We start from the raw sequence: 277,756 nt of genomic DNA, 5'->3' as shown, positions 1-277,756 counted from the left end.
TCTTAATTCTCATGGCACTCATTAGGTCCAATACCTTTTCTTGGGCATTTGTTTTCTCTAGTTCAGTGGTTCTCAACCTTCTGGCCCTTTAAATACAGTTCCTCATGTTGTGGTGACCCCCAACCATAAAATTATTTTCGTTGCTACTTCATAACTGTAATGTTGCTACTGCTATGAATCGTAATGTAAATATCTGATAGGCAGGATGGTCGTAGGCGACCCCTGTGAAAGGGTCGTTTGACCGCCAAAGGGGTCGCGACCCACAGGTTGAGAACCGCTGCTCTAGTTGCATATAAACATCCTCAGGACAGGGAAGTTATCTTGTTCATCATAGTATTGGAATAACGCCTTGCACCTGGTCGAGCTCACTGGCAACTAAATGAATTGTCTGGAGTAAGATGCTTACTTCATTACAGGTTAATCTTCAGGTACAGATTTTAGGTAACAAAAATCATGCAACTAGGAGGCTGGCAAAGGACCACCTGCCAGAACTCCCAAAACTGATGGGGGATAACTATGTGCCTGCAAGGAGCAAGGCAAGAGGGGGTGGCGAAGGAGTGGCCAGTGGGACCTGGGGGAGAAGTACCAGGGTCCCTCATCAGTGATCACAAAAACTTTTTTTTTTAATCTATTTTTATTGATTTCAGAGAGGACGGGAGAGGGAGAGATAGAAACATCAATGATAAGAGAGAATCATCGATTGGCTGCCTCCTGCACGCCCCCTACTGGGGATCAAGCCCGCAACCTGGGCATGTGCCCTTGACTGGAATCGAACCCGGGACCCTTCAGTCCACAAGCTGCCGCTCTATCCACTGAGCCAAACCAGCTAGAGCCACAAAAACTTTTGAGACTTTTATGGAAGGGAGCTCATAAGTAAAAATCTCTAGATTTCCCTAGCTGGTTTGGTTCGGTGGATAGAGCGTCAGCGGAGGACTGAAGGATCCCAGGTTCGATTCTGGTCAGGGCACATGCAAGAAGCAATCAATCGATGTTTCTCTCTTTCTCTGTCTCTCCTGCTCTCGAAAAATCAATGGAAAAATATCCTCGGGTGATGATTAAGAAAAAATTAAAAAAATAGTAGTAGTAGTCTACATAGTAAGAGCTTAACAAATGCTTCTATTTGTATGATAGTTCCATTTTATTTGTTCTATATTATTATTCTAGAGTGAGAACTCTGATTGTGAGTGGATGAGACTTTTGTGGTACTGCCCCATTAACGCTGGTCCACCTCCTTCAGGGAACTCAGTTCAGTAAACATGCCAGCGGGGGCTGACCTGGGATGCTGGGCCCAAGGTGTCAGTCCCACTGGGTAGCAACTAAACTCTCAATGCTTCTTAAAAAAAGCAGGTACAACCCAGCTGGCGTGACTCAGTGGTTGAGCACCTAGCTATGATCCAGGAGGTCCCGGTTCAATTCCCAGTCAGGGCACATGCCCGGGGTTATGGGCTTGATCCTCAGTGTGGACATGCAGGAGGCAGCTGATCAATGATTCTCTTATCATTGATGTTTCTGTCTCCCTCCCCCTTCTCCACACAAAAGTCAATAATAAAAAATATACATATAAAAAAAGCAGGCACAGGTATCCTAGGAAACCTTTTGGGAGTGGGTACTTCCTAGGGGCATGTGCAGGAGGAGGCCAGGACACTAAAATTGTCAGAAGCTGAACCAGACCTTCCAGAGGTTGAGGAGGATGTTTACACAGGCAGTCTCAGTGGGGAGGCGATGGACTCAGGACTACAAGGGCAGGTCAGACGACTACCCTAACAATGGCTGCTGCTCATAGGTCCAATGCTTTCAGTGGCTCATCCCTTTAATCCTCCCAAAAAGCCAAGATAGGTATCATCACCAGCTGAGGGAACTAAAGTTACAGGCATTAAGCCAGCCAAGCTCAGAAAGCTCTCCAGGGGGACGGCCAGGGGCTAGAACCTACGAAGCCAGAGGCTACAGGCAAACTCTAAATCAGTGGTTCTCAACCTTCCTAATGCCACGACCCTTTAATACAGTTCCTCATGTTGTGGTGACCCCCAATTTCATTGTGACAAATTGAACAGAAAGCATAGTGATTAATCACAAAAACAATATGTGATTATATATGTCTTTTCCGATGGTCTTAGGTGACCCCTGTGAAAAGGTTGTTCTATCCCCAGGTTGAGAACCGCTGCTCTAAATAACTGTGCTCCCAAGGCTTCATCCAGCGCCTGGTGTAAAAAAATTTGATTCTGGAAGACACACATTGTACTGCTTAGCAAGACCACTGCCAGTTAGGCTCCTAGGAAAATGGCTGTTTGGGCGCAGCAGGAATCCTGCACAAAAACTCATGTCAGTGTTGTCCCTAATGGCAGGTGACAAGGAACGTTACTACCCATCAGTAGGAAATGGCTAAAGTGCTATTTTTGTTAATCCTCACCCAAGGATATTTTCCCATTGACTTTTAGAGAGTGGAAGGGAGGGGGTGAGACAGAGAAACATTGACTGGCTGCCTCCTGCATGCGCCTGCCTGGACCTGGAACCTGCAACCAAGGTGGGTGCCCTTGATGGGAACTGAACCCGAGACCCTTCAGTCCTCGGGTGGAAACTCAATCCACTGAGCAAAACCAGCTAGGGCTATTATTATTTTTTAATCTTTACCTGAGGATATGTGGTGTGTTTTTTAAATTGATTTTAGAGAAAGAGGAAGGGAGAAACATCGATGTGAGAGAAACATGGATTCATGGCCTCCCGTGAGTACCGACAGTAGGTATGTGCCCTGACTGGGAATTGAACTTGCAACCTTTTGCTGTATGGGACTAAGCTCCAATTAACTGAGCCACTGGGCCAGGGCAGGAATGGCTAATTAAATGTGATATACTCGCTCACAAGAGAAACTCAGTACAGAGTTTATGAAAATGAATTTTCTGTATGTGTAACTTGATATAACTCAGAAACATGTTGAGTGAAAAATACAATTTGCTAGAAAAAAGCAAAACACGGTAATGTAAGTAGTTTATGCACATTAAAAATACAAAACAACTATTTATTGCTTAAAATCATATGTATGTTAAAATCTGAAAGACAGGCAAAAAGAATAAATTCACAAAACTATGATGTCTCCGAGAGGGTATATGTTTGCTCATGGGGCTGTGAATTGTAGCTTTATTAACAAAGAAAAATGAAATAAAGAGCTTACCCATACATTAGTTGTGCAATTAAAACATGGATACAAAAAAGACAAAATTATTATTTGGTGGAAATGAGTGTTGTTATTCTCGTACTTGTCTGCATTTTTCCAAAATAAGAAAATCTAAAAAAAGAAAAATAACCTCTTTCCCAGATTCACTTTGGGGCCTTGGTAGAAAATCATTTGACTACACTTATGTGTCTTTTCCTGGGCTGGACTCTTCGCTGGTTATCCTCTTGTAGCTTTAATCTTTAACTTTGTACTACTCTTTCATTTTGGAATCCGCTTGTGAATTCCTACAAAAAGCCTGCTAGGATACATACATACATACATATATATGTTTTTGTTAATGTCAGAAAGAGGAAGGGAAACATCAATAATGAAATACGTAGAATCATTGATTGGCTGCCTCCTACTGAGGATTGAGCCAGAAACCCGGGCATGTGCTCTGACCGGAAATCGAACCCATGATCTCCTGGCTTATAGGTCGATGCTGAACCACACTGACCAGGCATCAGCAATATTTTGTAGTTTATAATACAGAGCTTTTGCCCATCACTTGTTAAATTACTCCTGAATATGCCATGTTTTGGGTGCTATTTTAAAATTCATTTTTCGAGCTCAGATTCAATGGTTGCTATTATACAGAAATACAATTTATTTATATTGCCTTTGAAACTTGTGATCCTGTTATAATCACTTGTTAGTTCTGATGATTTAAAATAATTTTCTATTAAGATTTTTTTGTGTATACAATCATGCCATTTGTGAGTAAAACAGTTTTATTTCCTTTCCAATAATAACGTTTACTTATTTTTTTAAAAAATATTTTTATTGGTCTCAGAAAGGAAGGGAGAGGGAAAGAGAGAAACATCAATGATGAGTCATTGATTGCTGCCTCTTGCATGTCCCACACTGGGGAGCAAGCCCACAACTTGGGCATGTACCCTGAACGGGACTCGAACCCTGACCTCCCGGTTCATAGGTTGATGCCCAACCACTGAGCCACACTGGCCGGGCTACTTATTTTTCTTGCCTGTATAATGCTGAAGTGGCGAGAGTGGAATCCTTTACTAGTTCCTGATCTTAGAGGAAAAGCATTAAGCCTGTCACTATCCTATATAATAAAAGCCTACTATGCTAAGGCCACTCAACCACTTGCTATGACATGTACTGACCACCAGGGGGCAGACGCTCAATACAGGAGCTGCACCTGGTGGTCAGTATGCTCCCACAGGAGGAGCACCGCTCAGCCAGACGCTGGGCTCATGGCTGGCAAGCATAGCAGCACTAAAGACTCTTGGACTGTGAGAGGGCACAGGCCAGGCTGAGGGAACCCCCTCCCATGCACAAATTTTGTGCACCAGGCCTCTAGTTATGTATAGTGCTAATGGTAACTTGATTAGGGTTGACCTTTATCAGACTGAGGAAGTTTCCTGTTTTTAGTTTGCTGGGAGGTCGGTTTTTCTTTAAGGGTTCTATTCCCGGTCAGGGCACATACCTGGTTATGGGCTTGATCCCCAGTAGGGGACGTGCAGGAGGCAGCCAATCGATGATGTTTCTCTCTCTATCCCTCTCCCTCTAAAAATCAATAAAAACATATTTTAAATAATCACAAAGAGCTGTTGCATATTGTCATCTGCTTCTTATGCATCTGTTAAAGTGATTATTGGATTTTAAAGAATAGTTTATTGATTTTTAAATAGAGAGGAAGCAAGAGAAACATTGATGTGTGAGAATGCAACATTGATTTGCTGCCTCCTGCGTGCCCCCTCTCCCCCCCACAAATTGGGATTGAGCCAGAACCCAGGCATGTGCCCTGAACGGGAATCAAACCAGCACTTTCAGTGCATGAGATGGAGCCCAAGCAACTGGGCCACACCGGCCAGGGCCATCATAGGGTTTTTAATCCATCAATCTGCTAACATGGCACATTACACTGATTTTTGAATGTTAAATCAACACTGCAGTCAGGGATAAACTTCACTTGGTCATTTTTGTATATTATCAGGTTTGATTTGCTAAAATTTGTAAGATTTTGCACATATATGCTAACAGGAATATTGGTCTAATTTTCTTTTCTTGTAACATCCTTGATTTGGGCTTGTTATCAAGATTATCCTCGTCTCACAAAAATGAGTTGGACGTCACCTCCTTTATAATTACAGATTGGTAGTGTTTCTTCGCCAAATGTTTGAAGCTAAGGTAGGGAACCAAAGTTTCCCCACCCAAAGCTTCCTTTTTTTGGGATATTGATTTTAAGCTGTTTATTAAGAAACAAAAGGCTCAGAACTTTTGACCCTAACCCTTGTCTGTCCAAGAGATTCAAACAGAAACACCTGCTTCAGGAAGGAGATCTTAGAATGTTCTCCTTAGCCTAATTTGAACTAAGCATGGTGAATAAGGAGGCTTCAGGAAGGGGCCTGTTAGCTAGAAAGATACTGGCTGTGTTCCGTTATCTCAGAGTTGCCTCGCAGGAAAATTCTTGCTGTATGTTCCGCCTCATGGATGTTCCACTCTTCCAGATTCACCCATTCTCACTTATGAAACGTAATACCCCGCCTCCTCTTTCTCCAAAGTGTTTTATGTGAATTCCCCATGCACATATATTAAATCTTTGATTTTTCTTCTGTTAATCTGTCTCTGTTAATTTAATTATTAGTCTAGCTAGAACTTAGAAGATGAGAGAGGAAAGGTATTAATTTTAGAATTTTTGGGGGGCTTAAAATAATAGAACTTTATCGTCTCATAGTTCTGGAAGCCAGAGGCCCAGAATCAAGATGTTGGCAGAGCTGTTTCCTCCTAGAGGCTCTAGGGAGAATGTGTTCAATACCTCTCTTCTAATTGCTGGTGGTCTCCGACAATCCTTGGTGTTCCTTGACTTGTAGATGCATCCCTCCCATCTCTGTTTTCATCCATCACATGGCCTTCTCCCTGTGTGTGTCTGAGGTATTAATATTTTTTTAGGCCCCACCAAGAATAAAACAGACAGAAAAGAGCATTAAGACAGCAGACTTAAACCCAAACCTCACAAGAATTGCATTAAATGTAAATGGACCAAACACTTCAATTAAAAGCAGTTTGGTGGGAGAAAATAACCCCAACCAAGAAACAGCTCAAGAGGCCATCAAAATGAGAAGAATCCAATGTCATATACTAAATAAAAAAAGTATCAAAATACTGATACTCTACCAATACATGCAATAATAGGGATGAGTTTCACAAAAATCATGCTGAAGCCTGACACAAAGAAGCACAATACTGTTATGACTCCATTTATATTAAGTTCTCTAAACAGAAGTAAAAAATAAAGGGGGGGGGGGGGGGTCAGAGAATACACTGGGAAGAGGCATGAGAAACTTCTGGGACGATGACACTATTCCATATTGAAAGGCGTTACACGGTGGTTAGATGCCAAGACTCATGTCATCGCAGTGGGTATGAACGCGGCCTCAATTTATTAAAAGCACACTGGGTACGCGCAGCGCCTGGTTTTTAGCAGGTGCGTCGTCAGCGACTGGAAAAGCATGACCGCACATTGAGGGGTGACGATGCGGGGGAAACGGTTAAGCTTGGGGTTGCGGGGCTCTGCCTCTTGCGGGCAGCAACTAGCCAGGACCTGCGCGCTGCGCTCGGGACCGCGGGCCGCCCCTTCCGCTTTCACGACGTTCAGTCTGCGTCCCGAGTCGGAATGGTTTAGTCCAAACCGCATACAAGTTGTTTCTCCGCCACAAATTAACCGTCGTTACACTCTTTCATCGTTTAATTCTCAAACGTACTCACTCGCGAAAATACCCAGGGGTTGCCCTGCGCACACTTAAAAACAGACAAACGAACGAACAAACAGATAAAACCCTTCCCGCGCAATGGTAGCGCCCGCCCAGACGGTAGGCGCCCAGGCCGGAGCACACCATTCAGAGAGGGGGAGGGGTAGACATCTGCATCAAAACAAAGACACGCCCGTCCTCCCTGCAAGCCGTGATTAAGTGGTCCAGGAAGAAAAAATAAAAAATAGAGGAGGGGGTTATCAGCTTCCCTCCACAGGCTATCGGAACCAGCTTAAAAGGCATTTTCTCTCTTTCTCGTTCCCTTCCATCGGGTAAATATGAGCTGCACCAAAGGAAGAAACCGGAAGTGGCCCTGCAAGTGGCAGACATGTAAAAGTAGAGCCAAACAATAACAGGGCTTCCGGGCCTCTCAGACCCGGATAAAGCGCGCGGGTTTCGCGGGCAAACCTCTCCTTTCGCATTCCCCACTTCCACGACTGACAGTATTTGATTGGATTTTCTTCGTCTAGCAGAGCCGGTTGGAAAATTTGTTCCAGGGAGGACAAAGGTCCGGAAGTTATGGGACCTGCCTTAGCAGCGTGGGCGCTCAGATCGCCCCGAATAATCATTTCAGGATGCACCCGAGATTTCACTAGGGTACTGTGGGCTCTAAAATCTAGAGCCGGCAACATAATTTGATGAACAAGAATAGATCCAGAGACAAATGGCAAGGGGCGGGGGGGGTTAGAGAGCAACCAAAGGGCTGGTTTGCATGCACATTAGCATAGTGTTTCTGTGGACAGAAACACTAGGGCAATGGGGGCATGCCCGGGGTGGGAAGGGCTGGGGGTGGGGGTGGGGGTGGTGTCAATCGGGGAAAAAGGAGACATGTAAAACTTTAGACAATAAATAAAAAAATAAAATCTAGAGCCGGGAGTTCCAGACCGTGTTACTTAACGATTCCCCGCTCCCGGCCCTGGCATGGGGACAGGAATGGGTGGGTGGGGAAGAACCCCTTAGGCCAGCGGAAAGTTCCCCCAAGTTCCACTCCCCCGCCCAGGTGTTCAGGTTCCCAACATCCTCATTATCTACACCCAGACCTGCCAACATAGCCGCCAGCCAAGCTTCTCCTCTCCCCCGAACCCCCGGCCAAATCGCCAGGTCCCCGGCACCCCACCTCCCTCGCCGAAAATACCCGGGGTCGAGAGCTCCTGGACTCAGAGAGGACTTATCACACTGCCAAGAGCTTACCTGAGTTTCGGGGAGCGTCTCACCGTCCTGGGAAGCACGCTCCGAGGCCGGAAGCCGGGCGACCCCGGGGGCCCAGGGAACACCTGTGTCCAGGACCGTGGCTTTGGACTTTTGAGCTCAAAACTTTTAGCGCCAGTCCGAGCACATGGGAGGGGGAAATCCCAATCCCAGCAACCCCTGCGAGACTACTGGCACAAAGCTGGACAGCCATGACAAGTAAGGGCAAGCAATGTGCCGGCGGGCGGAGGCTGCTGGAAAGGAGAGGTGGGGAGTCAGGATTGCGCTGTATTGGTGCCGTAGTTACCGACATTTTGCGATGGGGAAGTCAGACGAGCCAACGTCGTGATGACAGAATTGGTGGAAACCATTTTGGAAGGCTCCTGCCATTGTATCCAATTGGAAGGTGGAAGGAAGAAAGCCTTTGTACTTGCCGTTCCCTCTGCCTGGAATACCTCCCTCCCAGATAGTTGGGTATTTCTTCTCAGCTAAAGGGTCACCTTTTGGGAAGGCTTTTAAGACCCCCATCCAATGTATTTCCCCTAATACTCTACATCACAGCCCTATTACTATCTGAGAATATTTGTTCCTTGCCTTTAATACACAGCAGCGTTAACTTTAGTCTACTTCTTATTCACTGTTTTATGTCCCAGAGCTTAGTACAGTACTGGGAAGCAACTAAGCGCTCAGTAATAAATATTTATATAATGAATGAAGAGACGAAAGTCTGAGGAACTTGGCGAGATGGAGAAGTTCAAAACCTGTAAAATCAAGCATGGCGCTAGCGCCCTCTGCCCCCGAGGTGGGAAGTAGGCGCTTTAAGAACGACCTCGGGAGCCCGGGCTTTCCTCGCCCAGGCAGACGCTTTCAGACTACAACTCCCAGGAGCCACCAAAAGCCCCACGGCTTCATGGGAATGGTATCTTCTGGTCCCGCCCCTTCCGTGGGTCGCCCGCGAAATCTGAGCCGAGATGCGGAGACCCAATCGAAAGGTTGGCTCAGATCTCGCGAGAGCCAGTGGCGCGTAGGGACCAACCCGGCTGAGGTCCGCGGTGCTTTCAACATTGGTGTCCCAGCGGCTACGTTCCTTTCTCGGGGTCTTCTGCCCCCTCCCGGAAGAGGAAGGGAGGCACAGGTGGGTCTCTCGAGTCGGCTTCCCGGATCCTGGTGAATTTTGAAGCGGAGCGGCCGGGGCAGCTAGCTGGCCAGCGGAGAGAGGGCTGCCTGGCCGAGGCCAATGCCTGCCGCGCTTCCTCGGCGGTATGAAGACGTCCGAGGAGCCACCGCTAGCGCCCTACTGCCTGTCTGCAGACAAGGCCCCGGCTTCAGCCCGTCTCTCGCCTCAGGCTTCCCCGATGGATAAAAACACGGACCCAGAACTGATGCCACTGACATCCGAAGGCGATGATCCGCCACGCGTGTCCCCCGATCCCATGGCTGGCTCAGCTGTGTCCCAGGAGCCGGAGGAGGGGGACCCCGCTTCTCTCTCCACTTCCCCGGAAACAGGGGTTTGCACTCCCAGTGGGTTGAGCCCTGGAATCAAGGAGCAAGAACTTTCTGAAAGTGTGAGCCTTCCTGCGGAGGAAACGAACGGGCCGGAATTGGGGCCTGGAGAAGCCGTGGGAGGTGTGTCTGAGGAGCCTGTTCCTGAGGAGGAGGGGTCCACGTAAGTGGTGCTGGCAGTTGACGGAGGGAATCCGAGGACATTGGAAATCCGAGATGCATGGAAGTGTGAGATGTCCCTTATCCTCCGGTCCTCGGTCCCAGTTCTCCAGGCCTGTTTCCTCTTTGCTTTGGCGACTCAGGTTTGTTGTCCCCCATCTTCCTTCCAGCACTTGGAGCTACAGCTTCTCCCAGCTACCTCAGTTTCTCAGCGGTTCCTGGTCAGAGTTCAGCGCCCAGCCTGAGAACTTCTTGAAAGGCTGTAAGTGGTAAGGAAAACGGGGCAGGGAGATAAATACACTAGGATTTTCACCTCCAAATACCCCATTCACCTGGGAGAAGGATTCACCAGAGGTGGGAGTAGGAGTAAGAATCCCTCTTGGACTGAACTTCAGTTTCACCTGGGATTTTGTCTTCTACTTCCCTCAGGGTTCGGGGGGGAATTTACTCCCTAGACATAGGCTCAGCCCTAGCCCTACACTTGGAAAATGTAGGTCCGTCTAGCTTTCTAACCTTTGCCTACTCCTAGGGCCCCTGATGGTTCCTGCATCTTGACCAATAGTGCTGATAACATCCTGCGGATTTATAACCTACCCCCAGAGATGTACAATGAAGGGGAACAGCGGGAATATGCAGAAATGGTAAGGGTAAGGGCTAAACCAGCCCTTTCACCAGACACTGAACATCTTCATCATGAATTTCCATAGGTAGCGTTTTTTATCCTAAATTCTAAAGTCCTTTATTTATTTTTATTTTGTTTTTTAAAATTGATTTGAGAGAGAGAGAGAGAGAGAGAAAGAAAGAAACACCTATTTGTTGCCTTATCCAGTTTGGCTCAGTGGACAGAGCGTTGGCCTGTGGACTGAAGGGTCCCGGGTTCGATTCCGGTCAAGGGCACATGCCAGGGGTTGTGGGCTCGATCCCTAGTAGGGGGCCTGCAGGAGGCAGCCGATTGATGATTCTCTCTCATCATTGATGTTTCTATCTCTCCCTCTCCCTTCCTCTCTGAAATCAATAAAAATATATATTTAAAAAAAAAGAAACATCTATTTGTTGTTCTACTTATTTATGCATTCAACCTGACTGGGATTGAACCCAAAACCTTGGTGTTGGGAGGACGCTGTAACCAATTGAACTAGGGTATAAAGTCATTTAGAGAGGCTTGTCCCTTCTTTAGTCAGGAATATGTGTTTTCCATAAAAGAGTAGTGACTTTTAGTGACAGTACTTAATTGACTTACAGATTTTTTTATTTTTAAAATTTTATTTTAATGGTATTTTATTTTTTGTTAATCCTCACTCGAGTATGTTTTTCCATTGATTTTTAGAGAGAGTGGAGGGGGAGAGACAGCGAAACATTTATATGTCGATTGGTTGCCTCCCACACGGGGATTGAGCCTGCAACTGAGATACGTGCCCTTGACTGGAATTGAACCTGGGACCCTGCAGTCCGAGGGTTGCTTGATGCTCTATCCAAACCAGCTAGGGCCAGGTTTTTTTTTTTTTTGAGAGTACATTTATTAAAGCTGGGCACAGTGAAACAAGGAAGGGCTTAGGATAGAAGAAGCAACAGGAGGGAGCCTAGGCGGGGCTGCTGTGGCTCACTGGAAAGTCAGAGAGAAGGAACCTTGGAGAGGGGTTGAGGTGGTTAGCCAGGGTGAACTGCTGCTGCCCATTGCTCCTCTGGTTGCAAGTCTTGTGGGGACCTTAGGGTTTAGGAGATGCATGCCTGAGCAGGAAGAAAGGTGTGGGCGTGCTCCTGAGAGGGAGAGTGCCGACAGGTATTTATTGAATGATTACCAATATATCAGTTACTGTGTGGTGCTGGGATAAAGTGAATGAGACAGATGAGCTGGTTTGCTTTCTTGTTTGGGAGATAGACAACAAACATGCAAACCAATAAATAACCAAGTTCATTACAAATTATAATAAATGTTATGAAGGAAGTAAACAGAATGGGGAGAGAATAAGGAGAGGATACGGCTGAGATAAAATGGTCAGGGAGGGGCCCTCTGAAAAGGAGACATTTAAACTGAGACCTGAAGGATATGAGATCAGTCATGTGAAGAGCTGTAGAAAGCGCCTTCTGGGGAGAGGCAATGACCTTCCAAAAACCAAGAGCTGGGAAAGAGCTTTGTGTGTTCAAGAAACAGAAAGAAGACTAATGCACCTGGACTGAGGCCAGTGAGAGGGGAAGGGTGCTGCTTATGGAGAGATGGCCCGTAGCCACATTATGGCAGGTCTTGTCAGTAAGGCATTTGGAGTTTATTTGGGAAGCCATGTAGAGTTTTAAAACAGGAGTGAAATGGTGGCTGAATTTTAGAGAATGGACTGTGGGTGGGCAACAGTGAAATCAGGAAGACTCATTAGAATGCGTTTTTCATGGTCCAGGCAAGAAATGATGGTGGCGTGGGCTAAGGTGGTGTCAGGAAAGCTGGGGAGATGTGGATGGGTTTGAAGTATATTTTGTAGGACTTGGAGGTCAATTGGATGTGGAGGTGAAGGGAAGGAAGCAGTCAAGTATGGTGTCCAGGTTTTGCTGCTAGAGGGATGGTATGATTTACTCAGAGCAGGAAACAGGGATATAAAAAGGTATTGGGACAAGTCAGGAGTTTTTAGGTACATTAATTGTGAAATGTAAAACTACGGGGAGAAGTTGGAGCTGGGGATATACTTTGAGAAGTGGGGGAGCATGTAGATAATATGTTGTGTCTTTTTTTTTTTTCTCTTTTTTAAAACCACATTTTTTTTTTAAAGATATATTTTATTGATTTTCTACAGAGAGGAAGGGAGAGGGATAGAGAGTTAGAAACATCGATGAGAGAGAAACACCGATCAGCTGCCTCCTGCACACCTCCTACTGGGGATGTGCCCGCAACCAAGGTACATGCCCTTAACTGGAATCGAACCCGGGACCCTTCAGTCCGCAGGCCGAGGCTCTATCCACTGAGCCAAACCGGTCAGGGCTAAAACCACATTTTTTATATTTTATTGATTTTTTACAGAGAGGAAGGGAGGGAGATAGAGAGTCAGAAACATCGATGAGAGAGAAACATCGATCAGCCGCCTCCTGCACATCTCCCACTGGGGATGTGCCCACAACCCAGGTACATGCCCTTGACCGGAATCGAACCTGGGACCCCTCAGTCCGCAGGCCAACGCTCTATCCACTGAGCCAAACCGGTTTCGGCAATATGTTATGTCTTGAGAGTGGATTCCGTCTCAAGAGAGAGTGTAGGTTGAGGAGAAGGCTCAAGCAGAGCCCTGCGTTCCAGCATATGGAGGAGGAGTGCAGAAGAAACTACAAAAATGGAGGCAAAGAGTCATGCCTAACGCTGCTGAAAGTGAGGCAGATTTAGAGAATAACCCAAGAAGACATTGGTGATCCTGACAAGAGTACTTTCAGGGGAGTGATGGAGGCAGAAGCCAATCAGAGTGGGTGGGAGAGGAAATACAGACACTTCCTTGGAAGAGTTTTCTTATGACAGGAAACAGAAATGGAATGGTGACCAGAGGGACTGTGAGCCCAAAAAAGGGTTAATGGTTGCCTCTGTGTTGTCAGGAATAACTCCAGTAGACAGGAATTGGTGCTCTAGGAGAGAGAAGGGTTAACAAAGCCACTGAGTAGCTGGGTGAAGACAGACTCCAGAGTACATTAGAGGTCTTTGATATAGGTTCAGGATAATCCCTTGCTGTAGAACAGTGGTTCTCAACCTTCTGGCCCTTTAAATACCGTTTCTCATGTTGTGACCCAACCATAAGATTATTTTCGTTGCTACTTCATAACTGTAATGTTGCTACTGTTATGAATTGTCATGTAAATATCTGATATGCAGGATGGTCTTAGGCGACCCCTGTGAAAGGGTCGTTCGTTCGACCACCAAAGGGGTCGCGACCCACAGGTTGAGAACCGCTGCTGTAGAAGGGAAGGCAGAAGATGCATTCAGAGGCACCTGTTTGGTGTTTGGAAGGTTTCGGTGTCTCTCTGTTGGCTTCTCAGTGAAGCATGAAGGGAGCTTATCGGCTGAAGGAAGAGGGACTGCGGGCAGAGAGCAGGAGTGAAGAGAGCTGAAGATCAAAACCAGGATGTGGAGGATTGCTCATCTTAGCCCAGTGCTCATAGAAATGTGTTGCCATCCACTTAAAGTCAAAACAATTAGTGTGGTTATGCGTCTTTCCCCAGCAAGGTAATGGACCACAGTTTCTGAGTTTGTAAAATGAGGATGATAATAACAACACTCACCTCACAGAGTTGTGAAAATTAAAAGAATTAATGTAAAGTGCTTAAAACAGTGCCTGATGGCCAAAACCAGTTTGGCTCAGTGGATAGAGCGTCGGCTTGAGGACTGAGGTGTCCCAGGTTCGATTCCGGTCAAGGGCATGTACCTGGGTTGTGGGCACATCCCCAGTGGGGAGTGTGCAGGAGGCGGCTGATCGATGTTTCTCTCTCATCGATGTTTCTGACTCTTTATCTCTCTCCCTTCCTCTCTGTAAAAAATCAATAAAATATATTAAAAAATAAAATAAAATAAAACAGTGCCTGATGTAGTAAGTATTCAATAAGCACTAGTAGTCACTGATATTAGTTGAGTGCAAACATGGAGGATAGTCTGGTTGAGGTTTGTCAGGGGTGAAAGACAAGGGTGTCTTTCAAAAAAATACGTTTTTATTGATTTTTAGAGAGAGAGGAAGGGAGGATAGAGAGATAGAAAAACAGATACGAGAAAAACATCAACATTGATCGGCTGCCTCCTGCACACCCGGCACTGGGGATTGATTCCAAAACCCAGGCATGTGCCCTGACTGGGAATGGAGCCAGTGACCTCTTAGTTTGTGGGTTGATGCTCAACCACTGAGCTACATCAGCCATGATGTAAATATATTTTTGATGAAGCTGATTAATTGTGGTAGAAATGGCAGAGCAAGCGAGCAGGATTGGTTGGAGATGGTAGCCAGAGACTGTGGTGGTGACAAGGCCCAGGACTCAATCATGGTGTCAGTTATAGCTGTGGGTGCTAAGGAGGTAAAGGAATGGGAAAGGCCATGGTATTGGATGGATGCATCATTCTTTCATTGATTCGTTTATTCAGCACTATTTTTTTTTAGTACATTTCTATGTACCAGCCCTGTTTTAGAAGCTGAGGATTAGTCATATAAAAACAGGCAAAAGTCCCTGTTCTTGTGAAACTTATATTCTAGTGTGGGGAACAGGCAACTAAAACAGATAACAAAGTAAAACATATATATGGTACTTGGGCTAGGGTGGTGTCAAGAGAGATGGAGGGATGGGGATGCATTTGAAGTATCTTTTGTAGGACTTGGAGGTCAATTGAATGTGGAGGTGCAGGGGGAAAAAGCAATCAAGGATTATGTCCAAGTAATTTTTTTAATCCTCACTTGAGGATTCATTGATTTTAGAGAGGAAGGGAAAAAGAGAGAAACTTCAATGAGAGAGAGAAACCTCTATACTCGCCCAGCATGTGGATCAAACCCGCAACTAGGTATGTGCCCTGACTGGGAATTGAACCCGCAACCTTCTGGTGTATAGGATGACACTCCCACCAACTGAGCCACCCAGCCAGAGCTGACCTCACTATTTAGGTGACATTTGAGCAGAGATCTGAAGGAAGGAAGAGAGTGAACCAAGCTGATGTTTTGGGAAAGAATACAGTGGGCAGGGAGAATAGCAAGTTCAAAGTCCCAGTGGAAGTGAAAGTCACCAAGAATAACAGGAGTATCTATAGGGAGTGAGACAATAAACCAGGAGAAAGGTCTCAGTGAATGAGGGAGAATGACAAAAAGTGGGGAGCTTGACTGATGGCAGGAACTATAGAGAAACTGGAATTTGTAGAAGTGAAGAGATTTAGAAATTACAGTGGGGAGCACAGTTGACACCCATCTCCTGTCCTTGAGGTGTGCTGGGGACAGGGGTGAGAATTAAAGAAATTCTTGGTGGCTTCTTTAAAGAAGAAGGGTGCCCAGCTCTGGGGATGGCCCCGAATGCTCATCCAGCGGCGGCTCTGGGGATGGCCCCGAATGCTCATCCAGCGGCGGCTCTGGGGATGGCCCCGAATGCTCATCCAGCGGCGGCTCTGGGGATGGCCCCGAATGCTCATCCAGCGGCGGCTCTGGGGATGGCCCCGAATGCTCATCCAGCGGCGGCTCTGGGGATGGCCCCGAATGCTCATCCAGCGGCGGCTCTGGGGATGGTCCCGAATGCTCATCCAGCGGCGGCTCTGGGGATGGCCCCGAGTGCTCATCCAGCGGCGGCTCTGTAAGGTCGGAGGCGCAGACCTTTGCGTTCTCAGTGCAAAATATAAGGCACTCCACACGCTGCTTCCTGGAACAGAAACCAGTGGTTCTCAGGGCCAGGTGGCTGCGGTGCAGCCATTCTGAAAGAAGAATTCAGGCCTGGCTGGTGTGGCTCCGTTGGTTGAAACTTCATCTTGTACACCAAAAGGTTGCGGTTCCAATTCCTGGTCAGGGCACGTACCTAGGCTGAAGGTTTGATCCCCAGTTGGGGTGCATGCGGAAGGCAACCAATTGATATCCTCTCTCACGTTGATGTTTCTCTTTCTCTCCCTCTCCTTCTTCCCAAGGGAGGGCATTTTGGAGGTATATCCCTATACTGCTTCTTCCCAACATAGTTTCCCAATAACTCTCCTCCCTTCTCTCCCATTTCTAGAACTCTTATTCCCAACTCCCCAGCCTCTTTTCTGAGAACTTTCCTCCCTATGGCTCTTGCCTGAGGCATTTACTCCCCTCTTGCCTTCTCCAGAGAACACTGTGCATCCTATGTCCCTACATGTTTCATTAGGGGGAGAGGAGAACCCTCATTCCCAAATGCTATATCCAGACAATTGTCCTTTCTCTTGGTAAAAACTTTTCCTTGGAGGCTTCTGCTGTCTGATTCTCCCACTCACCCTCACCAAGGACATTGGCACCTCATAGCGCTCCTGTGAACCCCAAGTCCTTCACCATCGTGATGAACTCAGGTATTCAAACCAAAAGCCAGGGTCTCATCCTTTAATGTCCGCGCGCCACCCCCCCCCCCCCCCGCCGCCACGTCCAATTAATTTCCACATCCCATCAAGTTTACCTAATCTTTCTGATCCATCTACTTCTCTCTATTTCACTGCCTCTACTTTAATTCAATTTTATTTGGGGCTTTATGTTACTGGAATAGTCTCCTGTCTTCATTTGCTCATTAAAATATTATTTAGGCCCTAACTGGTTTGGCTCAGTGGATAGAGTGTCGTCCTGTGGACTGAAGGGTCCCAGGTTTGATTATGGTCAAGGGCATGTACCTTGGTTGCAGGCATATCCCCAGTAGGGAGTGTGCAGGAGGCAGTTGATCGATGTTTCTCTCTCATCGATGTTTCTAACTCTCTATCCCTCTCCCCTCCTCTCTGTAAAAAAATCAATAAAATATATTAAAAAAAATAAAAATAAAACATTATTTAGCCCGGCCTGCAGAGCTCAGTGGTTGAGTGTCGACCTATGCACCAGGAGGTCATGGTTTGATTCCCAGTCAGGGCACATGCCAGGTTGCAGGCTCGATCCTCAGTGTGGGCCGTGCAGGAGGCAGCTGGTCAATGATTCTCTCTCACATTGTTGATGTTTCTATCTCTGCCTCTCCCTTCCTCTCTGAAGTCAATAAAAATATATTTTAAAAACACACACAAAAAATTATTTAACCCTGGCCAGTGTAGCTCAGTTGGTGGGAGCATCATCCCATGCACCAAAAGATTGCAGGTTTCAGTTCCTAGTCAGGGCACTTATCTAGGTTGCGGGTTCAATTCCCGGTCAGGGCGTGTATGGGAGGCAACCTATCAATGTTTCTCTCTCCTCTCTCTCTCTCTCTCTCTTTCTTCGCTCCTTCCCCCCTCTCTAAAATCAATAAGCATGTACTCATGTGAAGGTTAAAAAACAAAACATTTAAAATACTTGGTGTTGGAGAACAGTAGCGAGCAAGACAGACATGGTTCCTGCCTTCTCGGATAGGTACAAGGCAGAGTAAGGAGCACAGAGGGCAATAGGAACACGGAACGGGGCACCTTGCTCAGCTTGAGGGTTTAGGGAAGGCTTCCCAGTGGAAGAAGCATCTAAGAGACCTGAAGGATGACTAGGATTCAACCAGAAATTGGGGGAGGTGAAAGAAGAGTATTACCGACTTAGACACTAGTATGCGTGAAAGCCTGCAGGTCGAGAGTATGGTGAGTTGGTACCTTCTGAGAACAGAGCTAAAACAGTAGGATGTAGAGATTTTTAAGGAGTGAGCACAGAGAGGTGAGCCATGAGAGGTGGCTAGGGAAGCTTTGTAAAGAGGGGTTTTATACTGAGGGTTATGAAGAGTCACTGGAACATTTTAAGAAGGTGACATTGTATAGAATTCCAACTTAACAAGGTCTGCAGGGCCTTGATGTGGCCGTGGTGTGGAAAGGAGAATGGATGGGTAGATTGGAGTGAGGGTGCAGGGCGGCCTGGAGAACATGTCGGGTTTTGCAGAAATGCTAGCAAGAAGGCAGTGGCTCCATGTGGCATGACGGGAAGTGGACAGATTCAAGAGAACTCCAGGAGGTGGAATTGGCAAAATATGATACGGGGCTGGACCAAGAGTGAAAAGGCAGAAAAGAGGAGGAGGAGGAGTTGTCATTCAGGCTGGTGCTGATTTCAGGCCTGAAAATTGGCTGTGGAGCCCAGGAGGGCAGCAGGCTTGAAGGTGGCAGGTTTGAGGTACCTGTGGGATAGCCACGTGGAGCTGTTTACCAGGCAGTTGGATATATGGGTTCAGAGTAGAGAAGTGGAAACTGAAGTCATGGCTGGATGACATCACCCAAAGTGAAGCAAATAACTAACAAAGGACTGGTCCAGATGATTTAAAGATTTCCTTCAAATCAGTAAGAAAACGACAAAAGCCTAGTAGAAAAATGAACAAAAATTATGAAAAGGCATACTTAAATTGTTAGTAAACAGATAAATGCCTCAAAAAACCCCACGTAGGTACATGTCTAACCTCAGTAGTATGAAGGAAACGCAAATGTATACCATTTCACAGCCTTCAGACTGAGAAAAATTTAAGTCTGGCAATATCAGCAGGATGCAGAGCAACAGGCACGCTCATGCATTCGGTGGAAGAGTGAGTTGGGATGAGCTCTTTGGGGAAAAAATGTGACATTGTCTAGCAGAGCTGGCAAAGTACATGCCATTGAGTCCAATAATTTTCCTTGTTAGCAGAAACTGCAGAGAAACCCACCCTCTCACATGAGTACCAGAATGTTAAAAAGCACACTAGCTAAAAAATGGAAAGACATCGGTGATTGTCGATAGAAAAGGAGAGATGAGTGAAGTAGTCTACAGCAGTGAAAATGTGTGAATTAGCGCTAAATGTTGTCACCATGGTTAAATCTCACAATCATAAACAGTGTGATATCATTAATATTAAGTTTAAAGGTATGTAGGATAATGCTATACATTGTTTTTTCTTTTTAAAAAAATATATTTTTATTGATTTCAGAGAGGGAGGGAGAGGGAGAGAGAGATAGAAACATCAGTGATGAGAGAGAATCATTGATCAGCTGCCTCCTGTATGCCTCCACTGAGAATTGAGCCTGCGACCCCGGCATGTGCCCTTGACCGGAATTGAACCCAAGACCCTTCAGTCCATAGGCCGACACTCTATCCGCTGAGCCCAACCAGCTAGGGCTACATTGTTTTTTCTTTGTATAAATACATTCCTAAAGAAATTCATGAGAATGGTAAATTCAGGATAGTGTTTACCTTTGAGGGAAGGTTTCATTGGGCTGAAGTTTTAACTGTTTTGTATATTTTATTTCTTAAGCTGGGTGAAACAGTCACAGGTGTTGTTGTTTTTTTAATACTTTGCATATTTGAACTGTTTAATTTTTTAATTTTTATTTTTTGTTAACCCTCTCCTTAAGATATTAAACTGTTTAATTTTTTAATTTTTATTTTTTGTTAACCCTCTCCGTTGATTAAAAAAACAACATGTTTTTAGCCCAGCTGGTGTGGCTCAGTGGTTGAGCATCAACCTATGTTTTTATTGATTTTTAGAGAGAGAGAAAGGGAGAGGGATAGAGAGATAGACACATCAATGGGAGAGGAGCATCATTGGTTGGCTGTTTCTATACACCCCCCACTAGGAATCAACCCAGCAACCCAGGCATGTGCCCTGACCTGGAATTGAACTGGTGACCTCTTGGTTTTTGGGTCAACATCCAACTGCTGAGCTACCTCAGCCGGGCCCATTGATTTTTTTAGAGAGCGTGAAAGGGATGCCGAGAGACAGAGAGAAAGAGAGAAACATCGATGTGAGAGAGACACATTGATTGGTTGCCTCCCAAAAGTGGCCTGGCTGCATGAGCCCAGACCTGGGGCCAGGATCAAGCCTACAACCAAGGTACATGCCCTTGAACAGAATCAGACCCGGGACCCGTCAGTCCTCGGGCCAACGCTCTATCCAACTGAACAAAACTGGCTAGGGCTGTTTAATTTTTTAAGGGCTCAAGTGGCACTTAGTAGATGCTTAGTAAATATGTATATCATTGCCCTAGCTGGTTTTGCTCAGTGGATAGAACATCAGCCTGTGAACTGAAGGGTCCCGGGTTCGAGTCTGGCCAAGGGCACATGCCTGGTTGTGAGTTTGATCCCCAGGAGGGGGCATGTAGGAGGCAGCCGATCAATGATTCTCATCATTGATGTTTCTATCTCTCTCTCCTTCTTCCTTCCTCTCTGAAATCAATAAAAAAATATAAAAGAAATATGCATATCATTGGTTGGTTCTTTGTTGGGATATTATTTATTATTTTCTTCTCTGAGTGTTTAAAAAGCAAAAGGATAAATGTGTATGACTTTTGGTGGCCCAATCTGACATTAAAGCATGAGCTGACCTTTGAATGTTGACATAAAGATTCTGTTCTTCATATTGACCCCATCTGCCCTCTCCTGCCTGGTTAAATGATGACACATGGTCTCCCTCTGCCGTAAAACTGCTGGAGGTCCAAGATGCCTCCCTTCCCTGCCAGTGACCTAGGCATTCCATCTGTCCAGGTCCCTGTCCTTCGGATGGTGGAAGGCGACACCATCTACGATTACTGCTGGTATTCTCTGATGTCTTCAAGCCAGCCAGACACCTCCTTGTAAGTGATGACCTTGGCCTCTGCTACTCCCCCCAGCAGTTTCAAGGGGATCCTCTACTGAGAGAGAGTCAAGGGCTACCCAGGGGTTCTGGGAGGAGGGAAGCTTGGTGTGCCCTCCAGGTGTGAGCTGAGAGGGCCGGTCAGTTGGCTTCCCACCCTTCCTTTGACAGCAGCAGGCCTCAGTGTCCTTGTTGTTCTCAGTGTGGCCAGCAGCAGCCGGGAGAACCCAATTCACATCTGGGATGCATTCACTGGAGAGCTCCGCGCTTCCTTTCGCGCCTACAACCACCTGGTAGGGACCTCCCGCCCAGCCTCGCTTGTCCTGGCCCAGCTTTCCTTCCTGCAGGACAGGTGACTTGCTTTACAAGGCCTGTTTCCGGCCCTTTCCTCCTCCCAGGATGAGCTGACGGCAGCCCACTCACTCTGCTTCTCCCCGGACGGCTCCCAGCTCTTCTGTGGCTTCAACCGGACTGTGCGTGTCTTTTCCACGGCCCGGCCCGGCCGTGACTGTGAGGTCCGAGCCACGTTTGGTAAGCATCTGTGCTTCCAAGAGAGGAAGCAAGGAAAGGGCACTGCCGTGTGCAGAGGGGCCTTGTGTGAGCCAGGGGACCACATGTTGGGGGGGGGGGTGCCACAGCCTCCTCCGTACAGCCCTGGTCAAACCGGTGGGTAAAGGGCTTGTTCTCTCTGAGCCCAGTTCCTGTTGGCTGTGTACCTTTTGGTTTCCAAAATCTTAGTATCGTTAGGAAATTGGAGGTGAAGCTGGTTCTATTTTACTACAAGCCTTCAGCTTCCCATTCCTTCCAGGAAAAACAGATTTGAGAGGGAAGAAGTAGGTCTTAGGCATTTAGGTCCTTTTTGGGGGGTTGGGGGGAACCGAAGGATCTGGGGTCCTCATCCCGCTGTGGCAGATGGAGGGGGGGATACTGAGTCCTGGCACATGGGCTCTGGGACAGGAGACAGAGGTGCACCTCTGATTAGCCTGGTTAATGTCGGGTGCCCTTGCTCGCTCCCCCACTTTGTTCCTCCCCTCTTTAGCAAAAAAGCAGGGCCAGAGCGGCATCATCTCCTGCATAGCCTTCAACCCAGCCCAGCCCCTCTATGCCTGTGGTTCCTATGGCTGTTCCCTGGGCCTGTATGCCTGGGATGATGGCTCCCTTCTCGCCTTGCTGGGAGGGCACCGAGGGGGCATCACCCACCTCTGCTTTCACCCCGATGGCAACCGCTTCTTCTCAGGAGCCCGCAAGGTAGGAGTCATGTCCTGAGATCCCAAAGGGCAGTGGCCAGGAGTGGGGGTGTAGGCTGGTATGTTGGGGGATAGATGTGAGAAAAAAATCAACCCAAGCTAAAGGCGTGCCTGTAAAGCTGGAGGGAAGCAGAGATGTCTGGGTGGTGGGCTCCAGGCCCCTGTTCTATGTCTTCAGGATGCTGAGCTTCTGTGCTGGGATCTCCGGCAGCCTGGTCATCCACTGTGGTCCTTGAATCGTGAGGTGACCACCAATCAGCGCATCTACTTTGATCTGGACCCGTGAGTGACCGTGGGTCCTTCCTTCCCAGGACTCCCGTGCCCCCTGTAACCCAGATTCGAACCCCTGGGTGTGAGGAGTTCCTGCGCTGGGATGATGGCCTCTGCTCTCTCCCCAGGACTGGCCAGTTCCTAGTGAGCGGCAGCACGAGCGGGGCTGTCTCTGTGTGGGACACGGGCGGGGCTGGGCATGAGAGGAAACCGGAACCTGTGCTGAGTTTTTTGCCTCAGAAGGACTGCACCAATGGAGTGAGGTCATACCACAGATCTTGGGGCTCGGGTTGGGAGGGAGGCGAATTGCAGAGGGCGCAAGCATCCGCTCTCGGGGGGTTGACAGACTGCCTGTCTCTCCCTCCAGCCTGCACCCTAGCCTGCCTCTGCTGGCCACTGCCTCCGGTCAGCGTGTGTTTCCAGAGCCCACGGAGAGTGGGGACGAGGGGGAGCAGGAGGTGGACCTTCCCCTGCTCTCCATGCGCCACATCCACCTTGAATGTCAGCTTCAGCTCTGGTGGTGCGGGGGGAGCCCAGACACCAGTGTCCCTGATGCTCAACAGGGTGAGAAGGAGCAGGGAGGGACAAAAAGAGGTGGGGGTGAGTTTATATAAAAAGGTTTTATATGATACCAGAATCTCTGTGTCTGTTTGGGGAGGCAAATGATGGAGAGAGGGTGGTGGTGGTGGGGGGGGGGGAGGGTTATTAGTGGGGATTGGCATATTGTTCCTAAAACCAGGGTTGAGAGGTGGTACTAGGCAGGAGCCAATGGGACTACTGAGCTTGGTGTGAAGTCAAGTCGTGGGGGTGGGGCTTCATGCCATTGACTGGTTGGTTGCTAGGCAACTTGATAAACTGAGGGGGGGGGAACCTGTTTGAAATCTCACTCCCAAGGTGGGGTGGCAGGGGTCACAGTGAGCGTGGCTGAGCAGGAGTGGCAGGAACTGTGTCAGACTGCCGGGCGTGACTGTGTGAGACTGTGCAGCTGGTGACAGACAAGACACCCGCTCTCCCTTGCTCAACACTAGTTACCCTCATCCAGCAGCAGAGGGACCATTACTCAGCTCTGGGAGAAGGGGAGCAGAAGCACCCCCTCCCCTCCCCTGGACTCCCCCAGGAGGCCCTGACTGAGTAGCCAGAGTCAAGGATACATGAGAAGAGTACAGGTGCTCGAAGACACAGACGTCACAGTCTGTGTTCCCATTAGATGCAGACAAGGGTGACAGTCTCATTCAGCAGTTACTGCTGTTTCTCCATTGATCTGGCCTGCCTTTGAGGGGAGCAGTATGTTATTTCAAGCAGCCGCTCCCCCCCCCCCCCTTGCCAAACACTGAGAAGAGGAGCTATGAAGGGTTACTGTCAGTAGGAATCTCAAGAGACTGTCAGTAGGGGGTTGATTTTGGACCCAAAATCAAGGGGAAGGGACTGAAGGCCTGTAACCGCTCAGAAGGGGAGAGGGATGTCACCTCTGCCCAGAGGTGCTGAAAGCCGGGTTCTTACACACGCAGGCAACCCCCGCCCTTCCCCCAGGATAATTGGAAACAGCCCTTCCAGCTGAATGTGAGTGTGGGGCTGTAGGTACTCCCTTTCCTCTCCCAGCCCATGTCTCCCCATAACCATCCAAGGAGGGCCCACGTTTACCCCCTAATCTCTTGCTTTTCACCAACCCCTAGATAACAGTACAGGGTACTGGAGGCTATGACAAAAGAGACCCCAGGGGTGGGAGTTCAGCAACTTGGGTTTGGTTCCTAGACACCCGGTGACCTTGGGCTAGTCCGGGGCCTCCCGAGCCTCAGTTTCTTCATCCCTGCAATGGGGATCCTTTAGCGCTGTCCCCCCCACCTCACACAGGTGGTCGTGGTGCTCACTCAGGCCACTTGGTAAAGTGGAAGCCTTGAAGGTTATTCTCTCCCGACCTCCCGGGAGCAGCGGTGTTGTTTGGGATGCGGGAGGCGGAGGCTGCGGGAGCGAAAGGGGCTGGGTTCCCGGGGTGGGGAAGGCGAGAGCCTTTCTGAATCTGAGAGATGAAGATTCCTCGGCGCTCCGGCGATGCGAGGGCCAGAGGGGAGACGGGCAGAAACTAAGCCAGAGACCGGAGTCGGAAAGACAAAGGGGGCGTGAGAGACCGCGCCGGGGAGCGGACGGCGGGGCTGGGCGAGGCGAGGCGGCGGGAGGTGCGCTGGCCGAGGGAGGTGTGGGGGCGTGGGCTGCGGGATCCTGCCGCCCGCTCCGCCTCGAGCTCCAGCTCCGGTTTTTCCCTCCGCCATCCTCTCCCCCGCCCCGTCTCTCCTTTAACTCCCCCTCCCGGGCTCAGGACTGGTTTCCTCCCTTAGCCCGCTGCCCTCAATCCCGGCGAGGCTGGGGCTCCGGCTCGGCGCCCCCTTCCTCGCTCCCTTGTCCGACGCCCCATGCCACCACCGCCGGGTGCCTGGCTCCCTCAGTCCCCGACTTAGGCCCGCTCTCCAATCCCGGGGTGCTGGTGCCGCGGTTGGGGCGCAGGGAGCTTGCGGACCGCCCCTGGAAGGGCTCTCGAGGGCTGAGCGCTCCGGCGCTGGGCGCGGGCAGAGCAGGAAGCGGGTCCGCGTGGGAGCCGGGGTATCGGCCGCCCGGGAGGTCGGGGCAGAATAGCCTGGACAGCTAAGGCAGTCACCCCAGGGAGTGATCGACTTTGGGGGAGTTGGTGCCCCGCCCCCAGGCCTTGGCGGGGTCATGGGGGCCCCCCATTCTAGGCCGGGGGGTGTGCGAGTCGGGGCCCTGTTGCTGCTCGGTTTTTGGGGGCTGGTGTCTGGGCTCAGCCTGGAGCCTGTCTACTGGAATTCGGCGAATAAGAGGTGAGCGACCCGGGCTGGGGAGACCCTACACCTTCCCAGCAGGGAGTGTGGGAGCCTTGGGGACTTGGGAGCTGAATTCTCTGAGCTGGGAGGACGCTGAGGGAGGGTGCTGGTGCTCTGCTGGAAGCTGATGGGTGACTAGACTGATGATCTTGGGAGCCAGACTCCTGGGTCGCACACAGAGCTGGGGGTGTGTGGTGATATCCAGGTGTTGGGAGTTTGAAAGACCCCAAAGGGCAAGGATCCGAAAGTTCATGGGGAGCCGGGAGGGCAGTGGAGTGGTTGTGCGGGTTTGTGGGAGACTTGCCTGGTGTCGGGGGCTGGGCTTGGAGGGAGCCTGGTTAGTGTCAGCTCTCAGGAGAGCCGCTGAGTAGGTGCTGCTGAAGCGTTGAAGGGAAAGGCAGGGTGCCTCCCTCCCCAGAAGGGACTCCAGTGCAGACGGGAGGGAAGGGGGCTCAGTTTGGGGACAACTCCCCAAGGCTTCTTGGCTCTCATCGCACAGTCTGGCTCCCAACTCTTGCCCACAGCTAGATGGTCCGTTAGCCCTTGGTGCAACAGTTTCCCAACCAGACGATATCCCTGCGTTCTGGCTTCGGGACTTCCTTCGGAAAGAAGCCTGGAGCCCCGTCAAGCTGCTTCTTCGCCCCCTGGCATCTGAGGTCCCAAGGAGGTCCCATTGCTCCCTCCCCCATCTTCGCTGCAAACTCTTCCATTAGAGCTCTGTGGCAAGGCATGCTTGCTTTGCTCTGAAAAAAGGCCAGGGGTCAGATGAAACTTCAAGCCACACAGGGTAGAACCCTTTGGAGGTCATCGGGGTCTCTTGCCTCTGCGTAGATCTCACTCCCCCTTAGCAAAAGAGTTCCGTGTTTTGAAAAAAATCCCTGGGGGAGGCTGCATGAGGCCATGGGAAGAGGTTGGGCTTTGGAGCTCATCAAATCTTAATTTTGTGAGCTGTGTGGCCTTGGGCACTTACTTAACCTCTCTGAGTTTGTATCCTCAATTCTTACAGCTCGGATGAGGATTAGAGGTAAGGGGTTGGAACATACATGCTCATTAAAGGAGAACTAGGATTATTGGCCTACCTCTCTACTTCATTCACAGGCTCCCACATTTCACTATTTGGCCTCCCTCCCATTTCTTTGGGTATAATCTCAGTTGTCCTTTCTCTCTCTCTGTGATAGGAGAGAATCTGGATGATGCTCTAACCAACTGAGCGAACAACTTGAGCTGACCCGGCCAGGGCTCTCACCTGTCTTTTCTTTACTCAGTCCCTTACCTGTCCACTCCCAGTCGCATTTTATCTGGTGCAGCTTGAAGACATGAGGCTTATTCTAATAGAGTCGAGAAAAGAGAATTGGGGTGTTTTGGAGGCTCTTTGGGATGTCGGGTGGGTCAAATACAGAGCAGCAGTCCCCTGGGATCCAGTTCTGAGACCTGTGTGCCATCACTGAAGAGGGACGGGCTGCAGGCCGGCTAGTGGTGGCTGTGCTGGGCCAATGGATGCCTGAGCAGAGGGAGATGTGGGCTTGTGTTGGCGGTGGTTAGAAAAGTCAACTCCTTCATTTCCCAAGCAATGGGGCACTTTCCCTAGGAAGTCTGAGACCTGAGGGGAGAGAGGTGCTGAGCAAGGAAATGTTGGGCAGCTGCCCCCGTCACCCCCCCCTCCCCCCGTTCTCATTAGCCCCACTTAGGACCATTGCCAGACCAGGCATTTGCCTCCTGTCACATTGCCTGGTAAACTTGGGGCACTAGTCTTGATCACCCTCTCCCCCCACCCTTTTTTGCTCTGAAATCCCTGAAATTCGGTTGTGGCTTGGGGGAGGGGAGGCTCTGCCCCCATGGTTGACTGCCATAGAATAGTGAAATCACCTGGGAGGGGTGGGCTGTGTGGTTCCAGAGAGGCCAGCTCCTTGGTAACTGGCATCCTGTTGCCAGGGCAACGGAGCTGGTGATGAAGGGAGAGATGGCAGTGTGCATGTGGTGAGGGCAGGCTGAAGAGTGCATTTGGGCAACCAAGGGGCAGGAGACCTCTGAGCCTAGCTTCCTGCTGCTTCCAACGTGAGCTCACAGAGTCTTTAGTGCCTGCTCGGTCAGAACGGACTTTCTACTCAGACAAAGGCTGACCTGCAGGGATGTGGGACGAGGGAGGCGAAGCTCTGGGCCAGACCTCTGATACCTCTCCCCTTGTCCACCTCAACCTCCTCCCCATAGGTTCCAGGCAGAGGGTGGTTATGTGCTCTACCCTCAGATTGGGGACCGGCTAGACCTGCTTTGTCCCCGGGCCCGGCCTCCTGGCCCCCACTCCTCTCCTAATTATGAGTTCTACAAGCTGTATCTGGTAGGGGGTGCCCAAGGCCGACGCTGTGAGGCACCCCCTGCCCCAAACCTCCTTCTCACTTGTGACCGGCCAGACCTGGATCTCCGCTTCACCATCAAGTTCCAGGAGTATAGCCCTAACCTCTGGGGCCACGAGTTCCGCTCGCACCATGATTACTACATAATTGGTACTGCTGGGCAGAGGGCAGGGTTGAGTGGGGAGGTGCTCCCGGGATGGAGGGCAGATGAGGGAGGGGACCACCAGAGCCAAGAGAGACCCCTTAAGCCCTGGGGTGGTGGTGGGGCCAGGACATGGAGACAGAATTGGGGCTAGACTCCCGAGTGCCAACTCATCCCTGTGGATCTTCTCTCCCAGCCACGTCAGATGGGACCCGGGAAGGCCTGGAGAGCCTGCAGGGCGGCGTGTGCCTTACCAGAGGCATGAAGGTTCTTCTCCGAGTGGGACAGAGTGAGTGGGGCTGGCGCCTCCTGGGAGCTGAGGAAGGTTGGGCCAGTGCCGTCATGGTCAGCACCCCTTTCTCTTTGCTATCTCCAGGTCCCCGAGGAGGGGCTGCCCCTCGAAAGCCTGTGTCGGAAATGCCCATGGAAAGAGACCGAGGGGCGGCCCACAGCCTGCAGCCTGGGAAGGAGAACATGCCAGGTAGGAACGAGGGTCCAGCTCCTCCCTTCCCCAGCCTTCTCCGCTCTTGGATCCCAGCTGCCTTCCCTTCACCCTCTCCCTCCTTCTTTAGATTTTTTTTTTTTTGGGGGGGGGGGAAGAGGGGAAGAGAGGATGGGAGGGTGAGAAGGGAATGGAAGCCAAATGAGGAAAAGACTCAATTAGAACTAATTAGCCAAGTCAGCGCTTCAATCAGTGCTGTCAGAGAAGTGGGGAGGACTCTGGCACAGAGCGGAAGGGCTGGACACACCTGGATTTGGAGCTGGGCTTGGAGGGGTGGAGGGGATTTGGGGTCCCCAAGGGGCCTGTGCACTGGAAGCCCATGGGGCCCCCAAGGCTGGCTGCCAGATGCCCAGGTGGCTCCTTCAGCCCCTTCCCCTCTTTCCTCCTTCACCCCTTCCCTGCCAGGTGACCCCACCAGCAATGCAACCTCCCGGGGTGCTGAAGGCCCCCTGCCCCCTCCCAGCATGCCCGCAGTGGCCGGGGCAGCAGGGGGGCTGGCGCTGCTCTTGCTGGGCGTGGCAGGGGCTGGGGGTGCCATGTGTTGGCGGAGACGGCGGGCCAAGCCTTCGGAGAGTCGCCACCCTGGTCCTGGCTCCTTTGGGAGGGGAGGGTCTCTGGGCCTGGGGGGTGGAGGTGGGATGGGACCTAGGGAGGCTGAGCCTGGGGAACTAGGGATAGCTCTTCGGGGCAGTGGGGCTGCAGACCCCCCCTTCTGTCCCCATTATGAGAAGGTGAGTGGTGACTATGGGCATCCTGTGTACATCGTGCAGGATGGGCCCCCCCAGAGCCCTCCGAACATCTACTACAAGGTATGAGGGCTCCGCCCACCTGGCTCTCTCGGATCCAGCCCTCCTTGAGGTGCTCCTCCATGTAATTCATGGTTGGAGGAACACCTCTGGCATCTCCTTGGCCCCTTTTGCCCCACCAGCCTCTTTACTCCTCCTGGCTGTTGCCCTCTTCTCTACTTGTAGGATTCCTTAAGATTTTCACTGAATCACTTCCTGCCCTGTGGTTGGCCACGTGTGCCCTCTCTGTCTGTGTCCCCGTGTCCTATTCCCTTGGGGAGGAGGCAGAGACCAGCCGCCTCTTCTGATGACCCAGGGATGCTTGCTCCCCATACCCACTGAGAGCCAGGGGCGGGAACAGTCTGTCTTTTGCTTGGCACCTCTTTCTTTCTGCCTCTCACTGTTTTTCTCTTTTCTCTCTCTCTCTCTCTCTCTCTCTCTCTCTCTCTCTCTCTCTCTCTCTCTCTCTCTCTTCTGTCTCTAGGTCTGTTCCTCTTCCCTAGCATCCCCCTCCCTACATCTCCTTTTACCCTCTTGGCTTCTTACCCTGTGCCTCTTCCATCTCCTGGGTGGGGGCAATCAAAGCTTTTCTCCCCTCAGCTCCCTCTTCTGACCTCTTGTCAACCACTCCCCTCAATCTGCCAAAAATGGGGGCCTTATGGGGAACGCTCTGGCAGTCCACCCCAGCTCAGGGCATGGGCAGCAGGGCCTCCTCCTCTGCCCTGCCCCAGGCCTCTGCATACTTAACTCCAGCCATTTGGGGTGGTTGGGTTATGACAGCCTCCATGAGAAGTATCCTGTTTGTCCAGTGGCCAATCACAAGATGCGAACTGGTTGGGACACATATGGACTTGGTCTGATGCTGAATGGGTCACTTGGGACAGGAAGTGATTTGCTCCAGACAAGAAGTGACCAGGCCTGGACAGAAGTGGCCTGGCGAAGTGGCAAAAGCAGTGCAGCAGGAACTGGAAGTGCCTTCATCTGGCTGGAACTCAAGTGACTTAATCTGGGGGGTGGGGGAGGGAGGTGGATGGTTCTCACTCTGTGGAGAAGGGGAGCAGGACAGTCCTTACTGAGGAGGATTTTCCTAGTATGCAGTGGCATTTCCCAGGACCTCCCTTCCTTTGTTCTCTGTGCTACTTCGAAGACAGCTAAGATGACTGCCATCTGCTGTGGTAGGCCCAATTTGTCTTGTTGTTCTTCCCTGTCCACATTTCAGTATAATCTGTCACTCAACAGGACTCCCCCAAGAACCCCTGTGTTGTCCCCCAGTAGCCCAGATGGCTGTCGTGTTCATCACATCCTCCATTTCCTACTCTCTTCAGACTCAACACAGCTCCCTTCTTAGTGACCAGAATGGTGGCCTACTGACTGGTCTAGCTGACAGTGGCACTTAGCAACTGCCACTGTTCCATAGGGACCAGCTTATACCTCTTCCTGCCCTCCAGTACACAAGTGGGTGTTCCCTCAGTTTCCTCCCAGCTCAGTTTCATTAGACCAGAGCTGCCCTTGGGCACCAAGTCCGCCACCTCAATCACCAGCCAACATGGTTGCTTGGTCCACCGGATGTCAAGTCATCGCTCTGCTGTAGTTCCCGGCTCCTTCCTGATTTTTCTAATTGCTCCATCCAGGGAACAGGAAGCTGCTGTTGCCATGCGGGAGGTGGCGGGGTATGGCTGTCATCTCAATAGTTTTATTGTAAAAGGGAAATTTGAACAACAAAAACCAAAAAAAGAATAAAAAACTTCAAAAGTTAACAAGGCTGGAAATGACTGGACATGAATTAGAACAGAGAACTAGTGGTTAGAATGGCTTTCAAGCTCATGAAACCAAGGGGAAGGGTAGGGAGAAGGTTGGGTTGGTGGGATGAGGTAGGCAGTGTCTGGGGAGGGGAGAATGGGCGGGGTGAGAAGGCTGAGGAAGGCAGCCACCAAGGGAAGGGAAGCAGGGGTGTGGGGATTGTGGGGGGCGGTGTGGGGCAGGGGGAGAGGAACCCAGGCAGGCGAAGGAGTTGCCCATGCATCTAATGGGGATGTATGTGACTGTGAGTTCCCACATGGGGAAAGCCTGGGTGTCTACTGCTAAACCAAAGCCCGGGACAAGGCAAATCACAGAAACAAAGTGGGAAAACAATGTTCACGGTAGTCTGTTCTCCATCATCCCTGCCCAAGGCACCTCTGACGTGGGGCGTTTCACTTTGAGGAGAAGGGGTGTGGCTGCCCAGAAGACTCAAGCTGTCTGTCTCCTGGCTCCCTGTGTACCCACAACCTAGGCTCTTCTCCCCTAAAAAGCCCAGGTGCCCAGCCCCCTAGACTCAGCCCCATTCTCCAATCACAAAAGCAGCCGTCAGGAACTTCGTTGGAGCTGGTTGGCAGGGGTCACAACCTCTGCCCTCCCTACCCCTCCTCTGACTCTAGGTCCTCTCCCGCTGTCTCCCATCTGCCTGGAGGTCAAGGGGTCCTCTTGCCCCTCCTCTGTCCAGTGGGACCCCTGCCCCTTCCCCTGTCTGAGCAAGATGTCTGGATCCTGAGAGGTGCAGGCACTGTTAGGGAAGTTGAAAACTGGGAAGCCAGGTGCTGGGCTGTCGGGAATGTACTCCCTGCCTTCCAAGCCCACACTGGAGCTGCCTAAGGTGGGGAGGCTTGAAGGGGTGTGGAAGGGCTGGTCCCTTGCCCCTTAGTGGGGGTTTGTTGTCACGGCAACATCCCCTTTTTCACACAACGGGAAGCCCCCCTCAGCCTCCCTCGTGGATGGAGCCGACAGCCCCATCGCTGGCTATCAGCCTCAGGGACTTGGCAACCGTCACTATGGCAACCCAGAGCCCAGCAACAGGGCCCAGTGAGAAAGGGAGGGGTCCAAGACTGGGGCAGGGTTGTGTGTGAGAGGGGGCAAGGGAGCTGAGGGAGACTCCCCCTACACATACATCTAGAGACACAGGTGGAGAGACAAAAGGGAAGGGAAGCAGAATAAACCTCCTCTGAGACAAACAAGCACCTCACCAAAGCGGCAGAGACATCATAACACGCTGAGAGATAGGAAGACACCTGGGGACAGATGCACAGCTGGAGAGAGAAACAGCAAATTCTACAGAGCACCCGGGGACCCGCCCCCTTGGAGCACTGGTATCTGTAGACTCCCCCCCGCCCCCCAACACGGACACAAGACCTTTAGCCTCCACACGTGTAGTGACTTGTGTGCCTTTGGAGCTACTTGAAAGTGCTGGCGATTTTCCTCCCATGCCATCCTGTTTGCTTTCTGGGTACAAGTACACAAACACTCTCCTAGGGTAGCGATTACAACAAAACGAATAGAAAGGCAGGAAGACATTCATTCGTTCGTTCGTTCATTCACTCAACGTCATATTAAGTGTCTACTTTGTTCCAAGTCCTGTTTTGGATACTGGGAGTATATATGGTAAATAAATCCCTGCTTTCATGAAGTCCGGATTTTGGCGGGGAACAACGTAATAAAATTTCTGGTAGTGATAAATGATGTAAACAAAACAGGATGAAGAGGGTGGAGGGTAACAAGATGTTTTAGATCAGGAGGTCAGGAAGGTTTCGCTGAAGAGGTGACATTTAGAAAAATGTCTTTATTGATTTTTACAGAGAGAGGAAGGGAGAGGGATAGAGAGAAACATCGAGGAGAGAGAAACATCCTCAATCGGCTGCCTCCGGCATGCACCCCTACTGGGGATTGAGCCCGCAACAGGGAATCGAACTGGCTGGCAGCTTGTACTCTGGCTGGGAATCGGACTAATGACCTCTTGGTTCCTGGTCAATGATCAACCACTGAGCCATACGGGCTAGGCTGAAGAGCTGACATTTCATGAGGACCTCGTATAACGTGGAGTCAGGCATGCAGTGTGAGGAATGTCATACCCAACGGAGGGAACAGCAAGTGCAAAGCACAGAGGTAAACTCTAGATGCGTTTGGAAATAGGGAGGATGACATCACAACTTCACACGTATTCCGGATGGGTCTTATCCCTCTCCAGCCTCCGCCTGTAGGTCCTTTAGGGTCTAGAATCCACATTTAAGAAGTTGCTCTAACTCAGTCTTCTATCCCCCCCACCCCCCACTTTTTGTTTCTTCTGTGTATGTCAGTTGCATTTTCTTCAACTAAATTTTAAGCTCTGGGAGGGCAAGGATGGTGCTCTGAGCTTCTTGGAAGCTGTGCGTATGGCTGGTGGTACAGAAGGTTGCAGTATGTGTGTTTGTGAATGTGGTTTATGTTGGGGTTTTGTGTTTTTAAAAAATATATATTTTTTTTATTGATTTCAGAGAGGAAGGGAGAGGGAGAGATAGAAAACATCAGTGATGAGAGAGAATCATTGATTGGCTGCCTCCTGCACGCCCCTCACTGGGGATCAAGCCCACAACCTGGGCTTGTACCCTGACCAGAATCGAACCGTGACCTCCTGGTTCATAGGTCAGTGCTCAACCACTGAGCCATGCCGGCCAGGCTATGTTGGGGTTTTTAAGGAGAATAGAGCAAAGGGTTGCAGTGGGAATTTCTGGTGGGGAATGGTTGACATCATAAACTAGGATTTCAGTGAGAATGAAAAATGGAGCTTCCTATGGGGCTCCACAGGAAATCACAAACATGGGCACCCCATTCCCCAGGGAGAGTTTCCCCATCTGTAGACAGGCTGGGAGAAATGTTGCCGGGCGGTTTGAAGGCTGGAGGCTGGCTAGGATGGACTCAGACAGTTAAGGGGGGGGGGGGGGTAGGAAAAAGGATGCCGTACAAACGGGAGTGAAAATTAGGCAGCAGAAGTTTGGAAGGTAGCAGGGAAAGTGAAGTCCTGAAGGGAGTTCCATGGGGACCACGTCCCAGATACCCCTGAGTCCCCCAGGGAATTGAAGCATTCGGGGTACTGGGTCTTCTGCTTGCTTCCCCCAATTGCCATCAGAAACTTAGGCATCAGCTCCCTTCAACCCCAGTGGCTGCTGGTGGTGGGGAGATTGAGCAGCCGCAGGGGGCGGCAGCTGGTGAGTGGGGAGGAATCTGTGTGCTCAGCAAACAGCAGCCTCAGTGCCCAGTGGCTGCCTCCTCCCTCATCAATCAGCCCCAGCCAAATGTCCTTGCATTCCCACCACCCCAAGGGGACTGGGGCTGGGCCAGGGTCCCCAGGGGAGTGAGATGGGGCTGGGTCGGGGGAGTTGGGGGGTGGTGCTTGGCTTCCCATCCCTGGGCCTCTATTCTCTCCTCTCCTGGAAGCTCTCAGCTCTTCATGTCATGGAATGACTCTCTCCTGGCTCCTACCATCATGAGGGCATCAGCTACAAATCACCTGTGGGGGTCTGCTGGGAGGGGATAAAGGGGAAGAGGGATGAGTCAGGGATGAAGAGGAATCTACTCTGGTTCTCACGGACCAGCCCAGGGCACAGTCGGCAGGGAGGCTGTTGGCACAGAGGCCGTGTCTATACCCCGCCCCCCCCACCCCCAGCTAGCCTCTCCATCCCTGACAGATGCTCTGGACAGCAGGCTGTGATCTCCACCCCCAAATGTCCTCTCTTCCCACCTCTCCTAACCCCCAGCCCTCACTCCCTGCTTCCCATCAAGATCCAGAGGTCTGGCCCCCAGCTCACCTCAAATCTGTTGCTCCCCATTGGGGATTGGGGCCTCCAGACCTTAGCCTGGGGCCCACTCCCCCCCTCCTTAGCCCTTGCTCCCCTCAGGGACCCAGGCGTCCTGCCCACTCCCCTCACCATAACAACCATTCTTTTGGAGTTGCTTTAAGACTTTAATATCATTTCATTGTCAGCTAGTTCAGAGAAGGTTGGGGGCACAAAGAGACTGGGGTGGGCAAAAGAGGGCCAAGGTAGGGGGGAAGCAAGGGAAGAGCTCCCCTCTCTCCGTGGAGATGGCTCTGAGAAATCAAATATTGACAGTGAGAGAACAGAACTTATTAAAGCTGGGACAGGGGTGTGTGTGGGGGGCTGTGGGAATGGCCGATGCCTGGGTTCTGAGGGTAATGAAGGTTCTGGGAGGAGGGACCAGGCTGAGGCTGGGAGGATGCGGTAAGACTGAGAGTCCTACTGGTACAAGTTTTGCTCCCAAGTCTGTTTCTCAGCTGTCCCCTAGAGCCCCTGGGGAGACCCCACCACAGCTGTGGTTGGCCCCACTCCATCCCTTCCCCCTACCTCCACCTCTGTTGATGAGCTTCAGCAGCGTTTAATCGGATTGAGCAGTAATTAGCAAAGTGAAATGTTTGATTACCTATTTAGCATAATGTAGGGGGCTGAGATCCCTAGGCACAGCCAAGGTTGGAGTCAGAAAAGAAATGGGGTCTACACAACGTTCCTTACCCTGAGGGAGCCCTGAGCCCTGCCTATAAGAGGCCCTACCCTAGGCCTCCCCTCACGTCTTCACTTCTTTGGAACTTCTCCCTGGGGGATCTGACCAATTATGCTACCTCTCTCTGCCACCCCCTGCCTATCTGATTAGAGGAACTCCCACTTAGCCTGGCTTGCTGTGCAGCTGGTTTTGGGGTGTGGCAGGACCCCTCTCTCTTTCAGTTCTTGCTCTCAGTAACAAGAGTTTGGGCTGGGCAGGAGGCCGCAAATCAGAGCCTAAATATAATGGTAGTGGTGGTGCGTGCCAAGGGCAGGGCCTGTCAATTCTGGAAATAAAGACAGGGTAGGGTGGAATGGTGAGGTCAGAGTTGAGTCTGATTGTGGGTTAATGCGCTGGCTCTTGAGGAGTATCAGAGACTGCCACTCCTCTCAGTGCCAGCCTGGTATAATGAGACCTGTCAGGTGTGGACACCCCCAGGAACACCCACCTCAGCTCCCCTTTCCTCATCCAGCAAAGAAAATGTCATCAATTTAGCTCCTCATGGAAATGCAATCAGTGGGCTTACTGCTGGCTTTGTCTTAATTAGGCACTATTGATGGAAGCAGGTGGGGTGCCTTCCCATCCCCCTGGATGGCTTCCTCCCTTATTTCCCAGGTCTCCCTGAAGCGTCTTCTGGACTCAGGTACAACAGTCTTCTAGGCGCCTTTCCCTGCGGCCCCGGCGGCCCGCAGCGCCCCCTAGCAGCGGTGGAGGGCTGCCCCTCCTCTCACACCCCTCTCCTCTCGCTTCCCCAGGACGCAACCTTTGTTCTTATGGAGATCTTAGCGCCTCCCCGGCGTGGTCACCTTCCCCAGGAGTCCCCGCCTCCCGTTTCTCCCCAAAGTGAGCGATGCTTTCCAAAGCCAATCCTCAGATTCCAAAAATTCCAGTTCCATTCTTCCCTCCCTTTCCCCGCCCCGCGATGCCGGGCGATCCTAGACCCCAGTCCGAATTAAGAAGGGGGAACGAGCTGGAGGGCAGGGGTGCTCCAGCCCCGGTTTTTCCCCCGCACCCAGCTGCAGCCACGGCTGCCTGGAAATCCTGGAGCGCCTTGTAAGCGCTGATGAGCCTCGCAGGCGGGACCCCGGGCGCCATCTGCTGGACTCATTCGGTCCCTTAAGACCCGAGCAGGGGCGGGCGCTTGGGTTCTCCCTGTTTAGTGTCCTGCAGGAGGGCAGCTCACTGTTTCACAGTCCTCTGCGCTCTGTCTTCAGCCCAAACCCCACGCACCCTCCAGCCTGCCAGACCCAGGGGCTCCCCTCGCCCCCAGCCCGCTGGCCCTGAGTCCCAGCAGGGACGCCTCCAGCCGAGCGGGGCAGCCGACAGGTCTTCACTGCGCCTGCGCCGAGGACACCCGCTCTGCGGTCCGGCACCGCTGCCGCTCGCCCCTCCCGGCCCCGGGTTTCCATGGCGACGCGTGCACGCGCGGGTCTGAGAGGGCCAAGCGGGGCAACTTCTTAGCTGAAGTGGCCCTTCCGTCGGCCGAGGGAGGAGAGGGTCGGCGCCGTGAGGTGTGTGTCCGGGGCAGAGGGGCGGAGGAAAAGAATGCTGGGGTGATTTGGGAGCTGCGGGGAGAGGGGCCGTGGTGAGGGGGTCGGAAGGACAGTTGCGGGGAGGGAGGAAGCGGCAGTTGTGGGGGGAGGGGGGGAGAAGGGGCAGTTGGCGCTGAGCTGAGAAGCGGGGACAGTTGGGATAGTTGTATGAAGAAGCTCCTGAGAGAGGACGTTTGCGCACCGGTGGTCCGTTTGAGGAGAGGGCCGGTCCCCCACAGTATTTAATTAGTACAACAGCTCCTCCGGGGCCTGCCCTGTGGGACGTGGGGTGAACCCATGGGAGGGCGCCGGCAGCCTTGGCAGCCAAATGCTCCGGAGGGGAGGCTCCGGCGGGAGGCAGGGAGCACGGCCCGACGCCTCCCTGGAGACCCCGGAGGAAGCCGGGCTGCTGGAGCTGGTTTCATTGACGTGTTGGCCCAATAGAACGTTTCTCCTTGGAGCAAAGTTTCAAATCCTTCGGGTTTGAAACTCATAAGCGGAGCTCAGTGCGGGTGACAGCCCGTGGGGGTGAGGAGGGGAAGCCACGGGTGCTGTCGGAGAGGCTGAGCCGGGAGGGAATGCCCAGCGAGGCAGACCGTGCCCTGGGGGTCCTGAGCGCCTGCCCGGGGTGCCCCTGCTTCCAGCCACCCTGGCCTTCTCCTCCCCTCCTGTCTTCCCCCGATACACAGTTGGAAAGTCCGTGGTGGGTGACTCGTCCTTCCTTCTAACCGTCTGTTCTCAGGGCACTTGGAGTCAAATGATCTTGGTTTTCATGACCAGTCAGCATGGTCACTCAGCCAGGTAGGCTGAGGCCCTTTCGGCACACGCAGAACAGGGTTGCTACCCCTCGGGAATGCAAAGCTAGTGAGACGTTGTAAATACGGTGGTTTTTCTTTGTTTAAGGAAGTTGCAGATTTTAGTTTGAGCAGGAGGAGTATTTTCCCATTTCCCCCTCCGACCCTTTCCAGGGGTAACGAGGGAGGAAAGGAGGTACATAGGGAAAGCACATGGGTTTGCTTCATTGACTTGATACAGTGACGAAGGGGGCGGGGGGCGTACCTGGGGACCGTCTTCCCTTCCCGGGGTCTCCTCTCACTCAGCCGCGTCTCTGAGGCATCGGGTGGTTGAGGGTGTGTGTAACCACACCTCCACCTGGTATACCTTTTCCTGATTATCTTACATTCTCATATTTCTGGGCAGGGGTGGGAGTTCCTAAACCCTCATTAATGGGGTGTCTGTTGGGCCACCATCTTTGACTTCCATATTCTTTAAAAAATATATATATATATTTTATTGATTTTTTACAGAGAGGAAGGGAGAGGGATAGAGAGTTAGAAACATCGATGAGAGAGAAACATCGATCAGCCACCTCCCGCACACTCCCCACTGTGGACATGCCAGCAACTGAGGTACACGCCCCTGACTGGAATCGAACCTGGGACCCCTCAGTCCGTAGGCCAATGCTCTATCCACTGAGCCAAACAGGTCAGGGCAACTTCCATATTCTTTTTTTTTTTTTTTTAAATATTTTTATTGACTTGTTACAGAGAGGAAGGGAGAGAGACAGAAACATAGATGAGAGAGAAACATCGATCAGATGCCTTCTGCACGCCCCCTATTGGGGATTGAGCCTGCAGCCAAGGTACATGCCCTCGAACGGAATCGAACCCGGGATCTTTCAGTCCACGGCCCAACGCTCTATCCCCTGAGCCAAACCGGTCAGGGCAACTTCCATACTCTTAATGCCTTGAGGGATCCCATCGATTTTTAACCCAATGCTCTGAAGAAAGTGGGATATCCCAGGGGAAGGAGTGAGGACTGCAAGGCCCCTGTGGTTAATGGAGCCGGGACTGCGGGGGATTTGCTTGTGGACTCCCAGTTTCCTGTGTGTCTGCAGGTTTTGGTGCCGTGATGTCCAGCAAAGCTGAGAAGAAGCGGAAGGCGGGTGGCAAGAAGAATGCCCGCAAGCGAGCTGCTCAGGCTGCTGCAGCCCCACTGGCCCCAGAGCCTGGGGAGGCCACCCAGCCTGACAGTGGGCAGGGCTCGGAGCTGGAGCAGCAGCCAGAGCTAGTAGAGCCAGAGCCAGAGCCAGAGCCAGAGCCCGAGCCCGAGCCGGAGCCGGAGCCCCTCAAGGAGAAGCCTGGTGCGTACAGGCTGCCAGGGGCTTGGAGGGAGAATATTAATATTCAGGAGGGTCTTCGGGCTGGGAAGCAGGCAGGTTCTATTGTTTTGGGGTAAGAATCAGGGGGGGTTAGCAGAATCTCAGGCCTGCCGATGGGTCCCTTTTTGTGTATTTTCCTCCTGCAGAGCCTGTGCTGCTTCTTTCTGCCTTAAAAATGTCCCCCAGTGCACCAGGAGCTCACCAGCCAATCCTTTATTTTAGCCTCTTCCTCCTTATTCAAGTGTTCATGGTTGCTCCTACCCCACTGGAGAGGGTTTAATCTCTTCCTTTTTCCCATTTTCACCCTGGGTGGCAAAACAAATAATGTTTTTCTCCCATTAAGCCCATCACCATGGAGACAGTCAGCTTTGCCACCCTTTGAATCCTAAGCCTGACTGATGCTTTCCCCATCTGTTTGAGGCTCTTGTATCTCCACCCTCATGTTGGCAGGGCCTCGGCTGACTTAAGGAGGTTCAGGTTCAGGGCCACAGGAAAAGAAGCCTGAGGTCTCTAGACTGAGAGAGAAAAGAGTTGAAAGAGGCTGCCTCCTGTGGCTTTGACCTGAGGGATTCTTTCCCTGTAAAATGAGCTGGGACCAACAGGGTTGGAAGGATTTTGGTAGCTGTTGCTGTCCCTGGGCTGTTCCTAGGGCACAGGCCAGTGTAATATGACTGTGAGCTAAGTATAGTCCTCTCCTTTTACCTGGGGCATCCTTTAAAAAATATATTTTTAAAATATATTTTTATTTTTTAAAAATATATTTTATTGATTTTTCACAGAGAGGAAGGGAGAGGGATAGAGAGTAAGAAACATCGATGAGAGAGAAACATCTATCAGCTGCCTGCTGCACACCCCCCACTGGGGATGTGCCCGCAACGAAGGTACATGCCCTTAACTGGAATCGAACCTGGGAACTTTCAGTCCACAGGCCGATGCTTTATCTAAAATATATTTTTATTGATTTCAGAGAAGGGAGAGGGGGAGAGAGAGAGAGAGAGAGAGAGAGAGAGAGAGAGAGAGAGAAACATCAATGATGAGAGAGAATCATTAATCGGCTGCTTCCTGAATGCCCCACATTGGGGATCGAGCCCATAACCTGGGCAGGCTATCTGGGGCTTCTTTACATTGCTAGCAGCCTCTCAAGATGGAGAGAAATAGAATTCCTTTTCATATTAAAGGTTGATAGATTAAGGGTGAGCATGGGAGAAAGGGCCATAGGGCCTTGCCCTAGGATCCAGAGATTAGAAATGTGCAACTTTTTTTTCTTCTGAGGTCTCTTGAAAGCAGTTTGAAATGGGATTGGCTCCTAGAAGCTGGATACCAGGAGTAGGCTGGGGGAGGAGAGAGAGCAGTGATGTTCAATTTGGAGAAATCCTCTGGGATAGGAAGAGAAAGAGCTTCTAAATGAAAGCACTGACCATCAAACCCAAGGATCTGACTACCTTGGCTGTAGGCCTATTTAGTGTTTTATGTGCAGTTTTCCAGCTGACGCATAACCCTGATGGGGGTTCAGAGAAGACTTGGGTCTCCGTGGTAGCCCTGAAATGAACATTAATCCCCGAAATCTTTAGAGACAGAAGGGTCTGAATGTCTGTGTCCCTCTAAAACTCGTATGCTGAAATCCCAGTGCCCAATGTGATGGTGCTGGTAGGTGGGCCTTTGGGAGGTGTTTGAATGACGAGGGTGGAACTGTTATGAATGAGATTAGTGCCTTATAAAAGTGGCTCCAGAGAGATCCCTTGCCTCCTTCCACTCTGTGAAGACACAGTGAGAAGTCTGTGACTGGGAAGAGGGCCTTTACTCGATCATGCTGGTACCCTGATCTAAGACTTCCAGCCTCCAGACTGAGAAATTTCTGCTGTTTATAAGCCACCCAGCCTGTGCTATTTTTCTGTACAAGCTAAGACAGGGCTGAAAACACTTCTTGGAAAAGGATGGTGAGCAAACAACCTTTTGAGATGTGTATTGACATCCTTTGCATTCTAAGTTCTCCTCATTAAGAAAAGAAGTAGTACAAACCCAGCTGATGTGGCTCAGTGGTTGAGCATCGACTTATGAATCAGGAGGTCACCGGTTTGATTCCGGGTCAAGGTACATGCCCGGGTTGCGGGCTCTATCCTCAGTGGGGGGTGTGCAGGAGGCAGCGGATCCATCAATGATCCTTTCTCATCATTGATGTTTACATCCCTCCCTCCTCCCTTCCTCTCTCTGAAATCAATAAAAACATATTTTTAAAAAGAGAAGTAGTACAGGTTCTAATCTATAATTGAAAAAAATCTGTAATTTTAAAAAGCCCTAAGAACTAAAAGTTTTTCCCCCAAAGTTGGGCATCCAAAACTTACTTGGTGGTATAACATAACCTAAACTGACATGACATATTTATAGTCTAAACCACGTAGTATAAATTTTCACATGTTTTACTGAAGAAATACTACTGATATTAAAAACTTGATTGTGCAGTGCTGTTCCAGAGCCTGCTGGAAGGTGCTGGGGGGGGGGGGGGTAATTACATATCATATTATATTACAACTAGAGGCCCAGTGCACGAATTTGTGCACAGGTGGGGTTTGGCCAGCCTGCCCCAATTGAGGCTGGCTGGCCCCTCCCCTGGTTGAACTCCCAATTGAACTCCTGGGGGACAATTTTCATATTAGCCTTTTATTATATAGGATTCTAAATTATGAAATATGCTTGACCTCAAGGGTTTTGGATAAGGGATTGTTGACCTGTATTTCAGAAAAAGTATAGAGAATAATATAATGAACACTCACGTATCCATCACCCAATGTAAGAATAAACTGTGATAGCAACAAGGAAATTCCTGTGCTTTTCCACCCCACCCCAAACCCTTCTCTTTTTCCAGAGGTCATCACTATCCTGAGTTGGTGTTTTTGAAAATTTTTACTGTGTGTATCCATGAACATCATATACTTGTATTGTATTGCATGATTTAGATTTTATATAAATTGTGTTATAGAAGACAAACCAGTTTACTCTTTAAAAATTTTTTTAAAAAAATATTTTTATTTCAGAGAGGAAGGGAGATGGACAGAGATATAGAAACATTAATGATGAGAGAGAATCATTGATTGGCTGCCTCCTGCATGCCCCACACTGGAGATCAAGCCCGAAACCCAGTCATGTGCCCTGACCAGGAATCGAACCATGACTTCCTGGTTCGTAGGTCCAATGCTCAACCACTGAGCCATGCTGACAGGGCAAAACCAGTTTACTTTTTTTTTTAAAAAAAAAAAAAAATCATGCTTATGCCTTTCTTTACATATTTATATTTATTTATTCTCTACATGTATATTTATTTTTTAAAATATATTTGATTGATTTTTTTTACAGAGAGGAAGGGAGAGAGATAGAGAGTTAGAAACATTGATGAGAGAGAAACATCGATCAGCTGCCTCCTGCACACCCCCTACTGGGGATGTGCCCGCAACCAAGGTACATGCCCTTGAGTGGAATCGAACCCAGGACCCTTCAGTCCGCAGGCCGACGCTCTATCCACTGAGCCAAACCGGTTAGGGCACCAGTTTACTCTTAAGATTGTCTCAGTCTCCTTCCCTTGGCCTACTTCCTGTCTGAAATCTTGAATGCTCTCAGTTTTCTCAAAGGGCAGTGGATTTCTTGGTCACCTGTCCCATTTACTAAAAAACTCCTCGAATCGACTCCATCCCTTTTCATGATTTCTGTCCTAGGCCTCTGTGTCTCACTCCCCTCTTAGTTTTTCTTTCTGGAAGTTGGAGTGTTGTGTTTCCCAAAGTCTTTTGGTTCCATCTTCCTTTCAGCCATGGCAGATGGGAAATCCACCAATTTTACCCCAGGCTCCTGTTTAAGCAACAGATCAGGAGGTACACCTGGGTCAGGAGAGATCAGGAGAGAAACACCCTCCTGGGTTTGAGGGGGTTCCAGAGTGAGTGTGGCAGAAATGAGCACCCAGCAGCCTGGTTGTTTGGAAAGGGGCCGATTTCTGTGGAATCCAGCTTCCCTACATGAGAAGAGGATTGGGAGAAGAAGCTGAATGCCTAGAATATCCACTTAGTACTGACTGTACTTATGCCCCTGCCTCCCTGGACCCCCTCCAGCCCCAGTCAGCTTTTTAAAAGAAAAGCCACTTGGTATAAACTGGGATATAATTCACTTACTATAGAATTCACTCCTTTAAAGTATTCAACAATTTCTGGTATATTCACAAAGCTGTGCAACCCTCACCACTATATAATTTCTGAGCATTTTCATCCCACCCCCAATAAGCCACTTTAAGCCTGAGAAATTGGAACCAGATGACCCCTACATCTTTACTTCTAAGTTGCATCAGACCCTAGCCTTTTAGTAGTCACTCCCTATTTCCCTGTCCCCCTCAGATACTGGTAACCACTAATTACTTTCTGTCTCTATGGATTTGCCCGTGTTGGACGTTTCATATAAATGGAATTATACAATGTGTGGTCTTTTGTGACTGGCTTCTTTCACTTGGCCTAGTGTTTTCAAGGTTCATCCATGGCGTAGAATTGTAGCAGAGCTTCATTCTTTTTTTTTTTTTAGGGTTGAGTAATATTTCACCACACTTTGTTTTTTATCCATTCATCTGTTGATGGACACTTGGGTTGTTTCCACCTTTGGCTTCTGTGAATAGTGCTGCTATGAACATCAGCATACAAATGTCTCTTTGAGTATCAGCTTCCAATTCTCTTGGGTATATACCTAGAAGTGAAATTGCTGGGTCGTAGGGTGATTCTATGTTTAACTTTTTAAGGAATGCTTTCATTTTTGAATCTTTATTCTTCCCAGAGCCAGAGTTAGAGAATCCTGAAGTACAGAAAGAAGAATTAGAGGAGCTTGAGGTGGATGTGGTAAGTTTCGATTTTTCTTGAGACAAATACTCCTCTCCAACAAATGGCGAATCAAAAGATTAGTTGTAGCATGGGGTCTAAGGAATTCTCTTCAGTCTGTCAATTCCTTCTCTGTCCTCCACTGGTAACCTACGCACTACAGATCCAGCTCACTAAGTAAAGGGCAAAGTTATCCATGCCACACCCCCTCCAGAAGAAGAGGGCTTTCAGTGAGGAACAGGCCTCTTAGCTGTCCCTCCCTTGTCTCCTCACCTTGGGTAAAAGGTCGACAAGCTTTATCAATTGTAGGGGTGAACTCCTGAACAAACTGAACAAGCTGGGCAGATATTGTCCTAATTGGATACTAATGTCTTCTTTTTTTTTTTTAATCCTCACCTGAGGATACGTTTTTTTAAAAAATATATTTTATTGATTTCTTACAGAGAGGAAGGGAGAGGGGAAGAGAGTTAGAAACATCGATGAGAGAGAAACATCGATCAATTGCCTCCTGCACACTCCTTACTGGGCATGTGCCTGCAACCAAGGTATATGCCCTTGACTGGAATCGAACCTGGAACCCTTGAGTCCACAAGCCGACACTCTATCCATTGAGCCAAACCGGTTAGGGCGAGGATATGTTTTTATTGATTTTTTAGAAAGAGAGAAAGAGAGAGAGAGAGAGAGGGAGAGATCAATCGGTTGCTTCCCCTACATGCAGTGGCCAGGCCAACCAGCAACCTAGGTATGTGCCCTGCTGTATGGGATGACGCTCCAACCAACTGAACCACTGGGCCAAGGCTAATTGGATACTAATTTCTAAGATATTCTTTTTTTCCCTTTCTTTCAGTTTTCTCCTTTGGCAAAATAATTTACAGAAGTCACTTCAAGCACTTAAAAATATGTATATATATTTTATTGATTTTTTGCAGAGAGGAAGGGAGAGGGATAGAGAGTTAGAAACATCGATGAGAGAGAAACATCGATCAGCTGCCTCCCGCACACCACCTACTGGGGATGTGCCCGCAACCCAGGTACATGCCCTTGACCTGGGACCCTTCAGTTCGCAGGCCGACGCTCTATCCGCTAAGCTAAACCGGTTAGGGCCACTTCAAGCACTTTTAGAAATTGGCACTAAGTTACCCATACTCCTTTATTTCCAAGTTGTATCAGAGCTTATCTATAGATACTTGGGTTAGAAGAATGGAGTGGTGACCTTGAAATTTTTTGTAAATGAGAGAAAAGTAATAACTACTCATTAAAAAAAAACATTGGAAGGTACAGAAAGTAAAACAAAGAAAGGAAAAAGAAGTCATACCGCCAAAACCGGTTTGGCTCAGTGGATAGAGCATCGGTCTGCGGACTGAGGGGTCCCAGGTTCGATTCCGGTCAGGGGCATGTACCTTGGTTGCGGGCACATCCCCAGTGGGAGATGTGCAGGAGGCAGCTGATCAATGTTTCTCTCTCATCGATGTTTCTAACTCTCTATCTCCCTTCCTCTCTATGAAAAATCAATAAAACATATTAAAAAAAAGAAAAAAAGAAGTCATACCATGACAGCCTAAACACATTCAATGTTAACACTTTGGTACGTGTCTTTTCTTTCCGTGTATAGATTTGTCAGTTTTTTTTAAAAAATGATCCTAGCCCTAGCTGGTTTGTCTCAATGGGTAGAGTGTTGACTCACTATCTGAAAGGGCCTAGGTTCGATTCCGGTCAAGGACACATGCCCATGTTGAGGGCTCAATCCCCAGTGTGGAGCATGTAGGAGGCAGCTGATCAATGATTCTCTCATCATTGATGTTTCTATCTCTCCCTCTCCCTTCCTCTCTAAAATGAATACAAATATATTTTAAAAAATAAAAAAAAATAAAACGATCCTAACTGGCCCTGGTTGGTGTTTCTCAATGGTTAGAGTGTCAACCTGTGCACTGAAGGGTTCAGTTCCTGGTCAAACGTTGCAGATTGGATCCCCAGCCCCAGTCAGGGCACGTGTGGGAGGCAACTGACCAATGTGTTTCTCACATCGATGTTTCTCTCTTTCTCTCCCCGATCTTTTTCACTCTCTTAAAATAAATAAATAAATATGAGCTTAGCCAGTGTGGCTCAGTGGTTGAGCATTGACCAATGAACCAGGAGGTAATAGTTTGATTCCCAGTCAGGGCACATGCCCAGGTTGCAGGCTCGATCCCCAGTGAGAGGTGTGCAGGAGGCAGCCGATCAATGATTCTCTCTCATCATTGATTTTATTTTTGTTTGTTTTTGTTAATCCTCACCCGAGGATATTTTTCCATTGATTTTTAGGAAGAATGGAAGAGAAAGGGAAAGAGAGAAACATTGATGTGAGAGAAACACATTAATTGGTTGTCTCCTGCATGAGCCCTGACCAGGGCCCAGACCAGGGCCCAGGCCAGAGAACAGTCTGCAACCAAGGTACGTGCCCTTGACTGGAATTGAACCCAGGACCCTTTCGTCCATAGGCTGACACTCTGTCCACTGAGCTAAACCAATTAGGGCTCATCATTGATGTTTCTGTCTCTTTCTCTCCCTCTCCCTTCCTTGCTGAAATCAATAAAAATATATATTAAAAAATCAACGGGGCCCTCACCGGTTTGGCTCAGTGGATAGAGCGTCGGCCTGTGGACTGAAGGGTCCCAGGTTCGATTCCGGTCAAGGGCATGTGCCTTGGTTGCGGGCACATACCCAGTGGGGGGTGTGCAGGAGGCAGCTGATCGATGCTTCTCTCTCATTGATGTTTCTGGCTCTCTATCCCTCTCCCTTCCTCTCTGTAAAAAATCAATAAGATATATTTTAAAAAAAATCAATGGGAAAAATATCCTTGGATGAGAATTAACAACAAAAAATAAAATAAAATAATCCTAACTGTACCATATACCATTATTATACTTTTTATTAAGCTTTTTCACAAAACATTTTATCATTTTTCATGTTATCCTAACTAATAATAGAGAAACATGGTAATTAACCATAACTTTGCTACCCTTCCCATTGGCTAATCAGCGAGATATGCAAATTAACTGCCAACCAAGATGGTGGCCAGCAGCCAGGCAGCTGAAGCAAATAGGAGGCTTGCTTGCTCCAGTGATGGAGGAAGTCAAGGTTCCCCGCTTGCTGCTGCCGGCCTCTGAGCTTGCACTCTAAGAAACAATGTTGCAATTGTAGAAGCTAAACAAAACCCAGAAACCGGCTTTCAGCCGTCAGAGCTGGAGCTAGCAGGACCGCAACAGTGTTACAGTTATAGAACCCAAACAAACCCAGATTCCTGCTTTCAGCAGCCGAGGTCTCAGAGCTGGAGCAGAGCCTCAGAGCTAAAGCCGGCTCTCAGCTCCAGTGACAGCCATAGAAGGTAAATAAATCCCAGAATAAAAAAAAAAGAAAAAAAGGAGAGGTTGGGAGCTTCAGTCACCCGCCAGCCTGAAAACGGCCTTCAGCCCCTCACCCAGACTGGCCAGGCACCCCAGTGGGGACGCCCACCCTGAAGGGGGTGTGACCAGCTGCAAACAGCCATCATCCCCTCATCCAGGCTGGCCAGGCACCCCAGTAGGGGTGCTCACCCTGAAGGGGGTGTGACCAGCTTCAAACAGTCATCATCCCTTCATCCAGGCTGGCCAGGCACCCAAGCGGGACCCCCACCCTGCTCCGGGACACCCTTCAGGGCAAACCAGTTGGCCCCCACCCGTGCACCAGGCCTCTATCCTATATAGTAAAAGGGTAATATGCAAACTGACCCTAACAGCAGAAAGACTGGGAATGACTGGTCACTATGACACACACTGACCACCAGGGGGCAGATGCTCAATGCAGGAGCTGCCCTCTGGTGGTCAGGGCGCTCTCACATGGGAGGAGCTCTGCTCAGCCACAAGCCAGGCTGATGGCTGTCAGTACAGCAGTGGTGGTAGGAGCCTCTCCTGCCTCCTCAGCAGCGCTAAGGATGTCCAACTGCAGTTTAGGCTGCTCCCCGCTGGCAAGTGGACATCCCGCGAGGGCTGCCGGGCTGCCAGAGGGATGTCTGATTGCCATCTTAGGCCCAATCCCCCAGGGAGCGGGCCTAAGTCAGCAGGTGGTCATCCCCTGAGGGGTCCCAGACTGCGAGAGGGCACAGGCCGGGCTGAGGGTCCCCCTCCTCCCTGCCGAGTGCACAAATTTTTGTGCACAGGGCCTCTAGTCTATATATATAAAAGCCTAATATGCAAATTGTCCCCATGGGAGTTCCACTGGGATACCGATTGCTTGCTATGACTTGTGCTGACCACCAGGGGGTGGTGCAGAATGAAGGAAGGTCCTGGCTGGCAGCTGGAAGGCTCTGATCAGCCCTGATTGCCGGCCTGAAACCCTGGTATGTGCCCTGACCAGGAATCCAACTGTGACCTCCTGGTTCATAGGTCAACACTCAACTACTGATTCACACCAGCCCAGCTATAATATACTTTTTTGTAAGCACCATTTTATTATTTTTATTTTTTTAAATGGCAGTATAGTTCTTGATTAGATGTATGTGCCATAGTTAAATCATGACTCTTGGACATTTTGCCATTTCTAGTTTTTTTGCTCTCATAATAATACTGTGATGAATATTATAAATAAAACTAGCACACTTTGAAATACTTAATATTTTCTTTAGATTCCTGTGTATGGAATGACTGAATCAAAGAGTAAAGAACGTTTCTTTTTTAATATATCTTATTGATTTTTTACAGAGAGGAAGGGAGAGGGATAGAGAGTTAGAAACATCGATGAGAGAGAAACATCGATCAGCTGCCTCCTGCACACCTCCTGCTGGGGATGTGCCCGCAACCAAGGTACATGCCCTTGACCAGAATCGAACCTGGGACCTTTTAGTCCATAGGCCGATGCTCTATCCACTGAGCCAAACTGGTTAGGGCAAGAACATTTCTTTATTAAAATATATTTTCATTGATTTCAGAGAGGATAGAAAAATCAGTGATGAGAGAGAATCATTGATTGGCTGCCTTCTGCATGCCCCCTACTGAGGATGGAGCCCACAACCTGGGTATGTGCCCTTGACCAGAATCGAGCCCGGGACTTTGCAGTCTGCAGGCCACTGTTCTATTCACTGATCAAAACCGGCCAGGGCAGAACATTTCTAATAATCTACACTAATAAAAGAGAAAGATGCAAATTGACTGTACCTTCAGAACGCCCACCAGCCAATCAGGAGTGACTATGCAAATTAACCCAACAAAGATGGTTGGTTAATTTGCATACGCAAGTGCCTAGTGGCTGGGGCGGGGCAGGATGCTTGCGTTGTCACCATGGTGACGACACAGGCGTTCCACACCGCCCCAGCTGCTCTGGGCCTCTGCGCAGCATGGGAAGGCGGAAAGGCGGCTCCAGGACCTGAATGAAGGCAGAAAGGCGGCTCCGGGCCGAGTGAAGGAGGAAAGGAGGCTCTGGCCAGAGCAAAGGCAGTGCCGGCAGCCAGGGGAAGGAAGACCCATTCTTGCACGAACCTTTTTTTTTTTTAAGTATATTTTATTGATTTTTTACAGAGAGGAAGGGAGAGGGATAGAGAGTTAGAAACATCGATGAGAGAGAAACATCGATCAGCTGCCCCCTGCACACTCCCCACTGGGGATGTGCCCGCAACCAAGGTACATGCCCTTGATCGGAATCAAACCTGGGACCCTTGAGTCCGCAGGCCGACGCTCTATCCGCTGAGCCAAACCGGTCAGGGCAATCTTGCATGAATCTTTGTGCATCAGGCCTCTAGTCCTATATAATAAAAGCCTAATATGCTAAGTGTCCGGTTGACTGGTTGGCTGTTTAACCAATCAAAGTGTTATATGCTAATGATATGCTAAGGCCGCTCAATCACTCGCTATGATGTGCACTGACCACCAGGGGGCAGACAGTTGACCGGTCAACCAGTCACTATGACATACACTGACCACCAGGGTGCAGACGCTCCGACTGGTAGGTTAACTTGCTGCTTGGGTTTGGCCAATTGGAACTGAGCAAGATGGGCTGGACATGCCCTGGAGCCCTCCCGCGGTCCCTCTCTGGCTGGCCAACCTCCTGTGTCCCTCCCTGGCCCTGATTGTGCACCAGTGGGGTCCCTCAGCCTGGCCTGTGCTCTCTCACAATCCGGGACCCCTTGGGAATGTTGGAGAGCCAGTTTTGGCCCTATCCCGCAGGCCAGGCCGAGGGACCCCACTGGTACACGAATTTGTGTACTGAGCCTCTAGTTTAATACATAATGCCAAGCTGTTTTCCAAATGCATTGCACCTTTTGTTCTCACGCTAGCAACAAACCCTTTCCAGGACCAATTTAGCAAGGATTTAAAAAAATGATAGGCAATAAATGATATATCTTTGCTATTTTTATTTGTAGTTCTTTGATTTCAACTGAAATTGAACAATTTTTCATAGTTTTCTTTTTTATGGCATGCCAGTTTACATCCTTTTGTCCATTTATTTATCAGGGTCTTAGTGTTTTTCTCACTGGTTCATCTGTGTCTTAACCAGTTAACTGCCACGATATTTTGAGTTTAATTAAAAAAGGTCCACTGCTTGTGTCTATAGACACTTATGACATACAAGTGATTAACATAGGGAAGATTTTAGGTCACTGTCTAAGTTTTCTTGACTTGGAAACTTCATTATTATTATTATGTTTAAAAAGTATTTTTTTAAATATATTTCACCGATTTTCCACAGAGAGGAAGAGAGAGGGATAGAGAGTCAGAAACACCGACGAGAGAGAAACATCCATCAGCTGCCTCCTGCACGTCCCCCAGTGGGGACGCGCCCGCAACCAAGGCACATGCCCCTGACCGGAATCGAACCCGGGACCCCTCAGTCCACAGGCTGACGCCCCATCCACCGAGCCAAACCAGTCAGGGATAAAAAGTATTTTTATTGACTTCAGAGAAGAAGGAAGAGGGAGAGAGAGATAGAAACATCAATGATGAGAGAGAATTGTTGATCAGCTGTCTCCTGCTCGCCCCTACTGGGGATCAAGCCTGCAACCTGGGCGTATGCCCTTGATGGGATCGAACCCAGGACCTTTCAGTCTGCAGGTCAATGCTCCATCCACTGGGCCAAACCAACTAGGGCTGACCTGGAAACTTTAAATAAAAGAGATTTCTTCTCATATTCCAGGAATATGGGAGAAGGACAGGGTGGCTTCTCAAGTTCACTTAACAATATCTTTATATCTTTGTGTCCTTAATTTATTTAGTAAAGTTCTACAGATTAATTTTTTTCTAGTCATCAATTACAGTTTCCTTTCCATCTAATTAATTTTTTCTTTGGTGTTTTCCCGTCTTTTTTCCTCACTTCTTCCTCACTGCTATGCCAATTGACTTTTACCTAATATTTCATACTTATTTCAGTCTTTTGAGGAGGCTGTTGCATCATGAAGAAATTGCTCTTGCACCCTTATCCTTTTTCCAGCTTGTCATCTCCTTACTTCTAATTGGTTGATTTAGGCTAATGTCCTACATGTTCCCTTAATTTAGTTTGACTTTGAGGTTGAGAGCTGATCGATGATGCATTTTTACAGCCACAGGCAGAAATGAAATACCTTGGGAAGAAAAGATCTCAAGGCAGGATAACCTTCTTTGAAATGAATCAAGAAAAACCCTGGGTTTCCTCTACAATCCATTCTGTCTTTACTTATGGAGGCAAGAGAATCTCATTGTCTTATTTTATCAAAAGCGTGAAACCTATCATTCAGCTCATCCCCAGCTTTCTCTTCACTATTCTGGTCCTGTCTGACTTATCTCATTTTCTGTGTCCTCACATGTGATTGTGGATGGGAGAGATGACTCATCCTAACAGCTGTATCTTTTTTGGCTGTTTTCCTTCTGTAGAAGCCCTTTTTCCTGTCTCGGACTGTGCTGACAGGACTGGCGGATGCCAAATGGACCGTGGAGCATGATGCCATGCTGGAACACTTTGCCCAGGACCCGACAGAGCCCATCCTTACCATCTTCATTGACCCTATTTTGGGGCTGAAGCTAGAAATGGGCATGCCTGTACAGGTGGGTACTCCGCTTCCTCAGCTTCCAAGGTGGTCTTCCAGGAGCTGAGGGTTCTGCATATCTCTGTCATCTGTGCCCAAGTTCTGTTGCCACAGAGAGGAATGAAGCAGGCTTTTGCTTTTGATGATCTCGTGGTCCAGTGGGAAAGACAGACATATAAGAAGTATTTACAACAGATTATGATGCATGAGCAAAACTTTAAAGGAGCTTTATGGGAGCAACTAATGTGGCCCGTGGATGCTGGCAAGGCTTGGTGATGGAGGTGATATTTGAGTTGGGGATGCAGCGTAAGTAGGATTTCATGGAGGCTGGGTAAGAGCTGTGTCAGTAAAGACCACTTTATGTGCAAAGAAAAGAGGAGTTGTGGGAGATGATACTGAAGTTGGGGTCAGCTTGTGAAGGCCCTTGTATGTTATGCAAAGAATTTGGCTTCTATCCCAGAGGGACATATCGAAGGCGTCCATGGATTAGATATATACGTATTTCAACAAGGTGGGGGATACATTAGTGAAGGGTAAACCACGGGTAGGGAGACAGTTAAAAGATATACAGTGGGGCCTTGACTTACGAGTGTCCCGACTAACGAGTTTTTTGAGATACCAGCTGTCTCTTGGCCGATTTTTTGCATTGAGTTGACAGAGTAATTTGAGTTAACGAGCTCCTTAATGAGCTCGGTCTTGGAACGAATTAAACTCTTAAGTCGAAAAACCAAGATGGCGGCATAGGTAAACACCGGAGTTTGCTGCCTCGAACAACCACTTCAAAAATACAACTAAAAGACAGAACGGACATCATCCAGAACCACAGGAAGGCTGGCTGAGTGGAATTTCTACAACTAGGAGGAAAGAGAAAAGCATACCGAGACTCGGAGGAGGCGCGGTGCTGAAGTGAAATACTAGGGTGCGGAGTGTATGCGGAGCGGGCTGGCAGCTGAGGGCGCGGTTGTTGTTTTCAATCGGGAGGGAGTCTCAGGGTCTGGGCTCCAGTTCCGGGCGAGTCTCTGGGGACCCAGACTCATACGGGAGAGGTGGGACTGTCTGGCATTGCTCAGAACCCTAGGGCAGCTTTTTCTCCGTGGGGCTTGCAGCGATTACTGGGACACTGAGAAGCAGAGCCTCTGAGGGCAAGACTGAGAGCAGCCATAATTGCTAACCCCACCCTGTTGATCCTGTGGGACCCGCCCCGCCCAAGCCCTGAAGGGAGACTTTTGCTGGATAGCCTCAGGCAAAGGCTAAATTAACACCTCCCTAGAGATCCAGGAGCCAGGAAGCCCAGAGGTCAGAGTGGGACCATCCAGTTTGCAGCTCCGTGGAACCATAAAAGACACACTCAGGGGGCAGACTCAGTGAGCACCAAAGCCCCATCGAAGCAAGTCTAGCCCCAGAGGGGTGTCTCCAGCACAGAAGTTCTCCCACTGCAGACACAGCTGATTCTCACAGCCAATTGGCCTGGAGGTCAATTCCTCACAGTGATAACTACAACAATCAAGGCTTAATTACAACAAGACTGTGCATAAAGCCCACAAGGGGGTGCACCAAGAGTGTCTACCTCAGGTAATTGGGACACTTAGCACGGAAAGGCACTCTGTCAACACAGCGAAGCATAAAAAATGCCGAGACAAAGAAACAGGACACAAATGATAGAATTGGAGGACAGCAAACTGTGGGATATAGAGTTCAAAACCACACTTTTAAGGTCTTTAAAGAACTGTCTAGAAGCCACTGATAAATTTAATAAGGCCCTCGAAAAGACTGGTGAGACCGCCGATAAATGTAGTGAGATCCTCAAGAAATCTAATGAGACCCTCGATGCTGTGATAAAGGACCAACTAGAAATTAAGCATACACTGACTGAAATAAAGAACATTATACAGACTCCCAACAGCAGACCAGAGGATCGCAAGAATCAGGTCAAAGATTTGAAATACGAAGAAGCAAAAAACACCCAACCGGAAAAGCAAAATGAAAAAAGAATCCAAAAATACGAAGATAGTGTAAGGAGCCTCTGGGACAGCTTCAAGCGTACCAACATCCGAATTATAGGGGTGCCAGAAGAAGAGAGAGAGCAAGATATTGAAAACCTCTTTGGAGAAATAATGACAGGAAACTTCCCCTACCTGGTGAAAGAAATAGACTTACAAATCCAGGAAGCACAGAGAACCCCAAACAAAAGGAATCCAAAGAGGACCACACGAAGACACATTATAATTAAAATGCTAAGAGCAAAAGACAAAGAGAGAATCTTAAAAGCAGCAAGAGAAAGAAAATCAGTTACCTACAAGGGAGTACCCATACGACTGTCAGCTGATTTCTCAACAGAAACTATGCAAGCCAGAAGGGAATGGCAAGAAATATTCAAAGTGATGAATACCAAGAACCTACAACCAAGACTACTTTATCCAGCAAAGCTATCATTCAGAAGTGAAGGCCAGATAAAGAGCTTCACAGATAAGAAAAAGCTAAAGGAGTTCATCATCACCAAACCAGTATTATATGAAATGCTGAAAGGTATCTTTTAAGAAGAGGAAGAAGAAGAAAAGGGTAAAGATACAAATTATGAACAACAAATACACATCTATCAACAAGTGAATCTAAAAATCAAGTGAATAAATAATCTGATGAACAGAATGAACTGGTGATTGTAATAGAATCAGGGACATAGAAAGGGAATGGACTGACTATTCTTGGGGGGGAAAGGGGTGTGGGGTGAGGGAAGAGATTGGACAATAATCGTGCACCTATGGATGAGGACAGTGGGTGGGGAATGAGGGCGGAGGGTGGGGTGGGAACTGGGTGGAGGGGAGTTATGGTGGGAAGAAAAGAGTAACTAATGTAATAATCTGAACAATAAATATTTAATTAAAAAAATAAACTCTTAAGTCAAGGCCTCACTGTATAGTAAAGTGTCAGTGGTAGAATCTGGGTGGTAGGTGTACAGGTCATTATTATAAAATTCTTTTAACTTTGTTATATGCTTGAAAAATTTGAAATAAAATGTTGGAAAAGAAAAAGGCTATTGCTTTGCTGTTATTGCCAGTACACATACAAAAATAACAATGATAATGAAGATGAGCATGATCCTGTATAATGACACAATTTGTGAAACATATTAAATGTAAACACAGGCTATTGATTCCCCTTATATATTGGCAATAATCAGCTACAAAACATGATGAAAAAATATTTTATTCACAAAAGGGACAAAAATTTGCAAAATATATGTAGGATTTATATGAAAGAAAACACCTTTGCTGAAGGCCATGAAAGAAGATTTGGATATGGTGAGGTATACCCTGTTTCTGAGTGGGACTTTTAATATTATATTAAGATCATTCCATCTAAAAAATGTACTATTTTAATGCAATCCAATCAAAGTGCCACAGTCCTTAGATACCTCGTGTAAAGGATTTAAAAATATATCCAGAAAAATGCATGAATATAACAAAGAAAATGATGAAGGAAAGTATTGGAGGAGACTTGTGAAAATGAAAGTCTTTTATTAAGCTACAGTAATTAAAAACAGTTGTACTGGGGCAGGAATATATATTATATAAGCTACAGTAAAGAAACATAGAAAGTACAGAACCATATATGTAAGCATTTTCTACAAAAATGGCATTTAAAATCTGTGGGAAGGATGAATTATTCAGTGAATGGAATTGGGAAACACAGAAAACAACATTTTTCCGTTAAAAGGTCTACTTAGCTGCCCTGTCAGTGGCTCAGAGGTTGAGCATCGACCCATGAACCAGGAAGTCACTGGTTCAATTCCTCATCAGGGCACATGTGGGCTCTATCCCCAATAGAGGGCGTGCAGGAGGCAGCTGATCAATGATCCTCTCTCATCATTGATATTTCTATCTCTCTCCCTCCCTTTCTCTGAAATCAATAAAAACATTAAAAAAAGAAAAAAAGATCTCCTTAGGTGAAGGGAGGGGGAAATGTGGAAATATTGGTCAAATAGGACAGGGTTTCTGACACCAAAAACAAAGGGCATAAAAGCAAAAATAAACAAGTGGAACTACATCAAACTGAAAAGCTTCTGCACAGTGAAGGAAAACAACATGAAAAGAAAACCTAAGGTAGGAGAAAATATCTGCAAATCATAAATCAGTTAAGAGGTTATTATCCAAAAAATATGAAGAACTCATATAACTCAGTAGCAAAATGACAATCTAAGATATGGGCAGAAGAACTGAAAAGATGTTTTTCTGAAGAAGGCAAACAAATGGCCAACAGGTACATGAAAAGATGCTCAACATCACTAATCATTAGGAAATGAATATCAAAACCACCATCACCTCACACCTTTTAGAATGGGTATCATCAAAAAGACAAGAAGTTACAAATGTGCATGAGGATGTGAAAAAAGGGAACCCTTATGCATTGTCGTTGGGAATGTAAATTGGTGCAGCCACTATGGAAAATAGTGTGGAATTTCCTCAAAAATTTTAAAGTAGAACTACCGTATGATCCAGCAGTTCCTCTTTTGGGTATATATCTGAAGGAAATGAAATCAGTTTCTCGAAGTAATATCTGAACCCTCATGTTTATTGTAGCATTATTTATAATAGCTAAGACATGGAAACAGACTAAGCAAACACTGATGGGGGATACACACACACACACACACACACACACACACACACACACACACACACTAGAGGCCCAGTGCACAAAATTCGTGCAGTCACTGGTGGAGGGGGAGGGGTCCCTCAGCCAAGCCTGCACCCTCTCACAGTCTGGGAGCCCTTGGGGAATGTCCAACTGCCATGGAGGTGGGAGAGGCTCCCAGAGCTCACTGACTACCAGGGGGCAGCTCCTGCGTTGAGCGTCTACCCCCTGGTGGTCAGTGCATGTCATAGCGACTGGTTGTTCTGCTGTTCGGTCAATTTGCATATTACCCTTTTATTATATAGGATTCCTACAAGCATACACACTGGAATATTATTCAGCAATGAGAAAGAAGGAAAATTGTGCCATTTGCAACAGTATGGATGGGCATGAAGGTTGTTATGCTAAGTGAAATAAATCAGACAAAGATAAATATTATATGATCTCACTTATATGTGGAATCTAGGGGGAAAAACTCATTGAAACAGGTTACAGATTTGTAGTTGCCAGAGTAATGTTATAGGTCAGTTTTATCAAAATAAAACTGGGGCGGGGGAGGGACAAAGTTTCAAGATCTAGTATACAGCATGGTAACTATGGTTAATAATGCTGTGTTGTGTACTTGAATTTCACTAAGAGAGCAAATATTTGCTTTTAATTTTTATTTTATTTATTTTTAGAAAAAGAGATAGAAACATTGATTTGTTGTTCCACTTAGTCATGCATTCATTGGTTGATTCTTGTATATGCTCTGACCCGGGATCAAACCTGCAACCTTACTGTATTGGGGATAACGCTCTAACCAACTGAACTACCTGGCCAGGGCTACGAGGGCAAATCTTAAGTGTTCTAACCAAAAAAATAAAAGAAAAATAAAATGGTAACTATGTGAGATGATGGACATGTTAATTAGCTGGATTGTGATGATCATTTCACAATGTGTAGACATATCAAAACATCAAGTTGCATACCTTAAATGCATATAATTTTTATTTGTCAAATATGCCTCAAGATAGCTGAAAAAATATATTTAGCATATTGAAATACATTCTAAATAGGTCACAGACTTAATTATGTTTTCCTGGGTTAAGATGGCCAATTGAAATGTCCTTAAAATTTATTACCATTGAATACTTGATAAATTGAGCAAAAAGTAAAATCAGAAAAGAAAAAAAAAAAACACAGAAAAAAGAAAAAAACCACCCAAAGAACCCTCCTTTAAAAAAACAAAAATGACATCAACAAAAACTTAGTTCATTAAGAAATAAACCAAATGAAGAGTTCAGGAATGGAGAATCTGTGAACATTCAGTTCATTTACATAAAGAACTAATACTAAATAAGCATGGGAATTATGGTTATGCTATAGAATGTGAATGTTATCAACTTGGACAAGGTAAAGATACTACTGGAACAAAAATTGCAAAGTGGTGAGAAAATGAGAGGGAGTATGAGAATGTCAATGTTCTTATCTTTCAAAGCGTAAGTCAATAGAATTTAAAATAGATAGTGAGAAAACTAAACTCGATATTTTTCATAATCTCTCATAACCTTACTAAGAGGTCTTTTATGAAGAAAGCTCTCTTATAGGTAAAGAAAGACTTATCTAAAAATCAAGTCCTTTATTTATATTCACATTATTAAATTAAATTTAATACTTTAAAAAGTATCATGATCCTATTTTGAAATAACTTTTATTTTTCTATGTTATATAACTATAGAAAGATGTTTGGAATACTGTTTTTTCCCCAGTGTTAACAGCATTGCTTGGGTGGTGGAATTTCAGGTGACATTTTAATTTTATGCATTGTTTAACTTTATGCATTATTTCAGTTATTTATAATTAGCAAATTACTTAACAAAAATAATAGTAGTTAAGCTTTTAAAAAAATAGACACAAAATCCTGGCTGGTGTGGCTCAGTAGTTGAAGTGTTGGCCCTTGCACTGAAGGGTTGAAGGGTTGCAGGTTCGTTCCCCGGCCCCCAGTCCTGACATGTGTGGGAAGCAAACAGTCAATGTGTCTCTCTCACATCGGTGTTTCTCTCTCTCTCTCTCCTCTTCCCCAACCCTCTCCCTTCCACTCTCTAAAAATTAATGGAAAAAATATCTTCTGGTGAAGATTAAAAAAATAAATAGCAACTTTACTGCTTATTAAAAAAAGACACAAAATGTCTAAATTTAATTCTGGGTAGTGGGAAGATGGGTAATTGTTAATTTCTCATTTGTGCTTTATTTTCAGTTTTACTACTTAAATTATGCCTGGCCTGGTAGCTTAGTTGGTCAGAGTGTCATCCCCATGCACCAAGGTTGTGGGTTTTTTTTTTTTTAAAAAAATATATTTTATTGGTTTTTTTACAGAGAGGAAGGGAGAGAGATAGAGAGTTAGAAACATCGATGGGAGAGAAACATCGATCAGCCGCCTCCTGCACATCTCCCACTGGGGATGTGCCCGCAACCCAGGTACATGCCCTTGACCGGAATCGAACCTGGGACCCCTCAGTCCGCAGGCCAACGCTCTATCCACTGAGCCAAACCGGTTTTGGCAAGGTTGTGGGTTTGATCTCTGGTCAGGACACATACAAGAAGCAACCAATGAATGCATAAATAAGTGGAACAACAAATTGATGCTTCTCTCTCCTTTCCTCTCTCTCTCTCTCAAATCAGTTAAAATTAAAAAATGTTAAATTATAAAGAGCAGTTACAAAAACACTAAAGGGGAAAAAAAAGGTGAATCTGATCTTCAGGTGGGAATGAACTTTCTAAGCATGTAGAAGTCAAAAACTTTAAAAAGTTTTGACTACATAAAAGTGATAAATTTCTGAATGCAAATAACAACAAAGACTCATCATAAACAAAATTGAAGGATAAATGAAAAATTGTCAGAAAAGTATATGTCACTGAAATAGAAAATCCTAGACAATTGTCTCTTTCTTCCAGTCTTTTTCCTTTCTGCTTTTCCTATATCTGAAAATGCTTTATTCTGTTCTATTCATTCCATTCATCCATCCATCCGTCCATCCGTCCAACATTTATTGAGCAACTATTATGAACTAGTCACTGTGGTAGGTTCTGGAGCCAAGTTGGACATAATATACAGTCCCTATCCGCAAAGTATGCTCTCTGCATTTCCTCCCTGCGTCTCTGGGTGTGGGCTCTATTATGTCCCTAAAAAGAACAGGGAGCACCTCATGGCACTTACATTTAGAGAAGGGCCAGGATGTGCTAAGGGAAAGTTACAAAGAACTCAGCTAGGCTTTCATGACTGGAACCTCAGATTCCTTTGGGTATCAGGCTGGGCCTGGTGACTGAAGTCTGATCTATTCACTGTCTTTCATACAGACCCAGAACCAGATTATGTACTTCATCCGCCAAGCACCGGTTCCCATCACCCCACAAAACTTTGAGACGACTGTGCAGTTTGGGACAGTGCGGGGTGCCTACATACCAGCCCTGCTTCGCCTCCTCAGTGGTGTCTATGCCCCTCAGATCTTTACAAACACCAGCTGGCCTGAGAGCATTCGAAATCATTTTGCTTCTCATCTGCACAGGTTCTTGGCCTGCCTGACAGGTGAGCAGAAAGGCTTGCGTGCCTAGTGCCCCACCAGCAGTAGAGCTGATGAGGCAGGTCAGAGGGTCCTCCTGAGCACCTATGTTGCTTGGCACAGAGTAGGTACTCAGTTCAGTATGTGTTTGTTGAATGAGTGAAACCGGGTGCAGAATGTGTCTTCCAACCCATATACAGATTTCTGCTGTAGAATGGTTAGCCAGACCTGCTCAAAACTTACAGTTGGAGATTTCCAAGAGTACATGTGGGGTAGGGGGAAATGTAGATGCTGGGGGGGCAGAGAGGGTGTGCAAATATAGAAGAGAGTGTTGAGGGCATGGATCTTTGACCTTGTTTTATGACAACCTCTTATTATACCTCAGTGAAGTTTTCGTCTTGCCTTCTGTTATTTTTCCTCTTGAGATATATAGATATCAATTTCTTCTGCCTGCTCTCCTGAAATGCATATACTTCATCAAACATGATTGGAACTGGGTGACATAAACTCACTCCTGTTTGTGAAGTTCTATGGTCTTATCCTTCCCGTAGATACTCGGTACAAACTGGAGGGGCACACTGTTCTCTACATCCCTGCAGAGGCCATGAACATGAAGCCTGAGGTGGTGTTTAAGGACAAAGAGCTGGTGCAGCGGCTAGAGAGTGAGTGGCTGGCATTGCCAGTGTGTCGGGGACCCTAGGGGGAGGAAAGGGGGCAGTCCAGATGGTGAGGAAGGAGTTGGGTGTGGAGGGCTATGCAGGGTGGAGGGGGGAGGACATACCTGGGAGCAGTGTAAAGCAATGAAGAGATTTTGTATTCTCCCCTGAAGCCTCCATGATCCACTGGACCCGGCAGATAAAGGAGGTGCTCAGTGCCCAGGAGACGGTGGAGACAGGAGAAAACCTAGGTCCCTTGGAGGAGATTGAGTTCTGGCGCAACCGATGCATGGATCTGTCTGGCATCAGTTCACAGCTGGTGAAGGAGGGAGTGAAACACATCGAGTCCATCCTGCACCTTGCCAAGTCATCCTACCTGGCACCCTTTATGAAACTGGCCCAGCAGATCCAGGTTTGTGGGTGGATCAAAGGATGGAGACTTAGCAGAAAGTGGACAGTGCTTGGGACAATATAGGGTGCTAAGATGAGGGAGCCATTGTAATCATCCACAGCAAAATAGACCAGCCCAGTGTTTGAACTGGTATTTGTGGGAGAGTATAGAAGTAGTAGAACAAAAGGATGGTCCCAAAGAGCTTGTAGTTTAGCTAGGGAGACAACTAGTTAACCGACAAGAATACATTGAGTACTCTCTATGAACCAACCCCCAGGATCCAGTTGGAGAACATAAGACTTACACAAAATAGGATTACTAGATGGCATGGGATTGAAGAGGAACCCATGTGGCTCAGCCAAGAGAGTTAAAGATAAACACTTAAAACTAAATTTAATATAGTGTGGCAAGCTGATTATGTGAGCCTTGGGGACACAGAAGATCAATGTAATCTGCAGAATATGGAGATAGAAGACTTCTTCCCCTGGTGGAATTTTAAGCTAGGTATTAAGGGAAATGAACCATAGCCAGGTGGAGAAGTCTAAAGTCCTGGTTGAGAACAGGGCAGTGAGGGGAACTATGGGGACAAATGGGAATGATGTCTGGTTAGTTGATCAACAGCTACTATCTACATTGTGCAGAGTGCTGAGTTTAACTGGAGAAACTGGAGGAACAGACAAAAAACCAAGTTTGGGTAACTCTCAGTCTAGTGGGCAAGATGGGACTCACACATGAGCAAAGACCTAAAAATACTTTTGTAGAAACTGGTAAATGAATAAAAATCAATATTAGTACCAGGTAGGGTTGGGTTAATTGGGAATGCTTCTCAGTGAAGGCAAGTCAGGATGGGGTTCAGATGGATAAAAAGTGCTTTGAACCAGTTCTTTCCAGTGGATAAGTCTACATCTGGTTTCTCTCTCCTGTCAGGATGGCTCTTGTCAAGCACAGTCAAACCTGACTTTTTTGTCAATCCTGAAGGAACCTTACCAGGAATTGGCCTTCATGCGGCCTAAGGACATCTCTAATAAACTTCCTAAGTTGATCAGTCTCATCCGGATCATCTGGGTCAACTCTCCCCACTATAACACTCGGGAGAGACTGACCTCCCTCTTCCGGAAGGTATGTGTCTTCAGATTTCCCGAGGAAGCTGGAATTCCTTTAAGAGAAGATCTATGGTGCAAAGACAGTAAGGACCACCCTTCAGGTCAGGAACCAAAAGCTTATGCCTGCGTCATCAATGTTAGTGATGCTCTGAGAGTTGGGGCCTGGGCTGGACATTTTGCTTCCATTCGGAAGCAGAGTAGGTGGGAAGAGGAGCTTTGAGAAGAGGAGTTGATGGAGAAGAGGGGAGGGAGGCAGGAAGGACAGACTCCCAGGCTGAGTTTACAAGAGGGGAAGACCCTCTTCTTCTCATTTCCAAAGATGGAAGTTGCAGTGGGCGAGAGGTAGGTTTAGGAAGGAACACTAGCTTAAAAAAAAAAAAAAAAAAAAAAAAAAATATTTATTTATTTATTTATTTATTTCAGAGAGGAAGGGAGAGGAAGAGATAGAAACATCAATGATAAGAGAGAATCACTGATCGGCTGCCTCCTGCACAGCCCCTACTGGGGATCGAGCTTGCAACCGCAACCTGGGCATATGCCCTGACCAGAATCGAACCGGTGACCTCCTGGTTCCTGGGTCAACGCTCAACCACTGAGCCACACCTGGCTGGGCAGGAACACTGGCTTTTGAGGAGCAGGACCTGGCACATTTCATCTGGGATGACAGAACCAAAGTGTGGGAAAACGCTGAATGCTGGCTGGGCAGTGCAGCTGTGCGGTGGGCTGAGGCAGGGAGGAAGATGAAACCAGAAGGGCTGTTCACCAGCAGTGGAGGACTTAGGCAAGATGGGTATCAGGAGTCAAATCAGGAAGTAGGAGGCTGAGATGTGAGGCACATCAGGGAGATTCAGAGAAGGGGGTGGGTGCAACTAACGCTGTGAACTGAGGCTGTTGGGACTCCTGCAGATGAGCAATGAGATCATCCGCTTATGCTGTCACGCCATCTCCCTGGACCGCATCTTTGAGGGCTATGTCTCTTCTAGCAAGGAGGACCTACAAGGCTGCATTTCCTGCTGTCATGCCTGGAAAGACCATTATCTGCGGGCCGTGCAAATGCATACCCAGTACGATGTGTCTCCTCTAACATTCTGTAGATTCCCCCCTTCATTCCTGTAGAGCAACCTTTTTTTTTCTGCCAAGGGCCTTTCAGATATTTATAATATCATTTACTAATATCATTTATTAATATAAATTTATGTTGCTGTGGAAATAACTCCCAGATTTGTTGAATTTTGAGTCCTGCCTGCGGTTGCCTTGGCAGGACCAGATCAAATGATTTTTTGGGCCTTATACAGCCCGCCGGCTGGACGCTCCCCTCCCCTGCTGTAGAGTGTAGATTCTGACTTCTTTCACTTGCACTTATTTTTTTAAGTCTATGGATTATGTTTTTCTAGACCTGTGAGTTTCTACGTGGATCCAGGTTTTCTCTCTGAATACAGATATTCTGCCCCCTAAGCCTAGGTTCTTTCTCCTCACTCTAATCACCTCTTCTCCCTGATTCCAGAAGTCCTCCCTGGCCTTTTCCTCCTTTCTTGGCCCTAAAGTCTGAAATTCCATTACGTATGAACCTTTTCCTAGAACCGAGGCACTTCGTCCCCTCGCTGGTAACTCTCACCTTGCATTTTCTCTTGGGGTTCAGGAAAGTTGCTTCTTGGGGTCTCATTTCTAAGTCTCCCCCTGAACCCAGGAACCCAGTTCTAGCTTTGCATAGGCAGGTTGATATCTAGTGTTCCTGCTTTTTGATTTGGTCCGTCTCTCTCCTAACACAGGTTCTCCAGTCGGGGCTGGGTCCTGGACCAGACCAGCATATTTGCTCAGGTTGATGCTTTTGTGCAACGCTGCAAGGACCTTATTGAGGTGGGAAGACTGTGAGGGGAGGAAAATCAAAGCTAACCGCAGACACTCCAGAATTCCCACCCAGGAGTGGGGGAGTTGGGAAGATGCTAAACATAGAACTTAACCTCCTTGGCTCCTCCTGCATCCCTGTGTGCCCTACCACCACCCCATCCTTTTAGACTTTTGCCTGTTATCACTGCCTTAGTATCTCCTATTCTATTTTGCAGCCAAAATCCATCCTACTAGCCCCTTGCATCTGGTTGATCCTCTTTAGTTTTTAGACATTTTAAGTTAAATCAAAGGGCACAGGACTTACAAGTTCAGAAAGGAGAGCAGGAATTCTGACGTTGACTTTTTTTTAGGTATGTGACTGTCAGTACCATTTTGCCCGCTGGGTGGATGGCAAGCAAGGTCCCCTTCCTTGCTTCTTTGGCGTCCAGGGGCCTCAGATAACACGGAACTTGCTTGAGATTGAGGATATTTTTTATAAAAATCTGCACATGTTGCGAGCTGTTCGCGGGGGCATCCTGGATGTCAAGAACACCTCTTGGCATGAAGACTACAATCGGTGAGAGAACCACAGGCTGACTCTTCACAGACAAGGGAAGGGAGGTCAGGGGAGCCAAGATTAGGAGGAGTGGTGAGGGCGTACCAAGGAAAGTGTGGAGGTGACACATCAGGGAAAGGGAGGCAGGATCGAATGCAAGGAAGGAGTGTCTGCTGAGATGAAGGGTTCCAGAGGAGCCTTTCAGGGCTGGAAGCCCACTTCCGCCACGCAGTAGATATGTGATTGGGCAAATGACTACCCGTTAGAGCCTCTGTTCCCTCGTCTATGAACTCAGGTTAGTGATAGGACCTATCTCATTGCCTTGTTTTAAGGAATAAGTGGATTAATTCATGTAAAGCACTTAGTGCCTGGCACGTGGGGAGATCTTAGTACATAACACAGGATTCTTACTCAGGGGTGTACCTGGGGGCAGGCGAAGGCACCCACCTTTCAACATGCCTCTCTGATGATGCAGTTTCCGTGCTGGAGTCAAGGACCTGGAGGTGATGACCCAGAACTTGATCACTTCTGCCTTCGAGTTAGTTCGAGACGTAGAGCACGGAGTGCTGCTGCTGGATACCTTCCACAGGCTGGCAACCCGTGAGGTGTCGCTGCCCGCCTGCTTCCTCACCCCTTGTTCTCTTGTGCTTTCCCTCAGCTCCTCACGAGCCTTCCAGACACCATCCCGCCTCCATTCATGCTCTTTCCTGTGTCCTAAATTGCCTTGGTCTCCCTTCTTTCTTCTGTGCCCCTGGTTTCCAGATCGCTAAGGAGTGTGACCCCAGCAGGGTGTAGCCTTCCTCTAGGGTGGGTAACTGGAGGAACCCGCATCCCCAGGACATATTGTCAACTTCTCTCTCTTCTCCATTAGGCTATCAAGCGAACATATGACAAGAAGGCGGTGGATCTCTACATGTTGTTTAATAGTGAACTGGCCCTCGTGAACCGTGAGCTGAACAGGAAATGGCCGTCCCTGGAGCCCTACATGGCCCAGTTTTCTGGACAGGCACACTGGGTGCGGATCCTGCGGCGTCGCATCGACAGGGTCATGAATGTAAGTGCCTGAACTTTGCTAAAACTTGTCCGTAGTGCGTCGGTAGGGTTTGCAGGCTGTGCCACATACTGGGAGGGACCCGTCCAGAAATTCCCTAGTGAGTTTTCATGACCAGAGACTAAGTCTGCCCAGGGGAGTGGCAGATGCAGCTCCGCGTGAGGCAGGCCATGGCCTTGGATTTGCAGCAATGGTGAGTCTGGATGGTAGAACGTGGGCATTTCTGTCAAGGTGGAGAGGAGGAGCGGGGCCAGCATCTGAGAAGCTGGGCCACAAGAAGAGTTATTCAACCTCAAAATCCAGAGAACTGGATAGGTAAGACCCTTAAAGGACCTGTCTCCCTAGAATAGTGGTTCTCGACCTTCTGGCCCTTTAAATACAGTTCCTCATGTTGTGACCCAACCATAACATTGTTTTCGTTGCCACTTCATAACTGTAATGTTGCTACTGTTATGAATCATAATGTAAATATCTGATATGCAGGATGGTCTTAGGCGACCCCTGTGAAAGGGTCGTTCGACCGCCAAAGGGGTCACGACCTACAGGTTGAGAACTGCTGCCCTAGAAGAATAGGCACAAAGAAACGGAAAAATAAAGCGTAAACGTTTGGGGAATATAAGTCTGAAGCTATCTACCTGCCATCATCTAATTGGTTCTGGGAGAGAATAAGGCAGCTTACAGACAATTGGAAGCTTCTTAAGAAGTGGTGGGCTCAGACTTCAGTGAGGAAGGGCACTTACTGGTTTTCAGTCTGATACCTCTTAAATCCTTCACCGCCTGTAATTTATTTTCTTGCCCCAGCTTTAAAAAAAATATTTTTATTGATTTCAAAGAGGAAGGGGGAGGGAGAGAGAGAGAGAAACATCAATGATGAGAGAGAATCATTGACCAGCTGCCTCCTACTTGCTCCTATGGGGATTGAGCCCGCAACTCGGGCATGTGCCCATTACCGAAATCGAACCTGAGACCCTTCGGTCTGAGACTCTATCCACTGAGCCAAACCAGATAGGGCCCAACTTTTTTCTTGAACTGAATGTTTGTGCTTCTATTTCTTTATTTACTCCATTTCTTCATCGTGCCTTGGTCTCGTCTTCTCACTCTTTTTTTTTTTTGCTCCACCTTCCCTCTAAATAAGCGATTTTTAACCTTTTTCATCTCATGCCACACATAAACTAATTATTAAAATTCTGTGGAACACCAAAAAGTGTATTTTTCGCCCATCTGCCCCCAAAAAGTACAATTTTGATTTATTCACATTGGACGATTATTGTTGTATTGGCTGTTGTCATTTTTTTTTTTTAGTATGGAACGCTTCACGAATTTGCATGTCATCCTTGCACAGGGGTATGCTAATCTTCTCTGTATCATTCCAATGTTAGTATATGTGCTGCCGAGGCAAGCACAGCTGTTGTCATTTTTTAATTTGACAGTCTAAGGGAAAAGAGGCCAGGGCCCTGACTACTCGTCAGGTTTTGCATGTTTTAAAAATTCTCACAGCACACCAGCACCAGCGTGCTGAGGAACACTGGTTGAAAACTGCTGGACTAAGTAGTCAAAATCAATCTCCTTAGCAGGCCTCACACATATTGCTGGTGCGTGTGTGTGTGTGTGTGTGTGTGTGTGTGTGTGTGTGTGTGGTCTCAGGGAGATGTTAACGTGGAGGAATTGGTAAGTAAGTCCTCCCATTCTCTTTCTTCCTCAGTGTCTTTCTAACGCTCATTTCCTGCCCCACATTGGGACTGGAGAGGAGAGTGTACATACCTATCAGCAGATGGTTCAGGCCATTGATGAACTGGTTCGAAAAACCTTCCAAGACTGGACAGCAACCCTGGACAAGGACTGCATTCGGCGGCTGGACACCCCATTGTTACGAATCAGCCAGGAGAAGGCGGGCATGTTGGATGTCAACTTTGACAAGTACAAGACCCTACCCATTCCTTCTCCCTTTATCTGACTCCTTCTACTTACTCTGTCTCTGGTGCCATTCCCTTCCCCAACTCTCCCAGGAGTTTAACTCCCATCTCTTGGTTTTATCTCCATCCTCTCTAACTCTCTCTTATACTGTAATATGTTTCCTATCACTTCCTAATTTTAATTTTATATTTTATCTTTAAAAGAAATGGTTAAAAAAAGAAACCCCACTGACCTACTAAACCTGTGATGTCGGTGCTCTGCCACTAGATGGCCACGGTGGCTCAGCTAAATCACCCAAACCAGGAGCCATGGTGTGGGCTTTCCTGAGAATTGGTGGGGCTGTGGAGTATGCCCTCTCCTCTTAGCTTTATAACTATGACTTTTTCACATAATTATTTAAAATGTAATTAATTCACTTACTACTTATTTAACAATATATAGTGAGTGCCTTCCACGTGCTAGGAACCAAGATAGGCACAGGAAGTTTATGTAACGGTAAAGCCCCTGCCTTCTGTCGCCCGGGAGTGAATAGTTATAGCTACTCTGGGAGCGGTGCTTCCTTCCATATACAGAAGAGAAAATGCAGAAGAGAAAAATAAAGAGGGAGCTATGTAAGGCATCTGTCTACAGAGATTACAAACCTTCTGGTGACAGTTTTTTCCTGATCGGAAGGAAATGACTTTTTATTTGATTGGTTTTGGCTCCCGCTTGTCATCAGCTAGGCCCTATAATAAGAGGTATTTCACACATTTCTAGGCTGTTGCTACTAGCGTTGACTTTAACTCACAGACTGTCTTTATCTGTTGGGCAAATTTAGAAGGGGTTTTGCCAGAGAAGGCCTGTGCCAAGATGGAGTCCGAGGGACACAAGAAATGGAGTGTGTCTGTCCTGGGCAGCTGAGGGCAGCCTAACCGGGGGAGATGGCCCTCATGGCTGAGTGTCATCTGGTGGACTGTCAGGCCGGAGGGGTGGGGCGAAGGCATTAGTGAGGACAGAGATGTTTGAGCCACATGGATAAGGAAGCAGTTTAGAAGCTGAGTGTAAAGATAAGGGGAAGAGGTTTGCGAAAAGTCTTTGATCAGTGGCGGCTGTTGGAGCCCAGCTTTGATAGGGTTCATGGTTTTTGAGGTCTGGTTGAACAGGATCATATAAAAATGGCTTTATAAACCAATAATAAGATTTTGAAGAGACAGAGGGATGTCAGACTGTTGGTTTCAGCCCAATCCCTGCAGGTCAGGCGAAGGGACCCCGCAGATGCACAAATCTATGCACCAGGCCTCTAGTGTCTACATAAGTACAGTAGGCTTTTAAAAATATATATATATTTTTATTGACTTCAGAGAGGAAGGGAGAGGGAGAGAGAGATGGAAACATCAATGATGACGGAGAATCATTGATCAGCTGCCTCCCACACGCCACCCACTGAGGATCAAGCCCGCAACCCAGGCATGTGCCCTTGACTGGAATCAAACCCGGGACTGTTCAGTCCGCAGGCCGATGCTCTATCCACTGAGCCAAGCCAGCCAGGGCTACAGTAGGCTTTTAATATAAATAGTAGCATATTAAGCACACTGTTCTGTACATCCAGAGTCTTTCAAAAATGTTTCCATTATGCCAGTACCATGCTGTTTTGATTATCATAGTCTTGTAGTATAGTTTGATATCAGGTAGTATGATAACTTCAACTTTGTTCTTCATTCTGAAGATTACTGTGGATATTCGGGGTCTTTTGTGGTTCCATATATATTTTTGGATTATTGTACTAGAAGATTTCAACCAGACTTCTTATATCTTGTTCCCTTCCCTCCATAGTGATATATTTACCTAATGTTTAAGCTTGTACTCATCTAGCTAAGATAAAATTTTCCTGTTTGCTGTGGTCATCTTAAGGAATACATCAGATATTTATCTAAAATTCCATATGCATAATCTTTATAGTAGAGTTTACAAAGCAACTTTGGGCCAAATATTTATGGCTTGGGTTTAGCTGAAACCCAAATATTAAGTAGACACTTCTTTCAGAGAGAACTGCTCCTGTCCTTTGGCAGTTGTTTTTAGAAAGATTTGTTATAAGCTGCTTTACAGTTTTGTAGTTTTAAGGTAAAACTGCCTCAATCCAGTAAATAATGTATAAGGGGGAAAAACATGATCATAGGGAAGGATTTTGAAAAGTCTGGGCTCATCAAACCAGTAAAGAAATCCAAGAGAGTTTCAACTTTTCCAAAGCCTAGTAAAACTCCAAGGAGGTGCAAATTACTTTTCCCAATTTATTCTTTTGTGTTCAATGTCTAGATAAAATCTTGAAATGAGCATGCTTTTCAAATGTGCTAATTGTCCCCAGAATTACCTGACTCTCCCTTAGTCACGGAAGCCTTCCAGTCCCTAATAGCACCTAGTTTATCTCACAAGGGCTTTTACTGTCCCACCTTCTATCCCAAATATTTGAACTCTGAAGTCCAAATTGGATTTTACCACATTTTATGGCCAGACCAGCTTTACTGATTGCCCTTATCGCAAACATATTCCAGATGTTGTCTGTACCCTGGCTGAAAAGAGCTGTGTTATCGCTATGTCGGCAGCAGATTCCTCCGTGCAGTGGAATTTTCCCAGAGCAGGGTGGGAGACTGGCATCTGTTTGTTTTTTGTGTCTGGGGCTTGCACTTTCTCCTTCCTCCCCAGTCCTATAGCACTTTCTCCACTGAGTCAGTTCATTCTGGTTTGTCAGCAGTAAACTCAGCTAGCTCACTTTCCTACTCTACTGCCTGACCACTTGTCTGAGGATAATCATAAAATATTTTGCAAAAATCATTTCCCACATTTATTTCTTTTAAAAAATATATATTTGTATTGATTTCAGAGAGGAAGGGAGAGGGAGAGAGAAATAGAAACAGCAATGATGAGAGAGAGTCATTGATTGGTTGTCTCCTCGACGCCCCACACTGGGGATCGAGCCCGCAACCCGGGCATGTGCCCTTGACCGGAACCAAACCTGGGACCCTTCAGCCCGCAGGCCAATGCTCTGTCCACTGAGCCAAATCAGGTAGGGCCACATTTATTTCTTTTTATAAAGTATACTTGTCAATAAAATAAAATTTTTACTCCAGAAATTTATTGACAAACTTCTGGCAAAGCCTGAACATCATTGTGAAAAAAGTTTCTCATGGAGCTTTCAGCTCAACGTCAGGAAGGTATTATCCAGATTTGTGCTGTTGACTGACAAGTTAAAATTTCACTCCTGTGAGCTTCCCTGCAGGCTGATGCGGGGGGCGGGGGGAGGGGGGCTGTTTTCAGGGGATTACTGAAGTCATCATCTTGGCGCTTTTCCTCTTAGGCTGGTCAGAGGCCTCAGAAAACAATCTTTCAAACTTCATTCTGAAGTTTCTGGGTGTAGGTCCAGCTGCCAGAGTGCTGGTTTCTGGGTAGGAGAAGAAGGCTGGAGGTCTTAACACAGTGTGCACATGGCCACTTACCGACCCCTCTCTCCTTCAGCTGGGCTTGGGGTCCGGTCCAAAGACCCTCTGGTTCTGTACTGCCTTCTCCAGGCAAGAAGCCTTCAGTCTTTTGTTGAGGTGAAGAGGGCGCCTGCCTAACTGTGCAGAGTACGGGAGGGGCATGGGGAGAGCTGCTTCCTAAACTTTCACCTGGTTTCCCGGTTTAGTCCCACCTTCATGCCCTTCCTTAACACCTGAAGCCGCCAGCCCCTGGGCCTTCGGAGAATCCTACAGCAGGAACCGAGCGGCTTCTTAGCTGTTTCCGTCACCAGTTTAAGATTCCAGTTCTGCTCCTTATCCATCTACTGTTCAGCTTCCAAAATTATTCTGTTGTTGTCTCCTTGAATAGGTGGGCTTATGCCTTACGCAACACAAACCCCTTTACTGCTGCTTTAGTGAGGGGAGGGGCCAACGCCATGTGTCTTCAACCTGGAGATGCTGCTTGTTTCTGACCCTTTCTCTGCCTCAGTGCTGCCCAGCCCTGCGCCCCCTCGGACTGCTGTTGGCGCTTATGCCCTTGAGCAGCACCTTCAGCTGCGCTGCTCTTCCCCCCCCACCCCCCCAAGGTCTCTGCTGATTCTCTTCGTGGAGATTGACTACTGGGAGCGGCTGCTGTTTGAGACGCCCCATTATGTGGTGAACGTCGCTGAACGAGCGGAGGAGCTGCGTGTTCTTCGTGAAAATCTGCTACTCGTGGCTCGAGACTACAACAAGTAGGGCCCCAGTGCTCACGGCGGTCCTTCTGCATGCGGTTTACCTCCTTTTTGTTGTCTCTACTCCATAATGTTCTTTCCCTACAGTAGCCATCCTTCACGTTTTGTCCATCTCAAAATACTCTTTTTGTCCAGTCTCTCCCTGTGGCCCTACGACTACTCCCTTGTAGTTTTGGCTTCTAGCTTTAGGGTGGAGAGCAAAAACAGCCAGGTCCTCTTCCACCCCACAGGGCCATATGTATTGTAAGCCTGGGTCACTTCTCCAGGAATGAAACTGGCATTCGGATTATGGACACAGAATAACATCAGATTCATTGAACCAAGGCCATGCAGTCAATTCTTAATGCCCTTGGCACTCATTTTGGAGTGAGGCTTTGTCCTGGGTTGGGTACCTTTTCAGCCCAATTAAAGTCCAAGGGGGTGGAACCAGAAGTCTTTTTTGGGTGTCTGGAATGGAACTATCCATTGTGGTAGCCACTAGCAGCATATGGCTATTTCTATTTTAATTAATAATTGAAATTAAATAATTTTTTTTAAAAAATATATTTTATTGATTTTTTACAGAGAGGAAGGGAGAGAAATAGAGAGTTAGAAACATCGATGAGAGAGAAACATCGATCAGCTGCCTCCTGCACATCTCCCACTGGGGATATGCCCGCAACCCAGGTATATGCCCTTGCCCGGAATCGAACCCGGGACCCTTCAGTCCGCAGGCCGACGCTCTATCCACTGAGCCAAACCGGTTTCGGCGAAATTAAATAATTTTTAAAAATTCAGTCACTCATTTGCACAGGCTACATTTCAGATGCTTCATCGCCACAGGTGGCTAGTGGTTGTCGTATTAGCACCAATTGTAGAACATTTCCATCGTTGCAGAATGTTTTATTGAAAAGCACTCTAGAATCGTGAACTTTCAGATTTTCCCACCAAGGTTCTGGTGTGGAGGAGAGGTCTTCAGACTTGTCCCCATCAGCTACCAGTCTGCTCTCCTACGCAGGATCATTGCCATGCTCTCCCCAAATGAGCAGGCCCTGTTCAAAGAACGCATCCGCTTCCTGGATAAGAAGATCCACCCTGGACTCAAGAAACTGCACTGGTCCTTGAAGGGGGCCAGTGCCTTTTTCATCACCGAGTGCCGCACCCATGCCAGCAAGGTAGGCCATGGTCATTAGACCCCAAGGGCTGAGCGAAAGGCTGGTGCACGGGAAATTAGTACCTGAATCGTAGGCAGTGGTGGAGAGACCAGGGAGTAATGGGAAATAAATGAAGTTTGCTTGGGGAAGGACTTTTACTGTCAGCAACTCTAGGCAGAGGACAGGTGGGAGGATAGAATTGGGCCCAGAAGGTCTTTTCCCAAGCTGAAGCCCCCACCCTATGGGGGCGTTTCTGAGTCCAGGTACAGATGATTGTGAATGAGTTCAAGGCATCCACTCTGACCATTGGCTGGCGAGCCCAAGAGATATCAGAGACACTGTTGGTACGCATTAGCGGCAAACGGGTGTACAGGGACCTGGAATTCGAGGAGGACCAAAAAGAGCATCGGGCAGCTGTGCAGCAGAAATTGGTGAGCCTACACCATGATGTGATAGCCATCATGACCAACACCTATGAAGTCTTCAAGAATGACGGCGCTGAGGTAGGGGTCCTGTGGCCAGGGCTCTGTGGTTGGGGAAGCCCCCAGGCCCCCAGGCCCACAGACCATTCTCTTGTTTTTTTCAATCTCCCCCACCCCACCCCTTACCCCAGTATGTGCTTCTCAAACATCCTGCTCTATTCTTGGATTCACCCAACCTTCAGTCTGTCAAACCTTCTTCCTTCTGGACTCAGAGTCCTGCCTTTCTGTTTAACCAGCCTATTCCCCCTGCCCCTCTCCCCGCCCATTGGCCAGACCTACTGTCTTCCCTGAGGATTCTCTTTCCCTTCCCTCTTCCCACCAGATTCAGCAGCAGTGGATGCTATACACGATCCGGTTGGACCACATGATGGAGGACGCCCTGCGACTGAATGTGAAGTGGTCACTGTTGGAACTGTCCAAAGCTATCAATGGGGATGGGAAGACCTCCCCAAACCCACTCTTTCGAGTCCTTGTAATTTTGCAGAATGACATGCAGGGAAATGCGAAACAGGTGGGCACCGCTTTGCCCCCAACACCTGAAAATGATCATACTTTATTCTCCAGTCTCCCTCAATCCTTAAACTTGACCCTTGACCTTGACTTTATCCTTTGGCCTCCAGATCTGGTTCTGAGGTGTTCAACCTTACCAGTCCTGAGGCCTGTCTCCTCCGTGGCCTGTGCGAAGGCTCTCTCCTTGTGTTCCCACAGGTGGAGTTCTCACCCACTCTGCAGACTTTGGCAAATGTGGTCAATGACATTGGCAACCACCTTTTCTCCACCATCTCTGTCTTCCGCCACCTCCCTGAAATTCTCCTCAAGCGCAAGTTTTTTCGTGACCCCATCCACTTAATCGTGGGTGAGTGGACAATAGGGAGGGAATTTAGTGCAGGGATAGCAGAGGCTTAGGCATGGGCAGAGCTGGGAGGAGAGACCAGAGCTGTTTCCAGATACTGGTCAGTCATCTCTAGTACGGGTGGAAAAGGCAGGTCAGGGGGCTGGATTGGGGAAAGAAGCAAAGGCAGGGATGGAGGCAAGAAGATTAGGTAACAGATGCTCCTGGGATTTGGGATTCGGGGTGGGAGATTAGGAAGGACAAATTTAGGACTGGGTCTGGGATATAACAGGTCCAGATACCAACAGCTGATATATCTGAATCTTATAGATTAAGTTCATACTTTTACTTTCTGCCTTCTCCTTTATTTTCTGATGCTCATGTTTGAGTCTTATTCCTTTGTGGAGGTGATATTGGAGTGGAGGGTCGGGGGCAGTGGCCAAGGGCCAGGCTGGAGCTTGGGTTGAAGTGAAAGTTAATGAGAAGCATTTTGCTGCGTCCTGAAGAGCGTGATGAGGACATCAAGAAGATCCAGGCCCAGATCAGCAGTGGTATGACGAATAATGCAAGCCTGCTGCAGAACTATCTCAAGACCTGGGATATGTATCGGGAAATCTGGGAGATCAACAAGGACTCCTTTATTCGTCGCTATCAGCGTCTCAACCCCCCTGTCTCTTCTTTTGATGCCGACATTGCCCGGTAAGGAGGGCAGGTGGATGTGAAGGTCTGTCTCTGAAGGTATAGATGTGCAGTGACGGCGAACCTTCTGAGCTCGGCGTGTCAGCATTTTGAAAAACCCTAACTTAACTCTGGTGCCGTGTCACATATAGAAATTTTTTGATATTTGCAACCATAGTAAAACAAAGACTTACATTTTTGATATTTATTTTATGTATTTAAATGCCATTTAACAAAGAAAAATCAACCAAAAAAATGAGTTCGCCTGTCACCTCTGACACGCGTGTCATAGGTTCGCCATCACTGGTGTAGAATCTCAGGAGGCTAGAGGCTCAGAAGGCAGGCTGGGGGTAAGGAGAGGTGCAGAAAGTGTGTCCTCAATAGGAAAGAACAGGGCCTCGGGCATGGAACCTTTGCTTCTCAGGGGTGGAGATCACGTACGAGCTGGATAAGATTTAGGGGAAAAGCCGCTTGGGTGGGTAGTACCCACAGGGTCCTGTTGGAAAGAAGGAAATGCTTGGCATCTAAAGGATGAGAGAAGTGAACACTTCCACTTTAAGAAGGTAGGCTGGAGTTCATTTGAAGAAGATGCTTAAATTCTAAAGTCAGGAAAAGATCTCCCATCTCTTTGTCCTCTGGTTAGTCTTACATTTATTAAAGAAACCACCGTTGTTCTATGGATCCTGAGGAATAAAAGAAATGAACAAGTGTTTTCTGCCTGAGGGCTACAGTGTGGTGGGGAAGATAAAAGAACAGGGCTGGGGCATCGTGGGAACTGATGAAATCCCAGCTCTGCTGCTTCTAGCTGTGGAATCTTTTTTTTTTTTTTTTAAATATATTTTATTGATTTTTTTACAGAGAGGAAGGGAGAGGGATAGAGAGTTAGAAACATCGATGAGAGAGAAACATCGATCAGCTGCCTCCTGCACACTCCCCACTGGGGATGTGCCCGCAACCAAGGTACATGCCCTTGACCGGAATCGAACCTGGGACCCTTCAGTCCGCAAGCCGACGCTCTATCCACTGAGCCAAACCGGTTAGGGCAGGGTTGGGCAAACTTTTTGACTCGAGGGCCACAATGGGTTCTTAAACTGGACCGGAGGGCCGGAACAAAAGCATGGATGGAGTGTTTGTGTGAACTAATATAAATTCAAAGTAAACATCATTACATAAAAGGGTACGGTCTTTTTTTTCAATAGTTTTATTCATTTCAAACGGGCCGGATCCGGCCCGTGGGCCGTAGTTTGCCCACGGCTGGGTTAGGGCTAGCTGTGGAATCTTAAGGCACTTAGGTTCTCCAGGCCTCAGCCTCCTGTGAAACAGATATTACACCACCTACTTACAAGGTTGTGAGACTATTCAATATATGTAAAAGCACATTGTAAACTCTAAAGTACAGTCCTCAGGTGCTTGCTATTATACAAGCTTCAAATGTGAAAAGTATATGATTAAGGTTTACAAGGTACCAGGGCAGTTCAATGGGAGGACAGAATTTCCAGCCAGGGACATAGGAAAGGCTTCATGAAGGGAGTGACTGTGAGGCTGGGCTTTATGCAATGGGTAGGATTTCAACAGGCGGAGGTGGGCAGTGGGAGGGCATTTCAGGGAGAGAAAATAGCATCAGCAAAGGCATGAAGTTGGGAACATATCAGCATGTTTGCCAAATAGTGAGTATTTGGAACATAGATACACAAAAGGGAGGGTGCAAAGAGTTTTATAGGCAACAACCAACTTCATTCTCTCCGCAACCTTGTGAGGTAGGGCCTATTTTTATCATCATGACACAGGTGAGGAAATAGGCTTCCAACAGTTAAACAACCTGCCTGAGGTCATAGAGCTAGTGAGCACCTGTGTGAACTCAACCCAGGTCCATGTGATGCTAAAGGCTTGAAAGCCAGACTGAACCTGATAGCTGTCCTGAAGGCAGTGGGTGGGAAGATGACATGGTCACAGCCGTGTCTGGGTCGACTGAAATGAGAGACAATGGGGTGGAGCAGAAAGCTTTGGAGCTGCTGCACAGGTCTGGGTGGCAGGAAATGAGAACTTGAACTGGCATCAGGGCAGTGGGCATGTCCATGAAAAAAACATGCTAGCAGGAATATGGGCCCTTTCAGCTACACAGAGGTTGCTAATAACGTGCAGAAGGAGGAGACCGTCCTCAACATCCAGTTTGTGCTGCTGGACTGCTCGCATCTCAAGTTCTCGCTGGTGCAGCACTGCAATGAGTGGCAGAACAAGTTCACGACGCTGCTCAAGGAGATGGCTGCCCGTCGCCTCCTGGAGCTGCACACCTACCTGAAGGAGAACGCCGAGAAGTACGGGCGGGCGGGGCGCATGGCACGGGCGGGCGGGGAGAGCATGCCCTGCCCTGTCTCCTTAACTGTGCTCTTTGCCCGGCTTTAGAATAAGCCGCCCTCCCCAGACGCTGGAGGAACTAGGGGTCAGTTTGCAACTCATGGATACCCTGCAGCACGACTTGCCCAACCTGGAGACCCAGATTCCTCCCATCCACGAGCAGTTCGCCATTCTTGAGAAGTACGAGGTGCCCGTTGCGGAGAATGTGAGTTCCGGTGCCATCTGGTCCCAAGTTGAACCCATGCCAGCAGCAGGTAGTATGGGAAGCTGATCTCTCATAGTAGATCCCTCTGCTGTCAGGAGGGAGAGCAGACGTGTGTGTGTGTGTGTGTGTGTGTGTGTGTGTGTGTGTGTGTAGTGGGGGGTGTGGAGAAGATTCAAGATTCAAAAGCCTCTGAGAGCCAAAACTAATTCAAATGATATTTCTGGTTAGTTTATGGAGTTCTTTTAAAGTTTTTTTGTTTTTGTTGTTAATCCTCACCTGAGGATATTTTTTTCCCCAATGACTCTTTTTTTAGAGAAAGTGGAAGGAAGGGGGTGGGGGGGGGGGAGAGAGAGAGAGAGAGAGAGAGAGAGAGAGAGAGAGAGAGAGAGAGAGAGAGGCTCTTCAATGTGAGAGACACATCGATTGGTTGCTTCCCGCATGCGCCCCAATCAGGGGGATCAAGCCTGCAACCGACGTACCTGCTCTTGACTGGAATCGGATCCAGGACCCTTCAGTCCCTGGGCTGACACTTAATCCACTGAGATAACCCACTAAGGCTATTTATGGAGTTCTTTTAGGCCCAGCAGCTCACTGCTTGATTTTCTTTGGGCCTCTTTGCATGCAGACCTTGGTCACAGACTGCTGTGGAGGATCAGAAAAGAGCCCTTAAAGGCATTGGTGAGATGGACAGAACTTCTGCTCGTGGGTCACCCTCCCCTCTCTGATGTCCCCAGGTCCTGGAGATGCTGAACAGTCTCAATGGGGAGTGGGTTGTCTTCCAACAAACTCTGTTGGACAGTGAACAGATGTTGAAGAAGCACAAGGAGAAATTCAAGACAAGCCTTATTCACTCAGCTGATGATTTCAAGAAGAAAGCCCATAATCTTCTGGAAGAATTTGGCATCAAAGGTACCCCTTTCGTGTCCTCTCCTCTTCCTTTACCTTTGGTTTGACCAAGTCTTTGAAAGGTTACAGCCGAGGGAGGTGCGAACAAGGATGAGCGGAGGGACTGTTGGGGGGACAGGAAAAGAGCAGTGGCACTTCTGTCAGCAACCCAACTGTGGTTGGTCAGAAGACAGCAGCCCAACTCACAGTTCCAGTTTTCGTACACCCACCTCCCAAGTCCCACCTGTTTCTGATTCTTGAGCCACATGTAATAGTTTTGGTAAGATTAATCATCATCCTTTCAATGCATTTTCTCTTATTTTCCTTTCCTTCCCTCTCGTGAGGAAGAAGTGAGATTTACCCATAAAGAAGTAGGAGAGCGATGACAGTCCTTTCAGAGGACCATGACCTTGAGTGGGAATCTGAGCTTCATCTGGGATTTTCCACAGGCCCCTTCACCAGTAGTGTGGGACACCAGACTGCTCTAGATCAGATCGCCCAAATGCGGGCCATGCTGAATGCCATGAGGGAAGAAGAAAACACTCTCCGTGCCAACTTGGGCATCTTCAAGATCGAGCAGCCAGCCTCCAAGGACCTGCAGAACCTGGAGAAGGTGGGGTGCTGAGTTAGGCCCTATGGTAATTAAGCATATGGGGCAGGGGACAGGTGAATTCAGCCTAAGGGCCTGGAAAAACAGCTGGGACTAGGAAGATGGGTGCATGAGGAGCTTTTTATTTTATTTTATTTTATTTTAAAATATATTTTATTGATTTCAGAGAGGAAGGAGAGGGAGAGAGAGATAGAAACATCAAAGATGAGAGAGAATCATTGATCAGCTACCTCCTGCACCTCCCACTACTGGGGATTGAGTCTGCAAGCCTGGCATGTGCCCTGACCAGAATCGAAAGGTGACCTCCTGGTTCATAGATCGACTCTCAACCACTGAGCCATGCTGGCCAGGCATGAGTAGCTTTTTTAAAAAAATTGGTGTAAAATTCAGATAAGAAAAGAACCAGCTTAAAGCGAACAGTTATTCAGTGGCAGTTAGTACATTCACAGTGTTGTGTATCCATTACCTCTAATTTTAAAACATTTTCATCACCCCAAAAGGAAACCCTGTATCCACAGCAGTCATTCCCCATCCGGTCTCTCCCCAGTCCTTGTTGGCCACTAACCTATTTCCTATGCATGTGGATTTGCTTATTCTGAACATTTTATATAAATGGAGTCATACAAATATGTGGCTCTTCATATCTGGCTTCTTTCACTTAGCATGATATCTTCAAGGTTCATCCATGTTGTAGCATGTGCCAGTCAATATTTCATTTCTTTTTGTGGCTGGCTAGTATTCTATCGTATGAATTTACCACATTTTGTTTATCCATTAACAAGTAATGGACATTTGGGTTGTTTCCACCTTTCAGCTGTTGGGAGTAGTGCTGCTATGAACATGTGTGTACTTGTATTTGTTTGAGTCTCTGTTCCCAGTTCTTGTGGGTATGTACCCAGGAGTGGAATTGCTGGATCATATGGTAATTCTATGTTTGACTTTTGAGGACTTGCCAAACTATTTCCCACAGCAGCTGCACCATTTTACACTCCCACTAGCAATGTACGAGGGTTTCTATTTCTCTGCATCCTCGCCAACACTTACTCCTCGCCCCCCACTTTTTTTTTGGGTCCTAGCCATTCTGGTGGGTGTGAAGTTGAGTCTCATTGTGGTTTTGATTTGCATGTCTCTACTGACTAATGATGCTGAATATACTCCCCTGTGCTTGTTATTTGAGGAGCTCGTAGGCAAGAGAGTAGAGAAAGAAATCTGAATTGAGGAGGCAGCTCTATTGCCTGGAGGGAAAAACTCAGATGAGAGGAGCAAAGAACCTGAGTGTTTGTCAGGAAGAAAGAGGGCAAGAGTCATGCTACTTACATCTTTCTGCTCTCTGCCACGAAGGAGCTAGACGCACTCCAGCAAATCTGGGAGATCACACGGGACTGGGAGGAAAACTGGAACCAGTGGAAGACCGGTCGGTTCCTGAACCTGCAGACAGAGACCATGGAGACCATGGCCCATGGGCTGTATCGTCGCCTTACAAGACTAGCCAAAGAGTTTAAGGTGTGTGAAGAAAGGAGGGAAGGGGGCAGAAGATAAGCCAACTGAGGAAGGGGAACTGTGCAGGGAAGATTGTCAGCTCCTCTGATACTTCCCACTTTTGCTCAGGACCGAAACTGGGAAATTATTGAAACCACTCGATCAAAACTCGAGCAGTTCAAGAGGACCATGCCTCTCATCTCAGACCTGCGAAACTCCGCTCTTAGAGAGCGGTAAGTCTCCTCCGCTCCTGGGGTGACCGTCTGGCCTGTCCCCTCCGTGGTGATCATAGCTCTCTGTGCCCCTCTGTCTACAAACACCCTTCTGGAAGAGACCTTCATTAGAGCCGCCACGGTCCTCTGTTTCTCCACTGTCCTGGATTCTGGATTCCTTCTCTGCTTCCTTCCCCCTCTGTCTCCTCTCACTTTATGCCATCTGTCTTAGCTAAGTTTTATGCCTTCTGCCATACAAAAGTTATTTCGATGCAGCCAAAAGTATAACTTTCTTTCTTTTTAAAAAATAGTTTATTGATTTTTAGAAAGAGAGGAAAGGAGAGGGAGAGGGAGAGAGAAACTTTGATGTGAGAGTGTAACATCCATCTGCTGCCTCCCTACAAGGGATCAAGCCCACAACCAGGGCGTGCGCCCTTGACTGGGAATTGAACCAGCCCAACCAATGAGCCACACTGGCCAGGGCAACAACTTTCTTTATGGTTTTTGCTTCTGTGCCTTGTTTAAGACCTCCCTTACCCCAGAGTTATAAATTCATCCTCTCCAACTTTCTTCTAATTCTTTCTACTTTTGTTTTTCAAGTTTAATAGAAGGGTCCTTTGAAACCATTGAGTATAGAATAAACTATTTTACAAATGGTGTTTTAGTAATTAATTACCTATCTATTTAGGAGAAAATAATTTTACTTCTTTTGCATTGCCTCCAGGGATAATGTTTTTGGCAATGTTTCACCATTAAGTATGGGATTAAGTATAACCTAACCACTTTATTTACTTAACTTATTTAATCCCTCTAAGCCTCAGTTTCTTCATATATAGATGGAATGACAATAATTCATCATTTATACAGGGGCGTGGAAACTTTTTTCTGCCAAGGGCCATTTGGATATTTATAACATCATTCGTGGGCCATGCAAAATCATCCCCTTAAAAATTAATCTGCTATACTTAACATTTAATGAACTCACCCCCAATGCGTTGGCAGGACCAGACCAAATGATTCTGTGGGCCTTATATGGCCTACGGGCTGGACATTTCCCACCCCTGATTTATAGAGTGGTTGTGAGAATTAAGTGAGATGTTTCATGTAGGGCACTTAGCCCAGCACAGAATCTATAATACAACTGTAGTGATCCATCTTAACTCCCTTCTCCTGAGAATCGCACATCAATCTCTGTATTCCCCACAGTGCCTAAGTTGCCTGTTAGAGCCTTTTTAGTAAATAGGGGTGAAATCATGAATGAATAAATATACATCATAATATCCCATTGGGCAGCTGCTTACGGATGTCCTCTCCTAAGAAGATATTCTAAAGGTCCAAGAATTTTGGAGTGAGAGGCGTTTCTCACATACTCTCCACACTCTGCTCCCTGCTCCCAGACCATGGGTGACAGTTGAGTAGAAGATAAGGAGCATTAGAATCAAAGGGTCAGAGAGGTCAGAGATCTGGGTCCAAGAAAAATAATGAAAGAAGAACAAGGCTTTTCAGGGAGGGAACTGACGATGAGAGGTAATAACTAGTGCTAATACTTTTCAGCAGGCCCTGGTGTTCTGCCCTCTAAACTGACCTCTGTCCTTGGCTGCAGGCACTGGGATCAGGTCAGGGATGAGATCCAACGGGAGTTTGATCAGGAATCTGAAAGTTTTACTTTGGAGAAGATTGTGGAACTTGGAATGGATCAACATGTGGAGAAGATTGGGGAGATCTCTGCCTCAGCAACCAAAGAACTGGCAATAGAGTTGGTATGACAGAGTCCTCTCCATACTCCCCCCGCTTCCTAAGCCTGGAGCAAAGGCTTCCAGCTTTTTATCGTCTGATGGCTTCTTGCAGCTCCTGTTCCCCTTGGGGATTAAATATCTGATTGTTGTGTCCCCCGATTTCTTTCCACAGGCATTACAAAACATTGCCAAGACCTGGGAAGTGATTCAGCTGGACTTAATACCCTACAAGGATAAGGGCTATCACCGGCTCAGGTAGAGAGGGCCTCGGGAGCGAGAGAGGGGAGGGCTGTGTGACCTGGGCTGCGGAGCGGGGACAAGGACTGGCAGATGGGGAAGGAACATGATTTTGATGCTTTTCTCCCCAGAGGCACAGAGGAAGTATTCCAGGCACTGGAAGATAACCAGGTGGCTCTGTCCACCATGAAGGCATCTCGTTTTGTCAAGGCCTTTGAGAAGGAGGTGGACCACTGGGAGCGCTGCCTCTCCCTCATCTTGGAAGTTATTGAGACAGTGCTCACAGTACAGCGTCAGTGGATGTACCTGGAGGTCAGGACTCATAGCCTGAGCTCTTCCTACACCTTGTTTTCACTCCCTTATTTGCATAGGACCTAATATGTGCCCCGTTATCAGCTTCATTTTCCCACCGCCACAGCGATTCTTCATTCAGGACCCAAGCACTAGTTATTACCTCTCATCGTCAGTTCCCTCCCTGAAAAGCCTTGTTCTTCTTTCATTATTTTTCTTGGACCCAGATCTCTGACCTCTCTGACCCTTTGATTCTAATGCTCCTTATCTTCTACTCAACTGTCACCCATGGTCTGGGAGCAGGGAGCAGAGTGTGGAGAGTATGTGAGAAACAGCTCTCACTCCAAAATTCTTGGCCCTTCAGAATATCTTCCTAGGAGAGGACATCCGTAAGCAGCTGCCCAATGAATCAGCCTTATTTGACCAGATCAACAGCAGGTGGAAAACCATCATGGAGCGGATGAGCAAGGACAGCAATGCTCTCCGGAGCACCCACTATCCAGGTCTGAGCTCCCTGGCCTCTTGCCCTGACATAACCTCCGGTTGTGTTTTATGTGTGAAGTCATGGCCACCTGGTTCACTTATTGAAAGATGACTATTGTACCTGGCTGCCATACCATCACCATGGCTACTTCTAAGCATTAAATAATAGTTCAGTAAATTCAGTTCAATAAATGTTTGAGTGGAGTACAATGTAGTGGTTAAGAGAATGGGATATGGAATAGGTCAGACAAGTTCAAAATCTGACTTATGCTTTACTGATTGTATGCTCTTGGGCAGCTCCCTCCCTCCATGCCATAGTTTCCTCACCTGTAGTAGAGGGATTAATGATAGCTATTTCTCAGGGTTTACAAGAGTTATACAGGAGTATGTAACGCTGAGTAGAGGGTCTGCTGTAAAGTTAGTGCTCAATTAATAACACTGTGTCTCAGGAAGTCCTGATTGAGAAATCCCTCTTCTCTTTCTCTCTTTTTTTAATATGTTTTTATTTCAGAGAGGAAAGGAGAAGAATAGAGAGAGAAACATCAACAATGAGAGAGAATCATTGATTGGCTGCCTCCTGCACACCCCACACTGGGGATTGAACCTGCAACCCAGTCATATACCCTGACCGGGAATCGAACCGTAAACTCCTGGTTCTTAGGTCAATGCTCAACCACTGAGCCACACCAGCAGGACTCCCTCTTCTCTAGCTGACTCATCTCATGAGATGATGCAGATAAATGAGATCAGGCAAATAAAGCACTTATCACATTAAATGGCACAGAGTAAGCCCTTGGTTACTATTAGCTTGTGTTATTATTACATTGACTTTATTATTATTTTTCTTTATTTTATTTTTTTCATCACTATTTATGCCCCCATACCCTCTTCCACCTCCACCCACCCACTCCCCTCACCCCTGAAAACATTGACTTTAGTTATCAGATTAACTAGTCTTCATTGTAGATACTTTGGTAGGGGATGGGGAAAGAGGTAAACATCGTGAGGCCTGGTTGATTGCTATATATTGGCCTAAAGAATCAGGAAGTCATGTTTTTTGTGACTGGCACCTACAATGGGTATCCTGAGGAGAGAGTTTTGTCAAGTGGTATAGAGAACTTCTTTATTTTGCTTAGGGTCAAATCTAACAATTCTTCCTTTTCCCAAGAATTGAGTATACATATAAGAAACCCCACATAATTATTCTGATAAAATGTAAGTATTATTAGGATATGCAAAGTTGAGTGACAACATGTATTATTCTGCTGTTAGTGTTGCACCCACCTGGTGTCATTTATAGTTATTGCAGCACTAGAGGCTCAATGCACAAAATTTGTGCAAGGGTCTAGGCCCTTGCAGCTGCGGTGGCTTGCCTCAGCCCTCGCAGCCCAGGCTGTCTGGTCTAATTAGCATATTATACTTTTATTATTATAGATTATTGACTACTAGAGGCCCAGTGCACAAAATTCATGCAGAGGGGTGAGAGAGGGGGTCCCTCAACTGGCCTGCACCCTCTCGCAATCCGGGACCCCTTGGGAGATGTCCGACTGCTGGATTAGGCCCGATCCCACAGGGTTTGGGGGATTGGGCCTAAACCGGCAGTCGGACATCCCTCTCGAAACAGGGACTGCTGGCTCCTAACTGCTCGCCTGCCTGCCTGACTGATCACCCCTAACCATTCTGCATGCCTGCCTCATTGTCCCAACCACTTGCCTGCCTGCCTGATCGCCCCTAATCACTCTGCTTGCCTGCCTGATCGCCTTTAACTGCTCACCTGCCTGCCTGATTGCCCCTAACCGCCTCTGCCTTGGCTCCCTCCACGGAGGCTTCATCTGGAAGGACTTCCAGAATGATGTTCGGAAGGTTGTTTGGCTGTCTGGTCTAATTAGCATATTACGCTTTTATTATTATAGATGTTCCCTAAGCTTGTACTTTACATCCCTGTGACTATATTATAACTGCCAATTTGTACTTTTCAATTCTTTCACCTTGTTCACCAGCCTCCCAATCCCTCTCTCATCTGGCAATCATCAGTTTGTTCTCTGTGTCTATGAGGTTTTTAAAAAAATTTTCTTTTTAAAGAAGTATGTTTTTATTGATTTCAAGGAGAGGTAGAGAGAGATAGAAATATCAATGATGAGAGAGAATCATCGATTGGCTGCCTCCTGCATGCCCCCTACTGGGGATTGAGCCTGCAACCCGGGCATGTGCCCTGACAGGGAATCCAACTGTGACCTCCTGGTTCATAGGTTGATACTCAAACACTGAGCCTCGCCCTAGCCAACTTGGCTCAGTGGATAGAGCGTCAGCCTGAGAACTGAGGAGTCCCGGGTTCGATTCCGGCCAAGGGCACATGCCTTGGTTGTGGGCTTGATCCCCAGTAGGGGGCGTGCAGGAGGCAGCCGATCAATGGTTCTCTCTCATCATTGATGTCTCCATCTCTCTCTCCTTCTCCCTTCCTCTCTGAAATCAATAAATATATATTTAAAAAAAAAAAAAAAAAACACTGAGCCTCACAGGCCTGGTTATGAGGGCTTTTTTTTTTTTTTTCCTTTATTTTTGTTGATACAGATGTCCCCATTTCACTTCTCCCCTCCCCCCTGATTTGCTTGCTTCCACCCAGCCCCAGCCCCACCCCTCCTTCCCCCTGGCTATCACCACATTGTTATCTGTGTCTGCGTTATGCATATCTGTTATTTGGCTAATCCCTTCAACTTCTTTCATCCAGTTCCCCCTCCCCCTGCCCCTCTGACAGCTATCAGTCTGTTCCATGTATCCATGTCTCTGTTTTTGTTTTGTTCGTTGGTTTATTTAGTTCATTAGATTTCACATATAAGTGAGATCATATGGTATATGAATTTGTTTCTGTTTTGTTTTATCTATTTTGTTTTTTAGATTCCACATAAGTGAAATCATATGCATTTGTCTTTCTCTGTCTGACTTACATTACTTAGCATAATACCCTCTATGTCCATTCATGTTGTCGCAAATGGTTAAGATTTTATTCTTTTTATGACTAAGTAATATTTCATTGTATATATGTGGCACATTTTTTTCATCCATTCAGCTTTTTTTTTTTTTAATATATTTTATTGATTTCTTACAGAGAGGAAGGGAGAGAGATAGAGAGTCAGAAACATCGATGAGAGAGAAACACTGATCAGCTACCTCCTGCACACCCCCTGGGGATGTGCCCGCAACCCAGGCACATGCCCCCGACCGGAATCGAACCTGGGACCCTTCAGTCCGCAGGCCGACGCTCTATCCACTGAGCCAAACCGGTTTCGGCTCCATTTAGCTTTTGATTGGAGCATTTAATCCATTTACATTTGAGGTAATTATTGATAGGTATGTAGTTATTGCCATTTTATTAATAGTTTCCTGATTGTCTTTATAGTTCTCTGTTGCTTTCTTATTCTCTTGCTCTCTTCTCTCTTTTTTTAAAAAATATATTTTATTGATTTTTACAGAGAAGAAGGGAGAGGGATAGAGAGTTAGAAACATTGATCAGCTGCCTCCTGCACACCCCCTACTGTGGATGTGCCCGCAATCCAGGTACATGCCCTTGACCGGAATCGAGCCAAATCGGTTAGGGCTCTTGCTCTCTTCTCTTGTATGTTGATAACTTTCCAGTAGATGCCTTTCTCTTTATTTCTGTGGATCCCTTCTTTATTTCTTGAATACCCTGTAGACTTTGAGTTTGTGGTTGCCATGTTTGTGGTTGCCATGTTTGTGGTTGCCAGGCATCTATTTTAAGTTGCTGGTTGCTAATTTCAAACACATCACTACCAGTTTTACTTGATCCCGCCACATTTGTTTTGTCATGTTTTCACTTTTTGTGTATGTATGTTTGTGTGTATCCCTTAATTTGCTGTTGTAATTACACATAATCTTTCTACTTTTGCCTTTTAACCTTAAACTAGTTTTAGTGTTGGGTAATCTATGACTTTTATTATGTGTTTGCCTTTGTCAGTGAGAATTTCTTTTTGCGATATTTTCTTACTCATATTTTTTCTTCTTCTTCAAGAAGTCCCTTTAACATTTCTTGTAATACTGATTTGATGGTGATGAACTCCTTCAGCTTTTTCTTGTCTGGGAAGCTCTTTATCTGTCCTTTGATTTTAAATGATAGCTTTGATTTTAAAAGAGAGAGTAATCTTGGTTGTAGGCCCTTGCTTTTCAGCACTTTGAATGTTTTGTGCCAATTCCTGTCTAGTGCTCTTTTCACAGTGCTATATTACAACTCTAGTCGTTGCAGTCCTCTTTTATTGTGTGCATGAGCTAAGTATTTGATTCTAATGATTTGACTTGTTAGGTTGTATATGTGTAGAACAATCTCTAATTTTCAGACTCTTGGGGTGACTGGCAGAGCCCCAGTTCTTTGGTGAAATGAAACTGTTTCAAAGACTGAGGAGAGATGTAGTATATTAATAGAATCATATGTGGTATATAATAATGTATAATGTATAGAATAGTATATAATGAATACTTTATAATGAATTAATAGAGAATGGGATAAGCATGATGGATTGATTGGGGACACTTCTCTGCTTCCTAAAACAATTATGACAATCTGTACTCTAACATTCAAGAACTGGCAGAGTAGATATAGTTGGATACCCTGGATCTACTCAGGACAGTGGTAAAAGAGCCATCAAATGTCATTTATTGCTTTTCTTCCCAGGTCTCCTGGACTCATTGATAGAAATGAACGCAATCCTGGAAGATATTCAGAAGTCTCTGGATATGTATTTAGAGACCAAACGCCATATTTTCCCCCGCTTCTATTTCCTGTCCAATGATGACCTCCTGGAGATTCTGGGCCAGTCTCGCAACCCAGAGGCTGTGCAGCCACACCTCAAAAAATGCTTTGACAACATCAAATTTCTGAGAATGCAGAAGGTAAATAGAGTTGGCTATAATGAGATGAAGGGCAGGGGAGGATGTTGAGGTCAAGCTATTCAAGGCCTTGAAGGAGACAATGTCCTCCCAATGGGAGGGGGATATTAATGATTCTGGATTATGTGGGATAGAACTTTTTAGAATTGGTAATATTGAGGGGAGAGGAGCAGACATTACTCTCAAAGGGGCTCAAACACCATCTAGGCAGATTCTAGGAGTAAGCAGTTCAGGCCATTAATAGCTTCTTATTTCTACAGGTTGGGGGACCCAGCAGCAAATGGGAAGCTGTGGGAATGTTTTCAGGTGATGGCGAATATATTGATTTCCTCCACTCGGTAATTTTAGAAGGGCCTGTGGAGGTGAGTTGTGGCAAGGGTTTAAGAATCAAGTTGATTTTATTCCCGTTAGGAAGTTTGCTTGCTCTGTGAGGAGAGAACATCTCTGTGACGGGATATTAACCACGTTTTGCCCTTCCTGAAAACTGTAATCTCTACAGTGACCCCAAAAATCTGTCATCTGGCCTCCATATCCCCCAGGGGCCCAGGCCAGATACTACCCAGGTTCTACTTTTATCTTTGGTCCATGCCCTGCAGTTCTGTTGCTTAAGCATCTTTCCCGTGGGGACTCTTGTCTTGGCCTCTGAGGCTGAGCCATCCTGTTCTCTCACCTCTCCTCAGTCCTGGCTTGGCGATGTGGAGCGGAACATGAGGATAACCCTACGGGACCTTCTCCGGAACTGCCGTCTGGCCCTCAAGAAGTTTCTTAACAAGAGGGACAAATGGGTGAAGGATTGGGCTGGCCAGGTGAGCTCGGGTCAATAGAAATGAAGGAACAAGAAACATAGGGCTGAAAGGGAGCAGCAAAGGTAAAGACAAAATCTTAAATATGAAAATGCTGGTTTAAAAAAAAAAATGCTGGTTTCTTGTGCCCCTGCTCTGGGCCTAGGCCCTGGAACCCTGCATGCCAGACCCTTAGCTCCTAACTTTAAGTATGTGCCCCACCCTTCAGAGCAGATTAGCATATGAGAGAGTAGCGCCTGGTCCCTGGAGATGGGAGCTGGGCTGTGTGGGTAGCCAGGGACAGGGTTTTGGAACACGGCCTCTGTACACGTGTTAGATGGTGATCGCTGCCAGTCAGATCCAGTGGACGGCTGATGTCGCCAAGTGCCTGCAGACAGCTAAGGAGCGGGGAGACAAGAAAATCCTCAAGGTCATGAAGAAGAAGCAGGTGGGGAACCCTACAAGTACAGGATGGGCCTGGAGTTAGAGTTGGAGGGAGGGAGTGATAAATTGGAGTCAGAATTAGAGATGAGCTGGTGGGACAGGGTCAGAATGAGGGTGCTTTATGGGAGAAGTCAGTGAGGAAAGTTTGGGTGGAATAGAAGTACCTTTTTCTATGCTGATATTGGGGATCTGGAGTTAGAGTGGAGTTGGGATTAGCTTGGGGTTGAAAGTTGAGTTAGGCTGGGATGAGGTGGGATTGACTTTGATTGCATTGATCCATCTGCTCTCTTCCCTGCCACCTCATTCTGCAGGTGTCAATACTGAATAAGTATTCAGAAGCTATCAGGGGGAACTTGACCAAGATCATGCGGCTTAAAATTGTGGCTCTGGTGACCATAGAAGTTCATGCCCGAGATGTGTTGGAGAAGCTTTATAAGAGTGGCCTCATGGATGTCAATGCTTTTGAGTGGCTCAGCCAACTGCGCTTCTACTGGGAGAAGGTGCAGATGGGCCAGCTCCCCACTCTTGTACCTTAAACCCAATCCTAATGCATTAATTAAGTTCCTATTCTCTAAATACAATAATATTCTAATCTAAGCCTTAGTCCTATTACAGTGCCCTAATCTAGTTCTTAACTCTGTCGCAAGTCTCTTAAATCAGAAATGGCAACCATTTTCCAGTTGGTATTCACTATGGGTGTCACTTGACCAGAACTAGAAAGACTGCTGCAATGGACTAGGGTTGACATGCAATGAACCCAGTGTCCATCTTGGCTATAAACTCTTTCCTCTTTCTAACTCTAAATGGAACCCCTCATCTTCTAACTCTGACCTCCTTGCATCACCAGCCCTACTCTCAGTCATTGCCCAGCTCTAACTCTTCCTCTAAGCCCACCTCTCTCTTACTCTGCCATTTCTCCAGGATCTTGATGACTGTATCATCCGCCAGACCAACACACAATTCCAGTATGGCTATGAGTACTTGGGTAACTCTGGCCGGCTTGTCATCACCCCCCTTACAGACAGGTCAGCCATGTGGGATGAACAAGGTGTTTGGGTGGGGGCAGCGAATGCCGAGTGAAGGCTCCCAGGAGTCTGACTTGAGTCCTGTCCTGAATTTTCAGGTGTTACATGACACTGACGACGGCATTGCACCTGCATCGAGGGGGCTCCCCCAAAGGCCCAGCCGGCACGGGGAAGACAGAGACCGTCAAGGACCTGGGCAAGTCCCTTGGCATCTACGTCATCGTGGTCAACTGTTCCGAGGGCCTGGACTATAAGTCCATGGGCCGCATGTACTCAGGCCTGGCCCAGGTCAGCATCCTGCCATCCTGTCCCAGAGGCCCCTTAAATATCTTTAGTCCCAGAAAATCAGCTGGAACCCAAATCTGATTTAGTGCTTTGTAACTGACAACATTACATCACTTCAGTTCTTAAAATTGTACCTCCCTGAACTGCACTCTGCTTATTTGCAAAATCAGAAGATTCTCTAAGGATTAAATAAGTTAATGCCTGTAAACTGGTGCATAGTGTATGCGCTCAGTGTTCCCAAGTTCTCTACCCGTCTCTTTCCAACTCACACCTTTTCTAGAATTCCCCCGGACTGTCCCTGTCTGATGGAAAGCTCTGGCCAGGAACTACACCAGCACTATGCTCCCACTGCCCACTTCCCTGCCCCCCTCCCTACATTTTGGAGGCCACCTCGCCTACCAGAACACTCCAGGCAGGGCTATGTTAGTCACAGCTCCTAGTTTCTCCCAACCTGGGGCACTTCTCTTGCTGCCAGTGAATCTGCCTCCCACCCTACAGACAGGTGCCTGGGGCTGCTTTGATGAGTTTAACCGCATCAACATTGAGGTGCTGTCAGTGGTGGCCCAGCAGATCCTGTCAATCCTATCCGCCCTGGCTGCCAGCCTCGCCCGCTTCTATTTTGAGGGCTTTGAAATAAATCTGGTGTGGTCCTGTGGGATCTTCATCACCATGAATCCTGGTAAGGGCCAGGGAATAGATGGGGCTCCAGGGGCAGGGGGAGAACTGGGTGTCCAGGGCAAACAACTGTGTCCTGCCAGGCCCGTGTATTTAGCCAAGTAAAATATGGCTAAAGACAGCGAAGTATGAGAGAAGAACCAACATACGACTTTCTGGGAGAAGGGGAGGCTATGTGTATAGAAAGTGAGGCAAAAGTAGGTTTATAGTTGTGAGCACACAACATATAGAGTTTATTCCTGTATTATTTATTAACTAGAGGCCCAGTGCACAGATTCGTGCACATTGAAAATTAATTAAAAGTTGGCTGGTGGGGCAGGACTGGGCCAGAAGGGTGTCTGCAGAGTGAGCAGGGTCCCTTCAGCAAGTGGGGTCCCTCGGCCTGGCCTGCGGGGATCGGGCAGAAACCAGCAGTCTGACACCCCCCAAGGGGTCCTGGAGTGCGAGAGGGCTCTCTGCAAAGTTGCTGTTGCTCAGCAGCTCCTGCATTGAGCGTCTGCCCCCAGTGGGCAGTGTGCATCATAGCTACTGGTTGGAGCATCTTCCCCCTGGTGGTCATTGCACATCATAGCTACTGGTTGGACAGTCGCTTAGGCTTTTATATAGATTACGGTATTATTTTTCCATACGAACAACTGTAAACCCTGTATAGGTAGCCCTAGGCTTTGAGAGTACTTAACTATCTTCTCCCGTTGAACTAGCTCCAGGAGTCCTATCTTCCATCCCTGTTGAAAATGGGAGACTCTCCCCAAAGTGAGGCAGTAGGGTCTCTCATTACTGTTCTCTAGGAATAACTCTGACAGAAGGGTCTAGGCGAAAACAGGAAAGGGTTTAGGTACCGAAAGAATCAGAGATGCAGCTGTGATTTCTATTAGGACTGACATTATAAATGGAACTTGGAGAGATGGGAACCTGGCAGCTCTGTGATTTGAGTTTGGAATAAGGCCCCACAGAAAGTAAGGAAAGGCCTAGAGATAGGAAAGAGGAGCAGATTGGCATGGGAGGAGCCAGGGCCGAGACGAGAATGGAAGAAATCTTGGAGGTGGAGTTGGGGAGAGAAAGTTAGGATGGAGCGAGGGGAGGGGAACATGGGACTGATGGGGAAGTGAGTCTTGGGGAAGCAGTATAGATTCTAAACCAATGGCTCTGTTTTCCAGGCTATGCTGGTCGTACAGAGCTTCCTGATAATCTTAAATCCATGTTCCGTCCAATTGCCATGGTGGTGCCTGATTCAACTCTTATTGCAGAAATCATTCTCTTTGGGGAGGGCTTTGGCAACTGCAAGGTATTCCGATAATCTCTTCTTCCCCAATTATTTTATTTTCCTTCCATGATTACTCCCTGGACAGAGGACCTTCCTGAAGGCCCCACAGTCAGTTTATCCTGTAAGGAATGCCCTGTCAATAGGATATGGAGGCAGAGGTCTCCCCTCTGTGTGAAGTTACAAGTCCATGATTATGCAATTGACAAGACCTCATTAGGATTGTCCATAGAGCAACTCCCAGCTGTTTCAAGTCCTGGGACTTAGCTTCTTGTATCTGTAACTTTTCCTAAATGAAGCAGAAGGGTTTGTGGAGAGATAGGTTGTTTCCTCCTCTGTTTCCATTCCCCAGATTCTGGCCAAGAAGGTGTACACACTCTACTCCCTGGCTGTGCAGCAGCTCTCCAGGCAGGACCACTATGACTTTGGCCTCCGTGCGCTCACCTCCCTGCTGCGCTATGCTGGCAAGAAGCGCCGCCTGCAGCAGGATCTGTCTGATGAAGAGGTAGATCAAGGACCCGGCTCTTGACACCTCCATTGTCACTGGTCCCATGCACCTTCACTGAAGTTTTTCAGATCCTTTCTTTCCCTAGATTAGGATTCCCACCTTTCTTCCTGTCCCCTGTGTTGCCCGATTTTACCTGTCACATTTTAAAAAATACGTTTTTATTGATTTTTAGAGAGAGAGGAAGGGACAGGGATAGAGAGATAGAAACATCGAGAGAGAAACATCATCGATCGGCCACCTCTGCACTCTCCTTATTGGGATCAAGTCCGCAACCTGGACATATGCCCTGACTGGAAATCAAACCAGGGACCTCTTGGTTCCTGGGTCAATGCTGGCCAGGCTACGTGTCATATTTTAATTTAATTTTTTAATATATATTTTTATTGATTTCAGAGAGGAAGGGAGAGGGAGAGAGAGAGATAGAAACATCAATGATGAGAGAGAATCATTGATTGGCTGTCTCCTGCATGCTCTTCACTGGGGATCAAGCCTGCAACCCAGGCATGTGCCCTTGACCGGAATCGAACCCAGAACCCTGAAGTCTGTAGGCTAACGCTCTATCCACTGAGCCAACCCAGCTAGGGTATGTCATGTTTTTAAAGACTAGCTCAGGTATAGCCATTGTTCTTAGCTCTCGCACCTCACCCTTTGGAGAGGAAGGGCTTAGTGAGCACCTAGGTCCTAGCTCCTCCAGCCTGAGTCTTTGTCTTTCCCCACCTAGGTTTTGCTGCTCTCCATGAGAGATATGAACATTGCCAAGCTAACTTTGTCCGACGTGCCACTGTTCAATGCCATCGTGCAAGATCTCTTCCCCAGCATTGAGCTGCCTGCCTTTGATTATGGCAAGGTATGTGTTCCCTAATGCGCTTCCTGCCCTCAGATGTGAATGCAGATCTGGAAACATGACACTTGGTTCCCAGGCCTTGCTCTGCTATTCACTAGCTGTTACCTGAGCAAGACAGTTGGCCTCTATAGAAGGTACAGACCTATTCAAACATTCTGTTCTCTCACCACAACTCCCTATTTCTCCCCTGCCCCCAGCTCACTGGCTCAGGTACTTCAACTCATTGATACTTTGGCTTCATTAAGATCTCGAATCCACTGGCTTTTCTACTTTCTCTATACCTGCCTGCCCTCTCCTGACTCGACTTCTCTCCTCATTTAGGGAGTTTTGAGGGGAGACTGCAAGGAACTGTTTACTAGTGAGGGCAGTGGAGTGGAAGGAGGGTGATGGAGGAGGATTTTAGAAAGTACAGGAATTTTCTTCTCTGGCAGTGGTAGTTTAAATACCCTGAATTATCCTTTCCATTGAAACCACTAAAATTCTGGATAAAAATACATATTTTTAAATACATTGCTGGAAAGAAAGAAAATATTCTGAGATAGGGAGAGGAAATAAAAGCAGGAAGATAAGTGAGTGTAACAGGTGGCTTTCTTATTGAATTTAAGGAACTGGGGAGAGGAGAGAAAGTGGCCAAGTTTGGAGGTATAATAGAACACCCAGTCCTGCATGAACTTCAGTCTGGGAGGGGAAACACCCTCAGTAAATGGAAAAATGAGAAGCCCACCATTGAAAAGAGTCCATACAGTAAAGATATTTGCTTGTTTTGACAGATAATGGGAGGAGAGGGCAAACTTTTTGAAATTTCCTCACTGTAGGTCAGCCCTTCCATCGTTTATGGTCATAATTTATTCTACTGTGTAGTCCCCAAAATCTCAAACTTAAAGCTTAATTTTAAGTAGTTCTAGATTGTTAGCTTCCTTCAGGTGACTGGCAGAAGCAAATGCAATTTATTTATTTTTAAAATATGTTTTTTATTGATTTCAGAGAGGAAGGGAGAGGGAGAGAGAGAGAGAAACATCAATGATGAGAGAGAATCATTGATTGGCCGCTTCCTGCACGCCCCCTACTGGGGATTGAGTCTGCATCCCGGGGCTGTGCCCTTGACCAGAATCAAACCTGGGACCCTTTAGTCCACAGGCTGACACTCTATCCACTGAGCCAAATTGTCTAGGGCAGAAAATGCAAATTATTTATGGAAGAGGAATTTCTGGAAGCCTCAAAGAATTATCACAAAAATTCAGGATAGAAGTCCAAGAAAATGAACAACTTCTGGTAAGAAGTCACAAAACACACAAGGGGACAAGATACCATGAATGGAAAACAGAAGAATAACAGTACAGCTGAATTAAATCCTCAAAGACTTCAGATATTGAAAATGATCAGCACAGAATTTAAAAAAAATAACCAAATTTAATATGTTTAAAGAAATAAAAGCTTGAAACTATGAATCAGGAACAAGAGACTTCTAAATTAAGTAGGTTTGAAAAAGAGCCAATAGAATTTCTATAAATGAAAAAATAGTTTAATTGAGATTTAAAACAACTACTCGAAGAGAACCAAGATGGCGGCATAGGTAAACACCAGAGATTGCTGCCTCACACAACCACTTTAAAAATACAACTAAAAGACAGAACGGACATTATCCAGAACCACAGGAAGGCTGGCTGAGTGGAAATTCTACAACTGGAAGGAAAGAGAAAAGCATACTGAGACTCAGAGGAGGTGCGGTGCGGAAGTAAAATACTAAGGTGTGAGGTGCATGCGGAGCGGGCTGGCGGCTGAGGTCACGAATGTCTTTTTCAATCGGGAGGGAGTCTCAGGCTCTTAGCTCGAGTTCCAGGCGAGTCTCTGGGTACCCAGACTCATACAGGAGAAATGGGACTGTCTGGCATTGGTCGTAACTCAAGAGCAGCTTTCTCTCAGAGGCACACACTGAGAGCAGCCATACTGCTTGCTCCGCCCCGCCCAGTTGATCCCCTGGAGGTCCGCCCCGCCCAAGCCGTGCAGGGAGGCTTTTGCATATGAAAGGCCTGGCCCTTTGTAATCTAAAAATCACTTAACAAACTGAAGCTGCCCAAGGCCCCAGGGCAACTTGCATTGCTTTACAGCTGGCTTCTGCAGGGTAGCCTCAGGCAGAGGCTAGATTAGCACCTCCTTAGATCCAAGAGCCAGTGTACCCAGTGGTCAGAGTGGGACCATCCAATTATAACTCCTCAGATCCATAAGGGACACACTCAGGGGGAAGACTCAGTGAGCACCAAAGCCCCACTGAAGCAAGTCTTGTCCCAGAAGGGTGTCTTCAGCACAGAAGTTCTCCCACCATAGACACAGCTGATTCTCACAGCCAATTGGCCTGGAGGTCAAATTCTCCCAGTGATCCTACAACAACCAAGGCTTACCTACAACAAGACTGTGCACAAAGCCCACAAGGGGGTGCACCAAGAGTGTCCACCTCAGGTAATTGGGGAGGCTGAGCCACCGGGCCCTATAGGACGCTTAGCACAGAAAGGCACTCTATTGACACAGCGAAGCATAAAAAATGCCGAGACAAAGAAACAGGACACAAATGACAGAAATGGAGGAAAGCAAACTACTGGATACATAGTTCAAAACCACACTTTTAAGGTTTTTCAAGAACTTTCTAGAAACCGCCGATAAATGTAGTGAGATCCTCAAGAAATCTAGTGAGACCCTCGATGTTGTGATAAAGGACCAACTAGAAATTAGGCATACACTGACTGAAATAAAGAATATTATACAGCCCTAGCCGATTTGGCTCACTGGATAGAGCATCAGCCTGGGGACTGAAAGGTCCCAGGTTCGATTCCAGTCAAGGGCATGTACCTTGGTTGCAGGCACATCCCCAGTAGGGGGTGTGCAGGAGGCAGCTGGTCGATGCTTCTCATCAATGTTTCTAACTCTGTCCCTCTCCCTTCCTCTCTGTAAAAAATCAATAAAATATATATTTAAAAAAAATATTATACAGAGATACAACAGCAGACTAGAGGATCACAAGAATCAAGTCAAAGATTTGAAATGCGAAGAAGCAAAAAACACCCAACCGGAAAAGCAAAATGAAAAAAGAATCCAAAAACATGAAGGTAGTGTAAGGAGCCTCTGGAACAGCTTCAAGCGTACCAACATCAGAATTATAGGGGTGCCAGAAGATGAGAGAGAGCAAGATATTGAAAACCTATTTGAAGAAATAATGACAGAAAACTTCCCCTACCTGGTGAAAGAAATAGACTTACAAGTCCAGGAAGCACAGAGAACCCCAAACAAAAGGAATCCAAAGAGGACCACACCAAGACACATCATATTCAAAATGCCAAGAGCAAAAGACAGAGAGAATCTTAAAAGCAGCAAGAGAAAAACAGTTAGTTACCTACAAGGGAGTACCCATAAGACTGTCAGCTGATTTCTCAACAGAAACTATGCAGGCCAGAAGGGAGTGGCAAGAAATATTCAAAGTGATGAATAGCAAGAACCTACAACCAAGATTACTTTACCCAGCAAAACTATCATTCAGAATAGAAGGTCAGATAAAGACCTTCACAGATAAGGAAAAGCTAAAGGAGTTCATCACCACCAAACCAGCATTATATGAAATGCTGAAAGGTATTCTTTAAGAAGAGGAAGAAGAAGAAAAAGGTAAAGATACAAATTATGAACAACAAATACACATCTATCAACAAGTGAATCTAAAAATCAAGTGAATAAAAAATCTGATGAACAGAATAAACTGGTGATTATAATAGAATCAGGGGCATAGAAAGGGAGTGGACTTACTATTCTTGGGGGGGAAAGGGGTGTGGAGGATGCGGGAAGAGACTGGACAAAAATTGTGCACCTATGGATGAGGACAGTTGGGGGGGGTGAGGGCGGAGGGAGGAGTGGGAACCGGGTAGAGGGGAGCTATGCGGGGGAAAAAGAGGAACAACTGCAATAATCTGAACAATAAAGATTTAATTTTAAAAAATCCATAAAGATACAGATTGGAATGCTTTTAACAGATTTCACTTGACACATATAGAACATTGTATGCAACAATTGTAGTTACATACTGTTCTCAAGTGTTCATGGAACATTTACCAATATTGACCATGTGCTAGTTTATTAAGCATAGGTCTCTTAAATTTCAAATGATTGAAAATTATGCAGAGCACGATCTGTGACCACAACAGAATTAAACTAGGGATCAATAACAAAATATAATTTTAAAAGCCCAAATGTTTGAAAATTAGGCAATAGAATTCAAAATAATTCATGTGTCAAAGAAGAAATTAGAATTTTTTGTTGTTGTTTAATCCTCACCCAAGGATATTTTTTCCATTGATTTTTTTTTTTTTTTTTTTTTTGTGAGAGAGAGAGGGAGAATGGAAGGGAGGAAGAGAAAGAGAGAGAGAAACATCCATGTGAAAGAGACACAGTGATTGGTTGCCTCCCGCACGAGTCCTGACCAGGGCCCTGGATTGAACCTTTATCCCAGGTACATGCCCTTGACTGGAAATCGAACTCAAGACATTTTGGTCTGAACACTGCTGCTCTAACCAGTGAGCAACCGGTCAGGACGAAAAAATATTTTAATTATAGATTTTAGAGAGAGAGGAAGGGATTGAGAGAAAGAGAAAGAAAGAAACATTGATGTGAGAGAGAAATATCAATTGGTTGCTCCCATATGTGCATGCCCTGACCAGGGATCAAACCTGCAACCTTTTGATGTATGGGACAATGGTGCAATCAACTGAGCCACCTGCCCAGGGCAAAAATATTTTAAAATTAATTTTTAAAAAATGACGTCCTAAACTTGTGGCTTGATGCTAAACATGAACGCATGTATCTGACAGTGGAGCAAAGGTGTAATGGCCACTACACGAAGGCATCTTAAGATTGACAAACAAAACAGGCAACTCCATAGAATATAACAGAATTCATTATAGGGTAATTTACTTACAGGAATGTACGGTCAGAGCAGATAGATGACTCAGCAGTTCTGCTTAAATTATTCTCCACTAACAGACTCCTGTTACAGCACTTTTTTTTAATAGTCTAACTCTGGTACTAATGATAAGACAAAGAATGCAGTGCCAGGGGCCATGCCTCCTGGTAGTGTTGTGATAGATTACTGTTTATAATCAATACTATCACCAGTTTGCTATTTATCTTGGTTGTCATGCCATTCCAGCCATTACTGACAAAAATATTTATGGCTACATTTTAAGGAACACAGATAACATCAACTAGGGGCTTTGCTTTGCCTTGCTGAAGACATTAAGGTTCATCACAGATCACAGCATGGAAACTCTGGGATACAAAAATGAAGTTGGTTTTATCCACATTTATATTTATACAATATGCAAACATACTAATAAAATTAATTCTCAGATAGCGGAAGGAAGTAGTAATGGGGCCTCTGAGTGGTATTTGAGAGATTCAAATAGAGATCTTGCGTCTATTTGAAATTATTTGGTTGCATTGGCTGTATATTTTTAAATGTCACACTATTCTGGGACTGATCCATATGGTCATGGTTCTATAAGCACTTAAAAAAATTATTATCTTAATTGACCTTAGAGAGAAAGGGAGAAGGAAAGGGGGAGAGAGAGAGAGAAATATCAATGTGAGCGCAAGCATTAATTGGCTGCCTCCTGCAAGCCACCTACCAGGGATCAAGCCTGCAACCCAGGCATGTGCCTTTGACCAGGGATTGAACCCGCAACCATTTGGTGCATGGGATGATGCCCAATCAGCTGAGCCACACCAGCCAGGAATATCAGCATTTTTAACTTAGCTGATGATTTGTTTAATGTCTGGTTCTCCCACCAGACTGTGAGCTCTGCAGCAGGACGAACTCTACTTTGTGCTCAGCACCCAACATACTGCTTGACACATGCTGTAGAGGCTTAATAAAGATTTGTTGACTAATATTAGAAAAAAATGTATACAGCACATGTCAGACACTGTGTGTGTGTGTTTAAAATCTACACCTGAGATTATTTTTTTCCATTGATTTTTAGAGAGTGTGGATAGGAGGAGGGAAGAAAGGGAGGGGGATGGGAGGAACATTTGTGTGAGAGAGACACATTGATTGGTTTCCTCCCATACACACCCCAACCAGGACTGGGGATCGAACCTGAAACCCAGGTATGTGCCCTTGATCAGGAATCAAACCCATAGACCTTTTGGCGCTCTAACCACTGATCAACACCGGCCAGGGCAGACATTGTGTTTTATGTTGACTATTTACTTCTATTTAACAGATACAGAGACTCAGAGAAGTGACTTACCTTCACATAAGCTGAAAACTGGGGACCCAGGCTAGCTGACTTCAGAGCCCAATCTCTTAAGTCTGCAATTGGTCAGCTTCCCAGGAATGAGCAATTGCCAGAGTGCAAAGGGTCTTGGTGCCATTTTTTATAGTTTGAACATTATCCTCTAAGGTGTTGGCGAGATTTGAAAGTCCTTTGCAGTCCTCTTCCTTGTTTTCTACTTCTGGTATTTCCCCTTCTCTCAGCTGCGGGAGACCATTGAACGTGAGATTCGAGATATGGGTCTGCAGGTCACACCATTCACCCTCACCAAGGTCACCCAATTGTATGAAACCAAGAACTCCCGCCACTCCACCATGATCGTGGGCTGTACGGGCAGCGGCAAGACTGCCTCATGGCGAATTCTTCAGTCCTCCTTGTCCTCCCTGTGCCGTGCTGGAGACCCCAACTTCAACATTGTCAGGGTAAGGGCTGGGACTGCGAAGCCACTGGCAGAGACTTGAGTAGCAGGAAGACAGTGGAGGCTGGGGGAAGGCTGCATTGGGTCAGGGAGGGCAGGCCAGGCGGGAGGCAGTGCCTGGGTCCAAGGAGGCCTGGGAGAGGTGAGAGAGAGAAGGGGCAAATACAGATCCCTGGATATAAAGGGAGATCTCAGGATTTGCGTCTGCCAGCAGCTCAAAACCCTTTCCTGTGTCATTTTTAGGAGTTCCCTTTGAACCCTAAGGCGTTGTCCCTAGGAGAGCTGTATGGGGAATATGACCTGAACTCTAATGAATGGACAGATGGCATCCTATCCAGTGTCATGCGGATGGCATGTTCAGGTACCCAAAGGATCATGGGGTTGGGAGGACAGATGCCCACATTTCCCAGCGGGGTGGACATTTTGGGGATAGAGAGCTCAGTTTGGGAGAAAAGTGCTTGGAGAATGCTGAGGTGCAAGGAGGCATCGGCTTGCCTCCGAGAGGGGACGAGTGTGGCGGGCCCTTGGGAGGAAGCTCTGGTTTCCTTATTAACCACCTTCTATCAAGATGAGAAGCCGGATGAGAAGTGGATCCTTTTCGATGGGCCTGTGGACACGCTGTGGATCGAGAGCATGAACTCCGTCATGGATGACAACAAAGTGCTGACCCTCATCAACGGCGAGCGCATCTCGATGCCCGAGCAGGTACAGGGGGCCCCGACTACTGAGACCCCGTAGAAGTGGAGACTGGAGGCACGAGGTTGGGCTAAGGGGAAGAGCAGGGGGTCCTAAGAGAAGAGGCAGTTCTATAGGAGAGAGCTGAGGAACTGTGACTGAAGAAAACATGCCTGTCCACCGTGGCTGTGGAGAGCCATCGCATGGAAAAGAACCTGTGCGCTAGGAAGCACCGTGTAGACTGAGCAGCCCTCCTCGTGTTCATTTCCACTGACGTAGCGTGAGGGCCTTCACTACCCACCTGGGATGATGGATGCATGGGCTGTAAAGCCCACCCTTTTCCACCCACTCAAACAATGCGAGCGAGAGAGTGGTTTTTTATAACAATAACCTTGAATAAGCCCAATTTCTTTTAACAAGCAAATCATTTGTAAACCTTAGCTCTTTATTCATCCTGCCACGATTGGCACTTGATAGAGTCATCTCGGGGCATCAGAGTTCTGGGTGGGGAGGAGTGAAAGACAAGCTTGTGACAAAGTATATCCTTAGGTGTCTCTCCTGTTTGAAGTGGAGAACTTGGCAATGGCCTCTCCAGCCACTGTGTCTCGCTGTGGGATGGTGTACACTGACTATGCTGATCTGGGCTGGAAGCCCTACGTGCAGTCATGGCTAGAGAAGAGGCCGAAGGTAGGAGGGGAATCGAGGAGAGGGAAGGTAACCGGCATGGCCGATGGGACATAAGAATGAATAAAGAGCCCCTTTCATTCAACTCCAGGGTGAGATCGAGCCCCTTCAACGGATGTTCGAAAAATTTATCAACAAGATTCTGGCCTTCAAGAAGGATAATTGCAATGAAGTGGTGCCTCTACCCGAATACAGTGGAATCATCTCCCTCTGCAAATTGTACTCGGCCCTGGCCACGCCGGAGAATGGGGTAAGGGGACCAGAGCAGGCCAGGCAGGGCAGGCTCAGGACCTCCTGGGTCACTGCAGGGAGAGTGTGTCTGAGAATTTGAACCCCTGGTTTGAGTGGAACAGAGACTACAAGGGAAGGATGCACCCACCCTGGACACAGTGAGGGGTGTGAGCACATGTGAGTGTGTGTGTGTGTGTGTGTGTGTGTGTGTGTGTGTGTGTGTGTACACATACGCACTGGAAGGCCAAACTAAGATCTTTAAGTTGGATATTGTAGACGACGGGTCTCACTGTAATTTCCTCCTTATATTTTGGGAACTGAGGGTAGTCCATGTGGTTCCTCATTTCTCTGTCCTTTCAAAAAATAAATATTAAGTCTTGGGATACTGTTTCTGCTGGAAGCAGCCCCCAACTTAATCTGATGAAGGGTTTTAGAAATTTCCAGATTAATTGATACATAAGAAAAAATTTTGTTCGGTTTAGAATTATGGAGTAAGGACCAAAATAATATTTTCTGGGGAGATTAAATCACTGCCCAGAAATGGTTTGTATTGTTTTTAAATACATTGTCAGATAATTAAACTGATAATATAAAGTTATATAACAATTAAGATCTGTAACAGTATATGTCATTCCTGATACAATTAATGTAACTTAAAAACTAGATAAAAAAAAACCACACCTATGTGGATGAACTCAAGGTAACACATAGGAAAAGGATAGTAATATAATATCATTGGCTCCCAGGAGCTGAGGAGGACTGGCCAGGGATGGGGCTAAGCAGAGGGGGGAGCGGGGAGGGCATTCTAGGTGAAGGGAATGGCCATCACAAAAACACAGAGACACAGTCAGTCCCCCTGGGCAAGGAAGGGCGGGGTAGTGTTTGCGTGCAGACCCTGCAGCGTAGCAGAGACCCCAAGAAGAGGCTGGGGAGATGTGCTGCATGTTGAGGTGAGATGGAAGGCAGACTAAGGATCCTAGATGGACAAGGTAGACAAGAGAGTCGCAACACAATTTCCCGCCTATATTTTGGGGGTTGAAGATTATTCTAAAGACCGATATTTTGGGTTGGACAATATCCTGTATGTCACGTTACTTGCAGTGTTAGGTATTTTATTTTATTTTTAAAACATGTTTTTATTGATTTTTAGAGAAAGAGGAAGGGAGAGGAATAGAGAGATAGAAACATTGATGAGAGAGAAACATTGATCGGCTGCCTCTTGGACGCCTGCTACCAGGGATTGAGCCCACAACCAGAGCATGTGCCTTGACCGGGAATTGAACCGGTGAACTCTTGATTCATGGGTCGATGCTCAATAACTGAGCCACAAAAAAGGGGACATATGTAACTCTCAACAATAATTTTTTAAAAAAATAAAACAAACAAACAAAAATAACTGCCCTGACCGGTTTGGCTCAGTGGATAGAGCGTCAGCCTGTGGACCGAGGGGTCCCGGGTTCGATTCCGGTCGAGGGCATGTGCCTTGGTTGTGGGCGCATCCCCGGTGGGGGGTGTGCAGGAGGCAGCTGATCGATGTTTCTGGCTCTCTGTCCCTCTCCCTTCCTCTCTGTAAAAAAGTCAATAAAATATATTTTAAAAAAATAAAATAAAATAAAAAATAACTGAGCCACACTGGGGGGCAGTGTTAGGTATTCAATTTAGAACCCATTCTCAAGAGCTCCCCACCCATGGGTCTGTGGCTGTTTTACAGTCGGTTAGAGATTACACATACGAATGCCAGGTTAGCTGTCTGTTGGCCATTTTCCCCAAGGAGTTCAGGGGAGTTTGCACAGCCCACCCTATCAAAGAACAGCATCTGCACCTGGCCTTTGGGTTGGGGATCGAGAGCATGAGCTCTAAATATACTATTTCTGCTATTAAGTTGGTGCACTTTAAATGTTAATTTTTAATTACACAAGTAACAGTTGAATCTAGTTTTCTTCCTAAAAATTACAATTTTTCATACAGAGCTAAAGTTATTTTTGATCACCTCTACCCTCCCAGTCCTGGTCTACTCCCGTCTCCACAAAAGTAACTACTGTACCAGTGTGTGTGTATGTGTCATTTCAGGTCTTTAAAAATACACATTTACATAAAAGCACATAGGTATCCATAAAAAATGTGGCATTTAAAAAGTGTGCTATTTACCACACTTGCAATATGGTCATTAAGTCAACAATGTGTTTTTGATTTCTGTACAGTGACATGTAGATTGATTTCATTACTTTAAACTGCTATATACCAATCCATGGTAGAACATGACATTTTACTTTTCTTTTCTTTTTTTTTTTTTTAGTAGAGCAAAGGTGGAGATTTATTGAAGAACAAGTACTGACTCCCACATGGGGAGGGGGAAGAGTCCCACAGAATGGACTCCCACGTGGAGCGGGGGAAAGGGTCCCCGATATTTTACTTTCTATTCCTCTACTGGTACACAGTTAGGTCATGTCCAATTTTTTGTAATTACAAAGAAGTCACCACAAATGTCCCTGGACCTGTTTCCTTGAGTACCTGTGGGCACTCCATCAGGGTAGACCTGGTGTGGCTGGGCCCCTGCTGTGTTTTATAATTTAGTGCAGAAGAGACTCAGGGCCACTTCTGAGCTACCAGGAGTTTCATGTTTATTTAAATACTAGAGGCCCAGTGCGCGAAATCGTGCAGGACCCCAGACCCGCCACGCCATGGGACCCATCAATGCACCTCCTGGTGACTGGTCTTTGGTCATTACGGAGTTATGGCCACTGGCCTTTTTTTTTTTTAATTAAATCTTTATTGTTCAGATTATTACAGTTGTTCCTCTTTTTTTCCCCTATAGCTCCCCTCCACCCGGTTCCCACCCCACCCTCTGCCCTTACCGCCCCCCACTGTCCTCATCCATAGGTGTACAGTCTCTTCCTACACCCCCCACACCCCTTTCCCCCCGAGAATTGTCAGTCCACTCACTTTCTATGCCCCGATTCTATTATATTCACCAGTTTATTCTGTTCATTAGATTTTTTATTCACTTGATATTTAGATTCACTTGTAGATAGATATTTACTTGTTCATAATTTTTATCTTTACCTTTTTCTTCTTCTTCCTCTTCTTAAAGAATACTTTTCAGCATTTCATATAATACTGGTTTGGTGGTGATGAACTCCTTTAGCTTTTTCTTATCTGTGAAGGTCTTTATCTGACCTTCAAATCTGAATGATAGCTTTGCTGGGTAAAGTAATCTTGGTTGTAGGTTCTTGGTATTCATCACTTTGAATATTTCTTGCCACTCCCTTCTGGCCTGCATAGTTTCTGTTGAGAAATCAGCTGACAGTCTTATGGGTACTCCCTTGTAGGTAACTAACTGTTTTTCTCTTGCTGCTTTTAAGATTTTCTCTTTGTCTTTTGCTCTTGGCATTTTAATTATGATGTGTCTTGGTGTGGTCCTCTTTGGATTCCTTTTGTTTGGGGTTCTCTGCACTTCCTGGACTTGTAAGTCTATTTCTTTCACCAGGTAGGGGAAGTTTTCTGTCATTATTTCTTCAAATAGGTTTTCAATATCTTGCTCTCTCTCTTCTTGCACCCCTATAATTCGGATGTTGGTACGCTTGAGGCTGTCCCTGAGGCTCCTTACACTATCTTCATGTTTTTGGATTATTTTTTCATTTTGCTTTTCCGGTTGGGTGTTTTTTACTTCTTCGTTTTTCATATCTTTGACTTGATTCTTGTGATCCTCTAGTCTGCTGTTGGATCTCTGTATAATATTCTTTATTTCAGTCAGTGTATGCCTGATTTCTAGTTGGTCCTTTTTCATAACCTCGAGGGTCTCACTAGATTTCTTGAGGGTCTCACTAAATTTATTGGTGGTTTCTAGAAAATTCGTGAAAAACCTTCTAAATGTGGTTTTGAACTCTATATCCTGTAGTTTGCTTTCCTCCATTTCTGTCATTTGTGATCTGTTTCTTTGTCTCCACATTTTGGCTGCTTCCCTGTGTTGATAGGGTGGCTTTCTGTGCTAGGTGTCCTATAGGGCCTAGTAGCTCAGCCTCCCCAATTACCTGAGGTGGACACTCTTGATGCACCCCTTTGTGGGCTTTGTGCACAGTCTTGTTGTAGTTAAGCCTTGATTGTAGTTGGTATCACTGGGAGGAATTGACCTCCAGGCCAATTGGCTGTGAGAATCAGCTGTGTCTACAGTGGGAGAACTTCTGTGCTGGAGACACCCTTATGGGGCAAGACTTGCTTCACTGAGTCTGCCCCCTGAGTGTGTCCCTTATGGATCTGAGGAGTTGTAATCTGGATGGTCCCACTCTGACCACTGGGTACACTGGCACTTGGATCTCTAAGGAGGTGCTAATTTAGCCTCTGCCTGAGGCTACCCAGCAGGAGCTACAGAGAGAACTGCAGATTCCTCTTCTTTGTTTGGGGTTTGGAGGTGTCCAGATGAGGCCCAGCTGTGAAACAATGCAAGCTTCTATGGGGCCTTGGCCCTTCTTTTGGATGTTCTGGGTCTCTCTGACCCAGCTGCAGTTTGTTAGGTAATTTTAGATTGCAAAGGGCCAGGGCATTCATATGCAAAAGCCTCTGCCACAGCTTGGGTGGGGCAGGGTCTGAGGGAGTCAACAGGGCAGAGCAAACAGCTATGGCTGATCCTCAGTCCTGCCCTAAGAGGTCCAGGGTCTCAGTGTCCCGCAGTAATCGCTGCAAGCACCTCTGAGAGAAAGCTGCCCTCGAGTTCCGCCCGATGCCAGACAGTCCAGTTTCTCCCTGTATGAGTCTGGGTCCCCCAGAGACTCGCCCGGAACTGGAGTTCAGAGCGGGAGCATGTGTCTCCCTCCTGATTGAAAAAAACAACCGCGTCCTCAGTTGCCAGCCCTTTCTGCGTGCACCTCCATACCTCTGCACTTTACTTTTGCACCTCCTCTAAATCTCAGTGTGCTTTTCTCTTTCCTTCTAGTTGTATAATTTCCACTCAGCCAGCCTTCCTGTGGTTCTGGATGATGTCCGTTTTGTCTTTTAGTTGTATATATTTTTAAAATATATTTTATTTTATATTTTTACAGAGAGGAAGGGAGAGGAATAGAGAGTTAGAAACATCAATGAGAGAGAAACATCGATCAGCTGCCTCCTGCACACCCCTCACTGGGGATGTGCTCGCAACCAAGGTACATGCCCTTGACCAGAATCAAACCCGGGACCCTTCAGTCCGCAGGCCGACGCTCTATCCACTGAGCCAAACCGGTGCTGGCTAGTTATATTTTTGAAGTGGTTGTGCGAGGCAGCAATTTCAGGTGTTTACCCATGCCACCATCTTGGTTTCCCCACTGGCCTTTTATAATATAGATTTTAGACTTAGGTTTGTCTACACCCATATAGTTTCCCAAACAGATCCAGGAAAGGAGGAAAACTCTAAGCCTTTGTGATGATTTGCCAAAGTAGATCCCTCTATCTCTTATAGATTTGGGATATTTTCTCTTTTCTTTTTCCATCCAGGTGAACCCAGCTGATGGTGAAAACTATATCTACATGGTAGAGTTGACATTTGTGTTCAGCATGATCTGGTCTGTGTGTGCTTCTGTGGATGAGGAAGGCCGCAAGAAGATTGACAGTTACCTCCGAGAGATTGAGGGCTCTTTTCCTAATAAGGTCAGGGCCCTCAAATCAGCTGTTCTATTTTTTCAGAACCCACCTATATCCCCGATTCTCACTCTCTTCTTGAGTCTCAGCCTGCCAACCCAGCTCTCTTTCTTTTACCAGTGGTCTGTGAACATTTTTGTCTGGGCAAGGGGGAACTCAAGGAAGGCTTGTAACCTGACACACATTCCTTCTTCAGGACACGGTGTATGAGTATTTTGTGGACCCCAAGATGAGGAGTTGGACATCATTTGAGGAAAAGCTCCCTAAGAGTTGGCGCTACCCTTTAAAGTGAGAGGCAGGCCTTGAGGGTGGTTCAAACTTGGGGCTGCGGTTGGTGGGAGATGTGGTGAGAGAGCTGGGCATAGAAGCAAAAGTGATCCATAGAAAGGAGAGAGTGGACCCCAGAGCAGAGATGACTCTTGGGTATCGGAAATGGGATGGAGGGGAAATGGGACAGGAGCCTAAGGAGAAGGTCTGATCCCCAGGCCCCATAGGAGGCAGGGTTGGCAATCAGAGAGTAGTGATGCCCGAGGAAGATAAACACAGGGAGGCAGAATGAAGGGAGAATTAGAAAGGAGTGGGCCAATGTTCCTTGAGACACAATTACTTTTCCTTCCTAGTTCCCCCTTCTATAAGATCATGGTGCCTACTGTTGACACTGTTCGCTACAACCACTTGGTGAGAACCTTGGTGTCCAACCAGAATCCCATCCTGCTGGTGGGTCCCGTGGGGACTGGGAAGACCTCCATTGCCCAGAGTGTTCTGCAGTCCTTGCCCTCCAGCCAGTGGTCAGTGCTCGTTGTCAACATGTCTGCACAGGTGTGCTACAGGTTCCAGGCTGCCCACTTCCCACTCTCTCTCTCTATGCCTTCTGCTCTCTTTTGGGATCCAAGTACTTGATTGACACTCCTCTCTAACCCATATTTCTCTTGGAAGACCTAAGCATTCATTCTGTACCCTTTTCACCAGACCACATCCAATAATGTGCAGAGCATCATTGAGAGCAGGGTGGAGAAGCGAACCAAGGGTGTCTACGTGCCATTTGGGGGCAAAAGCATGATCACCTTTATGGATGAACTAAATATGCCAGCTAAGGACATGTTTGGGTCTCAGCCACCCCTGGAACTGCTTCGCCTCTGGATTGACTATGGCTTCTGGTACGATCGTTTGAAGCAGACCGTCAAGTACATTCGAGTAAGCGTCTGCAGTATTTGTTCTCTGTTTCCTCCCATGATAGGCCCAGTCCCCCCTCCACTGGGATGTCAGGGTAGAATACCATAATCTTATGTTCCTTTCTACAGGAATATCCTGCCTTTCTCAGGACTGAGATAACTGGCTCCTAAATTATTAGTTCCTATTATTAACTCTCTTCATTGACTCTGACCAAAGGATACTGTCCTCTAACTTCCACTCCTTTTCCAGGCCACTAATACCATGCTTACATGCCCACCTTATGCCACCCAGAACTGTCTAGGTCAGTGGTCTGCAAATTCATTAGTCAACAGAGCCAAATATCAACAGTACTTCTTCAAAGTAGACTCGCCCAGGCCGAAAACCGACTTCTGCACATGGGCCACGAAGTTTCAATCGCACTGTATGCGCGCCTGCGCATGGTACTTTGTGGAAGAGCCACACTCAAGGGGCCAAAGGGGCCAAACTTGCGAGCCGCAGTTTGCTGACCACGGGTCTAGGTGCCCAGAGTCTACAACTCCCCTCTCCAGGCCTTCTCTGTCCCCCATTGTTGTAGTAAACACCCCCATGGTATCAGTTCTCTGCTCCCCACCCAGGATCCAGGCAGCTCCCTTCAGTCCTGGCTCTTCTCCCACGGGATTCTGGGCATCTTGTTTGTTTCTTTTTCCTGAGTCAAGGGACAACAGCCATTGCAGCCTGATTTCCAGGGTGGTCCTGGCACTCAGGGCCAAAAACTCACCTATAAGTAACATATTCATATGTTTCTGAGAATATATACATGCACACATGTGGATTGATATATATACCAGAAAAAAAGTCTAGAAGACATAACTAAATGTTGGTTTTTAACTTACCTCTATTTCCTAATTTGGGTACATGCATTATAATGACGAAATAAAAACAAATACGTCACTTTAATAATTCTAAAACAACATCCCTAATCCCTTTCTTCACTTTCCCTTTCCCTGCCCCCTTACTCCTGTCTCTTCCTGCTGATTCTGTCCCTGTCCCTCTCCCCATTTGTCCCTCTGTGTCCTCTCTTCCTCCTGGCTCCTTTCACATCGTCCCTATTTCTCTGCCTCCTCTCATCCCCTCTTCTCACATGTCTGTCTGTCTGGTCTTGTCTTTGCTCTCTAGGACATGTTCCTGATGGCTGCCATGGGCCCTTCCGGGGGTGGACGGACTGTCATCTCCTCAAGGCTGCAGAGTCGCTTCAACATCATCAACATGACCTTCCCCACAGTGAGGGCAACTGGGACAGCAGAGGGGGAACTGTAGGAGGCAAAGCCATCCGTGTCCTAGAAAATGAGGGGCAGATCAAGGAGGGGCTTGGGGACCCCTTGAGCAGAGCCACATATAAGGAGCTGTAATATGTGGAGGGGAGACTGCCATCTGTAGAAACCTCCGCTTCTCCGCCAGGAGAGCCGCAGGATGGAAGTATAGCTTACCGGCTCTGAATGTCAAGCCTCAATGTCCAGTGGGCAGAGAATGCAGGGGGTCCAGAGTAGGCTCAGGAAGGTAAATCCTACAAGGCTGAGAGCTAGAGCATTGCCAGGATTAGGGGGTGGCCAGTGAGCACTCAGGGCTGCCACAGATATTCAGTAATCAAGGTAAATAACATTTTAATGCAATTTTTTTCAAAAGTAAACACAAAACTTCATTATGAACAAAATACAAAAATTTAAAATAAATACAAGATTGGCACAATACCATGCCGAGCCATGTTTGAGCCTGAGGCAAAAATGAAAATCAATAAATACTAATCCCATTTTTATTTAAAATGTTGGGATTTGTTCATCGCAGGTATTTTGCATTAATTTAAATTTTTCAGATCATTTTTAAATTTTTCAATTACAATGGGGCCTTGACTTACAAGTGTCCTGACTAACGAGTTTTTCGAGATATGAGCTGTCTCTTGGCCGATTTTTTGCTTTGAGTTGTGAGCTAAAATTCAGGTTATGAGCCAGCTTCAGATACCCCACCGCTAGTTGGCGCAGCGAACGTCACAGTGAACGCCACAACATCAGCCCAGCATCATGTGTCAAACTCGTTCACTGTTGATTTGACAAACGAGTAATTTGAGTTACGAGCTCCATCACGGGATGAATTAAATTCGTAAGTCAAGGCCCCACTGTACAGTTGAAATACAATATTATAGTAGTTTGAGATGTACAACCCAGACATTATTTAACTTACTAAGTGGTCATCCTGATAAATCTTGTACCCAGCTGACACCATATGTAGTTATTAGAATATTGTTGACTATATTCCCTATGTTGTACTTTATATTCCCATAACTATTCTTTAACTACCAATTTGTACTTCTAAATTTCTTCATCTTTTTCACTCATCCTCCACACCTCCTCCCATTTGGCAACTGTCAAAATGTTCTTCGTATCTGTGAGTCTGTTTCTGTTCTGCTTGTTTATTTATTTTGATTTTTAGATGCAATTGTTGATAGATATGTATTTATTGCCATTTTATTGTTCATATTTTTAATCTTTTTTTTTTTCTTAAAGAAGACCTTTTAACATTTCATGTAATAATGGTTTGGTGGTGATAAACTGTTTTAGCTTTTTCTTGTCAGGAAGCTCTTTATTGACCGTCAATTCTAAAGTATAGTTTTTCTGAGTAGAGTAATCTTGGTTGTAGGTCCTTGCTTTTCATCACTTTGAATATTTCTTGCCACCCCCTTCTGGCCTGCAAAGTTTCTGTTGAGAAATCAGCTGACAGTTTTATTGGAAGCTCCCTTGTAGGTAGCTAATTGCTTTTCTCTCGCTGCTTTTAAGATTTAATTATGATGCATCATGGAGGGAGACTCTTTGGGTTCATCTTGTTTGAAACTCTCTGTGCTTCCTGGATTTGTATGTCTATTTTCTTCAAGTAAGGGAAGTTTTCTGACATTATTTTTTTCAAATAGATATTCAATTTCTTGTTTTCTCTCTTCTCATTTTGGTACCCCCATGATGTGAATATTGGTATGCTTGAAGTCCCAGAGGTTCCTTACACTATCTTCATTGGGATTCTCTTTTCTTTTTTTCTGTTCTGATTGGGTATTTTTTGTTTCCTTATATTGCAAACACTGATTTAGTTGTTGGCATCATCTACTCTGTTGTCTCACTGTAAATTATTCTTCATTTCAGTTAGTGTACCCTTCATTTCTCACTGGTACTTTTTTTTATTGTTTCTATGTCCCTTTTCATACTGTTGAAAGTTCTCACTAAGTTCCTTGAGCATCCTTCTAACCATTGTTTTAAACTATGTATCTGGTAGCTTGCTATCCTCCATTTCATTTCATTCTTTTTCTGATCATTTATCCCTTTCTTTTATTTGGGACCTGTTTTCTTTGTCACTGAATTTTGCCTGCTTCCCTATATTAGGTAGAGCTGCTACATCTCCCAGACTTGGTAGAGTGGCCTTGTGTAGTAGGTATCCTGTAGGGCCCAGTGGTGCAACCTCTCCAGTCACCCAAGCTGGGCACTCCAGGTGTGCCCCTGTGTGGGCTGTGTGCACTGTCCTGTTGTAATTGAGCCTTGATTGCTGTTGGCATCACTGGGAAGGATTGACCCCGCCCCCCCAGGCTGATCAGCTGTGAGGACTGTCTGTGATGATCAGCTACAACTACAGTGGAAGAGCTATTGTGCAAAAGTCAACTCTATGGAGCAGGACTTACTTTAGTAGGGCTTTGGTGCTCACCTTGAGTATGTGTTGCTCATGGAGATGGTAGGGTTGTAATCTGGTGTGGTCTGAAACTGTCCACCAGGTGCACTGGCTCTGGGGCCTCTTGGAGGCACAAAGTCAGCCACTGCCTGTGTCCTGCCTGGAGCCTCCCACACAAGCTACAGAGTAATCTGCAGATGGCTGCTACTTATATTGTGCTTGGAGGTACCCAGGAGAGTCCAAGCTGTGAACCAAGGCAGACTTCTACTAGTGCTGGGCCTGGAGCCACTTAGCAAGAGGTAGCAGGTACATAGAAGCCAGATGCTGCTTGTTCGAGAGATTTTACAAAAGTCTGAAGCATGAGGTAAGAGGCCATTGTATGGGAAAGCTACTGGGAATTGCTTGGGTGGGCCTGCAAGTTGGGTGGGCCAGTGTCTCAGGGAATCACTAGGGCAGGGCAAACAGTGTGAGCCAGGTTGATGGAGACTCAGATATGGCTCTGTCTGTCAGTCCTGTGTGTGTGTGTGTGTGTTGGTGGGGGGCGCATTTCAGAAAAGGAATGATGGTCTCTGTTAGCGTTTTGTCTGGCAGAAAGCTGCTCCTCTCCAGCTCTCACCCTGATGCCAGACATTTCAGTTTCTCCCCATATATCCCTGGTTCCTTTCAAGCTGCTGCCCAGCATTGGAGCTCAGAGGGAGTAAGTCCAAGTAAGTCTGTGCTTGGGCCCTTTAAAAGGAACTGCCTGGAACCCCATCAGCCTTCCATCTCTCTCAGCCTCAATATCCACTGGTTTTTATAGCCAGAAGTTATGGGGACTTGTCTTCCTGGCACTGGAACCCTGGACTAGGGGTGGGGGGGTCAGGTGTGGGGCTGGAACCCCTTGCTCCTCAAAGGGTAACCTCCACAGCCAAGATATCCCTCCCGATTTTAAACCGACACACATGATGTGGGAACAGCCTATTCAGTGTCTCTGCTCCTCCTACCAGTCTCGATGTGTGCCGGGGTCCAGCCCCAGTGGGTCCAGGGGTTCCCAAAGGTGTGGACGGAGTTGGCGAAGAAGGAATGACACGGAGACAGCGTTCAGTTGATCAGCAGCCTAGCCAGGATCTCCAGCCAAGTTCTGGTCTGGATCTCCAGAGAGGTTCTTCTGCTTTGGATCTCCAGCCAGGTTCTGTGGCCATGTTCCCTCGCTAGGTTCTCCAGCCAGGTTCTGTCCAGGTTCTCCAGCCAGGTTCAGTCACCAGGTTCTAGTCAGGTTCTCTCGCCAATTTCTGTAGTCAGGTTCAGTCCAGGATCTTTTGCCATGTTCTCTCCAGCGAAGTTCTTCTGTCTGTAGGTTCTGTGTAGGTTCTGTCTTCTTGGTTCTCTTCTAAGTTCTGTGTTCTGAGTTCTGTGTCTTGCTGTCTAGTTACATCTGTATTTATACCAGTTGATTCAATCCTATCAATCTCTATTACAAAGGTTAGGGCGTTTCTTATCTCCATTCCAGGGAGGAAAGATTATGTAGCTTAAGCATGATTGTTCGTAGTTAAAGGGATTAATTACCCGCCTGGCACTTAGTTGAGGGGTTTTATTCCCTCCCTAACTTCAGGGGAAAATCCCTACCTGGGGATTCAACCTTTCTCGGAGAGGTGACCTTGGTTAAAACACAGCGCCAAGAAGGTGAGCAAACATATTAAGAACCGTATGCCATATATGCCAGGTCCCTTGAAACAGCAAGGATGGACCGGCTCCCGGCAGATGTGGCTTCTTCTTTAAATCCCTCATTGTATGACTTTCATTCAGCTAGATTTCAGGTGGTTCTGAATGATGGTTGTTCTATAGTTTAGTTGTATTATTTATGTGGTTGTGGGAGGATTCAAGTACAGCCTTACCTACACTGCCATTAGGAAGTTCTCATTTTGATTTTTGTTTGTTTGTTAATCCTCACTAGAGGATATTTTTCCATTGATTTTTTTTTTTTTTTTAAGGAACAGTGGAAGAGAGAGGGAAAGACAGAGAGAAACATCCATGTGAGAGAAACACATCGATTGGTTGCCTCCTTCACGAGCCCCTCCCAGGGCCCAAGCCTGGGAGGAACCTGCAACCAAAGTATGTGCCCTTGACCAGAATTGAACCTGGGACCCTTTGGCCCAATGCTCTATCCATTGAGCCAAACTGGCTAGAGCCTAATTTTGATTTTTTAAAAAAATATATTTTTATTGATTTCAGATAGGAAGGGAGAAGGAGAGAGAGATAGAAACATCATTGATCGGCTGCCTCCTGCATGCCCCCTACTGGGGATGGAGCCTGCAATCCAGGCATGTGCCCTTGATTGGAATTGAACGTGGGACTCTTCAGTCCGTAGGCCAACACTATCCACTGAGCAAAACAGGCTAGGGCTAATTTTTAAATATTGCATTAAAATGTTATTTCTCTTGATTTCTGAGGAGGTTTTTGTTTTTTGTTTTTTGTGTGTGTGCTTCTTAAATTGTTCCCCAAGACGAGTGCTTCATTCACTTCACCCTGTCCCAGTCCTGGCTAAAAAGCCAGGAACCTGTGAAAGTTAATCAGAGGCTTTTTTCTAGGAGTCTCAGATCATCCGAATATTTGGCACCATGATCAATCAGAAGCTTCAGGACTTTGAGGAAGAGGTGAAGCCCATTGGGAACGTGGTGACTGAGGCCACTTTAGATGTGTACAACACTGTGGTCCAACGCTTCCTGCCCACACCTGCCAAGATCCATTACCTCTTCAACCTTCGAGATATCTCCAAGGTAAAACTCGATCTGACTTGCCCCTTTTGCCTGGCACAGCTTTCTTACAGGTATTCTCTTCTCAAGTAAACCTTGGAGCTCAGTAGCATTCGATAGACCCCAAATCACCTGCATCCTCGAATGCTGCATTCTCTGACCTGACCGCTAAAATTTCTGAAGGAAATCTCTTTCCTTCCTCCATATCGCTAGCATGCCTCTTCCCCAGGTATTTCAGGGCATGCTCAGAGCCAACAAGGACTTCCACGACACCAAGTCCAGCATTACACGGCTCTGGATCCATGAATGTTTCAGGTGAGATGTGCATGTCCCTCCAGATCCAGATTTCAGCAACCTTGCTCCAAGCCCTGCTTCTAACCCCACCCTGATGCTCCTTTTCCTAGGGTCAGTCTCCTTATTCCTAGATCTCACCCCAACTCCCTCCCAACAGAGTCTTCTCTGACCGATTGGTTGACACGGCAGACACTGAAGCTTTTGTGACTATCTTAAGTGACAAACTCGGCTCCTTCTTTGACCTCACATTTCATAATCTTTGTCCCAACAAACGTTCTCCTATCTTTGGTGAGCTGGGAGCTGTGCTACTATAGGCTGGAGACTCTGGAGATGGGATAGAATGAGGGTTGGGCATGGAGACCTGATGCTGAGAGCTGTTTGGGGAAGTGTGGGGAAGACCAGGCATTTGAGACTCTGACCCCCTCTTCCCATGACCCAGGGGACTTCTTGAGGGAGCCCAAGGTGTATGAAGACCTAACTGATCTGACAGTGCTGAAGACGGCCATGGAGACGGCCCTAAAGGAGTACAATCTGTCACCTTCTGTCGTGCCAATGAACCTGGTGCTCTTCCGAGAGGCTATTGAACACAGTGAGCATTTCCTACTCCCATCTCCTTCCCCAGCCTCCCAGTTTATGTGGTATTTCCAAGGGAATATGGATTCCTTCCCAGGTCTCTTCCAGAAGTTACCTTCCTTCCTGGCTCCAGATGCCCTTGTGGCAATGGGTGGGACTTTTTCTTAACAGTGGTGTCCAACAGACATGGTAGAGGTTAAAAGTTGAATTGCCACCAGGGCTTCAGATACTAACCTCTTTCCACACCTCTTGGTCCCTCTATTTCAGTTTCAGGTATCCCAGTCCCTAGTCTAGGGCCTGGAGGTCCCCTGAGGTTGCTCAGCCAACTCATTGCCCTTATCCCCCACCTCCCTACCCCTAGTCACAAGGATTGTGCGGGTCATTGGACAGCCTCGGGGCAACATGCTCTTGGTGGGCATTGGGGGCAGTGGGCGCCAGAGCCTGGCCCGCTTGGCCTCATCCATCTGTGAGTACATCACCTTCCAGATTGAAGTCAGCAAACATTACCGGAAGCAAGAGTTCCGAGAAGGTATGGCTGGGTTTCTGAAACAGGAGAGGGTTTGGGGCTAGGAGTGAAAGATCAGATGCCTGACTTGCTGCAATGACAAGAGAGAGGAAGGATGGAAGCCAGATAGTGAGCTGTGCCAGGCCCATGTGGAGTATAGCATGATGTGTGTATGTGTTGAAGGCTGGGGTAAGATACCTAAATCTTGGAAGAGGAATAAGAGATGGGCAGGTGAACCTGAAGAGTCTGTCTGTTCCTTTCTCCTTCTTTTCTCATCTGGCCCAGATATCAAGCGTCTATACAGGCAAACCGGGGTAGAGCTCAAAGCTACATCCTTCCTTTTTGTGGATACCCAAATTGCTGACGAATCATTCCTAGAGGACATTAACAACATCCTCAGCTCAGGCGAGGTCCCAAATCTCTACAAGACTGATGAATTTGAAGAAGTATGATTCCTTCCATGCCCTCAACTTATTGATTCTTTGACCTTCCTGACTAACCTGAAGAAGCCCAGATCCCAGAATATGCTACTGTGCCCCCCACTCTGTCTACACCCCCCCCCCCCCCGCCCCAGTTAGCTGGAAGAGCTGTTTCTCTTCAGTCATCTTCCCTCTGGGGACCCTATTGGGTGGAGCTACTTTAAAACCTACACCCTGTCAGTGGAGCCTCACCTGCTGCCCCCTCGGGTTCTGCCATTGAAACTGCAGCCCTCAGCTTAGCCAGTGTTGCTCAGTGGTTGAGCATGGACCTATGAACCTGGAGGTCACGGTTCAATTCCTGGTCAGAGCACATGCCCAGGTTGCGGGCTCCATCCCCAGTGTGGGGCATGCAGGAAGCAGCCAATCAATGATTCTCTCTCATCATTGATGTTTCTCTCTCCCTCTCCCTCTCCCTTCCTCTCTGAAATCAATAAAAAACAAACAAACACATGCTATGTGGCTTCTGTGCAGATCCAGATGCAGATCATAGAGCAGGCCCGGGCAGATCAGGTGTCAGAGTCCTCGGACAGCCTCTTTGCCTACCTCATCGAGCGCGTGCGCAACAACCTGCACATTGTCCTCTGCCTCAGCCCTGTGGGCGACCCCTTCAGGTAACTCCTGTTATATAGCCTTCTCCCTCCCTCCCTGTGATAGCCCAGCACGTTTCCTCCCCTCTGGCCTTCCATGCCTTCTTGGAGTGAGTCCCATGAAGTGTGCCAGTCTCTATCCCCTGAATGCCCCATCTCCTTTCCATAGATCTTGCCTTTTTTCAGGAAGTCTCTGCTATTTACATAGAAGTTGTCCTCTCCCTCTTGGTGTGACTAGATTGTATGTTTTTTGTAGGGGGAGGGGATAAGAGGATGATTTTTTGTTTTGTTCTTAAATGTTTAATTGCGATGAAAACTGCAAAACATAAAATTTACCATCGTAACCATTTTTAAGTGTACAGCTCAGTAGTGTTAAGTATATTCACATGGTAGTACAACAGATCTGAATAACTTCCCATTTCTTCCATTCCCCCATCTCCTGGCAACCACCATTCTACTTTCTATTTCTATATATCTCATCTAACTGGAATCATAGTCTTTTTTGTGACTTGCTTAGTTCATTTAGCATAATGTCCTCAAGGTTCATCCATGTTGTAGCATGTATCAGAATCTCTTTTCTTTTTAAGGTTGAATAATATTGCATTGTATGTACAGATCACATTTCATTTGTCCATTCTTGTTAGGACTAGATTTTTAAAAGCATTAGAAAGTAGGATGAAGACAGAACTTGTACGGAGAGGCAATGTGGGTTGCCATTTTGTTTATTTTCTTTTATAGTTATGGTGTATGGTGTATTTACCATGTACCAGGCACTGTATTTTACATGTCACCCCACTGAATCTCCTAACAACCCTAGTTGGTATGCTTTGTTATTCTCATTTTAGAGATTAGAAAGCTGACATTCAAAAGATTAGTTCACTTGCCCAAGATGCACCCCTAAAAATGTGGAATCCGGCTTTTCTGGCCTCAGAACCTGTTTCTAAATACGTTTTAAGTTTGCCCAGGAACTAGTTCTGAGGGGAGCAGAATCTGGACAAGGAGATACAGGAGCACTCAGGTTCCTAGAAAGTAGGTGGACCTGTGACAAAGCCAGTAGCCGGAGGCTGACTCTGCAGGTGGACTTAACTGCCTCTCAAACCCTCGCCAGGAACTGGATCCGCCAGTACCCAGCCTTGGTGAACTGCACTACGATCAACTGGTTCTCAGAGTGGCCCCGCGAAGCCCTGCTGGAAGTGGCTGAGAAGTACCTCATGGGAGTAGATCTGGGAACTCAGGAGAACGTGAGACCTCCTTCCCATCTCTCTCCACACCCCCTGGGCTCTCCTCTGTTTCCGTCTCCATTTGCCACCACTCTCTGTCCCATGTCCTTTATCCTTTGGCCTCAGATCCACAGGAAGGTGGCCCAGATCTTCGTCACCATGCACTGGTCAGTGGCTCAGTATTCCCAGAAGATGCTGTTGGAACTGCGAAGATACAACTATGTCACGCCCACCAACTACCTGGAACTTGTGTCTGGATATAAGAAGTATGACGAAGAGTTGGGGACATAGAGGGCCAGGGAGCTTGGTGTCTTTTGAGGGCAATTACTGAAATGATATCATGGAAAATATCTGGGAGCTGGCCAAGAGGACTGGCTCAATGTGGAATAGTAGAGATGCAAGAGGTTTTAAGTTTGCCCAGGAAATTAATAAAGGAGAGATGGATCCTCCAGGGGTGTGGCAGTCTCTAGAGCCCTCTTCACACTCTCTTTGTCCTTATTTTCTGGAATGATGTTTCTTTTTCCAACCACAATACAATGGTGACACTGCCACTTTACCCATAATATATACACCCGTCCTGTCCTCTCTGCCTTTAATATCTTCTAGACTTTCCACCATTCCCAAGAATTACATATTTATTTATTAAGGTGTATTGAGTATTTTTATGTGCCTAACACAACAATAATTTGTTTTGAAGGATATAAGAGACATGTAAAAAAAAAAAAACCTACAACACTCATTTATTGGATTCAGTATTTTAATCAAAGGGAAGAAAATGCCATTTGTAATAATAATGATAGTCAACATTTAGTCCTTAATTAAATATGTATTGTTGAGCACCTACTATGTGCCAGGCACTATTCTAGATACTTACAATATACCAGCTAACAAAGGCAAGTCCTTGCCTTCCCGGGATCATAGGCTTACATTGCGTTTACTATTTGCCGGTTACCATGCTAAGCCCTCTACATGCATTTTCTTATTTAGTCCAGAAAACAATCCTGCATGGACAGTTTTTATGGCTTGGACAATGTTAAAACTTTTTGAATGAGGTGCCAACATTTAAAACTCGGGAGCCTTAGAAAAATCCAGATTTTTCAACTTCTCTCTGAAAATCAGAAATTTTGGCAATACTGAGCCCACACTCATTCCCACATGAAAAAAACAGGCTAGAGACAAAGATGGCCACCCTCTCTGGGCAGGTTTTTTCTAGTTCATGCAGCCCCCCTGCCTGCCGCCCCCTGGGGGACAGAGGCAGATTCCCAGGGAGGGACATGGGGTGGTGAAAACGATGACCAGCAAGCTGAGAGGTAGAATAAATCGGAGGGATGAGAGTCTGGAAGCACGAAGTCCAGTTGGGAAGCCGTTGGCTATGATCCAGGAAGGAAAGAATAAAAACCTGACCAGAGTGTGGTGGCAACAGAAAGGAAGACAGGGAGCTGAGACACTCTGGGAAGTGAGACTGTCTAGGGCAGTGGTTCTCAACCTTCCTAACGCCGCGACCCTTTAATACAGTTCCTCATGGTGTGGTGACCCCCAACCATAAAATTATTTTCGTTGTTACTTCATAACTGTAATTTTGCTACTGTTATGAATCGTAATGTAAATATCTGATAGGCAGGATGTATTTTCATTGTTACAAATTGGACATAATTAAAGCATAGTGATTCATCACAAAACAATATGTAATTATATATGTGTTTTCCGATGATCTTAGGCGATCCCTGTGAAAGGGTCGTTCGACCCCAAAGGGGTCGCGACCCACAGGTTGAGAACCGCTGGCCTAGGGAACCCCCCCTCCCCTTTCTGGGAGTCCAGCCTCTCCACGCACTGCAGCACCGTGCTCGCCTTTGTCCCCCAGGCTGCTGGCAGAGAAGCGGCAGGAGCTGCTGGACCAGGCCAATAAGCTGCGGACAGGATTGTTTAAGATCGATGAGACGAGGGAAAAGGTGGAGATGATGTCTGTGGAGCTGGAGGATGCCAAGAAAAAGGTGGCCGAGTTCCAGAAACAGTGCGAGGAGTACCTGGTCATCATTGTGCAGCAGAAGCGGGAAGCGGATGAGCAGCAGAAGGTGGGGGCCCCGGCAGTATCCTGCCCCCTCAAGCCCCTCTCCTCCCAGTGCTCACCAGGCAGACTTCCGGTCTCTCTCAGTTACTCTGTCGGGATGCATGTTCCATTCCTCAAAACTGTTGTAGCATTTCTTTCCTTGTTACCTCCAACATCGTCACCCCCACCTCTGCCCACGGCGAAGACAAACCCCTCATCCTCTTTTCCTTCCTAGGCCGTCACAGCCCATAGTGAGAAGATTGCAATTGAGGAGGTCAAGTGCCAGGCACTGGCTGACAATGCCCAGAAGGATCTTGAAGAGGCATTGCCAGCCCTGGAAGAGGCCATGCGGGTATTGGAGAGGGAAGACCCAGGAAAGAGTCTCCAAGTCCCTGGGGGAGGGGGAGGAAGAGCTGGGTTCTGTCCCCATAAAGGACCTGTCTTGCCACCTGAGTTGACTTTGGCCCTGTGCCCTAAGTGAATCCTTTCCCCCCAGGCTTTGGAGTCTCTGAACAAGAAGGACATAGGAGAGATCAAGTCTTATGGACGGCCCCCCGCCCAAGTGGAGATAGTGATGCAAGCAGTCATGATTCTTCGAGGCAATGAGCCCACTTGGGCAGAGTCCAAGAGGCAGCTAGGTAAGCTAGAGAACCAGGCGATAATGAGCACCAATCCACCCAGCATTTATTATCATCATCTGCTGTGTGCCAGGCACTCGGAGGGACAGAGATGAATGAGGCGTTGTGCTTTCCCCGAGAGCATACAGGGTGGTGGAAAAGAAAAGACATAAATATCAGTGAAGATTCTTTGGTTGTAAGTCACAGAAAACAACTCAAATTAAGCAAAAAGAGAAATTGTTATAAAGATATAGGAATATATCTCAAAATCCAGGGGCAGGAATGGCTTCCCCTCCACCTCCCAAAAGGGCAAGAATCAAAACCAAGAGTCTTGCTGTTTCATTCTTGTGGTTTTCTCTGCTTTGAGTTCTGGTACAAGGCACATTTGGCTCTTATATGTCTCTTGGTAGAATATAGCCTGCAAGCTTGAGAGAGTGATGGTTCGGGTGAGATTGTTCGTGGTAAGTGATGGGAAACGAGGCTGGAAGATGGTGGGGGGTCCTGGGCCTGTGAGGGTCTAGAGGAGGGAGCGAGGTCAGCAGCAGGGACATGGGCTGATGTCAGTTATTCTGGCTTTGGGCGCTGAGTGGAGGGAAAACAGGCCTAAGCAGTGGAGATGCAACTGGACAATGAGGGTGGCGTTAGGCCTTCTCGCTGAGGCCCTGATTTGCATCCCACAGGGGAACAGAACTTCATCAAATCACTGATCAACTTTGATAAAGACAATATCTCAGATAAGGTTCTGAAGAAGATCGGGGCCTACTGCGCCCAGCCCGACTTCCAGCCTGACATCATTGGCCGCGTCTCACTCGCTGCCAAGTCCCTCTGCATGTGGGTGCGGGCCATGGAGGTAAGCAGGAGTGGGGGGGGGGGGGAAGAGGCCTGGGAAGAGGGGGATGCACATAGGAGAAAGCTGGGGGAATGGAAGACCCAGGTGGGAAGGAAGGGACCGCTGGTGGGTTAGTGGGTGGGTGGGCGACCCCACCGCCTGGCTGTCCCTGCAGATGTACGGGCGGCTGTACCGGGTGGTGGAGCCCAAGCGGATCCGAATGAACGCTGCACTGGCCCAGCTTCAGGAGAAGCAAGCAGCGCTGGCGGAGGCCCAGGAGAAGCTGCGGGAGGTGAGCCTCATGCCAGTCTTTGCTGCTGTGGCCCTCTCCTGCTTTCAGGGATGCTTCGTTACTATTCATCTCTCCCCATCTAATTCTTTCCCCCTCTCCCTTCCGGTCTGCCTCCCACTCTGTGCCCTGTTTAGATGGGCTGCCTCTGGCTAAGAAAGCTAAGCCGACTGCAGAAGGTTACAAAGGCACAGAGGGCACTGTCCCTTGAGGAGTCCTTGCAAAACTGACTTGGGAGTTGCCTGTCTCTGTCATGGCCTTGACCATGGGCCCTGAGATATTAACTGATGAAATCTGTATGGCAGATCGGTCTTTGCTGGGAAGGGGGATGCGGAATAGGGCAAGAGTGTCGACATCACTGCTATGGACCAGAAGGCTGTGGACTGAGGGTGCCTGAGCGAATACGTAGGAGGGACAGTGTTGTCCCAGAAGTAGAGGCGCTTACTTACTGTGAACAGTTTAGATAACCCAATAGGTGATTTCCTGTAAGGTATGTGCACAAATAATTCTCAAGCAAGGCAGAAGGTAGAGTGCTATTATCGAGTTCAAAACTCTTCTAGCCTATCATTTAATTTTTCTATCATTGATTTAATAGGCAATACAATCACATGGTTTAAAATTCAAAATGTATAAAAGAGTATCCAATAAGAAGTCTCCCTCCTACCTTCTGCTTGCTATCTACCAGCTCCCTTCCCTAGAAAGCAACCAATGTTACAAATTCCTGTTTATCCATCCAGGGGTGTTCTATGCACATATAAACAAATATATATATTTTTAAATCTTTTACATTATATATACTGTTCTGCACCTTCCTTTTTTATTTGTCTATACATTGAAGATTGTTCCATATTGATACATAAAGAGTTTCTGCTCTCCTTTACCACTGCATGATATTCCAGTGGATGGCTATACCATCATTTACTTAACCATTTCCTTTTTGATGGGCATGTTCATTGATTCCAATTTCTTGATCTACACGTGTCCTCAAACTTTGCTGATGCTATCTTGAACTATATAGAAGTTTTAAAATTTCATGTAACCGAAGCTGGTGATACTGTTTCAAAATGTTTTAACCAAAACCAACTATGGAAAAAGCCAGGTCCGGGTCCAACATCCTCAAATCGACTGAGGAGCCCAAGGGTTAGTGAGATTAAGTGACTGGCTCATAACTGACAGACCTGGGCTAGAACCTGCATTTCCTGACTCCAAGGCCATTGCTACCGCAGTCATCCCAGTCTTTTCCTGTTGTAGCATCTTTGCTTTTGGGAGAGAAGCTGCCCTTGAAGCCTCTTCTGATTCTGTTTGTGCAGAATCAACCAGCTGGGCAGGCGGGCTTCTGCCTGCACACCCTCCCCCACTGCCCCTTTCCTGCCTCACATGAGACCTTCCCTCTTTTACTCTCTTTTTCACAGATGAGTAATCACAGGTGTGGCGATCTATTTGGAAAGGTTTTTCACCTCTGGGTGAATCGTATCCTGGGCCAAATAATTAGCGATTGTTTCCTTTATATGTAAAATATGGGTCCTCTAGCCCTAGCCGGTTTGGCTCAGTGGCTAGAGCGTTGGCCTGCGGACTCAAGGGTCCCAGGTTCGATTCCGGTCAAGGGCATGTACCTTGGTTGCGGGCACATCCCCAGTAGGGTGTGTGCAGGAGGCAGTTGATCGATGTTTCTCTCTCATCGATGTTTCTAACTCTCTATCTCTCTCCCTTCCTCTCTGTAAAAAATCAATAAAATAAATTAAAACAAACAAACAAACAAACAAACAAAAACATGGGTCCTCTGGGGTCAGCTGCCAGCAATACCATTCATTAGACAAATATTTATAGAGCGCCTGATGTGAGGCCTCTTGAGAAGCCCTACTTGATAAGAGTAAACAGAGGGGGCCAACACTTCTCCTTTGTTACTGTGACATAGGCCTTGACATGTAAGAGCCAAATGCACATGCTCAGTATCCGGCACCCTTTCCCACCCACTCGCAGAGAGCACTGTGCTGAGGCTGGGCTCCACCACCGGCCAAGTACGTACAAATCTTTGGTCCTCAGTGATTCTCAGAGCCTGGAAATCAGCATTTCGAAAGGCTTCTCGTCAGAGCCAGCCAGAGGTGGGAAGCCTGTACATCGCTCTAGGGCCAGAGAGCTGATGGGCCTATCAATCCGAATCTTGAGTAAGCAGTTTAAATCCTTGTTCACTTGTTTGGGGCCCTGAAAATGTATGTGTCATAGGCCTGATTCTGACAGGCAACAAGGGTTAGGAACCACTGGTTAGAAATTGCCCTAGAGGCTCTCAAATGGGTCTAGACAGAATCTTAATCTACTTCAAGGCAATTGTTGACTCAAGGTTGAAAATTCACTTTCTTTCCTCTTTCCCACTCCAAGCTATATCACATTTCAACATAGTATATTGGAGGTTATGGAGTAAGATTAAATGATAGCATTAAATGCTACAATAACAATAGTACACAAATTCCACAAATTTGAATATAACCCTCAGGGAGAAATTAGATTTCAGAGATTAAATCTTTGTAAACTAAAGTCCAAGTAAATTAAAGTCTGAAATCAAATTATCTTGATTTTATGAGTTAAAAGTCTAGAGGCCAACATTCTTAAGTTAAAGTCCCCAACCCATCCTCCCAGTTTCTTATTCCGCTCGGTCTCCACAAGAGGGGTTCTCAGGATCGGTCCCCGGCTCCTTACTTACAATCAGGCCTGTCACTCCCTGGGAATGACGTGTTCCTGTAGGACCTCAGAGGCCGCACTCGGTCAAATTCAAGTCTCTCAGGAGCATCGCTCGAATTCACGGAGTCAGTCAGGCACTCATGGCTTCCACATAAAATTACGTCCCAGAAAACCAGTCATTTTTGCCCCAAAGACCAGAGTGGAAACTCAGTGGTATTTTTAGGAATGAGGATACATGGAGAAAATCTTTGTTTTAGCATCACCAGAATGTCAGTTATCTGGAAACCATGACCCGTGAACATCACTAAACTGGGAGAAACTTCTAACCAGAGACTCATGTGAGAGCTCTAATGCAGTCACTGAGCATTTCCTGCACAGGGGGTGTTGGAAATACACATGTGCATATCTGCTTTTTTTGGAGGAGGGGGTTATTGTGGTAAAATACACATAAAATTTACCATTGTAACCATTGTAAAGTGTACAAGCCAGTGGCATGAACTACATTCACCATGTTGTGCAGCTGTCACCATTATCTTGTTCCGGAACTTTTCATCACTCCAGATGGTCACCCTGTGTATATCCTTTCAATTTCAGCTCCCCCTTGAGCTCGGGGTTCCCCGCTCTGGGTTGTGAGCAGGTACGGTCAGCCCTGTACCACAGTGGCTAATATTGCTGCTTTCTTTGTGGGATTGCTGAGGTCTTTGAAAACTGCCTTTCAGGGAAGGTTTCAGCTCGTCCCCACGCGTATTCTAACTGGAGTATCACCGTCAGCAGATTCCTGAGCTGGAGCTGCTGCTGCTGCTGCTGCTGAGGCCCGTGCCCTGGAGCCTTGGGGGAGCGAGTCTCTGCCATTTGTGTGCCAAGGCACGGCTTTGCTTCTCTGTGAATCCCCTGAGTTGTTCAGGGAGGGTCCCTTCAGTTGTAGGTAATACCTGCATGCCTGCTACCCTCCCTGCACCACCTGAAATCGCAGCCAGAACAATAGTTCCAGCCCATCTGCCTGTGGACAAGCCACACGGATTCCAGGCTCGTCTCTTCATAACTGCCTCCTTAGCCTGGAGTAGAAGTTGAATAACAGGACAGCTGATCCAGTGCTGTCTACCCAGGCCTGGCAATAACCACGTAAAGCTAGAACCTGTAGACCCACAAAACCTAATGCCTTGCCAGTTAAAAGGCCTAATATTCTCTTTTTCACAGTGGGTTTGCCGCCAGAACCTAGGTGTCGTAAACACCACAACTAAAAGCCAAAATGGGAAAGGACAAGCCTCATATCAACATCGTCGTCATTGGACACGTAGGTTCCGACAAGTCTACCGCTGCTGGCCCTCTGATTGACAAGTGTGGTGGGATTGACAAAAGAACCATTGAAAAATCTGAGAAGGAGACTGCTGAGATGGGGAAGGGCTCCTTCAAGTGTGCCTGGGTCTTGGATAAACTGAAAGCTAAACGTGAATGTGTGTCACCACTAATATCTCCCTGTGGAAATCTGAGACCAGCAAGTTTTATGTGACCATCGTTGATGTCTCAGGACACAGAGTCTATATTAAAAAAAGCATTGTTTTTTACTGGCAAGGCATTAGGTTTTGTGTGTACTACAGGTTCTAGCTGTAAATGGTTACAGGCACATCTCAGGCTGCTTATGCTATCCTGATGGTTGCTGCTGGTGTTGGTGAATGTGAAGCAGGCATCTCCAAGAATGGGCAGGCCCGTGAGCACGCCCGTCTGGCTTGCACACCGGGTATGAAGCAGCTGATTGTTGCTGTTAACAAAATGAATTCCACTGAGCCCCCCTATGGCCAGGAGAGATATGAGGAAATTGTTTAGGAAGTCAGCACCCGTATTAAGAAAATTGGCTACAACCCTGACACAGTAGCGTTTGTGCCAGTTTCTGGTTGGAACGGCGACGACATGCTGGAGCCAAGTGCTAACATGCTTGGTTCAGGGGATGGAAAGTTGCCCATAAAGATGGCGATGCCAGTGGAACCACGCTGCTTGACGCTCTGGATTGCATCCTGCCACCAACTGGTCCAACTGACAAGCCCCTGCAGCTTCCCTCCGTGGTGTCTGCGGAACTGGTGGCCTGGGTCCTTCCCTGTGGGCCGAGTGGAGACTGGTGCTCTCAAACCCGGCAGGTGGCGACTTCGCTCCAGTCAGTGTCACAACTGACGGGAAGCCTGTTGAAATGCACCGTGAAGCTTTAAGGAAAGCTCTTCCCGGGGACAATTTGGGCTTCAATGTCAAGAACATGTCTGTTTCCCTAGTCAGTTAGACTCAGTGGATAGAGCGTCGCCTGTTTACTGAAGGTTCCCAGGTTTGATTCCTGTCAAGGGCATATGCCCAGGTTGCAGGCTCAATCTCCAGTAGCGGGTGTGCAGGAGACAGCCAATCAATGATTCTGTCTCATCATTGATGTTTCTATCTCTCTCTCCCTCTCCCTTCCTCTCTGAAATCAATAAAAATATATTTTAAAAAAATTTAAAAAGAACTTAACATACCCCTTAACATATTAAAACAACAACAACCATGCCTGTCAAAGATGTTCATTAGGGCAATGTGTCTGGTGACAGCAATAATAACCCACTATCGGAAGCAGCTGGCGTCACAGCTCAGTTGATTACCCTGAACCATCCAGGCCAAATCAGTGCTGGATACACACCTGTGCTGGGTTGTCACCCCTCACGTTGCTGGCAAATTTGCTGAGCTGAAGGAGAAGATCGATCGTCATTCTGGGAAAAAGCTGGAAGATGGTCCAAAGATTTTGAGATTTGGGTAATGCTGCCATTGTTGGTATGGCTCCTGGGAAGTTCATGTGTGTTGAGAGCTTCCCTGACCCTCTGGGCCGTGTTGCTGTTCGTGACATGACAGACAGCTGCGGTGGGTGTCATCAAAGCCTTGGACAAGAGGGCAGCTGGAGCTGGCAAAGTCACCACGTCTGCCCAGAGAGCTAAACGCATTCCCCCCAACACCTGCCACCCCCGTCTTACTCGGCGGTGGAAGAAAGGCCTCAGAACTGTTGGTCTCAACTGGCCATTTAAGTTGAACAGTAAAAGACGGATTAATGATTAATGCGTCGTAAAACTTTCAGAAAGGAGAATGTTTTGTGGACCATTTGGTTTTTATGTGTGTGTGGCAGGTTTTTAGTTTATTAGTTTTTTTTTAAAAAGTACTTTTAAATGGAAACAACTTTACCAAAAAATCAGTCACAGAATTTTGAGACCCATTAAAACAAAGTTTAATGAGGAAAAAAAATCTGATATTCTGTCCATCAGTGCTAAAAACAATCTAACCCCACTTTAACCTCGTCGGCAATATTAGTGTTGTAGCTATAGCAGCCTTTATCCTGAGACCACCGCTATACCTTGTGAAGGCCATCCTTGAAGCCCACATCTTTCTTTTGCCACTATTTTAAACAGTCCTGCTTCTGTAGGAACAGCCATTCACCTATGGACAAAGACACAGTCATCTGCCAAGGTCAGAATAATTCAGGATCGGCTTAAAGCCTTTCACCCAGGCAAGATTAGTTAAAAGTCAACCACACAAGAGTAAAAACCTACAGGCCTAACATGAACCTCTAATCACCCAAGTCAAAACACCTGCCCAAACCTCAAAGGCTGCTCATGAGCCCCACCCAAAGCTGCTGCTTTTTTTTTTTTATTTTTTATTTTTTATTGATTTCAGAGAGGAAGGAAGAGGGTGAGAGATAGAAACAGTGGTTCTCAACCTTCTGGCCCTTTAAATACCGTTCCTCATGCTGTGACCCAACCATAAAATTATTTTTATTGCTACTTCATAACTGTAATGTTGCTACTGTTATGAATCGTAACGTAAATATCTGATATGCAGGATGGTCTTAGGCGACCCCTGTGAAAGGGTCGTTTGACCGCCAAAGGGGTCACGACCCACAGGTTGAGAACCACTGGATAGAAACATCCATGATGACAGAGAATCATGGGTCAGCTGCCTCCTACAAGTCCCCCACTGGGGATTGAGCCCACAACCCAGGCATGTGCCCTTGACCGGAATCGAATCTGGGACCTTGCAGTTCTCAGGCCAATGCTCTATCCACTGAGCCAAACCGTTTTTGGCAAACCCAAAGCTCCTTAATAGGTTTTCTGGTCTGCAAATATACTCTTGATTGGGTCCAAGAATTAGCAGCCTTCTTCTATGCGTGGGTTTTAAACAAGTTAAGAAATAAAAAGTCCAAAATACTACTTTTAAGTTGGAGAATGTGGCTAACATCTGTGGGCAAGTTGGCCCCACTAGTAGTGACCCTGTATTCAGACGATTGAGCGGGTCTCAGGCGTTGTGGGCGGGCAGAGTGGAACTTGTGCTCACTCCTGAAAGGAAGGAAAGAGCCTGAGCTCCGTTGAGCACTCCCAGTTGATTCTCTCCAGTGTTACCAATCAGATCAGTCACACACCTCCCCTGGAGAAAGGGTGTGTAAAGACCTGCAAGGGAACCACCAAGATTAAAAATTTTAACAAAATGTGAACCTTGAAGAAAAACTAAATCTCGAGATTCTTCAGGTTATAGAGAAGAACTTCAAAAGTGAACCTAAGGAAGAAATGACATCCACAAAACAAAAATAAGATGAGAAGAGGAAGAGTTCAAACAGAGAAAAAGAAAGATTCAGGGAAATTTTAAAATGATCAAATGACAGTCATTCAATAGAAGGGTGGGAAGATAGAGTCAAGGAATATAAAACAAAAATAAAAAGTCTACCCCTAACCGGTTTGGCTCAGTGGATAGAGCGTCGGCCTGCGGACTGAAAGGTCCCAGGTTCGATTCCGGTCAAGGGCATGTACCTTGGTTGTTGGCACATCCCCAGTGGGAGGTGTGTAGGAGGCAGCTGATCGATGTTTCTAACTCTCTATCTCTCTCCCTCCCTCTCTGTAAAAAAAAATCAATAAAATATATTTTTAAAAAAAATAAAAAGTCTAAAACATAAGAAAGCTATAACAGACACAATCCAACCAACAAGGATTTCTAAAGAGCAAATGTGCAATCAGCAGGAACAGAAAAATATTTAACAACCAGTTCAACATGCACAGTGGCCTATCAGAGTGTGCCTTAGCCACAAGCAACGCAGCCAGCCACCAGTTCACACTGGGCACCAGCCCAGGCCATATGTCGATGCTGTTGCTGGTGTTTGATCTTTATAATCAACCCAATGACAAAGCACAGAAGACTGTGGGTTCTGAGTGGGAATGCTGTTAACTTCGACAATGTAAAAACAGAAGCACAGCTAACATAGTCGGGAGGTGAATGCCGGTGGTGGGCTGAGGGAGAGATCAGGCAATGCTTTCGCAGATATTACAAAACGAGGTTTCGATGTGTCGTTTAAAGTTATAAGGGTAACCAGTAGAACTAAAGCTATTAGGAATAAAGAGGAAAGGGTGGTGATGTGTAGGCATAAGAGATTAAATCGTCATTTATCATAGCATAAAGTCAATATAAAGAGTCTAAAATTGATAATCCAGGGAACAACAGTGTAGAATACACTTGTGTATGGAGACAATGGCCCTGGAAGAATAGTCAAGCAACATGTCACATTGGATATCTTGAGAAGAGAGTGGGTGGATGGAGAGCAGGGTTGGGACGCAGACTTCTCATGACCTTATGTCTTTTGAATTTTTAAGTTGCTTATTCACAAAGTAAACAAAATTAAAATAAAAAATAAGTTGCATCAACATGTGCTTATTCCCCTACAAGGACATTCATTGCAGCATTAATAGAAAATGTTGGCAAGACACAAATGTCTATCAGTAGAAGACTTGTTATATAAAATAATGGTTAAATCATACACAAGATTATTTTGCAGCTTTTAAAAACAATTATTCCCTGCTGGCATGGCTCAGTGGTTGAGCATTGACCTGTGAACCAGGAGGTCACCTTTCGATTCTGGTCAGGGCACATGCCCAGGTTTCAGGCTTCATCCCCAGTGTGGGGCATGCAGGAGGCAGCTGATCAATGATTCCCTCTCATCATTGTTGTTTCTCTCTCTCCCTCCCTTCCTCTCTGAAGTCAGTAATATTTTTAAAACACCAAACAAACAAACAAACAAAAACACACAATTATTATTCGCCTGTCAGGCGAATACCAGGCCCTAGAAAAGGCTAGATCAGTCCTCTACTTCAGATTTAAGTGATGTATTTCAACCTCAGGAGAGCCCAGAGGGTGGTGATGAATTGAGGGAGGTTTCTCTCACAGGTAAAGCTCTTCCCAGGTCCCTGTCTCTGGCGTGGGACCTGGGACCTGGGTCTTGTCCTTGAGTGGACTCCTCTTTTTCTCTCCAACAATTCCTGAGCTCGTTTCTAGCTTTTTCTTTTTCTCTCAAGATCACGTCTTGGGTATGGCTCCTGGGACGGAGTGGCAATCATTTTTGCGCGCTCCGATCCTCTCTTGCCAGCACATCTGTGTCATTTCTTATGCTACAAGAGGTCTGTCTCCTACCCAGCTTTGAGTTTCATTACTAAGTAATTTCTGGGCTCAAGGAAAGAGTGGTGGAGGGGAGGAAAAGAAAACTCCTCACACATATTTTGTCTTCTTTCTCTCCTTACAACAGCCCTATAGGGCAGGTGTTATCATTCTTATTTTGCACAGGAGAAAACCAAGACTGGAAGAGATCAATTTACCCAAGATCATGCAGCCACAAAATAGCAGATTGGTGATTTGAATCCAGAACATCCTGGCCCCAAGCCCTGTGTTTGATTCCTAGCTCTGATTACTCCCAGGTGGCTGAGAAGCTGGATATGCTGAAGAAGCAGTACGATGAGAAGCTGGCACAAAAAGAGGACCTTCGCATGAAGTCCAAGGAGATGGAGATGAAGCTGGAGCGAGCCGGGATGTTGGTGTCTGGGTTGGCTGGCGAGAAGGCCCGATGGGAGGAGACAGTAAAGGTGAGATCAAATGTACCACCTGGCTCTCCCTCCTCCCTGCCAACTAGTTCCAAGAGCTCCCATCCCCTTTAGGTTAAGGGACAGTCAGGGGAAATAGGGACAGCTGGGTATAGGGACATCCAAAAATAGGGCATGGGAGCTCTTCCCCTCCCTTTCCTCACGTTTGGTGAGAAGAGTGAGAGGAGAGATTTTTTGTACCATTAGGGATCTGCTTCTATGTTTAGGCAGAGCTACAAAGCACACACAAGACCCTTTTACAGCACATTGGCTGGAGAGAAACAGGGCGCATCTTGTCTCTCTACCTTCAGTGAGCTCCTGGTGTCATGAAAGAGTTAGGCCTTATCACCAGAATGTAAACAGAATTGCTGTCAAAGATGGGGAACTGAAAAGTAATTAGAACCAGGTTAGGGTTCTCAGGGCACAAAGGTTTAGGAGAGGGAAATAATCTCTTTAATCCAGATAGTGTTCAGAGGAGAGTGCCTTCAAAGCATTCCCGTCTCTCCCAGTGGTGGGGGCTCTGACAGGCTTACCCTCCCCTCCTGTCCTCCAGGGCTTGGAAGAGGACCTGGGCTACTTGGTGGGTGACTGTCTCCTGGCAGCTGCCTTCCTGTCCTACATGGGACCCTTCCTGACCAACTACCGGGATGAGATTGTCAACCAGATCTGGATCAGGAAGGTGAGACCCAGGCATGATGAGGGAGGTCTTGGGCTCTGAGACCAGGGCCTTTGGGAGTAATAAGAGATATCAGAAAAGGGCAGGGTTGCTGAGCTCAGATCTCCACACTGAAATCTGGGGCTCTTCCCTACACAGATTTGGGAGCTTCAGGTTCCTTGCTCACCTCGCTTCACCTTTGATGATTTCCTGTCCAACCCTACCAAAGTTCGGGACTGGAACATCCAAGGGTTGCCCTCAGATGCCTTCTCCACTGAGAATGGCATCATCGTCACCCGTGGCAACAGGTAAGGATGCTGCCGGGAGCATGAGGAGGAGTAAGCGCAGAGCCTGTCTCCTGACGGATGCTCCCTCCTTCAGGTGGGCACTGATGATTGATCCTCAGGCCCAGGCCTTGAAGTGGATCAAGAACATGGAAGGAAACCAGGTATAAGGCTGGGGGCTGGTTGTATCCCCTTAGGACGGCGGTTCTCACCCTTTAATACAGCTCCTCATGTTGTGGGGACCCCCAACCATAAAATGATTCTCGTTGCTACTTCATAACTGTAATTTTGCTACTGTTATGAATCATAATGTAAATATCTGATATGCAGGATGTATTTTCATTGTTACAAATTGAACATAATTAAAGCATAGTGATTAATCACAAAAACAATATGTAATTATATATGTGTTTTCCGATGGTCTTAGGCACCCCTGTGAAAGGGTCGTTCGACCCCCAAAGGGGTCGCGACCCACAGGTTGGCGACCCACAGGTTGAGAACCGCTGCCTTAGGAGCTCTTCCCATGCCTGTCTCTTCCTGAGTCCTACCCTTGGGCCGTTTTCCCCTATGAGTCCCTCAGTGTTTCTTCCATCTTTTTTCTTGCTCTCTAGGGCCTTCAGATCATTGACCTGCAGATGACCGATTACCTTCGAGTCCTAGAAAACGCCATCCAGTTTGGATACCCAGTGCTGCTCCAGAATGTGCAGGAATATCTGGACCCCACACTCAACACCGTGCTCAACAAATCTGTAGCTCGAATTGGTCAGGGCCCAGACTTACTGTGTGGTTGGACTGTGGGACAGATCCCAAGGACCAGCCAAGTGGGACACTGGGGAGGAAAAGGCTGGCTCTTTGGCTGTGTCCTTTATTTACTAGTATCTGTCCCTCTATTCAGACTGCCCTGGGCTGGGTCCATTAGGACAGGCTGAGTCACTGCCACTGGATGCTGGTAGGGGAAAGAATGGGTCAGCCCACACCTGGTCACATGGAGTCCTTGCCCTTGACCCTCCTGTGGGTACAGGTGGTCGGCTGCTGATTCGCATTGGAGATAAGGAGGTAGAATACAATCCCAATTTTCGTTTCTACATCACCACCAAGCTCTCCAACCCCCACTACAGCCCAGAGACATCAGCCAAGACCACCATTGTCAACTTTGCAGTCAAAGAGCAGGTAGGCGGGGCTGATGCTTAGCCTGAACTAGGGTGAAGCAGGCAGGGCTGTGGGGTCCAGCAGGGTCAAGAAAAAGGCTAAGATTGTGTTGGGCAGGTCTAAGGGGCTTGGAGGTGTAAAGGGGTGCCAAAGGTGAAGGCCACTGGAGTGACATTCTCACCCTGAGTCCTGGTGTGCTTCCAGGGCCTGGAGGCCCAACTCCTGGGCATTGTGGTCCGGAAGGAGCGTCCTGAGTTGGAGGAGCAGAAGGATTCGCTCGTCATCAATATCGCTGCTGGCAAGAAAAAGCTCAAGGAGCTGGAGGATGAGATCCTTCGGTGAGACCTTGCCTCCACCCTCCACTGGTCCACTCACTGGCACGACTAGTCCCTGCCCGCTCCATCCATGTGCCCCTTGGCTTCCCTCCAGGCTGCTGAATGAGGCCACAGGCTCCCTGCTAGATGATGTGCAGCTGGTGAACACCCTGCAGACCTCCAAGTTAACCGCCACGGAGGTGACTGAGCAGCTGGAGACCAGCGAAACCACGGAGATCAACATTGACTTGGCCCGTGAGGTGAGCTCCTGTGCCCTCCAGCCCAGCCCCCACCAGCCGTCAAGATAAAATTCTAATAATCTTGGCCTGAGGAACCTTCCATCCCTGAGCCCCTGCCACCTGGCATGTCCCTCTATGGCCCCTGACTCTGCCCTCTCTGCAGGCTTACCGTCCATGTGCCCAGCGGGCATCAGTCCTGTTCTTCGTGCTCAATGACATGGGCCGCATCGACCCCATGTACCAATTCTCGCTGGATGCCTACATCAGCCTCTTTATCCTCAGCATTGATAAGAGCCATCGCAGCAACAAGCTGGAGGACCGCATTGACTACCTGAATGAATACCACACCTATGCTGTCTACAGGTCTGAGGCTCCTCCCTACATGCCCTAGGCAGGAGGCCAAGTGACTGACTCGAACACCGACACTTCCTGCTAGTTCTGCCCTGGTGCTTTCTCAGGCCATCATATTGGTCCCCTGCTCTCCTCCCCATACTCCTTTCTGGGTAGCTTATCCATTGTCATGGTCCAACCATCACCTGTGGGCTAACTGCTCAGTGTTATATCTTTAGCTCTCCCTTGAGAGTTGGACTTGGGTGTACAACTGTCTACTATACCAGCACTTCTCAGATAGTAATGTGCTTATAGAGCACAGTGAATCTTGTTAAATACAGATTAAGATTTAGTAAGTTGGGGTCCTGTATGTCTAATGCTCCTGGTCTATGGGTCACACTGAGTAACAAGGTACTTGACTTCTCTACATAGACACCCCACAGACCCTTCAAGTTCAGCTTGTTTTAGGTCAAACTCATTATCTCCCCTTTTCAAGGCCCTCACCCCTAACTGGCATCAGCATTCACTTCCCAGTCACCCCGCCCAGAAAGTGGAAGAGTGAACGTTCTCCTTGACTCTTCTCCTCTCAGATCAGTCACCAGGTTTTGCTCGTGAATCTTTCTGCAAACTGTTCCCTCCCAATTCTCCCCATGGCTACACCTGCACTTTAGTTCAGACCTTCATGATCTTTCTTCCTGAATTGCACAACCATCTCCTAACAGGGCATCCTGCGTCTAACTTTGTCTCTCTCCGATCTGTCCTCTTGTAGCGTCCGTGAGAGCCTTCCAAACACAAATCTGACCATGCCGCTCCTGGCTGAAACGGGGGAGCCTTTCGTGACCTGCCCTCCACCCGCCCCTCAGCTTCCCGCTTCCCCACCTTCCGCTGGATGCCTGAGCATGCCCACTGCCTTCCACGCCTGCTCCCCACCCCTTGTCTACATTTGCTTCTACTCTGAGCTCTCCCTGGATCCTCCCTTCTCTTCCTCTTCTGCATCCCTCGATAACTCTGCTGCACCCCAGGGCAACTTCCCCAAGATACTTCCCTTGTCCACCAGGCATGGTGGGTGCCCCGATCCTGTGACCTCTTAATGGCACTGTCACCCGTATAGAACCCATCACATCCTTGCACAATCAGTGGCCTCTCTCATCCACCTGCCCTTTTCACACCACCCGATTCCCTCCAGGACAGACACTCTGGCACATTCATATTTGTGTCTTCAGGACCTGGAAGAGTGCTTGGCACATAGGAAGGGCCCAGTCAGTGTTTGGGGTGTGTGTGTGTGTGTGTGTTTAATCTTCACCCAAAGATATTTTTGCCATTGACTTTTTAGAGAAAGTGGAAGGGACTGAGGAAGGGAGAGGGAGAGAGGGAAACATTGAAATGAGAGGGACACATCGGTTGGTTGCCTTCCGAACGCGTCCCAACTGAGGTGGGGATCTAACCCACAACCCAGGGATGTGCCCTTGTCAGGGAATCGAACTCAAGACCCTTCAGTCTGCTGGCCGACACGCTAACCACTGAGCAGCACCTGCCAGGGCAATGCTGGGTGTTTTTAATAGAAACAAATGATTGTTTTTACCAGTGAGCTCTGGGAAAATCATGTGCTCTCTCTCTAGGTCCAAGTGCTTGGCTGTTTATAGGAGGTTTGAATTAGATGCTGATGAGGGTCCTTCTGAGTAAGACTCTGATTGTATGATGTTTGCTCAGTAGGTGTTCATATTGAGTGTCCTCCTCCACCCTCCCTGTCCCCTTCTCCCAGGTACACCTGCCGCACCCTTTTTGAGCGCCACAAGCTACTATTCAGTTTTCAGATGTGTGCCAAAATCCTGGAAACTTCTGGCAAGCTCAACATGGATGAGTACAACTTCTTTCTGCGTGGGGGTGTGGTGAGTTGGATAGAGGGCACATCCGAGGGCGGAGCGGTCAAGGTTGGGGATGGTGGCAAGTCTGAAGAAGCCTCCAGACCCAGAGGGTAAGGCCCCCGTCTCCAGCGAGGGAGCCGAGAGCTGCCAGGAGCAGGGGCACGGCAAGCTCCTTCGGGCTATGGCAGTGGCTTGCAGTGCGCCCCCTTCTCACATTACAGGTGGGACTTGGGGGCCCCTCTTACCTGTGACCCACTGCTTGGTATGACCTTGCAACTCTTTCATTGCCTCTCAAGCCACGCCTTCCCCAGCCTGCAGCATGGTCACCGGGACACAGTTTTCCTTGCAGGCACCTCTGCCCCTTCCCCCACCCTGCCCTCGGTGTTGCATTTACTTGGCAAAACTGCCACTCTGGTTAGATCCAGCTCCACTGTCCCCGTGTGGCCCGTGCAGCTGAACCTGGCTGAAGAGAAACACCCACACGACCCTTACATGGGCCCTGAAACTGACAGACACCGGTACCACGTTTCCCTGGGCTAGTCATCCGCTCATCCTCTGGACAACAGTTTCGTTTGCCTTGACACCTTTACTTCGCCTCTCGTGGGTTTTAGCAATAATCTTCCAACACTCCCCCACCCCTGGACTCTCAACATAGAGACCAGAGAGATTCTTTTAAAATGGATGCTCATTACTGACGTCATCTCCCACCGTCCAGCTCCTCAGACCACCCACTCCAGCTGCACAGGCCTCCTTGCTGTCTGTGACCAGAATGTCCCACTTAGGGCCTTTCGCACTGGCGGTTCCTGTTCCCAGAAAACGACACCCTCAGGTGTACATGCCTTCTTGCCCTCTTTCTCACCGTCTCCAATATTTGATTCAAATCGCACCTTGTGAAGACCTCCTTGACTTTCTCAGTTCATGCTTCAGACTGCCGCCCAGGACTTCAGTCCTCCTTATCTTCCTCAGCTTGGTCTCTGTTTTCATGGCACCGGGAAAATCTTTGCTATACTAGATAACCTACTCACGTTTTGGTTCATTATCTGCCCTCCCACATTGGAAGAAAACCTCCTTACGGGCAGAGAAATTTGTCCTTTTTGTCCAGTGATGTATCCCACGTGCTTAAAGAACTTACAGGTGGTGAATAAGAAATATTTGTGAAAGAGAGTGAACAAATGAATGAACTAACAGATTGAGCTTCTCCAGAGGGTGAGGCTACCAGTTGGTAACACAAAGTGAGAGGCAACCACCAGAGGGCGCAAGCTCCCTAAATTTGAACCGCGATCCCTGCACAGTGTCTGAGAGACTTAAACCCCCACACTTATTCCCCTAATACAGGTGGAGTCCAATCCATCTTGGATTCCTGTGTTCATTTTTTCATTCTGTTTCATGCAAGAGTCGTCTTTGTCCATTTTTTTTTAAAAAGGCAACTCTTTGGGGAGGTGCTCCTGGTCAGTCCTTTCTCCTGTCTCCCTCCCCCAGGTTCTGGATCGGGAGGGCCAAATGGACAACCCATGTACTAGCTGGCTCGCAGATGCCTACTGGGATAACATCACGGAGCTAGACAAACTGACCAACTTCCACGGGCTCATGAACTCCTTTGAACAGTATCCTCGTGACTGGCACCAGTGGTACACCAACTCCACCCCGGAGAAGGCCGTGCTGCCAGGTGCCCCGGCGTGTGGGCCCCCCCCCCCCTGCTTTTCTCCCTCCCTCCGTTCAGCCCCGTGTGTGCCCGTCCCTTTATTCTCTAGCCCTTCTCTCAAGCTCCCCTCAGCCAGCTGCGTCCTGGCAGAGCATTCCCTGCAGGTGCCTCTTTGTTCAGATTCCCTGCTCTCCCAGACTCTCCCTGCAACACCGCACCTCCTCCCCAGGTGAGTGGGACAACGCCTGCAACGAGATGCAGCGGATGCTGATCGTGCGCTCCCTCCGCCAGGACCGCGTGGCGTTCTGTGTTACGTCCTTCATCGTCTCCAACCTTGGCTCCCGCTTCATCGAACCGCCTGTCCTGAACATGAAGCTGGTCAGCGGTTTGGTTTCCTTGCCCACATCGCCCACCTCATCCCTGGGTCCCCCCCCCCCCCACAGTCTACCACATGCATTCCTTCCATCTCTTTCTCCCACTCACGTTGCATGGCCTTCTGCTGAGGCCATACCCTGTGCTCCTGGCAGGTGATGGAAGATTCAACCCCACGAACCCCCCTGGTGTTCATCCTGTCCCCGGGTGTGGACCCCACCAGTGCCCTGCTCCAGCTGGCAGAGCACACAGGCATGGCTCAGCGTTTCCACTCCCTGTCCCTGGGCCAGGGCCAGGCCCCCATTGCTGCTCGGCTCCTCCGGGAGGGCATGTATCAGGGTCAGTGCATTCTTGTTCTTCTCCCCCCATCCTTGGCCCTGGTCCCACTCACCAGAGCCTCCAGCCTTGATCACACTACCATAACCACAGCTCCCACTTTCCCAGAAGGTCCCCGGAGTGGCAGACCTGCGCATTTTGACATCCCCTCCCACACACATACAATGAGATGGAGAGTGTGGGGACAGATGGGGCTTAGGCAGTGGGTCCCACTGAATCCGGTGTCTCCCTGCAGGACACTGGGTGTTCCTGGCTAACTGCCACCTGTCACTGTCGTGGATGCCTAATCTGGACAAACTGATAGAACGACTGCAGGTGGAGGATCCGCACCCTTCCTTCCGCCTCTGGCTCAGCTCCAGTCCCCACCCGGAGTTCCCTATCTCAATCTTACAGGCCAGCATCAAGATGACCACAGAACCCCCAAAGGTAGGGGCGGCTGCAGAAAGCCAGCATCAGCTATTCCATCTGGCGGCCTTTCCTTCTGCTAGCATCGGAGACAGGGCTTACTTACCCTCAACAACAACACATTTTGATGTTACTGTCCTGTAGGAAATTTTGTGCTAAATTCTTAGAACATAATAGTAATATCTGATTTTTTATTGTTATTATGTGCCAGGCATTGTTCTAATTGATGTACATTTATTAATTCATTAAATACACACACACCCCCTATCAGGTAAGTGCTATTAACCCATTTTACAGATAGGAAAATGAGGCGCTGAAGAGTAAATAGTCCACAGGACCTTCCTGTCTCCCAAGATTTCCATACATTCTCTCCCTAAGGTCACATTTGCCGTGCTCCCAGCCCTTTCCTCCTTCCTTCTTTCCAATTCTATTGAAACTTTTATCTCCAATATTACAAGGTCACCATTGAATGCACCCATAGTGATCCTTTAAAATCTGACCATGTTGTCTGTATCTGATTTATTTTTGTTTTGTCTGTTACTTTTTGTTCTATATCTGATACACGAGTGGAATACTATAGTTCTTGTCCTTTTCTGATGTATTTCACTTAGCATAATACTCTCCCGGTTAGTCCATATTGTCTCAAATGGCAATATTTCATTTTTTAATTGACAAAATCTGATCACATTGCTACATCCCACCCATTTACCCCCTGCTTAAACTATTTTAGTAGCTTTTCATTGATTTTGGTCAAGATAAAAACCCGTATTAACATGGCCTGTGTAGTGGCTCGGAGGGGAGAGTGTCCATCTGGTTTTGCCTGGGAGTGCTTTCTGTGAAAGGCAGGCCCTCCCTGACATCTTCACACTGATCTACCAAGTCTTCAGCAGAGGTAGGACACTCAGGGCTTACTTGGTGCAACTGGATTTTTTTTTTTGGAAGCTGACAAAGAAGCCAGTATTTTTAAGTTTTTAAAAATATTTTTTAAATTGAATTTAGAGAGGAAGGGAGAGGGAGAGAGAGATAGAAACATCAATGATGAGAGAGAATCATTGAATGGCTGCCTCCTGCATGCCCCCTACTGGGGATTGAGCCTGCAACCCAGGCATGTGCCCTTGACTGAAATCAAACCTGAGACCCTTCAGTCTGCAGGCCGACGCTGCTCTATCCTCTGAGCCAAACCAGTATTTTTAAATGTTTTATTTGGAAATTATTTTTTAAAATATATTCTTATTGACTTCAGAGATGAAGGAGGGAGGAGAGAGAGACGTCAATAATGAGAAAGATGGGGACTGAGCCTGCAACCCAGGCATGTGCCCTGACTGGGAATCGAACCATGACCTCCTGGTTCATAGGTCCATGCTCCACCATTGGGCCACAATGGCAGAGCTGTGCACCTATGTCTTGTTCAAGAAATCTTTGCTTTCTCCAAGGTTATAAAGGCACTCTCTTATACATCTCTTGAAAACAATTTTGTAATTTGACTTTTTCATATAGGTTTTCAGTCACTTCAAATCTATTTTGTGAGTGTGGAATAAGGTAAATGTCTAATATTTTTCCACATGGATAACCAATTCTCCCAGTACTATTATTGAATAGCCCACAATTACCCTTCTGATCTGCAATGTGTCTGCTCAGCCTTAGGTCATGTTTCTCTGTATATATATGTTTTTCTGGGGCCTTAATTTTTTTACTTGATCAAGCTGTTTATATTGGGATCACTGTACACTGTCTTACTTACCATATAGCTCTATAATTCTTGGTAGCTGGTAAGGCAAGTCTCCGTACCTTATTTTTCTTTATGCTACTCTCCAACATAAATTTTGGAATTAGCTTGTTAAATTCCACACAAAAAATCCTATTGACCAATTTGGAAGAAATTTGACATCTGTAGGATATTGAGCCTCCCAATCCATGGGAATAGTATGTCTCTCCATTTATTCTTTAGTTCAATAAGTTTTATAATTTTCTCTATAAATATGTGTACATTTTTATTAGTTTTATTCATACTTTACATATTTTGTTATTATAAATGCACTTAAAAATCATATTTTGTTCTTACTTCCAATATTCTTCAGTTTTCACTCCTCCATTCTGTCCATCATAGAGTCTTCTTAAGACACTGTTTCAACATATCAATGTTCTACTCAAGACAGCAAATGCCTCCATGACGCCCGGTGAATCAAGTCCAAGTGGCTCAAACTGTCATTCTTATTGTACCTCCATCTGTTAATGGCCCTTCTTACCCGACCTGAGCACTTACACTTGACTTCAGTTAGACTCATTTTCTCACTTATTCTCCCCTTTGTGCCTTTCCCCTTCAGTTCTTTCTTTCTTTTTTAAGGGGTACTTTTTTTTTTTAATTGATTTCAGAGGGAAGGGAGAGGGAGAGAGAGATAGAAACATCAATGATGAGAGAGAATCATTGATTGGCTGCCTTCTGCACACACACACCTCCACCCCCCACTAGGGATGAAGGGATCAAGCCTGCAACCCGGGCATGTGCCCGTGACTGGGATTGAACCTGGGACCCTTCAGTTCAAAGGCCGACGCTCTATCCACTGAGCCAAACCAGCAAGGGCTTCCCTTCAGTTCTTTCCATCTCCTGGAAACCAGGGCTCTCCTCTCAGTCTAGTCATATTCTTCCCATTTGTAAGACTTAGCTCAAATCCCAGCTTATTCATGAAGCCTGATAAAGCCAAGCACATAGAATGTTCCTCCTTGATGATATACTATGGCCCTTTTAATCTACACTGACTCTTTGCACATAATATAGTGCACATTTTTGTTCACTAAAAGTTGTATGTATATCTTGGTCTTTGTTCCTATTTTCTGGTACTTCCAAATTGCGTGGGCCAATCCATCCTTGAGAGCACTGTGCCTGAGAGGTTCAAAAGTGAGGGAACAAGAAGGTAGGGCTGCCACTAGCCCATACAGTGCCGTATGTGAGTGAGAGAGAGGCACCAGCGCTGCGACTGAGTGCACATGTTGGCGTGCAGATCGAGGACTAGATTTCAGCCTCCCCTCAGCCCTCAGCCAGGCCCCTGTGCAGCGAGCACCTCCACAGCTGTACACTGTGGTGCTGGTGGCAGAGCCGAGCTCGGTGATGCCGTCCCTTCTCTGTGCTTCACTGTCCCCAGGGCCTAAAGGCCAACATGACCCGTCTTTACCAACTGATGACAGAACCACAGTTTTCCCGCTGCTCCAAGCCTGCCAAGTATAAGAAGCTGCTGTTTGCTCTCTGCTTCTTCCACTCTGTGTTACTCGAACGCAAAAAGTTCCTGCAGCTGGGCTGGAACATTATCTATGGCTTCAATGACTCCGACTTCGAGGTTTGTTCTAACCAGGGGTCCCTCATCCCAGCCCTATCTTCCTGTCCTTTTGGCCTCATGGCTCCCCTGCAGGAAAATCCACTTACAAAAAGTCTGTGTTAAAGCTCCATTGGAAAATTAAAAAAAGAAAAAAAAAAAAAAGGAGCCCCACTGGAAGAGTTCCTACAGTAACTGTGTGGGGGTTTGGGCCGGGACCACACACAGGTGTCAGAGAACTTGCTGAGCCTCTATCTGGATGAGTATGAGGAAACACCCTGGGATGCGCTCAAGTACCTCATTGCCGGCATCAACTACGGTGGGCACGTCACGGATGACTGGGACCGGCGCCTGCTCACCACCTACATCAATGACTATTTCTGTGAACAGTCTCTGTCAACCCCCTTCTACCGGTGAGGGGCGGGGGCACTGAACAGGGCCAGCAGACACGGAGACACCAGGTGGCAGAGGGGAGGGGGAGTGTCTGAGGAGAGAATGTGAGATTGGAAGAAGGCAGAGTGTGGAGGATTGGGAGGAAGAGCAAGAACAGAGAGTTGGGCAAATGGGACATGCGTAGGGACTGGGATCCTGGCCTGGCATTGAAAACCCGGCGTCCTCACCATGTGATAATGATGCTGTGGCTCTCCAGGTTGTCAGTACTGGAGACTTATTTCATCCCCAAAGATGGGAGCCTGGCTTCTTACAAGGAGTACATCAGCATGTTGCCTGGCATGGACCCCCCTGAGGCCTTCGGCCAGCACCCCAATGCAGATGTGGCCTCCCAGATCACTGAGGCACGGACTCTTTTTGAGACTCTGCTTTCCCTGCAACCCCAGATTACACCCTCCAGGGTTGGAGGCCAGAGCCGAGAAGAGAAGGTAAGAACAGACAGACACCTGGGGAGGGAAAGCCATCAGAGAGGCTGCGCTCAGAGCTCCTGCCTCACCAGGTCCTTGAGTTGGCCGCTGATGTGAAACAGAAGATCCCTGAAATGATCGACTATGAGGGGACCCGAAAACTGCTGGCTCTGGACCCCTCCCCTCTCAATGTAGTCCTTCTGCAGGAGATCCAGAGATACAACAAGCTTATGGAGACCATGCTGTGAGATGGAGACGGGCTCTGCAGACTGTGGGGGGTGGGGGGGGGGGAGAGAAAAGCCTTCACCTCCTGCCTAGGAGGAGTCTTGCAGGCCCATCCCATCTGTAACCCTCCACCCTGTCCGTCCAGGTTCTCACTGACGGATCTGGAAAGGGGCATTCAGGGTCTCATCGTCATGTCTACAAGCCTGGAAGAGATTTTCAATTGTATCTTCGATGCCCACGTCCCTCCACTCTGGGGAAAGGCAAGATCACACCACTGTTGATCCTACTCCAACACTGAGCTCTCCTCTCCTCCCTGTGCCCTCACCTCCTGGTTCTTGGTAGGCATGGAGCAAAACGCAGTAAGCCTGGGCTTTGGAGGCAGGAGTTCCAGTTGAAATCTGCCATTCTCCGACTGACTTGGCGTGAGATATTAACTTAGAATCTGACTCAGGGCAAGTTATTAACTTCTCCAAGGATGTTTCAAGGATTCCCAGTACTGTGCCTAGCACTGAGTAGGTGCTTTATTAATGGTGACTGGTTACTATTGCTGTTGCTATTGTTGTTAATAGTTGTCATTTTATGCTTCTTTTCTGGGGGTTGGCTTTTGGAGTGCTTTACCCAACTTCAGTTGGGGAGCAGGGGCTGGCATCACACGATCTTCTCACATCTGCTCCAAATGCTTCAAATAGGACTTGAATGCGTGCGTAAGTGAATGAATGAACACATGCTGTTGCCTCCTCCAGGCATATCCCTCACAGAAGCCACTGGCTGCATGGACCCGGGACTTGGCCCTGCGCGTGGAACAGTTTGAGCTGTGGGCTAGTCGCGCCCGGCCTCCTGTGATCTTCTGGCTGTCTGGCTTCACCTTCCCCACTGGCTTCCTCACGGCTGTACTGCAGTCTTCAGCTCGCCAAAACAACGTGAGCCACGTGGGAAGTGTTACAGGGATTGGATGCTGGGGACATGCGGTTACTCTACTTTTCGGGGGTCCTCCCTTATTCTCACCTTCAATCCCAGATCTCAGTGGACGGCCTCTCTTGGGAGTTTATCGTTTCCACTGTGGATGACAGCAACCTAGTGTATCCGCCCAAGGTAGGCGCCAGATGTGCTGGGGGCTCTGAGCAAAGGCGGGAATGGTGGGGGAGGGTGCTGGAAGCAAAGGTGGGAAACAGTTGGTTGAGTAGGGAGGAGAGGGGGCAGGTCAGGGGTGCTGGCAATCAGCGGTTTCGACTTCCTATAACCTGTCCCCATGTCTCCCCAGGATGGTGTCTGGGTTCGAGGCCTGTACCTGGAGGGTGCCGGCTGGGACCGGAAGAGCTCCTGCTTGGTGGAGGCAGAGCCCATGCAGCTTGTCTGCCTCATGCCCACCATCCACTTCCGGCCTACGGAGAGTAGAAAGAAGAGCGCCAAGGGTGGGGCACTCCCTCAGACCTGCCTACCCCATCCTCTGCTGCAACCCTCCTGCACCCAGGCTCCCAGGGGCTCCGGGGTCTGATTCCTTGTCTTTTCCCTCAGGTATGTACTCCTGTCCTTGCTACTACTATACCATCCGGGCAGGCAACGCAGACAGAGCCTCCTTTGTCATCGGGATCGACCTCCGGTGTGGCACCATGACGTCTGACCATTGGATCAAGAGGGGCACCGCTCTACTCATGAACTTGGACAACTGAGAAGGCCTCCTCTTCTTCCCCGCTAGCGAGAGGATTGGGACTCTAGGAACCAAAGCTGACAATGCACCCCAGGCCGAGGCTGGACCTCCCTCAAGCCCTGACCCTGGTTGAGTTTGTTGTGTGATGGGGCCCCGGAGACACCTAGTGTGCTAGCCACAAAGGCGGAAGAATTGTATTGGAGTCCAGTGCAATAAAACACCCGTGACGACAGCCTCGTTTCTCCGTGGGATGTTGGGGTTTGAGGAGGAAGCCGTACAGAGGACCCGAGGGCTCCGGCGAGCGGCTACTCGGGGGAAAGAAGCCAGGGAAGTGGGAGGCCTTGAGGCAGAGGCGTGGCCTCGAATGAATGGGCCGAGCGGTGGGGCCTACGGAAGGTGTGGCTCCGTCTAAGTGCGGGACCAGGCCGGGGGCGGGGTTCACTTGGGAAAGGCGCGTGATCCAAATGGAACGGGGGTTGACAGACGGGGATCGGGGCTGGACCCCGCACGTTGTACCCCGAAGTCTGCAATCCACGTTTGGCATCCTTTCCGGCACTTGCGCTGAGGCCAGAGGCACCGGCAAGAGGCGGGGCGGAGCCCGAGAAGGGGGTACTTTGGCGCGAGGAGGGCGGGACCAGGAGGAGGGGGCGGGGTTGGGGGGCGGTGTTTGTGTTGGAAAATCCAACTGCGCCACGGGGCGGAGCGGCCCCCCCAGCCCCGACCTGGGAGAGGGGGGGGCCGCTCGACCCCCTGGGAGACCTCGGGGAACCTGAACACCTGGGACACCTGGAATCAGGTAACGGGGAGCCGCGAGGGCGTCTGGAAAGAGGGAAACCATCTCCTCCCAGGGCGGGCGGGACGCCTGAGTCGCGGGCAGAGGAGAGCTGGGGATGGACTTCTGGGTCTCGGCAAAGGCACTGGGAAGAAGACGGGCGCAGGACACCCGGGTGCCCTAGAACAGAGCAGGGCGGGTGCGGGGAGAGCCAAGGGGCAGACGGCTTGGTTCCGGGTGTTGTGAGGGCCCGAAAGGACTCCCCGTCCCTCTCGGGCTGGGATTCCCCTTCTCGAAGACAGGGCGGGGCGGCCCCAGCTAAAGGTCAGAGTTTGCAGACAGGTCAGTGAGATGGCCTTGGCGGTCGGACGTGGCTAGGCCGGGCTGGGTCTCCGGTCCCGGGGCCACTTGGAGTTCCTCCCAGTACTTTCCACGAATGGGTGGTTATATCTTCATCCCTCGGCCTCGTCATCCCTGGTCCTGCCTCGCTGTGCCCTTTCCCGTTCCCAGCCCGATTCTGTGCTTGACCTTCCCGGCGTCGCCACGAGATGGCGAGGGCGAGACGCGTTGCCCGAGCCGAGGGGCGTGAGGTGGGAACCGGGCCTTGAAAGCAGCCGCGCCCCCTCCCTAGCCGAGGGAAAGGTGGGCTGAGGTGCTCTTTGGGTTTCCTGTCATCTCCGCCCCGGCTCGGGACTCAGTCTCCGCCTCCCGGGGCACGCGGGTTGGTTACTAAGCAACTCAGATTCGCTGCCGGTCGCTGTGGTTTGTGGCTGTCTCTCGGGGTGGGAGTCGGCGAGCATGGGGGACGGGGGTCGAGGGCAGGATGCCTGATTCTCGGGACGGCCAGAGTTTGGGAGGAAGGAGGGGAGGCAGCGAGTTGGCACTAAAATGGATCCGGCGGGTGTCAGGTGGGGAGGGACCCGGGCTCGGCGCTGAGCTCCGCTCCCCTTCTCTCCTCCCCCCGCGCCGGGTGGCTTACCCTGTTGCCAGAGTAACTGGAGAGCTGGACTGCGGAGCCAGATTCCCGAACTCCCGAGTCCGCCCAATCCGCTCCAGCGGACGTCCCTGACGTCAGAGCCCTGGCAGCCAATGCGGAGGAGGCGCTGCACGGCGACGGGAAGAGGGCGAGGGGCGGGGCCGAGGGGGGAGCGGCTGGGGCAGCTGCGGGGGACCCGCACGTGCACTCCCACACGCTCGCGCCCACTGCCCCTCCCGCCGCCGCACGCGTCGGAATCCGCCCCCCGCGCCTGCGCCACGGGCCCGCGCGCCGCCCCGTCCCCCCGGAGACTGTTTGCGGGGCAGCGTTGGGCTGGGCCCCGCAGCGCCTCCCGACCCAGACGTCTGGGTCCGCCCGCCCTCGTCCTCGAGGTCTCGGGCCAGTAATGCCCAGCGGGGGTGGGGTCGGCCGGCTGCCTGTCTCCCACCAGCCTCGCAGCCGGCGCCCCCTCTCCCAGGTGGTGGGCAGGGCGGAGCTGTGGTTTCCGGCCCCGTAAGTCCCGCCGCCGCCTTCCCGGACTTTGGCTTTGGTGGCCTCCCCGGGAGGAACCGAACGGGTGCCGGCGCCCCTTCCCGAGGCTTCAGTCGCTCAGGCCCAGCGGCGGCGGGTGGGTGGCGGGGGCGGGCCCTGCGGGGAAGCCCCGGGCGGCCCTGGTGCCTCCCCGGCCATCGTGTCCTTCCTTCGCTTGAATTCTCCTTCGAGAGGCACCCGAATCCTTCCCCTCCTTCCTGGTCTCGGTGCTCTTGGCACCTCCCTCGCCTCCTCGCGGGCCGCTGGTGCCCGTTCCCACTCGTCCTCCCCGGCTTCTCCCGGTTATATAACTCTTCCTCTCGCCGTGTCCTGGTTTCAACTCCGCAGACTCCGCCCTGGAACCGCGCGGGGAGGGGCAGGCGAGCTGGGACCCAGACAGATTCCGGCTGGCGGCCCGCAGCGGCACCGGGCTCCCACTGACGGGAGCCGGCGCCCCGCGGGACCCGGTGTCCCCGCCCCACCCTCCCGCCTCCCACCCGCGGCCTCTCCGAGAGGCGTGTCGGGGCTCCGGGGCTCCGGAGATATGTGGGTTGGGAGGTCAGGGCCGGAGGTGGAGAGGTGGAGCCGAGAGGCCCGAGTCCCCGGGGTTGGAGCCGAACCGAGGGTAAAAGCGATCAAAGCAGGAGCCGGAGGCGAGGGTCCCGCTTCCGCCTTCCTCTCCTTGTTGGGCTCCCAGAATCCCTAAAGCCGTTTTCCAAGAAGCTCAGCCGGCGGCCCCTCTCCACCTCTGGGTGTCCAGGGTCTGTGTTCGAGGCGGCCTGCGATGATGTCACCAGTGCACGTGCCCCGGAATTGTTGCCAGGCAATGAGGCCGCCTCCCCTCTCCATTCCGGCCCCCCACCTCTGCCCCAATTTCAGATCCAGCCCCGTGCCATCTTTTCCCCCTTTCCCTTCCCTGGGCCTTAGCATCCAGCAGGTGGGAAACCCTGGCCTGGAGTTTTGTAAGGGTGAGGGCACGGCTGTGGGGTGGTGCAAAGCCCCTTGGCTGGGCTGAGAGAAGTCTCGGTCCCTTTCCCCTCGATGGGCACAGGCGAGCTTCCCCTCCCGGCCCCCTCCTCTCCCGGGGGAGCCTCCCGGATGCCTTTTTAGGTTCCCATCTCCCGCATCGCCCAGTGTCCTCGTGCTCAGCGTTCATTTTGTGTTGAAGTGTGAGTGGTGGCAGGACAGCTGCCCCCCAGGAGGAGAGCTGTGTGTGGTCTGGAGGATTCACTTGACACCAGCTCATCTCTGACCTTAATCAATGGCACCCCCACCTCCACCCTCAACTGTGAGGAGAAGGGCCAAGAAATAGTACTAGATTGAAAGGTCAGTGTGTTTATCATGTGTGAGTGGGTGGGGCTTTCTCTTAAGGGAGGAGGACTCCGTTGATAGCTATGGCTGCCCTTGTCGGTGAAGTCCTGGGGCTGGTTACAGTCCTGGGGAAAAATTGGTTTCTCTTTTTATATACCTTGAAGCTTGGGCTGTCAGACCAGACTTCGTTCCATTCCCAGCTCTGCCACTTCGTGGCTATAGGAACTTGGGAAGGTCACAACATCTCTGAGCTTCATATTCTTAATCTAGAAAATTTAGATATCAATAGAGTCCCTTCCTTCTAGGCAGTTGGGAGGATGAAAAAATGAGGTAGTTTACGCATAGCATTTAGCACAGTGCCCGGCACAAAATGAACACTGAACGAATGCTTGTTGTGAAATGCTTATTGCTAAATGGGGTGAGTTATTATTTTTCTTATTCAAGTTGGTAGGCCTGCTTTGAACTGGCCAGTACCGTAGGAGTCCTTCAGGGAGAAGCGGAGAGTTGGTGTTCATTTGGTGGTGGTGGTGGTGGTGGTGGTGGGGAGGCGACTGGGCATTCGCTTCCACGGCTTTGTGCACTTTATTTGATGAAGGCTTTAGTCAGATTTGTTTTGCTTTCTTTAGGTTTATTTTTCCTCCTCTTGGAGAAGAAACAGCTAAGACGATTCCTCTGGCCGTGAAAATAAAATAATTGTATTAGGGTTCTTGACTTTTGAGCAAGACCCCAGTCCCCTCCCTATGTTGTTCTCTGGAGCCTTTCAATTTGCAAAGGAACTCCACAGTTTCCTTTTCGGGGACAGGGCTAGGCTGAGGGGTGTGTAAAATGTTGGGGTGGGTGAGTGGAGAGAGACTAGTGCTGGGGGCTGGGGGCGGGCGGGTAGTTAAAGGAAGAGACCGGAAGGGAGGAGGGAGCCTGCTGGTGGGGAGGGAGGGGAGGGAGGAGGAGGTGGAGGAGGAGGAGGAGGAGGAGGACGAGGAGGAGGAGGAGGAGGAGGAGGGAGGGGGTTGGGGAGAGCCTGCTACAGTTCTTTGTTTGACTCCGGGACTCAGGGACGGGGAGGAGGAGGGAGGGAGGCAGAGGCTGCTAGCGCTGGGGCAGGCCCAGGAGGCAGAGGAGGGACCATCTCCCCCGCCCCCCAGCCCCCACTCCCCCCCTGCTGCTCCCCCCTCCCCACCCGGACTCCGGGGGCACCGCCGGGGGACAGACACCCAGCAGGTAACCCAGGCCTGACTTGCCCTCTCCGCTCGGATTTTCCTTCACTCCTTCCCGGATGACCCCTTTCCCCGGTTCCGTCTCCTCGTTTTCCCCCGGCCATGCCTCTCTTTCCTTGGCCCTCCTTGTTCCATCTCCCCGACTTGGGCTTGTCGCCCGCTGGCCGCGCCGCGGTCTCGTGCAGCCCGACTCCCTTCCCCTCGCCCGACAGTCTGTGCGCCCCAGGTCTGCCCGGGGCACCTTTGGGGCTCTGTTTCACTGCTTCTCTGGGCTTTGCTTTCCTCTGACCTGTCCCCTGGGGCTCTAAAGGAAGGAGGGGGGTCCCTGTCTTTTTCTGGCTCCCCCAATTCCCCGCCCCAACTCTGGCCCCCCTTTTCCTTCTAGCAGTCTCTAGGGGTGGGGAGAGAACCGGAATTTGGGGGGCCTTTTGTGGGGCAAAGGCTGTGTGTCGCTTGGGAGAGGGGCTGTGAGTGTGTGTGTGCGCGCGGGGCGAGGGGGTGGTTGGCAACCGGGCTGCCTCTGTTGTCCCTTTAAATGGTCCTCACATTTCTGCGGACTCGTGGTGGGGAGGGGGTGGCCGGCTGCTTGCCTGGGGGGGCAGGGGCCTGGGTTAGTCCACACAATCAGGGGTGGTAATGATTTAAAGGGACAGTCTTGGTGTGGCCGCTGCCACCCCGTGCCAGCAGGAAGGGGAGCTGGGGAGCAGGCAGGCCATGTCTGGAGAGGCTTGGCCGAAGAGCAGGGCATTTGAGGCTGAGTCTGTTGTGGGGCCTGTCAGATCTGGGGCTGCTGCGGCTGGGAAAGTGCCAGGAGGGGTGACAGCTTGCCCCGGAGGGGCATTCATCCTGGCCTTTCTCCAAGGCCCACTTTTGGGTTCCTGGACTCTTGGACCAAGAGTCATAAAGTCCAAACTACAGAGCCTGTGGGTCACCAGGTTAGGGCCATGGGCGGGTCTGCAGGTCAGCAGCCTGGCTTGGGCACATTGGCGCTGGTCCTTCAGCTTCCCCTTTTGTTGTTTGGCTCTGCACTAGAAAGCCCCAGCCCCTCCCCCAGCTCCCTCTCCCAGTCCACATGCCCCCCCCTCCCCAAACACACCCACCCCAGCTGTTGGACAGATGAATTACAGCCTCCGGCTTCTGGCCAGGGCTGGTGAGGGATTAAAGCTCTGGGGCTGGCCCTTTAAATGGTTGTTGGCCCCTCCCCCACTCTGGTGTCCAGACACCCATACACCCACCACTGACCCCCTTGGCTGCCCCTTATGCCTCCTCTTAGTTTGTCCTTAAGGCCTGGCACTCCTTTTTCTCCAGACTAGAGCATCCCCTTCCCCTCCAACAGAATCACATACACAATAGTAAAGACCTCTGTCTGTCTGTCTGTCTGTCTGTCTCTCTTTTTCCCCCTCTCTCTCCCTGGTTCCACATTCTGAGTGTCCCTGTCCTGGAGGGTGCCAGCCTCAAGCTCCCTTCTCCAGCAGAAGCAACCTGCCAGCCTGGCCTCCCTAGACTGCAGCTGACCACTGCCCTGGTCCAGTGAGGGGCCTTGTTTGGGTCAGAAATAGCACCTCCCTGGGGGCAGTGTCATCAGCAGCCCAGGCAGCTTGCAGCACATTGCATCATGGAGGCTGGGGGCTGGAGGCCTGAGTCCCTGGGGCAGGGGAAGAATGGGGGCTGGAAGGCCAGGGAATGGAGGGACTGGACTGAGAGCCTAAGAATCTGGGTCCTTAAGGGCAGAGAACTGTGGCTAAGGGAACAGAAAACATAGACCCCTGAGGAGTGAGTTTGAGGTGAGGGCAGACTTAGGTCTGATCCCTGGATGGACACCTGATTCTTGGCCTTAGACGTATGCTAAAAGATATGCTAAAAGACGCAGCTTGTCTCAGAGTTAGGAGAGAAGGGAGTAGGCCTCTATCGTGTTCTTGGGCCACACAGAAGAGGAAGGAGGCGATGGGGAAACAGGATATGGCTTTGAGGGGTGGGCTAGAAGGGAGGCTTGCAGCAGAGGCCACTTCCAGACCCAGGACCAGAGTCACAGTCCTTGCTAAGGAGGAAGGCTTCTCCCTGCTGGGCCTGTTCATCTAGTCTGGCCACCTGTGCTGCTCAGGAGACCTGCCTGCACCCGCCTGGGGGAAGGGGAGGGGGCAGAGTCCAGAGGGTGGGGTTGACTGGTGTCTTGATAAGGCTAGGGAGGAGACAGAGCTGAGGGGAGAGGATTGGCTTGCCTGGGGCCAGGATTGAAGGTGACTAGGATGCAGATGTCAAGGGTAACTGGGCCTACTCGGGGGCTAGGGCCTCTCAGCAGGAGGGTCCACTCAGAAGAGAGATCTTGGGTTGGATGACCACTTATGCAGATACTATAGCATGCTTCCTTTACCCCAAGTGCAGAACGCTTCCTAAAGGGGAAGGCTGGAGGGACCACTTTGGCTATGGCATTTCTGGTTGCCCTGGGAAACAGACTCTCCCATCCCATCTGATCACCAGAGCTAGGTTTCTCAGTAAGGGCACAGAGAGCACAGGGAAACTCTCCAGACTGGGAGCACCCATCTTTAACTGGCTTTTTCTCTTTTAGGTTCCCCCAGGCACCATGCAATCCCCATAGTACCACCCACCTCACCCACTGTGGTCTGCTGCACCCCACTTTTGGGGCACTGATTCCAATGAGACAGGGCACACCAAACTCCATCTGGTAAGTCCTACCCCTGAGCACTACACCCCACCTTATTCCAGCAGTCCATTCAGCACCCCATGCTTGAAGAGTGGTATGATCTGGATCAGCGGGCCCCAACGGGTGGTCCTGGTCCGGGAGGTCCAAAAGGTTGGTTGGCGACCGCTGATCTGGATCATGCCCACTCCTCCAAGCATCCCTCACCATGGTGCTCCTGCTCCAGTGGTTCAGCCTTCCTAGTTTATGGTGCTCCCCTCTGTTGCCTGTGAGTGGTTCAGCCCTGTACTTCACCAGTCTCTCCATTGCCACCAAAAAGTCCTCCCCCTAGTGCTGTAACTCAGTTGCTTATTGAATTGCATTAAGCTAGGGTTTGCAAACTGGAAAGTAGAGGTGAGATACACTGGAAGGATTTTTCCTGGGAGTGCGAGGACAGGACTTTGCCCCTAGAAGAGTTGTGGATTTGGAGAGATACTGGAGACCATTGCTACAACAACCTGCTCTTGCTGTGGCAGTCTTGGCATCTCACCACTCCGTCCAGATCCCCGCTGTTCTGTTCTCTCCCCACTGCGCTATAGCACTTGCCCCCACTCACACACACCCTAACTTTTACTCCTCTGCTGCTTCTCTCCTGCCAGTTCTCAGCCTGGGGTCCTGATCCATCTGCCATTCCTCTGTAGGAGAGAAGATAGTACCTACGGCAGGGACTTAAGTTCCCTGAATGGGCTTTGCTCTTCCCCATTACTGGCTGAATTTTTGAGTGGGACTGTTTGTTTTTCTATATCTCTGGCAAGGTGGTTTGCACATTGGGGTACCTCAGTGGAATTGTGTTGAAAGAATGTGTTAACTGAATGAGCGTCATGGCCAGGAAACCTATGGCTTCTGAGATCTGTTGCACAGCCTCCTCCCCACACCTTCTGTAGAGGACATGAGGCATTTGGGATGGTAATCTGGGATAGAGCTGAGGGGCAGGCTGACACAGGAAAGGGCCTGTGAGGATAAAACCAACAGAGGGAGACTAGGACAGAGGCATTATGGGAGGGTGGTAAGAATGAGGCTCTTGAAAGAAGCCCAGCTCTTCCACTCTCTTGCAGAATGACCTTGACCAAGTTACCTAACCTTCCTGAGCCTCAATTTCCTCATCTCTAAAATGCAGTCATAAAAGTAACTCCTACATCAGATTTTGGGGAAGAGTTTTAAAAATGTATAGAAAGTGATTAACACAGTGCCTAGCATGTAATAAGTATTCAGTAAATGCGAGCAATGATCATAATGGGAGCCCCAGGGAGCTGGAGGATAAGCAAGGATATTGAGGAAAAGGACAGAACTTGATAGAAGGCGGACAGCCCCCCAGATACTTGTCAGACAGAAGGATCACTGATCCTGCAGGAGGTTGGGATTCAGGGTAGTGAGGGGAGGAGTGAACAGGTCAGCCTGCTCTGGCGTTTCCCTAACTGTTCAGGAACATGAAGGCAGACCCAGAAGGGTATGTGCAGACACACGTGATCACGAAAGTGATGCAGAGGCAGACCCAGACAAAAGACCGAGCCAGGAGCCAGGCAGACACACAGACAGAGACAGCTGCGCAGAGCCCTGTAGACAGGCATGATGACAGGAACGCGTCAGACACGGGCTCGGAAGGCGAGATGAACAGATATGCAGGTGCACAGACACACGGGACCCGCGCTGAGCCAACCTCCCCGGACAGACTGGCGAGCACAGCGGTCCAGTCAGGGCAGACACAAGGCTCGCAGTGACACACGGCGGGCCGGGGCCGGCACTGTCACTCCTCGGTGGGGGGCGGGGAGGGGCCAGCGGCGAGGGAGGCTGGAGCAGGGAATCCCGAGCGGGCGGCCTGCCCGGGTGGCTGAGTCACCGCGGAGCCCCAGCCGGCGGCCCTCCCCTCCCCCTCCCCAGGTAAGAAGCGAGCCTGGACCCCCTCGCTTCCCCGGGGCAGGCGGAGGCCTGGCAGGAGCGGGGTGCGGCGGGGTCCGGGACGGGCACCCCCTGCGCGCGTGCAGCGTGTCTGCTGCCGGCCTGCGCGGTGAAGCCCTGCGTGAGGGGTCTGCCTGGGGCAGCACGTGAGTCCGTGGGCGGCCCTCTGGCCCCTGACGCCGCGTCCCGCGCGGCCGGAGCGGTGCGTGGAGGGGCTTCTCGGGATTCAAGGCCGGAGAGAGTTAAGTGGGTGTGATTGATGGAGTGGGTTTCTCTCGGGGTTCTAGGGGGAGGGGGTCGGTTAAAGTCCCCGAGTCCGGAGCCCGGATGGAGGGGGCGGAGCTAATCTGAGCCGGGAGTGCCCGGATGGAGAGGGCGTGGCGTCGGCTGGAGAGGAATTAACCCTTTGTGAGCTGCGGGCGCCCGGGACCGTGGGTCCGGCGGGAGAGGCTGGAATGTCTGCCAAGCGCCCTGTATGCCCAGCCTGGCTTTGGCCGCGTGCTTCTGCCTCTCGTCTGTGGTCGAGGGTTCTCGGCGTCCTTGTGGCTGTCCCCTCCCCTTGGTTAGTACAGACACTGGGAGTCGGGGAGGGCTGATCCTCCCCAAAGCGAGAGTGGAGGTGAGAGTGGACGCCTGAGGAACAGGTGTGAGCGCGGCGTCGGGGCCGCCGGGCGCAGGGAGGGGCCGTCGTGGGGACGGCGAGAGGGGAAATTCCGCGGGACCCGTGGTGAGCGGTGTGTGGGCTGAGTTGTGTCTGCCAATGACTGTGTGTCTGTGTTTTCAGGGAGGCGGGGGCTGAGTCAGTGGGAACAGGGCAAGGTTTTCAGGGTGACTCACGGTCCCCCACCTCAAGCCTGAATCAGACCCCGAGGGAGGGCTCGGGAGGGGGGCGGAGGGGGAGTCAGGCGTCTGCCGTGGGGACCAGGATCCGCGGGGTGTCCAGAGTACAGGAAGTTTTTGCCCTCAAGTGAGGGCTGTTGTGTTTTGAGTTCCGGCGGCCGGCGGGGTGGGGGTGGGGGTCAAGGTGGGAAGGGGCTCGGGGACTGGGCTCGCGGATTTAGGGAAAGCTGAGTCAGTTCCCCGTGGGAAAGGGGAAGTGGTGAAGGGGAAGTGTCATCATCGCAGAAGGGGAAGCTGCGTTTCCTGGTAACTTGGCAGCGCCCAGGGCACCACTTCCCAAGCGGGGATCTGTGCCTCTGATATCTGGACCCCTGGCTCCCCGTTTTCCCATGTCTGGGCCGTGGATCCCTCGACATGGAGGGAGGGGCAGCCGGCCAGGGAAGCGCAGTCCTTGCCCCCGGGCTGGGTGACCGAACGGAAGGCTGGGTGGGGAAGAGAGTGAGTTCTGGCAGAAAACTGCACGTGAACGGCAGAGGGGCCCAGCGCCCGCCAGGGCTTGGCAGGAGTGGCACGCTGGGACCTGGAGGTCCAAGCGCTGCATGCAAACAGGCGACCGTGCCCTGTGGAGGGAGGACTGTTTTAACCAGAAACCCACTTGCCCTTGTGGGCTGGGTGGAAATTTCCCCGCAGCGCAGACTCTTCTAGCGAAGGTGAACTTTCCAGCCGCCCCCAGCCCCGGGGTGCTCGCTCTCCCCCGGCTTCCTGCCCGGCTCGAGCTCCAGCTGGAGCGCTGGCCCCGCCCCCGCCGCTTTGTACTCGACACTCGCAGCTCTTTGTACTCTAGACTCTCAATGGACCGATCCTAGGAATGGAGCCGGCTCCCTACCTGAGGGAACGCAGGGTAGGAGAGGAGGCGGCGCGGGGACCGAGATCCCAGGGTCTCGGGGCGAGGAGGAGGAACCGAGGCTAAAGGGAAGGTGCCCAGGAAAGGGGAGCACTGCGTCCTTTGTGGTCGAGCCAGCACGGACGGGAAGGGATGGGGGGGGGGCACCCCCGGCGTGAAGGAGGAAGTGAAACTGGTTCTGGGTTCTTTAAGGGAGTGGGTGGTGAGAGTGGGACAAGGGTGATGTCACCGCCTGTCGGGCCCCGCCCTCCTCCCTCCCCAAGGACCCCCCCCCCAGGACACTTACACACGCCGCTTCCGCTGCGCAAGTGGCCACGTCACGGGCAACCCCCGAAATCCCCCCTCCCTTGGGGGGCGGGGGCCACGTGGGCCGTGGGGAACCGCGTGGCCCCGGCGGGGAAGGGCATAGAGGATACCGGAGCCACGCGAGAAGTGCCACTGGGGACCGGGGTGCGCGACTTTTCAGAAGTTGGGTTGGGTTTTGGGGGTCGGTGGGTGTTGAAGACAGCCAGAAGTGGAGCATCTGAAGGTACTGGGCTCGAGGCCGGGAGCTGGACCGGGGCTGGGGACGCGGTCGGGCGTGGGGAATGGAGCGCTCCGTTCGCGGCGCGGGCGGGTGTGAGTGCCGACGCCGCCGTGACTGGCCCGGCGGTGCCAGGGGCGCTCGGAGCGGGGAGGTCAGGCGCTGGGCAGGTGTCGAGCGGAAGGCGGTCGGTGCTTTGTCTGCGTTGTGCATCTGTCTGCGGTCCATCGGTCCTAGGGCGGCGGGGCGGCCAGCGAGCATCTCGGGCGGACTAGCAGGGAGCACAGGCGGCTCTGTGGGTGCGTGGGACTGGCGGGGAGCGCTGTCCCCCAGGCCGGCCCGGGCGTGCGACTCGCCGCCTTGACCTACGCGGTCACAGGCCCCGCTGGCCCCGAGTGTCCGGTCCGAGATGGAGACCCTAGGTAGGTAGCCGCCGGGTCACGTCGGGGTCATCCGGGGCCGAGCCTGTCTGTCCAGCTCCACCGCCCCTCTCCCCCCGCCCGCCGCGGCCAGGCTAACCTCGCTCCCATTGGTCCTGGGCAGGCTGTTACCGAGGCGGAGACGTGGGTTATGATTGGCTTTCTGAGCAGAGAGGGAGTCCTGTGATTGGCCAGGTTCCTGGAGCTCGCCAAGGCTGTCAGAGGACGCTCCCACGGAGGCCGGGTAAGCAGCTGCGGCGTTGACTGTTGGCTCCCTACTGGCCATCCCGGTCGCTGCTACTCATCCCGGTTCCGAGCCACTCTCCTGGGCCCGTAGGGGCGCCTTAGGCCCGGTGGGCCTACCCTCAGGGAAAGCCAAGTCCTGGCTCCCTGCGCGGGCGACAGAGCTGAACCTAGCCCCAGCACTCCCACTGTGTTTGGCCCGCTAACGTCACCCTTTGCCTCCTCCTCTCTGTAGAATTGGCTGTGAAAGGCCCTGGGCGGCCCCGGGGGCAGTGGGCTCTCCTGTCAGAGCGGTTGGAGTTGGGACCATCCCCCCAGAGAGCTGGGGCAGGGGGCCGTGCCCGATCTCCAGGGCTCCTGGGGCCACTGCTGACCTGGTAAGGGAAACACTATGGCTGGGTTGGCAGTGTGTATACAGGCAGCTCAGGCTATGCCTCCAGTAAGAACATCATCTCTTCCCTGACTCAGGCTGGATGCATCGGGCAGTGGACCCTCCAGGGGCCCGCGCTGCACGGGAAGCCTTTGCCCTTGGGGGCTTGAGCTGTGCTGGGGCGTGGAGCTCCTGCCCGCCCCATCCCCCTCCTCGTAGCGCATGGCTGCCTGGAGGCAGGTGAGAACTTGGGCCATCTTTCTGTTTCCAGGAATTTGTCTTCCCATCTCCTGTGCCCCTCAATCTCTTTCATTCTCTGGGTTTCTGCCATTCTGTGGGCCTGAGTGCAGTCCTCAGCTGCTTCCTCTTAGTCCCCCTGTCACCTCCTTCCTGGGCAGGGACACTTCTGCTCCATCTTGATGTTCATTAACAGACACCTTCTCTCTCCAGGTGCTCTGCCAGCATCGGGCAGTCCCCACTCTCTGCTCCCCTACCCCCTTCACATGGCAGTAGCTCTGGGCACCCCAACAAACCATATTATGTTCCAGGGTGAGTGAGGATTAAAGGTGCTGGGGATGGGAGATAAGGCTGGGGCTTTAAAAGAGTTCCTCCAACCCTGACCACTCCCCCTCTCCAACCCCTTCTGCTCTGTAGGACACCCACTCCAAGACCCCTCCACGGGAAGCTGGAATCCTTGCATGGCTGTGTGCAGGCATTGCTCCGGGAGCCAGCCCAGCCGGGGCTGTGGGAGCAGCTCGGGCAGCTGTACGAGTCCGAGCATGACAGTGAGGAGGCCATACGCTGCTACCACAGCGCCCTTCGATATGGAGGGAGCTTGGCTGAGCTGGGGCCCCACATTGGCCGACTACAGCAGGTGGGATGGGGCGAGACATAATAGGCAAGGATTGTGCCTTCTGGCTCAGTGCCTTCATCTTACGCCTGCTTCTGCCCTGTCCCCTATACCCTTCCCCCACCTCTCCAGGCCCAGCTCTGGAACTTTCATGCTGGTTCCTGCCAGCACCGAGCCAAGGTCCTGCCCCCCCTGGAGCAAGTATGGAACTTGCTGCACATTGAGGTGAGACCAGGGCTGGCTGGGATAGGGAGGAGGGCTGGGCCAGGTATGCACCTGAGCCATTCTCCTCTCTTTTTGTCCTCAGCACAAGCGGAACTATGGGGCCAAGCGGGGGGGTCCCCCAGTGAAGCGAGCCGCTGAACCCCCAGTGGTGCAGCCGGTGCCTCCTGCAGTACTCTCAGGCCCTTCAGGGGAGGAGGGCCTCAGCCCTGGAGGCAAGCGCAGGAGAGGCTGCAACTCTGAGCAGGTATGGTTGTATATGGGCCGATGGGCAGTGAGTGGGAGGACTGGGGCAAGGAATGGGATTCTCACACCCCCTTTTCTTCCAGACTGGCCTTCCCCCAGGGCTGCCGCTGCCACCACCACCATTACCACCACCACCGCCACCGCCACCACCACCACCACCACCCCTGCCTAGCCTAGCCACCAGCTCTCCATTTCAGCTGGCCAAGCCAGGGCTGTGGAGTACCTTGCATGGAGATGCCTGGGGCCCCGAGCGCAAGGGTTCAGCACCCCCAGAGCGCCAAGTGAGCAACTGTCTGCTGACCTTCATCTCTTACCTGCAAGTACCTGTGTCCTCCATTCTTCACTCAGTATCCTCGTTTGTCTCCCGTAGGACCAGCGGCACTCGCTGTCTCACCCATATCCATACTCAGCTCCAACCTATACTGCGCAACCCCCTGGCCACCGGCTGGTCCTGGGTACACCCCCAGGCCCAGGTCCCCGCCCCCCAGGAGCAGAGAGCCATGGCTGCCCGCCTGCCACCCGTCCCCCCGGAAGTGACCTTAGAGAGAGCAGAGTTCAGAGGTCGCGGATGGACTCCAGCGTTTCACCAGCAGCAACCGCCACCTGCGTGCCTTACGCCCCTTCCCGGCCCCCCGGCCTCCCCGGCACCACCACCAGCAGCAGTAGCAGCAGCAGCAGCAACAACGGTCTCCGGGGCATGGAGCCGAGCCCAGGCATTGTGAGTGAGCGGGAAGATGGAGTGGGGCGATCAGTGGGAGCTTGTCTAAGGTGACTCCAGCAGACCTCTGACCAACCTTCTCCTTCACTTATAGCCCGGCGCTGACCATTACCAAACTCCCACGCTGGAGGTCGCTTCTCACCAAGGCCGCCTGGGGCCTTCGACACATAGTGGTCGGAAACCTTTCCTGGCAGCTCCTGCTGCCACTCCCCACCTATCCCTACCACCTGGCCCTCCCTCACCTCCTCCACCCCCCTGTCCCCGCCTCTCACGCCCTCCACAACCCCCTGCCTGGCTGAAGGGCCCAGCCTGCCGGTCGGCCCGTGAGGCTGGAGAGATCTTAGAGGATCTCTTCTTCGGGGCAGAGGGACGCCCTCGCCCTCATCCACAGCCCTTCCCGCACCGTGAGGGCTTCTTGGGGCCTCTGGCCCCCCGTTTTTCTGTGGGCACTCAGGATTCGCACATCCCTCCTACTCCCCCAACCACCAGCAGCAGCAGCAACAATGGCAGCCACAGCAGCAGCCCTACTGGGCCTGTATCCTTCCCCCCACCTCCCTATTTGGCCAGAAGTATGGACCCCCTTTCCCGGCCCCCCAGCCCAACACTGAGCCCCCAGGACCCACCTCTTGCACCCCTAACTCTTGCCCTGCCTCCAGCCCCTCCCTCCTCTTGCCACCAAAATACCTCAGGAAGCTTCAGGCGCCCGGAGAGCCCTCGGCCCAGGATCTCCTTCCCAAAGACCCCCGAGGTGGGGCCAGGGCCATCCCCAGGCCCCCTGAATAAAGCCCCCCAGCCTGTGCCGCCAACGGTTGGGGAACTGCCTGCCCGAGGTGCACGACTCTTTGATTTTCCCTCTACCCTGCCGGAGGACCAGTTTGAGGAGCCCGCTGAATTCAAGATCCTGCCTGATGGGCTGGCCAACATCATGAAAATGCTGGATGAGTCCATTCGAAAGGAGGAGGAGCAGCAACAACAGGAGGCAGGCGGAGCCCCTCCACCCTCCTTAAAGGAGCCCTTTGTATCACTGCAGCCTCCATTCTCCGCTGACACAGCCCCAACCACCACTGCTGTTGCCACTGCCGCCGCCGCTGCCACCACCACCACAGCCACAGCCACAGCCACCCAGGAACAGGAGAAGAAGCCACCACCAGCTCTACCACCACCACCACCATTAGCCAAGTTCCCTCTCCCCCCCCAGCCACAGCCGCCGCCACCCCCACTACCCCCAGCAGCCAGCCCAGCCAGCCTGCTCAAATCCTTGGCCTCTGTGCTGGAGGGACAAAAGTACTGTTACCGGGGGACAGGAGCAGCGGTTTCTACCCGTCCTGGGCCCTTGCCCAGCACTCAGTGTTCCCCAAGTCCCCCATCAGGTGCTACTGTCCCCCCCCCCACCTCAGCAGCCCCTAGTGCCCAGGGTTCCCCAAAGTCCTCTGCTTCCTCATCATCTCAGTTCTCTACCTCAGGTGGGCCCTGGGTCCGGGAGCACAGGGCAGGCGAAGAGCCAGCCCTGGGCCCCATGACCCCTGTCCCGCCGCCCCCGCCCCTGCCTCTGCCCCCTGCTCGCTCTGAGTCTGAGGTGCTAGAAGAGATCAGTCGGGCTTGTGAGACCCTTGTGGAGCGAGTGGGCTGGAGTGCCACAGACCCAGCAGGCCCAGTGGACACAGCAGACCCTGTGGACACGGCAGACCCAGTGGACAGTGGAACTGAGCGACTAATGCCTCCTGCCCAGGCGAAGGAGGAGGGTGGTGGGGCGGTGGCAGTGACAGGACCAGGGAGCAGTAAGCGGCGGCAGAAGGAGCACCAAAAGGAACATCAGAAGGAGCACCGGCGGCATAGGCGGGCCTGTAAGGACATGGTGGGTCGGCGGCCCCGCGAGGGCAGGGTCAAGGCCAAGGCCAAGGCCCCCAAAGAAAAGAGTCGCCGCGTGCTGGGGAACCTGGACCTGCAGAGTGAGGAGATCCAGGGTCGTGAGAAGGCCCGGCCTGATACCGGTGGGGCCTCAAAGGCTAAGCCACCCACAGCTCCGGCCCTTCCACCGGCTCCTGCACCCTCTGCTCAGCCCGCACCTGCATCGTCAGCCCCTGTCCCTGGGAAGAAGTCTCGTGAGGAAGCTCCAGGGCCACCGGGTGTCAGCCGGGCTGATATGCTGAAGCTGCGATCACTTAGTGAAGGGCCTCCCAAGGAGCTGAAGATCCGGCTGATCAAGGTGGAGAGTGGTGACAAGGAGACCTTCATCGCCTCGGAGGTGGAAGAGCGGAGGCTGCGCATGGCGGACCTCACCATCAGCCACTGTGCTGCCGACGTCGTGCGTGCCAGCAAGTGAGTGAGGGACTGGCACCCATGAGGCTGCTGGCCTGGCCCAGGGGGAGGCTCCCTTCCCCCATCACCCTATTTCTGTCCTCATTTCATTGTCCTCCCACAGGAATGCCAAGGTGAAAGGGAAGTTTAGAGAGTCCTACCTTTCCCCTGCCCAGTCTGTGAAGCCGAAGATCAACACAGAGGAGAAGCTGCCCCGGGAAAAACTCAACCCACCCACACCCAGCATCTATGTATGTGTGCCCCCGCCAGAGGGTTCAGTGCCAGTGTTGGGGGCTGTTGGGGTGCGCTGAGCCTGAGACAGGGCTCTGATCTAGCCCTGTCTTCTGGTCGTCCCTCAGCTGGAGAGCAAACGGGACGCCTTCTCACCAGTGTTGCTGCAGTTCTGTACAGACCCTCGAAATCCCATCACCGTGATCCGGGGCCTGGCAGGTTCCCTGCGGCTCAGTGAGTGTGGGGGACAGAAAAGTGGGGGAGGGATGCAAGGATTTGGGGCTTTGGGACTCTGAGAGCCCCCACTCTTGAAGATCCAGGATAGTGGCTATAGTGAGCTTTCCTTAGTCATAGGGAGGCTATATTTGAAGGATGCTCTGAGTGATGGGTGAGCTGGCCTCAGGCTTTTCTCGCATCTGTATTTCCAACAGTAGGCAAGTGGGAAAGGGATATATCTCAGGGCCTGGTTAGTCATTTTTAGTTTTCTTGGTGATTAAGGATGAAAAGAATAGATTATAGAGTACCCCTGAAGACCCATGATTTGAGGCTTCTCTTTTTCAACCTTTATTGTGCAAAATTTCAAACACATAAAAGTAGAGGGAACCATATGGAAATATAGAAATCAGTCTTGTTTCCTCTATACCAGTGGTTCTCAACCTTCTGGCCCTTTAAATACAGTTCCTCATGTTGGGACCCAACCATAAAATTATTTTCGTTGCTACTTCATCACTGTAATGTTGCTACCGTTATGAATCGTAATGTAAATATCTCATATGCAGGATGGTCTTAGGCGACCCCTGTGAAAGGGCCGTTCGACCGCCAAAGGGGTCGCGGCCCACAGGTTGAGAACCGCTGCTCTATACCCATATATTTTCCTTCTACTGAGTTACTCAAAGCACGCTCTAGGCTCTCACTTGACTTAAGTCTTTCATTGCATCTAATGATAGCTTAAAGAATCTGTCACTCATTAAGCACCTACTATGTGCCAAGTGCTGTGCCCATGTGGCCTCGTGCATACCTGAGGACTGGTGGAGGAACTGGAGCTCAGAGCAGCAGCAGGAGAGGAGGTTGATGAGGGATGGCCAACCTTCCCAGCTTCCTGTGGGGCTGGGGTGCTGCCTGTTCCCTGGCTTTACCTCTGTGAAGCCAGTGTCCAGCCTGTCAGAGGCTTGAGGAGGAAGAAGGGACAGAGTGAGTTGGGTCCTCGATCCCTGCCTTCTGCCTCCTCCCCGACACCCTGCTCCTCCTTCCCGTGCAGACTTGGGCCTCTTCTCCACCAAGACCCTGGTGGAGGCGAGTGGTGAGCACACCGTGGAGGTGCGCACCCAGGTGCAGCAGCCCTCGGATGAGAACTGGGATCTGACAGGCACGCGACAGATCTGGCCCTGTGAGAGTTCCCGTTCCCATACCACCATTGCCAAGTATGCGCAGTACCAGGCCTCCTCATTTCAGGAGTCCTTACAGGTGAGAGGCAAGCATAGGGAGGCAGGGATGCGGATCAGGGGACTTGGAGTGGGGCTGCTGAGGGAGGGCTCCTGGAAGGTGGCTGACTCAGCCTATGGCCACGCAGGAGGAGAAGGAGAGTGAGGATGAGGAGTCCGAGGAACCAGACAGCACCACAGGAACGCCTCCTAGGTACCGTACAGTATGCCCGTTCCTGTGGTGACTTTACTCCCTTCCCCATGCTTCGCCACCAATGTGTGCCCTTCACCCCCACAGCAGCACACCAGATCCGAAGAACCATCACATTATCAAGTTTGGCACCAACATCGACCTGTCTGATGCCAAGCGGTCAGTGGGGTTGAGGCCAGCAAAGCTGGGGCAGGATTGCTGATGGGTCTGCAGGGCGGGGATAGCCTCTCACTTTTATTGACTCCCTCGCCGCCGCAGGTGGAAGCCACAACTGCAGGAGCTGCTGAAGCTGCCCGCCTTCATGCGGGTAACATCTACCGGCAACATGCTGAGCCACGTGGGCCACACGATTCTGGGCATGAACACGGTACAGCTGTACATGAAGGTCCCCGGCAGCCGAACGCCAGGTGCAGAATGCGCGCTGGGGGCGGGTCTGGTGTCGGTGCTGCTTTCAGCCAATGAGGGCCAAAGGGTGGCCTTGGGAAGGAGCTCAGCTCGGCTAGGCCAGCCACGGCGTTCTCTATTGCCCCCTGCAGGCCACCAAGAGAACAACAACTTCTGCTCTGTCAACATCAACATAGGCCCAGGCGACTGTGAGTGGTTCGCGGTGCATGAACACTACTGGGAGACCATCAGCGCTTTCTGCGACCGGTGCGGCCCCCCCCCGCCCCCCCAACACACACACACTAGGCCCACCCCCCATGTCCCATCTCTGAGTCCCCAGGTTTCCATCTGACCCTGTGGCCACCCCACAGGCACGGTGTGGACTACCTGACAGGTTCCTGGTGGCCAATCCTGGACGATCTCTATGCTTCCAATATCCCCGTGTACCGCTTCGTGCAGCGCCCTGGAGACCTCGTGTGGATTAACGCGGGGACCGTGCACTGGGTGCAGGCCACTGGCTGGTGCAACAACATCGCCTGGAACGTTGGGCCCCTCACCGGTGAGAGGGTGGGGTGCAGAGACACTCAGGGGTGAGGGGGTTGGAGCCTCGTGGCGGGGGAGAGGAGGGCAGCCAGCTGTGAGGGAAGGGGCTGGGGTCCGAGTAGCTGGGAGTTGTTTGAGAATCCTGTAGTGACTGCTTCTGGCCCACAGCCTATCAATACCAGCTGGCCCTGGAACGATATGAGTGGAACGAGGTGAAGAACGTCAAATCCATTGTGCCCATGATTCACGTGTCCTGGAACGTGGCTCGCACCGTCAAAATCAGCGACCCCGATTTGTTCAAGATGATCAAGTGAGGGTCCTACTTGAGAGGGAGCCCGTTTCCACCAGACCTGGTCCTGCTCTTGTTCTGCCTGACAATGCAACCCCATTCCCCGTTGCTCTCCACTCTTTACTCATGGCCCTGCGGTGTTACAGTGCTGGAGCAGGTGACCCGGTTCCTGCTCCACGGAATGTTGCTCGACAGTGGCCCAAACAGATAAAAACGCACATGAAATGTTAAGGGGTCCAGTAAATGAGGGCCAGGTCCCGCCTTGCTAGCAGCCCTACCTTACACCACTCGCCCTCCCCCCCGCCCAGGTTCTGCCTCCTGCAGTCCATGAAGCACTGCCAGGTGCAGCGGGAGAGCCTAGTGCGGGCAGGGAAGAAAATCGCCTACCAGGGCCGGGTTAAGGACGAGCCTGCTTACTACTGCAACGAGTGCGACGTGAGTGGGCCGCTTCCCTCCCCTCCTTCCTGGGAGAAAGGAGCCCCCAGGGCGTTCCTCCCGGTGACCGCCCCGCCTCTGCCCCAGGTGGAGGTGTTCAACATCCTGTTCGTGACGAGCGAGAACGGCAGCCGCAACACTTACCTGGTGCACTGCGAGGCCTGTGCCCGCCGCCGCAGCGCGGGCCTGCAGGGCGTGGTGGTGCTGGAGCAGTACCGCACCGAGGAGCTGGCGCAGGCCTACGACGCCTTCACGCTGGTGAGGCCGCCGCGCAGCGGCGCGGGGCGGGCCGTCGGGCGGGCCCCGAGGGGGCGGGCTCCGGGGTGGGCCGACCCACGCCTGAGCCCCCCGCCCGCTTTCTCCCCGCAGGCCCCCGCCAGCACGTCTCGGTGAGGCCGGATGCCCCGCCCTCCTGCCGGCCTGCAGGGCGCCGCGGGGTCACCAGCACAGGCCTGGGCTGGACCTAGGTCCCGCCTCTGGCCGGGAAGGGGGACGGGCACAGCCCTTCCACCCCATTGGCAGCTCCCCTTCACTTAATTTATTAAGAAAAAAATTTTTTTAAACAAATATGAGGAAAAAAGGAAAAAAAAAAAATAAAGGGAGACGGGGGAGGGGGCTGGCAGCCCCTCGCCCACCAGCGCCTCCTCTCACCGACTTTGGCCTTTTTAGCAACAGACACAAGGACCAGGCTCCGGCGGCGGCGGGGGTCAATACGGGTTCCCTCACGCCTGCCCGCCGCCTGCCCGGCGCAGATGCACGCGGCTCGTGTATGTACATAAATGTGACGGCAGCCGGGGATTTTAATGAGATTCTTTCTATGGGCTTTACCCCTCCCTCAGAACCTCCTTTTTTATTCCCAATGCTAGCTGTGATCCCTGTACATGTCTCTTGTTTATTCACTTGGTTATGATTTGTATTTTGTTTTTTTGTTTGTTTTTAATTTATAACAGTCCCACTCACCTATTTATTCATTTTTGGGAAAACCCGACCCCCCGCACCCCCCAAACTATCCCACCCACCCCTCCAGGGCCGCCCGCCGCAGGGCTCTCCCTGCGCCCCAGTGTGTCCGGGCCGGCCTGGCCCGCCCGTCTCCGCCCGTCCACGGCTCCAGCCGGGCTCTCATGGTGCTCAAATCCGCTCCCCTCCCCTACGTCCTGCACTTTCTTGGACCAGACCCTCCTCGCCCCATCCGACCCGACCCCAGCCCTGCCTGAGGGTGAGCGACTCCTGTACTGTAGGGGAAGAAGTGGGAACTGAAATGGTATTTTGTAAAAAAATAAATAAAATAAAAAAATTTAAAGGTTTTAAAGAAAGAACTATGAGGAAAAGGAACCCCGTCCTTCCCAGCCCCGGCCAATTTTAAAAACACGGACCTTCCCCTTGCGCCCCGCCCTTTTCTTTTTCAGTGTGAAACAGCCCAGGCCTCCCTGGGGCAGGGACACCCCGGGAAGAATTCCTCCGGGGCTTTATTTTCGTGTTGTCAGTTTTTCCTCCTCCGTGCTGGGGCTGCGGAGGGGGGGGTACGGTCCCGCCCCTCGCACTGCACTGTCTCTCTGCCCCCAGGGGCAGAGGGGTCTTCCCAGTCCTACCCCTATTTTCGGTGATTTTTGTGTGAGAATATTAATATTAAAAATAAAACCAGAAAAAACAATCCTGTTTTTAGTGTGCTGATGATAGAATACTGGGAAGGAGGGCTGCAAGCCGTGATTGATGGAGAGATTGCCCAGACCCCGGCCAGAGGGAACCCCTCCCCAGAGGCGCCTGTGGAATGTCCAGAGCTCTGGTCTGGGGGGGTGCCTACTCCTGGAGCCGCATTCCAGGATAAGGGGGGCGGGGTGGGGAGAGGCTGGGCCGGGGGAGGGGCAGGAAAGAGGGCTATAAGGGCCGCTGCCCAGGCGGGCTGGAGCCAGGCAGGCCATGGCGGATGTCCTCGGGCTGCAGAGACCGGTTCCCAACGGCGGCCCGGAGCCCCGGGACCCCCTGGACTGCTGGGCCTGTGCTGTGCTGGTCACCGCCCAGAATCTTCTGGTGGCTGCCTTCAATCTCCTCTTGCTGGCGCTGGTGCTGGGGACCATCCTGCTACCCGCGGTCACCATGCTAAGCTTTGGCTTCCTCTGCCACTCCCAGGTGAGCGGGCGCCCCAGGGTGTGCGTGCGAGCACGGGTGCGGGGTTTATGGGCCACAACTTCTCGCCTGGGCTGTTCGGCTTGGGCCTGACACCTCTACAGTTTCTGCGCTCCCAGGCGCCCCCTTGCACCGCGCACCTGCGGGACCCAGGCTTCACGGCCCTGCTGGTCACCGGATTCCTGCTACTCGTGCCGCTGCTCGTCCTTGCTCTGGCCAGCTACCGCCGCCTCTGTCTGCGCCTCCATCTGGCCGACTGCCTCGTGCCCTACAGCCGAGCCCTTTATCGGCGCCGGCGCTCCCCGCAGCTGCGGCAAATCCGGGCCTCACCGGGGTCCCAGGCCGTTCCCACGTCAGGAAAGGTATGGGTTTGAGGACCCTCGAGTCAAGAACAACCCCGACGAATGCCCTCCTTTTCAATCCGCCCAAGGACTTGAAGCCTGGGGGTCTTCCGACTACCCTGCCCCGTCCCTGCCTAAGCCAGTCCTAGCATCCCCTTGGCAAACTGCAGCATCTGTGGACCCAATGTTGGTGAAAATTCGCCATTCCAGAAAACCCTTTCTTTTTACTACCCATGTCTGAATCCTGAATATCTGGGCTGGACCCTGCACATACACTCCCCTCCCCCCCCCCCCGCCCCCCCATCTTGTGAATAGGACAACTGCGCCTCACTGGTGCCCTCCTTTTCCGGCGCAGCTCCGCTAGAATTTACGGGCTGATGGGTGAGGTTGGAGGGGAAGGAGTGACCACACGTTAATAAAGAATTAATGAACTGAATGTGCTTCTTGGATCCTGTGAGCAGGGGGGCGGTGCAAATACTATCACTACTGCTATGTGCCCAGGAGAAGGAAACAACATGGGAGGGGGTGTGGCTCAAGTGTGCAGACGGGGAGCATCCTCCAGCCTCTTGGCCGTCCCTTATCGCATCAGCCTGTTCTTCCTGACCAGACCCAAGCTCTGTCCCTGACCCCAAAGTCACCTCCCCATCAATAGAGTGGAGAGGGCCTGGGCTTTGTCGCTTGCCCTGCTCCCCTTGGGGACCCGAGCCCGTTCTCTGACCCCAGCTTAGAGGAACTCGGTGTTGCCAGGCCGGGAAGGGAAACAATGGACCTTCCGGAGCAGGATGACACCCCCTCCCGCCACAATTCTGGAGCAGCAGCGTGGGAGGGAAGATGGAGGGGTCCACCCTGGGACCTGTTGGTCCGAAGCTCAGCCTGTCCCCCATGCCCGCCCGCGAACCTGAGGGGACCTGTGGCACTCCTGGAAGTCTAGGTGGTGGAAGGAGGGCTGTCAGTGCTTCTGACTTCCGATAAACCTCCCCTCTAGGGGTGGGAAGTGCGATCTCTGTCCAGGCATCCCAGCTACACACACACAGGCCACTTGGGTTACAGGTTTAATGAAATCTAAAAGGCATGCGCGATCATGGTTAAAGATAGGGAGGCCCCGAGAGGCTCTCTCTTTGCACCTCAATAGAAACGATGTGGTGTCCGGGTACCATGGCCAAGCCCAACACACGGGGTTCCCCAGCAGAGAAGGTATCTGGAAAGAAGGGTCAGAACATCAGGGAGGCCAGCCAGCGTCGGTCCCGCCCCTTTTGAGCCACGACTTCTAGCCTCCCAAAATAAGGGGTGCAGCCAGGCACTAAAGGGGAATTGCCTTGAGTGAGGCTCCACCGCATCCCCAGGCGGTGCATTCCCCGAGCACTGACCCGACGGCTTGAGGAACTCCTGCGCCGAGCCTAGGATAACATTGCAGTCGCGGTCGGTGCAGAGGAAGCAGCCGACCAGCGTCCGTCCATCTGTCATGCGAATGCGCATGGTCTTGTTGAGCAGCGCCTGCAGCTGCTGCCGGGCGCGCGCAGCCGGCGAGTCCTCGCGCTCCCCGTCTGAGTCCTGCGCGGGGCAGTACACGCGCTCAGACCGCGCCGCCGAGGCTGCTGCCCGCCCACGGAACCACAGCTCCCGACACCCCGCGGGGCGCTCACACGAATCCTAGAGGCTGCCGGGAGCTGCAGTCCCCCCACCATCCCCCCATCTTGCTCCCCGACTGCCCCTCAATCTCGGAACCCAAGCCCGCGCTAACCCCAGCGCTGGAGCTGCTTTGACGCCGGCTGCAACAGCCATTCTCCTCTCGTAGTAGCATGGTCGGCCCAGCTCCCGCCATTTCTTCCGGGGCCGCCTCCAGGCCCTTCAACTCCCTAAGAACCTTTCGGGTCCGGTGGTCTGAGATCTCGCGAGCTCTCCCGGCAGCTTTTCTTTCGCGAGATCACCTCTCCTCCTCCTCCTCCTCCTCCTCTTCTCTTCGGAAAGTGCAGAGATCTCGCGAGCTTCTACCTTCCAGCGCTGTGTCTCACTGAGTTCTAGTATGCCGGATGTATTAAGATATCGCGAGAAACTTTACCTCTAATTTTTTTTACATATTCTTTAAGAACCCTGGAATTTAGCAAGAATATATTTTTTCAGAATCGCACAACTCTCCCTTGTTTTTCTGCCTCGCGAGAAAGTCTGTCCTAAATCTCCCCTGTAGCCCAGGCCACTCTGAATTCTCCCCGGAGCTCCTGAGGACGTAACTCAATTATTTGAAAGCGGGAAGCAAACTACGTTTCCCATGGATCGACGCCACTCTTCGCCCACCCAGCGTTTGACCTCTAGACGGTGGCTGAAAAGGGACAATGGTTTCCATGTCAGCGGGTAAACGCTCCGGTCTTAGCTCCAGGATGAGGGAGGATGGATGTAGCAATGAGCGTGTGCTGAGGGGCGAGGAAGAAATATAAAGGAGCCGGCTTCCAATAGAGCAAGAGCCATGCCACGCCGGGGCCTAGTTGCCGGGCCAGACTTTGAGACTTTCCGGCGTCGGTATTTCACGCCGGTTGAGGTGGCCCAACATAACCAACCGGACGACCTCTGGGTGTCTTACCTGGGATCCGTATACGACCTAACGCCGTTGGCACAAAAACACAAAGGTAAGGGCCACACTCGGTCCGCTGCGGGGTGTTTGTGGGTGCCTGGTTCTCGGGCGGCTAGCATTGACGGCGGCTGTGCCTTCCCAGGAGACCTGCTGCTGAAACCCATCGTGGAAGTTGCGGGTCAGGACATCAGCCACTGGTTTGACCCAAAGACCAAAGACGTGAGTTCTGCCTGGTGTTGTGTGTGTGTGTGTGTGTGTGTGTGTGTGTGTGTGTGTGTGTGTGTGTGGCGGGGGGGAGCACTGGAAAGTGAGGATGGGGAGGAAAAAGAGGGGCTAGCCAGAGCCCGAGATAGTGACTGCTCCCACCTCCCTCCCCCAAACCTGCTTTGAAGATCCGAATGTACGTGGATCCGATGACTGGTGCCCAGAGATACCGCACCCCCCGGGGCCGCTTTCTGCATATCCCACCTCAGCTGCCTCGCTCCGACTGGGCCAATGATTTCGGGAAGCCCTGGTGGCAGGGGACGCGCTATGAAGTGGGGCGGCTGTCCGCCCAGACCCGGAACATCCGAATCATTAACACACTCACGTCGCAGGAGCACACACTGGAGGTGAGAACTGATGCCTGGGGGCGGTTAGAGGGAACTGGGAACCCCAGGAAGTCTCCAAGCAGATCTTCAGGCCATCAGCTCTCCAAAACCGGTGAGAGCTGTATTTTCACCCCCTTTTGGGTGCAGGAAAGCAGACCACCGGTCCCCAGTGGCTGGGTCACAGGGTGTAATGGACTCCTTTATAAGTTCAGGGCAGCAATTTATGTATCTTAGTGCTGGTGGTTAATGGAAACCTTACCTGCTGTGTTTTGAACAGCAAATGCAATTGGACTCTTAATAGTCTATTGTGGGGATGAAGTTACGGGGCAGTGACGTGACTCTGACCTTTAGGGCCATCGATTAGAAGTGGCTGCCACACAGACAGGTAGGGCTTTAGTGCCATTCGTTGCATGCTGGAGCTCCAACTTCATTTCTGGGGCTGTGGAATGTCTGAAGCTATCTGCCAAGGGAGGCACTCTGATCCCAGCTCATTTTGGGGCTCTTGGCCTTTGTTTGGAGTGTGTGTGTGTGTGTGTGTGTGAGTGTGTGTGTGTGTGTGTGTGTGTGTGAGTGTGTGTGTGTGAGTGTGTGTGTGTGTGTGTGTGAGTGTGTGTGTGTGTGTGAGAGTGTGTGTGTGTGTGTGAGTGTGTGTGTGTGTGTGAGTGTGTGTGTGTGAGTGTGTGTGTGTGTGTGAGTGTGTGTGTGTGAGTGTGTGTGTGTGTGAGTGTGTGTGTGTGTGTGTGTGTGTGTGTGTGAGTGTGTGTGTGTGTGTGTGTGTGAACCCAGAATTCTAGGAGTGGGGTGCTTTTGTGTTCTCCAGGTGGGGGCCCTAGAATCAATGTGGGAAATCCTACACCGCTACCTCCCCTATAATGCACATGCTGCCAGCTACACATGGAAATATGAAGGGAAGAACCTGAACATGGAATGTACCCTGGAAGAGAATGGGATCCGGGATGAGGAGGAAGAATTTGATTATCTCAATATGGATGGTACACTCCACACACCTGCAATACTGCTCTACTTCAACGATGACCTCACAGAGCTATAGGAAAGGAGATATGTGTTTGTGTAGACTCAAGACATATTTTGAATTTGGCTGTTTCTGTGCCCTGTAGGAAAAGAGATGGGGTTGGGTGGGGGAGTGCCTGGACCGAGACCTCCATTCTACTCTGGGAATTGACCTGTGGTTCCCATGCCCTTATGAAAGATTAAGGCCCTATTTCACAGGTCCATTATAATTTACTCTGAGAAAATTAGGGGGAATGTTAGAAGTTAATTTTTTAAAATGATATAAGACGACAAAATATCTTGGACTAAGGAGATGTAGAAGAGGATAGAGTTCAGGTAGAACTTTTTTTAAAATATATTTTTATTGATTTCAAAGAAGAAGGGAGAGGGAGAGAGAAACATCCATGATGAGAGAGAATCATGGATGGGCTGCCTCCTGCAAGTCCCCCACTGGGGATCAAGCCCACAACCCAGGCATGTGCCCTTGACGGGAATCGAACCTGGGACCTTTCAGTTCGCAGGCCAATGCTCTATCCACTGAGCAAAACCGGCTAGGGCTCAGGTAGAACTTTTTGATGATAAGAGAAAGAGAAATCCTATACAGGGATGAGGGATGGAATGACTTTTTTTTTTTTTTTTTTTGGCAATGATGGAAATGGGATGGCTGCAGGAAGATGGTGTTTACAAAGACAGGAATAGGAAATGTCTATCATTGGCCACACAAAACTGGCTAATCTCCCTTCTGAATAGTATTTGCCAGCTGAAACCCAAGGGGAAGAAAGGAAGTGAATGGTTACCAGGGAATTCATTCGGTTTAGATATTATATTATGTGCTTTATACACTGTTTAGTATAACTACACATTACCACTATTTTACAGATAAGTCTTTTGTAGTTTAGCAAGATTTTAATAGAACTAAGGCAGACTAGTTAGTAATCAGGAGGTAAACCCAAGTCTGCTCAAAGTCCATGTTCTTTTCATTGTAAAGGGAATATCTCAATGTTCTAGGCTCATTACACAATGGGAACCTGTAGGCTTATTGTGCAGTCAGCTGTTTTTTTCTGCAGCTATTAGCAGAGGTATGCAGAGACAGATAGGAGGCAGTGAGGTTAAGTGTCAGCTGAGCAATAGCTATTGAGACTACTTCTTGGTTGATCCCATAGCACAATTTTTCTTCTGACGTTTTCAAGGCAAAGAGGTGGGTATATACTGGTTCCAGGAAAAACTAGAGTTGGGCCTTTGGAGTGGGACACTTTGGATGGTGGAGCAAAGGGAGGCGAATAGCACAGTATGGGCCTGCACCTCTTCGGGAATGTGAGGGTGCAGGGTTGACTTTGCAAGGTATTGTTTCTACAATAAGGGACTTGACAGGGTAAAGTAAAGAGAGGAGCTAATTAAGTCAAAATTCCTGAGGACCAAAAGAGAACTGGATTTGGTCCCATTTAACGTAAGCAGGGAAGGAGAATGAGAATAACGGGAATTTCCTGATGGCAACAGGCAAACAAGAAGCAGAGGGGATAGTGCATCCTCCTGACGTGGGCCCAGAGCAGACAGAGGTGGCCCCTGTGAGACATTGGGTGGGCTGCATAGGAGTTGTGTGTTTTTAAATGTTTTTATTGATTTTAGAGAGGAGAGGGAGAGAAACATCAGTGATGAGAATCATTGATTGGCTGCCTCCTGCATGCCCCCTCCTGGGGATTGAACTCACAACCTGGGCATGTGCGGACCCTTTAGTCCGCAGACTGACACTCTATCCACTGAGCCAAACCAGCTAGGGCCATAGGAGTTTTTTGAAGCGCCAACTATGAAAGGCATGGACGAAGGTGGAGACATCTGTTTTGGCTTCAGCAGTACCTGAACACAAGGTGAGGATTGAGGGATTCTTTTAGTCCCATGTATTGCTAGAGTCCATGAATTACCAGAATCATTTTGATGTTTAATCAACTCTACAGTTGTTTTGTGTGCATCATGTTTGCCCAGTTAAATCCTAAACTATTTGAGAACCAAAGCCATGTTGTTGTTGTAGGCCTATGCATCCTCAGGACCTATGGCTATGGGATTGTCCCTCTTCCAGAGTCTCCTACTTCAATACCCGTTGCCAGAAACACATCCCTCTCCTCACACAACCAGTCACTCTCCAAGTAGACTATAACTCCTAAATATCTCTGGAATCCATCTTCCTTTTTCCAAGCTATCATCACCTCTAGGTTAAAATTATGGATGTAATTGGCTGGCTGGCTGGCTAGCTGGCTGCTAGACTATATCATTAGAGCATTAATCGTGTCCAACTCGTTTCTTGCTGTATTCCAAGTGTTAGGCACACAGTTGCTGCTCAATAAATTTTGATTGAATGAACTCAAATGTTAATTCATTTGTTTATAATAACCAGTGAATGGGATGTTGCATCCTAGGAGGCAAGGTGGGGACAAGAAATAGGTTGTCTGGGTCCTGTGCTACAGTCTCTATCCACAGGTTTTTCTTTCCTTGCTCTCCATAGATTTAAGACCAAAAATTATTCCATGAGGTTCTTCCTCTCACCAGCTTTTTGGAGTAATCTGTCATTTCCCATATGGCCACTAGGTGGCTGTAACTGCCTACAAAGTCAGGGAGGGGACTGGAGGAGGGAAAACACTTGCAAATTCTAGAGGTTAGGATTAAAGATGGCCCTTTTGAATTTATAGGTGGGAGGGAAGGATCTGAAAAAAAGGAAAAACTACCAGGCCATTATTCAATTAGCATTAGGTTTATTCCGGTTTTTCGTTTTTCCTGCAAGCACATACCAGGAAAGGAATGTACAGTAGTTTGAGAAATAAAATTCAGCCCTGACCTGTGTTCTCAGTGGTTAGAGCCTCGCACTGGAGAGGTGCAGATTCCATTTTTGGTCAAGGGCATACACCTGGTTGCAGATTTGATCCGCTGGTCAGGACACGCAGAAAGCAACCAACAGACGTTTCTCTCTCCTGACCCTTCCTCCCCCTTCCACTCTTTCTAACGGTCAGTGGAAAAAATATCCTGGTGTGAGAATGAACAAAACAAAAAAATTTTAATTAATGTTTAAAAAATCATGGGATAAGTAGAGGATCTGATTACAGGTGTGGGTATGCGTGGGGTGAGGCATGGAGCTATGGAAGGAATAAAGACCACAGATTTTTAAGGTGATAGAGTGCATTTGCTTATTAATATTTACTTTTTGGGGTGGGGGGTCTATAAAGCCTTCCACTAGGCACTACTATGTTCCCTAAATGTCCAAACTGGATGTCTGTGTGAAGAGTATGTAAGTAGTGCCTTGGCCTAAAACTTATAAAGAGAACATTGAGTACAGGGTCTCTTTTGTTCTGGTGGGAAGTGGGGTGGCAGAATATTGAAAGCTGCCTTTCCACAGTAAATCATAGCAGCTTCAAAGGACTCAATTGGCAAATATTTCCCACAAGTCTCGGCCCTATATACATACATCACTAGGGGTAATAAAAAGGGTGGGTTTTGTTTGTTTTTTAATGTTCCTTGCAGGAAGCTTGCCCGCTCAATGGGATAAAACACACACAAAAGAGAAATGAAAATTGTACCTCATAAAGGACCAAATTATGTTATTGAAAAAGTTTCCACCCTCATGGCAAATCACAGGTGGATTCTTAACCTGGACCTACAGAAATGGTTTCTAAATATTGTGTGTATGTGTACAGATGTGTATCATTTTGAAGAAAGGTGCTATAATTTCCATCAGTCTCTCAAACTGGACCAACCTCTCCTGCCCCTGAATAGTACACACACACACACACACACACACACACACACGTATTTTAAAGATACCCTCCCTGTCCCTCCCCTCAGCCCTAGCTGGTTTGGCTCAGTAGATAGAGTGTCAGCCCACGGACTGAAGGGTCCCAGGTTCGATTCCAGTCAAGAGCACGTACCTCGAAACCCATCCCGGTTAGGGCACAAGTGGATGTGTCTCTTTCACATTGATGTTTCTCTCTGTCTCTCCCCTTCCTTCTCCTCTCCCTAAAACTCAATGGAAAAATATCCTCGGAAAAATACCCGTGGATAAGGATTAACAAAAAATAGACCTTCAAAAGTAAAATATGAAAGGTGACGATATAGTGTCATCCTAGGATTGCTGGCACTTGTCTCAATAGTCTACCTCAACCTGTTCTATCTGTGTTCCCATGGCAGCAATTCCTAAAGATTTACTCTTTGGGGCATAGTTTATGATTAGTCTGAAACATTTTACTACTGTCTCAAATTCTGGTCTGGATGTACCTTGGAGCTGAGTGAGGGGATCTATCATTTGTGCTTATGACCACAACACCCAGTCATGGCATCAGGGTCAGGTTAATGCACCCAGCACCACAGCCGAGTTGAAGATAAACCACACAGATGCTTCATGTTGGAAGAACAGTCACTTTAGGATGGACCAGCAGGAGCATACGGAGATTTCGTTGTAGAAAAAGCAGATAATTTGAAATCTGAATAATCTGGAAGTAAAAGATTAGGAGGAATTCAAAATACAAATAGATACGCAGTCCAAGTACTGAGTATTCTAGGCACATGGGAAACACTAAAAAAAAAAAAAAAAAAAAAGGCTGGGGAATGGGAATAAGTGAAGTCAGACCACTGCAGTGGGGTCAGAGGTAAAGAAGATTGAGATGAGGAACAAGACGGCAGAGAGACTGCAAGAATTAAATCTCTTCCTGGGAACAGCTCGGCTCCTGCCCTTGGGAGCTTAATGTTTAGTGGAAACTTGGGCGTCCAGCTTCAATCATCTGAAGCCATATAATGCCTGGCCAAGAGTACAAGAAATACATGTTTGTTTCAGGAATGAATGGCACACGTTACCCCCACTATTTAAAATGACTGAACTCACGAGCCAAATAGATTCAGATAATGTGGTATCCCTTGCTTTTTGCCCACTCTCACTATTTGGAGGAGCTGAAGAGACCTGAATAATATCATTTGTGCTGGTAAATTCTTCGAATCCTTTTATAGAATAGTAAGGAAGATGAACTATTCCCTTGCCCTTAATAAACAGCCTAGAGGGTTGATATTACTCCACCATAGTTGAGAATGTATTTGGTTGAAAGTAACAGAAGGCTGACTGCTGGGGCTTAACTATGAGGGGTTAATTTTTCCTCACATAGAATGTTTGTGGTATAGTGACTCCACTAGATAATTCATTAACATCTCAGGTAGCTCCTGTTTTTGTTCTCATGTTTATGGTCTTTGGGGCTGCTCTCCTTCTAGCCTGGATTTTGGGCAGGAAGGAGGAAAAGAAGAAGGAAGAAAGGGCAATGCCTATATTAAGCAAAAAATTTCCCAGGCATCCTTAGCAGACCTTTGACTATGTCTCATTGATAAGAAATACATTGCGCAATAACCCCTAGCTGCAATGGAATCTGGGACAGGATTTTTTTAAAATATATTTTATTGATTTTTTTACAGAAAGGAAGGGAGAGAGATAGAGAGTTAGAAACATCGATGAGAGAGAAACATCGATCAGCTACCTCCTGCACATCTCCTACTGGGGATGTGCCCGCAACCCAGGTACATGCCCTTGACCGGAATCGAACCTGGGACCCTTCAGTCCGCAAGCCAATGCTCTATCCACTGAGCCAAACAGGTTTTGGCTGGGACAGGATTTTATATTGACATCCACAACAAAAGCAGGGTCCACTACTGTGGAAGGAGAGAATGGATACTGGGTAGGAACTAGTGTGAACATGCTATTCATCCATTCATTAACAAAAAATTATTAAGCACTTCGTGCCAGGCACCGTTCCACATACTGGAAATACAGCAGTGAAAGTGACAAGTAAGTCTCCTGCTTTATTGGGACTTATACTCTGGTGGGGAAACAATAAACAAGTAGACATTTCAGACAGTACTGAAAGCTATATACTATATTCGTATATGTATGTATAACACAAATACCAAAAGTACTATAAAGACAAAAACTAGAATCACATGAGAAGAATGGTGGAACGATCAAGGCTTGTCTGAGATGATCACAAAGATTGCTCTGTATTACCTATAAGTCTGCATTTACCTGCATTATCACTTAATCCTCACAACAAACTTAAGTCCTATTTTATTTACACTGAAAAAAAAAGGAAATTGAAGCACAGAGAGGTTAAGTAATTTGCGAAAGGTCATACAATTAATAAGTAGCAGAGGTAGGCTTTGAACCAGATAGTCATAGGCCACCCACAATTACTGAGTTGCACCACCTCCCTGCATGATAAACATAGGATGCTGTTCCAGTTACCTATCCCTGCTTAAGAAAACCATCTCAAGACTTAATGGCTTAAAACAATCATCATTTATTTTGCTAATGAACCTGTAATTCGGGCAGGGTTTCGTGGGATAGCTCATTTCCACTCCAAAAGGTGTCACTTTCGTGGATTGCTGGAAGCTGGAAGATTCACTTTCAAAATGGCTCACTCACATGGCTGGCAAGTTGATGTTGCTCTGGGTTCTTTTCCATGCGGCCTCTCATGAGGGCAGGATCCCTCATGTCATGGGGGCTGGGTTCTAAGAGCACGTATCCCAAGCGAGCCAAGAGGAAGCTGAATCACCTTATATCACCTTGCCTCAAATCCAAGGGAAGGGAACTAGACCTCACTTCTCAGTGGGAAGAGGGTCAAAATTATTTTGTAATAAGAGCATTTTGGATGTTGAATATTATGATGGCCATTTTTGGAAAATATAATCAACCAGATGCATTGGAGGCAAAAGGAGGGATATCCAAACAGTCTGGGGTGTGGATGGAGAAGTGGTCTTTGAAGGGCTGTAAGTGGGAGGTGGGGAGTCGATATTTGAGTAGAGCCTTTTTTGAAAACCTAAGTTGGAATCCTGACCCCACCTCCCATTATTCAATTCATTAATATAATACTGAGCATCTAGTGTCATGTAGTGCTGGACCCTGTGAATACACTAATTAATAAGACAATTTCTGCCCCCAGAAGCTTATAGTTTAGTGGGACATTCAGGGAAATTTGTGAGCCTCTTGTCATCTTGCTTTCACTTGTACACAACAGCCCAGAAAAGCTGAAAAGTTTCCTCTTTGAAGTCTGCCAAGACTTCCTATTCCTCTTAACAGGATGTAGGGACGCCCTTACTGTCATCCACAAGGTGGTGATTTGGCTCCTCCATGCTCTTCTGTCTTCCACAATGGCCTGTACGTTCCTGGAATCCCCCAAAGCACCTTTCTGCCAGGGCCTTCTCATATGCTGTTCCTCCACATGGAACAACATTCGTCTCCCCTCATCATTTGGCCAACTCCTGCTGCTTAAAGTCTTTGCTTAAATGGTACTTTCTCTGAGAAGTCTTTCCCGATCCCTTCAATTATAACAAATCTTTTACCACACCCTCTCAGGCTGCCCTAAAACATCGTAAGTTACAACTCAAATATTTAGCTTTTTGCTTTTGCATTTTTTCTTTTTTTAAAAAATACATATTTTTTTATTGAGTTCAAAGAGGAAGGTAGAGGGAGAGAAAGATAGAATGATGAGAGGGAATCGTGGGTCAGCTACCTCCTCCACACCCCACACTGGGGATCCAGCTCGACCAGAATTCAATCATGACCTCCTGATTCATAGGTCGGCGCTCAACCATGGAGCCACACCAGCTGGGCTTTCCCTTTATTTTATTATTATTTTTCTATCGCCATTTATCCCCTATAGACCCACTTCCACCTCCACCCACTCCCCTACCTCCCCCACCACAGTCACCACACTGTTGTCCGTGTCCATGAATTCTTTTTTTCTCAATCAAATATTTAGTTTATTGTTTAATGTCCATCTTCCTACCTTCTGAGACTAAAGTTCTAGGAGGGCAGGGACCACATCCCTAGTTCAGTGCCCAGCCCAGAGCAATTAATCAATATTAATAAAATTAACAAATATAATGTGGTGAATGCTACAAAAGGGCTAAGTATGAAATGCCTCAAGAACACCCAAACCCAGTCTGGGGAGATCAGGGAAGGCTTTTTGTCGAAGCATCATCTCAAACTGAGACGTGAAGGACAAGGATGAGGTAGCCAAGTAAAGAGGAAGAATAAATGGCATAAAGGCACAGTTCAGAGGCGAGACAGTTTGTGGAGAGCTCAGAAGCAGAAAGGCAAGGAGGAGTAAAGCTACGAGGAGATGGGAGGTCCTGGAAGGATGGACAATGAGAGACATTAAAGTCAGACCAGGTCATGGGAGGCTTTGTAAACCAGGTTGTTTTTGTGTGTTTTTTAAAAAGATATAGTCCACATACTATAAAATTCACCATTTTACAGTATATTCAGAGTCAAGGATTTTATACAGAATGGCATGATAAGATTTGCATTTTTTAAAGTGACTTGACTATGTCAAGAGAATGGATTGGAGGGAAGAAAAAGTGAGGGGAAGAATGTGGAGACAGAGTCTAATGCTAGTGCAGCAGTCCAGGAAAGCAATGAAGGTCCCTGGAACTAAGTTAGTGGCAGTGGGGATCAGAGAATATGACCTGAAGTTAAGAAAGAATTGTACAACTCAGTAATTTACTGGAGGGAGTCTGGCACATAAAGAGCAGTCAAGGATGACACCCAAGTTTCTGGACAGCATGACTGAGATGATAAGTCCACTGATGGAGAAAGGGAATGCTAGAAGAGGAATCTGATTGGAGAGGAAGATGATCTATTTTTAGTTAGCTGTATGAAGTAACTTTGGGCATGCAAATACAGATGTCTAGATCTTACTAGATGTATGACACTAGATCCTGAAGAGAGCTCTGGGCTAGAGTTATAGGTATGTGAATCATCAGCAGAATAACTAATGCTAAAGTCAAAGATAAGATCACTTCAAGAATGAAATGTGATCTGAGTAGAGGGCCTGGGAGGAACAAGATCTAAAGGAGGGGAGGAGGAGACTCCGAAGGAAAAGCCAGTGCGGTGAGAGAGACCCAGGAAATGGTGCCATGGACGCAAGGAGAGGATACTTGAGAGGACGGAGGGGTAAACCGTGTGGAAACTTACATAGAGGTCAAACAAGATAAGGACTTGAGTTTCCATAATTCAGCAAACAGCAAAATGGTGGTGTATTAGAGGTGTAGTTGGATGAGGTATGAATGGGATACCCACTGAAGAAATCCAACTGCAGAAGGGAGGGGTGTTCTGGCTTTGAACCATGCACAGAATCCTTTCCTTCCTTTAGTTTCCATTTAACCATAAAATATAGATAACAGAAGTACAGTGTCACTAAGGACAATAGGCATAAACCGGGATATGACCACTTAAAAAGAAGCAACCTCCAGTGTTGTTAAGATTAAAATAAAATATGGGGAAATGCCCAGCAGTATAAATGGTCCTTGGAACAGGCACAGGAAAATTTTAGTTTTTTTCGCTCTCCGTGCGCTAGCCCCTCTTTATTTAGTAATGAATGCTTTCCTTGGGATATCCCGAGGTTTGGCATTATTAGGCATCCAGGTAACATTTGCCATGATTAGAAAATTAGTAGGCCATATCTGTGACTAACATTTGGTTTTCTGATCTAACAATAGTGTTTGTGGCCTGGCTGGCATGACTCAGTGGTTAAACTTCAACCTATAAACGAGGAGGTCAAGGTTCGATTCTGGGTCAGGGCACATGCCCCAGTTGCAGGCTCGATCCCCAGTAGGGGGCGTGCAGGAGGCAGCTGAACAATGATTCTTTCTCATCATTGATGTTTCTCTCTCTCTCCATCTCCCTTCCTCTCTGAAATCAATAAAAATAATTTTTTTGAAGTGTTTGTGCCTCCATTAGGAAAATTATTTGCATTTAGTAAAATGTGAGTTGTTTCATATCATGCTGGAGTTTTGTTTATTTACATAAACTAAAGCAAGGAAAATGGCCCAACTATTGGGATAAGAGTAACTAAAATCAGCACCTTGCTTCTTCAATTTAAGGTGCTATCATAACTCTGATCATGAATTCCCTCACCTTACTATTATCTTAAGTGAATCTCTCTGAGTTGAGAAATGGCTAATATTAAGTAAACTTGATTGTTTAGAATAATAGCTACCAATTATTGAGTGCCTTATAGTTAGAACTTTATGTAAGTTAGTTCAGGTTTGTTTTTGTTTTTTAATCTTCACCCAAGGATACTTCCATTGATCTTTAAAGAGAAAGACAGAGAGAAATATCGATGTGAGAGAAAGACATTGATTGGCATCCCAACCAGGGCTCAGGCCAGACAGGATCTTTCAACTAAGGTATGTGCCTTTGACAGGAATCAAAACTGGGACCCTTCAGTCCGCAGGCCAACGCTCTATCCATTGAGCCAAACTGGGTAGGGCTAAGTTAGTTCAGTTTATCCTCACTACAGCCACGTAAGGTAGGCATTAATATCCTTGTTTTACAGATGAAGGAACTGCGCTTGCCCAGGTTCACCGTTAGTGACAGAACTTGGATTCTAGGTGCTACTAGACTCCAAAACTCAAACTCTCTGATGGAGGGAGTGAGTAACTTCATTATTTGGCTTTGGAATACAATGTAGGGGTTACACAATTTTGGAATATAGTCTAAAACGCTCCTTGTCTGAAGAGCTAGATGGTGGAAGGCCCAAGAGTGAGCAGAAGTGCAAGAGGAAGCCAGCTTGGAGCCAACATTCACCATGACAAAACTATAACTTAAAATACAGTTAACCAGCTGGGAAAGGTGTCAGGGCAATTTTGCTGAAAGAACTAGGCCTTGATAATAGATGGAAAGCAAGGTACTTCTATCTAGTTAACAGAAAACTATTGAGAAATCGTTGCCCAGACTGGGTGGCTCATTTGGTTGGGTGTTGTTCAGGGTACTAAAGGGTTGCTGGTTCAATTCCGTGTCAGGGGACATGCCCAGGTTTCTGGCTCAATCCCCGGTGGGGGGTGTGTAGGAGGCAGCCAATCCAATCCGATGTTTCACTCTTCTCTCTATCTCTCTCTTTGCCCCCCATCCCCGCCCTCCCTTCCATTCTCTCATTAAAAATCAATTAAAAAATTCTTAAAAAAAAAATTGCAGGTTCAATTCCTGGTCAGGGCACATATCTAGTTATGGATTCAATCCCCGATTGGGGTGCATATGGGAGGCAGCCGATCGATGTCCCCCCCCCCCACCTCTTCCTCTCTCTCTAAAATTAATAAAAAAGCATATCCGTGAGTGAGGATTTTTTTTAAAGTAGCAGTTACAAGGCAATGTCAAAAGGGGGAAATGTTTGGTGTTTGCCAGAAGCAGAATGGAGAGAAAGGTTTCTGGTTAGGAAGTCGAGGGCAGAACTGAGCCAGGTATCAATTTTCAGTGAATGGGTGGAAGGATCAGGAGGTAAGCAGATGACAGTGAGGAAGTAGAACTGGGTGTACAGCGAGCCTTTTCACACAAAATGGGGAAATGTGGAAGCAAACCCTGGAGATAAAGAAATTCCCTCAGGTATGTGGTCTGTTTCCAGGGTTATTTTCCATATTACTTTAAACTATCTTTTTGGAACTACCCAACTTTATGAACAAATGTTTGATATTCACTATCTACAATTGTCTCTTTCTATATATTTTTAAAATTAATTTTTAAAACAGTTTTCTTTTTACTATAGAATATGTGCTCTTCACAAAAATTCCAGGTAGAGAAGTATAAAGATGCGAAACAAAAATAATTCTTATTTCTATCACTCAGGAGAAACAACTATTAACATTTTAACCATATCTTTTTATTATTGTCCTTCATGGTTGAGATTATACTATATATATATGATTTTATATTGTTTTATGCAATTAAAATTAGATCACATGCATTTGCTCATGCCATTTTATCAATGTGGCAAAAGGTTAATCAGATCAGTTAATTTAAGTGAAGAAGCTATATACAGGGAGGGGTAGAAGTAGGTTTACAGTGTGAGTATGTGAAGCACAGTTTATTCTTATATTACTACTAGGGGCCTGGTGCACGAAATTCGTGCACTGGGTGTGTGTGTGGGGGGGGGGGAGTGTCCCTCAGCCCAGCCTGCCCCCTCTCACATATTGGGAGCCCTCAGGCATTGACCCCCATCACCCTCCAATCGCAGGATCGGCCCCTTGCCCAGGCCTGACGCCTCTGACAGAGGTGTCAGGCCTGGGCAGGGGACCCTCATTTCCCCCCATCACTGGTTCTGCCCCCAGCCCAGGCCTGATGCCTCTGGCCCAGGCATCAGGCCTGGACAGGGGACCCCCATCTCCCCCCGATCACTGGCTCTGACCCCCGCCCAGGCCTGAGGCCTTTGGCCCAGGAATCATGCCTGGTCAGGGGACCCCCATCTCCCTCTGATCACTTGCTCCACCCCCCGCCCAAGCCTGACGCCTCTGACCCAGGCTTCAGGCCTGGGCAAGGGGACCATCATATCCCCCCAATCCCCGGCTCCGCCCCCCGCCCAGGCCTGATGCCTCGGCCAGAGGAGTTGACCCTCATCACCCTCCAATCACCAATCACCGGATCGGCCCCTTGACCAGGCCTGAGGCCTCCGGCAGAGGTGTCAGGCCTGGGCAGGAGACCCCCAGCTCCCTGCGGTTGCAGGCTCCGCCCCTGCCCAGGCCTAACGCCTCTGGCCTAGGCATCCGGCCCGGGCAGCGGGGACCTGCAGCTGCAGCGGCCCCGCGATCGTGGGCTTCGCTTTAGGCCCAGGCAAGGGACCCCTAGCTCCTGGGACTGCCAGCTTCGACCGTGCCCAGCTCCCATCGCTGGCTCCACCCCTACTTCCTGCTATCACTGGCCAGGGCGGCAAAGGCGCCTGATTCTCCGATCATGGCTGGGGGGCAGGACAAAGGCGGCCCCAGGGCCGCCTTTGCCCTGCCCCCCAGCTCTTAGCTCCCCCCTGGGTTTCCGATCACTGTCAGTGGCAGGGGGCTTCTTCCTGCTTTCCCTTTCGCCTCCCTGCATTGTGCCTACATATGCAAATTAACTGCCACCTTGTTGGCAGTTAACTGCCAATCTTAGTTGGCAGTTAATTTGCATATAGCCCTGATTAGCCAATGAAAAGGGTATCGTCGTACGCCAATTACCATTTTTCTCTTTTATTATATAGGATTTTTATATTATTTTCCACATGAACAACTGTAAACCTACTTTTGCCCCACCCTGTATGGGTATTCATTGTAGTCCTTTAAAAAAAATTTTTTTAAAAAATTGATTTCAGAGAGGAAAAGAGAGGGAGAAAGAAAAACATGATGAGACAGAATCACTGATTGGCTGCCTCCTGTACTGGGATTGAGCCAGCAACCCAGGCACATGCCCTTGGCTGGAATTGAACCTAGGACTCTCCAGTCTGCAGGGTGATGCTCTACCCACTGAGCTGAACTGGCTAGAACTGGCTAGGGCTCATTGTAATCCTTCAACTTTTCTATAGGTTTGAATTTTTTTTTTTTTAATTAAGAAGTTACAGATGAGAAGGGAACTAACCTTGAAGAAAAAGCAAAGGAATGACAACACAAAATTCAGGGTACCAGCTGGGTAGGGGCAGGAGAGGAATGTGGAATATGGAAGATCATCTGAGGCTCTAAAGATCTTACTGTTGTTATATTTATTAAACCAGATGATGGATACATGTGTTCATTTTAATATTCGTGGTTGATCTATGGTATATATATCAGCCGTGGGCAAACTACGGCCCGCGGGCCGGATCCGGCCCGTTTGAAATGAATAAAACTAAAAAAAAAAAAAAGACCGTACCCTTTTATGTAAAGATGTTTACTTTGAATTTATATTAGTTCACACAAACACTCCATCCATGCTTTTGTTCCGGCCCTCCGGTCGAGTTTAAGAACCCATTGTGGCCCTGGAGTCAAAAAGTTTGCCCACCCCTGATACACACACACACACACACACACACACACACACACACACACACACACACACACTAGAGGCCCAGTGCACGAATTCATGCATGGGTGGGGTCCCTCTGGGTGGCCTGCAGGGATCGGGCTGAAACCCGCAGTCCAACGCCACCTGCAGCTCCTACCTGCCACTCTCGCTCCTGCTCATTCTGGCCCCCTGTGCCTGCCGATCAGGAGAGGCTCACGATGCCACGGCAGCGCTCACTTGCTCGCCAGCCATGAGCCCTGCCTCTGGCGCCCTCTCAAGGGGAGTGGCCTGTGGGCTTGAGCTGAAACCGGCTCTCTGACAGCCCTCAAGGGGTCCTGGATTGCAAGAGGGCACAGGCCAGGCTGAGGGACGCCACCAGTGCACGTGCACGATCAGGCTGGGGATGGATTAAGGAGGGCTCCAGGGCATGTCTGGTCCATCTTGCTCAGTCCTGATTGGCTGGACCCCAGCAGCAAGCTAACCTACCAGTCGGAGCATCTGCCCCCTGGTGATCAGTGCACATTACAGCAAGCAGCTGAGCAGCCTTAGCATATCATAAGCATATTATGCTTTGATTGGTTGTTCGGCTGTTCTGCCGTTTGGTCTATTTGCATATTACCCTTTTATTATATCGGATATTATTTGAACCTATGAAACAGTCCCCAATAGATGAGGTTTTTGTTAAAAACCTCCATGAGCAATATTTTAATGGTTTCTTCATAACTTTCATTGCTATGTAACTTCCTCACCCAAACTAGCTGATAAATATAGTACTTTTCTCAGTTTGCAGTCTCCTTTTTTAAAGTGAGATACAACTTATATACCATAAAATTCACTACTTTAAAGTGTACAATTCAGGAGTTTTTAGTATATTTACAAGGTTGTGCAGCTATCACCAATACTTAATTCCACAATATTTCATCACTGCAAAAAGAAATCCCATACCCATTAGCAGTCATTCCCCATTCTCCTCTTCCCCCATCCCCTGACAACCAATTATCTATTTTCTATCTCTGTAAATTTATTCTGGACCTTTCATATAAATGGAATCATACAATATGTGTTCTTTTGTGTCTGGCTTCTTTCACTTAGCATGATGTTTGCAAGGTTCATCCATGTTGTAGCATAATATTAGTACTTCATTCTTTTTATGGTTGAATTGTATGGACATACTATATTTTTGTTTATTCCTTAGTTGATGGACATTTGGGTTGTTTTCACTTTTGGATTATTAGAAGTAATGCTCCCATGAAGATTCATATACAAGTTTTTTAGTATGTTTCAATTCTCTTGGGCCTAGGACAGAAATTATTGGGTCATATGGAACTCTGTATTTAACTTTTAAGAAACTGTCAGTTGCTACTCTTCTTTTTTAAAAAAATATATATTATTGATTTTTTACAGAGAGGAAGGGAGAGGGATAGAGAGTTAGAAACATCGATGAGAGAGAAACATCAATCAGCTGCCTCCTGCACACCTCCTACTGGAGATGTGCCACAACCAAGGTACATGCCCTTAACCGGAATTGAACCTGGGACCCTTCAGTCCGCGGGCCAGAGATCTATCCACTGAGCCAAACTGGTTACAGCAATTGTTGGTACTCTTCTTAACCTCCATGAAGCATCTAGCATCAATTATTATACTTCCCTCTGGAACTGTCTTCTTGCTTTACCACAATAACACAAGCTGGTGTACCTACCACTTTAACAATTTCCATATTTTTCTTTGGCTTCTCTTCTCTCCCCTTCATTCTTCAAAGTTCCTCCATGGTTCTGGCCTCTACTCGTCACTTGATATACTAGCAATCCTTATCCCTTAAAGAGGTACCAACACCTACTATAATTTTCTATCATAAACTTACCATTCTAGTCAGATGAGGTCCACATACTACTTGCTAAGTACTTTCTTACTCAATCCAGACTGCCCTTCTTCCTCCTCTCTGCTATATAAATCTTATTTATCTTTTGGGCCTACTTCAAATACAAGTGCATATGAAAATTCTACACTTGTTCCCCTTCCCCCTATAAGATTTTTCTTCTCTGCACGCTCAGATTTTACAGCCCATAGCAATAATCACTACCACATATTGTTTAACTTTCTGTGTGTTTATATGTCTGAATTCAAAAAGTGTCTCTCCTCTTTCCACCTAGCTAATCCTTTGGTCACTAAAACATTGTATAGAAGTGTAAAAAGTCATCATCTTTCTCTTGCTCTATAAAATCATGAAAGTATATTGTTAAATATATAAGCATGTGTATATATAAGTATTATATACTTATTACACATAAATATAGTGTATTACACATTTACTCTGTATAAAAATATATATAAGAAGTATATATTCTCAAACAAAGAACAGACCTTACCATGGAAGGACAGGTGGCAACCTTACTTAGCTATTTTGGGAACCACTGGCTTAGATGACTTTCCATCTCTAATTCCATGATATCCTCAGCATTTACATGCCTTTTCATTATTTAAAAAGACAACTAGGAATCTCTTTAACACCTCCTTGCGTAGAAAATAGCAGATTGCAAAGTGCTTTTTCAGTTCTTCTATCTGCTTTGTTGCACGAGTTCATGTCTGTGCTCTATTAATCATTCTCATTGGTTCCCTCCATCAAGATTTTAGCCTGGGCCCTGACCGGTTTGGCTCAGTGGATAGAGCATCGGTCTGCGGACTGAAGGGTCCCAGGTTCGATTCCGGTCAAGGGCATGTACCTTGGTTGTGGGCACATCCCCAGTAGGGGGTGTGCAGGAGGCAGCTGATCAATGTTTCTAACTATTCCTCTCCCTTCCTCTCTGTAAAAAAATCAATAAAATATATATATATATTTTAAAAGATTTTAGCCTGGGTCCATAGACTTCAGAGTACTCACGACACCATGAAAACATATGTGATATTTTGTATATTTACTGGTTTTCTGGGGGAAGGGTTTATAACTTTCTATGATCCAGAAAAGGTTAGAAACTATTGCTCTGTATAAGTTTCTTGCTTTTGCTTTATATAAATAATTTTATTATTGGCTTTGAAGTCCCTTACAATGTTTTCCTTTGTGAAGGGGCATCTAATTTCTGGTTTGCATTTGACAGTTGTATGCCTTAGGTCCTTGTTCTCACTATAATAGTCTTCTCATTAAAACAAAAAACTTTTGCCCTAGCTGGTTTGGCTCAGTGGATAGGGCATCAGCCTAGGAACTGCAGGGTCCCAGGTTTGATTCCGGCCAATGGCACATGCCTGGGTTGCAGGCTCAGTCCCCACTAGGGGGGCGTGCAGAAGGCAACCAAACAATGATTCTCTCTCATCATTGATGTTTCTATCTCTCTATCCCTCTCCCTTCCTCTCTAAAATCAATAAAAATATATTTTTAAAAAAATAACTTTCTTCTCTACCAATCAGTTATATAGTATTTTAATTCTTTTCATTTTTTCAAGTACAGGAAGATAGCAAAAGGCACATAGTGGGACCCACATTGAAAATGACAGGAGGGAGACAAGCAGCTGGAGAAAGCGAGACACATAGGCCCAGTTAGAGGCCTAAGGACAGACAGAACAGACAGGTAAAGGACATAGAGAGGAACCTGGAAACAGAGACACGAGAACGGAGCACAGCAAAGGATGGCAGGAAAAACACAGGCTGGCAAGGAAAGAAAGGAGCTGGCTGACAGGCAGGCAAGGTCGCCCAGAGGAACAGAACCAGAAAAACAGAAAGGAGTAGCGAGAAAGAAGGTGGGCAGAGAAAGGAAAAACAATAAGGAAAGAAAGAAGACATGACAGTAGTTTATAGTACCCAGTAATATAATTTATAATTTAAAAAGTGCTATCACATACGTGTATTATTGCAGGCAGACAGGGAGAATCCAGCAGACAGATGGGGTGATGGAGGGATAGAGGTCAATCAGACAGAAGAGAGGGAAGGTAGCCAATCAGAAAGAGAGGCTAGAATGGAGCCCAAGACAGACAGTTAAGCGGAGAGACAGAACTAAGAAAAGAGAAGTGAGAGAGGGAAAGACAGGCGAGAGACACAGAGATGGAGGCTGAAACCGTTCAATTCAGGAATACAGGCAGTAAAAAGCAGAACTGAAAGAATGGAGCATTGTATATGAAAGTTTTATCATCATCTTTCTGAAGAGACTTGGATAGAGGCTATATCTTTGTTTCTCCCAACGAGTTATAACACCTCCAAGATGGCATGTGAGAGGAGTCAAAGGAAGGATGAAAAGGGAGAAAGCTTTAGTAAAAAGCAAAGTTTTTAGACTAGGAGGAAGACAAACTTCTTGGGCAGGCCTAGATCAACAGCCAAAGAGTGCTGCTAAACCTAAAGGATCTAGATCCATATACTTTTACAAGAACTAGTATAGATGTGGAAAAGGTAGGGCGGGCCTGTGTCTACTCTGTGTAGATGTAAGCTCAGCTTACAAACTGTCTGTACTTGTTAAATTGTACCCACATTTGTATGGCATTTTTCAGTACTACCAGTGCTTTTCTCAATTAATATATACTTCAGTGATGAAAAGACCAGCAGGGGTGGGCTGTCACCAAGACAACTTATTATGTAGAGTAGAACAGGAGATGAGAGCAAGCCCTTCCTAAGAGCCCCTCAGGTACTGGTAACGAAAGCACGTAACTAGCAACCAGTCAATAAAAAAGACAAATGCCACCCGGCTGGCGTGGCTCAGGAGTTGAGCATCAACCTATGAACCAGGAGGTTATGGTTTGATTCCTAGTCAGGGCACATGCCCAGGTTGCGGGCTCAATCCCCAGCCAATCAAAGATTCTCTGTCATCATTGATGTTTCTCTCTCTCTCTCCCTCTCCCTTCCTCTCTGAAATCAATTAAAATACTTAAAAAAAAAAAAAAGACAAGTGTCATAAAGTAGAATAAAAAGACAAGAGGCAAGAGATGGTAAGCCCAGTGAAATAGGAAGCAGTCCTGACAGACTAGAAGAGGAAGAAGCATTCAGCAGAACTAGGAGAGAAGTAGGAAAAAGTGCAGCAAAAAGCAAGTAGACATATATATGGAGACTCTTTTCTGGAACAATATCCAAGAAATATGAAGTAGTGACCAACTCTGAGGGAAGAACTAAGGACAGGGGGAATAGCAAGAGAGGCTTACTCTTCACAGGACATTTTTAGTACTTAAAACATTTTAGACCATGTGTATGTACTGTCTATTTAAAAGTTGATTAAAAAACTAAGAAGGAAAAGGAAAGCAAGCCAAGATGTGGACAACAGAGCCAGCAAGGCAGAGCCAGCACAACGGCAGGAAGACAAGGAAAGACTGGGAAAATGGCAAAAAGACTGAGGCAGACTGACTGTCTGAGGAACCAGAAAGACAAAAAGAAAAAGAGACAAATGAAATGGAAGTAATCAATGAGAGAAGGCAAGGGATATGGCAAGAAGGCAGATAAGACTTTGGAGTAATGGGTTCACTGAGAGGTTTGGGGTAGAGAGCCCATCATCATTGATGGGATGCTGAGATAGAGGAAGCCAAGGGAGAAACAGCTGATAAGCGGATAGACTAAAAAGATACAAGCACTGCCCTAGCCAGTTGGCTCAGTGGACAGAGCGTCAGCCTGCGGACCGAAGGGTCCCAGGTTTGATTCTGGTCAAGGGCACAGGCCTAGATTGCAGGCCTGATCCCGAGCAGGGGGCATGCAAGAGGCAACCGATCAATGATTCCCTCTCATCATTGATGTTTCTATCTCTCCCTTCCTCTCTGAAATCAATTAAAATATATTAACAACAACAAAAATACGAACATTAAACAGTGGGATAGCAGCAAGCAAGAAGGCAAGAAGACAGACATAAAGGGAGACCAAAAAGATCATGAACTTAACAGGCATAAATAAAAGGAGGAACAAGTAGAAGGGTAAGATTGAGACAAACCAATGCAGGGAACCATGGCAAGGCCTGGAAGGTAGACAAACCAAGACTAAAAAAGTGATAGAGACAGGCAGGCGGGGAGACAGATGGCTAAAGAGAAAGTGGTGGGCAAACAGCCAGAGAAGCAGACAGACAACCAGGGAGAGAAATAGGCTGGCAGCCAGTCAGGGAGGAGCAGACCGGCAGGCAGGCAGACAGACACCATAATAGGAGTAAGCAGGTAGAGAGACAGGCGGAAACCAGGATAGAAGAAGAAAAATCAAGAAGTCAGTAGGGAGAGAAGAGAGCAGGAGAAGCAGGCAGGAAGAGGGGGAGATGGATAAGAGGAAGAATCAGGCAAATTAACAGATCTGTATGCAAAGCACACTCGTGAGAATGATGAATGTTTGTACAGGGATGCGCACAGCCACCTTTGGCCACCCACACCTGCAGCTCACGGCACATGTGGCCTGATCCCCAGGCAGAAAGAGGCACTCAGCACAGAGGGAGAGGGCACAGAGGCAGAGGCTGTGGTGCACATGATGTGGAGGGCTGTCAACAGACACATGAGGACACTCTCCCCACACACACACAGCGGGGCCAGAGAGGGGAGAGTCAGGCAGACAGACATGAGGAAGAGGCACATGCAGTCCGATCCTGGAAGACAGGAGTAAACAGAATGCAGACAGACATGGATAGTTGTTTAGAGGTATAGAACCTGAGGGTCAAAGGGATGAGTCTCAGTGAAAAATAAAGACAGACCCCAAGAAGCCCATATACAGAAAAAAGGGAATACTCAGACCGACTAGGAGAAGAGAGACTATGAGGAGATAATATGATCAAATGGAAGAGGGATAAGAGTTAGACTCACAGGAATGATATGGGAGCAGAGGCAAGATAATCCCTAAGGCCAGCTTAAGAAAAAGATGGAAATCAATGCTCAATAAAGTACATTAGTGTGTGTGTGTGGGGGGGGGGGGCAGCGTGATACATGAATAAAGAACATTTTAGCCTCTTAAGCAAAAATCTGCAATGCTCCTTGTCACTAATACGCTGTGGTTGCTGCCTCCTACCCCTCTCCCTGAAGGTGCTCCTGCACACCGCAGAGGTTGCTGGGTGCCGGCACCCATACTTAAGATATAGGGAGATAACCCAGAAGAGCAATGATTCCACAGACATAGGGTGGGAAGCAAAGGGCAAAATGAGATGAAAAGGATAAGAGGAAACGAGAGTAAGAAAAGGATGCTAAGAACAAAAAAGCGTAGAACCGAGCTATTCGCCCTTTCTTTGCTAGCGTTGCTCAGCTGGCAAATTTTATTTTACGGCTTCTCCGATCAAGTCTCTGGATGAGAAAGCTACTTTTTGATTCCTTCTCAATTTTCCATTTGATTCCTGGTACCATGTTAAAGATAAACACTGGGTACAGTTGAAAATCAAGGGTCAGAATCAGATGAAAATGGGAGTGTAATCCCCTACCTCTTTTTTTTTTTCTCAGTTCCAGTTACTTTTCTCTGTCAGGGTACCTCAGTTTCTTCCACTTTATCAGTGTTGGAGATCATGGAAGAAGGGAAATACACTGAAATAGGAGAAAAGAGAAAGTCATTTCACAGTCTTCAGACTCGATTATTTTCCCTTTATTCTAAAAATCTGTTCCATTTACCCCTAAATTAATTTCCTAAGTGAGATGATTTTTATATTCAAGCAACCGGGGAAGGGACGGGCACGGTGACGGAGAAGAGTGAAGGTAAAATATACAACAATAATATTAATCCCTGCAAAGGCTGGGCAAAGGGGAGAATCAAACATGGACTCCTTTAAAAAAAAAAAAAGAAAAAACACCTCAATCATTGTATCTCTTCATCTCTCTCCCCCCCAAGTCACTGGGATCTCTACCACTTTTTAAAAGAAAGGAAAATCCCGCATCCCGTCTCGCTGAAGAGATAGGAACACAATTAAACGCGTTTTGACTTCCATGAGGTGTGTAGACACAGTTATATATAAACATATATTTCATCTTTTTCCTTTTCAATGCCTGAAGGGGAAGAAAAAAAAAAAAAAACCCTTCACATCAAACCACTCCCTTCTGAAGTATTCAGGGAAGAAAAAAAAGCGCTTTTCTTTAGAGAAGGGAGGTGGGAGGAAGGGACTAGTGAAGAAAAGAAGAAGAATTACACGTAGTTGGACTAGTATCTAACTAGTTAACCTTTAACAATTTATGCTGATGTCAGACTGAGCATGAGTACTGATTAGTGCCCCCCCAGATCTGCTTATGGGGGCGCCGGCCCAGCAGCCATTTTTGTTTTATGCAGAAACCCTGCCCCCCCGCCCCGCGCTCCCTCACACTCACTCAGGACACGGGGCCTCTATTAATCTGTGCACTAATCAGTTATGGAAAAGGGGGAAATGGGTGGGTTTCTGGGTAGGAGCCTGGGGAGGGGGTGCAACAGGGAGGAGGCCGGGCCGGGGCGAACATGAAATATTAAGCCAGCCATTTTGTCTGAAAAGGGGATTTTCCCCCCTCTCCCTGTCTTCACGGAGGGGGTGGCGGTGCTGCAGGGGGGGTTGTTTTAAAAATAATTTCCAGGCGGCCATCTTAGTGCCTCAGCTCTGAGAAATATCTCTGAGCGCCCCCCTCAGAATTTAAATATATTTAAAGTGACGGGGAGGGGGGCAGAGGGAAGTCGAAAACTTTTATATATATATATATTTTTTTTTTCTTCTTCTTCTTTTAATCCTCCTTTCTTGTTCTCTTGGAAGGAGAGAAGAAAAAAAGTCTCTCTTCAATTTTTTCCAAGAACCCGTTTTTGGGTGGGTCGGCCCCCTCCTCAGCCGGCGGCCCCGCGGGCGGGAGCTCTGGGGGGGGGCGCCCCGGGGGCCTGGGGGGCCGGGGAGGCTGAGGAGGAGGAGGCCGCCGCCAGGCGGGAGGAGGAGGAGGAGGAGGAGGAGGAGGAGGAGGAGGAGGAGGAGGAGGGGGAGGAGGGGGAGGCGGGGGTGGTGGTAGCGGTGGGGGAGGCGGGCGGGCGGTGGGTGGGGGGGTGGTGGGGGGGCCAGAGCCACAGGATGGCTTCCCCTCTGAGGGACGAGGAGGAGGAGGAGGAGGAGATGGTGGTGTCGGAGGAGGAAGAAGAGGAGGAAGATGAGGGTGACGAAGAGGAGGAGGAGGTGGAGGCGGCCGACGAAGACGACGAGGACGACGACGAGGGGATCCTCGGGCGCGGGCCGGGCCACGACCGGGGCCGCGACCGCGACCGCCACAGCCCCCCCGCCTGCCACCTCTTCCCGCCGCCGCCGCCGCCCCCGCCGCCCCCGCCGCCAGGTAAGCGGCCGCCGACTCACCCCCGCCCCGGCCCGAGGGGGCCGCCGGCGCGCGAGGCCGGGCTGGGGCGACGCACCCGCCGCGCGGCCGAACCGAGGCGAATCCGGGGCGCGGAACGCCGTCTCGGGCCCGGGGCCCCGCGGCGGTCCGAGCGGTCCGGGCGGCGGCGGCGGCCGCGGGGCCAGGCCTCCTCCCCTCCCCGCCGCCCCCCGCCCCGCCGCCGCCGCCCGGGCTGGAGAGCGCTGGGCGCGAGCTGCGCGCGCGGACCGGGCCACTCGGTCGCGGCTTCGGGGGAGGAGGAGGAGGAGGTTTTTTTTTCCCTCGGCGGGGAGGGGGCAGGCAGGAAACGGCCGCGGCGAAGCCCGGGCCCCCTCCCTGGCCGCGCGAGGGACCGCGGAGACCCGGCGGCCGGCCGGCGGCGGGGGAGGGGCGCGTGGGGGAGGGGCGGCCGCGGGCACCCCGCGGGCTCCGGCCCGGGTGGGGTCGGCCGGCGGTGAAGTGGGGTGTCCGCGTGTGGAGCGGCCGCGGCCCTCCCCCTCCCCCTCAGGAGTCGGAGAGGCGGCGGGGGGGTGCGGTGTCCGTGGGACCCCCACCTGCCGGGACCTCAGTGTCCGCCGGCTCGGGGCCGCGGGGGGAGGGTCGCGTGCCTGTCTGGGCCGCCGAGGACTGGGCAGGTGGCGCACCCTCCACGCAGGCCACTTCCGGGAACCCCGCAGGGAGAGCGGGCACTCAGAATGGGGGGGCAAGGGTCTGGGGGCCCAGACGCCCCCAAGTCCACCTCCTGTGCTCGGGGCTCTTTTGTGTCAAGTGCGCACACCCCGCCCCCCCGCCCCTGTCAGTCCGGGTGGCCGAGCTGCCCGGCCAGGAGCCTCACGTGGCTGCCACTCACTGTCACTCCGGCCGGAACCACCCGCGCCCCGAGCAGGTCGGGGCGAGTGAACTGCCCACCCCGCTGCCCGGCGGCCCGGCCGGCGCTCGGCCCCTCCCCAGGGACGACCCGGCGCCCGCCTCCCGGCCTTTCCTCCCGCTGCGGAGGGGACACCCTGCTCGCCCCGGGCCGGCGACGGCCCCGCGCAGACCCCTCTCCCGGGAGTTCTCTCTCGTCCTCGAGGCGAGCATCCTTAGGCTCCACACCCTCCGCTGGGGCAGTGAAAGGGGAGACCCACGCCCCGAGCCTCTGGGTGCCATGCGGCACCAATGCACCAAACTTCGCCACGTCCAGCAGCGTGTTCTTTGTAAAACGGTCCTGTCGATCTGCGGCGCCCGTGGCAGGCGTCCTGTGGGGAGAGTAGGTGCTTCTATTAGGAGGGCAGGGGGCTGCGTGTCGGGTGAAACGGGATAAAGCCCTCTCCGCCGCCGCCAGGCTGCTCTGAAAGGGGAAAAGTTTTTAGAAAGTTGTCCCCGAGAGCCCATTGATTTGCTGGAGGGAAAAGGAACCAGGAGCTGGGAGGGAAGGCGCCAGGAAAACAGCCCAAGGGGCTAAAAGCGAGGGGCAGAAAGGATGTCGGTTCCGAGGGGGATTGGCAGCTGTCACCCATTCGCATTTCCAAGTTGGGATGTGCGATCGGGGGGTTTTGATCGGGATTTAGGTTTCTGAGCGGAGCAGGGTCTGAGGGGGAGATGGGTCTTTGTGTCAGTTCTCCCTCCCCTTTCCCTCTTGGCGTTCTGAATAGACCAGAAGAAACGTCAGATGTTTTTAAAATTCTTTATTTGAATTGAAAACCCACCTCCTCTGTCTCCCAGGGCAATTTTTATCTCCCTTTCAGCCCTCCAAGTCTAATCAGTGACCTTAGATGACTTTCTGGGGTAAAACTTAGGAAAAATATTTTTAGTCTGCTCATTATTTCTGTCTAAGTGTGGGCTAAATCACCCTTCTTCAAGGAAATTTGCTCGGGCTGCCCTCCCTCAGCCTTTTCTATGTGCGTATTAGAGGCTTCTATTGTTTTTCCTTCTGACTGCTTTGATTCTCACCATTTTGTCTTACATTTTTTCCCCAAGACCAATTTTATCCCTTCCCCCCTCTCCAGTCTCCTTACATTGTTGAACGTTTAAAATAATAGCACTCGTATTGATGGGGGAAGGGAGCAGGAAGCCCAAAACTCATTTCTTCTCCCTCCCCCTTCTGGCAAGTCTAGAGAAATAATATAACATAATATATAGATGTGATTCCTGGGGGTGGGGGTGGGGAATGATTGTGGGTGGTGCGGAAAATTCTGGTAGTTTCTTTGCAAAAGGTCTGAAGATACAAACCCACCCCCTGCGTGCAATACGCATGTGCAGCAGACCTATTATGGTGGTTCGTTGTGGGGGAGGGAAGGGAATTTGAGAAAAAAATAAATATATGTGTGAGAGATTGATGGTGAGATTAGGAGAGGGGCGGGCGGGAGGCGCGGCTTGCAGCGAGGCTCCTCCCGCTTTCGGGGCCGCCAGGCTCCGCCCTCCGCCCTCCGCCCTCCGCCCTCGCCGTCTTCCCGCGATCCGCCGGGCTGCGGGAGAGTCTGGGCTCCAGGCCAGCTTTGAGTGGCTGGTGAGACCGAGGCTGGGGTTTAGATTCGCCTCACTGCCCTCCCTTTCCTTTGCTTTCCTTTCCTTTCCTAGCCACGCTGCTACCTAGCCTCTCCCCACCACTCTCTTCCGAAGCCCGGAAACCTGCAGGGGTGGGGATTGGACTTAGGGCGGCGAGGTCCCGGCCGGGCCCCGCCCCCAGCTGGTGGCGACCCAGGCGGTGTCCCTGGTCCTTAGCCAGTTGGCCGGCTCTTGCCACTCTCCCCGCAGCCCCGTTTCCATGTTCCTATTAATCTCCGTCCCCGGGGTTAGGGAGAGCTGACTGCTGAGGCCTGGCGTCTTACTGACTTCCTATTTCCTATTACAATTTTCACTCTGCCCCCCCCCCATCCCCGGGAGGGTGGGGAGCTTTCTGCAGACCCCCCCCCCCCATTCCTAGGGTGTCTTCCTGCAGGAGAAGACACGGGGTCCAGGAGTTAGGAAGAACAGCATTGACGGGATTCTGAGGCAATGGGAACGGAGGCCTCCAGTGTTCATTGTGGCTAATTTTCCCTTGGCGGCTGTGGGAGGAAGGATTGTGTGTCCTGGAGCGAGGGGCTGGGCCAAGCGCTGGTTCTCTCCAGCACAGCCACCGCCACAGCCACCTCTGCCTAACAGGACAGGTCTGGCTGGTTAGTCTAATGCTGGCTGTGGGAGCGCAGCCAATCAGGGCCCCATGTCTGTGTGGCATCAGTGTCTTCCTCTGCATGGAGTAGCTCTGTCTCCTAAGCCTCCAGACTGGCAGGGGTCATGGGGAATGGGGCAGGGGGAAATCAAGGAAGAACCAGCCCTGGCCTCTCGGACAGACATTTGGAGAGAAAGTTAGGGGCCTAGTAGCCCTGCTGAAAGCAGGTACAGGCTATCCTCGATGTGCGCTTATAAGTATGAGTGTATGCGTGTGCATGTGATAATATAGATGCAGGGTGTGTCTGTGTCTATATCTTTGTCTGGGTCTCCCATACTGTTTATTTATGAATGGTCAGGATGTCTGGAACTAAATTTAGAAATGAAGGGTGAGACTAAGGGACAAAGAAGAGGGTCCTAGAGTTCCCAAAGGGAGCAGAGATATAGAAATAGATTTGAAGGCAGATTCCAGGCTGCTTAGGAGGAGAAGGAATCCTACATAATTAAAAGCCTAATATGTTAAGTGTCCGGTTGTCTGGTCAGCCGTTCAACCAATCAGAGCATAATATGCTAATGATATGCTAAGGCAGCCCAACCGCTCGCTATGATGTGCACTGACCACTATGGGGCAGATGCTCTGACTGGTAGGTTAGCTTGCTGCTGGGGTCTGGCCAATCGGGACTGAGTGAGAGGGGCCGGACACGCCCTGGAACCCTCCCGTGGTCCCTCCCCGGCTGGCCAACCTCCTGCATCCCTCCCCGGCCCCAGTCATGCACTGGTGGGGTCCCTCAGCCTGGCCTGCACCCTCTCACAATCTGGGACCCCTCAGGGGATGTCAGAGAGCCGATTTCAGCCTGATCCCTCAGGCCAGGCCAAGGGACCCCACTGGTGCACAAATTCGTGCACCAGGCCTCTAGTCTCTCTCTCTCTATATATATCCTATATAATAAAAGGGTAATATGCAAATTGACCCTAACAGCAGAATGACTGGGAATGACTGGTCACTATGACACACATTGACCACCAGGGGAAGACGCTCAATGTAGGAGCTGTCCCCTGGTGGTCGGTGCACTCCCACAGGGGGAGCTCTGCTCAGCCACAAGCCAGGCTGCCGGCTGCCAGCACAGCAGTGATGGCAGGAGCCTCTCCTGCCTCCTCAGCAGCACTAAGGATATCTGACTGCAGCTTAGGCCTGCTCCCCACTGGCAAGTGGACATCCTCCGAGGGCTCCAGGGCTGCCGGAGGGAGGTCTGACTGCCAGCTTGGGCCCAATCCCCTAGGGAGTGGGCCTAAGCCAGCAGGTGGACATCCGCTGAGGGGGTCCCAGACTGGGAGAGGGCTGAGGGACCCCCCTGAGTGCACAAATTTTTGTGCACCGGGCCTCTAGTGTATATATATATGGCTAATATGCAAAGTGTCCCCTGGGGAGTTCCACCAGGAGTTCGATTGCTAGCTATGACTTGTGCTGACCACCAGGGGGCAGCGCAGAACAAAGGAAGGCCCCGGCCAGCAGCCGGGGAAGGGAGGCCCAGGCCGGCAGCCAGAAGGCCCTGATTGGCCCTGATTGCTGGCCAAGCCTAGGGACCCTACCCAGGCACGAATTTCGTGCACTGGGCCTCTAGTTATTTGATAATTGTGGACGCTTTCTACTGTAGGGTTAGGGTGTGATGAAGGAGCCAGAAACTATGAACCTGGGGGCCAGAAGTGAAAGTGACCAGCTGATCATTTCTTTTCCTCCAGGGCTGTGTTGGGGTGACAGGAGGCTGGGTGATCATCTGCAGGAATATAGAGGCCTCCCTCTTCACAAAAAGGATGTGAAGGGCCCCAGGGTGTTAGAGTGAGAACCCAGGTGTCCACCTTTGGCTCTCCCTTCTCAGCATCTGGCTTAGGGAGCTGCCAGCTTGTGTCTCCCCACTCCAAGTGCTGGGGTCGGGCCAGGCCAGCAGCTGGGCATGGCTTCCCCAGTTCCTGGGCAGGATGCCAGCTGGCTAAGTGAGGTTCTGGAAGGCAGGAGGAGCCCTGGCGGCGACTGAAAGGACCTGCCACAGTCGGAGCCCATGACCTAGAGCCTGGTCCCTTGTTAGTAGGAGGGGAGAGAAGGGAGTGGTTTGGCTGCTCTTTCCTTATGACCGTTGACCTCCCATTCAGAACCGAGCATCCCAGAGTGCTTAAAAGACTCTGTTTGCATCCAGTGAAAAGAGTCAAGGTTCGGAGGAGTTAACGCTGGAGTTCCTAGAGAGTGGGAAGTAGGAACCAAGGAAGTTAGGAAGGGTGAGGTCAAGGGGCTGCATAGACCGAGAACCTAGAAGCTTAGGTTTTTCTGTTATTCTCTGCTCCAAAGATAAGGATGACATTCGACTGCTGCCTTCAGCATTGGGTGTGAAGAAGAGAAAACGAGGACCCAAGAAGCAGAAGGAGAACAAGCCAGGAAAACCCCGAAAACGCAAGAAGCTTGTAAGTGTTAAAGGCTTCTGTCTCTACAGTAAGGCTCAGGAGACCCATTCCCAGAGGCCTAAATTGTTTCTGGTCCTGTCTTACCCCCCCCCACCCCCCCCACACCCCCCGACACACACACCGCCAACCTCCCCGCACCTCTTGCTGGCCTGTATCTCATGTATCTGGGACCCTAACTTCACTTACTACAAACAGGGAAGAGCCTAATTTCCTATGTAACTTGCCTTAGCAACAGAGAGAAGCAGTTGAAAGCACAGGCTCAGGAGGTAGACTGCATGAATTTGGAGCCTAGCAGTCCTCTGTCTTCTTGGGCAATTTATTTAGCTCTCTGGGCCTCAGTTTCCTCATCTGCAGAAACACACACAACACAGACGTGGGTACAAATAGATTAGTTACTGTCTCAGGATTGTTGTGAAGTTTAAGAGACAATATGTATTATGTGCTACGAACAGTTCCTGGCACATGGTCGGGCTGAGGAAATGTTATTTTTATTTCCCTCCCTTAGGACAGTGAAGAGGAATTTGGCTCTGAGCGAGATGAGTACCGGGAGAAGTCGGAGAGTGGAGGCAGTGAATATGGAACTGGACCAGGTCGGAAGCGGAGACGGAAGCACCGAGAAAAAAAGGAGAAGAAGACCAAGCGGCGGAAAAAAGGGGAGGGAGATGGTGGGCCCAAGGTGAGTACAGGTAGGGGGTAAGGGGGAGAAATGAGTAGTGAAGACAGATGTGAGCAGGGGGAACCCAAAGGGGGCTGTTTGCTAAATGGAGAGGCTACAGTGGGGGACAGGGGGAGACTGGGCTGGAGAATGGGGACATGAAGCAGAAAACCCAGGGAAGCTGGTGGGCCGGTAGGTAGGACCCACCCGCTTCCCTGGCCTAGGCTGGGGCCTGGAGAAGCACCAGCTCAGCCTCACTAAAGCCTGGTGTCTCCCAGCAGGTAGAGCAGAAGTCATCAGCAACTCTGCTTCTCACCTGGGGCCTGGAGGACGTGGAGCATGTGTTCTCGGAGGAGGATTACCACACGCTCACCAACTACAAAGCCTTTAGCCAGTTCATGAGGTGCGGTGGGACTGCAGAGTCCGCGAGAATAGACACTTCTTATTTTGGGGAGGCCCTGGCCCCTCTGAAATCTGATAAAAGCTAAGAAACTGATCTCCAAAGAAATTCACAGCGCGCGCGCACACACAAAGTTCCAATGTAACTTTAGGGAATTCCTAGACTCCTAAGGATCCAACGGCCACAGTCAGGAGCCCTTCACAGGTCGGGGGTGTCACAATTCCAGCACCAGGTTAGAAAATGCTCTAGTGACAAAACAGTGAGGACGGACAAGAGTCCCAGTTTCTCCTGGATGACTTCTCTCTAGACGGCAGCTGAGAGAGAGCATCAGCATGCCTCCATTTTCTTCGCTCAGTTATCCGGTCCTCTGCCCCTACTTTAGGCCCCAGTCATAATGGAGGATGCATTGCCAGCCGCAGGACCTGAGCTTCTGTGGCTCCCAAGTAAAGTAGAGTATAGCAGAGATGCCTTTTAGGGAGCAGGCACTTTCGCATAGCAGTTTAACGCGCTGGAGGCAGCCTCCTGAGGCTCAGGTCCTCGTATCCTGGCAAGTCACTACACATCTGTAAAATGGGATGTCACAGTGTGTGCCTCACAGGGGTCTTGTCCTGATTTGATGGGATAATGAATGGAAAGCTCAGTACAGTCAGTGCCTGGCTCCTAGGGAGCATTCCATACCTGGTAGCTGTTATTAAGTACTATTGTCTCACCTACCTCACTGCTACAGACAGTCACCCATATCCCTGCAAGAGTGTGGCCCATCAGACTCCACCTGATGGGATCCTTCATCAGGGCTCATGGAACTTGTTAGAAAATTCAGAGAATCATAGCAACTCATAGTATTATTGTGAGGATAAAATAAGGTGTGATGGCCATAGCCAGTTTGGCTCAGTGGATAGAGCATTGGCCTGCAGACTGAAGGTCCCAGGTTCGATTCTGGTCAAGGGCACATACCTCAGTTGCAAGCTCGATCCCAGGCCCTGGTTGGGGTGCATGTGGGAGGCAACCAATCGGTGTGTGTGTCTCACGTTGATGTTTCTTTGACTCCTCCCTCCCTTCCACGCTCTCTTTAAAATAATCAATGGGAAAATGTCCTAGGTGAGGATTAACAACAACCAAAAAGGTGTAATGTATATGAAAGTATTTTATGAAATGTAAAGTAATATTCAAAAGTAAAGCATTTTTATATCATTTTTGTTTTATCCTTATCTTCTGTGCATTTAAATTTTATTTTGCTTTTTCTATTTTTTAAAATACCTTTTCTGTCTTATTTAACCATTTTCTTTAAACTTATTTATTTACTTTCAAGTTGATGTTATTCTTAATAGGACATACTGTCGCCACTCAGGAATCCTAGCTTGTACATAGACTTAGTTGATAAGGGGAAATGGCAATATTCCCAGAACACCTGTAAAAGGTCCGAGTCTTCTGCTTGTATGTTCACAGGCCGCTAATTGCTAAGAAGAACCCTAAGATCCCGATGTCGAAGATGATGACCATCCTTGGGGCCAAGTGGAGAGAGTTCAGTGCCAATAACCCCTTCAAGGGGTCGGCAGCAGCTGTGGCGGCAGCAGCGGCTGCAGCAGCCGCAGCTGTAGCTGAGCAGGTGTCAGCTGCTGTCTCATCGGCCACCCCCATAGCACCTTCCGGATCCCCTGCCCTTCCACTCCCACCTGCTGCTGATATCCAACCCCCACCCATCCGAAGAGCCAAAACCAAAGAGGGCAAAGGTGAGAAACCCTCTTTGAACAACTGTCACCCACCCTCCAAGCCGCATGTCCTCAAATTATAGTCTAGAACTCTTTTGTCCTCTCAGTCCTGATTGCTGCAGGAGAAGTGTTCTCCGGGAAGGGTTCTCCGTGAAATCAGAACCCACAGAAAGGATCCCTGTGACCTCTGTTATCCCAGGAGGTCATGACCTCTGCTTCTCCTCCCTCATTGCCACTCCTCATCCAGGTCCCGGTCATAAGAGGCGGAGTAAGAGCCCCCGAGTGCCTGACGGACGCAAGAAGCTTCGGGGAAAGAAGATGACACCACTCAAAATCAAACTAGGGCTTCTGGGTGGCAAGAGGAAGAAAGGCTCAGTGAGTAGCCCTTCCCTGTTCACTATACGCCTGCAGGGTGTCAGGGTTTGGGGCGGGGGTGGGGGGGCAGGTGTCCAGACACAGGGGTCTATGAGGGAAGCTGAAGTGGGAGCCAGAGGCCTGGGGAGGGGAGTAAAATCGAGTCAACCTCTCTGACAGCCATGGGGCTATGGGCAGTATGTTTTTCAGAGTGACGAGGGCCCCGAACCAGAGGCTGAGGAGTCAGACCTGGATAGTGGCAGTGTCCACAGTGCCTCAGGCCGTCCTGATGGCCCTGTCCGCACCAAGAAACTAAAGAGAGGCCGGCCAGGGAGAAAGAAGAAGAAGGGTAAGGGCTGTCAGTTGTGTGTGACCTTGTCAATTTGCTTTCCTTTCATTCCTTCGTTCTTTCTTATTTTCAATTTTGAATTCTGTATTCAACCCTTCTCTCTCTCTCTCTCTCTCTCTCTCTCTCTCTCTCTCTCTCTCTCTCCCTCCCTCCCCGCCCTCCCCTCCCTACCCCCTCCCCAATCCCTCTTTCTTTCTCTGTTCCTTTGCCTCCACGGGGGTATATGACAGTCCTGGGCTGTCCTGCAGTGGCCGGGGAGGAGGAGGTTGATGGCTACGAGACGGATCACCAGGATTACTGTGAGGTGTGCCAGCAGGGTGGGGAAATTATTCTGTGCGACACCTGCCCCCGTGCCTACCACCTCGTCTGCCTTGATCCTGAGCTTGACCGGGCTCCTGAGGGCAAATGGAGCTGCCCCCACTGTGTGAGTACCTGGTGCCAGCACCTCAGGGACCCGCCCGTCTTTTCCTCCGTGGTTTCCGTTGTCCTCTTCCTATGCCCAGAGGCCTGGCCTTCTCAGTAACATGTTTAAGTGACCAGGATTCTAGTCTGTTTCTCTCCCCATCCCTTTGCTCCCCAAATCAACATTTTTAGAAACTGGGACATCCTGTGTCTTTGTTCCCACCAGTCTTCCAGGCACTTCTAGAACTTAGGTGTCCTGTCCTTGCCTCTGTCTTCCAGTCTCACGCCTATTTCCTTTCTCCTGTCTCTGTCTGTGTCTGTCCTTGGCCTCCCAGGAGAAGGAGGGGGTACAGTGGGAGGCCAAGGAAGAGGAGGAGGAGTATGAAGAGGAGGGAGAGGAAGAAGGGGAGAAGGAGGAAGAAGACGATCACATGGAGTACTGCCGTGTGTGCAAGGATGGTGGGGAGCTCTTGTGCTGTGACGCTTGCATCTCCTCCTACCACATTCATTGTCTAAACCCACCCCTGCCTGACATCCCCAACGGTGAATGGCTGTGTCCCCGATGCACAGTGAGTGTACCCATCTCTCAGTGTTTACTGTCAGCCCTGACTCCTGTCCCATCTCTGGGTCCCAGACGTTTAGCTCTTCCTCTGCCTCCCCCACACTTAGCCCGAGATTCCCTGGTGGGATCCCTCTCCGACTCTAATGGTGGGCTCTTTCTGCCTTTTTCTTTCCGCCTCGTGTGTGTCCATCCTGAAGTGCCCCATGCTGAAAGGCCGTGTGCAGAAGATCCTGCATTGGCGGTGGGGGGAACCGCCCGTGGCAGTGCCGGCCCCCCCACAGGTAGATGGGAATCCAGATGCCCCACCTCCTCGTCCTCTTCAAGGCAGATCAGAGCGAGAGTTCTTTGTCAAGTGGGTAGGACTGTCCTACTGGCACTGCTCCTGGGCCAAGGAGCTTCAGGTACAAGGGCCTTTCCTTGCCCGCTGTCCTGTGACCCCATTTGCTGCAATTCTCTCTCTCACCCCTCTATTTTCTGTTCTTCCAAATACACAGATTTTGCTTTCCCTCACATCAAGCCTTAGGCCCTCACACCATACCTACTTTCTTAGTTTGAAAATGTGGTGTTCTTGGTCTCTAGTCCTTTCTCTCAGTTTTTTTTTTTTAAATATATTTTATTGATTTTTTACGGAGAGGACGGGAGAGGGATAGAGAGTTAAAAACATCGATGAGAGAGAAACATCGATCAGCTGCCTCCTGCACACCCCCCACTGGGGATATGCCCGCAACCAAGGTACATGCCCTTGACCGGAATCGAACCTGGGACCCTTCAGTCCGCAGGCCAACGCTCAATCCACTGAGCCACACCGGTTTTGGCATTTCTCTCAGTTTTTATTAGATTTCTTCCCTCAGTTATAACATAGTCTTCCTTAATCCCATTTCTTATCTAACTTTAACCATGTTTTACCTATATTCTCAATTTTTTTAAAATGTTTTTATTGGTTTCAGAGAGGAAGGGAAAGGGAGAGAGAGACAGACAGAACATCAGTGGTGAGAAAGAATCATCGATCAGCTGCCTCCTGCATGCCCTAGACTGGGGACTGAGCCCGCAACCCAGGCATATGTCCAGACCGGGAATCAAACCGTGACCTCCTGGTTCATAGTCGATGCTAAACCACTGAGCCCGCTGGCCGGGCTATAGTCTCGATCTTAATAAACCTACTCCCTGCCTCCTTTGCTTATTACATCCCCACACACATCCCGACTCTGTTCTGCTTCATTGTATTCTCCTGCTTTCGCTTTAATTTGTGTGTCGCATCCCATCTCTCTCATCGCTCCCCTTTCCATGCGCTTCCCCTGGTGGCGTCTTCCTTCTCCCCTTTGTTCCCTGGGATGGTAGGGTTGTCTCTTCCCCACCATCCTCTGTGCCCCATCAGCTGGAAATCTTCCACTTGGTAATGTACCGAAACTACCAACGGAAGAATGACATGGATGAGCCCCCACCCCTGGACTATGGCTCTGGTGAGGATGATGGGAAGAGTGACAAGCGCAAGGTGAAAGATCCGCACTACGCTGAGATGGAGGAGAAATATTATCGTTTTGGCATCAAGCCAGAGTGGATGACGGTCCACCGTATCATCAACCACAGGTGAATTCTCGGTCCCTGGGAAGGCCTTGGCTCTGGGATGTGCCGCCCTTCTTGTTGGAAGTATGGCCGCATGTTAGCATTTGTTAATTAACCAAATAATTGACCTATCTGAATAACTCCTGCTGCAGCCCCAGCCCTTCTGGCCTTGTTTCCTCTATGGGGATGAAAGACTCCAGGGGGAAAGCCCAGCCAGCACTGACTTTTTGCCATTGCTTCCTTTAATCTCTAATAGCACAGGAAATGACACGTGCGTCTGGGGATCAGGGCATGAAAGCAAAACATGAAAAACATGTTTTTAGTATTTCTACTAAATACAGTGCTTTTAGTATTTCTTTCTTCATAGTGCTTATTACTGCCTAGTGCTATAATTTATTTTTCTGTTTCATTGTTGCCTTCCCCAGCAGAATATGAGCTCCATGAGAATAGAATCATTTGTCTCTTCTGTTCACCCCTGACTCACCAGTGCCTGGCATAGAGTAGATGCTTAGTAAATACTGATTGGATGGACAAGTGATATTGAAGCCCAGGGGCGGGTTTGTGTGTTTTTTGTTAATCCTCACTCGAGAATATTTTTCCCATTGATATATAGAGAGAGTAGACGGGAAGGGAGAGACAAAGAGAAACATCGATGTGAGAGAGACACATCAGTTGGTTGCCTCCCATACATTCCCCACCCAGGGCCAGGATCTAGCCTGCAACCAAGGCATGTGTCTTCGACCGGAATTGAACCTGAGCCCCGTCCGTCCCAAGGCCGACGCTCTATCCACTGCGCCAAACTAGCGAGGGCCCCAGGGGTGCTCTTTGGTAGTTGATTTTTAGGAAGCCATTCTGAAAAAGTTAAGGTAGTATTTCAGCCATTCTGAATTCCCTTTTAGTGGCCAACATTGTGGATTCAGTGACAAATTATGCATGTTCGCTGATAATTGTGTTTATTATGATTTTTTCCTACTTGTGATCCATATTATTTTTCTCCTCCTGTCCCACAGTGTGGATAAAAAGGGAAATTACCACTATTTAGTAAAATGGAGGGACTTGCCATATGACCAGTCCACGTGGGAGGAAGATGAAATGAATATCCCCGAATATGAAGACCATAAGCAAAGCTACTGGAGACACCGGTAAGGGAGCTATGTCATGAGTTAGAGGGAGTCCGAGGATAGAGGCATAAAAGCTAAACCTTTAGCATAAAATGAGGTACAGTAGGGAGGGACAGACCTATCTAGAATTTAGGACATTGGGAACCTGGGTTAGGTTGTTTGGGGTGGGGTTGGTGAAGAGGCAGTGTGTGGAACAGAAATATGATTTAGCCTGAGCAATGAGAAAGAGGGTGCTCAGGGGTACGGAGAGTTAGCTGTAGAGGTGAACTCTAAGGGTGAGGGTACAAAGCCTGGGAGAATACGTAGATTATGGGAAGTGGGAGATAGGTCTGGAATGAGTTCCGAAGAGGGGGGGTACCAAGAACCAGGCCTCACTCAGGACCCACTCTTTTCCCAGAGAACTAATTATGGGAGAGGACCCCGCCCAGCCCCGGAAGTATAAGAAGAAGAAGAAGGAGCTGCAGGGTGATGGGCCTCCCAATTCTCCTACTAACGACGTAAGTCCTCTCACGGCTTTCCTCTCGTTTCTGGGGCCATGGTGATTGAACATTTCCCAGAGGCTACTGACGGAACTTCCCAGAGTTTCAACAGCTTCTTTGAATAGTAGCTCTTTCTTCAATATTCAGCCTTGCCCCAGGAGTGGCTAGGGATTTTGGCATAAGAGAGAGAGAGCCGCTAGAGACAGAAGCACATAGGACCCTTCCACCAGCGTCCTTCCCCGCAGTGCTGCTGGGTGTTGTTTTAAGGAACGAGGGGGAGGGACTAAAGACTAGAACTTCCACGAGCGCTGGCTGTGGTAAAGGGAATTGTGACCCAACTTGGTACCAGTGCCAGGGAGGAGGGCAGAGGAGGAGACCAAGACAGCTGACAGTTTCCTTGAGCTTTTTGACTTCTTAACTCTACAGCCTACAGTGAAATATGAGACTCAGCCACGGTTTATCACAGCCACTGGAGGCACACTGCACATGTATCAGCTGGAAGGGTTGAATTGGCTACGTTTCTCATGGGCCCAGGGCACCGACACCATTCTGGCTGATGAGATGGGGCTGGGCAAGACCATACAAACCATCGTCTTCCTCTACTCACTCTATAAGGAGGTGCTGAATTCTGGGGCTCCTGAGGGGGAAGCCAGGCCGAGGCCTAGCCTGGCCTGGGGAATGAGGGAATGGAGGATGGAGGCGGGGCGGGGGGGCGCGGTGTGACAGGCAGGGGACTGGGGTATACAACCTACTAATGGTCCCCCCTACCCTCTACTCCCAGGGCCACACAAAGGGTCCCTTCCTGGTGAGTGCCCCGCTCTCTACCATCATCAATTGGGAGCGGGAGTTCCAGATGTGGGCACCCAAGTTTTATGTGGTGACATACACGGGTGACAAGGACAGCCGGGCCATCATTCGTGAGAATGAGTTTTCCTTTGAAGATAATGCCATCAAAGGCGGCAAGAAAGCCTTTAAGATGAAGGTAAGCCCCTCTGCTTCATATCCTCTTAGACCTCAAATCTGTCATTTCTTTACCCCAACAGGATTTCAGTTTCTTTATTCCTCACCCAGCGTCTTCCTCCTTTACCCACCCTCACCTCTCTGCATTCCTGCCCTGGAGATGTAGTAGGTACTCCCAGGGGTGTACATGGATCTGTCCATACTGGACATGTGGTGCAAGTTTGGGGGCCATGTTCAGTGATCCCTGCATGGAGCCAAAGTTGGAGGACAGGATAACCGAGTCCCTTTGGCAGTCATGGTCAGGACAGGGTGCCCCGGTAGAAAATGGGGGTCTAGGGGCTGGGGTGTCGGGTGGCAGCCGAATGGATAATGTTGTGTTGGCAGAGGGAGGCACAGGTGAAGTTCCATGTTCTCCTGACATCGTATGAGTTGATCACCATTGATCAGGCAGCACTTGGCTCCATCCGCTGGGCCTGCCTCGTGGTGGATGAGGCCCATCGACTCAAGAACAACCAGTCCAAGGTGAGTGCGACGCTCAGGCCTCAGAAGCTTGAGGTGTGGACTCCGACTTGCCTTAACCCTAAAATACTAAGTACCAGGGGCTCCTCTGTAGTCCAGGAGGCAAGATGCCGGAGAACCTCTGGGAGAAGTCCAGGGTGGAAGAGGGTGAGGGCTAGGGACTTGGAGCCTCTGATCCTGGAGGAAATGGAAGCTGGAGGCAGGAAAAGGTTGATACTGTGGGCCAACCATTTGCCACTGATGGGCCCTTTCTCCTGTCTTCTTGTCCCATTTTCTAGTTTTTCAGGGTCCTCAATGGCTACAAGATAGATCATAAATTACTGCTAACAGGGACTCCATTGCAAAATAATCTGGAAGAGCTTTTTCACCTGCTGAACTTCCTCACCCCAGAAAGGTTTAAGTAAGTAGCTGCTTAGGGTAGTCTGCAGAAATGAGAGGGCGGGGGGGGCTAAAACAAGTGGGTGGAGGGTTCATCTGAAGTGAAGAATAGAGCTTGAGTTCAGAGGCAAAGAACCTGACAGCTGTTCACATCTCCTCCTGGCTACTAGCAACCTGGAGGGCTTCCTGGAGGAGTTTGCAGACATATCCAAAGAAGACCAGATTAAAAAACTGCATGATTTGCTGGGGCCACATATGCTTCGGAGGCTCAAGGCTGACGTCTTTAAGAACATGCCAGCCAAGACAGAGCTCATCGTTCGAGTGGAGCTGAGCCCCATGCAGAAGTGAGATGCAAGGCGGGTTACCTGGGCCCGGGGTTGGGCGTTTGTTGGCAGCTTTCCAAGAGTTGGTGATCAAGTGCAACATCATAATCATTTATTGTATTGTGTTTCTTCTCTACCCTCAACCCCGGTCTTCAGGAAATACTACAAGTATATCCTGACTCGAAATTTTGAGGCCTTGAATTCACGAGGCGGTGGGAACCAGGTGTCACTGCTTAACATCATGATGGATCTTAAGAAGTGCTGCAACCATCCATACCTCTTTCCTGTGGCTGCTATGGTAGATACACGAGCTGGGAACTGATTAGTACATGCCTGGCTTTCTAACAGTGGGAGGTGTTGAGCACAGGGCTGAAGCTGGGACTGGATTTCTGAGAGGAGTAGGAATTTTAAAGGTGTGGAGGCTGGATTTGGGCTTCTAGCTTTCCTAGGCACAGTTAGAATATAGGGGTATGTTTCCTTATCCTCTCCTCCTTTCTCCCTCTTGTCCAGGAGTCCCCAAAACTCCCCAGTGGGGCTTATGAGGGTGGGGCCCTTATTAAGTCGTCTGGGAAGCTCATGCTGCTGCAGAAGATGCTGCGGAAGCTAAAGGAGCAAGGACACAGAGTGCTCATCTTCTCACAGGTGACCCAGCCCTGCGCTTCATTCCCACCATCCGACTAATCCCTTGCCTCCTTCCTGTGCCTGCCATGGGATGAGAGATTAGGAGATTCACCCTTAAGTTTCTGGTATAGCTAAGTTCCTCTTGGACCCTGGTCCCTGTTCTTTGGAAATTGTAGTCAATTTATTTTAAGCCTCATGGAGAGAATGGGAGGGTGAACCATCTGCCTCTTCAAGGAGGTCTCTGGGGGGCTGGTAGCTATTTCTATTTGTTAACCTTATTGGAGAGGGGAGGAGAGGCAGACCTTTTGGAAATCTTATGAAAGCTATGGGTCCACTCTCCAGAAAAGCTGCACAATTAAACAGTTGTATACAGGTTTTTAGGGGATTTATAGATTTCTTTGAAAACTTTTCGTGGGTCTCAGAGAAGAGTCTCTGCCTTAGGAGAAATGATCTGAAATCAAGAAGAAATTATGACAAGAATGTGGAATGAGAGGGGCCTGGGGGAAGCAGCACCAGGGGAGCTTAGGAGTGCAGGGAGACAAGGGTAAAGATTGGGGTTGAGGGAAAGTAAAGGGATAGTCAGAACAGCCAGGGCACACCCCACTACCTCCTCATTCTGGGCTCTTCTTTTCCCTGCTCTAGATGACCAAAATGTTAGACTTGCTAGAGGATTTCTTAGACTACGAAGGCTACAAGTATGAGCGCATCGATGGTGGCATCACTGGTGCCCTGAGGCAGGAGGCCATTGATAGATTCAACGGTAAGCGGGGAGATAGATGCCTTGGTCCCACTGCGGGAGGCCTGAGAAACCAGGGCATAGGTCCCTGGGCTGGGAGGGGCCTCTTCTGGGAGGATATAAGCCCCTTGGGCTTTTGAGTTGGGGACATGGTTGTTTGTAGTCAGGGAATATCTAGGAACAGGTAGACTGAATTGCTGGCTACAAGAAAAGCCTTATCTCCTGATTCACTCCTCTTAGCTCCTGGGGCCCAACAATTCTGCTTCCTCCTGTCCACCCGAGCTGGGGGCTTGGGCATCAATCTGGCCACGGCAGACACTGTCATCATCTTCGATTCTGACTGGAACCCTCATAATGACATCCAGGTGAGAACTCGCCTCCTAGAGCTTCTGCACCATTTGGCAAGGAGGCTTTGGTTCATGGAGGAGGGTGTCATGTTCTGGGGTCAGAAATAAACCTCTGGGGGCCCCTAGCCAGTTTGGCTCAGTGGATAGAACGTCGGCCTGCAGACCAAAGGGTCCCGGGTTCGATTCCAGTCAAGGTCACGTACCTTGGTTGCAGGCTCCTCCCCGGCCCGGGCCCTAGTCGGGCTCTTGCAGGAGGCAACAAATCGATGTGTTTCTCTCACATTGATTTTTCTCTGTGTCCTTCCCTCTCCTACTCTCCCTAAAAATCAATGAAATTGATTAACAAAAAAAACAAAACAAAACAAAAAAAACCTCTGGGGGGACAGATAGAAGACTCTTCCTTGCCGGTCTCCTTTCCGGAACATGTTGATGGCATTTCCTCTGCCACTCCCCTGGCCCGTGCTCACTTTCTCCCACTCCTGCAGGCCTTTAGCCGCGCTCATCGAATCGGCCAGGCCAACAAAGTAATGATTTACCGGTTTGTGACTCGTGCATCAGTGGAAGAGCGGATCACACAAGTGGCCAAGAGAAAGATGATGCTGACCCACCTGGTAGTGCGCCCTGGGCTGGGCTCCAAGGCGGGCTCCATGTCCAAGCAGGAGCTGGATGACATCCTCAAATTTGGCACTGAGGAACTATTTAAGGATGAGAACGAGGGTGAGAACTTCTTTTGCAACTTCTTCAAACTGGCCCCTGCTCTCCCGTGAGCACTTCTCTTCTGAAACCCTTGGAGAAAAACTGTTCTGTTCAGTCTGTGGAGAAAGTTGGCCCCTTTCCTTTCATGTAGGCTTGAAAACAACAAATCACTACATTGACTTCCAGGGAAAGGGCCTTCTCCAGAGCTCCTGTGGAAGGGAAGCAGAGTGGAATGCTTTCCTTGGATCTTTTTAAAGTTCTGCCCGAGACTTTGGTTGGAACTCAAGAGTTCCCTCTTGTTCCCCATGTCCACCAGGGGAGAACAAGGAGGAGGACAGCAGCGTGATTCACTATGACAATGAGGCCATTGCTCGGCTGTTGGACCGAAACCAGGATGCAACCGAAGACACTGACGTGCAGAATATGAACGAATATCTCAGTTCCTTCAAGGTGGCCCAGTATGTGGTGCGGGAGGAAGACAAGGTGAGAGGCTGGGGCGAGGTAGGGACTGTCTATCCCAGGCCAACTCTGAGGGGCGGTTTCCTTTACTGGACCTCAAAGTAGGAGGATCCCTTTCCTCTTGTTTTTTATCTGATCTTTTATCTTAGTGCCCAGCAAAGAGCAGTAGTGAGCCACAAACAACTGCTTGGTCTGGGTCAAACTGGACTGTGGAGAAAGACTTAGGCACAGAAAGCACTGCACTGGTACACACGGAAGGGTGCTTTCTGCGTCAGAGCAGGGGGGACGCAGAGGGCACTAGAGGAGAAGTTTCGAGAGGGAAATAACGAGGAGGAGCGTACTGAAGGTAAGAGATAAGGAACAGGAAAACGTGCGATGTCCGGAAAATGTATGCAGAGCTGAGATCTAGGCGGCAGGAGGGAGAAGGACTGGGTGAAGCGGGAAGCCACCAGCGTTCATTCTCCTGCTGTTCAGATTGAGGAGATCGAACGGGAGATCATCAAGCAGGAGGAGAACGTGGACCCTGACTACTGGGAAAAGCTGCTGAGGCATCACTATGAGCAGCAGCAGGAAGACCTAGCCCGGAACCTCGGCAAGGGCAAGCGGGTTCGCAAGCAAGTCAACTACAACGATGCTGCTCAAGAGGACCAAGGTGAGGACCCCCCCCCCCCCCCCCCCCCCCCCCGTGCAGGAACTGAGAAGAGGAGGGGCCTGAGGCTGGGGCATTCCAGGAAAGAGAGAGGCCTGGAAGCTGGGCCTTCTTTCTTAAAGGGGAAAGGGATTAGGAGGGATCAGTAGGAGCTACCCAGAGGCCAGGTGGATTCGCGAGTGATCTAAACTATTTGGTGGTGGTGGAGGGTTCCTATGGACACCCAGGAGTCCTTGTTTAAAGTGGGTTACCCAGGATTCAGGAGGGGTCAGAGACAAGGTGTGTGGACATGGTTCAGGATATATGGCTTTGAAGTCAGACTGCGGACGTCATCCAGCATCCCCAGGAGGCATCCAGGAGGAAAGGGCTTGTCCAGGGAGCCATCGCTGACACTGAGGCCTTTCCCCTTGCAGATAACCAGTCAGAATACTCGGTGGGATCAGAGGAGGAGGATGAAGACTTTGATGAGCGTCCTGAAGGTGGCATCTACTTTCCTGACTTTCTACCACATCTCTTCTCATTTCACTTCCTATTGTCCTTTAAGCCCAGTTTTTATATAAATAAATGCCCTTTTTTTTTTTTTTTTAAGAAAAAGTAAAGATTACAGATGAGCAGAAAGAAAGAAATATCCCTAACCTCACCACTGTTAAAATTCGGAGTATATAACCACACAAGCTTAGATGCCTAAATGAAAGATAAAGAAAGGTTGCATCATTTTACATTCCCATCAGTAATCTTGCTTGCATCAAATATTTAATAGTAATTTTTCAATATGACTTGATTCTTTTAGAACTACTGAGTTAGTAGTTCTGAAAGTGCTTGGAAGAAAATTAGAAATGCCTCAGACATGTCACAGGCCTTCCCCGAGTTCTTTATCTTGTGGGAATGGGGTGTTGGCAGGACTGGGGGTGGAAGAAGTAATGGATCTACTTGCTGGGGTCATCCCTGTCCAGGGCGTCGACAGTCAAAGAGGCAGCTCCGGAATGAAAAAGATAAGCCACTGCCTCCACTGCTGGCTCGCGTTGGGGGCAACATTGAGGTGAGAGCTGGGCCCGGGCGCCCCGGAGTTCCCTAAGGAGAGAATGAAAGCTGGGGTCGGAAATTGAGTCACTGAGGGAGAAAGGACCAAGAAATGAGAAGCCTGGACGTCATCTCCCGCTCCCTCCTCTCCCTAGGTGTTGGGGTTCAACACCCGTCAGCGGAAGGCTTTCCTCAATGCCGTGATGCGCTGGGGGATGCCGCCGCAGGATGCCTTCACCACTCAGTGGCTGGTGCGAGACCTAAGGGGCAAGACTGAGAAAGAGTTCAAGTGAGTGTGGGTGATACGGGACCGAGTTGGGTGAAAGGGTAAGAGCTTTGGGTGTGTGCTCCTTCCTCTTGGCCCCATATGATGTGATCTTACTCAGCTGACCATCACGCTCCCTGCCGTACAACAGTCCTAGCTCGGTTTCCTGGGAGGTGGGCTTAGCCTGACCCACCTTCCCTCAGACGAGCTGAGAGTAGAGAGGCCGGGCTTTTTCCCCCATGGGAGAGGTGGTTACGAGAGGAGCCTCTCCTAGACTGTCCTTGCCTCACATTTATTTGGCCATTAGCCGGGCAGGGGAGCTGGTGAAAAGGATGAGGAGCTGACTGATGGGGCCTAGGAATGAAGTACCAAAGCCAAAGAGAGAGTGGAAGAACAAGGGGAGGGGCAGATGGGGGTTTAGGATTTGGAGAGGCTCAGGAGGACCCCCGGAGGCACCTGAGGAATTTAGGGTTCAGGGGTTCTGTAACCCCTGTCCTTCTTAAGGCTCTTCTAACCCACCTTCAATCCCCATGGTTCTTAGGGCCTACGTGTCTTTGTTCATGCGCCATCTCTGTGAGCCCGGGGCAGACGGCTCTGAAACATTTGCCGACGGGGTCCCTCGGGAGGGCCTGAGTCGCCAGCAAGTATTGACCCGCATTGGAGTCATGTCTCTCGTCAAGAAGAAGGTATCACATGGCCCATGCACACAGACAGTGGGGCGGTTAGGGCCTGGGTCTGGGGCAGGTTGGAGGGGATCAATGGGGGGAGAGAGGGACATATGTAATACTTTCAACAATAAAGAATTATTTTAAAAAATAAGGTACAGTCTTCTCCTCACCAAAAGGGCCAAGCTGGCTGCCTGGCCCCTGTCCTTCCTCTGTCTTGCGTCCCTGAGTTCCAGACTCAGGCTGGTTCAAGATGAGACGGGGGACTGGAGCTCCTTGGTGTCCATTGCCTGAAGCAGATCCTGTGTCTGTGACACTCCCTCTCCCCTCAGGTACAAGAGTTTGAGCACATCAATGGGCGCTGGTCGATGCCTGAGCTGATGCCTGACCCCAGTGCTGACTCCAAGCGCTCCTCCAGAGCCTCCTCTCCCACCAAAACGTCTCCCACCACCCCCGAGGCTTCTGCTGCCAACAGCCCCTGCACCTCTAAGCCTGGTAATGGGGCAGCATAGCTGGAGAGATGGAGATGAGGCCGGTATCGGGTGGGGCCAGACACAGAGGGATTGGGGTCAAGGTGGGGAGTTTCTGCCTTCTTCACTCTGCCTTCCCCCTGTAGCTACTCCAGCTCCCAGTGAGAAAGGAGATGGCGTAAGGACGCCACTTGAGAAGGATGAAGCTGAAAACCAGGAGGAGAAGCCAGAGAAGAATAGCAAAATTGGGGAGAAGATGGAGACAGAGGTGTGTGGCGACCTGGCTCCTCTAAGGAGAAGGAAGGGGGGTCTTGAAGGTCAGGTGTCTGGGAACCCTCAGTTCATCCAGACTCATTGTCTCCCAGGCTGATGCCCCCAGCCCAGCCCTATCGCTCGGGGAACGGCCGGAGTCAAGGAAGATTCCTCTGGAGGACGAGGAGCCAGGGGTGGCTGGAGAGATGGAGCCTGAACCTGGGTACCGGGGGGACAGAGAGAAGTCAGGTGGGTGCATGGACTTAGGGGGGATGGGCTTAGAATTTGGGGGTTCCCTCTTCTGGGTTCAGGGAATGAGGGTGACATTCTCCCTTCCTGTCCCTTACCCCCTCCCACAGCCACAGAGTCGACGCCAGGAGAGAGGGGGGAGGAGAAGCCGTTGGATGGACAGGAACACAGGGAGAGGCCAGAGGGGGAAACAGGGGATTTGGGCAAGAGAGGTAATGGGTGGAAGGACTGGACACTTGGGAACCAGAGGGAATCAGGGGAGGTGGAGTCTGGGGGACCAAATGCCTGGCACCTGGGTGGGTTGCTATTCCCAGTTCCAGCAGAGCACAGGGGGTAGTCATGGGGTCTGGAAGGAGACTCCTCAGGTGTGAGCTCTGTCCCATCTGCCCTAGCAGAAGATGTGAAAGGCGGCCGGGAGCTTCGGTCTGGGCCCCGAGACGAGCCACGATCCAATGGGCGACGTGAGGAGAAGGCAGAGAAGCCACGGTTCATGTTCAATATTGCAGATGGCGGCTTTACAGGTGGGTGGGTGTCGCTTACTGCCACCTATTTTTCACTGGGATGTGCTCATCCTCATGGGGTCTCTCTTTTTGCCTGAGGCCTTAATTCCAAGTAATTGCCAATGAAATGATACACACTGTCTCTACTCCTTGCCCTCAGTCCTTCTTAAGTGTACAGTGGTCCTCAGGTTACGTCGGAGCTCCGTTCCTACGGCGCGACGTAACACGATTTTCGCGTCAGTCGGAACCCACCTACATAAGCACATACGTCACTCACAGGGAACACATACACCGCAGTGATGAAGTGAAACAGTAAAAAAAAATTAAAACAAAGATAACAATTCCTGACCTTGTGGTAAATAAATAATAAAAAACATAAAGCACATATGTACATACATCAAAATTACAGAATCTTTTTTTTTATATAAGTAAATGGGAGATGGCGACGTAACCACGAAACAACCTAAGTCTAGTCCAGTGTAACCCAAGGACTGTCTGTACTCTTAACTCTAAAGTTGTCTTTAATTCTACCTTTATTTATTTATTTATTTATTACTTTTTTTTTTTTTTATTGATTTCAGCGAGAAAGGGAGAGGGAGAGAGAGAAACATCAATGATGGGAGAGAATCATTGATCGGCTGCCTCCTGCATGCCCCACCCTGGCCATGTGCCCTGACCAGGAATCAAACCCTGACCTCCTGGTTCGTAGGTTAACGCTCGACTACTGAGCCATGCTGGCTGGGCTCTACCTTTATTCTTAATTCTAACTTGAACCTTGTTTGTAACTACTTTTTTAACCATCTATTTTAACCCTACTCTAACCTTGACCTGTCCCTCATAAAGAGCCCTTAGCGTCCTCCACCACTATTCAGTTCCCTCATCTCTACCTGTTTGTTGGGTTGGATGTGGTTTGAAAATTCCTGATGCCTCATCTATCTTCCATCCTCTTTTCAGAGCTTCACACACTGTGGCAGAATGAGGAACGGGCAGCTATTTCCTCGGGGAAACTCAATGAAATCTGGCACCGAAGACATGACTATTGGCTTCTGGCTGGGATTGTTCTGTATCCTTTGATACAAATACAAGAAAAAAAAGGTTCTTACAACCTAGAGAGAGGGGAGTTACAGGGAAGAGGAGTCCACACCCAGAGAAGGGGGCACAGTGCCACCCTTTGGGGAGATCAAGCCCAGGCCATTCCTGTTAAATTCCTTGATGGTCGTCTTCCTTCATTGGCAGCCATGGCTATGCACGGTGGCAGGACATCCAGAATGATGCTCAGTTTGCCATTATCAATGAGCCATTTAAAACTGAAGCCAATAAGGGGAACTTTCTGGAGATGAAAAATAAGTTTCTGGCCCGGAGATTCAAGGTGGGCATGAGGAACAAAAGGAACAGTGTTGAAGACGGGCTTGGGTGAGAGGTGGGCCCCCTCTGGTTGGACTGTAGGGAAGGTTAACACCTTGAGGTGGTGGTGATGCTTGAGGCCCAGACTGGGGTGTAAGCTTGGGTCTGTGACTGTGGTCTGGATCGGGGTTGGTGCTAGGGTCGGTATTGGTGTGGAGTGGGGATGCCCTGGGTCAGCAGTGAGCAGTGTGGTCTCCAGTCTGGCCCACTGTCCACTCACCCACTGCTGGCAGACCCTGCACTCACTCCTCTCCCCCTCCCCCTCAGCTCCTGGAGCAGGCGCTGGTGATAGAGGAGCAGCTTCGGCGGGCGGCCTACCTGAACCTATCACAGGAGCCGGCGCACCCCGCCATGGCCCTCCACGCCCGCTTCGCCGAGGCCGAGTGCCTGGCTGAGAGCCACCAGCACCTCTCCAAGGAGTCGCTGGCGGGGAACAAGCCGGCCAACGCCGTACTGCACAAGGGTAAGGGCCGCGGCGGCCCCGCGCGGGGGAGGGCCCACAACGCTGCGTAAGTCTTCACCCCGCACCCCCTCAAAATCTTCCCACCCCTCTGACCCCTTTACCCTCTGAACCAACCCCCTCTGACCTGTAACCCCACCCCTAACCCACCTGGCTTTTAGCCACTAGAGTTTGTGCAGCCAACTCTCATCCTTGCCTAATAGCATTCACATCAGTGCTTAAGAGAGGGACTTTCTCCCCAGAACTCCATGAGGCTGTGCCCCATCCCCTCCAAAGGGTAGAAGATCTTCACTGACCCACATGCTTGCCATACTGCCGATAGCACCCTCTCTGGGGCCTTGGCCTGTGTAGAGCCACAAAAATCCTTATCCCCAATCCCACAAATCACATTCCTCAGACCTCATTCACCCCACGAGGCGGAAACTACCACCATCCCACCCTCTGACCTTACCCCATGAAACTTCCCTTTGACCTTCAACCCTTCCTCCCAAACCTTCTTACCTTGAAAATAAAATATCAAATTCCAAAGCCCTTTAACCGTCTAATTCTATCTGATGTAGTAATTGACTCCTGGACCCTTTGATTCCTGTTTTAATTCCTAATGCTGACCCTCTAACCTCCCTCCCCCCTAACATATTAAAACCTTGATCCTTAAATCTTTGACACCACTTACCACCTCCCCACGCCTCCTATTTCCTCCCTATCATCCCCAACCCCCAAACTTCCTTCTTACAGTATGGGATGTTCTGACAACTCCCCGCCCCTATGTCTTCCAATGTCCTCCCCTATCCTCCTTTTCTCCGTATTCTCTTTTCCTTCTTCTCTCTCCATCTATCTCTGTGATGATCTGGTCTCTCTGCCTCTTTACCTGACACTTACCCACTCACTGAGTCGCTCTTTTTCTGTGTACTTCTATCATTTTCTTCTTCTCTGGTTCTTTGACATCTGTGTCCTCTCACTCTCTTTTTCTGACTTTATCTGTCCATCTGACTCTTCATCTCTTTTCCTGGCTCCATCTCTCCCTTTCCCTGTCTCTCTCTTGCCCTTCTTTCTCCGTGGCCCGGGCCCCAGTTCTGAACCAGCTGGAGGAGTTGCTGAGCGACATGAAGGCAGACGTGACCCGCCTGCCGGCCACGCTGTCTCGAATACCCCCCATCGCAGCCCGCCTTCAGATGTCCGAGCGCAGCATCCTCAGCCGGCTGGCCAGCAAGGGCACGGAGCCTCACCCCACACCGGTAACCTCCTTCCCCTCTAATCCCATTCTCCCTGTTGGTATACATACTTACATGGAATCCTATACAATATGGAAAATGACTTACTCCAGTATTCTCATCACCCTTGAGTCTCCTTATGTTATACCCCTCAGTAGTTCTAGAGTTTGGTCCTTAAAGTTTTCCCTTCAGCTTATTTCCTTTCAGACTGTGGACTCTCTAATTTGGGTTCCTTCTCTATTGCAGGTCTTTCCCCCGGGTCCCTACGCCACACCCCCGGGGTACGGGGCGGCCTTCAGCTCCGCTCCCGTAGGGGCTCTGGCCGCCGCAGGCGCCAATTACAGCCAGATGCCTGCAGGGTCCTTCATCACAGGTCAGCTGACTCCCTCTCATTTCTCCTTTTCCACGCGTTTCCCTGCTCAGCTATCTTTTACTGCTCCAGCCCATCTCATTTCCGTGGAAGTACCCAGTGTTTTATGGAATGGAGTTGTTCTGGGGTTTATTCTTCCCACCCTTTCCTTAGCTTCTCTTCCATTTCCTTTCTCAAAAAACCTCATCCAGGGTTTCAGTGGTTCAGCTCTCTCTTACCTGAGCCTCCTCCATCTGGGCTACTTCAGAGAAAGACAATGTGAATGAGAAGGGGGTATAGTGAGAGTTGGAGCATGTGTTCCATCATGTGGCACAAGGGGAACCTCAGGGAGAGGTGTTTGCTCTGGTCTTACCACCCCTACCCTGGACAGTTGCAAGTGGCATGAGGTGACTTAGAAATGAGAATATACTGCCTGGCCATTGTGGCTCAGTCGTTGAGTGTCAACCCATGAACCAGGAGGTCACCCTTGATCCCCAGTTGGGGTGAGCAGGAGGTAGCTGATCAGTGATTCTCTCTCATCATTGATTTTTTTTTAAAAAATATATCTTTATTGATTTCAGAGAGGACGGGAGAGGGAGAGAGAGACAGAAATATCAGTAATGAAATAATCATCAATTGGCTGCCTCTTGCACGCCCCACACTGAGGATCGGACCCCAACCCGGGCATATGCCCTAACCCAGAATCAAACCATGACTTCCTGGTTCAGAGGTTGATGCTCAACCACTGAGCCATGCTGGCCAGGCTCCTTAGTGATTTTCTAACCCTCTCTCCCTCTCCGTTCCTCTCTCTGAAATCAATTACAAAAAAGAGAGAGAGAACGAGCATATACTATTGTCAGAAAGTGATGTTTGGGAGTGAAGTAGGGATTTGACTTCCTTATCCCCTTTCCTAACAGCCGCCACCAACGGCCCTCCAGTGCTGGTGAAGAAGGAGAAGGAAATGGTGGGGGCATTAGTGTCAGACGGGCTGGACCGGAAGGAGCCCCGAGCCGGGGAGGTGATCTGTATAGACGACTGACTGGATCCCAGGCCTGCCCTTCACCCAGGCCCCGTGCCCGAGGCCGACCCCCAGCTCAGACTCTGGGGTCTGCTGCCAATCCTCCGCCTTCCCCACCCGCTGGGCCACCACTGGGCTAGGAGCCCCTTTGCCCCTCTCTATGACTCCTCTTTTCAAGAAGGGCCCTTTGTCTCTCTCCACTCCCACACATCTTTCCCACCGTGCTTTGAAGACTGTGCTGGTGAGAAGAGGTCTGGGTGGGAATTGGTGAGCAGGGTCTTCCAAGAACCTTTGTCCTCCACTGCCAAACACACAGCTTCCCAATGAATGGTTGTGGGGAGGTAAGAGGTGGAGCCGTTATTCCTGCGGGATAAGCTCCATCTTGAGCAGAGGTGGGGGTTAGCACTGCCTGGCCTTTAGAAACTTCCGGGGGAGGAAAGGAGCTTTGAAGAGAGGAAGGGGACTTTAGATAAGGATGACCATGAGCCCTGGCAGAGAGAAAGGGAAGAGGAGGGGTGGCTGCATGTTTCCTTCCCTTACCTCTCCTGAAATAGAGTGTGGAGCAGTTAAAGGGAGTCAATTGCTGTTCCGCCTCAGAATAAAGGCGCCATTCACTGGCTCAGTTACCTCCTGTGTACTGGCATCTTGTGTTGGGCATCTTACCCCCTCCACAGGGGCCAAGAACCACCCCTACAAAGAGAGTAATGGTTGGGCGATACCCCCTCAAGCCAAAGAGGAGCTCCCCAATCTGACCTAGGGACCCAGGTGACCTAGAAAGGGTGGGAGAGAACACAATGGGCCAGATGAGGGGGAACCCCCAGCTCTGGGGCTCAGGTTCTGAGGACTTCTCCCCTTTCTCCTGAAGGCCTGAATACGGACTAAATTTGAGTGTGTGAGGCAGGGGGCCTAGTCAGGAGGCTACTTGCTTTGAGGACCAGAGAAAAATAATGGAGAGCAGGCTAGGGAGACACGGGCACGCACACCCTCTTCCCCAAGAGGGGCTGAGGAGAGTGGCAGTTTGCATGGCGAACCCTCCACTTCCTCTTCGCTGCCCCTTCACTTTCTTGCTGGCCATTCCCCAGTCTCTCTTCACACTCACTCCTGGTCTGTCCCAATCCCCTCTTCTGTATCAGGTTTATTGGTTGTACATATAAATTATACTTTCCTTTCTGTGTGCTCTGTTATTTTTGAGTGGGAGTTCTTTGACTGGGGGGGAGGGATAAGGAAAGAAAGGATTTTGCTGTTTCATATTATCTATCTTTTTTCTCTTTTTAAAAACCTTGTGACTACCTTTTTCATTTCTTGGATCATCAATTAAAACTCCAAGGCTTTTTCCAACCCCAATCCTAATGTGATGAGCTCAGTTTAGAGATGTAGCAGGATACCTATACAGGCCTCAGGTTGAAATCAGAGATAGCAGGGATCTGGACAGAAGTGTGTGAGGGGTTCCTGCTGCGATTCAGAACTGCCTTCTATTCATCCTTTTGATCATCCTTCCCACCTCCATCCTTCCCATGCTTAGTTCCCACAAGAGTCAGTAGAGGTCACCAAAGCTCCACGGGTTCAGTTCCAAGTGTGCAGAAGTGCGTCCTTTTTTTTTAAAGAGTTGGGGCGTGGGAGGTCAGACCTCCATAGCTTGCTAAGTATTTTAACTGCTAGACACTTCTCTGACATGTATCGTTCACTACCAGGGCTGCTCAGAAGCTGAGAGAGGTCAGACACTTTGCTTTTGAAAGTTAAAAAGGAAAGATAAAATTCAACACACATAGCTGAGAGAGGTCAGACAGTTTTTGAATGTTAAAAAATAAAAGGTAAGATTCAACAAACATTTATTGAGTACATACTATGTATTAACACTGTTATTGGCACTGGAGATAAAACAGTCACAAGTCAGTCATTACTCTCACGAAGCTTACACTTTAGTAGGGACACCACCAAAACACATACTATCTGGAAATAAAAGCAGAGAACATAAAACAAGGCATTATGCTATAGAAAGTGAGGGAAGGGGCAACACCAGGCGGAATGCTGAAAAAGGCTTCCCAACAGAGGGAACATTTCAGCTGAGACTTAACGACAGGAAAAACCAATATATGGTTTAAATTCACATTTTTAACTCAGGAAAATCCAACTATGCACATGAATCTAGATTTCTTGAACAGAATGTCACTTTAGAACCTTCAATAAAATAGTGTATAGTTTGTTAAATACCATTTGTGTTCTAAATATTTCGCCCATAGATGGTAACACCCTAGAGCGTCTAGGACCTGGGCTGATCATTAAAATGCAGGTTCTGATTCAGCAAGTGAGGGCGAATCCTGACACTTCCAACAAGCCCCCACTGACTGGACTATAGGATACTGATGGGATTTAAAATCTGGTGCCTTTACCAAATGCCTCTTTTCTATCCTTGACAGGCCCTAATTAGGTGCCTCAGATGAATGTTCTTTGGACCTTCTGATACCTGCCCTAACAGGTTGGAGGGGGATTCTGAAATGAGGCAGGCCAGAGGCATCTGGGTAATTTCAGGAATACAGTACTGGGAGTGGGGAGACAGTGGGCATGTCAGCAGGGGGTGGGGGGGTGGGAGGGGGCTACAAACAAAACGGCTTTTCTCAAACCTCTTAGTGGTAGAGAAGTGAGATTAACATGACACGTGACATAAAAATCAGCCTCTTTCTCTCCTGTTCCTTTTTTTTTTTTTTTTTTTTTGAAATTTTCAAACCATTGACACAAAATTGCTAAAATGGGACTTGTTGCTCCCACACAACCGGAGTTGCCCTGGACAAAAGCCAAGTCACAGCTAAGGAAACAATCTGTCTTCTTCCCACGGGTACATAGACTTTGTTTTTATCATCATCCCTGGGCCACTCTATCCTAAACATGTGTGGCTGGCACAGTCAGCAGATGGGGGCGATTCGTCTAGGAGCCTCCCCGGCTCAGCATCAACACCTCCAGGGCGTTCCCTCCTGCCCTCGGCTGCACTTCCTCGTCCGTGCCAGTCCTGGGATGGGAGAGGGGGTAGCCTTGGCATCAACCCCTGGTACGACAGCCCGCCCCGGGAACGCAGCTCCCACCTCCCTTCGGCCTCAGCTTCCGGGCCCCGGGGCTACAGCGTGCAGCGAGTCATGTGGGCCAAGTCCTTGATCTCCGGACAGTACAGAACTGGGGGGAAGAAGAAGGGTTAGTGGCAGCGGGAAGATGCAGTCTAACCCTGGGCATCCTCTCCCCCAACCCCGTCTCTGTAGCCTCCCCGGGTGGCCCCCTCACCGTTGCTAGGCAGCGGGCGCCGCCAGCGGCGCGCGGGCGACAGCAACCTGTCCCAGAGCCGTCGGAACGCGCGCCACCCCGCGCTCCTCGGCCACGACCCCTTGTCGCTCTCTTCCTCCTCGTCGGCCGCTCCGTCGGCGTCGCCACCTTCCCTGCCCGGGCTACCAGCCTCATCGGGTTCACGTTCAGCCCGCGCCTTCTCCTCCAACCGCGACCACAAGTCCGGGTGGACAGGGATCTCCGTGACCCCGCCGCGCGGGAGCGGGGTGGGCGCGCGGCAGAAGGGGCACGTGACGACGCGGCGGAAGCGCACCACGCGCGCGGCCGCTCCGCTGCGGTCGCCGCGCGCCGCCAGCTCGCGCAGGCAGGCGGTGCAGAGCGAGTGGCCGCAGCGGGCGCGCGCCGTTCCGGGCAGGCGGCGCGGCGCGCGGGCCCCGAGGTTGAAGGGCCGGTAGCAGATGTCGCAGTCCAGCTCGCCGCGCTCCGGCAGAGACGGCACCTTCACCAGGAGCTGCATGGCGCCCGCCGCGGACTCGAGGGTGTCGCTCACGCGGCCGACGCCGTGGGCAGCACGCACTAGCCCTCCCTGTGACCCGGGTCGGGTCTCGGGGCGGGCGCCGCCGCCTCTGGCCCCTTTTAAAAATGAGACCCCGCCCCTCGAGGCGTCACGCAGTGGTCAGGCCGCTCCCTGCGGCGGCACGTGTGGGGGCGGTGGAGGCCGGCGGCCGGGAATGTCGACGCTGGCCGAGCTGGTCGGGGGATGGGGCAGGAGGCCAGAGTGATGCCAGGACCGGGGAGCTGGGGAGATAAGAGGTACACAGCCCTCTACTCCCTCCACACCTTCCTGCACCCCCTGCCCCCCCCCCCCCGCACAAAGCCTGTGCACCTCGATTCTGCTGTGTCCGTGCAAATCCCCAGTCCTCTTCCTGAGCCCCACCCGGCCACGCGCACGGGTCTCTACAGCCCCTGGCACCTGTTCGCTCAGCTGGTCACACCTGCACAGCCCCATCCAAACAGGCTTCCTCCGCCAGGGGCTGTGCTCGTCCTGCCTCATCTTTAGTGGGCTCCGGGGTGTTTGCACGGATGCTGCCTGGCAGAAACGCTCCTGCCCGCAGCTCGCCTTGGTCTACATCACACACACACACACACACACACACACACACACACACACACACACACACACTCACCGTGCTCTGGTAAGGCTGGCTCCCCAATTTTCTTCTCCAACCGCTCAACTACCAGTTGGCATCTCAGTCTTTGGAGCGACTTAGATTTCAGGACCATGGCCTTAGGAATGCTGGGAATCCTTTCGTTCCCGAGGAGTCAGGCCTGGACACCCACACACCATGATGGCTCCAGCAAAGCAGCCCAGCGTGAGTTCTGACTCAGGGGTCTGACTTCCCTCACAGGTAAACAGGACGTGGTACTCACAGCCCACATTCCCTCCTGGCGCCACACCCATCCCCAGCTGCCTCCTCTCCCTCCTCTCCTGGACCTGCAATCCAGGTTCTGGTGTGGAGGTAACATCTAGAGCCAGCTGACTTATATCCCAGCCGCCACCACTTACTCGTTGTGACACGTTGAGCAAAGTTACTTCACGTCTCTGGGCCTTGGTTTCCTCATCTATAAAATGTGGATAATAATAGTACTAAATGAGCTTACATAAGTAAAGGGCTTAGAACCGTGCCTAGCACAGAGTAAATGCCACATATTAGCTATAATTATTATCCTGTGGCCCCAGCCTAGGTGGTATTCATTTTATTTTTTTTATTTTTTTAAAATATATTTTATTGACTTTTTACAGAGAGGAAGGGAGAGGGATAGAGAGTTAGAAACATCAATGAGAGAGAAACATCGACCAGCCGCCTCCTGCACACCCCCCACTGGGGTTGTGCCCACAACCAAGCTACATGCCCTTGACCGGAATCGAACCTGGGACCTTTCAGTCCGCAGATCGACGCTCTATCCACTGAGCCAAACCGGTTACGGCGATTTTAACTTCTCACTACCCAACATTTTCAACCCCCTTCTCTCTGGGTCAATACCAGGTGGATTTCCCTAGACCAGTGATGGCAAACCTATGACATGCGTGTCAGAGGTGACATGCGAACTCATTTTTTTGGTTGATTTTTCTTTGTTAAATGGCATTTAAACATATAAAATAAATATCAAAAATATAAGTCTTTGTTTTACTATGGTTGCAAAGATCAAAAAAATTCTATATGTGACACGGCACCAGAGTTAAGTTAGGGTTTTTCAAAATGCTGACACGCCGAGCTCAAAAGGTTCGCCATAACTGCTCTAGCCCAGTGGTCGGCAAAATCATTAGTCAACAGAGCCAAATATCAACAGTACAACGATTGAAATTTCTTTTGAGAGCCAAATTTTTAAAACTTAAACAATATAGGTAGGTACATTGTTATTAACTTAATTAGGGTACTCCTAAGCTGGCCTTTGCTAAAAACGTCTTCAATCTGATTGAGGAACGTTCGTTCGCTGAGGTCGACCCCTTCCAACTCTCCCATCCACACTCGTCTTTTTTTTTTTTTTTTTTTAATATTTTTATTGATTTTTTACAGAGAGGAAGGGAGAGAGACAGAGAGTCAGAAACATCGATGAGAGAGAAACATCGATCAGCCGCCTCCTGCACATCCCCCACCGGGGATGTGCCCGCAACCCAGGTACATGCCCTTGACCGGAATCGAACCCGGGACCCTTCAGTCCGCAGGCCGACGCTCTATCCACTGAGCCAAACCGGTTTCGGCACACACTCGTCTTGTATACTTGTTTTGTCTATCTCCTTTCCGAAAACCGACTTCTGCGCATGGGCCACGAAGTTTCAATCGCACTGTACGTGCATGCCCGCACGTGGTATTTTGTGGAAGAGCCATACGCAAGGGGCCAAAGAGCCGCATGTGGCTCGCGAGCCGTGGTTTGCCGACCACTGCTCTAGACCAATGCATTTACTGGCAGTAATAGGCAATGTAGAGTTGGTTTTGCATTTTAACTACAATGTTAAAACCTTAGAGCAGGGGTGGGCAAACTTTTTGACTCCAGGGCCACAATGGGCTCTTAAACTGGACCGGAGGGCCGGAACAAAAGCATGGATGGAGTGTTTGTGTGAACTAATATAAATTCAAAGTAAACATCATTACATAAAAGGGTACGGTCTTTTTTTTTTTTTTTAGTTTTATTCATTTCAAACGGGGCGGATCTGGCCCGCGGGCCGTAGTTTGCCTACGGCTGCCTTAGAGGGTAATCTTTGTGAAGAGGTATACCATCATTTTTAAGCAATCATTTCAGAACTAAGTTGTATTGTCTTCATGGTCACTTGGCGGAAGCTACCTACTTATTTCAATGATGCTGTCATAATTCAGAACTGTTTTGGAAATTCTCTTTGAGATGGTGTTCAGAGATCTCACATATTTTAATATCCCCAGTTGGTGATTAAATCTTAAACTTTTAAGGTAGATTTGATTATATAAATGCTCCCAACATGTTTCACAGTTAAAGCCTCTCTAAGCTTCAGACCTGGGTATCCAGTCACTTGCTCCTCCTTTCTTATCTTCCAGGACCCAAACCAATCATCTCCTTGTCCAAATCAGCATCTCTTCCAGTGTTTCCTACTTCTTTTTTTATCCACATCCAGAAATCTACAACCAGCTCACAGAATGATGAAAAAAATGATGAAGAAAATTGTGTTTAGAAGTTGTTTCAAGACACTAAATTTTGGAGGTGATTTGTGTATCAATAGATAATTGATCTAGAAAGTTTCTTACTGTCCTTAAGCCAAAGAATATTCTAGAGTGCCCTCTAAGTCACTGTATGCTCTGAACCCACTCGTGTCTCACATTCTGCTTCCATTGCCTCTCTGTTCTTAGACACGGGCTTTGGAGGTCTTTGGATCCAGTGTTCTTTCTGCTGCAAAGCTTTCTTGTATGCTGTTCCCCTCACCTTCTGGCTTTCACCTGAGTAACACCTACTTGTCTGTCAGCTCTTGGTGCAGCCTTTCCTCCGGCCTTTGGACACCTGAAGGTTCTGTATGGGTGTTGTTTGTTGGTTCCGCCCATTTGTAAGTTCCATGAAGGTTGTTCTGAGTCTGGTTTTGTTCACCATTGTATCCCATAGTAGGACTCAGTAAATATTTGTTAAATTAATGGGTGAAGTTGCCTGGCTGGTGTGGCTCAGTTGGTGAATGTCATCCCATGCACTGAAAGGCCACCAGTTGGATTCCCAGTCAGGGCACATACCCAGGTTGTGGTTCGGTCCCTGGGGTGTGTACCAGAGGTAACCAATGCTTTTTTCTCCCTCTCCCTTCCTGTCTAAAGTCCATTAAAAACATATACTAAAAGAATTAATGAGTGAGGTGAGTGATAAATGTGGTGAATGAGGTGTGACAATAAAGGAAGGTTTTTTTGCAGGGGGTTTCTAAACTGCCTCTGAAGCTAATTATAAGGGGCTTTTTAAAATGTTCTGAGCAATGGGGGAGACATTTTTAAAAGAAGTGCATAACCCTCCAAGGTGGTTATATAAGAGAGGACTATTTTGAATTTACAAATTCATGTATGTTTGTTACAGAAAAACTAACGATAGTTTAGTCATACATTTTACCTCTTGGTTTCCTCCACAGTCTTCCCAAATGAGTAGAAGATGATGGGAATGGTATGTAAGCATTCATTCGTTGATCCAGTTGGTTGCTAATGCATAAAGTGGTATGCTGCTTTTTCTCTTTTGGAAATTGCTCTCCCAGCTTCACGATCAGGGGTGAGGATGGGTAGCAGGGAGATGGTGAGGTGGTGGGTTTTTTTTAAATCCTCACCCGAGGTTACGTTTCCATTGATTTTTAGAGTGACAGGAAGGGAGAGCGAGCGAAACATTGATGTGAGAGAAACATGGATCGGCTGCCTCCCGCACGCCCCCCAACTGGGGACCAAACACACAACCTAGTTATGTGCCCTGACTGGGACTCGAACCCGTAACCTGTACCGGAGGATGCTCCAACCAACTGAGCCCCCCGGGGAATGGCAAAATTGTATTTTAAGGAAGGCAGAGCACATTCTTCCCTGCCTTGTGATCCTTGAAGGTTGTAACTTTCCACCCACTTTCTATCCCAGGGACATCAGAGTCCTTTGGGGAAGACTAAGGGGCTGTCTCTGACATAATCCCATTCAATTCTGCTTTTCTGCCATCCTCACAGGTTTACTTTTTTCCCCTTTATAGCAATAACTCCTTTCCCTTTCTCTGTATCATCTCAACCATCGGCCAGTTTTCATTTTACCTCTCCTTCACCAAATCCCAAAGCCTCAACTTCAGAACAGCCCTCCCATTCAGCCACAAGAAAACCACAAGAAACTTGTTCCTTAGCATGTGTGGGTATCAGGCAAGAGTGAAATTAAGGAGTATAAGACCAGAAGTGTGAGGGCAGTGGTGTCAGGGGGAGGAAAAAGACCACGAAGCCAGATCTCTCTGGGTTCTAAGGAATGTGGCAACGGGAGGAAGGAAGGAAACGGGCCCAAGTGCTTTGGTGCTGGGCCCTTGGTGAGAGTGGTGCCTGGGAGCACAGTGCTTGGGTCTCTGGGGTAAATGAACAGTGGAGAGAAAGCTACTAGGGGAGCTTTCTCATGGCTGGGGCTAGGCCAGGTATCTGAGACTGACACCCTAACCTCCCACCCCCTGCAATTTCAGACAGTGATGAGGAAGGATTAAGATTTTATTTACAATTCCCTGGAAAGTCTTACAGAAGAGAGGCCATTATTATTGCTTTAAGATTATTGCCAGAACTAAGCCTGCAGTCCTCCAAAGCCAGGTAGAAGTCCTGGCTCAAAAGTCTATCCCCAGACCCTTTTATGTTAGCCCCGTATCCCTGGTTTGACCGAAAGGTTGTCACTATTTCCTGTGACGCACAGCCCAACCGCTTTCCAAGGACTGCCCTGGCCCAGCTATACATCTGCCATCTATTTTCTCTCGACCTTGGTCAGAAACAATGTATTAACACTAATTCCAGTTTTAAGCCCTTCTTCACCTCCTGGCTGGGAGGCAGGGTCCTTTCTTCCTAAAGATTATCATGGAGTTCCCGCCAGGACCAGCCTGGCTTCCTTTGTGCAGCATAACGGCATATCGTAAGAACCCCATTTTCCTTCGTCCCAGATGACGTCACAACTCACTTGTTAGGTGAGTACCCCTTGATGACATTTCAAGGGCCACTTTTGAGGTACTCTGCGTTTCTTGTGTCTACCGTTTAGCTTTTTTTTTTTACCCCCCTCGGCTATTGGGGTAAGAGAGAAAGAGGGGAGACCAGATGGCAGAGGGGATTGCCCGGTAGCTAGCTCATGCCTGGCATTAGCAGAAAGGCCTGGAAGAACGCAGCAGGGAGTGGCGGACTACTTTTCCTCTCAAGCCCCACTGCGGAAGGCTATGGCTCTGTTCATGCGTGTAGATCATCGAAGCCGGAACTCGTTAGTGGGCGGGACCCCTTGGCTCTGGCAGCTGCGGAGGGATCTGGAGCTGGAGGGGTTTGGCTTCGGGGAAACAGTTCTGGGTGGGCAGGGGTGCCGCGGGTCCAGATTTGGGTCTCTGCGCCCCCGACAGACTATTTCTTGGGATGTGGCTTGTTCCCCAGGAGCCCGTCTATCTCCATAACCGTCTGCGGGGTCAGCTGGCTCAGCACCTGGAGGAGGATGGGGTGGTTGGGTCACTGAAGAAGGGTGTGAAGTCTGAGGGCCGGACCTTAGAGGACCCAAGGGAGCAGCACGGAGGGCCAAGTGGCAGGGAAAGAGTCACAGCTGCGCCCCTTTTGCCTTGTCACCCCCGAACCTCTCATCTGCAAAGGGAGGGCCTGGTAGTGAGTCCTCACCTTGGGTTGGACAACGAGGCCTTGGCCCCTGGGGAGGGGCCAGGGATGGGCTCTGCCTCTGAGTCCCCAGCTCACCTGTAGGGCACCCAGATGTTCTACCAGCTGCTCTGCACTCGACACCCCCAGCAAGACGGAGCTGACACCCTCACTGCGGAGACACCACGCTGAAGCCAGAGGAGGAAAGCAAGAGAACTGATGGATAGGAATGAACATACGAACTTCAGAAGTGTCTCGGAGGAAGAGGATTCTCCCTCAGGACAAACCACTCTTGGGTTTGAGAGTTTCTCGGAAGGAGGCAAGGCCTCTGCAGGGTCCGGGGCAGGCAGTGTCTCACCAATAGCCAGCTGCGCCACAGTGCAGCCCAGCTGGTGAGCTATGGGTAGAAGGTCCATGACTCTGGCTTGTTGCTTCTTGCCATCCTCACTCTGCACTTTGTCCTTGAGCCACTGGTAACCCTGGAGGCCAAAGAGAATCATCAAAAGACACCCCCCACCACCACCCCGGAACAGCCAAAATAGCCCAGTCCTGCCACCTGAGCCCCAAAATCAAACCTTGATGGTGGCCCTGCAGGGATCTGGGATTCGCCCATCATACTTGCTAGTGATGAGGCCACAGGCCAGAGGGGACCAGGTGACGGAGCCAACGCCTAAGGGGAAGAGGATTGGATGTGGGGAAAGGAATCCAGGTGATGCTGAGCCCAAGGGAAAGGTAGGGACGAGGGGGCTTCGAACCAATCTTGTGGTAGAGCTCTGGCAGCTGCATCTCCACCTTTTCTCTTTGAAACAGATGGTGCTCTGCTTGTTCACACACTGGAGGAATCAGATTGAACTGCCTGGCCACAGAGTAGGCCTCCTGAGTGGGGTGGGGAAGAGATAGGGGTGTGGTGAGGAAGCACTCTTTCCATTTTCTTCCACTCCTCTTCCTCCTCCAATAGAGGGGCTTTGGAGTGGCCATGTGAAAAGTGGGCGTCAGTTGTGGGACAGGGGGAAGTGGGGTAGCACACTCACCATGATTTCTGCAGCCCCCCAGCGGGATGTCCCCCAGTATAGAGCCAGGCCCTGGTTGATGACATAGGTCATGGCTCGAACAATCTCTAGGCACATGGGAGAGGAGAGCCTTACTGCCAGATCCCTGGCATCCAGGACTCCAGATCTGCAGATCTCTGCCTGCCCCCCCAGACCCCAGGCATCTCTGTGGAATCAGAGAGGTTGCTTTCTGCTCTTTGCTCCCCTCCCTGTCTAAGTCTTGGGGATCTGAGCATCCACTGTGGAGCTTGGGAGGCCTCCTGAGCAAGAGCTGGCTTCCTGTTGAGGTTTGAGAAGCGCTCAGTTTTGAAGGACTCTTAGAGTTGGGGTGCTGCGTTTACCCTCCATGGGACTGTTGGGATCTGAGCGATTAGCAAAGACGATGTCCACATATCCCAGCTGGAGACGTTCCAGAGATTCTCGCAAGCCTGGGGTAGGGATGAGGACAGGAAGGTAAGTACCTTAGTTTCCGTTTCGGAAGAGTTCAGATCTCACCATTTTGCCATGGCCGTCTAAATCCCAGTCCCCCTATTCAAAGCCTCTAACTCAGGAGCTTCAGAGAATGTTCCCAACTCCTCTGGGTTCCATACCAAGCCACTTCAGGTTCCTAGTCTCTTAACTCTCACCCTCGATGATGTGTTTGCGGCTCAAGCCTCGCTCAGTTTCTGCCCTGTAGGAAAAGGTAAGTCAAAGATGAGGTGTGACACAGGTAGGAGATCAGGGCTGCTCTGCACCTGGAGGAACTGGGATTGCATGGGTTCTCACAGGTGGAATGTAGACCTGGGGTAGCAAATATGGGGACAGCCGTCACCACCGTCCCATACATCACACACCCTCTGTAGATCGTTTCCCCACTTCGAGTGGGGCAGCCACTTACTGTCCTCCCCCAAAAATCTTGGTGGTGATGACATAGCTTGATCTCCTGGAAAAAGAAAAATGGGAGAACCAGCAAGAAAAGGACTTTTAATGATTATGTCCCTAGCAACCGCCACCCCCCCAAAAAAAACCACAGTCTCACCTCCAACCTTTGCTCTTGAGGATGTTGCCTAGGGTTCTTTCAGCCCTGGAAGAAAGACAATGTAGACGCACTGACCCCTCCAAGGTGGATCAGTTCCTTCCCCTCTTCCTCACATTTCCCTTCAACTAATTCCCTCTCTTGTTAAGTGGAGAATAAACCAGGAGTCCAGTGGGCTGTCGGCCCCATCCAGGACTAAATAAAAGGAGCTATTGGAACTAGGGGTGTAGTCATATAGTTTTCATTCAACCATTCAACATGTATCAACTGTGCATCCATTATGCACCATGCACTGAGTTCAGAAGGGACAGAGTAGGATGAAGGGAGTGGGACAAGGAGACACTGGTTCCAACCATTTGTGTTGCCCCCTCCCCTTGAGTCTACAAAATCCCACCTATCCTTCAAAGCTTAGCTCAGATTCTGCCTCTGAGGGAAACAGAAAGTGTTCTCTGATTGCTATAGACTATGGTCAGTCCTTGTTAGCTTCCATAGCTCTTACTGGTGATTTTCAACTGGTATGCCACAGGAATTTTTAAAACATGTAATAGTCGACTATTTAGTCGGGGCACTGGCCTCATTTCCCTTAAATTGTCAAATAAAAAAATGACAGCAGCCCTAGCCTGTTTGGCTTGGCGGATAGAGCGTCAGCCTGCGGACTGGAGGCTCCCAGGTTCAATTTCTGGTCAAGGGCACATGCCCGGGTTGCTGGCTTGATCCGATCCGCAGTGGGGAGTGTGCGGGAGGCAGCCAATCGATGATTCTCTCTCATCATTGATGTTTCTATCGCTCTCTCCCTCTTTCTTCCTCTCTGAAATCAATAAAAATATATTTTTTAAAAATGACAACAGCCAACAGAATAATGGCCATCCACTGTGAACGAATCAAAATTATACATATTTTTTTGGTCAGATGGGCCAAAAAAATTTTTTTTGATGCGCCGCAAATTTTTAGTAATTATTTTATGTGTGCCATGAGATAAAAAAGGTTGAAAATCACTGGGCTACACAATTCTTTGACACATAATTATGAACTAAGATGTGATAAGTCTTAAGTTATGGTGGACTGTTATTCATTCTTTCATATCTCCCTGTCTCTTTGGTTGGTTGGTTTTACTTAGACTGTGAGCTTCTTGAGGGCATAGTGATGTTATCCCACCAGCAGTGCCTGCTCTGTACTAGGCTCTGTGTAGGTACTCAGGTGACATGGGGGAAAGCAAGACAGATTTCATAGAAGGAGGAGCATCCCAGTTGAGCAGCAAATATAGCTACAGGAGCCAGCAATGGATACCGGTGTGCCAGAGGGCAGTGTAAAGCGCTGTAGGAACTGAGGGGGCTAGTGGGGACCTGGGTGATGGCTTCCTGGAGAAGCAGACATCTGGCCAGGTCTTGAGGATGAGCAGAAAGTTTGCCGTATGGAGGAGAGGTAGGAGAGGGTACTCCCCGTGTGAAGCCACGGGGGTGTGATGTGGCATGGTGTGTTTGAAAATTTAGATTTGGAAACCCCACGCCGTTGCACATAATTGATGCCCAAGATATATTTGCTGGTTTTCTTTTATTTTGACTGCACAGTACACCCCTTGCCCTCTAAGCTGATGTTTGGTACTATGATCCCCATAATGTTTCGGGGGCCCCACTGGCTGACAGGTTAGAACTTAGTGTTGGCAGGATTCCCAGAGCTCTTGAGATGGAAAACATGAAGCCCTGATGTTCTCTCAGTCTTCTAAGTATAACTTAGCTCTTTCGCCCCAGTCCTTACTTTCCGGCTGCATACACCTCGGTGTCAAACAGGTTTATACCATGTTCATAGGCTGCTGTCAGAACGTCCTCTGCTGTCTAGGGAGGTGAGAAGAAAGAGTTGGAGATTATCCACAGGCCCCTTAATTACCTCCCTCATTGCACTCTAGCACCTTCGCCTTAGCACCTTAGCCTTGATTTCTACATTCTCTTCCCTTTTCCCATCCCCCAGCCTCATGTCCCCTTCACCATTCTCCGAGCTTGTTGTCCAAACCCCAACCCAAGTCCATTTCCCCTTGTTCTGGTTCCCTCATAGCCCCTCACCCTGCTTCTAGGTCCCATCACTTATACCTCATCCGAGATCTGAGAACCAAATGTGACCCAGGTACCTGCAAGAGAGAAGCCAGGCATGTGAGAACTGTGGGAGGCAAGCCATGAAAGAACACCCTTCCCTTAAATCTTTTTTCTAACTCACCTAGGCCAAGACAGGACACACGAAGACCAGACTTCCCTAGGTTTCTGCAGGAGACAGAAGTAGCAGGAAGGTGTGGAGCCCTCATTCTGAACAGAGATGATCAGCCCCCAGCTCCTCTCCTTCCAGGATGAGAAGCCCTCAGGGGGTCTCAGTCCAAAACTAGACCCAGTGGGGCTGCCGAATTGGGCAGTGCTATGCCCATAGCGTAGCCGTAAGTGAACAAATAAGTGATTGCTCCTCTGGATACACTGTAACATGCTTATCTTCCTTCCTATCACGTTGAAGATGTACTGCTTGGCTTGGGTTTCTGCTGGTGGGGTTTTGTCTGTGTTTGAGTCATCTCTGGCAGGTGTGGAGTTGGGGGCTGGGAGGAATGTGACTGGCCGAGTGTGATGAGTTTGTGAAAACAGACCTTCAGACAGAGAGTGCTATGCTAAAGGGCAGACATCGGAGTGGGAGGAGTTAACCAAGTCAAATTCAGTCCCTCGACCGAGGGTCCCTGGTTAGCCTGGCAGATGAGACTCCAACGCAGGGAGGCAGGACACCTAGGTGGGGAGTATGACAGGAGGGGCCAGTTCTCCCTCTTCCTCTCCCCACTCCCTCTGCTCCTGTGGGCTTGTGAAGTCTGTCTCTGAACGAGAAAGACCCCTCCTCCAAGCCCCCACTCAGGGAATCAGCTCCCAAGCGGAGCTGCCACATGGAAGGGATGGAATTCCTCAACTGACAAGGTCAGGTGGGCTCAGCTGGGTGAGCTCAGCTCAGGCCCAGGCAGGAGCCCCCCTCCTCCCCCTCCTGCCCCCATGCCGGTTCTGAGAGCCCAGCAGTTCTCTGAGATAAAGTTGGTTAGTTACAGTCCACCTTCCCCACCTGACCCCTGTTCCTCAGCATGGGGTTGAGAAATGTGGTCCATCTTTCCACCTTCTGTCCCCACCAAGATAGGTCGCAGGACACTGGGCCCGCCGGGCAGGGCAGGTGGGGGCGGTATCTGGGTCAGGCACCCTGAGCAGGCCAGGGTGAGAAGCCCTTTCCTTCTCCCTCTTCCCAGGACACAGACCCAAGGACACGGGGGGGGGCGGGGGGGAGGCACCCTGGAGATCCGTGCACCCCTGGCTTTCCTGGGGGTAAAAAAAGCTCAGGAGCATCCCCAGGCTCTGACGGGACCGGGTCAACCTTGGTAAACTTGCATTTCTCCTGGTAGGGGTATCAACGGGGACCAAGAGAGGGACCAAGTAAGGGAGGGCCGGTGCTGGGAAGAAGAGAGAGAATGCGCCGGGACCTTCCGAGCGAAGTTTGAGGGGGTCCTGGGGCATCTCAGGAAGCCTCAGGGGTCAGGAAAGGGGAGCAGATTGGGCGGGCTGCCCGGCCACCCCCATACCTGTATTTCATGCCGGTGCCTCGGCCGGTGCTCTCTCGGAGGACCCCAGGGGGCCCTGGGGGTCGGGGGACCACTGCGGTGCGGGCTTTGGGGCCCGACCCTCCTCCTCCGGGAGGGTTCCCGTGCACCCCGCCGACAGGCCCGCCGTTACCGCCCCCGGGGCCGGGCCGGGCTCCACACAGACGGTCCTCGCTGTTCCGGCTGCGGAGGTTCTGCTCGGTACACGCGATGGACACCTGCATGCCGGCTGCCCACGGGGAGGGGGCTCCAAGGGGGAGGGAGGGAGGAAACCGGGGAGCCCGAGGGCGGACAGGCGGGTGCAGTGGCCGGAGCCCCGAGGAGAGCGGGGAGGCTGCGGAGGCTGCGGAGGGAGTCAGCAGGCAGGACCGGGCCCGCGGGGGCGGGCGGCTGGAGGTCGCGGAGTTTGCGGTGGGAGGAGGGAAACGCAGGGGAACCGCGAGTGGAGGTATTCGTCCACAGGGGCACTGGCGCGGGAAGAGGAGGGGGAAGTGAATGAGGGTAACGGTGGGGGGCGATCCAGGAGGGTAGGGACCTAGGGAGGAGTGTGGGGGGGGGGAGGTGCCACCTCAGGCTGATCCGCAGGGGACCCGCTAGGTTCCCAGCCGCGTCCGCAGCGGGCCCGGCTCATCAACATGCAGGCACCGCCCCTCATCTGCATAACCCCGCCCGCCTCCCGTGAAACCCGCCTCCTCTGCATAAGCCCCGCCTCCCGGAGCTCTACAGCTTGACGATTGGAGGTCCTGGAGGAGCCGGGGAGCTGCGCTGGAGAGGGTGGTTCTCGGGTCTCTCTGGGTCCCCAGGCAGGGCGGGCTTCCTCCAGCTCAGCAGTTCTCAAAAGGGGATGATTTAGTCCCCCAGGGGGCATTTGATAAGATCTGGAGACATTTTTTTACTATCACTACTGGGGATGGGGAGGAACGTGCTACCAGCATCTAGTGACTATCGCCCAGGATAAAGCGCAGGACAGCCCCCCCCCCCGCCCTCCCCCCCCCCCCCCCCCGCAAACAATGAAATATCCAGCCCAATATATCAATAATGTTGCTGTTGAGAAAACCATGGTCAGCGCCTCTGTGCAGCCTCAGAGGATGTGGCCACCCTGGCTCATGCCTCTGTGAGTGGGGCAGGGCCCCCGACCAACCACCCAAACTGACACACTCAAGACGCAGATAGTGACAAAAAAAAAGTTTATTTTGTACTTCTCATGGCATCTGGTAGAGGATAAACCTGCAGAGAGGGCCTGGTTTGGAGGTGACGGGGAGGGCACCAGGGTGGGCTGCACCGGGGGCTCGAGGGCAGGCAGTGGAGAGCCCTGAGGGGAAGCAGGTTAGGAGGGGCCCCAGGAAGACAGATTCTCCTGAGGGGTGAGGCGGGTGCTCCTTCAGCCAGCCCTGGCAGAGAAGAAGGGCAGAGAGCGGATGTAGGAATCCAGGCGGGAGCGGAAGAGCTCGCTTTGCACAGTTTGTCCGAGCGGGCACAGGGGGTTCTTCACCACCAGCTCCACGTACAGCTGTGGAGAGGGAGGGTGTTAGAGCCAGGCTTTGGACACTTCTTGTTCCCGACTCCAAACCCTGCATAACCTCAAGGATGTGTGAATGAATACATCAGGCTCAGGGGCTGGGAGGAAGCCCTCCTGGATGAGAAACCAGGGGTGGGAGTGTTGAAAACTCTGACTTCACTGGAGATAAAATAGGATCCTGGCAGGAAATCTGAAGGCCTCTCGGGGCTCTACATGGCCATGGCACCCGTTGAGGAGTTTCGGGGGAAGGGTCCCAGGGGCGGGCACTGACCGCACTATAAATGTGATGCAGCACATCTCGGATGGGCCCCACGCCCAAGTCAGTGTTCATCACAACCTTGATCCCCGTGGGCGTCTCGTAGTAATGGAGTTTGTAACGGCTGGTTTGGAAGGCCAGAAACCCATCCTTCCTGCAGGGATGAGGAGGATGTTAAGGAATGGGAGCAGAATCTTCCCCAAAAGAAACTCCTAATCATCTCTGGCTCGATTCCCTTCTCTTTAAACATATGTGTAGGTGCCTGGTTGAGCAGACACCTCCCCCAGGCTCTGTTCCCCCTCCCCACACCCAACCTCTCTATCATCAGATTTCCCCCACCATCGCTCCATGCAGCTCTGTCTCTGGGAGCCAAAGGCCCCTTCCACTCCAGAAAGTTTCTCCCACCCCCAATTCCCAAGGCTGGTCCTTTCCCCCTCAACATGCCCCCTGACTCCGCGTACATGTCTAGCGGGGACATCTTGCTGACAAACGAACGAATAGAGAAGAGCATCCCGTACATGAGCTTGAACTCCTGGAGGAAAAAGGGCAGAGTTAGCTCTCGGTTGTTGAAGGAGACGGGCCAGGGGTGGGAAAGAGCCACGGTTAGGAGCGGGGAGGCTGGGCTAGGACTGTGTGCGTCTGGAGATGCGAGGTCACCCGGTGGCGCGGGGCCCCCTCGTCACCTCCTCCTTGGAGATCCCCGCTTGCTTCTTGCGGTGCCACTCGCTGTAATGCAGACAGACTCCATTTCGGTCAAACAGGTACAGGTTGTGGACAGTCATCTGCGGGGCACAGAGCGTGAGCCTTGCGCTAGGACCGCCCAGCCCCCGTGGGTTCCGGCGTTCCGTCCCTGATCCTTCCCAACAGGCGGGTTCCCCCTCTCCCAAACTCACCGGAACTGCTCCAAGTGCCTGTCACTAGATACTTCCGGTTTCCGCGGAGCCCCGCCCACCCGTCCTTCCGCGGCCGCGGAGCAGTAACTCCGTCCAAACACCTCTCTCAGCCAGTGCGTGGCCCGAGGGACTGCGCGTGCGCCTCCTGGCTCCCGGGCCCCTGAAGCCGTAAAAGCCGCGGCGAGCGCGGTCCCGGGCTGGTGACGTCACGGAGGCGAGCGAGGCGGGGCTGCGCGCGGTGGGCGGGCTGCTGCCAACGGTTTTGAGTGTCGGGGAGCGCGCGAGGGGAGGTCTCGGTCTTCCCGGATCCGGGCTCGGGGGAGGGGGCTGTCGCTTGTCCTCGCCTTGACAAATTGGGGGGCTGAGAACTGGAGGTGTGGGGTAATCGGGACGGGGGAACCGGGGTGGAGCATCTCGGGCCAGGTTTGAGGGCGGCCTCCTCTCTAGGGACGTTCTGAGGGTGTGACCGAGTTCACAAAGTTTCCTTCGGGGTAGGAGGAAGGGAGGGATTCTAGGGAGCCCGGCCATGGCTTTCTTGCTTGGAGGGGATGTACAGGAGAGTTGACCCTGGGTAGACCGGTGGAGTGGGCGGAGGGGTGCAGTGGGCGGAAGGGTGCAGTGGGCGGAGGGTGCAGAGAGGTGCAGTGGGCGGAAGGGTGCAGTGGGCGGAGGGTGCAGAGAGGTGCAGTGGGCAGAGAGGTGCAGCGGAGTGCAGTGGGTGGAGGGTTGCAGTGAGCAGACAGGTTGAGTGGGCGGAGGGGTGCAGTGGGCGGAGAGGTGCAGGGGGCAGAGGGGTGCAGTGGGCGGAGGGGTGCAGTGGGCAGAGGTGCAGTGGGCAGAGGTGCAGTGGCCGGAGGGGTGCAGTGGGCAGAGGTGCAGTGGCAGAGGGGTGCAGTGGGCGGAGGGTGCAGTGGGCAGAGAGGTGCGGAGAGCCTGACATCCCTGCCTCTGAGACTGGAGGCAGTTGACCGGCAAGTGAGGCAGCTGGACGGAAGTTAGGCCCTTATTGGATTTGGGGTTTTTTTTGGTTTGCACTTTCTGGGTGTGGGGATTTAAGAGCTGAGTTGACCAGGGACGTAGCCTGTGCAGAGCTGACCTGTAACTGCCAGCACTAGATGAACTGCAGAGGTGCTTCTGGCCCACAGGTCTTCTGTCCCCACTCCGTGCTGCATCCCCCCTTTCCACAGTTTCCAGGAGCTGTGGAAGGAGATGCTCTTGCTCTCTCCCATGACGGGAGGTACGGGTGGGAACCTTTCCTCTAGCCAGAAAGCCTCCAGACCCTTATTCACCAACGTTCCTTGGCTTGGAGCCTTCCTCCTTTCTCCCAAATCTTCCTTTTCTGTGCACTTTCCCCACTGGACTCTCCTCAAGCAGAACCTGGAATTCCCAGCTCTGCTGTCTCCAGTTCTCTCTTCCCCGTACTCATGGCGACATCAGCTACCAGTCCCAGTTCACCGATGCGGGCAGAGGACCTCCTGAGTGACTCCTCAGAAGCCCCTGGGCTGAACCAAGTGTCCTCGGAGGTGACCTCCCAGCTCTATGCCTCTCTGCACCGCAGCCGGCAGGCTGAGGCCACAGCCCGAGCGCAGCTGTATTTACCCTCCGCCTCCCTCCCACCTCATGAGGGCTTAGACGGCTTGGCCCAGGAGCTGAGTCGCAGTTTGTCCATTGGATTGGAGAACAACTTGAAGAAAAAGATGAGGGAGGTGTGTCTGGGGGGTGGACCTCTAAGATTTTGGGATTGGGGGTGATAAAAAACAAAAAGCTTTATTGAGATTTGAACTGTTGTTGGATTTCAAATTCCTTTTAAGTACACAGTCATGCTTGTTTCCGGAAGCAGATGTGTATGAGGGGGAGAGTGGCCTGGGACACTGTAATTTGGGAAATCGTGAAATTTCCCAGTGTTTTCCTTTGTCAGAGATACCTGCACTGTGGGCTAGGTTGCTGTGCTTTGACTGGGATTTGGGGGCTGGGGGTGAGGATAAGTTTTCTCCATCCTAAAAAGTAACTAGGGACTTAAGGATAGAGCAACATATGCTAAGATCCCTCCAGCTCAAAACTGTTTTGATTGTATGGTTCAAAATTAGGCATGTAAATAACGAAAGCACCTATACTAATAAAAGGGTAATATGCTAATTAGACCAGACATCTCTGGACGTCCTTCCGGACAAAGCCACAGTGGCGGGGGCAGAGGCAGTTAGGGTGATCAGGCCAGCAGGAGAGCAGTTAGGGGGCGATCAGGCCAGCAGGCAGAGGTGGTTAGGGGCGATCAGGCAGACAGGCGAGCGGTCCCAGATTGCGAGAGGGATGTCCGACTGCCAGATTAGGCCTGATCCCTAAACTAGCAGTCGGACATCCCCCGAGGGGTCCCAGATTGGAGAGGGTGCAGGCCGGGCTGAGGAACCCTCCCCTCCCCCCCCCACACACACACCTGTGCATGAATTTCATGCACCGGGCCTCTAGTAGTTTAGTAAACATGTTACAGGGAAGATATTAGTGTTGCATAGAAAAGGTCTCACAACAATTTGCAGACTGGTAGGCCTTCCAGAGTTCGAAAAGCTGATAGCCATGGGCTACACAAGTCTTTAGGCGGGGTATCTGCTCTCTAGTCGGTAAGAATCCTCGCCACATTTAATTTAATGTGCCAGATCAACTTATTCACACAACCTGTCTGGCTTCTGTACACATTTGAGTGTCTGACCCTTATTGGGTCACGTTCTCCTGTTCTTGCTTTTCTAGGTGCTGGAGCAAAAGGTATTGGGCTTTAGGGGGTACTGGATGCTATCTACCCTGGCAGTAGTTGAATATAGATTATTCAAGTTGCTTCTGGTTTCTGTGTTCCTTTTTTCTAGGATGGTTCCAAGCATATCTTTGAGATGGAAAGTGTTCGGGGCCAACTCCAGAGCATGCTCCAAAACTCACGTGATACAGCCTATCGTGAGTAAATCCCTTCCCCACAAAGGAGAACCTGGATTTACGGGATGGGAGGAAGCAGAGAAAGGAAGTGGCTGCGGGAGGACCTAGACCTCTGACAGGATTTCCGGATGAAAGGCTCCGTTCTTTGGCAGAGGGGCTGGAGGAGTGGGTGAAGTAGAAAGGAAGATGCTCTGCTCTCTTCTCCAAGTGGTCCCTGTTCTCTCCTTACCTGACCCTGGCTGTGGGTCCCTCTGCCTCCCTGCAGGGGATCCCCTTACTCCAGGTGCTGGTTCAGAGAGACGGGAAGAAGACTCCTTTGACAGTGAAAGCACAGCCACCTTGCTTAAGTGAGTTCTCCTTGGGATTCTTCTAGCTTGCTTTCTTGGAAAGCCGAGTGTTCTATTCCTTTACTGCCCTTGTACCTCTTAAAACCTAAGACACTTGTCACTTAGCTTTTGGTTTTATTCGTTCTCTCCTATCTTCTACTCCTTTTACTCCTTCAGGAACATGGGCATCTGCTGACTAGTACCTGGCCTTCTCCCCACCTCTAGTCCTCCCTCTCCCAGGAGAGTTAGCTTGCTTCTGCTGAGACTTTTACCACAGGAAGTGTGGCATAGAGGAAGGAGCACTATAGAGTGAATCACAGAACCTATGTGCTACTATGGTTCTACTAGAGGCCCGGTGCATGAATTCGTGCATGGATGGGGTCCTGCTGACCCTGATCGTGGTGATCAGGCTGGCGAGGGGAGGGGCCTAGAGCAGTTGGCCGGCCGGCCCCACCCCCCGGTCGAACCCCCGGTCCAGGGGACAATTTGCATATCAGCTTTTTATTATATAGGATCACTACCTAACTTAAAGACTTCAACCGAGTCTCTTGCCCTTTCTGAGTTTTAGTTTCCTCATTTGTAAGATGTCACGGTTGGACTAGTGGGTCTCAAAAGTTTTCCCAATCTTAATATTTCTACCTGGTTTGCTCAGCACCCGGCCCCTGCAAGACTTATCTCCATCTAGCTCAGCCCAAGCCCTGGAGGAATTGTTTCCCCGTTACACCAGCCTTCGGTCGGGACCCCCACTCAACCCCCCGGATTTCCAGGGCCTGAGAGATGCACTGGATTCAGAGCATACACGCCGGAAGGTGAGATATCAAAGCTTCCTTTTGAAAGCAGCAAAGATTAGAAAAGGGCTGATGCTAAAAAGGCAGAGGCTTAAGGGCCCACAAGCTGGGACTTTGCTCAGATGGCTCTTCAGGGAGACCTTCTTTCACCATCCTATCTAAAACGGCACACCTCTCCTCCAGGTAGTCATTACTCTCATTCCCTTCACGTAGCTTATCACAGTCTGATATAACTTCTGAAAACGAAGCTCCTTGTTCAGCACTGTCTTCCTAAGGTTTAGAATATACCCAACACACAGAAGCACGCCATAGGCATGTGGTGAACACACAGTGAGCTCTGTTGCCTTGTACAGAGGCTTCATAGCTGCTGATGTAATGAGCTTTATCTCTCTGCACCTTAGCCTGTCTGAAGTGGAAGAAAGAGACACAAGGCAGAAGAAAAATCAAAATCATCGATTATGTTGTCATTTTTGGAACTCTGTCTTCTATTTTATTTTTTTAAAATATATTTTTATTGATTTCAGAGAGGAAGGGAGAGGGAGAGAGAGATAGAAACATCAATGATGAGAGAGTTATTGATCGGCTGCCTCCTGCATACCCCCTACTGGGGATCAAGCCTGCAACCTGGGCATGTGCCCTCACTCGGAATCGAACCCATGACCTCTCAGCTCATAGATTGATGCTCAACCATTAAGCCACGCCAGCTGGACTCTGTCTTCTATTTTCAACTGCCTGGGCATGAATGAAAGGCTTTTGCCTTTATCCTTGCTTTGTTTAATCATTGTGTTCAATGAGCTTCTCAGGCAGGAATAACCGCCACTCCTTGCAGCGTGGGCTGCTGCACCTCTGCCCAAAGGTCCATAGATCAAGGAAGGGGAGAGCCTGGAAGCTAAGCCCCTGCTCTCTGAGATGGCAGAGGAAGGTGGTGGAGGCCTTGGGCCTTAAGGTTCCTGCTCTATAATCCCCGGTTTTCCTCCAACTCTATTCTGTTCTTGGGACACAGCCCATTTCCTGTCTGCAGTCCATTTCCCTTAGAGGAGGTGGAAGGTTTGGCGCTTGGACTGAGGATGGCAGCACTCAGTTTCCTTATCCTTCTTCCCAGCATTGCGAGCGCCATATTCAGAGCCTACAGACCCGAGTGCTGGAGCTGCAGCAGCAGTTAGCTGTGGCCGTGACTGCTGACCGCAAGAAAGACATCATGATTGAACAACTGGACAAGGTGCCAGGCTAGCAGAATGTGCTGGGTCTTTCCACAGGGAGCACCAAGGAATAGTAAACAGGGGTGGCCAACCAGCATCTCTTTGTTCATGCTAGGAGCAGGGGTGAGGGGTGGTTACTGACTCCTGGGAGAAGGTGACTGTTGATCTTACCCCCATGGACAGAAAGAGGACAAAAATGTCATTTTGAAATTCCATCTGACTTTCCTTTCCTGAGACCCTGGCCCGTGTGGTGGAGGGCTGGAACCAGCATGAAGCCGAACGCACAGAGGTACTTCGGGGACTCCAGGAGGAGCGCCAGGCAGCTGAACTCACTAGAAGCAAGCAGCAGGAGGTGGGCAATGCGTTTTACATGGAATTAGAACCCAGGTCACTGATTGCTAGCATAAGGGGGGTAGAAATAGCTCTGGGATTAGGTCCTAACAGATTGACCTCAATCTTGCAGTAACTGGCCTGACAGTTCTCTCTTATTTCTGCTCCTGTCACTGTTTCTGTTGTTAAACTTGCATCACTTATATCTTCCCAGCTTTCCATACACCATGCAGTCTTTTTGGCTCTCAAGTCATTTCGTTAACTCTTAGTTTTTAAAGTTTACATTGTTAATGCTTATTGAAGTATAACATATAGAGATTCCCCTCAGTTCCTCTGTCCTATGTACCTTTCTTCCCAAAAGACAGTAACCCGCCTGGAACAAAGTCTTTCTGAGGCCCTGGAGGCCCTGAATCGCGAGCAGGAAGGTGCCAGAATACAGCAACGGGAAAGAGAGATGCTGGTAAGAATGCTGGGCTTGGTTAATTCCAATAGAGGCTGTTATGTTAATTACTTCTAGAAGGCTATGGGCAATTGGTGGATGTGGGAATTCAAAACTTTAGTTACATCAGGGCAATGTTTCTCAAAGTATGTTCCTTAGAACACTAGTTCCGCTAGATACTCTCCAAAAAGGGCTCTGCCACCAAGTAAGTTTAAAAGACTACAAATTAATCCTCACCACATACATCTAGGGCAGTGGTTCTCAACCTTCCTAATGCTGCGACCTTTTAATACAGTTCCTCATGTTGTGGTGACCCCCAACCATAAAATTATTTTCGTTGCTACTTCATAAACTGTAATTTTGCTAGTGTTATGAATCGTAATGTAAATATCTGATATGTAGGATGTATTTTCATTGTTACAAATTGAACATAATTAAAGCATAGCGATTAATCACAAAAAACAATATGTAATTATATATGTGTTTTCCGATGGTCTTAGGCAACCCCTGTGAAAGGGTCGTTCGACCCCCAAAGGGGTCTCGACCCACAGGTTGAGAACCGCTGATCTAGGGGATTATTTTAAAATACGGATTTCTGGGACCCATCCCCAGAGGTTTTGACTCAGTAGATATATGATGGTGGTTAGGAACCTAAATATTTTCAGAAATTTCCTAGGCGATTTTGTTCAGCCAGGTTTGGGAATTTTAGTCTAGGGCATAGCCAAAGAAGGGATGATACTCATTCATGTTTCTTATTGCTGAAATGATAAGGTGATTACCCATATGAATTAGTAGCCAGGTTTGGAACTTGTTGCATGCATGACAGACACATGCTTGCTACATGCATGCTGGTACTTAAAATCTTAACAGGCTACATCCAACCGTGTTATGAAGGTTGCTGGTTGGCTAGTACATGATAGTAGGCTGGGTTTTTTATTCTTTGTGGAATTTTTTATGATGGTGATAGCTTTTATATATTGAAAACTTACTAAGTGCTAAATGCTTTACATATACTTTTTTTCCCCAAAGGATTTTCTAATTGATTTTTTGAGAGAGAGGAAGAGGGTGAGAGAGAGAAATATCAATGCGAGAGCGATACATCGATCAGCTGCCTCCTGCACTCCCCCTACCAGGGATTGACCCCGCAACCCGGGCATGTGCCCTGACCAGGAATCGAACCGGCAGGCTTTTGGTGCATGGGATGATGCCCAACCAACTAAGCCACACCGACCAGGGCTACATACACTTTTTACTTTAATCTTCACAAGGTAGACCCTAATATTATGCCTGCCCATTTCACGCGTAGTAAATGACAGAGCTGGGATTCAAACTGCGATTTCTGGAACAAAAGCTCTTATCATATTATAATCCTGTAGGCTTGTCAGCTTTTGTATTTTTAATGGACATACTTCTCAGCAGGCACATTGTATGGGGGCGGAGGGGCAGATTGCTGGTCTCTTGAGGGCATGCTGAGGGTCTTGGTTTTATCCTGGGACCATAGGAAGAGGAAAGGCAAGCTCTGACCTTGAGCCTGGAGCTAGAACAGCAGCAGTGCCGGGCGCTGCAGCAAGAACGGGATGAGGCTCGTGCTGGGCAGATCAGTGAGCACCGACAGTTGGAGACACTGCAAGTTGCCCTAGAAGAAGAGCGGCAGACCTGGGCCCAGCAAGAGCGCCAGCTGAAGGAGCGCTCCCAGGCCCTGCAGCAGGAGAGCCAGGCTCAGCTGGAAAGGGAAAAGGTAAAAGCAGCAGTTGGCCAATGGGGACAGATGAAGGGCAAGATAATTGAATAAGATGGGATGTCAGAGTGTGGGGTGTACGGGGCTGGGATGGAGAGTGAAGAACTATATGTGGGAGACAAGGTGGAGATTGTAGGGCCAGCTAGAAGGGCTTGGGCATCAAATACACGAAAACCAAAGCGTAAGGTTAAACAGAGATTAGACACTAGATCACATGTGAAGGGAGGGAAAGGAAGCTTGGGTTTTCGGGTATTGGGGGGGGGGTGAATTGGGGAATAGAGGTAACCGGGCGACAGGAAATTCGGTGTGTACTGAAGTGTGATTCCCCTTTCTCAGGGGAACGTGCAGAGGGAAGCCCAGGCCGCCCGGGAGGCCCAGCAGCAGCTGGCACTGGTGCAGGCCGAGATGCGACGGGTAGAAGGAGAGCTGGATACAGCCCGGAGAGAGAGAGACGCCCTGCAGCTGGAAATGAGCTTGGTGCAGGTCAGTGGAAGGAACTCTGAAGCAGCGTGACCTTTCAGAGTCATGGCAAACACGTTTCTAATTAGACTTTTATGGGCCTTTGTTTTTATGTGTAAAATGTGTGTTAAGGACAAATTAATAAGTTTCTGAGAGCAAGTCCATCTCAGAGACTTCTTTCCCTTATTAGTGGTTGACTTAAAGAAGATATTCAATTTCTGGGTTAGTTAGACCAGTGTTTGAACAAGCACACTTCTTTCACTGTCTCATTGAGTTGGAGGACTGACCACATGGAAAGTAATTTATCATGGAGACCAACGGTATAGATGTTAGTAAACAACTTATAAGTAGCAGTTTATAAGCTGCTGTCACTCCTGAATTGGTGCTAGATGTATGTGTGTACTTGTGTATTCAGTAAGCCTGTTGAATAGCCCCTCCATGTAAGCTCTGTGCTAGCAGCCGGGATCAGCCCTTGCCAACAAGGAGCTCTCCAGCCAGGAGGGAATTTGTCTAGTGCACACATTTGTGAAGTAGTATGGTAAACGATAATTGAGGGTAAGAACTACTCAAATGTCATTTTCTTAGTGAGGTCTTCCCCAACCACACTGAGTAAAATCTGCAACCTCTGACAATCCATTTCCCTTCCCTGTTTAACTTTCCTCCTAATATACTACGTAGCATACCTTTTAAAATCTTGTTTGTTTTCTGTAAGATCCATGAAAGCAAGGATTTTTGTCTATTTATTGTAGAATTCCAGAATAGTGCCTGGCTTTAGTGTTCAAGCCCTCTATTTCCTTATTGTTCTACTATTACTGAAAGTGGGGTATTGAAGTCTCCAACTATTATTGTAGAACTGTCTATTTCTCTCTTTATTACTGTCGATTATTAATGTATTTGGGGGCACTCTTAGGTGCATAAATGTTTATAATTGTTCTACATTTTTTCATGTTTTTATTTATTTTAGAGAGGAGGGGGGAGAGAGAGAAACATCAATGTGAGAAACATCGATCATCACCTCCCATACACACCCCGATAAGGGATTGAACCTGCAACCTGGGCATGTGCCCTGACCAAGAATCAAACTGGCAACTTTTCAGTGCATGGGTTGATGCTCAACCAGCTGAGCCACACTGGCCAGGGTGCTAATATCTTCTTGATATAACTGTTTTTGACTTAAAATTTATTTTCTCCCACAATAATATAGCTCCTGAGCTCTCTTTTGGTTACTATTGGCATGAACTATCTTTTTACTTACAACCTATTGCATCTTTGTATTTAAAGTGAGTCTCTTATAGAAAATATATAGGTGGCCCTAACCCGTTTGGCTCAGTGGATAGAGCACCAGCCTTCGGACTGCAGGGTCCCAGGTTCGATTCCGGTCAAGGGCATATACCTTGGTTGCGGGCACATCCCCAGTAGGGGGTGTGCAGGAGGCAGCTGATCTCGATGTTTCTCTCTTGGTATCTCTAACTCTCTATCCCTCTCCCTTCCTCTCTGTAAAAAATCAATAAAATATATTTTAAAAAAAGAAAATATATAGGTGGATCATGGCTTTTTGTTTTGTTTTATTAATCATAGGCATATACAAAATTCCCTATTTAGTTTATTTATGATGATAACTACCTTTTTTCAATTACAGTTGACATGCAATTTTTTTTAAGACTAATTGCTACAGTCTTTTTAAAAAAATTTTTTTATTGATTTCAGAGGGAGGAAGGGAGAGGGAGAGATAGAAACATCAATGATGAGAGAGAATCATGGATTGGCTGCCTCATGCACTGGGGATCAAGCCCACAACCCAGGCATATGCTCTGACCAGGAATTAAACCGTGACCTCCTGGTTCATGGGTCAACGCTTAACTGCTGAGCCATGCTTGCTAACTTGGTTAGGCTTGCACACTCCCTCTCTCTCTCTCTTTTCTTCTCTCAACCTCTTTCCTCTTCCCACCCTCTTCTTCTTTCTCCCTTTCCCACCTCATATTATTTGAGAGTTTCTTTTGGACTTCATGGGAGAATATCCTTTTTTTATCATTTAAATTATTTAAGATTTATTTTATCTCTTAATCTGCTGGGGTCCAACCCCAGCAGGTCCAGGGGTCCCCAAAGGTGTGGATGGAGTCGGCGAAGAGGGAAAGACTCGGGGGCAGCGTTCAGTTGATCAGCATGGTTGGGTTCTCTTGCCTGGTTCTATTGCCAGGTTCTGTAGGTTCTCCAGCCAGGTTCGGTCGCCAGGTTCTGTCCAGGTTCTCCTGCCATGTTCTGTCTAGATTCTCCAGCCAATTTCTGTAGCCAGGTTCTGTCCAGGATCTTTTTCCATGTTCTCTCGCTAGGTTCTGTCTCTAGGTTCTGTGTCTAGGTTCTGTGTCCTGTTGTCTTGTTACATCTGTATTTATACCAGTTGATTCCAATCCTATCAATCTCTATTCCAAAGGTTAGGGCGTTTCTTATCTCCATTCCAGGGAGTAAAGATTATGTAGCTTAAGCATGATTGTTCGTAGTTAAAGTGATTAATTACCCGTCTGGCACTTAGTTAAGGGGTTTTATTCCCTCCCTAACTTCAGGGGAAAATCCCTACCTGGAGAAACAACCTTTCTCAGAGAGGTGACCTTGGTTAAAACACATAGTGCCAAGAAGGTGAGCAAACATATTAAGAACAGTATACCATATATGCCAGGTCCCTTGAAACAGCAAGGATGGACCGGCTCCCAGCATTAATCTATGGCCAGCTTTTCTAAATGTTTCATGTGTGTTTGAGAACATGTATAGTGTTTGGGTGCAGTTTTTTTGTTTTTTTGTGTTTTTTTGGGGGTGCAGTTTTGAATGTGTGTCTAGTTTGTTAACTGTTGAGACCAATATAACCATATAGATTTTTTTCTGTTAAATCTCCTTAGTATGGATTTGTCTATTTTTCCTGCAGTCTGTCAATTTTGCTTTATACATTTTGTGGCTATGTTATTAGATGCATATAAATTTTTAAATTGTTATATCATTTTCTGGTAATTGGATGTTTTATCCTTACGAGGTGACTATCTTTTATAATGCTTTTGCCTTAGGGTGTATTTTTGCTTAATATTAATCGAGCTCTGCCAACCTTTCTTTTAAAAATAGAATTTTCCTGGCAAATATTTTTCTAATCTTTTTACTTTCAACTTTTATATATTTGTATTTTAGTCAGAGCATGAGGTTCATTAGCATTTAATCTATTTATTCATAGTTGGATCGGTGCTTTACTTTATATCTTATTTTGTCTTGCCTATTCAGTGTTTATTTTTCTCTCCTTTCTTGTATCTTTTAGATTCATTACTTTTCGCTCATTTTACTCATTGACATTTTTCTTCCTCAGCTAGTTTCAAAGTCATAAACTCAATTTCTGTTTGTTTGTTTGCTTGTATATGGGTTACTTTAGAAATAATAACATGCATACCTAAATTATCAAAGTTTAATTATCAGAGATAAATATCAAAGACAAAAAAAGGAGCATCAATTCTACATGTATGGCTCAAAGTAGAATTCTCAGAGAACTTTAAAAATTGTTTTTTAAATACAATGAAAGTTATCTGTACCACAGGTTCAAATATCTATAATAATAAAAGCATAATATGCTAATTAGACCAGACATCCTTCTGGATGAAGCCGGGGCTACTAGGGAAGCCCAGGTCCCAGGAGCCAGAGGGAAGCTGGTGCCAGCAGCCAGGAGAAGGAAGGCCTAATCTTGCACGAATTCCATGCATCTCGGGCCTCTAGTACTAAAGTAAAAAGCATTGATTGCTTCCTCTTATCACACCATTTGGTGTGCCTCCTTCCAGAGCCTTCTCATTTATGGGCTGGTGCATTAAAAATATGTGAACATGCTGTGTATTTGCTGCAACTTGTTAGATTTTTAACCTCAGATCATAGACACCTTTCCATGTCAGCACATTCAGATGTATATCATTCTTTTTAAGGGTTATATAATACTGCAAGGAATAGATGAATCATAGGTTACTTAAGCATTTTTCTTTTGAAGAGAAGTTTACACGGATACCAATTTTTCACTATAAAAACAGTGCTGCAGTGAACATCATTATGCATAGTCTTTGGTACCCCTTCTATAGGACAGATTCCTAAACGTGGAATTGCTGGCTTAAAGGGAATATATATATAATTATTTTTTTTTTTCATTAAAGAAATTAGGTAGCCGTAACCGGTTTGGCTCAGTGGATAGAGCATCGGCCTGTGGACTGAAAGGTCCCAGGTTCGATTCCGGTCAAGGACATGTACCTTGGTTTCAGGCACATCCCCAGTGTGGGGTGTGCAGGAGGCAGCTGGTTGATGTTTCTCTCTCATCGATGTTTCTGACTCTCTATCCCTCTCCCTCCCTCTCTGTAAAAAAATCAATAAAATATATATTTAAAAAAAAAGAAATTAGGTAACAAGATATCTAGAGTCAAAATCATAGAAACAGAAAGTAGAATGCTGGTTGCCAGGATTGAGGTCATCATTTAGTGGATATAGAGTTTCAGTTTTACAAGATGAAAAAGTTCTAGAAATCTACACAACAATATAGTTAACACTACTCAAATGTACACTTAAAATGGATTAAGAGGGTACATTTCATATTATGATTTTCTTACTACAATTTAAAACATTTTTTAAACAATTTAGGTTAGTGCAAGAGTTTGGTATGATTGGGACGTATTTGGGATCAGTGAGGTAGATGGGTGGTGGGAAATCATAAAGGGCCTTGTAAGTCATGTTAAGTAGCTAGAACTTTTTTAGGCAGTTGGGACATTTGAAGGTTTTCAAACAAGGGAATAAATTGCACATTTTTGTATTTTTGGATACTTAACCAGCCACGAAGGGGAGGATCTATTGGGGCCAGAATGGGAGAGGAGAGAGGGTATGGTAGAGGCAATGAGGTCAATTAGACTTGAAATGATATTGAATTAACGTAGTGGTGAGTGGAGGGGTAAATTAGATGTTAAGGAAATAGAATGGAACGATCAGTTGGAAGGGGTAAAGAAATAGGAGAAGTCAAGGATAACTCCAGGTTTCAAATAGCTTGCGTGTTTCAGTGGAGATCGGTGTCATTAATTAGGGCAAGAAATATAATAGGGACAGAAGGTTTGAGGGTAAAAAACCAAATAAGCTCATTTTGGATGTATTGTGTTTGAAGTGTATCCAAATAGTTATTCAATAGTTGTTCTTTTTTTTAAAATCTATTTTTATTGATTTCAGAGAGGAAGAGAGAGGAAGAGATAGAAACATCCATGATGACAGAGAATCATTGATCGGCTATCCCCACTGGGGATTGAGCCCGCAACCCAGGCATGTGCCCTGACCGGGAATTGAACCATGACTTCCTGGTTCATAGGTCGATGCTCAACCACTGAGCCATGCTGCCTGGGCTCAATAGTCATTCTTAACGCCTGGAAGAAAGGTCTAGGCCTGTGGTTGGCAAACTGCGGCTCACGAGCCACAGGCGGCTCTTTGGCCCCTTGAGTGTGGCTCTTCCACAAAATACCAGCTCTTCCACAAAATACCGACTTCTGCGCATGGGCCACGAAGTTTCAATCGCACTGTACATGCATGCCCACACGTGGTATTTTGTGGAAGAGCCACACTCAAGGGGCCAAAGAGCCGCCTGTGGCTTGTGAGCCGTGGTTTGCCGACCACAGGTCTAGGCTAAAGAGAGAGAGATTGAGAAAGTGTTCAAAGTATAAATGGCAGCAAAAAAACACGGCCTAAAGGCCAAACATTGATTATACACATGCAGAAGCATCAGTGGCCGGAGTGTTAGTGCGAGGTCAAAAGAAGGCTGAGGACAGGACTGAAGGAAGCATTGAACCTTTATGGACAGAAGGAAGAAGAGCAATCAGCTGAGTCCGAGGAGCAGCCAGATAGAATGAAAACACGGAGATGGTGGCAGGCGGCATCATGGGCGCCAAGGGAACATGGTTTTAGAGGGAAGGGTTGGTGTAGGGGGCAGATGTTGCAGCAAGACCACATAAGACTGAGAAAGCACCAGTGTTGGACTTAAACATTAAATTCTTTCATGACGTATACTATAAGTAGAAATCATCTCAGTGAGTTGAAAAAGAAATATGAGAAAATGGAGAGAGTGATATAGCCTGGTTCTGCTTTAGGAGGAAGGGACACTGACATTTATTGACTGTCAGGTACTGTTACCTCTGACACATGACAAATTTGATTACTCTACGTAACATTTATTTTGGTTGAAAAAAATACATTTCTTTTGTCCAGAGTCATTTTCAGCTTTGTGTACACATAAGGTGTGAGTACTTCATGATCTAAAACAGCGGTTCTCAACAGGGGTCGCCAAAGACCATCCTGCATATCACATATTTACATTACGATTCATAGCAGTAGCAACATTACAGTTATGAAGAAGCAACAAAAATAATGTTATGGTTGGGTCACAACATGAGGAACTGTATTTAAAGGGCCAGAAGGTTGAGAAGGAAAGGTCTAAAAGGAAAGGGAACCTCTTCCACTCACGTGGCAAAGCTCTTGACATGTCCTTTTGGGCATGTGAGGGGACATGTTGGCACATGGGTTTTTGTCTACATTCTATCATCGGTCCTCTCTTAATTCCAAACAGAATTGAGCTATTACCCACCTTCCTCACTCCCAGGCCCGGTATGAAAGCCAGCGGATCCAGCTGGAGTCAGAGCTGGCTGTGCAGCTGGAGCAGCGGGTGACAGAGCGGCTGGCCCAGGCTCAGGAGAGCAGCCTGCGGCAAGCAGCTTCCCTGAGGGAACAGCACAGGTACTGGGCCTTCCTGGATGCTGGCCCTCCTCGGCCACACAGGTGCCGTTCGTGCCCCGCCCACATCCTCTCCGAGCCCTTGTTTCCCACGTGCTGGCTGCCACACCTGGGGACAGCTGCCTACAGGTGCACAGAGAGCCAGAGTGCTTGATGACTTTCCTCCCAGAGGGCGTAGCCTTTACCCAGTGACTGAAGGGACAATGATGAGCTGTGACCTACTCCATCTCCAGAGCTGCCCTGTGGGATCGAGCCTCCTTCCCATCCCAGTCTCCCTTCCCCTCTTCCCCACTCTCCTACCAGTTTTTTTTTTTGAAAATGCTTCTTAAGTGAATTATTTTCCTATAAATCCTCATCTCAGCCTCTGCTTCTGGGGAGCCCATCCGAAGGCACCAGCTCTGTCCTCGTCTCTTCCTGAGCCCGCTGTGCTGTGTCCTGCTGGCTGCCTGTGGCTGGCTGTCTCACAGGCACACATGCTGGCTTCTGTCTCCACGTTCAGTTTTCTCGTCTCACCCGTGTCCTCTTAGGAAGCAGCTGCAGGACCTCAGTGGGCAGCACCAGCAGGAATTGTCCACTCAGTTGGCTCAGTTCAAGGTGGAAATGGCAGAACGAGAGGAAAGGCAGCAGCAGGTGGCTCAGGACTATGAGCTCAGGTACTGGTCCTGGGCGCACCCCTTGGAGGCCTGGTCCGTTCCCTGCGCGCAGAGCCCAGCCTGGGAGTGGTGAGAGCTGCCCTCCATAGACCTTCCTCTTCTGCATTGGCTCCACCTCCTGTCAGGATTTCTGATGTCTCTGACATTCCGTTTTGGTTCCTCTTATTCCAAGTCTGCTTTCTCAAAGGCTCCCTACGTCAGCTCTCCCGTCTTTTCTTCAGACTGGCCCGGGAGCAGGCGCGAGTGCGGGAACTGCAGAGTAGGAACCAGCAGCTGGAGGAACAGCGGGCCGAGCTGGTAGAGCGACTCCAAGCCATGCTGCAGGCCCACTGGGAGGAGGCAAACCACCTGCTGGGCACCTCTACCCTGCCTGCCAACCCCCCAGTAGGCATTACCCCTTAAGCTAAGCCGCTCAGAGTTGTGTCTAGATCCCTTCTTTGGAAATCTAGCTTCCTCCCAAGGGAACTCCTAAGTTCAGGTCCTTGGACCTGCATTTTTTATCTTTTTTAAATCTGTGTGCTTTTCCCAGAAATAATTGTTTCGTCAAAAGAAATCTTTTTTCCATGGCCATAGCTCACCCAGACTGGCCTCACTGCGTTGGGCCTAACTCTCTCCTCTCCACCCAAGAGGTGGTGAGGAACACATGATATTAGTCTTGCCAAATGGTAGTTGAATTATGGTGTTAAGGGCCAAAATTATTGCTAAGTCCTGCCCTAGAGTAGGGTTGAGAGTCTCACCCTTGACCCGTCTTATGTTGGCATCTCCTGCTTCCTTCTTTTAATTACGAAATTTTTATTATTAGCTAAAATGTTTTTTTGAATAGGTGGTAGCATGCACATGGTAAGAAAAAAATCCAAACAGATCAAAAAGGTACACAGTGAAAGTAACCTCCATCCCATATCTGCACCTCAGTCTCCCCATTCCTCTCCCCAGAAGAACCACTGTTACTGGTGTCTTGAGTGCTCCCCCCACAAATGGTAGCCTTCTTTACACTGTTGTATAATTTTTTATTTAAGTACTTATTGGTGGAATTTAAAGTTGTTGCCTATATTTTGCTACATGCTACAAATTGCTGCAATAAATATCATCAATCGATGTTTTTGTGCAAATATATCTATAAAACTTCTAGAAATGGAATTGTAAGATCAAAAATAAGCATTTTAAAATTTGATAGATACTATCATCTTCTTTTAAGGAAGTTCTACTGATTTGTAATCTGTACAGTGTCTTGCCTCTTTAAATGCACTCGGCTTTGACCCTTCTTTGTGCCTCCCTCTTATGCCCAGGCCCCAGCCGCCTGCCCCTCCAGCCCTGGGCCTCAGGAACGTGAGAAGGGGGAGAGGAGGAACTGGACTGTGCCTCCCATGGCCGTGGCCCTAAAGCCTGTATTGCAGCAGAGCCGGGAAGGCAGGGACGAGCTGCCTGGAGTTCCACCTGTTCTCGGCAGCTCCTCCCCAGACCTTAGCCTCCTGCTGGACCCCCCTTTCCAGAGCCAGCATTCCTTCCAGCCCCTGGAGCCAAAGCCAGATCTCACTTCCTCTTCAGGTAACTGGGGCAGGCATCTTTGGGTTCCCCTTACCTGCATTAATTGGCTCCCTCTTACCTCGCTGCTTTTCTGTCTGGGACTTGAGTATTTAGATGTCTGAGTGACCTTAGGTTGCAAGGAGTAGAAATCTACTCAAGTTGGTTTGAATAAAGGCAGGGAGAGCTCATGGAAATGTGATGTATCTGGACCTAATGAGAACTGGAGTTTGGACCCAGCAGCGCTATCAGGGGCTGAGGCGGCTGCTGCTCCTCCCTTCGGACTTGCATGGGCTCTTGACTGCCTCTCCCTGCACATCTGCTTCTCTCTCTAGGTAGACCAGCACTTCCTGTGCTCAGGACTGTAGCTCTCGTAACTTTAGCTTGAACATGGATTTGACCAGCCAAGACGCTAGATAACCTTACAGAGACCATGGTGTCTGTTCCTTAGGTCCATTTTAAAGAGAAGCAATCTGATGGGTTGGCAACAATCCCTTAGATTGGCTAACCTTGGGAGTGTGCAACTTGTGTGGATGGAGGTGCTCTGTGTGGTGCAAACATGACAACCCAGGTTGAATTAAGAATGAGGGATGCCCTGGCCAGTGTGGCTCATTTGGTTGGAGTGTTGCCCTGTGCACCAAAAGGTCTCAGATTCAATTCCCAGTCAGGGCACATACCCAAGTTGCGGGTTTGATCCCCAGTTGGGGTGTGTGCAGGAGGTGGCCAATCGATGTTTCTCACATCGATGTTCCCCCTGAATATTAGTTTTGGTTCTTTAAGTAGTTTATGGTGGTACTAGAGGCCCGATGCATGAAATTCGTGCAAGAGGCTTGGCCCTCACAGCCCCGGCTTCGTCCGGAAGGTCGTCCGGAAGGACATTGGGTAGGTCGTTTGGCTGTCTGGTCTAATTAGCATATTACGCTTTTATTATTATAGATTTATTTATTTAGAGTCTGAGTACTACAGCTTTCCCCTTCCACCTATACTTCTCAGCATTCAGCTGATTCAGCTCTCAGTCTCCTTCCACCCTTTCCTCCAGCTACTTTAACTTTTCGTTATCCTCTCCTTGCTGCATTGTCCCTCGTATATTTAATAGGCCTCTTTTGGGGGGGCATTTGGTGAGCTGAGTTGTGGAGGAACCCCTGCCCCACAACATACACATGTGCTTGCGCACATACATGTTTCACTCTACAGCTGGGGCCTTCCCCTCTGCAGCTGGAGCCTTCCATCCGGATCACAGAGCAGAACGGCCGTTCCCTGAGGAAGACCCTGGGTCAGATGGCGATGGCTTCCTGAAGCCAGGGCTGCCACACCCTTCTCAGCTGGAGGGCCTCAAGCATTTTTTGTACCAGGTAAGAGAGGGCCCACTCATCCCACCTTTTCTTCTTCCTTCCTCATTTCCTTTTTCTACTCTAGGAGTCCAGGCCTCTGGCTTCATCTTCCTTTTTGGATGAATACTTTGTCCTAGCTTCTTACTCTCTGTCTTATTCCTGTCTCGTAAATCCTTTCTGGAACTTAGGTGACCAACTGTAGCTCTTACTTCCCCAGCTTCTGCTTCCCTCAGATACTAAGTCTCTTTCTTTATTGGTCCTGAGGGAACCTTACTCTCTTGTCCCCCAGCTTCTGGAGACAGTACCCCAGAACAATGAGGACTCCTCTGTGGACCTGTTACCCCCTAAGTCTGGTGAGTGCCAGCCTAAAGGAGGTTGGGGCTGGCCTGGAAAAGTGGGAGTGGGTTGTGTGGGAAGGACTGTGAGGAGCTGGCAAAGATGGTGGAGCCTAATAAAGGCCAGGGGGCAGGACCTCCTTGGCTCTTTAGCCCATTTCCTGATTCTTTGATCTCTTTCCTTTTGCTAGTTCCCCCGACTGCCCCATCTTGGGAGGAAGCCCCTCACGTGCCACGCCTCCCACCCCCTGTCCATAAAACTAAAGTACCCTTAGCCATGGCGTCTAATCTTTTCCGGGTCCATGAGCTTCCCTCAACCCATTTACAGAGCAGTGGTCCCAGCAGTGGCTCCCCAGAGAGAGGTAAGCAGGTCATGGTTTACTGGGAGATACAAGGGAAGGGGTTGGGTGTGGAGCCAGTACTTGGAACAGAGGCCCTCTGGGTTCCTAGGAGATGGGATGAGGCCTGGGGGAGGAGGGCTAGGATGACAGCCATGACTGATGTGTCTCTAGGTGGAGATGGGCTCGTGTCCTCGAGGCAGCTGATGGAGATGTTACGACTGTACCAGGCTCGGGGCTGGGGGGCACTCCCTGCTGAGGACCTGCTGCTCTACCTGAAGAGGCTGGAACAGAGCGGGTACCAGCCTGGGAGGGAAGGGAGGAAGGATTAGGGGGTAGAATCTGGACTGTGGGCAGGCAAATGGGTCAGGCAGGGAAGAGAGGGATGTGCATGTTGTCCATTGAGTACTCTTCTGGGGAGGAAAGTGCGGGTGAGATGTGCATCAACACGTCGTTTCTTCCCGTCTCTCACTGCTCCCCACCTTTCTTCTGTCTCTTCCTTTCTAGTTTGTTTTTTTCTTTGCTTCTAAAAAGTCTCTTCACAGTGTCTTTCTACCTTAGTTTTGTCTTCTTTACCCTGCGGCTCTTAATTCTGAAGCCTGGGCTGTGATTTCCGAGTATAACTCAGTATTTGATTCCACTTATATCTCCTCCTATTTAATTCCAGGTCTATCTTGTTTATTTTTATTCTTTTTTAAAATATGTTTTTATTGATTTCAGAAAGGAAGGGAGAGGGATAGAGATATAAAAACATCAATGACGAGAGAGAACCATTGATTGGCTGCCTCCTGCACACCCCTTACTGGGGGATCAAGCTCGCAACCCTGGCATGTGCCCTTGGTCAGAACGGAACCTGGGACCCTTCAGTCCGCAGACCGATGCTCTATCCACTGAGCGAAACCAGCCAGGGCTATTTTTCTTCTTAAGAGACAGAGTTGGGGAGTAGTTCTTCTATTCAGTGTTGGGGAGAGTGGGAGGAACTGCTTCCCCATCCTGCTCCCTTTATGGCAGGTCTGACAGCCGAGGGGATACTGTCCCTAGAAGGAACACAGACGCCCGCTTGGGTGAGGTCCCCCGGAAAGAGGTGAGCGCAAGCAGGGCAGAAGGAGGGGGATGGAAGGGCTCCTACTCACTCGTTCCTCCAACTCCACTCACTCCCGGCCGGCTCTGTTCTCTGTGGCCTCGTAGGGGCCCCTCCCCTTTGCCGAAAGATGCTGGTCCTCTCCAGGCATGACGCCTTTCCTCAGTGGGCTGGGGATGAGAGTACACAATGCTGACTGTCTCTTCTCTCCCTTCAACTCTCAGGTTCCCTCCCAGGCTCTCCCTCGCCGGCTGGCCACAGTCCCTAAGACTGAAAAGCCTCCAGCACGCAGGAAAAGCGGACACCCTGCCCCTGGCAGCATGAGGAGCCGGGCGGGAATCTGGAGATGAGCCCTGCCCTTTCTCCTCCTCTTCGTGCTCTTGTTACTCTTTTAATAAATGCTCGATAGTCTGTGTTAGAGCCTGTGACTCTTAGGAATTGGCACATGGAGGTTTTGTAGGAAACTATTTTGTAAAGAAACCTCATTTTATTCTGTTTGAGTATTTTTTTATACGTTACATTTCTATTTATATTCTGTGGAAAAAGACATGAGGACAGTCTTATGGCTAGATTGGAGAAGCTTTAATGAGCTAAGGTTCAATGTTTAAAAGCTAAAACCCACAGAGTAACTAGCTGTGGTTGGCAGTGTAATTTTGAATGATTTTTATTTTCTTTATACATTCCTGTGTTTTCCAAATTTTCTAAAACAAGTATGTATTATTAAACAGAAAAAAAACAAACTTTTTAATAAAAGAATAAGTTATGGAAAGAGTTTGAGTAAAAATTTGATTGTTGGAGAGATAGATTTTTCTTTCAGGAGCAGATAATTATTTTCTTTCAGGAGCAGATAAATATTTATGTACTTGATCAACCCCCGTATGTAGTCATCTCGCACCACACCCTCCTCACACAGATGCCCTGTTATTTTTAACTTTTTTAAAAATAATTGATTTGAGAAAGGAGGAAGGGAGAGGGGGTGTAGAAAGGTGAGGGAAGGAGAGAGAGAGAAACATTAACTGGTTGCTTCCTGTACACTCCCAGACCTGGGACCGAACCCTCAACCTAGGTATGTGCCCTGACTAGGGATCAAACCTACAACCTTTTGGTGAATGCGATGATGCTCCAACCAACTGAGCCCCCGCCCAGGGCCTAGGTGAGCGTTTTTAGTGAGAGAATCTACTGGAGTCTGTGAAGTCCTTCTATTTGCTCCTGAATTATTCGGTTAGGCCCAAAATAGATATAATGGGATACAGACTCAAATAGCATTTCATATTAATGAATGTTTAGGTCTTATTTCCTCCCACCTAAAAAGTAACTTCCTAGCCCCTGGGAGAGGAAAAAAGGAAGAAAAGATAAACACACCTGACCAGCAGGCGTATGGGTTCTCCTGCCCCGACTCTGGCCAGGACAGCGTGGTCATCGGTCTCACTCGGGACTGCTCTCGCTGGCAAAGAAACAAGGGGCAAACTCGCGGAGGAGCAGCGCTAGGCTCGGGGCTTCTCAAGCTGCCTCTTCACCCACCTACGGAGATGTTTGCTTTTCTGTTTTTTACCTCAAATACATAAAATTGATTTGACCAAACTCTGTGACTTATGACACAGTATCATTTTCGGTAGCAGAGGGTTTTATACCATTTTTAAAAAACTGGCAAAATGAACACCCAGTCTTATCTCATTATCTCTTGGATTCCAACTTGCCACCATCAGTCAGCATGCCCTACATTTTTCTTAACATTAAAGACAGTCAGGAGAATATTTTCCAGCTCTCCAGAACAAAATCAGAAAAGGGCACAGTGCTGACTTAACCATTTTGTGAGCTAATTATTTTCACTTTTTGCAAATATGCTGTACCCACAGAAAAGTCTGCTTCTTCACCAAATACCACCAAGGAGGCTGGGGAGGAGGAGAAAACCCACAGTCAAGCAGCCCCCCATTTTTCCTCCTATAATTGTCTTGGGAATGCTCTGAGAGAAAAATTAAAATATTTTTGGAGCTCTATAAAAGCCCTCGTTTAGACAAGGTGGGGGTGCATCGGTTAAGATCAAGTTTCACTTGGCGTTCACAGGGTGTGATATGGGACTTTGCCTCCTGAGGACTCCCATAGCTACTTGATATTGGTAGGGGAGGCTCTGGTGGTAGAAGGTATTAGGGTAAAGGCTCAGCTGTTACAACAAACCCAATGGTACATGGCTTTTGGGCCAAGTTTGTTTGGTAACGTCCAGAGCAGTGGGTGGTCCTGCTGCACATGACCGCCTGGGTCTCGGTTCCTTCCATCTTGTTGCTCTGCCATCCCCTAGGTCAGTGTTGTTATTTGTGTGGTTGAAGCAAGATCATTGTCACGTGGGACTCTCAACTGGCAAGAAGGGAAAAGAGCCGTGTCCAATGGCGTAAGACCCACACTTGGAAATACACACATCAATTTTGTTGCATCGGCAAGACCTTGGTCACGGGCCACATCTACTCGGAGCCTAGTTGGCTGCCATGTACGCAGCTCTAACTCTATTACTGTACAAGATCTAAGGACGAAGAAAGAATGGATTTGGGCGGACAACTAGCCATCAGCATTAACTGTGCAGATAATGGAAAAATGCATCAGACCATATAAATTAGCCCAACTGTGTCGAGTGTTGCTGAGACGTGGAGCGATGGAACCTCTACTTGTGCTCTACTGGAGAGAGGCCCGGGAGAGGAAAGTAGATCGCTTTGGGAAATATTTTTGCATTAAATAAAAAATGTGATGATGCCCACACCTTGGGATGCAGTGACTCTGTCCCTGCGGAGATGCCCTAGAAAAACTTGCCTGTGTGTGCACCAGGAGACAAGTACAAGAATGTCAGAGCAAAGCCTGCGAACAAATGCCCATCGTGGTGCAGATTCACATAATGAAATACCACACAGCAGTGCCAGTGGATGAGCTGAAGGTATATACATTAATATGGATAAACTTACAAACTAATGCTGAGTGGGAAAGCAGATTGCAGAAGAAAATGTCCGGTTCACTGTTGATATATATCAAGTTTGAAAACAAGCACAGGCCAGTCCAGCATGGGGCCCTCACAGGGGCCGCCTGACTCAGGGTTGGAGGTGAGAAGGGAGTCCATTTGGCAGGATGGCCTGGCAAGGTGTCAGGGCAGCGGTGGGTGCGAGAAGGCATCTGTGTGAGGAGGGTGTGGTGCGAGATGACTACATACGGGGGTTGATCAAGTACATAAATATTATGAACAGTGGGAGCCAGGTTTCTCACTATTGAATGCATCAGTGTGGATTTGTGGTCTTCAAAATAGATACGGAAGTACAGATAGATGTAAACTGGTGTGTGTACGTACATTCACCTATCCCCCAGCAATACCCTGTATTTTCCTAGGATTATTCTAACAAATTACTACAAACTACGTGGTATTGTATAATAGAAATTTATTCTCCGTTCCGGAGGCTAGAAGTCTGAAACATGGTGTTGGCAGGGACACATTCTACGTATTCTCTGAAGGCTCTTGGGGAGGACACTTCCTCCAGTGGCTACCAGTGATCCTTTTCTTGTTTTGCTTTTTGTTATTTATTTACTTATTGTTAACCCTCGTCCGAGGATATTTTTCCATTGATTTTTTTTTAAGGAGAGTGGAAGACAGAGAGAAACAGCGATGTGAGAGAAACACATCGATTGGTTGCCTCCTGCATGAGCCTCAACCAGGGCCCAGACCAGGGAGGAGCCTGCAACCAAGGTACGTGCCCTTGATGGGAATCGAACCCGGGACCCCTTGGTTCGTGGGTTGACGCTCTATCTACTGAGCCAAGCCGGCTAGGGCATCAGCGATCCTTGATGTTCCCTGGCTTGTAGACCCATCAGTTCAATCTCTGCCTCTGTTGTCACTAGTGTTTTCTCTGCACCCCCCCCACCCCCCGTGTCTTCACATGGCCTTTTTATAAGGACATCAATCATTGGATTTGGGGCTCACCTCAATCCAGTATGACCTGGTCTCAACTGATTACTTCTGCAAAGACCCTGTTTTTCTAAGGTCACATTCAGAGGTACTGGGGGTAGGACTCAACGTATCTTTTTGGGGGAGATACAGCTCAATCCATAATAACCCATTAACAACACACCTAGCATCCAGCTCTTTTTTTAACACCATTCTCTACTAAAAAGGAACTAGGGCTCCTTCAAGAAATGGCTGATTCTAGGTCTGGAGCTGAGATAGCACAAGATAAACTTAGAAAATCATGAGGTAAACAGTAAGGAAGGCCCGGCTGGTGTGGCTCAGAGCTTGAGAATTGACCTATAACCAGGAGGTCACCCAACTGGAGGTTAAACCTGAAACCTGAGTATGTGCTCTGACCAGGAATCAAACCCTCCATGTACAGGACAACACTCCAACCAACTGAGCCACACTGGCCAGGGCATTAATGTGTATCTTTTATATAGACCGACATTTGTAATTTATACACTGATATCCTAAAATTGCTTTTATTTAGCCTGGATTGGGGCTTTTGCACATCAGCAAATGAACCAGCATTTCACATTGTCTTATGGCAATCATAGAGAAGTGTTAATTTGTGTATACAATTGAAAAATTTATTACTTTTGCTTTAAAAGTAGAAATCAGAAAAGTTGTTCTTGGAGAACCAAGATGGCGGCATAGGTTAACGCCGGAGTTTGCTGCTTTGAACAACTACTTCAAAAGTAAAACCAAAAAACGGAAGGGACATCACCCAGAACCACAGGAACGCTGGCTGAGTGGAAGTCCTACAACTAGGAGGAAAGAGAAACGCACAGGGACACTCAGAGGAGGCGCAGTGCTGAAGTCAAATTCTGAGGTGCGGAGTGCGCGGAGCGGGCTGGCGGCGGAGGGCGCGGTTGGTGTTTTCAATCGGGAGGGAGTTGCAGACTCTGAGCTCCAGATACAGGCGAGTCTTTAAGGACCCAGACTCAAACGGGAGAAGTGGGACTGTCTGGCTTCGGTCAGAGCGAGTGCAGCTTTCTCTCCAAGCTTTGTAGCGGGTGCTGGGACTCAGAGAGGCAGAGCCCCTGGGGACAGGACTGAGAGCCGCCATAACTGCTCTCTCCGGCCCACCCTGTTGATCCTGTGCGACCCGCCCTACCCAAGCCCTGCACAGAGGCATTTGCCGGATAGCCTCAGGCAAAGGCTAGATTAGCACCTCCCTAGAGGACAGAAGTTCTCTCACTGCTGACACAGCTGATTCTCATAGCCGCTTGGCCTGGAGGTCAAACCCTCCCTGGAATTAGCTACAACAATCAAGATTTAACTATAAGACTGCGAACAAAGACCACTAGGGGGTGCACCAAGGAAGCATAACAAAATGCGGAGACAAAGAAACAGGACAAAATTGTCAATGGAAGAAATAGAGTTCAGAACCACACTTTTAAGGTCTCTCAAGAACTGTTTAGAAGCTGCCGATAAACTTAATGAGATCTACACGAAAACTAATAAGACCCTCGATCTTATATTGGGGAACCAACTAGAAATTAAGCACACACGGACTGAAATAACGAATATTATACAGACGCCCGACAGCAGACCAGAGGAGCGCAAGAATCAAGTCAATGATTTGAAATGCGAGGAAGCAAAAAACATCCAACCGGAAAAGCAAAATGAAAAAAGAATCCAAAAATGCGAGGATAGTGTAAGGAGCCTCTGGGACAGCTTCAAGCGTACCAACATCAGAATTATAGGGGTGCCAGAAGATGAGAGAGAGCAAGATATTGAAAGCCTATTTGAAGAAATAATGACAGAAAACTTCCCCCACCTGGTGAAAGAAATGGACTTACAGGTCCAAGAAGCGCGGAGAACCCCAAACAAAAGGAATCCAAAGAGGACCACACCAAGACACATCATCATTAAAATGCCAAGAGCAAAAGATAAAGAGAGAATCTTAAAAACAGCAAGAGAAAGAAACTCAGTTACCTACAAGGGAATACCCATACCGACTGTCAGCTGATTTCTCAACAGAAACTTTGCAGGCCAGAAGGGAGTGGCAAGAAATATTCAAAGTGATGAATACCAAGAACCTACAACCAAGATTACTTTATCCAGCAAAGCTATCATTCAGAATTGAAGGTCAGATAAAGAGCTTCACAGATAAGGAAAAGCTAAAGGAGTTCATCACCACCAAACCAGGATTATATGAAATGCTGAAAGGTATCCTTTAAGAAGAGGAAGAGGAAGAAAAGGGTAAAGATACAAATTATGAACAACAAATATGCATCTATCAACAAGTGAATCTAAGAATCAAGTGAATAAATAATCTGATGAACAGAATGAACTGTTGATTATAATAGAATCAGGGACATAGAAAGGGAATGGACTGATTATTCTTGCAGGGGAAAGGGGTGTGGGAGATGTGGGAAGAGACTGGACAAAAATCGTGCACCTATGGATGAGGACAGTGGGTGGGGAGTGAGGGCGGAGGGTGGGGCGGGAACTGGGAGGAGGGGAGTTATGGGGGAAAAAAAGAGGAACAAATGTAATAATCTGAACAATAAAGATTTAATTAAAAAAAATAAAAATAAAATAAAAATAAAAATAAATAAATAAATAAAAGTAGAAATCAGCCCTGGCTGGTGTGGCTCAGTTGGTTGAGCATCATCCCATGAACCCAAAAGTTGCTGTCAGGTCACATGCCCAGATTTCAAGCTTGATCCCTGGTAGGGGGCATGCAGGAGGCAGCTGATCCACTCTCATCTCTCTCTCTCTCTCTCTCTCTCTCTCTCTCTCTCTCTCTCTCTCTCCTTCCTCTCTCTCTCTCTCTCAAAGTCAATTTAAAATATTTTTAAAAATAAAACAGAAGAGTACAACTGCCAGTTTTAACAAGAATACAATTGAGCCCTGGCCGGTGTTGCTCAGTGGTTAGAGTGTTGGCCTGAGCGCCAAAGGGTCGCAGGTTCAATTCCTGGTCAAGGGCACATACCTGGCTTTCAGGTTTGATCCCCAGCCCTGGTCAGCTCCTGCATACATATGTGAATAAACCTGCTAATCTGTCTTTTGTCAGTGTAATTCACAGACCCTCAGCACTGAATTTCAGAGGGCAGAGGGGAAGTTTTTCCTCTTCAACAGAAGCAATGATTTTAGAATCTTCTTCAAGTTTGGGGTAGAATTTAGGGACTTCGGCTCCCCCTGGAGGAATTCTGGTCTTAGGCAAGCCCTGCAGTCGACAGTTTTCTATCAACCCAATGATTTTCACAGTGTGAACCTGTTTGCTTGAAGCCAGAGTCACAAAGGAGACCTGAGGTTTCATGGAGCGCTGAGGCCAGGTCTCAGTTCTAATCCTAGAGAAAGAAGACGCTGGGGGGGAATTGCATGCATGCCCCCTAGTTCCAGGGTCAAGGAAAATGCTGTGTTGTATCTCCTTTTCCGCATTTTCTTATGTGAATCCACTTCTGTTTTCTACTCCCACTAGTGCACTGGGCCTGGAATTGAACCTGCAACCCAGGGACATGCCCTTGACTGGGAACCAAACCCATAACCTTCCAATGCACAGGACTGTGCTCTAGCCCACTGAGCCACACCAGCTGGGAGGTTCACACCTTTAACTTGTATTATTTATTAGTTAAATATAAGTTTATAGTATGAATATGAACATTTTTCAAGGTTGTCAAGAATTCTCAGACATCCCAAGTTGTGATGGCTGCAGAATATTACATCACACGTATGTGCCGCAATTGTGTGTAATCAACCCCCTAGTTTGGGCAGTATGGTTTTGCTATAATACATTAATGTTGCATTGGACGTCTTTGTACAGAAATCTTTGTGCTAAGATCCCATATTATTTCCTTATGGTGATTCCTTAGAAGTAGAACTAAAGTAAGTTGGAGGGTATACACGTTTTTAACTTTTCTTTTTATTGAGGTATAACTTTAAGGGCCTGTACCGTGACCTGGAATCGAAACATGACCTTCTGGTTCATAGGTCGATGCTTAACCACTGAGCAACACCGGCTGGGCTGAGTATGCATTTTTGTTATGGAAATAATATATCTATATATGTGAGGACATTTGGACAGTACAAGAGAAAAAAACTAAAAATATTCATATCCTACCATCCTCTTCTCTTCCTCTCTGACTTTATTGGACTTGGGCTGTGTACATACAGTTTTTTTCTTTTTTTGGTTAATCGTCACCCGAAGATATTTTTCCCATTGATTTTTAGACAGAGTGAGAGAGGGAGAGGGAGAGGGGGAGAGAGAGAGGGAGAGAGAGAGAGAGAGAGAGAGAGAGAGAGAGAGAGAGAAACATCAACATGAGACACATCAATTGTTTGCCTCCCACATGCACCATTTTTAAGAATAAACTCAAAATGTACTAAAGACTTAAATGTAAGACTCACAATCTACTCAATAGTGTTGGGAACATTGGACAGATACATGCAAAAAAAAATGAAACGCCTAGAAAAAAATATAGGCAATAAACTCTTTTTTTTAAAATATATTTTATTGATTTCAGAGAGGAAGGGAGAGGAAGAGAGAGAGAGAAACGTCAATGATGAGAGAGAATCATTGATTGGCTGCCTCCCACTCCCCCACCCCCACCCCACTGGGTGCCGGGAGACAGCGTTCAGTTGATCAGCAGCCTACCCAGGATCTCTAGCCAGGATCTCCAGCCAAGTTCTGGTCTGGATCTCCAGCGAAGTTCTGGTCAAGCAAGGCAATAAACTCTTTGACATTTCTCTTAGTAATATTTTTTCTGATATAAGAGAAACAAAAGAAAAAATAAACAAATGAGACTACATCAAACTAAAAAGTTTTTGCACAAGAAAGAAAATCATCAACAGAATGAAAATACAACCTACTGAATGGGAGAGGATATTCGCCAATGATACTTCAATAAGGGGTTAATATCCAAAATTTATGAAGAACTCATACAACTTAACATCAAAAACCCCCAAACAATCTAATTAACAAATGGACAGGGGACCTGAGGAGACATTTCTCCAAAGAGAACATACAGGTGGCCAAGAGACATATGAAAAGATGCTCAACATCACTAATCATCAGAGAAATGCAACTTAAAACCACAATGAGGTATCACCTCACACCTGTCAGAATGGCTATCATCATTATATCAACAAACAAGTGCTGGCGAGGATGCGGAGAGAAGGGAACCCTTGTGCACTGTTGCAGATTGGTGCAATCACTATGGAAAACAGTATGGCGGTTCCTCAAAAAGTTGAAAATAGGACCAGCCGGTGTGGTTCAGTGGTTGAGCATCGACCTATGAACCAGGGAATCGGTTCAATTCCTGGTCAGGGAACATTCCCTGGGTTGCAGGCTCAGTTCTCAGTAGGAGGCATGCAAGAGGAAGCAGATTAATAATTCTCTCTCATCATTGATGTTTCTCTCTCTCTCTCCCTCTCCCTTCCTGTCTGAAATCAATAAAAAAATATTTTTAAAAATTAAAAATAGAACTACATTATGACCCAGCAATTCCACTACTGGGTATATATCCAAAGAAATAAAAAACATTAATTCATAAATATGTCCTATGTTCATTGCAGCATTACTTACAATCGTCAAGATATGGAGGTAACCCAAATGCCCATCAATAGACAAGTGGATAAAATATATATAAAATAAGAAAAGCATAATATGCTAATTAGACCGGACATCCTTCCACACGAACTTCTGGACGAAGCTGGGGCTGTGAAGGAAGCCCTGGTCCCAGGTGCCAGGGGAAGGACGGCCTACTCTTGCACGAATTTTGTGCATCGGGCCTCTAGTTATATATATATATATATAGGAATATTACTCAGCCGTAAAAAAGAATGAAATCTTACCATTTGCAACAACATGGATGGATCTAGAGGGCATTATGCTAAGTAAAATAAGACAGAGAAAAACAAATACCATATGATTTCACTTATATGTGGAATCTAAAGAATAAAATAAACAAACAAAACAAGACTCAGACACAGAGAACAAACTGATGGTTGCCAGATGGGAGGGGATTTGGGGGACCAGGTGAAAATTTTGAAGGGATTAATAAGTACAAATTGGTAGTTACAAAGTAGTCATGGAATGTAAAGTACAGCATAGGGAATATAGTCAATAATATTGCAATAATTATGTATGGTGCCAGGTGGGTACTTGAATTATTGCATAAGTTATATAATTGTCTAACCACTATGCTATACACCTCAAACTAATATAAAATAATAGAGAATGTCAACTGTAATTGAAAAATAAAAAAATAAACATATTGAGCCTCTTGGCCATATTTATATCTTTTTAAAATATATATATTTTTTATTGATTTCAGAGAAGAAGGGAGAGGGAGAGATAGAAACATCAATGATGAGAGAGAATCATTGATTGGCTGCCTCCTGCACACCGCCTACGGGGGATCAAGCCCACAACCTGTGCATGTGCCCTGATGGGGAATCAAACCCTGACCTCCTGGTTCATAGGTCAATGCTCAACACTGAGCCACACCAGCCAGGCCATATTTATATCTTTAGAGAAATGTCTGTTCAGGTCCTTTGCCCTTTCATAAATTGTGTTGTCTTTTTATTATTGAGTTGTATCATGAAAACAGAAAAGAAGAAATTGCTAACTTATAAGCTGATTTCTTACTCATTTTCAAACCTGCTTTTGAATGAGGCCATTTTTTTTTTTTTTTTAGAATTGCATTTTAGCATTCAAGTGATGAGAACTTTAAAAACAGAAATTTCCTCTGCTCTCAACTGGCCAAGACAGGGAAGGCAAATGTGGCAACGTTTAGTAGTTTCATTTGAAGAAATGGTACTTAAAAGGTGTCAGTTCACTCTTGACTTTTTAAACCAAAGCTGTGATAGTCTTACAGCCTCAGTTCGGAGAGCCCAGGCAGAGACAGGGACTAGATGAATGGCAGGGAGAGTTGATCTTTGACTCAATTAGGCTGAATCAATCTTGTCATTGAGTTCCCAGGAAAATTCAATTACAGGTCAAGTGTAGGAAGTCCAGTAATTGTGGCTTAAGCAGCAGAAATGACAGGTGATCGATAGCAGCCTGAGGAGGAGTTGACTCCACAGCCCCTGAATCTGCAGTGGGGAAGGCAGCAGAGCCACAGAGAGGAAGAGGCTCCCGGAGCTGAAGACCTAACCACCGAGAGGTTTGCCCAAAGCCAGAGGGGCCCTGGAAATGGCACTGCCACCCATGCCTGTGTATCCAGTTACTGAGCTGACTCATGGGCAGAGGGGCTCCAGGGCGAGACCACCAGACCCGGTTAGGAGCCTCCCGCACAGTGTCTGGAGCTGAGGGCGGTAGCATATGGCCAGAAACGACACCACCAGGCCATGGCCAGAGGCGGGGCAGCAGGAAGTGGGCTCTGGGGAGAGCAAAAGTCACCATTTGGGACTAGAGACAACTCCTGTGAAAAAGATCATCTCTTTAGGAATCCCCTTTTCCTGCTAAACTAAGTACTAGGACGAGATTCACGGTAATGACTGCTCCCTCCGGTGGTGACATAAATATTGCAAGAGGAGCTTTGTAACAGTCCACCCAGTAGCTGCAGAGAAATCCCACTACCTGAAACAAACAAAAACCCACGACCACAGCGCTGCCTGGGTTGCTCAGTGGGCTGGAGCACCATCCCGCACACAAAAAAGGCTGGGGTTTGCGTCTCCATCAGGGCCCATATGAGAGGCAACCAATTGATATTTCTCTCTCTCTCTCTCTCTCTCTCTCTCTCTCTCTCTCTCTCTCTCTCTTTCTTCTTCTTCTTCTTCTTCTTCTTCTTCTTCTTCTTCTTCTTCTTCTTCTTCTTCTTCTTCTTCTTCTTCTTCACTAAAATCAATAAACATATCATATCCCTGGGTGAGGATTAAAAAACAACAATAACAACATCACAACAAAATCCCCAAACTTTTTGTGTGGAAAAAAAATTCGAAATACGTTGCACTATAGTTTTTCAAGATGTTACCATTGGGGGAAGTTGGGTAAAGGGTACATGATATGACTCTATCAATTTTTACTCAAAAGGTTTAATTAGATTGTACATAAAGTCAAAGGACATACAATAATCTGGGATAAATATGCGCTAACTCTAATACACAAAGCGCTTCTAGGAACGGAGAGGAAAAAGACCACTACAATAGAAAAAAAAATGAGCAAAGGATGTGAAGAAGCAGTTCACAAAAAGGAGATACCGTATAAGTCTTTAAACACATGAAAAGAAGGTCAAACTTCATAAGATGAAACCATAGCGAGACACCATTTTTTCCTGCCTCACAGATTGGCAAAAATCCCCATATACAACAGGTGGACAGCATACTGTGCTGGCCAGGGAGTTGGCCAGGGTAAGGATCTGAGTTACAGCTGCTAGCCTCAGGGCCACTGCCAACGGTAAAAACTAAGCTGAAACAACACAGCAAAGGAAGTTAGACTGATTTATAGGCAATAGGGAAAGAGAGAGGAGAGTTTAGGGCAGTGGTTCTCCACCGTGGCTGCACATTAGAATCACCTGGGAATCTTTTTAAAATCCTGATTTCTGAGCCTCATCCTCCAGAAATGCTCTTCCTTTGTTACTCATGTTGTGGCCTCACCCCGTAACAAAGAAACAGAATTTCTGGAGGACGAGGCCCAGAAATCAGGATTTTAAAAAGATTCCCAGGTGATTCTAATGCGCAACCAAGGTTGAGAACTGCTGGTTTAGGGGCTCATCCCAGCAAGGTGTAAGTCATTAAACGGTAATTAAGTGTTGGGGGCCAGATGTAAGCTGGCAAGGTCCTTGCACCTGAAGGGGCTAGCCAGGCTGGGACCCTTACCCACACAGTTTTCCCAGACTTGTTTGGATGGCGATTATCAGTAGAATGGGAGTAACATTTGTAGAATGAGAACAGCCTTTCATAGCTTGCCAAGAAGTCTATAACTATTTACTGAGATATGCTGTACCGAGAACTTGTCCTTCTGCTGTATCTCTCCCTTAGAGATTAAGAGGAACAAAGAATACATTCCTCTTGACAGACCTCCGATTCAGTGTGTTGTGTATAAATGGGATTGTATAGCTAATAAACTCGCTTCAGTTCATCAGAGAACTGGGGTCCTCCTGACCCCGCTTTCCTGTCTTTCTTTTCTCAATTCCCACCTCCCTGCCTCAGCCCGGCTCAACCCTGTCAGGCTGGCCCTGACAATTAAGAAATGGGATGGATAAAGCAGACGGAGCAGGTCAAAGCAGCTCTCGGCACTTGGGCGGAAGCCCATGCTGACCCACCGGCGCTGAGGGACCCTAAACAAATCGGCGTTATTCAGAGTAGCTTGGAGGAACTCGAAAATGGAGCGGGCAGAGATGACAATGAGAAACCAATGAGAAACCAGACTTCAATTAGCCTGAGACCATGGTCTCACAATTGAGTCAAATGAAGACATTAGGAAGGGTCAGAGTCCCTTGGCCTTGCCCCTGCCCGGGGTTCAAGGCCACATGTGCATGCCTGGGTAACATGGCCATGGCCCAGGGATCGAGAAGAGACAGTTCTGGGACTCAACATTGGAGCTCCATACCCTGTGGTTCCAAAGCCCGTTGGTGAGGTCCAACAGGGACTACAGTTAGATCGAAAGGAAACAGGAACGCAACAGTGGATGAGATTAAAGTGGAAGTTTGGGTGAAAGTTGTCATGTTTGAACAGCCTCTGTGTGAAGTGGTTCTGTCTCTTTATTTGTGTGGTTTTTTTAAAATATATTTTATTGATTTTTTACAGAGAGGAAGAGAGAGGGACAGAGAGTTAGAAACATGGATGAGAGAGAAACATTGATCAGCTGCCTTCTGCACGCCCCCTACTGGGGATGTGCCCACAACCAAGGTACATGCCCTTGACCAGAATCGAACCTGGGACCCTTCAGTCCGCAGGCCGACGCTCTATCCACTGAGCCAAACCGGTTAGGGCTGTCTCTTTATTTGAATGTATTTTGGGGATGGATAGTGTGACTGGAGAATGCATCCCCCATCCAGTAGTGCAGAACAGAAGGCGTGTCAATCCGCCCTCTGCCGGGACTGCTTGGCCGTGCTGAACGGGAACTAGTAACTTGCCTGAGCCCACACAGGTTGTTAATTTGAAGCAGTGTGGAATACCTGGTAGACGAAAGGAGATTAGAATGCCCCCTTAGAAGCTAGAGTGCTGGTGTGGACAGCCCTGTGTGCAGCACAGACCAGGGCTATTTATGGCAAAAGCACCACTCAACAATGACCACTGGGATTTGGGACCAAAAACTTTTCCATTTAAGAGATAATTACTAGCTTGCTTTTGGACATTAATGGAAACTGCCCCCGTGCTGGAGGTCATAAAATTGTCTTGCACCTGAAATTCCCATCATGTCTTGAGTGGTGTTGGAGAAACACTCCAATGGGGAGGGCAGTGCCCAGAAGTGTTTCATAACAAAAATGGGAATGGGTTACACAGGAACATGCTGCCAGGGGGTGAAAGAGCTGCTACCTGCTCCCTTAGGGCCAACTTGGGAGCCACTTGAAATGGTGCTGGATCCTCGGGCCACTAGGGCCGCTTGGCAGGGCCTATGAACAGCTCTCTAACTACCAGCAAGGAGCTTCGTGGTTTGTGGGTGGCAGTTCCAAGATGAACAAAAAGCACCCTGCTTGGGAGACCATCACTCTAACGGGAGACAGTAAATTAATTCAGCTCCGCGGGCTGCACTGCATGCTATTTGGTGCTCTGTTTTCGTTTTTACCAACTCATGGACAGTGCCTCATTGCCTAGCCGTGGGGTTATGCAAAAGGGCAATGGAAAACTGGACTATTGAAGGGATGGCCATACGGCTCATGGCTCCATGGAAATAAATCACTATGAAAACGTAAAGGCTGCATCACGTCGGACATGTCAAAGCCCGCCGGAAGACCTCCCTTCCAGGACTGGACGGCGATCGGAATCCGCAAGTGCCCATCCTGCTGTGCTTGCTTGAGGCGGCCACCACGGTCCATGAAATGAGTGGACGGGGTGCGCACTGCAGCCAAACAGAGATGGGCTGAGCCGAGGCCTCCGCACCCTCGGAGACACAAAATGTCCAAAAGAACTGTTCTACCTGCCAATAAGAGAGCCAAGAGCTGCAGACGGCTGCAAATGGGCCCTCAAAGGAGTAGACTCGCACTCTGGACAGGGCTCTGTGCACTTGATGCAAATGCTCAAAATACTACAAAAGATTTAAACAGAACACATTGCACCAATTTGTACTGGGAGTCACACACTCTGTACCAAGAAATACAATTTCCATCTTCAGAGTAATCATCTGATAGGAATCGGAACAGACAAGGGAAGCTTTTGCTGTCTGAAGCAGGGAGAGACAAAGGCGTGACGTGCTGGCCCCCACACCTTCATCAGTACCAGGGAGGCCAAGGGGGAGTTGCCACGGGGTATGTTCCTCCACTTTTCTGGGTGATTGGAGAAAAGGGGAGGAGGAGGAGGAGGAATTACAGCTCTTCCCCACATCACCTTACTTTCTCTTTTTTCTTCCTGATACTGTGGTCCCAGGACTGTGGGTACCAGAGGCAAGGATGGTTCCAGGCAGGAAACTCTAACTACGCCCCTGAACCGTTCTTTATGTCAGAACCCCCGCGGGCCTGATGGGGTGGCTTGTGTCTTTACCTCATCTGACAAAATTGGGATGGATGCTGACCACAGCCCAGGTGGCAAGAGGTACAATCCTACCCTGTGTGCAGGGAGCGGGCTAAGGAAGCATTTGCGAGAATAGGGTAACAGGCACTCTGGGCCAGCACAGTGAGCCACGCTGACTTCCTTTTCAAAGGTGGAAACGTTTTGATGAACAGAGGGGATCCAGAGACAGGGAAGCATGGAACAGAGGGAGGAATCTCCGAGGGAAGGCAG

At 49.1% G+C, this 277,756-nt stretch overlaps 13 protein-coding genes and 2 non-coding genes across 47 annotated transcripts in view; 9 read left to right on the top strand and 6 right to left on the bottom strand.

Annotated features, from left to right (window-relative positions):
* Positions 1–8,311, bottom strand: part of TP53 (tumor protein p53) — a 13,995-nt gene extending 5,684 nt beyond the window's left edge. For 2 of the 4 annotated variants that reach the window (XM_059668744.1, XM_059668745.1), the window contains exon 1: positions 8,176–8,311. Coding sequence is in view for 2 of the 4 variants with exons in the window: in XM_059668742.1 (XP_059524725.1) it covers positions 5,991–6,076 (86 nt within the window). In the remaining 2 variants the exon portion in view is untranslated. Of the gene's footprint in view, positions 1–5,990; positions 6,086–8,175 lie in introns of those variants that run through there. The other 2 variants (XM_059668742.1, XM_059668743.1) reach the window with 1 other exon arrangement.
* An 870-nt stretch (positions 8,312–9,181) lies between these two features.
* On the top strand, positions 9,182–23,139 carry WRAP53 (WD repeat containing antisense to TP53). The gene is made up of 10 exons (XM_059668741.1): positions 9,182–9,838; positions 10,005–10,103; positions 10,364–10,475; positions 20,904–20,992; positions 21,194–21,284; positions 21,390–21,522; positions 22,031–22,239; positions 22,417–22,520; positions 22,637–22,771; positions 22,876–23,139. The coding sequence occupies exons 1-10, from the start codon at positions 9,435–9,437 to the stop codon at positions 23,120–23,122; spliced, it is 1,623 nt and encodes a 540-aa protein (XP_059524724.1). The 5' UTR covers positions 9,182–9,434; the 3' UTR covers positions 23,123–23,139.
* A 1,588-nt stretch (positions 23,140–24,727) lies between these two features.
* On the top strand, positions 24,728–30,869 carry EFNB3 (ephrin B3). The gene is made up of 5 exons (XM_059668739.1): positions 24,728–25,339; positions 27,551–27,843; positions 28,032–28,124; positions 28,212–28,316; positions 28,743–30,869. The coding sequence occupies exons 1-5, from the start codon at positions 25,218–25,220 to the stop codon at positions 29,150–29,152; spliced, it is 1,023 nt and encodes a 340-aa protein (XP_059524722.1). The 5' UTR covers positions 24,728–25,217; the 3' UTR covers positions 29,153–30,869.
* Positions 30,870–38,900: 8,031 nt separating this feature from the next.
* DNAH2 (dynein axonemal heavy chain 2) lies at positions 38,901–146,395 on the top strand. Its single transcript, XM_059668738.1, has 87 exons — positions 38,901–39,139; positions 43,958–44,019; positions 51,852–52,022; positions 59,975–60,203; positions 60,729–60,839; positions 61,007–61,245; positions 62,152–62,343; positions 63,234–63,391; positions 64,097–64,184; positions 64,526–64,731; positions 65,186–65,315; positions 65,582–65,764; positions 67,464–67,678; positions 71,733–71,879; positions 72,877–73,033; positions 73,276–73,515; positions 73,817–74,005; positions 74,203–74,350; positions 74,833–75,025; positions 77,119–77,319; positions 77,408–77,564; positions 78,299–78,473; positions 78,899–79,062; positions 80,401–80,562; positions 80,668–80,771; positions 82,354–82,510; positions 82,659–82,741; positions 82,855–83,035; positions 83,379–83,517; positions 88,182–88,399; positions 88,657–88,758; positions 89,077–89,202; positions 89,516–89,626; positions 89,934–90,122; positions 90,544–90,647; positions 90,746–90,935; positions 91,431–91,611; positions 92,765–92,892; positions 93,221–93,373; positions 94,098–94,223; positions 100,735–100,953; positions 101,193–101,310; positions 101,518–101,654; positions 102,174–102,311; positions 102,400–102,558; positions 108,006–108,158; positions 108,346–108,437; positions 108,770–108,968; positions 109,119–109,343; positions 110,478–110,582; positions 115,568–115,756; positions 115,962–116,047; positions 116,184–116,314; positions 116,466–116,615; positions 116,961–117,128; positions 117,390–117,550; positions 118,055–118,194; positions 119,279–119,411; positions 119,517–119,656; positions 121,252–121,462; positions 121,673–121,789; positions 121,934–122,075; positions 122,735–122,904; positions 123,059–123,175; positions 132,583–132,747; positions 133,298–133,423; positions 133,559–133,707; positions 133,781–133,847; positions 134,295–134,445; positions 134,705–134,853; positions 135,037–135,170; positions 135,262–135,406; positions 135,549–135,748; positions 137,478–137,604; positions 139,060–139,246; positions 139,452–139,600; positions 139,750–139,933; positions 140,166–140,356; positions 143,476–143,667; positions 143,872–144,056; positions 144,293–144,521; positions 144,593–144,744; positions 144,871–144,985; positions 145,469–145,645; positions 145,743–145,817; positions 145,987–146,137; positions 146,241–146,395. The coding sequence occupies exons 1-87, from the start codon at positions 38,908–38,910 to the stop codon at positions 146,393–146,395; spliced, it is 13,596 nt and encodes a 4,531-aa protein (XP_059524721.1). The 5' UTR covers positions 38,901–38,907.
* On the bottom strand, positions 67,059–67,164 carry LOC132219404 (U6 spliceosomal RNA). Its single transcript, XR_009449421.1, has one exon. It is a non-coding gene; the product is annotated as a U6 spliceosomal RNA (small nuclear RNA).
* A 639-nt stretch (positions 146,396–147,034) lies between the features above and the next one.
* On the top strand, positions 147,035–168,569 carry KDM6B (lysine demethylase 6B). 10 transcript variants are annotated; one of them, XM_059668729.1, is made up of 24 exons: positions 147,035–147,169; positions 153,744–153,860; positions 158,582–158,701; positions 158,936–159,077; positions 159,169–159,310; positions 159,521–159,619; positions 159,725–159,944; positions 160,053–160,145; positions 160,228–160,389; positions 160,472–160,669; positions 160,759–161,106; positions 161,201–163,425; positions 163,529–163,655; positions 163,764–163,869; positions 164,894–165,099; positions 165,206–165,270; positions 165,358–165,426; positions 165,526–165,674; positions 165,804–165,918; positions 166,023–166,210; positions 166,363–166,504; positions 166,792–166,918; positions 167,006–167,176; positions 167,288–168,569. In XM_059668729.1, the coding sequence occupies exons 5-24, from the start codon at positions 159,174–159,176 to the stop codon at positions 167,309–167,311; spliced, it is 4,971 nt and encodes a 1,656-aa protein (XP_059524712.1). In that variant the 5' UTR covers positions 147,035–147,169; positions 153,744–153,860; positions 158,582–158,701; positions 158,936–159,077; positions 159,169–159,173; the 3' UTR covers positions 167,312–168,569. The 10 variants fall into 10 exon arrangements, with proteins under 10 accessions (XP_059524712.1, XP_059524711.1, XP_059524703.1 ...); XM_059668728.1 differs by having other exon boundaries at positions 165,355–165,426; XM_059668720.1 differs by having other exon boundaries at positions 165,355–165,426; positions 167,006–168,569.
* Positions 168,570–168,718: 149 nt separating this feature from the next.
* Positions 168,719–169,819, top strand: TMEM88 (transmembrane protein 88). The gene is made up of 2 exons (XM_059668736.1): positions 168,719–169,045; positions 169,147–169,819. The coding sequence occupies exons 1-2, from the start codon at positions 168,836–168,838 to the stop codon at positions 169,414–169,416; spliced, it is 480 nt and encodes a 159-aa protein (XP_059524719.1). The 5' UTR covers positions 168,719–168,835; the 3' UTR covers positions 169,417–169,819.
* A 603-nt stretch (positions 169,820–170,422) lies between these two features.
* Positions 170,423–171,259, bottom strand: NAA38 (N-alpha-acetyltransferase 38, NatC auxiliary subunit). The gene is made up of 3 exons (XM_059668737.1): positions 171,125–171,259; positions 170,751–170,934; positions 170,423–170,581 (listed from the first exon to the last, which is right to left on the bottom strand). The coding sequence occupies exons 1-3, from the start codon at positions 171,203–171,205 to the stop codon at positions 170,469–170,471; spliced, it is 378 nt and encodes a 125-aa protein (XP_059524720.1). The 5' UTR covers positions 171,206–171,259; the 3' UTR covers positions 170,423–170,468.
* Positions 171,260–171,472: 213 nt separating this feature from the next.
* On the top strand, positions 171,473–175,905 carry LOC132218051 (cytochrome b5 domain-containing protein 1). 2 transcript variants are annotated; one of them, XM_059668733.1, is made up of 4 exons: positions 171,473–172,004; positions 172,092–172,168; positions 172,342–172,560; positions 173,360–175,905. In XM_059668733.1, exons 1-4 carry the CDS (start codon positions 171,845–171,847, stop codon positions 173,588–173,590), a joined length of 687 nt encoding a protein of 228 aa, XP_059524716.1. In that variant the 5' UTR covers positions 171,473–171,844; the 3' UTR covers positions 173,591–175,905. The 2 variants fall into 2 exon arrangements, with proteins under 2 accessions (XP_059524716.1, XP_059524714.1); XM_059668731.1 differs by having other exon boundaries at positions 171,473–172,168.
* Positions 175,906–196,248: 20,343 nt separating this feature from the next.
* CHD3 (chromodomain helicase DNA binding protein 3) lies at positions 196,249–224,461 on the top strand. 13 transcript variants are annotated; one of them, XM_059668719.1, is made up of 40 exons: positions 196,249–196,524; positions 202,034–202,146; positions 202,652–202,822; positions 203,083–203,204; positions 204,648–204,931; positions 205,158–205,285; positions 205,475–205,613; positions 205,862–206,037; positions 206,351–206,584; positions 206,775–206,978; positions 207,953–208,164; positions 209,151–209,282; positions 209,659–209,758; positions 210,167–210,358; positions 210,522–210,722; positions 211,085–211,222; positions 211,498–211,619; positions 211,768–211,941; positions 212,077–212,218; positions 212,431–212,562; positions 213,184–213,301; positions 213,518–213,642; positions 214,110–214,341; positions 214,637–214,803; positions 215,254–215,431; positions 215,842–215,907; positions 216,382–216,467; positions 216,604–216,737; positions 217,255–217,399; positions 217,711–217,873; positions 217,995–218,116; positions 218,214–218,349; positions 218,460–218,561; positions 218,742–218,870; positions 219,804–219,912; positions 220,086–220,218; positions 220,521–220,716; positions 221,785–221,948; positions 222,171–222,297; positions 223,191–224,461. In XM_059668719.1, exons 1-40 carry the CDS (start codon positions 196,269–196,271, stop codon positions 223,310–223,312), a joined length of 6,126 nt encoding a protein of 2,041 aa, XP_059524702.1. In that variant the 5' UTR covers positions 196,249–196,268; the 3' UTR covers positions 223,313–224,461. The 13 variants fall into 13 exon arrangements, with proteins under 13 accessions (XP_059524702.1, XP_059524696.1, XP_059524694.1 ...); XM_059668713.1 differs by having other exon boundaries at positions 220,521–220,762; XM_059668711.1 differs by having other exon boundaries at positions 205,463–205,613; positions 205,844–206,037; positions 220,521–220,762.
* On the top strand, positions 216,868–217,007 carry LOC132219477 (small Cajal body-specific RNA 21). The gene has a single exon (XR_009449478.1). It is a non-coding gene; the product is annotated as a small Cajal body-specific RNA 21 (non-coding RNA).
* A 642-nt stretch (positions 224,462–225,103) lies between the features above and the next one.
* RNF227 (ring finger protein 227) lies at positions 225,104–228,059 on the bottom strand. 2 transcript variants are annotated; one of them, XM_059668734.1, is made up of 3 exons: positions 227,749–228,059; positions 226,562–227,359; positions 225,104–226,456 (listed from the first exon to the last, which is right to left on the bottom strand). In XM_059668734.1, the coding sequence occupies exons 2-3, from the start codon at positions 227,076–227,078 to the stop codon at positions 226,401–226,403; spliced, it is 573 nt and encodes a 190-aa protein (XP_059524717.1). In that variant the 5' UTR covers positions 227,079–227,359; positions 227,749–228,059; the 3' UTR covers positions 225,104–226,400. The 2 variants fall into 2 exon arrangements, with proteins under 2 accessions (XP_059524717.1, XP_059524718.1); XM_059668735.1 differs by lacking the exon at positions 227,749–228,059 and having other exon boundaries at positions 226,562–227,742.
* Positions 228,060–232,253: 4,194 nt separating this feature from the next.
* KCNAB3 (potassium voltage-gated channel subfamily A regulatory beta subunit 3) lies at positions 232,254–239,675 on the bottom strand. Of its 2 annotated transcripts, XM_059668704.1 has the most exons (14): positions 239,038–239,675; positions 237,663–237,706; positions 237,539–237,576; positions 237,210–237,286; positions 235,458–235,502; positions 235,317–235,361; positions 235,066–235,109; positions 234,781–234,867; positions 234,422–234,507; positions 234,146–234,266; positions 233,966–234,060; positions 233,749–233,869; positions 233,490–233,578; positions 232,254–233,228 (listed from the first exon to the last, which is right to left on the bottom strand). In XM_059668704.1, the coding sequence occupies exons 1-14, from the start codon at positions 239,277–239,279 to the stop codon at positions 233,151–233,153; spliced, it is 1,212 nt and encodes a 403-aa protein (XP_059524687.1). In that variant the 5' UTR covers positions 239,280–239,675; the 3' UTR covers positions 232,254–233,150. The 2 variants fall into 2 exon arrangements, with proteins under 2 accessions (XP_059524687.1, XP_059524688.1); XM_059668705.1 differs by lacking the exons at positions 237,663–237,706; positions 239,038–239,675 and having other exon boundaries at positions 237,512–237,578.
* A 550-nt stretch (positions 239,676–240,225) lies between these two features.
* On the bottom strand, positions 240,226–241,873 carry TRAPPC1 (trafficking protein particle complex subunit 1). 2 transcript variants are annotated; one of them, XM_059668702.1, is made up of 5 exons: positions 241,724–241,873; positions 241,514–241,612; positions 241,292–241,362; positions 240,846–240,984; positions 240,226–240,565 (listed from the first exon to the last, which is right to left on the bottom strand). In XM_059668702.1, the coding sequence occupies exons 2-5, from the start codon at positions 241,610–241,612 to the stop codon at positions 240,437–240,439; spliced, it is 438 nt and encodes a 145-aa protein (XP_059524685.1). In that variant the 5' UTR covers positions 241,724–241,873; the 3' UTR covers positions 240,226–240,436. The 2 variants fall into 2 exon arrangements, with proteins under 2 accessions (XP_059524685.1, XP_059524686.1); XM_059668703.1 differs by lacking the exon at positions 241,724–241,873 and having other exon boundaries at positions 241,349–241,362; positions 241,514–241,717.
* A 619-nt stretch (positions 241,874–242,492) lies between these two features.
* Positions 242,493–262,713, top strand: CNTROB (centrobin, centriole duplication and spindle assembly protein). 5 transcript variants are annotated; one of them, XM_059668698.1, is made up of 20 exons: positions 242,493–242,534; positions 242,646–243,429; positions 244,576–244,660; positions 244,905–244,986; positions 245,618–245,774; positions 246,856–246,972; positions 247,188–247,304; positions 247,644–247,742; positions 249,223–249,459; positions 249,796–249,942; positions 256,553–256,686; positions 257,211–257,336; positions 257,558–257,720; positions 258,623–258,881; positions 260,052–260,209; positions 260,478–260,541; positions 260,715–260,885; positions 261,036–261,159; positions 261,873–261,945; positions 262,167–262,713. In XM_059668698.1, exons 2-20 carry the CDS (start codon positions 243,148–243,150, stop codon positions 262,290–262,292), a joined length of 2,721 nt encoding a protein of 906 aa, XP_059524681.1. In that variant the 5' UTR covers positions 242,493–242,534; positions 242,646–243,147; the 3' UTR covers positions 262,293–262,713. The 5 variants fall into 5 exon arrangements, with proteins under 5 accessions (XP_059524681.1, XP_059524683.1, XP_059524684.1 ...); XM_059668700.1 differs by lacking the exon at positions 242,493–242,534 and having other exon boundaries at positions 242,596–243,429; positions 245,651–245,774; XM_059668699.1 differs by lacking the exon at positions 242,493–242,534 and having other exon boundaries at positions 242,597–243,429; positions 260,073–260,209.
* The last annotated feature ends 15,043 nt before the right edge of the window (positions 262,714–277,756 follow it).

Source organism: Myotis daubentonii, chromosome 16 (genome assembly GCF_963259705.1).
Source record: "Myotis daubentonii chromosome 16, mMyoDau2.1, whole genome shotgun sequence".
Lineage (NCBI taxonomy): Eukaryota > Metazoa > Chordata > Mammalia > Chiroptera > Vespertilionidae > Myotis > Myotis daubentonii.
Note: the sequence above shows the minus strand (reverse complement) of the source record. Positions and strands in the feature narration are given on the sequence as shown.

What these genes read in the sequence shown, in the direction of transcription:
- NAA38 (XM_059668737.1), bottom strand. Translation starts at nt 171,205, where the DNA reads ATGGCGGGAGCTGGGCCGACCATGCTACTACGAGAGGAGAATGGCTGT. An exon ending in AAAGCAGCTCCAGCGCTGGG is followed by an intron (nt 170,935 to 171,124) that starts GTTAGCGCGGGC and finishes TGCCCCGCGCAG; the next exon opens with GACTCAGACGGGGAGCGCGA. An exon ending in GGAGTTCCTCAAGCCGTCGG is followed by an intron (nt 170,582 to 170,750) that starts GTCAGTGCTCGG and finishes CCTTCTTTCCAG; the next exon opens with ATACCTTCTCTGCTGGGGAA.
- TRAPPC1 (XM_059668702.1), bottom strand. Translation starts at nt 241,612, where the DNA reads ATGACTGTCCACAACCTGTACCTGTTTGACCGAAATGGAGTCTGTCTG. An exon ending in CGGGGATCTCCAAGGAGGAG is followed by an intron (nt 241,363 to 241,513) that starts GTGACGAGGGGG and finishes TTTTTCCTCCAG; the next exon opens with GAGTTCAAGCTCATGTACGG. An exon ending in TGCATCACATTTATAGTGCG is followed by an intron (nt 240,566 to 240,845) that starts GTCAGTGCCCGC and finishes CCCTCTCCACAG; the next exon opens with CTGTACGTGGAGCTGGTGGT.
- CNTROB (XM_059668698.1), top strand. Translation starts at nt 243,148, where the DNA reads ATGGCGACATCAGCTACCAGTCCCAGTTCACCGATGCGGGCAGAGGAC. An exon ending in TGATTGAACAACTGGACAAG is followed by an intron (nt 246,973 to 247,187) that starts GTGCCAGGCTAG and finishes TCCTTTCCTGAG; the next exon opens with ACCCTGGCCCGTGTGGTGGA. An exon ending in TGGAAATGAGCTTGGTGCAG is followed by an intron (nt 249,943 to 256,552) that starts GTCAGTGGAAGG and finishes CCTCACTCCCAG; the next exon opens with GCCCGGTATGAAAGCCAGCG.
- TMEM88 (XM_059668736.1), top strand. Translation starts at nt 168,836, where the DNA reads ATGGCGGATGTCCTCGGGCTGCAGAGACCGGTTCCCAACGGCGGCCCG. An exon ending in GCTTCCTCTGCCACTCCCAG is followed by an intron (nt 169,046 to 169,146) that starts GTGAGCGGGCGC and finishes ACACCTCTACAG; the next exon opens with TTTCTGCGCTCCCAGGCGCC.
- LOC132218051 (XM_059668731.1), top strand. Translation starts at nt 171,845, where the DNA reads ATGCCACGCCGGGGCCTAGTTGCCGGGCCAGACTTTGAGACTTTCCGG. An exon ending in TTGACCCAAAGACCAAAGAC is followed by an intron (nt 172,169 to 172,341) that starts GTGAGTTCTGCC and finishes CCTGCTTTGAAG; the next exon opens with ATCCGAATGTACGTGGATCC. An exon ending in CGCAGGAGCACACACTGGAG is followed by an intron (nt 172,561 to 173,359) that starts GTGAGAACTGAT and finishes TGTGTTCTCCAG; the next exon opens with GTGGGGGCCCTAGAATCAAT.
- KCNAB3 (XM_059668704.1), bottom strand. Translation starts at nt 239,279, where the DNA reads ATGCAGGTGTCCATCGCGTGTACCGAGCAGAACCTCCGCAGCCGGAAC. An exon ending in GGGGGGCTGCAGAAATCATG is followed by an intron (nt 234,267 to 234,421) that starts GTGAGTGTGCTA and finishes CACCCCACTCAG; the next exon opens with GAGGCCTACTCTGTGGCCAG. An exon ending in AACATCTGGGTGCCCTACAG is followed by an intron (nt 233,229 to 233,489) that starts GTGAGCTGGGGA and finishes ATCCTCCTCCAG; the next exon opens with GTGCTGAGCCAGCTGACCCC.
- KDM6B (XM_059668720.1), top strand. Translation starts at nt 159,174, where the DNA reads ATGCATCGGGCAGTGGACCCTCCAGGGGCCCGCGCTGCACGGGAAGCC. An exon ending in GGAACTTGCTGCACATTGAG is followed by an intron (nt 160,146 to 160,227) that starts GTGAGACCAGGG and finishes TTTTGTCCTCAG; the next exon opens with CACAAGCGGAACTATGGGGC. An exon ending in CCCCGGCAGCCGAACGCCAG is followed by an intron (nt 165,675 to 165,803) that starts GTGCAGAATGCG and finishes TGCCCCCTGCAG; the next exon opens with GCCACCAAGAGAACAACAAC.
- WRAP53 (XM_059668741.1), top strand. Translation starts at nt 9,435, where the DNA reads ATGAAGACGTCCGAGGAGCCACCGCTAGCGCCCTACTGCCTGTCTGCA. An exon ending in TTCTTGAAAGGCTGTAAGTG is followed by an intron (nt 10,104 to 10,363) that starts GTAAGGAAAACG and finishes GCCTACTCCTAG; the next exon opens with GGCCCCTGATGGTTCCTGCA. An exon ending in AGCGGGAATATGCAGAAATG is followed by an intron (nt 10,476 to 20,903) that starts GTAAGGGTAAGG and finishes CCATCTGTCCAG; the next exon opens with GTCCCTGTCCTTCGGATGGT.
- CHD3 (XM_059668707.1), top strand. Translation starts at nt 196,269, where the DNA reads ATGGCTTCCCCTCTGAGGGACGAGGAGGAGGAGGAGGAGGAGATGGTG. An exon ending in CACCGTATCATCAACCACAG is followed by an intron (nt 208,165 to 209,150) that starts GTGAATTCTCGG and finishes CCTGTCCCACAG; the next exon opens with TGTGGATAAAAAGGGAAATT. An exon ending in CGGAGCCTCACCCCACACCG is followed by an intron (nt 221,949 to 222,170) that starts GTAACCTCCTTC and finishes TCTCTATTGCAG; the next exon opens with GTCTTTCCCCCGGGTCCCTA.
- DNAH2 (XM_059668738.1), top strand. Translation starts at nt 38,908, where the DNA reads ATGTCCAGCAAAGCTGAGAAGAAGCGGAAGGCGGGTGGCAAGAAGAAT. An exon ending in TCAAGAATGACGGCGCTGAG is followed by an intron (nt 73,516 to 73,816) that starts GTAGGGGTCCTG and finishes TCTTCCCACCAG; the next exon opens with ATTCAGCAGCAGTGGATGCT. An exon ending in CTGAAGGAGAACGCCGAGAA is followed by an intron (nt 77,320 to 77,407) that starts GTACGGGCGGGC and finishes GCCCGGCTTTAG; the next exon opens with AATAAGCCGCCCTCCCCAGA.
- EFNB3 (XM_059668739.1), top strand. Translation starts at nt 25,218, where the DNA reads ATGGGGGCCCCCCATTCTAGGCCGGGGGGTGTGCGAGTCGGGGCCCTG. An exon ending in CCATGATTACTACATAATTG is followed by an intron (nt 27,844 to 28,031) that starts GTACTGCTGGGC and finishes CTTCTCTCCCAG; the next exon opens with CCACGTCAGATGGGACCCGG. An exon ending in TGGGAAGGAGAACATGCCAG is followed by an intron (nt 28,317 to 28,742) that starts GTAGGAACGAGG and finishes CTTCCCTGCCAG; the next exon opens with GTGACCCCACCAGCAATGCA.
- RNF227 (XM_059668734.1), bottom strand. Translation starts at nt 227,078, where the DNA reads ATGCAGCTCCTGGTGAAGGTGCCGTCTCTGCCGGAGCGCGGCGAGCTG. An exon ending in GCGCCCGCTGCCTAGCAACG is followed by an intron (nt 226,457 to 226,561) that starts GTGAGGGGGCCA and finishes TCTTCCCCCCAG; the next exon opens with TTCTGTACTGTCCGGAGATC.